Source organism: Xenopus laevis, chromosome 8S, assembly GCF_017654675.1.
Source record: "Xenopus laevis strain J_2021 chromosome 8S, Xenopus_laevis_v10.1, whole genome shotgun sequence".
NCBI lineage: Eukaryota > Metazoa > Chordata > Amphibia > Anura > Pipidae > Xenopus > Xenopus laevis.
In genome coordinates, this window is record NC_054386.1 from 29,881,730 (window position 1) to 30,170,087 (window position 288,358).

At 41.0% G+C, this 288,358-nt stretch overlaps 2 protein-coding genes across 4 annotated transcripts; both read right to left on the reverse strand.

Annotated features, from left to right (window-relative positions):
- Positions 1-7,913: 7,913 nt before the first annotated feature.
- On the reverse strand, positions 7,914-121,540 carry col5a1.S (collagen, type V, alpha 1 S homeolog). 2 transcript variants are annotated; one of them, XM_018232589.2, is made up of 66 exons: positions 121,063-121,540; positions 84,934-85,101; positions 81,638-81,851; positions 78,727-78,889; positions 60,951-61,082; positions 60,646-60,786; positions 59,203-59,490; positions 58,416-58,583; positions 58,111-58,170; positions 56,330-56,371; positions 56,125-56,187; positions 53,098-53,172; positions 52,199-52,291; positions 51,868-51,924; positions 51,740-51,793; positions 51,232-51,285; positions 50,048-50,101; positions 49,896-49,949; positions 49,740-49,793; positions 49,455-49,499; positions 48,919-48,972; positions 48,157-48,201; positions 48,014-48,067; positions 47,460-47,504; positions 45,923-45,976; positions 45,253-45,297; positions 44,012-44,065; positions 41,769-41,813; positions 40,861-40,914; positions 38,614-38,721; positions 37,395-37,448; positions 37,017-37,070; positions 36,311-36,355; positions 36,153-36,206; positions 35,846-35,890; positions 34,086-34,139; positions 33,556-33,609; positions 30,436-30,489; positions 29,359-29,466; positions 29,075-29,164; positions 28,940-28,993; positions 28,270-28,377; positions 26,002-26,109; positions 25,810-25,863; positions 25,670-25,723; positions 25,480-25,587; positions 24,780-24,833; positions 23,439-23,546; positions 23,296-23,349; positions 22,785-22,892; positions 22,617-22,670; positions 22,256-22,309; positions 22,108-22,161; positions 20,843-20,896; positions 20,647-20,754; positions 20,275-20,328; positions 19,241-19,294; positions 18,874-18,981; positions 18,635-18,688; positions 18,479-18,514; positions 18,334-18,387; positions 17,947-18,205; positions 16,968-17,080; positions 14,772-14,840; positions 12,924-13,157; positions 7,914-12,244 (listed from the first exon to the last, which is right to left on the reverse strand). In XM_018232589.2, the coding sequence occupies exons 1-66, from the start codon at positions 121,163-121,165 to the stop codon at positions 12,098-12,100; spliced, it is 5,568 nt and encodes a 1,855-aa protein (XP_018088078.1). In that variant the 5' UTR covers positions 121,166-121,540; the 3' UTR covers positions 7,914-12,097. The 2 variants fall into 2 exon arrangements, with proteins under 2 accessions (XP_018088078.1, XP_018088077.1); XM_018232588.2 differs by lacking the exon at positions 14,772-14,840 and adding an exon at positions 14,894-14,962.
- Positions 121,541-260,633: 139,093 nt separating this feature from the next.
- Positions 260,634-265,808, reverse strand: LOC121393070 (lamina-associated polypeptide 2, isoforms alpha/zeta-like). Of its 2 annotated transcripts, none has more exons than XM_041574995.1 (2): positions 265,278-265,808; positions 260,634-265,196 (listed from the first exon to the last, which is right to left on the reverse strand). In XM_041574995.1, exon 2 carries the CDS (start codon positions 262,988-262,990, stop codon positions 261,002-261,004), a length of 1,989 nt encoding a protein of 662 aa, XP_041430929.1. In that variant the 5' UTR covers positions 262,991-265,196; positions 265,278-265,808; the 3' UTR covers positions 260,634-261,001. The 2 variants fall into 2 exon arrangements, with proteins under 2 accessions (XP_041430929.1, XP_041430930.1); XM_041574996.1 differs by having other exon boundaries at positions 262,761-265,196.
- Positions 265,809-288,358: the final 22,550 nt, after the last annotated feature.

The following is a 288,358-nucleotide window of genomic DNA, read 5'->3' on the forward strand; positions in this document are numbered from 1 at the left end:
CAGTACAGTTAATGTACATCTCTTGTTCCAATCTCATTATGTAAAATGAGAATGTGTGTGAATGAAACAGAAATAATTACTTGCTTGATGATTCAGCTTGGAAAGAAGACAATTAGTGCATCATGGGTCTCTGTGTTTGAGAGGAGGTTTTCGGTACCAGGATGACAGGCTTCAGTGTACAGTACAATCTCTCAATAATAAGCTGTTCGGAGATTCTCTCTTGGATTACAGCGCCAGTACACAGTGGCCTTTTAAAAGGTGCTTTGTTAGAAATGTCACAATTAGCATATTAATTTTTTTCTTTAAATCTACCAAAGGTGTTTCTACCTATCTGAATAAATCACATCTTTGTTGTTTTTCTCCGTCCTTTCTTGCCTCCGATTTAATGGGACAGTAGATGTCACTGTGAAGGTGAAATATATCCTAGCTCCTCGTTCTGAGACTCGGTAACATTGGTATTATAGAGTTATTTTTAATTGCTACAAGCGGTGTCCTGAGGAATCATATGCAGCTAAAAAAAAACAAGATCTCAGAGAAGCCATATGAGGTTGCCTTTATATTCTTGTTGTGGAGTAGAGTTGTGTAAAACACAAGCATCGTTATTAATCACAATAACCTTATTTATGTCCAAATCAGAAAGAAATATAACGCCAGGATGACCCACCTGCTGAACTGCATTGCTATTCTGGTTTACTCAATATGTTCAGGACATATCAGTATCTGGACACTTGCCTGTCTAACAACTCATTCCCAAATATGAAGTTGCCCCTCTTTGCTGCAATAACTGCCTGTACTATTCTGGGAAGGTTTGAACATGGTTCTTTCTTTTCTCAACCCTTCTGGGAAGGTTCCGCTAGATATTGGAACATGGTCCACTCTTTTTGATACTCTTCTTGGAAGGTTCCGCTAGATGTTGAAACATGGTCCTCTCTTTATGCTACTCTTCTGGGAAGGTTCCACTAGATGTTGGAACATGGTCCTCTATCTCCTCTACCCTTCTGGAAAGATTCCACTAGATGTTGAAACACGGTCCTACCTTTCTGCTAATTTTCTGGGAAGATTCCACTAGATGTCTGAGCATGGTCCTCTCTTTTCTCTGCCCTTCTTGGAAGGTTCCACTAGATGTTGGAACATTGTCCTCTATTTCTGATACTCTTCTAGGAAAGTTCCAACTTGATGGTGTAACATTGTGACTGGAAGTTGCTTCCATTCAGCCACAAGAGCATTAGAGAGTTTGTGCACTGATTTTGGGGATCAGGCTCACAGTCAGGGTTCCAGCTCATCCCACAGGGGTTCAGTTGGGTTGAGGGCTCTGTGCAGTCAGGTTCTTTTCATCTTAAGTACTGTACATTCTGTACAGACCTGGCTTACTGCATGGGGGCAATAGTGTGCTTAGTCAGGAAAAAGTCTTCTCCAAACTCTTCCACAAAGTAATTGTCATGAATGTCATTGTACTCTAAGGTTTCACTGAAACCAAAAGTCATAGCTTGAATTATGAAATCAGTAATCATGAGAAGTTCCATAATGTGAGGAACATAGGAACAAAGAAAAGTGAGTCTTATTCCTGTCCAATATACATTTATACAAGCCTTACCTTTGCCCTTTGAATCATTGCCTTGATTCTGGTTCAAACACACCCTACCTATAGAAAGGCAATCATATCAAAATGGCAGCACACAACAGGCAGTTTGGGTAGTTACAGCTCAGTTGCAGAGATTCCTTGGCTTTGATCAGTACATTATATAAAGGAAACCCAAGCAGAACCAGAGAAGTGCTGATCTTATTAGTCAGCAGGGTGCGTAAAGGTCTCCTTTCACCATAAGGGGACTCGTGGCATGTAAATGAGTCACAGCGACAGAATTATCACTCCCAAGTCAGCTGTGAATATGATTTTCACTTTTCTCTCTCTCACCATCCTGCTTGATTGTTAATTTGCTAATTAAACGAGTCCTGACAGGAGACGCTGGCCTCGCTATCTTGTGCCCGGCATGAAAATCCCTGTCGTTTGTTCACAGTTCATCAGCAACCCAGCAGGACAAGGCCATTCCATTAACCCCCTTTGGTACAGGCTTGTGTTAAAGTGCCGGGCTCCTAGAGCTGCAAGCATTGCTTGTATTTGGGATGTATAGTTACATGCATTAATTATAGATTTATTCATGCGGTCTCTCCACTGATTTACTGATATAGGCGCATAAATTATAAAGATTGTTTTGTTCAGCTGCCACCATTTGGAAAGCTGTTGCTATTTAGACCATGGACTAATCATGGATCAAGGGACCACCAGAGAGCTTGACATTCATGGATAGGCCAACCGCAGAGCAATTTCAAGCACTAAATATTATAGGTGTTATATAGGCCTTTACAGATGACTGATTCCAATAGTTATTGGTTAAAGCCCACCAGGAGATCTTCTCGCACTTTGAGAGAACTCATATCCCACATCAAGGTTGTCCAACTACCCTTTAAAGCTAGTTCACCCTGGTCATTGAACAGACAGTATAATAGTCAAGGAACCTGCTACAAAAAAGGACCCATGCTGTTAGCTGTGCCGCCTCGGCCGGGAAGAACCCTCTCAAACTTCTCCTTTTGCAGTTGCATATTTTTCGGTGGTTGGAAAACAAAGTAATTAAGACACAGTTCGCAGTTGCTTTTCCTAAATTTGTCCCTTGAAATCTGAAATCATCTGTGAACTTTTTAATGAATCCCTTACATGGCATAAACTGTTTGGAAATTACTTTAAATTTCACATATTCTCTAATAAATAACACACACTCTGTGCATTTATTTCAGCTCTCGCTAATGAATAATTACTTATGCACATGATTCTGCTGCAGCATCGGAAGCAATTGGGTAAATGGGATGTATATGTAATGAAGACAGCGCTTCAGAATAACTTAATTCCGTCCTTTGTTTCTGTCTTGGTTGTAGAAACCTCTGCTTAAGGCCTTTGGCGGTTTCATTGTCTGTGACATTGGAGACTAATGATCAGATAGGCATCAACTTGGTCAGCTACTCTAGCAAGTGTCCGCTGATGCCCAAACTCATTGATCCAATGGATGCCAGCTTCTGTGCCACCCATGGTCAGTCTTATTGGTTTTAGTGATTAAGGTTTACCCATTGGGTGTAGCAATGATGGCAACTAAACAAGCGAAAAATAAGAAAAAGCAGTAGGCTTGACATAACCCACCAGATGGAAGTAGAGTCTTCATCTCAAACAGTGGACATAGGGAAAATGCAATGCTTGTGCTTTCTTTATAGCATGATGCAACAATAATGTGGGTTTAGAGGTATTTTCTGTTGTTCTCCATCAAAGAAGGTAGGCTTGTTGCCCTCATTTGGGCAGGTGTAGAGGTGTTAAGGGGTGTCCTGAATGATCAGTAATGATATTGACCCTCTTCCAAGATGCACCTATGTGCAGGGCAAACTACATTTTGCACACCCCTTTTACAGATTTTTTACTGAGGTTCCAGAGAATAGAAAAAAGAAGAGACAAGAGCAACTGGCAGCTTCTCGCTTCTGTAAATTTTAATGCAGCTTTGCGAAGGGGACATTATATCCCATACAAACAAAATGAAATGAGTCTGTTGGGCTGGCACTGAACCACCTTGTTCACTTATCAAGCCGGAAAAGTCAATTGTTAATCAATCTGCATTGCATCACACTCGTCTCTAGGGGGCAGCAGGACCGCAATTAACAACCAAAAGGGCCTTGTCTGGTGCCAGACTCTACTGTAGATCATCTTGACTTTTTCTCTTTTTCAGCTGTTCAGGGCTGATAATAAGGAGATGTTTCGTTTCTCATACGCCGATATTATTTGGCTGAAAGGGTGGGTGCAGCCTGTTTCTTCTGAACTTCTGCCACGATAGTGAATTTCCTACACGCTGAGCATAGTTATAGGGCCTTTAGGGATCTTAGTGTTGGTACATTCTGACTGCTCTCATGAACACATGAATAATGGTGATTATACATATGATACCAGGGAAACTACAACCTCCATGCTTATATCTTAAAGACTTATCAGAGCTTCATCCAAGGCTCACCACAAACCTATAATTAAAGGAAAAGTAAACTTTACAGATCCCCCATTTCAAACCACCGTAAAATAGTTTGGTTTCCTTGTACAAGTCTTCCTAAAAGAGAATTGCTCAACGTGGTTGGCGAGAGCTTTACTTTTGCTATGAACATCAAAAAGAAGCATGGTCCATCAGGTTCAGGTGTGCACAGTCCTGGGGTTCCTACGTTTCTTGCGGAATTCTAGCAGTTGGGGGGGTGTCAAGGTGACTATGTAAAAGGGGTGGAACAATTGTCATTGGGACCAATCAAAGCTGAGTTGGGCATGGTGATGGAGGAACAGGAGAGGAAAGGCCTGGTTAGTAGCAGAGACTGGGGGTGGGCTGGGGGACAGAATGACAGGTAATTACAAATTTGCGGGGAGCAGGGCCATTTTGGTTCTGGGGTTTTGGGAGGCTTGTGCTGGGCAAGTAGGTTTGTTTGCCTTTTATAGTGATTTATTTGTAAAAGAGCCTGTTTAACAAATGCTGGTGTTTGAATATGTGAATTCTTAATTTTTTGGAGCGTTCTCCAGAATGTTCTTGGTTCTGCTAAAAACATTTTGATTCCACCTGTTACATGGAAGATATTCCCAACTATTTCGGTTTTGACTGCGACAGGAGCAGCAGATACTATATATTTCTGTATATTATACTGTACTTATATTGTATATTATATTGCCAGCAGCAGCGCCTGCATGTGAATCTGAGCCGAGACCCAGCTGTGCCAATACAGATCCCTTCTACAACTGTGTTTCATTGGCTGCTTTCCATAAAAGTCAGAGCAAGAGAAAGCGCCACTCCGTCAGTACATCACCAGCTCCGAGTTCTGAAGAGTTGGGCAGCGGGACACTGGGAAAAAACATGGTGGGCCCCAACCCTCGTGGGCCCCACCGGCCCTTGCACAGAGGCCAGAAGCAGTTTCCAACCTCCCTCCCTGGCCTCTGGCTCAGCAGAAAGAAAAAGAAGGTAGGTGCTGGGAACAGAAGGGTGCCGGCTTGGGGAGGGGGGCCAGGGGGTGGTGGTTGGTCCCAAAGGCAGCAGCCCCAGTGAGTCCCAACCCCCCAGTCCAATGCTGGTTGGAAATATTTTCTAAGTGATGAAAAAGTCTCACAGTATATTACTACCCCATGTCTTTCCATCTATCTCTATAGCTGTCTCACCTGCACGGGGGTCCGGCTACATGAAAAATGATACCAATTACAGGTAGTAATGAAATTACTTTTCAGCGGGACTTTATGATGTAAATTTTCTCATGGGGACCCACTTAATCACAGTCCTCTTTTAACATTGATACTATGTCATCTGCAAGGAATGAGATGAAAAATGAAAGGGATTGATATGCAAAAGAGCCTATTAGTGAATCCTTTTTGATGTCTCAGATTATAATTAACTGTAATTTACTCATTTTCCCCTCCCTCTGTAAGTGGTGAGTTCTAATATCCTTATCATATCATTACAGTAGGGGGTACATTATCTCTGAGTGATACTCAGAGTCCCCTGTATAACTCAGCCTGCAGCCTTGTGCCTTTATGTGGTCACAGAACCCCTCAGTGACTTCTATTACCCTTATCATTTACAGTAGGGGGTACATTATCCCTTTTAATACTTGAGTGATGTAGATGTGCCCTGTACACAAGGAATGTTGGACTTTACCATATGCCAGGCCGCTGCTATGGTTGAGTTAGAGTTGACAAGTGGGTCAGTGAGTAGGCAGTGCCAGGCATAAGAAATAAGTGGTTTTCTCTCTATTTAATTTCAGTCAAACTCTTTTTAGATATGAAAGCCACTTGGGAGAACACTTTCCCCATTGTGCCTGATAATTCTGTGACCAGTGCCAGGATGCCCAGCCAACATTTCAGCCTGAAATCAGAGCCCAGTGCCAACTTGCACATTTAATCCATTTGTTTTAAATCAGACAGGACTAGAGGTGCCACCCAGCCCAGCCAGTAAAATGATGCTTAATGCCAGTGTTATAAAAAGGGAAAGCTGATAACTAAGATTGGAAGGGCAAGGTAGTTTTTCCTCCAAAAAACAACCCAAGCCAGAGAGCTGATGTGTCTGTCTCCCCCCAAGGAACTCTCAGGATTCCAAGTGTTGGACGGCTTAGATAAACATATAGCAGCATGTGTCCCTTTCAGTAGGTTATTCCCTTGGTACCTGTGCTGTTGGCATTATTTTTGTTCATTTCCAGAATCACAAATGAAATTTCTCCCGATGATTTACAATGAGTTGAAAACTTTCCCAGTTGGGCCAAAGTATATTCAAATGGTCCATTCATTTCGGCCACCAGGATTGTCCAGAACATGAGCCATCTTTAAGTAATCAGGTCTTTTTGTAGGACAATGGGTGCCAGGGAGTCATGAACTGTTTTTCTTTATTTGATAAACTATCATGAGTGATACAGATACTGACCTATTGTCCCTCCAATGCATTAACCATCCCCTTTCCTATTTTACTAGTTCCTCCAAACTACTTGCCTATGGGATTTCATTTACTCCAGTACTTCTTCATTCTAAATGTTTTTAGTTACATTAAAAACGAAAATACAGATATGTGAGCCATTACCCAGAATGCTCAAAATCTTTCCAGTTGAATGATTTTTCCTTAATTTATCTCCATACCTTCCCATAATGCTGATCTTTCTGCACAACAGATCCCATAACTCTACAGGAAATTGCTTTACATGCATTCCCTGGGAGGGAACTGAAAAGATAAAACAGAATGAAAATAAATATAAAAAATTTGAAATAATATGACAGTTTATAGATTCCAAAATGAATAGCTGCATGAAATTAACATTCTGAAAAGTCTTGGGAGGGAATAGCAGAGAAAAAAAAAATAAACAAAACATTAACATGAAATACTAAACAGTTTAAAAATTTAAAAATATATATTTAACACTCTCTAAAATTCTTGGGAGAGTACAGCATAGATTTAATAAAAAAACATACATATTTTGCCTGGAGCGTAACCTCTACATAAATGTATGAAAATTCAATAAAGAATACAGTTTAAAAATTAAAAAATCAATTTTTTAGTGTAAATTTTCGAAGTTAAAAAAGTTAGAATTTTAAAGTATTTTTTTGGGTACTTCGACCATCGAATAGGTTACTACAACCTTCGACTTTGACTTTGATTCAAACTAAAAATCTACTGAATTCCATTATAAGCCTATGGGGACCTTCTACAAGCATTTTCGAAGTTTTTGGCATTGAATAAAAATCGTTCGATCGATCGCTGAAAATCGTTCGATCGATCGCTGAAAATCATTCGATCGATCGCTGAAAATCGTTCGATCGATCGAATGCTTATTTTACCGCTAAATCCTTTGAATTCGATATTCGAATTTGAAGGATTTCAATTCGATGGTCGAATTTCGAAGTATTTTCAACTTCGAAATTCGACCCTTGATAAATCTGCCCCTAACAAAAAGATTTTTTTTTTTCATATTTTAAGGATGCACCAAATCCAGGATTGGGCCAAGATTTCGGACTTTATTTGAACCGTGAGCTGTACACGTGGCTCTTTTCCACCTTTGTTTCCCTCATTTGCATATGCAAATTATGGGCTGATTCTTTTTAAAACGTTTCGGGTGAATGCTAAAATAGTGGATTCAGTGCATCCCCATCATATTTTGACTTATCCATCTAGAGAAACACATAAAAATTAAATGATAAAAAAATCTTACTGACTAATCCAATCCTTCCTTTCCCCCTCAGCGCCCTAACAAAGCACTTTGATCCAAGTTATTCTTGTAACCTTGCCTGCTCTGAAAGAACACTGTTCACTCCCATGGAACAGAGCACAAAAATACATTTAATAAATCTTTATTATATTTAAAAAAACATTCACATCAAGTAACCAGGTACGAACAGTAAACTTGCTTTATTGAAAACAAAAAAAAATATTTTATTACACAGGTTTAAAATATAATTTTTAAAAAATAAAAAAAAAACCCTTTGAGGGAACCTCAATTAAAAATTTAGTACACGGTGAATCGATTTTATTTGTTCTTTCTGAAAGAAGTGTACAATGTGCGGCGTGCCAACTCGACAATAGATTTCTCCTTAAATGAATTTATAAATTTTGATTCCCAACATATTTCAAGTTAAAAAAAAAACTAGGGAAAATAAAGAAAACTAAAAGAAAAATAAAATTACACCAGAAGAAGTACTGCAAATACAAAAAGAAAGTTTATTTCAGTATAGATCCTGTATGTGGTCTCGTGAGAGGGGTGGGAAAGACATTGAACAATGTATGAATGAATTAAGAATCACATGACCTAGACAGTATCACATTATTCCGGCAGAATATACACCTTTTTAAATCGGATATTTTTTAATCGAATGTGCAAACCCCTTTTAGTGCCTGGATAAACAATAACTTAAACAGAAAACTGTCGATGGGAAAATGTATAGAGTTTATCGAAGAAGTAAGTAACTTATTCGTCTCTCTAACTCTAGGCTAACGTTTATGACAATGCCTTAACTGGTAAAGACTCCCTGCTACCCTTGTAAGCTCCCACTTTAAGGCTCCAGTCCCCTGTAAACTGCTATTAGCAGTTTCCATCCAGGCCAACTGTTTAATAGGAACCTTCCTGACCCTTGTTGATCATCATCTATTCCATCCCACTGCTTCAGGACCTTCAGGACCTTTCCTAACCCAAAATAAGAATTCTAGTCCAGCCCAAGCCAGAGATGGTTGATTCCAATGTGTATTTGGAGAAACAAGGAGACTCAAATGGGTCGTAATTAGATTAACACTTCAAAATCAGTCAAATTCTGAATTTTGATGGAATTTTTATATCAGTCGAAGATTAGCCTTTCTTATGTTGTGCCATCATTATCTGTGTGATCTTCTCAATTGCTCCCATCAGCTTCTTGTGTTTCTTTTCCATTATAGCTAAGATCCAATGGTGAGATTTGGGGTGCAGCCAGGATAAACAGATGTTCTGAGCGTAGTTTACAGTTCTTCTGATCACACATTGCTTGAATAAATCTACTGCACTAATAAAATATTCTAGATGCCTTGGTTTTAATGTCCGGGAATGTCCGGTATTTAGCATATACAATCAAGCTTTCCAAAAGTCCAGCTCATCATTCTCACAACGACCCAAAGGGTCAACGAAGGCGCATATGCTTCCAGCTGGAAAAGGAAACATTTTGGCGTAGCTATTTATTGGGCTGGTTCTTGGAGGGAGATTTGTGTCACTCCGTTTCAGAGACAGCAGCTCTAAGCTGAAAACAACGACTAATGTCAAATTGTATCTGCTCTTGAAAGTGCAAGGAGACAGCCAGTTGTAAGTTGGAAACAATCAGATAATTTTGGGAGAAGCATTGTGTCTTCTGCCTGAAACTGGATGTGATGGCACTGCTCGTATATAAACACTTACTCTGTGATGGACTGGCTTTCTCTAGGGAGAAATCACTTTATCAGCTGGCCAATACGCTTCATTAAACAGAAATACTGCATTGGGCACATAAAAAATGGCTCCTTCTCCATTTCAGAGTGAAGATAAGAGATAATCTGGAACTGCACACAATGTGGTATCTGCTCAGAGGCTTGTTAGTTATGCATGGCAGACCCTTTCACAAGCTAAAGCTTTAAACTCATTTAGTGGAATATAAGATACACGCCAATTTAAAAATGAATGCCTTTAAAAATGAATGAAGTCCTTGGGGCGTCTCATGTGGTCTGCAGCCGGCACGCGATATGCCTTTGGATGGAAATTAGAGTACAGTGACTCTCTGTATAATAGGGATAATACTATTGTAAGACCGTCGGAAGGAGCCCTCATCCACTCCATTTATCTAGAGGAAACGGCAGCTGTCACATTGCGCCATGATGATTACTGAGATAAGGAAGATTGTCATCCAGATGCATTACATGCCATTGCTTCTAAGTTGTAGCTACAGCCTTAGAGATGGGACCTACGCGTAGCTTGGCTTTAAGATGTTTTTTAGTTACCTTTGTGGAAAAGAAGACCTATTGTACCTTGGTCATTATGAATCTACTATAAAATATTTTATCATGGCCCAAATAATGGTGCCTTAATATTGAGTACCAATCATAAATTCATAATCTGTCATCATCACAAATGATCCTACTTCTACAGTAGAGTCCCCAATACTCATAACTATAACTACATGAAGCAGCTGGTCTTTCACATCCCAACTAAAAAGATTCGCTGCATTTTCCTTGCCATAAATGAAACAATTTCAACACTTTTTCTCCCTTTTTTTTTTTTTTTTATTTGGTCAGTGAATTTCACTTTTTTAACCGCTTTGTACAGTACGTGTGTCTGGTAAAAGTTCATGCGGCAAGAACCTAATTTGGGCTGCTCTCATCCCCACAGTCGTCAGTTAGGCACAATCTGCACTACTGGGGCAGCACAAGAGAAACAAGGCCTTCTCTTCTGCGATGTGTTTCAAACAAAAATACATAAGTTAGCACCAAAAATCAGAAATCAGAATTGGACTGAGTACAATCCAGCATAATTACAAAAATACAGAGATAGAGAGATAACACAAAGCTGGATATTTCTGCACGGGACACTGCCACAATACAGTTTTCAGATATTTTCCTTAATTTCTCTTATAATTATTATTATTATCATCTCATATCTACACAGTTTATGAATACAAGAGCAGCATGCACTATACCTCTCTTCTAATTAGAGATGGGTGTGTGAATATGGGTAAAGCAGTGGGAGGCTGGTCCACAGATGGAGCACCATTAGTGATTTCATATAAAACATAGCACCACAGGGAGAAATGAACAAGAGAGAAAAAACATAGCACCTTATTTTCCTTCCTATATATATATCTATATATATATCTATCTATATATCTATATATCTATATATCTATATATATATATATATATATATATAAATATATATATATATATATATATAATACCCTCTACTGTAGGCAATCTCCCACTAAGTGACAAGATACAGAGCTTTTCAAGAAAGGAAGGGTGGGTTGCCTGCTGGAAGACAGTACTGTGCTAACCAATCACAAGCCGTGCTTTCCACCACTTGTCTCAGGTCAGACCTAGCGCGGTGGCCTTCCATTTGGAAACCAAGTTTTAATGGATTGAAAGAGCCTCTGCCTCCCTTTCATTGCGGTTTTGGACGCCATTGACCTTGCTATGTTAACAAGTGGCAGTGATGTTTGTGCTTTGTCTCATCCTTCGTTTGGTCACAGTTCAGTTGGCCGCTAAAATATATGAATCTCCATAGTTACAAATATTCTCCCTGATATCAGTTTCAGTCGAAACCCAGGCAAGTGCTTTGTGCCAAACAGGCAATTTATTGCAATTCCCTCCCATACCCAAAGGACTACATGAAATGAACTTGGCAGCCTTGTGTGGGTCTAGCATTTCAGGTTGAAACTGAGTGTAAGAATATGTGGCACATCACCATGCCAGCGGATGAATTCAGCATTGACATTTAAACCTTTTGAGTCATATGCAGGATTTAAAGGCAGGAAAAGTGAAACATTTTCTTTACCCCCCCCAAACCACCCACCCCCAAAAATAATAACAATATACAATACAAATAATTACAAACATACAAAAATATAAGCACCTTTAATACAATGGGATGAGACAGACACAGGGACACACTGTGCCGTTTCCTTGATTTAGGCTTGAAAAGGGCCATCTCCATAGAGTTCCAAATTGACGTCAGGTTGGGACAATGCTTGAAGGCCTACTCTAACAATGTAGTGATAATGGACCAAAGATCTCAGAGACCATTGTTCTTTATATGTGGATTATAATGGTGTGATGCTGTATAGGTCATGTGATTAAGTTATGTGATTCCACGGCTGTGTTGGCAGGTGGTGGTCCAGGCTCAGAGCCATTGGGAACTCTTGGTTTTTACCTTTCACCGTTTTAGTTTCAGAACGTGCATGTGAAAAAAAAAATATATATATAACTTTGATGAGGTTTCAAGGTTGCTCATTTGGAGACTTAGCGTTCTGATTTGTGATTGGCCTCTTTTCCCTTAGATGATTTTTAATATCGTGACTCTGTTTTTAGCCCATGAAACACACTGGTCCCACCTCAAAGCCGAATTTTTGTGCTGGATCTCCGAAGTCGTTGAACATAATATCCACAATAGGGGCCTGTTCCACTTTAGAAGTGTCAAGTTCTAGAACAGTCTTTTGATAACCTTTCTTTGACTAGAAAAAACAAACAAACATACAAGTTTTAGCCCATAAACAGGGAGAGTATATGCACAGCTAATTGATATTTCACTCCAACAATATATATATATATATATCTATATCTATATATATATCAGTAGATGGGTCTTTAAGACTGAGGAACACAGATTAAAAATTAATACATCCTACGGTGTTATCTTCCACTCTAGTTCTATCAGAATTCTGCCCCCCACCACAGTATCTCCAGACCTAAACTGTCCTGCCAGAATACCAGATCTACTCCCTGAATACTCTCCAAATATCTTCTTTCTCTTGTTCCATGAGTCCTCTTCCTCTCTATGCCATCTGGCAACCTTGGGTTTGTCATATGTTCAGGGTAACCAGGTAATTTATTCCATAGACTCTGCCCATTGATAAAAATGTTAAGTATTGCCAGCACACCACGGAGACTGGTTTATGGTTTCCTATTCTGTGAGTCTTATAAAGTCTCTTTCATTCCTATGGCATGATGCTGGCCAGACAGGTGCCTAAAGCTGAGCAATATGTTATTGTATAACTGCCAGTAAAATTGACAGAGAATACAAAAGTGTCAACATTTGCTACAACATTGAATCATTGACTGCTCATTATGGTGCCGTGGTGTTAAACTTCAAGCCAGACTTCGTGTTTGAATAGGTTATTTAGGGTCACTTACCGCACATCCATCCACAATGGCTCGAATGGAAGGATTGTTATCATATGACATTTCTTCATCATTTGACCCCAGGAATCGAATGGCCTTGTCATAGCTGTTGGTGGTGGCGTCATGCCATGCAGCAGACTGGTAGCAGTTGTAGGTGATGTTCTGTTTCACGGAAGCGCTCAGAAGCCTCAGGAAGGTCATCTGTACCACTCCGATGGGATTGCCATCGGCATCCACATAGGATAACTGAAGGCAGAGAAAGAACAGAGAGAGACTGGGGAGTGAGCAAAGGAGACCAGGCAAGTGTAATGATGATGTGCAGAGTCTGTGTGTTATTGTGTGCCTCCTTGATTGTGTATGAGTGGATAATATGATTGGTGACACGTTTATGATCTCTGAACTTCTAGAGCGATGAGGCAAAACCTACAGAAGAATGTATTGCGTAGCAAAGGTGTTTAACATGTTGTGTAACCAAGTGAAGGATTTTGCCATGAATGATCCAAGAATAAAAAGATACAAACCGCAATTCAGGCCACTTCGCTCTTCTGTTTCCTGGGAGTTAAATGTGACTGAACAGTAGGAAGCAGGCTGCATGCAAGCAGATACAGCTAACAACACCTACATTTAGCATGTACTTCCCTGGTACCCTGCTCTGTTAGATACTGGGACTTTATAATCTATTTGTTGTTTTATAATTATACTTTTGGTGCAAATTTCTATTAATATAAGTAGTGATTCGAGCCCAGAGACAACAGAGATTATAGTAGGGCACCGGTTACAATACGAGTTGCTAGCTGTTTCTTTAAGCACACGCACACATAACACCTGCATTCACTTCAGTATCTCAAGCACAAAGCACTTGGGGGATTCAGGATAAAGTTGGCTTATGAAGGAAGTCGCTCGATAGCAAAGAAACCAAGATGAAAATAACGGGCTTGAAAGATGCTGTGAAGTTAAGGCATAGAGAGGTTTTGCTGCCAGCAAGAGGTGGGAGGCAGCTCAGAAGTTTTTCTTACTTCAAAGCAGTCACCCGGCGCTGAAATGAGTATCTCTGATATTTCAGCCAAGGGAAGAGCACCAGTGGATTGCTCAAAGCTTCTTCATGACCACTAAGACTTTGGAAACAGAAACGATAACTTTGCTCTTTTTCCTCAACTGCGTTGTCAAGGAAATAGAATACATTTTCAGTACATGAGCGGGTCTTGTGTAGGGTTTCTGCTTTCCCATTATGGGCGTTGGAAGGATAGTCAACATGATGCATTCTATTGTAGCCCTTGGTCAAGGCACAGGTTGGTCTTCTAGGGAATGACCTTACATAAAGCAGGAGCAAAGGATGTTTCCTTATATGTTTACAATGCATTGGGCATTATTCATTATATAATGTCATGAAGAGCACATAGGTACCCAAACGGCAGCTGAATATCTGATTTATGGAATGAGAGTAGCCAATATCTACTGAAATCCCTAGAAAGAACAGCCACCAAACACCACCACCAAGACACAGAGGGCACCCAGAGGAAACCATGTTTTTTATGTAATTTTATAGGTAGGGCACTGCTTTGTGCCCTTATGATTCAGCAGAAGCTGGTTCTGCCATTGAGATATTGGACAGGTATCCTTGGGGGGCCCATTCATTGCCTTGTTAGAAGTAAACCTGAATATTGGCTGGTTTTCTTCTTCTTTAAAGCACGCCTTGCTGAAGATCCACCAGTCACCACTAACAGTTCCACTGTATAGTGAAATACAGATAACTATCTATGTAATCAATGTTAGTCAGACATGCAGAGTGGTTTGGCCATAACCAAAGCAGATCCCAATGACGTGCTCTGCTTGAGACTGTTGGCCGGGTTAGCCACTTACCATGGAACCCCGCTTGTAATGACTATACCATGTACCAGGCAGCTCTTTGGGCCAGCGAGCCAGTTTATTCTGTAAAATATGACATGGAGTTACAGAAAGAGATTTCAAAGTTTGGACCTTACCAGTTTACCACGCTTGAATTCACTGAACCAGGAGCCTGGATTTTCCTTGGGCCAAGATGTAATTCTAGCCTAAATTGTGGAAGGGAGAGGATAGCAGGAAAGAGAAAGTTACATTCCTCCGAAATCTACAAGAATTCCCAATGTGTACCCCAAGGAAAAGAACTGAAATAAAGAAATGAAATAAACGTCAAACTGTGCTGATCCACCCTTCCCAGCATGCCTACGTCAACCCAGAATGTATGGCTTGTATAATGGAATTAATTCTCGGAGCAGTTCACAATTAAAAATAAAGTGTTGTAAAGTGCTGGGTGAGCAGTTAACAGTTTAAATCTAGAAACACTGACTGGTGGCAGATTTATGCATCGCTCCCGGCGGTTGCAAGTGCAATAAGTATTATTGTCCTGACTGTAATTTATAAAACAGAAACCAATGTCCCTTATAAATGATCAGCTCGGCAAAGCCTACAGGTCAGACATTAAAACAATTTGCTTTTCCTAAAGTATCATCGGTTGGTAAGAACTAAAAATCAATGATCCCCAAGTCATGTGAGGTACACAGAAAAAGATGGGTTTTGCAACAATAAACACAACATGTCTGAGATTCCCTGGACATCTTGCTGGGTTACAGAGATGCATATAATAAAGTATTTACTTTTCATGATCAAGTGGTACCCTTGTAAAAGCACATGGAGTTTAAAATGTCATGCCATGGGGATGTGTAGCCAACCATATCTTAGAGAGAACTGTCAACTGAAGATTTGCTTTCTCTAGAACCACTAGTCAGGAACCCAAGGCTGGACAATTAATCATTGTGTACCTACTAAGGTATCTTTCCTGCCTGGTGCCATTCTAAGTCTCTCATGATTACCCACCTCCACAAGGTGCCAAGTTGCTACAGATGCGAAGCCCACAAGTTGAGCAAAAAATAATCAATTGAAGACTTTAAAGAGCTATATCTACAAGCAATAACAATAAATGAACACTATGGGAAAAAAAGCTAGCCAACGAAAAGGAGGATACATTTAGAATATGTAACATAGGTAGAGCACATGGAGTCAGGTGGAATGTTGGTCAGTGGATCATACAAAGATAACAGTGGTGCATAGAAATTCCAGCTTTGAACTACAGAAGCCACATAGATATACTAAAGGATTAATAACAAGCCTTGACATATTTTTCAAATTATTTGAGGTAAAGTTTGGTCTAATTTACCTATTTAAAAGGCATAGAAATCAACGCCATTAAATAGGTAAATAAGACTCCATGTTTTATACAACCAGACAAAATGAGTTGCACAGATCACCACTCAGCTCATTGTCAAATGTCTTTGTGTAAGAATATACTTTATTATATATTTCCCTCAAACACTGCAGTTCAAGATATACATTGAAGCTATTTTTTGAGGTACCACTAAGAATAGGTACAATCAGCCACTTGAGGCACCTTCATGAGGAGGGTGTTCGTCTGAAGTACTTCTTCTCCTCTTCCAGTCCTTACTTCCTTACCCTTCTAAGTCCTATTGTCCTGCCTTCCCTTGCAGCTGCCAACCACTGCTCTTGCATCAACTACTGCATAATAAAAGAAATGGCACCCACTTGATTCATTAATGGTAAACTGCCAGCTGTAAGACAGTGTTTTGGCAGCAAAAGTCTTGAGCACTGGAATGATCTACTCTTCTTTCTGAACATTCACAGCCTTACATTAAGGGTGGTGATGGGCGAATTTACGCCGTTTCGCTTCGCCAAAACATTCGCGAATTTCATGCGAAATGGCGAAAAATTCGTGAAATGGAGCCCGGCGTCTCGTTTTTGATGCTGGCGCCCATTTTTGGCGCAGGCGTCCATTTTTTCCGACGACGCAAAAAAAAATTTTGTCGGCAAATTTTCGAGGGCGTTTCGTGAATTTCTTTGCTGGCGTCGAATCTCGCAAATTCGCCGTGAATTTGCGCCTGGCGAATTAATTCGCCCATCACTAATTAAGGGATTTTGTTATTTTATAATATTTACTTTATAATAACAGAGATACCAAAATAATGATTCTGGTACATTTAGAGGGGGTGAAACACCATCACTTACTCCTTCAGACTTCTTGTCGGGGATGATACAAGATTCTCCACCGGCTGTGAAATTACAGAAAACCTTGAAAGCGTCTCTAGAGCATCCCTGATTTGGGTCAATCCAATATTCCCCTGGAGATAAAGGAAAAAAAGGTAGACACGTGGTTTCAGCTTTTGAAACTGGGAGTAACTATTGTGTGCGGATTTGTTCCTATAAATAGTTTTGGCCTCAAAAAAAGGAGTAAGATGGGCAAGAAGGGCGTTTAGAAAAGTAAACAGCCTTCTCTATTGCATGGACCTAAGTGTTTCCATTTTATTTTCAATAAAACCCTGCTTTGAATAATATCTCACATCTTGTGGAGTTTCCATACCTCATGCAAATGATCATGGTCCCCTATTTCTGTCTCCTACAATGACCTCCAAACTCTCTCTCTCTTTCACTGGACTTGATTTCAATGCAATGATTTCATCCAAAATTTTGCCCTGCATAACACTAATTATTTTTCCTTTGACCCCGTTCTCTTCCATATTCGCTGGCTTCAAGCTATTTGTTGTCCCTAGTGACACAATCATTCTACTGTGGTGATCCTGATGAACCCGCCTGTCACCACCTTACTATTAAGCAATAATACACCCACGCTAAGAAAAACCTCATTGCCTCCAAGGTGTATTTGACTTTGCCACCACCCCAAGCTGTAATGGAATAGAAAACTTCAACTTCTCACCTCTGTTTTCCTTGATCTAAATTCTACAATGTTCTTTAGGTGTCACAGATTTGTCCCTATAAGAATTGCATGCGTGTCAACTCAGCATTTTGTTCTTCAGTATGTGTGTATAATTGCGTGAGTAACCTATTGTAAAACATTTATTTAGACGATGGGAGATTGAGTTGTTCCACATGGCTATACTGAATGTAGCTTGCTCTAGTAAGGTACAATGACTTCAACTTTGCTAGACAAGAAGCTTCATCTGAGATTTTCAAGTGCATTTTAACTTACCATCTGGCAAGTTAGGATGACACAGTAGCAGGTCCTTGCAAGTCCTTGCTGGGTTTTGCTCGTCACCCACTGGGTGTTTCATTTGCTCAATGTCCTCTTTTAGGGAGTTAAGAGAACCAAATATTTCTTCTGTTCCATCAGGATAGTCCATGTAATTGTCTGCGTTACCATCATCCATTACTTGACTTGCATCAATGCTTCGTTTTGTCCTCTTGGAGGACTGAAAAGGCAAAGGCTGGATCACTTCTCCTGGAGGACCCTAGAATAGGAATCATTTCAAATTATTATGGCTGTGTCACTTGTCGATATTTTATTCTACTAATCAAAAACACATACTTATGGGCCTACTAAATAATATTTATATCAATCTATTACTGTTTTACTTACTGGAAGACCTGGTGGACCAGGAATTCCACTTTCACCCTTTGGACCAGTTGGGCCCTGAAAACAGAGAATACTGCAATTAAAAAAAAGTTCAGAAAGTCATAAAATGAAATATCATTTTAAATTTGGTCAACCCATTTCCACTTACCGATGAACCTTTAGCACCTTTTGGTCCAGGACCACCCTACAATGTAATAAGAAAGGTTTTCAATATTTAAAGTAACCTCCTATGCATGATCCAAAATCTCTGTAACCTAACTGCAAAAACCAGGCATCGAATGGAGTGGTGCAAGTAAAAACCTACCGGTAAGCCTGGAGGACCAGGTGGACCAACAGGACCAGATGCACCACCAATACCCTGAAAAACAAATCAAAGACATAGTAAATGGATATGAAGTTGACTTGAAGAGGAGTTCTCAACTGGTGGGATTTTTCACCCCATCATAAATGTGTACCTTTGATCCAGACCTAGTTTCTTCTTTGTCTCTTTATATGGTAGTGTCAAGGAAGTGTCTTTATGGTTGCAAAATATACAATACAAACCTGTTCTCCTTTAGCACCTTGTGGTCCCTGAGGGCCAGGCAAGCCACGGTCTCCCTTTTCTCCCTGTTCACCAGGAGGTCCAATGAGACCTATCAAGCCTGGATGACCCTAAAATGACAAAAGAAACATCTTTATGAGATGTTTGTTTGACTGCCTACCCAAAGCAGACGTCAAAGTCAAACCAAACTACTAGGTTCTACCATCGACACATCCTATTCGGTTTACAGAGGGGTTATTAGCACAAAGATCTCATCAATGAACCTCATGAACCTATTGCCTAGAGTGGCCCACTCAGGAAGAAAACCAATATCAGTGTTATATATAGTAGTCCTATGATACAAGGCTCTATGTAATGTGACACACACACCTTTTCACCTTTTGGACCTGAATCTCCTTTCAGTCCTGGTATACCTGGGGGACCCTGCAATAAATACATTACATCAGATCAAAATAAGAAGATTATTTGCTGCCTTAATGACAAATCCAAAGAAAAGCAAATTGTAAGCATTTCATTGTCAGAGAATAAGGAACAGTCACAGTACGGCTGGTGGATTTCTCTCAGGGAGGAGGGTGTATACAGTATGTGTCCAAAGCCTTTATGAGGGACTAAAGTGATTGAAAAAGTGTGAGCCCTGAGGCAGGATGCCACTGTGTCTTTCAATATTGAGGTAGGGAGTAAATATAACAATTTAGGAGATAGAGGTGGCTGCTAATGGTAGTATACTTGGTATGTGTTTAACACCAATGTATGTAATGGGTTAGTATACTTTGTTTGTATTTAACACATTTAACACCAATGTATGGACTCAAGTCTACAGGGTAGAGGAGTTTCTCTTTGTATCTCCACCCAACCTTCTCTAAGTGAGCACCACACTTAGCACTAATATAAAGGCACAAAGCTGCAGGTTGAGCTATACAGGGAACTCTGAATATTACTCATGTATTATAAGGTATAATGTACCTCCTACTTTAAATGATAAGGATATTAAAAGTTACTATGGGGTTCTGTGACCACATAAAGGCACAAGGCTGCAGGCTGAGTTATACAGGGAACTCTGAGTATCACTCATGTATTAAAAGTGATATTTTACAAGAGGGGGTGCATTCATTGTTATAAAACACACGTTTCAGTGAGTCATTACTAAGCACTGTTTATAAGGCTATAACTTATAAGATATTAATGGCTCTTGCGATTAAATAATTAAGTAAATTAAATCAAGTTGGTTAAAAGCAACCTGTGGTGATTTTGTACCAAAATTAGCATATGTTTCTTCAGTTTAAGCAAAGTTTCCTGCTCAAAAGAGTCAAGAGCATAACCCATGTTCTGTCAAGTCTAAACCAGGTCGGGCTTCTTCTGCCATCAAAAAAAAGTGTTACATATTTGAAACCCAGTAGACATACCATAGGTCCAGGAGGGCCGTCAGGTCCTGGCGAACCAGGGAGACCTTGTTCACCCTGCAAAAGAACACATTCAATTTAGTATAAAAATGCAGCTACCCCCTTTACACACTGTGGAACTGAGCAGAGACAGTCTTGAGAGTCTCAAGCAGTGGCTTAACTAGATGGTACTGGGTCCCACATAAAATTCAATTTAAGGCTCCAAAACATTGTTAAGGTAACCTATCCTACTTAGATATACTGATATTATTTGTTTATTAGGGTCTGACTGGACCCCCTACACTGCTGGGTCCCCCCTGCAACTGCAGGGTCTGCTTCCTCTGTAGTTACACCCATAGTCTCAAGCTCAAATACTGACTTCACAAAGTTACTCACAACAGGGCCTGGAATTCCTCGAAGGCCTTCAGGTCCAGGTTTTCCGGGAGGTCCCTGGGGACCGATTGGGCCAGTCTTACCAGGAGGTCCTTCCAAACCTGATTCACCCTACAATGAAAAGTTGTAAAAATAAGTCCCTCTTATACTACAGGTATTTTGTGTAGTTTAGGATAAACAGTTTATACTTTTTTTTTACCTTTGCTCCTTTTTCTCCTTGACGTCCTTCAGGACCTGCTGGACCAGGAGGACCCTAAAGAAAAACATATTTAGGGAGACTGTATATTTTGTATGGACTGTTGGGATTCCTCTTAAGATTATTTGAAAGATTCCAAAGAGAATCGTGTCTTTCCTCTGCATATTACCCATTATTCTTGGAATTCGTGACAAGATTGTTGCTAATTATAAAGGACTGCATTAAAGGCTTGAAGATTAATATGTAGATGCTTAAAATGTGTCATCAGGAGGCATGCCTGATGTGCGCTCTAATTGTCCCATTTGAGCCTCTACCATCTTCTGGATGACATCAGGTACAGTACCTGCTCAGTTAATCTTCTTCACTGAATGTTAATATACTAAACAAAATGTATACCTTGATTTTCTTGTTCCTCCACTTGAATAGCTACTGTTCCCTTTTCTCATATCCTACCATTGGTACATGTTTTTTCCTTTCCTCACAGATGCAGCTATGTATATATCCCCCCTCTTTTCTTCACAAGGCCCTCGGTGCATTTGGCACCTTCTTACACTCACTAACCAAAAGCATCTATTTTACCTGATCTGGGTGCATTTGTCTTTTCGTGTAGTAGCATAAACCGCGAGCACTCACCCGCACCTATCCCACGGCTCCAGACAACACCTGTGCTGCAACGTGAATTACGTTCCCGGATCCAGTCGAACTTGATATCAGTATAAGCAGTAGTATGGAGCACACGGTGGTTGGAGAAGTTAAAACAGTATTTACGCATTTCGTGGCATCTCGTCTTGCTTCTGAGGAAGTGGCGAGACGCCACGAAAGTGTGGGGGAGATGTTACATCCATGCAATGAATTATGTTTTTAATGGATATTCAATAAATACTGTTTTAACTTCTCCAACCACCGTGTGTTCCGTACTACTGCTTATACTGCATTTGTCTTTTCTACTCCCTTGCATTCCAGTGCATATCTGTTTAGATCAGTGCAAATTATCCTCTTTCCCATCATTGTTTTTGATGTGCCAGTTCCACTTTCCCACAAAGACTTGAATGTATCTGTTCCCTATCTCCCAGTGCTCTCTAGTATTATTTAGTAGTTACTGTTGGCCTCCATACGTGTGCTTTTCTCTAGATACCGTTTTGTACTTTACCCCTCTGCTCATGCCCTCACACTAACTTCTTCCTGAAGCATGCCCTATTTATCTTAAGAAAAACATAGTCAACAACTTGTAGTATACCCCAGTGACACCATATATCCGTGTTACATACCCTCTTTCCTGGTGGCCCTGATGGGCCAGGCTCTCCAGTAGGACCTGGGGACCCCTGGAAATTACAAAAAGAAGTGCAAGTCATAATTGCCCATGAGTTAAACAGAACAAAGTATCTGATAACTAATACAGATTAAATTAACACTTACTGGCTGTCCAGATTCACCGTCTTCTCCCTTATCACCAGATGGGCCATCTTGACCCTGAAGTTAAAATGAAAGAGTATATTTAACCACATCTTCTTTCTTCCCTTTCAAACATTACCAAGTTTATAGTAGTTTTGTATTAAATAGACAAGTCATCTGCTAAAACCACCTAGAATAATATATACAAAATGCTTCTTAAAGAGTCTGCCCATTACAGTATCAAATAAGGGTTTCTTTTGCAAAGAAAGTAGATAAGATTATTGATTGGGCTGAAGAACGAGATAGGGAGGTATTGCATAGGCTGAAGAACTAGATGTATACACTAAATACCTGGGTGATCATATAAGTAGATCTTTGTACTTACTGCAGGACCAGGTTCTCCAGGAGGACCAGGATCACCAGGAAATCCAACTGGGCCCTAAAAGATAAATATTCCAAGTACATTGACAAAGGAATAATGTGAGTGTTGGCAGTTCTATACACAGTACATCTCTATTAAGTAACAGGAAAACACATGAAGAGAGGTACTTACAGGACTACCTTTTGGACCATCATCACCTGGAGGACCTTTAGGGCCAGGAGGGCCAGAAGTACCTTGAAGACCCGCTTCTCCCTTTTCACCTCTTTCACCTTTAGGCCCCTGTGGACGTATAAAATCAAACAATTCAAAAATTAATAATAGTGATAGTGGCACATAAATGGCAGTTTTTAAAGTGTACCTGGAAGCATACACTAGATCCTGATATTTATGCTCATAGGTACCATAGGAAATGGAGCTTCGGTATGCATTTTTAGTCTTTGTAAAAATTCCCCCCATGAGTCGCTCTTCTCCAGTGTAAATAATCCCATCTTTCATAATGAAGATCTTTGATACCTTTTAGAGCTTCAGAGACGGGACTTACACCAGTGCAGAGGTGGGTGGAGAAGTGTTTTTATAGTTCAAGCTCACATAGCTACCGCAGACGTTGGGGTGTTCTATTTAAGTTTCAGGGGGAGCGTTGAGTATTTTATGAAGGTACATCAGTACCATAGAGTTTGCTTACCAGTGGTCCAAGTTCACCAGGAAGACCAGGTTCACCAGACTCTCCAGGGTCACCCTAGAAGAGAATGAGAGGTTTACATGTATTGGCCCACGAAATACAGCACAAAGGGCTGAAGCTCATTAAAACTAGCTAAAATACACTACCTTCTCTCCTACAGGACCAGGGTTGCCGATTCCTCCTGGAGGACCTTGTGGGCCATCAGCTCCAGAGGAGCCAGAAGGACCTCTAGGGCCTGGAGGACCAGGAGGACCCTAAAAATAAACAGAACAAATTAAATGTTTAATGTATAAACCCTTCCATAGTACAGTAATAATCATTTCATGTCATATCAATGTTTGATGTATAAACCCTTCTGGTGTACAGTGCTGCAGAAATTAATAGGGAGGGAGGTTTATATTCTAAACACCCCCTGACCCCCATCTCCACTGACTATTACCTGAATGTCCAGCCTGCCCTACACCCCTACTGCACTGTACCTTAATATTTCTCAGAGCACGAGGCACATTGGGAGGGGATGGGTGTAGCCAGGAAAATGATAACGGGAAAACAAAATCTAAATCCATTTCACTGCTGTTGTAAAGCAATTGGATGGACAGTATCTTTTAATTGCTTGTCTATTACTTTATTCCCTAGATCAGCACAATGGTTCTTTAATGGAGCAATTCTGCTGTGTGTATCTAATCCCCCCCCCAAATTAGCAGAGAAATAAATAACCATTTCTTGTTAATATGTAGGCACTCTGAGCATGGTGCATTTATTTGGATTTAATAGGCCCGTGTGACATATTTATACAGTGACAGCAATGCCTCAGTGAGTATTTAAATGACATTAAAATATTGGTGTGAGTGTTGCTGGCCAGAGGCACTATCTTAAAGGTGGTGTTTATTTTGACTGCTTGAATATGTCACAGTTACATAACTGGATCACATGGACCTGCATAGACTTCAGCTCTCCTCCCTGATGTCCTAAACTGATGTCGCCATCCAGAAACAATATGTTGAAGGGGGGCACATGGTATGGAAATGACCAAATACTGGCACTGGATAGAATCATATTGCTTTGCCAGTATATTAACCAATAAGAAAAGGGGAATTTCTACACTAGTGGCTTTTAGACTTTTTCATTCCAAAGCTTCCTTGGACGCCCATCAGTCAGGTCTCCCTTAACAAGGTTACAGATACATGAAAATGCAGCTACAGAATATCTACGACAACAAAAACTGCTCAGCCTCTATTAGCTAATCTCTATCTGAGACACCAGTAGTATCTAGGGGTGCAAACATGCATCTCTCCCTACCTGGATTCAAGCTGAGCCACTGCTTTGGTGGTGTCTTTAGCCCCACAGTTTGGCTACTAATGTTCCATACTTTATACAGCTTGAACACATACATATTATGTAGAACAATATAGTAGAGATCAATTATTACCCCTTAAACACTCACTGCTTCAAAACACCAAGAAATGAAGAACATCTAAAGTACCCACCATTTGACCAACATCTCCTGTTTCTCCCTTCTCACCAGGTGGTCCAGGTAAACCCTGCAGAAAATATAATTAAGCCAATGTCATATGGAACATTTTGTAGCAGAAACAAATCACTGTTTTTTCACAAGATATAAACAGAATAAACACAGCTGTATCCAGAAGTATTTTTGCACAAAGCATCTGCCGTGTATTTTTCTCTGAGAAGACACAATGGTCATTCCTTTGCTTCTCCACTCTCCAACATTTTAATGTAGTGAGACAATAATCTGACATAGCATAGGTTTAAGTATATTAAAATAATAATAATAATAATGTCTAGGCAGCCCTCAAAAGGCTGGGCCCATGTGTTCCTTTAAGGGTATCAACAGTTTGACAGCCCCATTTAATTTATGCAGCGGAAATGAGCAGACTTCATGACACTAAGCACCCATCTATTTTGACTATGATACTGTCTGTGACAGGGGTAATAATAGGTGTCTGTAATATAATGATCAAAGGCTAAATGATGAGTAATAATAGGTTTTGGCAAGTGAGACCTGAATATATTACTGTAATAGTTTAGAAATCACATTAGCAAATACTTATGATTAAGACAGTTCATATGCACGTCCTCCATTACAACATACAATTATGACGGCAGCAGCATGGATATATAAATTTGTGCATGTTTATAAGCATTGGCTATGCATGTAGGCATCACCTGCAGTCCAACAGGTCCTGGTGGACCAGCAAAACCTCTAGGTCCTTCATCACCCTTTTGTCCAAAAAGACCTTGTTGACCTCTGGGGCCTGGTTCTCCATCAGCTCCCTGCAATGAAATATTACACAGGTTAAACCATAATACCATAGGAACACACTTCTTACCATTATGTCATCCCAATATTACTTACTGATGGACCAGGCTGACCAATGGGACCTTGTGGACCAGGTGGTCCTGGGGGGCCCTGGAGATAAAGAGAGACAATAAAAATATTGAAAGAACAGAATACAAAATAAATTAAGATTAATACCTATTGGATGCAACAGATACCTGTTCTCCTTTATCTGCTTTGTTTCCTTTTTGCCCAGGCTCTCCGATTTCACCCTGTGCAATAATAGAAAAAAGAAAATCTTTAGGATGGTTCCTAATATTTGTGTAACTGTGTCATTTGCACATCATCAGCACAATGACTTATGTATCGGCAACACAGAAATCTTTGAATAGTGAGGGTAAGCTAGTCACCTTGTCACCATCTTCACCAGGTGGCCCAACAGGTCCAGCTGGGCCTGGAAGTCCAACAGGACCTTGGATACCATCACGTCCAGCAGGTCCCTGGGGTCCTTTCTCCCCCTGTAAAGAAAACAGAAACATATAGCTGAAATTCTCAAGAAACACCAAAAATTGTGCATAGGCCGGTCCATCAAAGACTTAAAACTTAACCGATGGTCAACAAGCTACAATATACAGTATGGGTTGGTTATGTACTCGTGAGTTTATTAGTTCCATACTGCATTTACTGTATACTGCATTTAGATCATACAAGCATGTAACAAATCCAACAGAATTATCCTGGTACAAATTTCCAACCAGGGTTGAACTCAATGGGCCACTGGTTGGCAAGAAGCACAGTTCTGGGTCAGATGATGACCCTGCACATGCAGCCAACTGGGCACAAATCATACAGATTCTTGAGAAAAATTTCTTAATAGTCTGTCCATTTTTGGGTGTCGTCCATGGTTCTCTTTAGTAAATTAAACACGGACCTTCTGCAATAAAACATTACTGTGTATTAGTGCATTTTTACGTGACCTCACGTCTAACCATTCCCATTTAGCCAACTGAATTTCTGACTCAACAAGGTGAGCATTGTCATGTCCAATGTATAGATTTCCTACGACAGACCAGTCTAACATTTGTCTCTTTCCTCATGAGTGATTTATTCTCCTGCTAAGTCTACCCAGACGTGCAAACGATAGGTTAAAAAAAAAAAGGAGAAGAATCACATTATTTCAGTGTGTACATTGGCTACCAGCAAATAAGATACGCATGCCCTAAATTATGCTGCAGCCCTTGGATTACACAAAGGCATTTATGGCACAGTTGTAGTATTTGTTCCTCAAACAAGCACTTGTTGTACGTCCTGTCATTGTTTAAGCTATGAATGGTGATACAGTGAATGTTCAAGGTACATAGTAAATCCTGGGCACCGGTGTCAAAGGTCCATAAATAATGCAAATAGCACTTTTCATTTGACATAAAATGTACTCTCCGTGCACCCTACAGCCACAGCTTTATGAAGTTGTTTTCCTGGCCTTTGGTCTTTTAATACACCAACGTAAGCGAAAAATTCAGTGATGGGAAAAAGCACCTTAAATAACTAGAATCAATCAACATTAATGTCCTGATTCAATTGAAATTCACTTCTGCCTTTAGCGCGTCCCTACGGAATTCATACAGTGTTTGAAATATCGGTGTCAGAGTTGTTTAGATTTACACAGGATCAGAAGGAGCTTTTTGTAGATACAGTATGTGGGGATTGCTGGTGCTTTTTTTCCCAAATAGACTGATATACAAACACAACTGCCAGACACTGTACACAAGGTAGGAATATATTTGCTAGTTAAGTAATTAAACCTTTTATCATGATTAACTTCCCGAGCTCCCAACCTTTCTGGTGTTCAGCCATAAACATGATGTAGAGAATTCAAATACATACGTTAAGGTAAGGGAGTGGCATTTATTCTACAAAGACTCGCCATGATCATCAACTCCAGAGCATCCACCAGTTCCGTTACTCCATTCCAGTACAGCACTACCAAACCAACATTCTATATATTCTGGCCAAATGTTATATTGTTCTCAATTCTCAATGGAAAATGCTGGTTTCCTCTTTCTTGTGCTTAAAATATACGGTCCCCAAATCCCAATGGTAGAGCCCGACACTCAATGATCATGACCTGTGCTGCAAAACCTTGTCATATGCAACTAATTGATTGACTGCAACACTCTGTCACATAAAATTAAGGCATATTGCAGTGAGCTGAGCCATTTGTTATGGAAGTATGAGCAGATATAATAAGAAATGTGGTTAATGTCTCGATGGATTCCATTGCCGAATATAAGGTTTTGTAAAACCGGGTTAAAGGGGTCTTGATTTTACAAAGATCCATATAAAAAGGGTCACAAGTGAGCAGAACGAAACAGCAACAGGAGTACAGAGCATTTATTCCAACAAGTCTTATGATGAGTAGCATTGAAAAGGCGCACCTCTACTTGTTTCATATGCACTCAGTATCCATTCAGTATGGCTGCCATTGTTTGAAAAGAATCAGGTTGTTGTGATGCCTGGGTCTAGGGCCAGACATTTAATATAGCAACCTGGAATACTGAGACATTTAAGGCTCACATATTTAGTCACAAATAGCCACACTGTCCATGGCAAATGTAAGACTTTCAGAACCCCCTCTTATCTACTCATTGATCAGGATGCAATCTAAATGTGATACTTACTGGTGCACCCTTCTCACCAGAAGGTCCTGGTGGTCCCTGAGGACCAGGTCGTCCGGGCAGTCCAATGGGTCCAGCTGGACCTGCAGCTCCTCTTTCACCAGGGGAACCCTAAAATGAAAAACAAGTTTTCTGTAAACCGAGGAAAAACTTCAGGATAGTTTAAATGTACGCTAGATGTGAAGGACTAGGCTTTTCGCTCAACAAGGGAACTAAAGTATGTTAGGGTTACATTTCCTCCTAGTATAGATATGGCTATATATATTATATGTGAGTGTATGAAGGGGTCAGTGGAGGGGTGAATTTGTAACTATAAGCCGTATGGTGGGCAGCTAAGAAAAAGTCTTCACACTGTACACATGTTGATTAAAACTGAGCACTGCATCATCACTTAGAAAGTTTTCCTCTCCTGACTTAATATTGATCCTGGGATGCTCTTGGAATATTTGTATAAATGGCTAAAAAAGAATTTGTTCTTAAATATGCTAGAAGAAAATCAGGGTGGGGGGCTCTTCTTCAATTCAGTGATACTTGTTCAACCTGATTAGACGAAGCAGACCCGCTTACTAAGCACTTCAAGTCCTATAATGGATCTTACTTTGGTCATGTTCAAGTCATCATTGGTTTAATAAACCACAAAGAAAAATTAAAGAACTATATTAAGGTCACTTACAGCTGGGCCAGGTGGACCAGGAGGACCCTCATTGCCTTTCAGTCCAGGAGCACCCTATAAGCACAAAGGCAAACAATAATTAGTCATGTTCTGTTCATTAACTACTTTCAGAACTAATGTAATCTCAGTACTTACAATTGGACCCGGGTGACCTCTTTCTCCAGTAAAACCTCTTAGTCCTGGAGGCCCATCTTTTCCAGGCAAACCAGCAGGACCTGGGTCACCCTAAAATAGAAAAGACAAGTTAGGGCCAAACAAAGTAATTCTCAAGCAGAATAACTATGTCTATAACTTAGGTACAGGGTAAGTGCAGGGAAGCAGACACAAAACTGTTATTAAGGTCTTCTCTTGAAGTGATCCATTATCTAGAACTGGCAAAAATCAGAAGCCTTCCTTTGAATGTTCAAATGCCTACTTACCTTGGATCCTTCTTTACCAGCCACGCCAGGTAAACCTTGCTCACCAGGAGGGCCGGGAGGGCCAGGATGTCCTCTCTCACCCATTGGGCCAGTCTCTCCAGTTGGACCCTGCAAGCATTCACAGAAGCAATGTTAGGGCTTACAACTGCCAGAGGAAAATTTCAATAACTTATTATTTAGTGAAGCCACAGGGACAGCGATTAAAGATTTTTCCTTGAGGAGATCCCGAAATATCTGTCATGGAAATCATTTTCAAAAACACATTTAAACTTTAATAAAAGAGAATTAATTCTATGACAATGATTGTAATTATGCGATCAGGCGTGAACTAACTTTTATACATGACTATGCATATGACAGAAGAGCAGATGTTTCAGCAACTCATGGCGAGAATTTTCCACTTGATTACCGGCAGAATGGGGATTGTTTTTGAGTTATAAGGAATTTTACATTAATGAGAGTAGCTGTTGCATAAGAAACATACACAACATTCCTTTAATGTCTAATGACAATTTTGGCTGGGCATAGACCTACTGTCAGAATGATTCGCATAAGGCTGGGTGGAAGGAGGTTACATTGTCCTGCCTAGGTGCTGACAGGGTTAAGTTGGGTATGTTGGGTTGGGTCCAATTTCCCATTGTAAATTGGTTTGGAGGGGGTAAGTGTGAAGCCTAACATTTGATTTAGACAATTTAACTGCTAAAAAGCTGAATGTATGGTTTGGTTTGAGAGGGGGCTACTGTTTTAAAATGGATTAGCATGGAGTGTGATGTTAAATCTAAATGTTAATAAAGAACTTTTTTGGGTTAAAGAGGAGGCAAATACTAGGGATAACTGCTAAAAGGTTCAGTTTTGATTTTATGTGAGGAGTCACATTGTCAGGCCTTACTACTGGAAGGGTGAAGTTCAAGAGTGGAGAGTGTCAGACAAAGTAATACATATGGTGTAGTCCACACGCACTTTTTGATATCCAGTAGGAATTAAATTGTGTCATTTGCAAATGCAAATTGCAATATTAGATGTGTCAAGTCTAACAACCTACAGTTATTAAAGGAATTAAAAATCTTTGCCACTTACCTGAGGACCAACAACGCCAGGGGGACCAGGAGGGCCAGTCTTTCCTTGGAATCCCTAGTGATGAAAACATAAAGCATGAGGGGCTGAGACAGAGATAGGGGAACCCACAGTCACTCGAAGAGTCACTTGTCTCTATTAAAACAATAGTACTATAACGATTAATACTCAGGAAAGGTGAGTCAGGGATGAGAAAACTTAAGCCAAAAATGAAATATTATTGGAAATAAAGGAAGGTTAGGGGTTTGTTAGAGCAGCACAAGAGACTGGCATTTCATTTCCATTATATTCAGTACAAAGGGACAGTTATTAAGATACGAAGATAGGTGCAAATGTGCATTTAGCCAGAGGAATAATTCCTGCCATTAGGTCTAACTGGTTAAGAGAACATTAGATTAAAGAAGACAAGAATGTGAGTGATATTGCTTCCAGTGCCACTGTGCTGGGTTATACCCACAAAGCTGATTTTGGGAACATCTTAAGTACAAGGTACACCCCCTCCTTCCATACTAATCTTGTTTTAGAAGAATTGTATAAGTAGAAGGAGCAGAATAAATTTACTTTCTGCTGCCCGAGTACAGATTATTGTATCAAAGCCATAGTGGCTCTATGTTCTCTTAAAACATTAATGTATGTAACATCTGTTCAGTATTTTGTACTGTTCTTCTGTGGCCATTAGAGCCATGAATAATTGAACTTCTTGCAGCACGCTGGCTCTCCGTTCTTTATCACTGCTCTCAGTCCCAACATGGAATGGACATTGAAAGGCCAGTATTATCAGCTTCAGCTTTTATTTTTGAGGGGTGCTTGTTTTTTTTACGCTATATATTTAGTGTCTTACATGTCTTTAAAGGGATGTGTCTTCCTTGGTTTGCATGCCATTGTTTTGCAAGTGGGGTCAGTGGCTGCCATGCTTGGCTGCATCTCTTCCAGTCCCAGGCACTGTGTTGGGAACCAAGAGCATCTGTACTGGGTCAGCCTATGGTCCTGCCAGCACACAGCCAAACATGGTGCCCTCCACCACCACGGAACAGCATTTTAAATTTTAAGATAACATAAGTTATTTTGTATAGAAGTTGAGAGAAGATATTGATTGGAGAGGTTATAATAATGCAGTGCAACACTCACCATTGTCTCTAGTTCCCAGTAAGCAATGGACAGAACAGATGTGTTAATAGGAAGCATGCATGCCTATGGGTAATCCCATTCCAAATACTGCCCAGTTTTGTGTACAAAAATACTTAAGAAAGTCCATATTTTTGTACTTAAAGGGAAACTAACATGTGAAAAGAAAACGTGGGTTGGTGCTTCATTTTCATATCTTTAGTTTCATAGTATATGAAAGAGACTGCCACTATGGCACTTACACAGCGAGTAAGCTACTAGTAGCCCTGCTATCGCACAGAGCTAATGTTTGAGCAGCTTCAGAGACCATTTTAGACTGGGTTGGACCCATTTTCTTTTAAATATTAGTTTCCCTTTAAAGAAATCGATGTAAGAGATACGGAGCGGCAGTGCAATGGACATGTCTCCATTTCCATACCTTTTGCATGCCTCATTATACTTCTTGGTGAAAAACACAGGATAGTGTCTCAGCGTTGCAACCTGTTACAACTAACCAAGCCATATGCATCCAAAGAGTGTGCGACCAACTTAGGGCCAGCCAGGAGCAGCCTTGTCAAAAAAAGCCATCCGGGCAAAATGATGCCACATTGATTTTTGCAGGACACCAGCAATTGGAAGCCCAAAGCAGAATGTTATGTACCTACAACAGTTCCTAGTGTATTTGACTCCATGCTGCAATGGCAAGCTGGCCGTGATGATAGAATGACGTGCCTTGTAATAAAGCCAAGGGGAACTGCCATTGTTTCTATTGTCTAGTCATCATTTGCTTAGAAATGTACCAGATTTGTCTTCCAGTTTCCCTATTAGTAGACTGTGATTGGTGGATTACTGTATGTAGAGAAGATCCCATTCTTATATATACACTGTACATATTTTACTAGAGGGTGCATTTATTTACATATACAGATATGGGAACCGTTATTCATAAACCCATTACCTAGAAAGCTCAGAATTATGGAAAAACTGTCTCCCATAGACTCCATATTATCCAAATTTTAAAAATGTATTACCTTTTTTTTATGTAATAATAAAACCGTAGCTTGTACTTGATCCCAACTAAGATATAATTAATCCTAAGTGGGAGCAAAACCAGCCTATTGGGTTTACATGATTTTCTAGTGGACCTAAGGTATAAAGATCCAAATTACAGAAAGATTCATTATCCAGAAAACCCCCAGGTCTCAAGCATTCTGGATAAAAAGTCCCATAGCTGTATAGGTTGAACCATATTTGTAAAGAGGCTCTAACTTCCCACTAAGATCAGGCTCTACACAGTATTGTTATCCTTCCAAACCTCTGTGTGATTGAGAAGTTAACCTTTATTGATTTCCTACTAACCAAGTGTAGTATTCCCTAAGAAGCCAGCCATGAAGCACACCTCAGATACAATTATTCTTCCTGAATCTACCCCATGCCAGAAATTTAAATGGGTCCAGCTCTCAGTAGCAAGGAGAATGAGAGTTGTATCATGTATATTAGGATCAGACATCTGCCTTCCCAATGGCAAAACCAAACTTAGGTTCAATCCAAACCCATGTAATTTGAATTAATGTGCAAAGAAAGTTTTTCATTCTGTAAGAAAGATAAAGTAATACTGCTACCTGCTCCTTATATTAAATGGCCCATGCTGAATCGGCATACCAGTAATGGAAAAAATGGACCAAGCAGGATTCCCAATAAACAAATTTAGCCGAGAGACTGAAAATTGTTCATGGCATTCTGCTGGAACCAAGATTTTATCACTGGTATGGATCTCCCTAGCTTGTCTGTGTCTGTGTGGATCTGGCATACGCCTTGTTAATTAAACCATCGTTACTCTGACCTCACTGGCCTAATAGGGGATGATTCCTGTAAATCTCTCCATGTAGTTGAAGAGACATGCACCTTGCATAGAAACGGTTGGTGACATCTCCTCAGCTACAGGGAAGGGTTTAGAGGAACCACGCAACCAGTGGAAGTCAGATGTAAGGATGCTTTCAAAACTACTCATGTACTCACAGTTTCTCCCCGTTGTCCAGGGTGGCCGGGAAGTCCATCTTTCCCTGGTGGACCCTAAAACAAAAGAAAAATTTGGTAACTAACAAATCTCACGCAATCCCTATTTCACTTCCCAAAGGTTTTATTTATGAGTTTGTCTGGTTTATTTATGGGGGTTACTGGGCAGAGCTCAGCTGTTGTCATCAAGGAGTGGGTTTCCATCTAGATAAGTATTGGTTGGCGGATAAGATTTGGGTTTATGGAATTGGAAAGATGACAAGACCTTAGTAAACAAACACACAAATGTAATTTATATGTTCTAGCTTACTGCTCATATATCCAGTGTTTAGCAGCTCAAGTAGATAGTATAATTAAAGGTTATATGGTGGCTGAGCTTGTATTATATAGTGGTTACTTCTTAGTGGTCCCTTTATATTGTTGTGTGATCGATAACCTAATTCTGTCATACAAATTAACCATAGTAGGAATTAGGACTATTCTTAAGTAACTAAAAATGTTTTTGAAGGATGAAAACATCAAGTTTTACTTACAGGGGGGCCCTTCGGTCCTGCAAATCCAGTGGGTCCTTGAGGTCCAGGTGGTCCCTGTTACACAAGAAAATGTGTGAGCAATCTGAGCAATATGAAACAGACATCTTTGAATTACTGTAACGGGCTGCATTGCATGACTCGGCAAGATTTTTTCTAAGGCTGGTCCATGCAAATGTAATGCAACTCTACCAAGCTTGAACATAAGCCGTGGACATGTCCTTGTTCAACCAATCCACCTGAGTGCTACCGCATTGTGAGGGCCAAGGCATTGTCGTATGGCATGCACTGCATATCTAAGACTGCTCCGTGTTGTCAGAATGAACTGCAGTTATAAGCTCTCGTTCTAGACTGGTCTTTAGAAATGGTCTCCTGGACGCAGAACTTATGATTCTGGGATTGGTGACATCTTGAAGGCCACCAGGCGGATAATGTTTGTATTTTTAGTTGGCCATGATTAAACCATTTATTGAGCACAGTAAGCCCCCCAAATCTTCAGTGCAGATCTAGATTAGTGCTCAAACTGCTCGTTCTAACATAATTAGAACTAGTTCTGACAACACGTAAAAAACCTACTGCAGACACTATAGAAGATTACATTCCTCCATGGCACCATGCTACCACGGCCAATGCCATAGGACTTGAGCTAAGACACTTGTATAATTTCTTTGCCAACAAGCACAGCAGGTCTGCTGGATGGAGCCATGCAGTCAGTCAGTGGTCAGAGTGTTCTACCTTATAAAAGTGCTATCGGGTGGCTCCCGGACCCATTTCACTTCACACTGGTTGTTCCCTTTATTGTCCACATCAAACATTAGTTCCAAACACATTGAATGTTTTGGGATGAATCATTTTCATTGAATCCGAGAACATTTACAGAACTGTTTGCATTGTCAACAATACTGAATACAAATCAACATGTGATCATACCACATTCTAGTGGGGGCATTTCATGGATAGATTCTGATGTTGGTATGATGGCATTTTCCTTAGACATGCTGGTTGACATCCATTAAGGGAGCCCCACAAAAGCTTGTGCATCCATAGTGAAGCAGTGAACCACCTAAAGTACCATTTCTATCCCTAGATCATTGAAACTGGAGCTCAAATGGGCATTGTCAGACTGTGCTAAAAGTTATGTAGAATAAGGCATCATTGGTCTACCTGCCACTAATCCAAAATATATCCCTCAGATGTTACATTTGAGGGATAATCCTATTAGAATTCTACCATAATCTGATCTATATTGTGTAGGTTATTGATATCTTAATGCACGTGAGCAACTTGCGTGAAGTGAGAAGTGAGGGGGGGGGGTGCATGTACACAAAACCCCAGCACATTTGTCCTTTGGGAACCTCTTATCATAACGGAACAGGCATGCAACTGCCAACAATATGCCAGCTTCCAGCAGGGTCACTGGGATGTGCTGACATTGCTAATGATCTCATTATAAATCATCTCTTAATAGGTGACTTCTACGCGTCATTGCCAATATCCAGTAACTCTTAATTACCAAATACATCTGATGAACTGGTTTTCCCTCCCATAACCCTTTGAACACCAGAAAAGTGTGCAATTCACAGCAAAAACAAAAATGTCGGACACTTTTAACATGTCGATAGAGATCTGCATTCTACATGAGTATCGAGTGCAAGTGTACAATGTACATTACTGCGTTCCTTTGAGGAAAGGAAAGGCCTGTTCAATGTGCCTTTTACTAAAACTATAACTTGAAATGATTTATATATATATTTATCTCTTACCCTTTCACCAGGTGGACCTGCTGGGCCATCCCCTCCGGAGTTACCCTACAAAGCAGAAGAAGAAAGCAAATTAAAGGAGGAGCCATCTTTGCACCTAGCCCAAACTGGAAGAAACAAGCAATCTGCTGATCTAAACCGATTTATTGATACCCTATGTTATATTCATTTTGTTAAAGTTAGGGTTCTATATTATCCAGAGAAATATAACCAGCATAAAACAATCCAAAATAGATTAAAGCTCCCTCTAATAGATCCTTGTAGGGGGTACCATTTAGTCATAATTCTTGAACCATGGTTATTAACTCACCTTGGGGCCTGGCTTGCCTGTAGCTCCCCTTGGACCTCTTTCGCCACGTGGACCCTAAAGAGAACACAGTATATGTGGTTAGTTCACGTTGGCAAACATAAATTTTTTTAAAGCAGTATCAGTAGTCTGCCATGTGATATAAAGGTTGGATTTCTTACCGTTGGACCTCGTTGCCCCCTTGGACCCGGTTTGCCAGGGGTACCCTAAAAAGTAAACAAAATGTATTTTTTTTTTATTGAAGTAAACAAGTAAACTGAACAAATAACAAATGGAACATGTAGACTAAGCCTGGACTAGTCTATCCATCCCATCATCCTGGTCCCTTTGGGAACGTCCAGAAATCATTTGGGTCAAACTCTGGTTAAAAATATCCCAAGAAAAAACTTGGTTTCATATGATACAGTGTGTGGAATGTGTACGCCAAGACAAGGCAAGTTGGAAGATCTTTTTTAGAAACCCCCTTCATTCACGTGGTCGATACAACCCATAGAAGGCTCTATGGTGGAAAAGGTATTTCTTGTTCAAAACCAAATTACACGTGGCTGAAGCACTTTTCCCTACACCATTGTTTAACACATGCTTCTGTCACATTTCCTATAGGAATCATACGTTTTAGGAACGTTATTAGAAGCTGCAATAAAAACAAATGTGAAATGAATAATTAAGTCCCTTTTAGTGCCATAGCCTCAATTTCCGCTCATTGCCTTTAACTCTATGTTGGGTATCAAGAGGGAAACATTCTAAATGCTTTCAGTGTTAGATCGTATACATGAAACAAAAATGGCAACACTTATTTTCTTTTACTATCAACTAATAGTATTATGAAATTTTATCACTCGCTCCACAAAGAAATATGTCACTCACCCTTGTGCCTTTCTCTCCGTTTGCTCCTGAGAATCCTGGAAAGCCAATGGAACCCTTTGGGTAACAGCAGGTGAAAACATTAGTTCATCTGTTTCACTTTTGATCCTGGAGAGGCACGCATCTCACTGCGACCTCAGATCAATAGAATATGGATTTATCTTGTTAGGAGGAGACTTCTGCTGAAAAACCCTGAGCCCTGTAAATAACTAGGCAAGTTATCGTATTAATCCTTGGCTGCCTGTCTCATAGTCTGGCCCCGTATCTTGCCACGTAGAACTAAGCAACTTGCTTATTTTATAAAAAAATTAACCATTATAAACCAGTACATATTTGCACAGAATGCTCTAGAGTTTTGGGGAGAGAGTAGAACAACATTACCTTTGGACCTTGTCTTCCTGGATAACCTGGTAGACCAGGAACACCAAGCTTGCCCTGCAAAATTGCAAAATATATGTTAGTTTCTTCAGATGTAATATACATAAACCAACATCAGGCAGAAATAGGACATTCCTAGGTTATTTTTCACTTGGGGATTTGATGATAATTTATATTTTAGATGGGGACCCAGGGCTTTTCCTTCATACTACAAGGTCATATCAGTATCCCTACAGAGCTGAATGATCAGACAAACTGAAGTCTAGTATTTGTTCTATAGGCTAGGATAAGTGGATTATGGTCACCCAATAGGAACGTCCTATATGTAAGTAAATATTTGGTGCAAATTTTATAATATGGATCTAAGTTGCCTTGATCACATCCTAGGCTGTATTGCATCTAAAGCTTTTTGATATTCTGCACTGTACTTGTGTTCAACAGTTACAAACTCCATCATAGAGCAAGAAGTCCTCTTAGGGAGGTGGAAGGTCCGTTATTTTGTATTTCAGAATGTAATTTTTCCCCTACAAAAAAGTATTGATTTGTCAGTGTGAAGTACCCATTTCTCGGTCAGACCAGGGACAATAGGTTACAGATATGAAAGGGAGGGCTGGATTTTTTCCTAAGAACTTCATCCTATTATAATAAAAACCTTCAGGAATATGATTGTGTGTGAGCATTTGAGAATTCTGCCAAGACTACAAGAAATTGGTGTGCCAGCCAATTACTGTGTCAGCAGTAAGTACATTTCTATCAGCCTATGCTCTATCCGGGACATGATATGGGAGTGCTAACAAATTTTAATGATGTGGCAAACACACCAGCCCTGCTCTTTTTACCATTCTCCATGTAGCCGCAATTATAAAGAAACAGCCATTCTCGCTGCACGCTTACTGACACTTGTCAACCTCTCATGCTCATTTGTCGAAATACTTAAAAAGAGATGAAGCGCCTCTCGCTTGGAGAACAAAATAACAGAGTGCTCGTCGGGCTCTTCAAATTGCCTAATGATGTTTCCTAACCTCGAGATAGGAACTGTGCTGTTACAAGGGCTAATAGAACAAATGGAAATTTGTAGTTCAATAATGTGCATCTTAATGCCCCAGACCTATTTATATATACACGTTTCTTTCCAAATAAAGTTATTTCACTCTATATAATTCAGGCATCTTGGCAGATCAGCGTTTCATTTGTACAGGCACTTGGTGCCCAGGTTGCCTACCTTCTCACCAGCAGGACCAAGTTGACCTAATTCTCCAGATGGACCACCTCGGCCCTTTGGACCCTCCGGACCATCTTCACCTCTGGGACCAGGAGGACCAATTTCACCCTGGAGAAAAAAGACAGAGGTAATTAGTGAGGGTAAATAAGAATGAAGGAATATAATTAAGACAATAGCTTGGAAAGTAGTATGGAAATAATAAATTCAACAGATTGGGAGACAATTGTCAGCTTAGAAGTGGTAGTCAGAATTTCCTTAAATAATATCTAAATCAATGGTCAGACCTATAGATTTTGCGGCCTCTATAAGGAACCGCAGTGTAGATATGAAGATTGCAGCACTTCATATTTACTAATGGGGTAAAAAAGAGAACTACGAAGAGAATTGTTTTTTAAGAAGTTGTGGTGGAATTTAAAGAATATATCTGTGTTTGAGTGTAATAGAAAACTATTAACATCCATTTCCTATAACAGCTTGGGAATTCCTTGCCTGACACTGTTGGACAATGAAGGACCATCTTCTGCACATAAGAGGCCAGGGATTATTAGGAGCAGTGGAAGATTTACAGTTGTAGAATGAAAGCTTGACATTCTCAACAGCAGCAAATGACCCAGTTTACAGGTTTGAGGTTTGACTTATCCATAACATTGATAGTCTTATTGAGAGAAGAAACTGAAATGATAGGTGCCAAACTGACCCTTTCTGATTAAATGTTCTACAAACGTCTTCGTTCTAAAAACTAGCTGCCAAGAGGAGATTTATGAATGCAGGACTTGTACTTTACTTTGTCAGCTCGTCTTGTGTCAAAGTCAATCAAGATGAACTGGCTGGATTAAAAAAACAAGACCCTTTGGAGACAGTGCTGCGATATTGCCTTAATTAAAAACCTGTGCGTTCATCTTATAATTGTTGAAACACTGCCACAAATAAGGGCAGGCTGTTGGAATATTAGCTATAAGCCTGCCAAGTTAATGAGCATCTGTCTCCAGTGCACAGGTGAAGATGGGTTATCGCTTAACGAATGTATTGATTCTACCTTTAGAAGGTGGAAGGGCTGCAATGTGGTGTAGCTAAATCCTACTGAAAGTGGGAACTACATTTTTATAAAGACTTGTATGTGGAAGAGTACTGTGTCCTACAGAAACTGTAAAGATTTCTGACAGAGCTCTAGATAAACAAATATGCAAAGTGTTAAAAACCAAGGCACAGATTACAGTGGAATTTACTGCCTCCTGTCCCATCAAACAGGAACTGTATCCTAGTTTGGTGCTTCACAAGAGAATCTCCATAAATGGTCATTAAGTGTGGCATTCCCATATTTCATTTGAAAGATACATTCAAAAAGGAACAGCCTCCACAAAAGAACGTGACCAGAGAACCATGCAGACTCTTCAGTGAAGAGCACTGACAGCTACAGGGACAAACAAATGAATTCCCCAAAGACCCGGCTGTATACACACAAGTCATGTCATGTCTTGCTCAGTTATTTACCTGCAAAACAAAGCCTTGAAACAAACAGAGTCTAAGACATGGAAACAATGAGTAACACACTTCACTGTCTTATTAAAATGCCCAAGAGGCCACCCAGCACGTGCACCAGCTGTAAGTGTGTGAGAAAGGAGCACTTGGATAAAGTGTCCAAACACAAAGCTGATGAAAGCTTCCCGTCAAAGAAAGCCAGTCATTATGTCATGGTAAACAAGACTCCCAATGACTTACGGCAGTGCCACCACCTGGCTGGTACATTCCATCCACCAATAGTGGAAAAAAAAATCTGTGATGTTACAGGTTTCTCCTCTATAGAGTCTTTGTACTAAAGAAGAGAATAGGGACCACATTTCCAAAGAATGGAATCCTTTATAGATATCATACAGACCTTGGTTTGTCAATGATCTGCAATGAATATTGTATAAAGCCTACCAACTTGGGAGCCTTCACTCCCCTTATAGACTGAGAGAGTAGAGAATAACCAGCAAGCATTTTGTAACCTTATATCTATCCCAATCCAACCTGAAGAAAGTCCACCAGACTCTCAAATACCTAATTAATTACTAAGCAATACTAAACTATACCAAAGGCATAGTTTATAGGTGGGCAATAACCAATATAGACTACAATATTATAACAGTATCCTTGTGGGGGGTAAAATCTGGCTGCACAGAAAGCTAATGGAGTAATAGGTACCATACAAAAATGATACTGGATTTTATGTGCTGTTTATATGTTATATCTGATTTAGTTGCTTACTCTGTCTCCTTTGGTGCCCATATCACCCTTAAATCCAGGGAAGCCATCTTCACCCTATAACATTGGTGGGAACAAAAACAAGAAGAAGAAACAGGTTATACACAGTTCAGTTATGCAGACCCTGTGGCTGCTGGAAGAACACACAGCATGGCAGCTGGAGCATAGGAGAGACTGGGCATCAGAATAAAACATGGACTAACTGCCCGTTGCTATGGAAGCCACGGTCTCTTCCACACTCAATTGCTTTTATTAATAGAGATGTGCCATAGCCAGTCAGGCTAACACCACAGGTGGAGGCAGAACAATATAAGCTGGTGCTGCCTTGCCGCTCAACATGCCCTATCTATTTCTCCATGTGCCCTTATCTGCCTTCTGCTGAGGAGTACATGGCTCCTGCATGTTTGTTCCAATTCTCACTCGACAGCACTGTGCTTTGTATTTCATTTTTATTTTCTACTTTCCAACTCTTTTCTGAGCCTACATTATATTCAGTGGCTGTTAGCGATTCTGTTCCGACAGTGAATGCTGAATGCAGAAGGGCCTGTGTCGCTATGATCCTCCCAACATTTCTACTCACACTTTTGGGTTCCGTATGTCATCCTTATTTGCACAGCATGATTACATGTCATGATCTAGCCTTCCTTTATGGATCTTAATTCTCCCTGGTATATCTTGCCAAATAAAGCATAAAGAGTTTCTTGGGACCCTCAGCCAATGTCCTTTTGTCTCTTCCATTGCCACCATGTTCCCAGTGTCAACCCCAAAACATACCAACCAACAACCTATACCACATATATCCTACCTCTTTCTTCAGATACAAATCTGTGTTATGTTTTATTTGTGTGAAATCCATACTAGTATGTAGTAGACAGTCCCATAGAAAAGCTCTGGGTGTCATGGCAACCTACCTTTTCTCCTTTTGTTCCCTTTAAACCACGAATTCCATCAGCTCCCTACAGAAAAAAGGAGACAGCAAAACATTATTATAAATGGAAGAGAATCTTTGTAACAAATAACAAAAACTTTACGGCTTATATCCTTATTGATAAAAAGGACACCTTTATGGGCTTCAACAAGCATTTGGAAGATCAGTACATGCACACCCATATATAGCATGCCAGGCTTGAGTTTAAAGGAGAACTAAACTTCAACTAAGATTAGTCTAGACATAGTCCAGCATACATTTTGGGCTTCCCTACCAGACCGAGGACACTACAGCCCTTTTAAAGGGTAGATCTGTGTCTCTGAAGATGCCCACAGTGGTTCTTCTTCTGATTCACAAATCATGCTCTATGCTGTTCCCAACTTAGGTACCTACCAGCCCTATCAGTTTTTATATCTTGTTGATGACAAATTGGGTAGAATTTGCAAATACCCTAAAAGAAATGGCTCCAAGATCATTGTCTCTGACTCCAATAAATTAAAAAAAAAAAAAAGGAAAAATATTCCATTCGGACCGACGCACCTTTCCAGTTTATTAGAAAACATCAATTTAATTGTACCTGTGGAGGAGCTTATGGTGAATAATTGCATCAAATGGCTTTCTTTACACTCCATAAATAAATATATAATGTAGTAAATTGTGTCCATTAGGCTCTGAGATACATTCATCCGTCTCCACTTTAGCAAATCTAATTATGACACTTTGGGAGAGTATTTCTGTCGTCCTGCACTTGCCTTCTCCACAGCGATGCAGAATAAATTCAATTAGTTTAATGACGGTTCTAACGCCAAATTTGGTGCACTTCACAGACTAATGTATCTCTAATGGAGAAAAGCTCTGTTAAGTACAAAAGCACACAAGTTCCCCCTGGTGCTGCCCCCCCTGCAACATCCATGTGTCTCCAACTCTTTATTTGTAGGTTTTTATGTTCAAGTGATCATGTGCTGCCCCCTCTACAATTGAAAAGGTTAATTTCCCTCTCCATCATGCTCTACTGGGCTTATTTGTCCACATGGTTGAATTACAACTCCCACTGTTGGATATATGTAAAGCTTTCCTTATCTAAAAAGCTGAGCAATTGCCACCAATAAAGAAATGGCTTATATGATGCACCAGTCCTTGGCTCTCCATACAGTATGTTACAGTCCCCTCTCCATTACAATGGAAGGGCTCTTCACAAAAGTAAAGTAGACGGCAGTAAACTATGTATTGTCAATAAAAAAATCAGTGGTATGTCACCGTGGGATTATTGGCTTAACTAAGGCCATATTCCTAGGGCTAACTTAACTCAGAAGTAGTGATGGGCGAATTTGGGGCGTTTCGCTGAAAAATTTGCAAATTTTGCGCGAAACAGAAAAAAATTGCGTCTCATTTTGGGAGAGGTTTCGCAAATTTATTCGCCGGCGGCGAATCGCGCGAATAAATTCGCCATTACTACTCAGAAGCTCTACAAAATGCCCAAGCTTCAGAGCTACAGCCAGTTGATATTCCTGACCCAACTCAAGTCAGGTTCCTTCCACTTACATAGGAGCAAGCCATCTTCCTTAGTAAGCAGGGTCTTGAATTTTAGGGTATTTTGGAGGGAAAACACTGCCATCCCCCCAAAATAGGGTTTGTTGGATGAAAATGATACTCAGCATCTCTTTAATAATAGGAATGCACCAAATCCAGAATTCAGTCCAGGATTTGAGGTAAGGATTTGGTATTTGGCCTTTTTTAGATTCCGCTGAATCCTTGTGCCTAGCTGAACCGAATCCAAATCCTTAAAATGACTTTTTGTCACACAAGAAATTGAAAACAAAATGATTTTTTTTCTATGTTCCCCTTCCTGCCCCTGCTTTGCATATGCAAATTCAGATTTGGTTTAGTATTTGGCTAAATCTTTCACAAAGCATTCAGGGTTCAGCCAAATTCCCGAAACAGTGGATTTAGTGGATTTGGTGGAACCGTAGCACTGAAAATTCTGATTTACCTGATTTGAATGTCAGACACATTTTTGTGCCTAGATAATTACATTTTGTCAGTTTTATTCACACTTGCATATGCAAATTAAGGTTGAGACGAGAAATTTTTCCTATGAAAAGTTAGTATTTTGATAGCTTTCAAAATGTTGGATTCGGAACTCCTAGGTAATGAGAAAGATCTCGGGAATTCCAAATACCCAAATGATATCAGCAACCCAAAACAAGAAAATCCAACTGAGCGTACCTTAACACCACGTGGTCCTGGGTATCCGATTGGTCCCTGTGGCCCTGCAGGTCCCTGAAGAGGAAAAAAAAAGAGGACAACTTGTCATGTCCGAGGAACTAAGAGACTGGAGTAGGTCAGAGTAAAGGAGGTTTAATAGCTGGGGCTGAGTGTACATCTATAACATGTGCCAGTGAATGTCCCAACCTCAGATTGTGTGTATAAAGACACAACAAGGTTTGTGCGGCACACACAGTTGTGTGTAGTATGTTCATATAAATAGGAGTGTTTGTGTCTGTTTTTTTCACCTGTGAGATGCGACTCTGAGAAACCTTTGATGGGAACAGGTGAGAAAGGAATCTCATTAAACAGTGTTACTGATGCTGCATTTAGAGCTCTAGGTGGTGTGTGTGTGTTGATGGAAATGTTCCTGTGAATACTGCAACAATGCCACGTTTCTCATCATATGCATATTTTAAATGGAAATGGTGATATTGCGCACATAATAATGATCAGTACAGGAGGAGTGGGCTCATCCCATGCAAGCCTTCACTGAATACTAATGATCAAATTAGACAAGCCAGGAGAGGATTGTGTGCGTGACTAATGGAGAAGGAATTTGTGCCATGTACAAACATTTGTTTGTCTAAAGGTGCAGTAATTGTTCTGTATCCACCCCAGGAATCCTTAGTGGGAAGCAGTGTGTGAGGGATAAATAGGCAACAGTTCAGTGCAACTCCTTGACCCACTGCAGGAGGGATTGTAGCATTGATATTGGAACAACACTGCCACCCAGTGGCTGGAGTGCAAGAAAAGCTGAATGTCCTGTACTTCATGACATGCCCAGTGTCAGTTTCATGATATAAAGAACATTTTTATTCTCTTGCCGTGATACTACTGGGTCATGCTGTCAGTATTATGGGTAAAGGGTAATGCCCTTAGCAATCCCCTTGATATTGATTAATTTACACTAGAAATATCGGGTCTGTGGGAGATGAACAATGGCCGGGAGGCAATATGTAACCATAAGCTACAGAGGAAACCATTATGTGCATGGCTGTACTACCAGTTGTAGTTTGAAGAACCATATGTTGCGCAACCATACATTCTGTAAATAATGGAAAATTCTTAAGCATGTACTGTCCCTGGTCCATCCACCACTAAAGATAGGCCTCTGCTTGGAGGTGTAGGACTTCCTTGCTATGAGCTGCACGTTGAACAAGCCCAAAGACCATGTAAACCATAGAAAGCAAATTCCATACCAGGCCTCCTTTCTCCCCTGGTGGTCCTTCTTTACCCGGGTGACCCTGTAGGACAGAAGACACAATAATTATTACTCTCATATATTCCATATGAATAGTTGAGGAAAACCCATATGTAGTCTGCACACTTGAGCTGAAATAATTCTTGTATAGATGCAAGGACAATATCTGCTCAGCAGTAGCGTTCCAAGCAGAACAGACTGAACTACGCTTAAGTAACAAGTAGTGTAGGGCCTGTTATCTACCCACAACCACCCAGGGATATTATTGAACTGGATGCAGACAGCATGGCAGATCCCTCATTCTTCCCATACAGCTACAGGTTAGGACCGAGGGAGTTAAACTGAGGGGGAAAAGGAAATAAAAGTTTATAAGGAGCATTCAATCTCCACTGTAGAGAGTCTTTCAGATATAATTCTTTCCTATGGGCATAAATAGTTTTGTTATTTTATTAGGGCAATGCTTGGGCTTCAAATCATCCTTTGTGATCAATCATTTAGTCAGCATCACCTGATCTGATTGGCCCTCTCCTTCTAAGGCTGAGAGTCCCGCAGGGAACTGCCCAACAGTTTTGGAACATCTAATGGATTAATGAAGCCCTTGCTCCTCCGATAATTACGTCATACAGTAGTCAGGGACAGTAGTGTCCTGTGGGAGAGCTCATACTCACTGGAGGTCCATCAGCTCCAGGCATTCCGGGAAGACCTGATTTTCCCAAAGGGCCCTATAATAAAACATTGGAAAGGAAAGTTTGAAATATTAATTTATCACATATTTTCACTTATCTCCAAATCGGTTATCATCAATCTACTGAAACCTATGGTTCTCGAGTACAGGGTAACTCTAGTTTATCTTGAAAAATTAAGTTTAAGCTTAATTAGCATGGAAAATTATAGAACAGGTCTAAAATGAAGCAGAATCCCATAATGGTCAAGGAACCAACTAGAATTCATATTGAAAAACTTCTGGAATGAAAAACCTTTTTATACAAGGATACAGGGGTATAGGAATGACTGTAACCCATGTATGGACAAGGAGGGGGGGTGAGTCAAAGATGAATTTTTCTTGGGGGTTCCTATATGTAACATTACACATTATTTTTTTTAACATATAGATGATATGCATTGTGTTCTTTACATTACAATTGCTTTGTACTGTTACCAGCAGAAAAAGCACCGATGCTTCACCCTTTTTGTAAAGTGCAAGAGTACACCTAAAAATAACACTTACATCATATACTTTTAACAAACCTTTGTAAGATGTATAATGAAGCAATAGAATTCTTAATGAATCAGTTGAAAATTGAGCATAGGACTGGCCAGATATGGGATGACTTTGACGTAGTTGGTCAGCTTAAATATATTGCAATATATGGACAAACAATCCCTGTGTTGTTTAAAGGGTAAGGGATTTTTTAGTAGCAGTATGCACAAAATGTCTCTGTCTTAAATATATTGATAATGGGTTGAGTGCAGAGGACCTCTTGTATTTGACTATATGTATTTTGTGGTCACACCCTCATTGCACCCCCGCCTAATGGTTTTAAAATTAGTGGTGAGCACAACTTTTCCTTGTTTGTTTAACAATCCTATACTCTGAAGACTGGATCCATATAAATTGTTTGTGATATGAGATGCCACAGATTGCTTTTGTAGTAATCTCATGCATAGCGAAGAATGAGGGGAAGGGCTGAGATGAGGAGCAAAATAAATAGAGATGGTACTTTGTCCTTATTGGTGGGACGACAGATAATGGTGACCAAAAACAGGGGAAGAACTGCATATTGAAGATATTATTTGGTGAATGGCGATAGGATACGGAGCCTAAAGAAAAGAGGAATGGAAAAACCAACAAACAAGCAAGAATAGAAAGAAGGTTATAAAAAGGGAATTAAATGTTGGAAGTGCAAAAGGGAATTATGGGAGTCTACACTTTCACAACTGATTTACCAAATCTAATTGGAACAAGAACATCGCTACTGAAGTCAAGCTGCTCAAGTCTAAGCAGCGTGGCTCTTAGCTGGCCCAGGGTTTCACTGGACATGAAAGTAATTAAGATGATTAGAGTCTGCTTGCTTTGTACATAGTTCTATGAACTTGTCTGGTTTGGTATCTGTTTTGGTAGCAGATGTATCATGTTTTGTGTCGGATAGAGGGTAATTCTTTTGGTTTTGCAGGAACACAACAGCAGGGAAATGTTTACCCTACCTTTTCTCCTGGTGGGCCGATAGCACCCTGAGGACCTGGAAGACCCTGTGGAACAGAAAGAAGATGTGTCACTGTCACTGGTGTTAGACATTCCCACACTGATTGTTTTATCCTGGTGTATTTGATGAAGCAGCACTACATGATGCATTGTCTATAATTATCTCTTACAGCTCCATATGCTTTCTGCTCTAAACTTCTAAGGCACAATTCACACATATATTTTGCTTCTGCTTGAATTATTGTGAATGTACTGGAGCCTGTTTGGTTCTAACCATCCCCACTTCAAAGCTGCTTAAATGTTAAGAAAGACTTTTACTGTAGGGGGTTCATAACCCAATGGCGCCTGCTGAAAATTCATCAAGACGGCCACTACACCTACGCCATGTCTTGAGCTCTTCATTCTCTTAGAAGCAGAGTTCAGCAGAACAAGGTGGTAAATGACCACAGGGATTCTTAGGACAGAAATACACCGGGAGAAGGAGTGGCTAAAATGATGCTGTGTTTGGTACAAGGTTTTAATATTTGAGTTGTTGATTATAATGAGACAAACTCACCTGTGCTCCTGGGTTTCCTTGCTGCCCGGGAGGTCCTGGCTCACCTTGAGGTCCCTAAAGGACAGGAGATAAAGATCAATATCAAGACAACATTCTGGTTCATTCAGTCGCTGTGCCTAGAAGAGCATAAAGAAAACACTTACCACACTACCTTTGGGGCCAACTTGACCATCCATTCCAGGAACACCCTGATGGAGGGGACAAATGAAATACATTGTAATCTCAAGCATGAATATTCCCACACAAGGCAGAGTCGACCATAGCTCAATTACACAAACCCCTTGGTAGCATTTTTGATAACACATTTGATGTTTTCATTCAAACACTTCTCTCTAAGGGCAGCATTACCCACAGTGCCAGGCTGCTTACATTGCTTTGTTCACAGCTGTAGGAAAACATTGCAATGCAAAGCAGCAAGCAGGGGGCTGAGACTTAAGTCTCTAATTTATCTGGAATACATTAAGTTGTCGATCATATTATTTTATCTCTAGCCATAGCAGAAATGTTGGCTTTCTAGTATTGTTTAGAAGATATGACATGGTTTGCATACTTAAAGTGTTATATTAAGAGGACTGAATTCCTATCAAGTAAATCAGTAATGATTGATAGGTATTAGACAGCCAGGTTTCTTGCTAGAATGGTTTCATGCTGCAGATTATTTGAGATATTATAATAAGGCCAAGATCTTTACAGTGATTCTGCAGAGCAGCCTCATTAAGTGTTGCGGGTTTGTTCTTCTGGGTGCAATGATATGCGTGATGGATGACTGCAGAGGTGATCAGAGTTTCCTTGTGCACCAGCGAGAAGCTGGTTTTCTCCTCAAAGGCACCAGTACATTACAAAGTCATGCTTTTATTGGAAACTATGTGCAAAACAAAAACCCCAATAAGTTCAGCAGTACTTACAGTAGCTCCTGGTGGGCCTGGAGGTCCTTTAGGTCCAAGCAACCCTCGTGGTCCCTAAAAAACAAAGAGAGCACATATGCAAATGGAAGCAATACAGCAGGGGTCCCCAACCTTTTTTTTTTATCTATGAGCAACATTCAGATGGAAAAAGAGTTGGGGAGCAACACAAGCATGAAAAAAGTTCCTGGGGTGCCAAATAAGCATTGTGATTGATTATGTGTAGGCTCTGTGTAGACTACCCAGCTACAGGAGACACTGTTTGGCAGTCCATCTGGTTGTTATGCAACCAAAATTTTCATTCAAGCCAGGAATTAAAAAATAAGCACCTGCTTTGAGGCCACTGGGAGCAACATCCAAGGGGTTGGAGAACAATACACTGGGGATCATTACAATAAAGGGACCTACACTGTACTAGCCCACAAAACCAGAGCCCATGAAAGTCAATCCCCAACATTCTATCTGTAGATAAAAACCCATTGTCACCTGCTTAATATTAACTCAAATAAGGGGTGAAAGAATGCTAGGTAAGTACTTACAGGTTCACCTGGCAACCCTCTAGGTCCAACATCTCCATCATCACCCTGAAAAGAAAATGACAAGATTTTGTTTTGTCAGTCCAGAAGACGGCACGTCTCAGCAGGGTCCTTAATTCTTGTAAGGCCCTGTGATGTGCTGAAGTGTTTCGGATCTAAGACAGATGCTTGGGGTGCCACTTACTGTTTGGCTTGTGGCTTGTGGGAGGTATTTTAGCAATTTTAGGGACATGTTTAGCTGCCATTATGCAACCACTTTTATTAAAAGTGTGGAGCACTACTACATACCCTTTCTCCGTCCTCTCCAGGTGGTCCTGGAGGGCCATGTGGACCAGACTCACCCTGTAAAACAAAAGTAACCATTAAATACACAAGTGACCATCTATTAAATTGGGATTTAAGGCCATGTAAGGTCAGAGGAAGGCGAAAGTCAACTCAACCTACACGATGTCCCTTTTCTCCCGGTAAACCAGCCAACCCATCAAATCCTCGGTCACCCTGAAAAAGAGGAGAACCAAAGTAAGTATGTAAATTATTTTTTCTCTGCTAGTCATAGCTTACAGAAATATATCAGGAGCAAATTCTAGCAATATTACCTTTGGTCCTGTTTGTCCAGGCATTCCCCGAGCACCATCACTGCCAGCCCTTCCCTGTAATGAGGAAAACATGACAGTCCATAGTAAGACAATAAAAAACATTTTCAACATAGGCTTAAAGTATTTATGTTAATGGGGACATAGAGAGTTTTTGTAAATCACCCTTATCATACATAAAAAATTAAAAATATATAGTACCCGATTTCAAACTAAACTTTACAAATTACATTTTTATTGGAGCTTCCAACAGATCCATTCTGGTCCTCCCTCAGTTGCACCCATATATAATGTCCTGTTCTTGACACCAAGGGGCAGATTTATAAGCTCAAGTGAAGAATTCGAATAAAAAAAAATTCGAATTTCGAAGTATTTTTTTGGGTACTTAGACCATCGAATAGGTCAAATTCACTTTTCTACGTTCTTTTTTGATCGAATAAAAATCCTTTGATTCGATCTATTAAAATCGTTCGAATCATTAGATCGAACGATTTTTATTCGATTGAACGATCGAAGCATTTGCGCTAAATCCTTCAAATTCGATATTTGAATTTAAAGGAAAACTATACCCCCCAAACAATGTAGGTCTCTATAAAAAGATATTGCATAAAACAGCTCATATGTAAAATCCTGCTTCATGTAAATAAACCATTTTCATAATAATATACTTTTCTAGTAGTATGTGCCATTGGGTAATCATAAATAGAAAATTGCCATTTTAAAAAATAAGGGCCGCCCCCTGGGATCGTAGGATTCACTGTACTCACATACCAACAAACCATACATGTTAGGTCACATGAGCCAATTAACAGACAGAGTTCTGTCTTTTGCTTCCACACTTCTTCCTGTTACAGATAGAGTTGAAGTATTTCTGGTCAGGTGATCTCTGAGGCAGCACACAGACCATCACAAAATGGTGGCTCAAGGCAAGAGATGTAAAAGGGCAATATTTACTTAAATATATATTCCAGTTTGGTAAGATTCTTAAATATGCCACTTAATATGATATGAACTATCTGTTGCTTAAGTGTTCATTTTGGGGGTATAGTTTTCCTTTAAGGAATTTTTACTTTGAGGGTCGAATTCGAGGGTTTTTTAACCCTTGAAATTCGACCCTTGATAAATCTGCCCCCAAGTGTGATTTCCTGTGTTGTTGGTAGCTACACAGTCAAAAAATAGAGTCTTACCCTTCGTCCTGGTTTTCCTACTGGCCCAGAAGAACCTTGTGGCCCACGTGGTCCCTGAACAGAAATAAAATAAAAATAAATATATGTTCTTAACATAAGGCCCAGCACATTAAAAAAAATAAAGCACTTGGTAGTTTATGGTGGGTCACCATGATGCCCTTCAGTGGGAGTGAGGATTACTCAGACATTAGTAACTGAAATGTGATGGCAAATGTTTCGGTAAAGATGGTGACTTCTAGACTTAATATGAGTCTCAATGCAAAAAGGTTAAGAAACAAGGCTATAGATAAACATTACTATCTTAAGTTATTTTATGTGCATAGATGTATGTTTCCACCATACTTTGTGAGGCTCGCAACAGTCTGAATATAAATATTTATCCCACATGTATGAGAACACTTAACATACCTCCTGCATTGTCAGTTACCTTATATAAAGGAGAAGGGTTGGCGAAGAATAAGCCTCAATACAACTGAGTGAGAATTGTCTAAGGGTGTTATGTACCTACCTGAGGTCCTAAGTCTCCTGCTTCTCCCTTTAATCCTGAAGGACCTGGAGAACCCTGAAAGGACAGAGACGGCTGTTAGCATCTAAGTCACACAGAAAGAGAGAAGAGCAAAACTAGTCTGTTCTTACCACTGGGCCTGGTCTTCCAGTAAGACCCATAGGACCAGATGGCCCTCTCAACGCCAGCTGCAAAAAAGACAGGAGTCACAATTAAAACCTTGCGAGACAAGACAGAGATGCCATATTATAACATACAGTAGATAATTGGTAATAATTTTTATTTTGGTATGTTCCTTTTTAACAAGGTCTTTCTTCATAATATACCTTCCACCATTAACATGGTAGAACACCAGATCCCCCTGGCTGGTATATTTCATACCCAGGCTATTCAAACTTCACTTGGTAGTCAATGGTAGACAATGATATTAAAATGCTGGATAATGAGCTGTTGATGGCTTACTCTTGCTTGTTGGAGAATAGCTTGGGCTTGTGATTCCTGGGCAGACACTTGGGGTCCTTTAGATCCACCATCTCCACCACCAGAGAAGCGGAACTGTGAATACAGAAATATGAATGTTACCTGACATCCTTCAGTATATCTACTAAAGCAATGTTGCAATGGACTACTGCATAGATTATGGTCTGGTTTACAGATTATGCCATAATTGCATATAGTTAGGCTTCCAATGAGTTTGGTCACTCCTGGGCCCTGATAGTTGTACAGCTCTGATTTCTGCAAAGAAGTGACCTGTGTTTGGGCAATTTGCATGTCTTTATTATCTTGGAAAAATACATGATATCATACTAAAAGGGAGTGATGATATAATTGGGTATTATGAGATATATATGAGATAATTGCATAAAAAAGTCATTAGCCTGCTTGCATGGATACAAGTTTCAATGGAATAGCAGGGATTCTAGACAGACTCCCAGAATCAAAACTTGGATCCCACTGGACAAGGTAGGACTGAATTCCCTTTATCTGAATGGCTCATGCAACGCTACAGTTGTGCTGCTTACAATGCTGGTGACTGATTAACAATGAGACTAAGAGAGAAAAGGAAGCTTAGCTGAAGCAAAAGAATGCATTGAAATTAGAAAATATAGAAATATGAAATCTTGACTTCTAATACTTCTGTGGCTTTTATTGGCTTGAATGGGAAATGTCTGAAAGTTCCAGTAGTAGGCAGGGCACAATAGGCCAACTCTCTTTGGTGACAATATAATAGTATTTTACAGGAAGAAAATCTGGTTTCAATTAATTTAAAATATACTGCACAATACTGATGACAATATAAAAAATAACAGCCTTGTACAGCCCTTTTAACCCTGGTTGAAGGTGTCGGACAAAGCACTTACTGGCAACATCAGCATGGTTCCTGGGGGTCCAGGCAAGCCATCAGCTCCTGTGAGTCCTGCACGACCAGGGGGCCCCTAGGTGGAAAGAAAAAAAAGCATACATTTTAATTACTATTGAACACAAATTATAGGGATCAGCCTGGCACCAAACACCAAATCTACCCTCTCTAGAATGGACTTTACTCACCTACCAGGGAAAGGGTCCAGTTTGGCAAAGGATCACTATGTCATTGTACATGGTAAAAATAACAGAAATAGAGGAGCCCTTTAACATATCTGATGCATTGCTGACCAGCAATAAGGTCAGATTTAATAGACCTAATAGACTAAGCATGACAAACTCCACTTTTGGACAGTGAGTATAGATTAACCAGGCTAATTTCAAAAACAACAGATGCAGACTGGTCCTAGGATGTGCTAAAAAGTTCTACCCCTTAAAATGAAGTAGAGCTCCCTCTGGTGGGAGGCAGGGTGGGACAACACAGCAGCCTCTGTGAACAAAGAATACAAGTCTCTGGAAACTCTCTGGGATTTCTTAAGAAGTGTAGAGAATTTATCATGGGGTCTTAGGCATTCTGCAGCTATGATTCTCCATCTTAAGGTGGATATTGGCTGAACTTTGATTTTAAATGGAATTAAAATTCAGCCTCAGATACTATTCTATTTGCAACATTGTCCCAAAGTGCAACTACAGCTACAGATGAAGCCCAATTAAAACTAGCAGCAGAAAACTTTATGAAGCTAAGCATATTATTCCAACTCAATTATTATCTGTGCACAAATAGGAAGTGGGGTGAGTGACAGATCAAAGCTGCTGCAAATCATGGTATAATATTTTTAAAAGAAACTATATATCCCTTCATTCCTCCTTCTCATTGGTTTTAAAGGTATTTGTAAAAAATAAATGTGCTTTTATAGCAGTGTCTGTCGGTTTCTAGTCTAGTTTTGCAATGATGTAGCAGGAGCCGGCTGATGCATAGACCTGTGAAGACACCTGTAGGCCTGACTTCTGACACAGTTTCCATTAGTTGAATTTATATTTTGTGTGACTCGATACATTGTTTTTAGAGACAGAACCAACATGGCAGAAAGGGACGGATGCCGCATTCGATAGCAGTTTACAAATACCTGTAAAATCTGTATCCATTTTAAAAAAAATATATCAGGAAGTTGCTTTGAATCACATTTTCTTTCATTAGGCCACATGTTGGCCATGTTTAATGCGGATTTAAAAGTAGCACTGATGTTACCGGTTTTACATGTTATTATAGATAATTACTTTTAAAGGAGTAAATAGCACTTCAAGTGAGCTTTACATTGGCAGACTCAACTGTTACTCATGTCTTTCCATTGCACATGAATATTCTCTACAGGGGAAGGGACCTGCTTCCTACTGTGGCTCTGCACAGACATCCATACAAAGAGAATTTAATTGGTATGATCCAGTTAAAGCCACGCTCCTGGTAATATACATCAATGAGAGTTTGTATCATGCCTAATGGAACTGTGCAGTCTCCATCCTAATTACTGGAGAAGCTCTAGATATATTCCCAAATGGAATTGGCATCATGATGGATAAGTGGGCCCTAGGTCGGTCCTTCTCTGCAATCAACAGAAAGAGCTGCATCATAACAATCACCAACCGCAACAGAAGAAAGGGAGGCTTCAGTGCAGTACCAGCCTTTATGTAAAATAGAGATTGGAATCTGTTTGAGTGGAAACCCCATGTGCTACATAATTGCAAATCTGCACTTGAAACCACTTCCAGCCACAAGGTGTCGCTGTATAGTGTGGAAATTCCCACCAGTCCACTATAGCCAAATAGCTAACATCTGGACGGATGCTCTTTCAAAGACAACGTTCCCAAGACTTGGCTGATCCTGAACTTATACATGCAATGTTCAGACTCTCAGAAACATAGGCAATGCATTTCTGCATTTACCCATAATTGTTGTCCTTATGAAGTGTAGGGTTGCCTCCTAGCCGGTATTTTACCAGCCTAGCCAGTAAAAATTGTGCATGATCTCAATGAAGACCAGTATGTTTTGCTGAAAAAGTGGCAGCCCTACTGAAGTGTAAGAACCAGGGGGCAGCAGTGAGCTGAGGAAACAGTTTGTGCAAGGCAACAGTTCTAGTGTGCTCTGGAGTTAAAATGGGTAATAATCAATAGTCGAATGGTCTATGATTATAGCACAGGGAGGAGGGAACGCTCTGCATCTCCGGAACTCTACTTCTTTCTCCCCCTGGGTTTCGTGCCTGACTTGCACAGTCTCAGACGCCCTGGACACACCCTGAAAAATAAGCCTAGTTTCTAATGAAAGCCATATGTGCGCGCCCCATTGTGTGTGTGATGTCATTTCTCTGTGCTAAACAATGCAGACAGGGGAATCAGATCTCTAACAGGCTGGGATACTTGGACTGTGATTTTGGAAAAGTTGTACAAAAGAGTTATAATTACCTGATACCGAAATGTTCTTAGTGGTAAAAATATTTAAAGGTTTTTATATTGTCCAAATTACTTCAAAAGCAATTCATGTTGGGAAAAATTGTCATCATTAGCCACCTTTGTATCTTGTATCAATTGAGTTGGGGTCCTTTGGTTATTAGCTACTGTGGTCCTATAACAACCAGCATGCCTTGGGTTAAATAGGAAGGAGTAAAAGAGAATGGTGACATTACAAAAAGTTCTGCTTGGGCTCCCCTCATGTGACTCATAGTTGTGTCTCTCACATCAGGTCATGGAAATATTCTGTCAAACTCTACCTACAGCTTTGTTGAGGATATATACAGTACGTTATTTATCTATGAAAGTTCTTTGAAGCTGAGCAAAGTTCTGTGGATACATGTTGATTTTTCCTTTGCTCTACAGGAGCGATAATCAAGAGTTTATTTTACTCCAGAAGCCAACATATGAGATGTATGGGGAACAGCTATTCTCTATGTATGACTTTGGGCCCTGATGCTTTAACTACATGGCTGTGTGTATAGATGGACATGGGGTGGTTACAACACAGAGATGGCACTTACCCTCTCTCCAGGATCTCCAGGTGGGCCAGGTGGACCTGTGGTACCAGGAGGACCGGTATATCCCTGCAAAAAAGAAATAAATGGGTTGCATACTCTTTTCTCCTGCCCATCATCTCCTGCAAGATGCTGGGGGTTCTTAAATTCTGAAAAACCTTAAACACTACCGATTTTCTGGTTGCTAACACATTTAAAACACATTACTTACAGCTGGGCCTTCTGGGCCGGGTGGTCCTTCAATCAGCATTCCCTAAAGAAAAGAGATTGCTGGTTATTAGACAATGAATACCAAAATGCCTAGGCCCTCAGCCCTGAGCAGAATAATTGACATGTAAGGGATATAATAACATATAACATTTTGCCTAGTCATAACGTACGGTGGGATATTATTTGGGTTTCTACTAAATCTGAGAAAGTTGCATAATCTGTTGCAAAATGCTGAACTAAAATCCAATAAGAGAAGATATTGTCCTGTGCTAGAGACCTCCCAGAAGTCACAGTGACGTTCTCTCTATTTGAGGAATATAATAAACCCTATGGGAGTCCATTCCCAGGCTGATTGTCCTTAAAGGCTTTATTTGGGGGGGGGGGGGTTATTTTGTCTTCATTTGCTGTTCTTCACCTGATTAAGAGGCAGAGATTCATTGACTATTGTTTTATGCAAAGCAACAAGACTGTAACTCTGTATTCTGGTTGTCCTATAAACGAGCTTACAACACCATTCCCAGCTCTCCAGAAGTTTGTATGCGACTGTGTGTGTGGGATCTGCTCTGATTATGTATAACATAAACAGTTCTTCCCATGTTGTCCATAGCAGTCTGTATATCCCAAAATGATGTAATCCAAGCAGATTCCTGCCATAACATTTCTGTGAATGATTTACTGGCATCTCTTGAGACTAGTGTTGGTCCCATGTCCTCTGTGGGTGGCATAATGAACACATGCTCCAGGTGTTATTCTCCAACCCTTGCTGGATATGTTCAGCTGTCCAAGGGGCTATTCCCACACAATCCAGCCAACTGGAGGCTCTTGCTGTCTGCATTTTAGTAGGATGTTAATGGAAGGAAAAAGGAAAACCTCCCCTAGTAACTTCCATAGCTTCAGCTTCACACTTCTACAGCTGTACAACAATGATGTTTGGTATGAAAGGAGAGGAATGTAAGCATATTGACTGCTCTAAATTTTGGTTGGCCAAAGAAAATATCCACAAATGACCCTGAGTTTAAGATGATAACAGATGAAATGTATAAAACCTGATTCCCCTTCCCCTGCCAAGTCAGTCCAACCACACACAATCCAGTCAGAGCTATACCAAAAGAACACGATATGTGGTTCCTAACGTTGACTTTAACCCACAAGCTTCAGTAGAAGGGTGGAGGTTACCCCAGACTGCAGTGATGGAGTGTTTGCCGGTGCAAGTGAAGGTGGGTGTTCGCCCTGAGCCCAATAAGGAACAAAACGTATTATATTCATAGTGCAAAGATCTGGGGATCCTGCCAATATTTATTCTACTGTTAGTGCTTTGTTTGCAAATTCAGACATCTGGGGATACTCGACATAGGTGCGCATCCAAGTGTTTACATTACTTGTAGCGACTGGAGCCGCCTCCACTTCATGATCAGATGTAGATTTTTAATTCAGTCAGCCTGGAGTCTTCTTATGTACAGCTTTAGTTGTGAAATATGGACCTCTGCCTGAATATATTCATTTTCAGTAGTCATGTTGGGTGCCCTTCTTTCCTCTGCACACTACTGCAGTTCTCAGGGACTCCAAAGGAGGGCAGCCAAGTTGCTATGACTCATCAATAATTCCAGGCTGGCCACTCTGGTATATCATTTCCTTCTCATCTCTTAATAATGAGCTGCCAGTTAGTTAGAATTTGGCTTTCTGCCTACGCCATTGCTGTCACCCTGTTCATTATAAGAAAGGCCCCTTATACGGTTGTTAAAACATAATCCCCGGAAGTTTTGAATTCAAAAAGGAACTTACGGGTTCAATGATGGCTGGCTCTCCCTTCTGTCCTTTCTCACCTCTGGCCCCCCCTGAAATCTGAAGAACATAAAGAAAAAATTTAGTGTCTGATACTGTAACAAAAGCTGCAACATCACAGGTATAACATGGAAATGTTGCATTGGGCCTCTAGAATGTCCAGTAAATAGATGGATAAGGGATCTGGGAGGTAAAGCTGACATTTCTGGTCTTTTGTGCAAGCATCTTCATACAATCAACAGGCAAGTAAAGGTGGTTCTTGAGAGCCAACAGTATGATACAAATGAATAACTAGGAATGCATACACTAAATTCTTCTTGTTCAGCCGGCTGTCCACCAATTCCATCTTCAGTGTCAGTGAGGAGCTTTTCATCGTCATAGTCATAGTCGTACCCCTGTATGGTCACTTCAGTGAAATCTCCATCGGTACTGCTATCTTTATTGGAACTGCCACTGTTGATGACTGATGAACCCTAAAAATCAAGTGACGTACAATTAATATCTCCCTCTAATACAAAATTGTATGGTTAGGGGAATATCGTCCACCATTAAATGCTTAATAATGGCAATATTGATCATTTCCACTAAAAAGCAAGAATATTCTTGTTTTTTTGCAGGTGAATTGGCCAAAGTCACAAGATTTACATCAGATACAGAAGAACATTTTTTAATGCACCCAACAGGATACAAAGATATCTCAAAACTCGCAACTCAGAATGGACCTTAACCCCAGCAGTATATTTATTTTAAACCTTGAAAGTCCATAAAATAGAAAGACTCTTGAAGGCCTTTCTGTTTAAACACATTAGGCCTTCCATAGACTTATTGTTTTGTGGCCTTGCTAGGCAACAAACTAAGCCCACAGTACACATGTGAAAGAGAAGTTTACAGAAATGAAAAAACAAGATGGTGATGTGAGCCAAACATAGAATACAGTGAAAAATGGTAGATACTTCAAGACCAGCAATTGCTAAAGGAGGTAAATAAAGAAGATACTGGAAGAGGCTGATGAAGAAGAACTGAGATATAGTTGCAAGTAATCCATTGTGGTATGTCATGTTCTATAGTAAATATAAATGAATATGCAATTACATTGGATGAGCTGCTTGTGATGACCGTTTTGGTCAAAATTTCTCCATCTCCATCGACGAGGCCTTCCTCAGTAGTTCCAGTCTCGATTCCTGTCTCCTCACCTTCAGAGTAGTTGATATCTTCATAAGGAGCAGCAGTGTAATATTCCTCATGTACAGTCTCATAGTTGTAGTCATCTGTAGTGGGGTTATCCACTCTGCTTTCTACTCTACTCTCTACTCTGGTCTCAATTCGTGGAGCATCAGTTACAGGAATTGCAGGGGTTTCAGTTGGTGGGGGTGTTTCCTCCTGTTGTATAAAAACATTGAAAGTTAAAGTAATATTCAGCCTTTGCAGAGTAAACAAAAAAAAATATATATTTTCATTTAGAACGTTATTAATAAAGTTAAGAGGAAAACACCATTGGCCGACGACTGTATCATGTCGAGAATGGTAACCCATGCAATTTAAAGGGGAACTATGGCAAAAAATGAAAATTTAATATTAGCTTCCTCGTACTGAAGAACCTTTCTAAATAAAATCAATTAAATATTCTGCATATTCTGAAATAATCAGGTTTATATTCACTATCCCTCTCTTAGCATATGTTTCTCTTCATTCTCACTTCATGCAGCAGTTGAGTGTCAGATGAATGATCCAATATATCTTATAAGGGACTTCCTTTCCTAGCAGATGTATCAGAACTCAAAATAACTGATTCCAGTACAAACAAAATCTAACAAAACTTCCTTTTGCACAAATCTTGCATGTAGAGAGACATGATGTCTGGTGATTTTAATAGAGTGAGCTCTAATACATCTGTAAGGCAAAAGGAGCCCCCCTATAAGATATAATGGATCATTCATCTGACACCCAACTGCTGCATGAAGACAGAATGAGGAGAAACAGATGCTGAGAGAGGAATGATGAACATAAACTTTATTATTTCAGAAACGGTACAGAATTTTTGATTGTATCTAGAAAGTTTCTTAGATCAGTATGCTGAAGCTTATATTACATTTTCATGATAGTTCCCCTCTTTAATTATTGGCCTAATTATCAGATCTGCTCAGTTTAACCCACCACTGAGGGACCACTGAGGGGTTTGTTTGGTGCTCTGGCCTAAAAAAAGTGAACCAGGCATTTGGCCAACGATCAGTGGATGAATGAATTGAACCAATATGTCCAGCTACACTCTGCTGGTTTCCTATCTGACTGCAAGTGGGCATGGTCAGAGGGTATTGGGTTCTTCAAAATCTGTTCCTCTTTGGAGGTATGTTGTATACTTGCTTCAAGGCTGCTAAAAGGAGGCTTCATGCCAATAATATTAATGGGAAACATAGGAGCACAGATATGGTAAACCCTAGATGCTGGTGGAGCAAACTGGATATAACATAATGGCATCAAGAGCAGCAGAATGAAGAAACAAATGATTGTGTTACTTAGACCATTTGAATACACTACCTCTTCGATTTGTGTTTCGGGCCTTAATACCTCGGCTTTTTCAGCTGTGGGCTTGGTTGTTATAGTTTCTGTCTTCTCATCTTCATAATAAGGATATTCATAATAATAACCCTCTCCTTCCGCTTCAGCAGCATCGGGGTACTGTAAAACAATGACACACATTGCATGAGATTCCTGTGGGGGTTCCAAAAGAACCCCAATACATATTGGTATATGTGGAGATCAAATCAGTATAAGAGGACATAAAGGCACCCTAGTGGCTACACCATGGCAATGGCCGTGGCTTATTGCCTTGCAATACCTACATATTCGTCTTGGTTGGGATCCTGGGACTGCACTGCATCGGGCATGGCGGTGTCACAGTCAGGGTTGTAGTGTACACAATAATCATAGGCTGCACGGGGGTCAGGCACAATCATCAACTGTTGAATTTCACCCTGAAACACAGAAGAAAGTAACATTCAGCCGATAATGATACTTATTCCAGCCTGTAACGAGTACATTTTATATATATATATATATATATATATATATATATATATATATATATATATATATATATATATATTTATATAATACACGAAAGCCATGAATATCGTGTAAATTATATCCTTATAAACGGTGAGTTGTGATGTCATTTCTGTCACATGACTCACTGAAACTTGTGTATTATAATAAATAAAGTACCCCCTGTTGCAAAATATTTGGATATTATAAGTTACCTCGGAGTTCCATGACCTGTAAAAAAACACTCAGCCTTTGTGTTTTGCCTTCACTGATTTACTTATACCATGTGATACAAAGTGACATTTGTATAATTTGGATTAGACCTCACAATAACGAAAGGATGCGTAGAAACAGTAGCAGTGTTGCTTTTTGGCCTAATGTCAGAAATTACAGCTCAGCTAGCCTCATCCTATTCCTAAAATAAATATTCTGCGACTACAAAGAGAATCTGCACTGTAAACTCCAGACGGCTTATTATCGAAACAAAGCTTGGAAATTAGTAGGTGTAATTGCAAAGTAAATGATAACGTACTCTTTGCTCGGCATTGTCACAGGTAAACGAAGCAGGAGGAGAAGAACAAATGAGTTCAAGTCGGAAATGGAATAATAAAGCGTAGAGCCACAGCTGGGGCTGCTGCAAACTCTTGAGACTTTGTTGATTAAACAAAGCAAGGCAAGAATGAATGTTCAATTAGGCAAGGTGCCCGCGGATGAATCAGAGTCCGAGTTCAAGAGGCTCAATGACTACAGATGACAGGAGGCCAAGCAGTGATATGGTTGGTAGGAAAATCAGTTCTCATTTCCCCTTTAACCACAGAGCTGACAGAGTAGAATGTTGGGTTTGCATGGAAATTATGCCCTTTGAACAGAAAGAAGTTGTTGGAAAAGAGTTAAAAGAGTTAGAAGTGCAGTAAGACTAATCAGTAGGGATGCACCGAATCCACTATTTTGGATTTGGCCGAACCCCTGAATCCTTCACAAAAGATTTCGGCGAATAACAAACCGAATTTGAATATGCAAATTAGGGGTGGGAAGGGGAAAACTTTTTTTACTTCCTTGTTTTGTGACAAAAAGTCACGCAATTTACCTCCCCACCCCTAATTTGCATATGCAAATTTGGTTCGGCCGGGCAGAAGGATTCCCTACTAATGGAACTATGGGAGTTGGTCAGATTTAGACTGTTTACTTTGTTTAGACAGAGAATTCCATGAGCAACATTCCCTGGGCAACTATGCGAACGGTGATGGAGAAATGATGACATTTATAATGTAGTATATCAGAGGTCTCTGAATAGTTACCGTCATGGGTATGAGGCTGCCGGCTACAGGTCATGGACCGCTTCGAGTATTATAACTTTATATTTAAGTATTATTTCACATAGATATACCCATTTCAAAGAGTTGTGTTACACAAGCAACATCACTGATGATGCCATTGTTCATAAAGACATATTTTACAGGTAATCAGTGGCTCTTTAAATCCTTAAAAGCCCCAACAAAATACTTTGTGTCTCTGTAGCACCTTAAACTAATCAGGATATTTCAGGATTTTTGATATTTCCTAGACAGATCAAATGCCCTGGTGCCTGTTCTACTTCATCAGATTATAAAGAAAAGGGTTTTACATAACAAGGAACAAATATAGCAAAGGAATGGACTTTATTCCCCTGGGTCCTGGTCCTTCTCCTTATAAGGAGACCTGCAGGATGTAGAGCTCCCAGAGGAAGAATTTGAGCTAAGGACACAGTAATTCAGTTTAAGGACATACATACAGCCACCTCAGAGAATGTGAAGTATGCGCCAAGTGGAAAAGAGACGCTCTTGGCTGGTGTGTGTGGGAGACGCGACAAACTGTGTCAGCAGACAATGGGCCACTTTATAAGCAGACCAAACACAGAGCCCCACTTCACAATGTCCACACAATAAACTGGGGGGCCTCGGGCTTGTGTCATGGAACAAGCATGTTCATTTACAGCCATAAGTCAAGAACGTCAGGATCAGACAATAAGGGGCATCTTTGAGGAGGCAGAAGGGGAATCCAAACTACTGTAGATCAATATGTCCAGGACAATGGTTGGACAATTCTACAGGACATGTAAAGCATATAACCATTATATAAACGTGTTTTTAATAGGTAAACAAAAAGTTAATTTTAGATTCTGCAGATTCAGGTTTTTTTTAAGGGGAGATTAGAGAAAGAGGAACCCAGGAACATGTTGGTTACTCAGAGCTAAATGCGAAACAGATGTAGAGGGAACATAAAGCAGGGAACCGCAGGATGTTTCTGATGGAGACGAATGAGAGTTTAGGGTTTCAGTCCCGGCACCACCGATCCACTCACTTTGTGCTGAGCTCGGGGGAACTGATACTTTATTTTCTTTTTATTAAATGTTATGTTTTCTAAGCTGAGAGCAGACAGAAATCTGCACAAATAATCAAGTTTCGGCTGCAGTATGTGTCGCTCATTAGCGCTAGTTACTCTGATTAATTCCAGCGCCCTTAAATAGCACAATTAAAGGCATTCTTGGGCTTGGTAAGTAAATAGTGTGCAGCGTTTCTTTGTAGGTGAAATTATTCCTATTGCCGATAAATGTATGAATTGTTTTATTATAGGAGCTGCCATATTGATTCTTTTAGAAGTTAAAGGGGAACTAACGTCTAAAATAAAATAATGCTAGAAATGCTTTATTTTGTATACTAAACATAAACTTACTTCACCACAAGCCTAATAAAACAAACGATTTATGCTTTCAAAGTTGGCCATAGGGGTCACCATCTTGTAATTTGTTTAACATCTTTGCAAGACCAAGACCATGCACATGCTCAATGTGGTCTGGGCTGCTTGAGATCGTCATAAATTATCAAAACAGCACAAGTCAAATAATATCTGCCAGAAGCTGATACAGCAAGACTGATTAATAATCAAAATATGCAGACTGCACTGGGTCCTGTTTTGTCATGTAATCTAATGTGGATTTTATAGTTTTTGTATTGTTTAATACAGGGCCGGATTTAATGAATCAGCGCCCCAAGGCCGCACGATCCATACCCTTGCTGCTTCCGGTCGCGCCGCCCTTTGTCCGCAGGGTCCTAGCGCCGGCTGTGGCACTCGCTGAGGCAGAAGCGCTGGGGAGCGTTAAGTCCCTAGTGCTGCAAAGATGCGGCTGGGCGGCGTGCCGCCCCAAAAATGTTGCCGCCCTAGGCCCGGGCCTATGTGGCCTCGCCACAAATCCAGGCCTGGTTTAATACATACTTTCTCCAAATCTCCAGAAATAGTGGCTGCAGAAAAATAATCCTTCAATGAGAATCCCAGTTTATCTGTTTAAATCTGGCTCCATGATCTTTGTCCCTGCCACTGGAGTTGGAAACATTAAAGGGGATGTAAAGGCAAAAATAAAAGCTAATATGAATCTTTACACAGTCGTCAACTGCTCTACAGGGAAACAACCAAAGCTGCTTGAGTTCTGCATGGCTGGGAAGTAAGGTGGAATTTCATTGCATACATTCAGGTTTCTTATAAAAACGTTACACATTTTTTAATTAAAGTACATTGGAGATATGTTTCTTTTTCATTAAAAAAGGTAAAAATGGAATTTTATTTTTTTTCCTTATTATCGCCTTTAAAGTATGACAGTCTAGATATTTGCATTGAATTTGTGTGAGTGGGAGCTCATATATTGATTGGCTCAATGGAGGTTATTCTGTCGTACTGCACTGTATTTGGCTAAACAATATGGCAGCTCCTACCAGAATTTATAAATAAAAATATACAGAGAAGGAATGTTCTGGGCACACAATGAGATATACCCTTATACTGTAATGTCTAAGTGAAACAATATAGGAGGTTTTGGAGTGATACTGTTGGTAAATCACTATTCCAATAAGATTCAATATCTTCCTAATATCTTCTGCCAGGACTGTCAGTTTCTTCTTGAAGTGTTTTTTTTTAATTGAAAATCTGACTTCTTCTGCAAAAGAACTTTATGATGGAGGTTTAATTGAATTTCTATTTTGACTTGTCATTTTTATCAGTCTTGCGATGCAGGTGAGCGCAGGAAAAAAAATGCAAGTCTTCTAAAAACTGAGATAGATCAATATTGACATAAGACTTCACAGGCTTGCGGGCACATTTTTATTCCAGAGCAGAAGGAACGCAGGGAAGGAATGACACTTAGCCATTGCCCTGAATAAATAATGACATCATAGTGTGCATGTTGCAGACTTCAGTTTTTCTACAAAATAGAATGATTGGGGTTAGAAGTAAGAAAGGTCAGGGGGATACAAATGCTAAAAATCCTATACTGCACTTGCACCTGGAACCAAGTGTATGCTGCTATAGGATCTCAGAGCTGTATCATGTCCAGGCAGCAGATGGAGCACTAGAGCTCTGCAGTGGGCTATACACAATAAACCAGTTTTGAATGCCATCCTGGAATAGGTCAAAATAAGGGGCATTTATATACAGGCAGGAGGTCTAGTTGGTTCTGCTAAGTGACCCATGTATTGATTTTCAGATAATCTAATACTGTATATGGTCCATGGCCGGATGATCTGTGCACCCCAAGAGGAGGTGCTGCTCTGTATGCTAAGGATAAGGCAAGAGGAGGGCATTGCTTTTTGGTCAGCAGAAAAGCATCCAGAGAGGAGACACCCTAAGGAATGTGACCTATCCTTGTGGGCATATGGCACCACCTAGTAAAAATGACAAACACACTGATGATTTTTTTCTCTTCCACTTGAGCAAAGAAAATCAAGAAATTAAACCAGCTGTGGTCTATAAATACAGGGAAGCTGGCCTCTTGGTTGTGCAGATGTGATGGAACGAGAGGACACTAACCCTTTGTGATAAGGAATAATCCCATATCGGCTAGGAGAAATGCCAAGATATATAAGGGTTGATTCCCAAGCTGCCACTTATAATCTATAGCTATATCTATCTATTTATCTATCTATACTAGTGATGGGCGAATCTCTCCCGTTTCGCGAAACGGCGAAAATCGAATGTTTTCACTAAAATATAGTGAAAATCGAACATTTTCACAAAAAAATCTTGAGAATCGGACATTTTCACGAAAACTCTTGAATAATCAGAAAATTGACGCCCGTGTCCAAGCTGACGCTGGCGTTAAAGTCAATGGGCATCCGAATAGTGTTGCCACGCGCTGATGTTGACACAAGCAACTTTTCGTACAAGTCTATAAATTTGGCAAAACGCAGAAATTCGCCGCAAATTCACGCCAGACGAATTTATTCGCCCATCACTAATATATACACATGCACACACATCCCCTAATGTTTCTGATCCAGGCACTATACAGCTTATTTACATATTAATTCAAGTTCAAAATTTAAAATATACTAACCACAGACCTAGCCACAGCTTATCTCTCTCTCCTATGAAGAGGTCCAACCAAAGCTCTATCTCACCTAGGTCTTAGGAGAAGGTCTCTCTCTCTCTCTCTTAGGAAGAGGTCCAACCATATCGCTTTCTCCTATAAAGAGGCCCTACCAAAGCTCTCTCTCCTATGAAAAGGTCTTAGCCACAGCTATCTCTTTCTCCCATGAAGAGATCAACCACAGCTATTTCTCTCTCTCCTATGAAGAGGTCCTACCAAAGCGCTCTCTCTCCTATGAAAAGGTCTTAGCCACAGCTATCTCTCTTTCCTATCATGAGGCCCAACCACAGATATCTCTATCTCCTATGAAGAGGTCCAACCACAGATCTCTCTCTCCTATGAAGAGGTCCAATCACGGATCTCTCTCTCCTAGGAAGAGGACCAACCACAGCTACTGCTCAGCTATCACTCATCTATGAAAAGGTCCTAGCCATATACATCTGACCTTGTGTTTCTTAAAAAAACAAACAATCTGTTTCTGTAACAAGTCACTTGACCAATGTTTTAATGTTAATGTTTTGTTTTCCAGGTGATTATGACTCAATGGTCTCCAATTATTTAGAATAAAAATGCCTTTGATCAAGATGCCGGTTTCTGTATGCAGCACTTCAAAACCTTTTTAGTAAAAGCTGTGATTTAAAAGAATGTTTATTGTCATTATAGCCAAGGAAGGCTATTGCCAATCAAGTATTGTGCTAAGTGCCACAAGTCAGAGAGACAGAAAACAAAATTATATGTAATTATTGGGGAAAAGGGCAAAGCATGCAATTTACTACTGTGGAAAAAGAGTGTTCTAAGTCGTAAAATCTCCTAAACTATTTGATGAACACTAATGCACTTCCCTCCAAGTCTAAAACCAGAGCTCTGTGGGAAAGACTCTCTATTCTCCCTGTCCCTGAGAGGCCAGATCATTCACCTCTGAGACCCACTCATACTAAGGCAGACTTTCCATACTTAGCCATCATTAAATACTACAATAGGAGGTGAACTATGTACTAGTAAATGTTCTATTCAATGAGAGCTTCCAAAGCCATAATTCTCAATCTCTTGCAGCAGTCCTTTTTCAATACTCAACCAGAGAAGTTCTGCAAAGCTGGTATGGTTTCCTGAACCCATAATTAGTTACTATAATATAACAGAGAACCTTGTGAGACTTCTGAGGGCCTGCTCATACAGATCTTTTATTTGCTACATGATGGCTGACCCTCTGGGAAAGAAAAACATACAAGGAAAAAAACATCAATGACATTTTTAGTAGCCTATGAAAGGTACCAGCTAGTTCTAATGACAGACCTGACATGCAATAAACTAGATGAGACAAGGACAGACTAAAAATAGCCCCCCCCCAGTAAAATAATTAGCAATGTCTTTCAAATTTTTACCATCTGAGCCATAAACGACTGTGACCATGACGAGCCTCAACAGTCAAAAACAGATGTCCAACATGCCCTGGGTCATGAAAGATGCAAACAGTAAGATATCTCATTGCCCAATGTGCCTATTGTCTATGTATGAGGGACCTGCTGCTACCTATGTGCTATTCTTTATGTATTTGTTGTTTAAAGCAGAAGTTCAGCTCTGAAGACCTGGGGTTTTCTGGATATCTCTTTTTAACTGTAAAATATAATATGTCAGATAGAATAAGACACTGCTAAAGCTGCATTCTTGATGGATCCCAAATCAATAAAAGTTCTTAACGTGTTAACAACCATTATATTTTAACAATGACATGGGCAATAGCAACATTGATGGAACAGGGAGCTACATTCTCTGTGTGACCCTTACCATCTCTCTTGCATTGAGGGCCTTTCAGTGGTTTTCTAAATACCATGAATAGAGCAAATTGTCTGCCTTGACCTGGTAGTTTCTGGCCCAGCTGCCAAAGTTCAAAGAGCAAAGGAACCTTTGAGAGCACCAAACTGGATTTCCATGTCTGTCACCCTGTTACAGTATGTCACACAGAAAAGTCATATAGGATGAGCAAAGGGAGATGAAGAACTCCCTCAGTTTGATGAATGTTTGGGAGGGACAAGGTTTTGGCATGTACACAATTAGGAATCTGGCCAGTGATGGGTTTGAGGATGGGTTTGAGTATTCCAACACAAATTATTATGCAAAAGGCTACAAATGAACCAATAGGTGATAAAGATTTTACATAAAACGAGATGAAGTCCCTGGAAAGCAACATCAGATGTTGCACTGCTTTTGCTAGGAGTTAAAATTAACATATTGCTACAATATCGGTTTATACTGCCTCGGTTTATCAAATGGAATTGGCAGATTTCCAGAGAAAACAGTGCCTAGGAGAAAGTGGTTCACATGGTTGGAATGATGAGTGAGCAAGAAAAGAATCAACAAAACAAGAAAAACACTGTCTTTTTCTAGTGGATAAGATACATTTCATAGCATTGTCCATAAATAGGGATGTAGCGAACTGCCGTTTATGTGTTCGCGAACGCCGTTCGCGAACACCGGCAAAAAATGCGAACAGTTCGGGAACAGTTCGCGAACTTCGAACATCCGAAAATCGTTCGATTCGAACGATCGAAGGATTTTAATCGTTCGATCGAAGGATTTTCGTTCGAATCGAACGATCGAAGCCATTCGATCGAATGATTTCATTCAATCCAATGGCTTTGATCGTTCGATTCGAACGAAAATCCTTCGATTTTAGCGCTCGAAGGAATGGTCGAACGATTTTTGTCGCGAACGCCTATTGGCGAACGTCGCGCGACGTTCGCGAACATGCGGCGGACTCGAACAGTCGAAGTTCGCGCGAACTAGTTCGCCGGCGAACAGTTCGCTACATCCCTATCCATAAAGGAACTTCCTTAGAAAATCATAAGGGGATAAACTGTCCCTTTCAAGAACAGATGTTTTATGCCACCAGTCCAACCTTGACATGATGGATGATAGGACGTGAGTGTTCTGGGGTTAATTCAGTAAAAAATGTATGTTCACTTACTCAAGCGAGCACTGAGCCAGAATGTTGTGACTTTCATTCTAACCAGTGAAACCACAAAGCAAATATTGACTACCCAAGTAACTTACCCAAGTAACTGGCAGCACAGTAGATATGGAGACTACGAAGGCAACATCAGTTTTGGAAAAAAAACCTCCCTGAAACCAAGGCCTATTTCAAACATATGACAAGCTATTCATATAGGTAGCATCACGTGTTAGAGGAAACCAATTAGGATAGTAAAACATAGACTAGCTGGCAATATACAAGACCTGGTAGAAACCTTGATGTTGTTTCAACCTAGATGCAAAACAGATCATCTTTCCACAGGCTCTCTTGCCGTGTGGCCCAGTAGTCTCTAGCTGGGCCCCAGGAAACCTCTGTTTATTCTTTTTTTATGCCGTAATAAAGAAATAAGGCACTAGATACAATTGCAGCTACTAGGGAACAATGAACAACAATCCTACATATAGTATTAATATGGAATCAGCTGTGGGATAAACAAGAAGAGATTTCAATTCCAGCTGCACACAGGCAGAACAATGTTATAAATTTGCACTACTAAAATTCTAAAAAGATCCAGCAACTTTATGATAAAATACTCTCAATTACAGAAATTCTACTTAATTATCACCAAAGGTTTGATATACTGTGGTTTGTTCTATAAAATGATCCCTTTGTGCCACTTTCCAAGAGGGGCACTCTGATGGCTTTGGTATATGCCCAGTGACATTTGAGACCTTGCCTCACAATGGCATTTGGCTTCATGTGCGGGCACGTGGTATAGGGTTGTTCTAGAAGACCCAAAAGAAAAGCTTTGCAAGCAGTTTTCTGATCGGAGGGAAGAAACAATGGTGACATACAAGGTTGCGATTAGCATGAGATGGAATGGATTAAGAATATAAGGTCATTATCATTGGGTTTAGGAAGGAAGAGGATAATTCCCTCTGTGATCCAAAACTAATCAACCCAATACCTGCACTCAACAAAAGTCTCCAGTGGTTACCCAACAAGGAGCAACTACATCATAAACACTGACCATCTGGTAGACCAGGCAGGTTGCCCTCGTTTTCCTCAACATGGTGATAATATGTCAGGTATTTCCACCACAACAAAGCATTAAAAAGCAAAGAGTTAAAGTGCCCATGGCTACTCTCTATGAATTTGTTTGGGCAAAAGGCCAAGCTTCTGTAAACAGAAATAGGATGTGTGCATCAGAAAATACCACAGAGATCTTTCCATCCCCAGAGCTAAACCTCTCACACTGCGAAAATATGAGTCGCTAATATGAGTGACTCTCGGCTTCATTTAGAAAACGCCTGTTTAATGTCTGAATTCCACTGCCAGAACAGTGTAAGGAATTACCCACCCTCCTTTCCCAGTTCCCATCAGCCAAAACAAATCAAATTAAAATATTTGCACTTCTGACATTTTTGTGCACTGAGTCATTTTTGCAGGGGAAAATAAAAGTTCTATAAAACCAAATCAGACGTTAGGCCCTGATAACTTTTTGCAGCTTCAAAATAGTCAGATAGAAATGGATTTTTTTAATATCAAATGCTATCTTACACTTTTTAGGGATGACCTTGCTTCTCTCCACCTAGTGTTTTATATAAGTTTTCCTGGGACAAGTCTGTTCGCTGTTGTGTCCTCCACATTTGACAGCTGGTTCCCACACAAATACCCAGTTTCAGAAGCGACTCATGGAATTCCAAACCAACTCATAGCAAGGATCAATAAACAATGTCTACTTTTATAGAGCATCATAGGTCCCTCTGAATGCTTTTAGGTCTATGAGAACTCATGGCAAAGCACTTAATCTAAGTAATGGACACACAATCAAAAGAGGCCAATGCCATGAAAAATGTTACAGTTCTTATGTAGCTGGAACCATCATGCTGTTGCAAAACCATAATTCCCATCATTCTCAGCTAGCAAATGTCTGAGGCATCAGAGAAGTTAGGCTCCAACACTGAAGTTGAATGTTTGTTTTGTTAGGAACGCTCCTCCATTCACAGTTTGACAAAATAAATTGTCACTACATAAGGGAAGATGGCCAGACAGATGTAAACCATTTGCAATGATGTGACAAAGTGCTCCAGGTGCACAAGGCTTTCTTATTCTGTTCAAACCAAACAACAGTCCACAAACACGTCGCAGTAGTTTGCTAGGCAGCTGCCAGAAGACCAGTAAATAAGGCAATGGATCTTGGTATTAAATAATTCAATCCCTCTCAGAATTAGCAGAAAATATCCGCTAGTTCTGTGCCATATAACTTGCAATAAAAACCACACTCATGATTTCTAATTGTAAATCCGCCTCTAACAAATGCCAAGAGCAATTCTTGGGGTCCAGGGTTGCTTAGCAGAGAAACAATAAAGTCTTTATTTCGGTTTCCTATAAAGAGCCATCAAGAAAAGTCAGTTCTGTCTGACTTGTTCGGAGCCTGTACGAATGGCTCATTTAACATGTTCTGCTGGTATTTCACAAGCAAAGAAATTAGGATGCAAAAACATCATATTTGTCTCTTTAAGTTTACCTTTGCTACATCCATATATTATCAATAATTGTTGAAACCCAGCACTGGCTCTAGGACATTGTACTGGAATTTATTTTCAAGGAATCAGCTTAAAATCTCATATCTATGAAGTGACTGCTTTTGTGTTGGGAAAGTATCTGAGCATCTATTAGCCATCTATGAAGAGCTCAACACCCTGCACATCTGTTCTGCCTGGTGATTATACAAATGTTGAATAGGGTCCTGTTCCATCCAAGTAGTATCCATATATTGTAGGAAGATACTATAAATAATACTAGTCTGATACTAGTCTGAGCTGAGCTGAGTCTGAGCTGAGTTTATAATTTAGAGGTAATGGGGACCCCAAGAATCTTTGGTGGTGTTGTACAGATGAAGGTTCATAGTCAAGGATTATTGAAAACCATTCCCTATGATCACTTGAGACCAAAAAGTGTGGATCATGTTGGTCTTCAGGAACATTTAATGGAATTCTGGAGATATTTTGCTAGGGTAATGCATTCTGTTGTGGTATGAGCTTACGAGAAGACAGTATTAAGGTTTTGAGTAGTGCTAATAAGGTTGTGGTTGGAGAACAGCCAGTTAGGGATGTATTTAGAAATAGGGGTTCCAATGCAGACGGGATTTTGCTTTTTATTTGTAGGCATGCAATAAGACTTTTACTTTTATCCCAGTAGTTGTGGAGACTACAGTAAGGCCTTGTACATAGGTGCACCAAGTGGAAGGACATACAGTAAGAGCTGTTGAAGAACTAGAAGAAGACCAACTAGCATAAGATTACAATAGTCCTAGCAGGGGATTCTGAATGTAAAGGAACAGCAACCTCAAAAAATGAAAGAGTTTTAAAGTAATAAAAATATAATGTAGTGTAGCCCGGCACTGGTAAAACTGCTGTTTTTTTTCAGAAACACTACTATTTTTGATATAAATAAACTGCTGTGTAGTAGTGGGGGCAGCCATTCAAAAGAGAAAAGGCTCAGGTTACACAGCAGATAGCAGATAAGCTCTGTAGAACATAATGGTGTTATTTGTTAACCATTATTTAACCTGTGCTATATAGCCTTTTTTTCGATTTCCGCCATTGCTACACAGCAGCTTATTTATATGAACTATAGTAGTGTTTCTGAAGCAAACACATCTGTTTTGCCAGTGTTACTGTTCCTTTAAGGAGTCTTGAGCACAGTCTTGAAGCAATAAGATTTAATATATGAAATAAACCATTGGACAGAATCAAAGATAGTCCAAAGATATCAATTTTGGAAGATGAGTATGTTTACAAGCCAAATGTCCTACTCAGAAGTTTTTTATTGTCTGTATTAATACACACACACTCTATCCCCCACAAAACACTAATGCTTTCAAATGGAAGAGATGACAATAGCGTAAACAAGTCTGATGAAATGTTTCCATGTAGCTTTGGGATGTGGGTGGAGGGAGAATGATCCAAATGTGGGCATCCTGTGTTCTGCACAACTCATCAGAAATTGACTCCGGCATTCCGGGCAGCCTCTCAAGGGTCCAATATCTATTATTTGTAAGAAGTGCATGTACACCGATGATCATGTCTAAATCTGAGTCAGAACTCCACCTGCACGCCAGGGATGGCTAAGGCAGTGTGAGGATTTTCCTTTGGGGGGCTGGCACGCTGCCCGGGCTGTCAGAGAAAATACTGAGGCAGACTGAAAGCATTTCATGTGTTCTTGCCATTTCCAGTGAGAGAACGCAAGCTTGTGCAAAGCGAGACTTGTTTGTTTCAATCACAAGGTGTGCATTCAGCTGCTCCCTGTCTTATTGTTCACTACATTAAAACTATTTTGGAAAGCTACACTGCACTGCGGGGCCCAACAGCACAAACATGGGGGAGGGAATGCCTTTCCAAATGATGATGTTCTGTGCTTTCGCAATAGGTTATCGTTTTGGAGGCATTTCTACTGCACTAAATCATGGTTTTACCTTAAAATACACAGTAATGTTACTTTGTAAACCCATTTTATCTGCCAAGTTAAAACCGAGAAGAAAAAAAAGAGAATGCCAAGCAAGATATATTTACACCCATGGGCAGCTTCAAGGGCATTTATGGAGTTCACCCTATCCCTGCACTGAAGACTTGTAGCTAAATCTGGTGGCAGAGTTGGGACAAGGGCAGAGGAATTTTTGTTATGTTAGAAACTTTAAAAGCCAAATTTCCATTCTTTGGAGCAATTGCACTCTTTGCACAAGCAATATGTGATGAGAGTGGCGAATATTAATAGTCACCCTAAATAACCGTTGGCTAATATTAATTCAGCTTTTATGATGTTGTAACTATCCTAGATATGTACAGTCGGGAGATGTTTCCTTGTAATTAATCTAAAATTAGGTATATTAAGGTTGCCTTTATCTTTCGTCTGGTAGGGAGCCAGGCAAAGCTATCTTGAGGCTAAAGAATAATGATGATATACCACACAGGCTTGTGATATAGACAAATTGGTTCAGCTACACCCTGTGATCTTCCTTTCCTCCTCAAGTGATATTTATGTGTGACTGAGACTTCTGTTGACTCTTAAACACAGATGCACATCTGCATAAGGGTTTAAAGCATCTGGGGAGCCTTAACCTTGTATAAGACTGTGTATATTTTCTATAATTCACTATACACCAAGGCCAAGATTATAATATAATGATTGAGGTCAGTGAATCTCTAAAACAGCTTGAGGGGCCATAAAACCTCTGGAAGGCCTCATCCAGCCCATTGCCTCAAGTTGGGCAGACCAGCCTGAGGGCCATAAAAATCATCCAGTCCATGGCCTCTGGTTGCACAGACCAGCCTGAGTGCCATAAAAATCTCTTAGAAGGCCTCATCCAGCCCATGGCCCCCATTGGACAGACCAGCCTGAGGACCATAAGAATCTCTTGGAAGGCCTTATCCAGCCCATGGTCTCCAGTTACAAAATGTTAGTAGGCACACACGCTTGTCCATTTGAGGTGCTGATCCATACAGGAGGCTGCCCAACCAAGTCTCCAAAAAACATATGCAGAATATAGGAAGTGAATCGCATTCAGGTAACTTCCCTTGTGTTTAAAGCTGGTCTATCCAACTGGAGACCATGCAAAATATTGGAAGTGGATCACACACTCTGTGTTCAAAATAAATTTTTATTTGCCAAAAAGAAAATGGTTACAAAATTATAATTTTTAGCCCTACATGTTTCGACTGTAAAACCGGTCTTCCTCAGGGGCACAAAGTCAAAAATAAAGTAAGTAAAGGCACTTACTTTACTGCCTTTAATTACTTTATTTTTGCTTTTTTGCCCCTGAGGAAGACACGTAGGCCTGAAATTAATTTTCGTTTTGGCAAATAAAAATTTATTTTGAACACAGAGTGTGTGATCCTATATCTCCAGTTGGACAGACCAGCTTTAAACACAAGGGAAGTTACCTGATGTATCCGATGCACTAGAGAAATTCTAAGATCTGAATGACTTGTTTCAACAGCCAATGAAAAGGAGGATAACGTTTTAATCCCAGAAGAAAAACATGGCTTTTACAAAGATCACAGCAGAACAAACTGTGTTAGAGTGCAATTAAAGTCTCATTAGGTGTTGGGCAGCAATCAACAACACTTTGCATTACAGGCCAATATCGTCCTCACAGCCCTATATACACTTGGCTGCAAACAGAGCAGCATACCAATGAGCAGTAAGGGGAAACTCAGTAACTAATATTTCCTCCCACAAACCTGTTCTGTAGTAAAGAAACAGCTTCTAACATAAACAGTAAAATCTGGCTGTGTCAGAACTTTTGATGAAAGCCAGCATGACGGAAAACCTACAAGGTTCTGAAAGATATTGGCAAGAATGCTCTACTTTCCATCGCTCCCTGCCATGTTCTACACTCAGAGCGTTACCTAGCCTTCATACTCACTTAAAATATTATAAGCAAGAAAAAGAAATAAGATCAATGCCAGGAGAGGTAAGAAGGTGGGCAGCCAGTTTCATAAAATAACTCTAAAAGTCAATGTAAACGTCCCTAGAAGCCAGCGAACCTTTCTACCTGATCCACTGGGACTGAATTTATATATACAAATTTCACTCAAAGAAACAAGTACATGAGTAAGACTGATAGTTCTGGGGGGGGTGAATGTTATGTTTCAGTGGTCTTAGCATGAGGGTTTTCTCAACTCCATGGGGGAAAGGGTGTTTTCTCTGGTAAATCAAAGGCACTATTGACTATTAGCAGCAGGCTGGTGAGGCAGCTGTACAAACAGTTTTAAAAAGAGAATAAAAGCTAATGAGGGAACTCTGTCCACTGACGATGAAGTGACCACTAGGAGAGGGAACAATAGAGTCCAGTATATACAGACACATCAGCCTTGGGGGCAAAACAATTTCATGTTTATCTCACATGTGTAGGGATGTGAAAATTTAGACACCCTTACATATTATTTACAGGCACATCCCTATTAATATGGACGCCTAAGTGGGTCCTGATGGGGACCTTGTGCTTATGTAACCCCTGTAGTTCTCACAGTGGAGGCTAGATGGCACTGTGGCATAGTATAAAATGTTTGAAAACCATGTGGTCAGGGCCATTGCTGTTGAACCTTTCCTCTGTTAAGCAGCCGAGGTTAGGGGTAGTGGAACCCAGTCTGAGTATAGTAAAGTGATAGTTATACCCTTTAATAGATCACTCTAGGAGTGATAGATAGGGTATGTAGTTGAGCAGCTCAAAGCTCCGACGAGGTTATTAGAGGGATTAAGATCCCGGGTATTACTGACCCCATAGTAGGGACTAAGTGTTAGACTCTGTTCTATTGGTTGATCTATGTTTTGTCCTATGTTCCATACTCCCATTTGAATAATGGTTTTGGTCAATAAACTCAGTTTATGGTTAAGCAAAATAAAACCACTGGCACCCAATCTCTTGTGCATTGCACACGGTAACAGTTACACTACGCTCTGCCTCCAACTCGCTGAGAGGGCTTACCCCTGAATAAAGAGGGTCTCATTTGTGGCTCCACACCACATTAGAAAGTAGCTCATATACACCATTCTGGTGTCAATTTATTATAGTGCTACACAAGCAAGGAGAGAACATAAGGGACCTGTAAATCCAGGCAGCTTTAATGCCAAATGAGGACAGGAAAAAAATGTCAAAGAACTTCCTATGTTAGAACATTTTCCTTACACATGTATGTGTTTTACTAGTGAATTCACTTTGTGTCATTCCACTAAATGCCTATTTCCTGTTTCACTTGCCTATTAGCTCGGGAGGACTGACCTGCACACTAATGACATAGCGGCATTCATAGGCATGGAATGCTCACTTTAAATGTGTGCCAAAAATTGGTTTAGAATTCAATATGCAGCTTAAAATGATTGTCTCCTGCCAAGGAGACCAGCCAACATTAACAAAGCTTACTTACTTATAAACATAAGCACGTGACCCCAGATTTGTGTCCTGACCTATAAGTAGGGATGCACTGAATCCAGGATTCGGTTGGGGATTTGGCCAGGATTCCAAATCCTAATTTGCATATGCAAATTAGGGTCAGGAAGGGAAATCACATGACTTTTCGTCACAAAACAGTGCAGTAAAAAAAAGTTTCCCATTTTTTCTTTTCCCACCCCTAATTTGCATTTGCAAATTAGGATTTGGTTCAGTATTCTGCGAATCTTTCACGAAGGATTCGGGGGGATATGGCTGAATCACAAATAGTGGATTCGGTGCATCCCTACCTACAAGTAAGGACCCTTGGTTTAAAATAAATCAAGTGTAAAATGTCTCCCTTACAGGAAGTGAGGTCTGTCCTGAACAGGAAATGAGTTGTTCAAAATAAGACAGTCTATATGCATAAAGATCAAATGAATAGCAGAATTCTCTCTCCTTAAAGGGGTTGTAAACCCAAATCTAAAATTTAGCCTAATGCCCTTCTATACAACTGTTGCAAATGTTTACTGAAAGCTGGGTCTGCCTTCCCCTGCTTATTGTCCTCAATGTTGGCCCTCACTCCATTTAGCACTGAAACAATGTGGCAGCTGTCTATTTCCCACAATGCCTTGCACACTTCTGTCTTCTTTACGAGTCTGTTAACCGCAGGACATGCAAGGCATTGTGGGAAGTGGAGCCTTGGCAGGAGAAGAGCTGACGGCTGCTACATGGTTTGGGAATCGGAGAGGACAGCCAGATACAGCTTTCAGAAGCAATTACATTTACGAGCCGTGAAAATGTGCAATTAATTTGTATTTGAGAATTGCTTAGAAGGTGGTTTTCGGTAATTAGAGAAATGTCATTTTTTGGGGGGATTACAACCTGTTTATTTAATATACTTCATTAGATCATCACTAGTGGGGAGAGATTCTGACAACTTTTGGTGAGCGGAAATGTTTGATTTATAAATTTCCCTTTTTGTTAATATGAGTTACGGAGCTATAAGCGTGCCATAGCACTTCTGCAGAGTCGCATTTCTTAACCCCAGAGACTGCCTTTGAGACATGTCCAGCCTCCCATCCACGCTACCTGGAAAGAACGTTTCTTTGGCAGTGTCAGAATGGAAATCCCATTCTTTTTCTCTCCAGTAGGATATGTTCGAACCAATAGACCAGCCAAAGTCAGCTTGTTTTAGAAGTGAGCAAACAAACTGGAAAACCCATCAGGCTTTCCCTGTTCTGCAAACACAGACGTTTCACAGCACGCGCCTACCTCAAAGACTTCCTCGTCTAAGATCCTGGTGCCGAACACCACAATGCCGTTAGTGTCTATAATGGGGCTGTCATCTCTATCTAGGGAACTGGTGACCTTCTTTGTACAGTCCAGTATCATGGTGACCTCCTTCTTATGCACGCTGATGGCTATTCGGTGCCACCTGGAAAGAACAGATGAAATAATTTCAGAATAAAATTAAAATTGAGAGTCAACAGATGCATCCTATTCTATAATGTTAACAGAATGAATGTTGCTTTGGTGCTTGGCACATTTGATCATCTGAAACTCTTGCCAATGAGCGGATCACAATGTGGGTCTGTGCAGAGCTGTTGGGAGAGGTCTTCATCAACAGGCTGAGGCAGGTGTCCCCTGAAGGAATTTTTTGAGTCTGTCCCTCAGGCATTTGAAGAATTATTGTCCAAATATCTGTTGGGTAGGCCAGTAAACTGAGGGGAGGACAAGCCAGCAACTTGTATTGATTAGGTATTGTTGTGGCCAGCTGACCCATAGCCTGTTTGACCCTGCTTGTATGCTGCCTGCCTGATGCAATGCTTTTTCCAGACTCTCAAGCTGTTAAGCCTTGCCATATGCCTGCCTGTTTATCCTTTATGTGCCAATGCAGGGCCAGATTTACATAGTTGGCTCCCCTAGGCCTGCTGTCGTTAGACGCCCCTGTCCCCTCCCTTTTATTTGCTCAAATTTTCATCATTGGGACCAGAGCAATGGGGATTGGTGCATGGGGAATTTAAAAAATGATCTCCTGTTCATGCTCAGTGTTTCTGAACCAATATGGGTGTGGTTGGGCAGCATGCCGCCCCTAAAATCCTGCCGCCCTAGGCCCAGGCCTTGGTGGCCTCTCCACAAATCTGGGCCTGTGCCAATGCCTTCTGCCCTTCCTTGTTACCTCTTCCTGTGGTTTAATAAGGTGTTCCAGTTTGTCAAGCATCCTGGCAGGTCCCCAGCCCCTCCTTTGTCCTAAATAAACCCTAAAAAGGGGCCCCTGGTGGTCCATAGAGACCCCTAGAGAGCACTTCTTTACCCTCTCCAACATTCATGCCAGAAGCAGTTGTAGCATCAATAACCATAACCATCAGATCAGATGCCCCTATTGTGACCGAGCACACTTGGCAAATTAAGCCTCATGCTCAGGAAATAATCAGCAGCTTTTATTTTCTTTATTTCTCATGAGCTCTATAAGTTATTATGCAGTGAGTGATTCATTTACTTTTATTATTAGGGAAAATGTCCAACTGCACAAAGAACTACCCAAATTCCTTTCTCAGCCCAATTGTGAAGTTATTAGGAAATATCTGGCATCGTAGGGGCGTAATTATACCCAGGGGAGGCTGGGAGGATTTCAGCTGCTAGAATTGTGCCTGTTAATGTGGATTAGAAGCTGCTAGATCAGTGTCGGTGCTAATTGCTCTAACAGACTGCGGCATTGCAAGCATCTGGGAATGGGGCTCTCTCTCGTCACGAATACTGTGATCCCAACAAAAAAAACTGATTAGCCGACTAAAAAAATGCAATCAAATATTTGAATGGGTCAAAGAAACGAGCATCAGCGCTAAATTTCCTGAGATACTGTTTTTCAGCGTGATGCTAATATATATTTTCCAGTCCTTAATGTCATCATTTATGTGCAGTTGTCTCAGCTTGGCACAGAGCAGGCAGCATTCAAGGGAAACGTAGGCTGCAGAAAGAAAGAAGCTTAGTCGAAGAGGAACCAGGAAGAATACATCCTTCTTTGAACTTGTTCACCCGGCATGTGTGTGGTTTCATGATTTTGGCTGGACTTGATGATATCATCGGACACATGCAGACTGCTTAAATCAGCAAGCACATAAGCAAGAAGAAGGCACAGGTTAGGGATTAATTAAGTTGCCCTCATACTACAGTTCAACTGCTTTCTGCACCCTCTAGGGCAGTGCTCACCAACCCCTTGGCTGTTGCTCCCAGTGGCCTCAAATCAGGTGCTTTGTGAATTCCATGCTTGGAGGCAAGTTTTGGTTATATAAAAACCAGTTGTATTATCAAACAGAACCTCCTGTAGGCTGCCTGTCCACATAGGGGCTACCAATAGCCAATCACAGCCCTTATTTGGTGCCCCAGGAACGTTTTGCACGCTTGTGTTGCTCTCCAACTTAATTCACATTAGAATGTGACTCACAGTTTAAAAAAAGGTTGGGGACCCCTGCTCTAGGGGGAACTCAAAACCTTGGCTGAGTCTCAAGGTCAGTTAGGGACACATTTGAAAAGATCAGACTTGTGGCTTATGTTAATACCCATTTACAGTTTGAATGGATAATACAATGGAGGTTAAAGGAGTAAATTCATAGGCTGTTGCATAAGTGAAACCTGTAACTATGGTTTAGAGATGTGGACAAACAAAAGAGAGAAAACAGCACCGGTATGTGTGTGTGTGTGGTGGACTCCCGCGTCCTTATTCTGTGTCTGCCATTTATCAAGAGAAGTTTTTCATTCTTCCGCACAAAAGTTCAATTGATTTATCTGACCCTTTTATGTGTCTGTTACCAACGGTTGCAATTTGTCAATCAAGCCAATTATCAGCTCTTCTCCCTTTCTTGTCACTGCTCAGTAATAAAGATAGGAAGCAGAGGCTGTTGTTGCCTACACCAAGTCCTGTTACCTTCCATGATATGAGACAAAAGGGGCAGGGCAGTAAAAACTATCATTCCCCCTCACACACCACGTTCAAAATGTCAGAGGCTCCCCATGAAAGTCTAGGATTTGAAAGCTACAGATACAAAGGAGAAAACAGAAATCTATTTAAAAATCAAATCACATACGCACAGTATATACCATCCTCACTTGGAGGTAGAGCCATGAGCTTTAGGAGGCAGAGATTTAAAAGGCAGCATACAGGTATAACAGGGTAGACACTTACTTCCCATCTGACAGATTAATGTTTCTAAAGATGGGATAACGGTTAGGGCCTGGTTTCCCTTTGTGGTCTTCGTAGATGAACACTGGAGACCTGCCCAGCTCCACTCCAATCTGCTGGTTTCCCTGCTCACTGTAGATGGAGAGCAGGAATGACTGGCTTCCTTTTCTGGGTTTCACAGTTGCCAAAATGGAGAAATCTTCTGGAAATGGGGTATCTAAAAAATGGAGCAAATGCAGAGACTTTAATAACAAGCCAATGAAATCCAGTCCTCTTCTGCTTTGTCCAGTCGGTTACACATGTGCCCAGATATTCTATTGCTTGCTTAAACTTCTTGAGATAAACCCAACAAGAGTGGTGGACATAAATTACTAGGGATGCACCGAATCCAGGATTCGGCCAGGAATCAGCCTTTTTCAGCAGGATTCAGATTCGGCTGAATCCTTCTGCCTGGGCGAACCTGAATCTAAATCCTAATTTGCATATGCAAATTATGGGCAGGGAGGGAATTGGAATGACTTTTTGTCACAAAACAAGGAAGTAAAAAATATTTTCCCCTTCCAAACTTCTAATTTGCAAATTAGGGTTTGTATTTGGTTCGGTATTCGGCCAATTCTTTCGCGAAGGATTCGGGGTTCGGCCGAATCAATAATAGAGGATTTGGTGCATCCCTATAAATTGCATCCCTAGCCCACCCGCATTAAATGGCCAAATGGTTGCTTCTACCTCAGTTAACACAATTATATAAGAAATTAGCTAATGGTAATTCAAGAGCTATAGAGAATAAGCCCAAGCCTGGGTACTGCAGTCCTGCAATGATGACCCACAGGAAGTGAACGCAAAGCATTATGGGAAATTGTAAACACAATACAGGGCTGCAGTAATGGGCCTGATGCCTCAGTTCCATTGTTCTAACCTGGGGGGGGGGCACTTGCACTGATGACCAATGTAAACCTGGGCCTGTGCCACAGCAACACAACTGTGTTTTAAATGTTAACAAGCCACTATTTGTAAGCATCGAGCTGGTGGTACGTGAAAACAGGCAGATAAATTAAAGTTCCTTTCAGTCAAATTTATTTTGGGGAACTATTCAAATTCAGTCTATCTTTTGTAGGTAGAGTTAATGACAGCTTGAAAAATCCAATTAGCAGAAATGCTGCAGACTCAGCACTTTGCCATTGTGTTGCTCTGGTTTGAAAGGAACAAAAAATGAAAGAAGGAAATCGGTCATATGTTTCCCATTGTGATGGTAACTGGAGGGAAGGGGAACGGTCTGATTACAGGCAAAAAAAACCTAAAAAACCACAGGAGCTGCAGAGAGGAAAAGTGGAACAGAAACCAAAAAAAAGACAGCTGAATGTTGAGCACTTTAAAGGGAAAATTCAGTTTGTGTACATGCTGCTTCTAGGGAAGAGGATTCTGTAACATTCATATATATATGGGATCTTTTAGGTGAGTGCATTTATCTGTGTGGTCATGGGGTATTTGACCTGATCTGAGCCCGTTTACTCACTATAAGCAACAATTCTGTCCTGCTTTATGGCTGAGATTCTAGCTATCTGTATAACAGAGCATTATGTTCCAGTTGCTGCACAGATCCTATCTGATCCCCATTGGAAGCAGCAGTCCTGCCCTGCTTTATGGCAGCTGAGATTCTAGCTATCTGTATAACACCACTTTCTCTTGTTGCATAGTGCCCCCCAGGGGCCTTGCGTTCCCCTTTCCCTACAATGGACGGGGCGCTGTAGCATTACAATCACTTTCACTGCATGATTCGTTAAACTAACTAAAACAAGCCATGAAAACTTAACTGCCTCACAATGGCTTGCTGTGTTCTATAGATGGATTGAATGGTGGCTCCAGTGCAGATCAAGCAGATCCATTCACCACTCCCATGTATCTAGATAAGAAAGCGGCTATTCATCCTTTTATAAAGAGGTTCTGACATATCTTTACTCTCTTGGGATACAATCAGTGTGACTACATTCCAGGTTTCAGCCTTTGCTTTTACAACATTCCTGGGAAACACCTGATTGTGACTGGGTTTTTGTGTGTATTTGTGCATGTTGGAAAGCCCACCATTGTGACATTGACATGACAGAATGTATAATTAATTCAATAGACAGCTCCGATATCATAAAGCAATTACCATTTGCTCTTGTTTAACCTTGCCCACACAAGAACCACAACAAGTCAAATAGAGATCCAAGATGGCAGCTATGTAACCGGTGCCGTGAGTTTGGATAGCCTATAATCCAGAATAAAAACTGGAGGTAAACAGGCATATTTGTTGACCCCTGTGCCTTAAAGGGCCAAAGACCCCATATGTTCTGCTGGACAGACAATTTAGAGGGAGAATCATCTCAATGAAGTAATAAAGAGAAGACTCCCAGGTGCACAAGAACACACAATTAGAGTCCTGCTGTGAACTGGTAAGGACTAAAGGGAAACTGTGGTACAGGGAAATGGATTGTGCTTGTAACAGAAGTGGTTTTGGGATCGGCTCCAGTAATCCAGCTCTTGTTTTGGGAATATTTCAGTTTAGGCCAACTGCCAGTGATGGACCACTCTGGGCTGCGTTTACCTTGATAAAATTGGACTCAAGCAACTGCTTCAGTGTTTTTTTTTGGATTTACAGGGATTATTTTTCATGTTCTGGAGAACATCTTTGTTGTTGTTGGTGTCCATACATTGTTAATGCTAAAAGTGATTCCATAAAAATATTGCTTTCAAGTATGAAGTCTATACCAGTAACTATTGGCATGTTAAATGGGAGGCACTGGGATCTGTGCACATGGTCCAAAGCTTTAAAGGGACTGTTCATCTACTGTTGGGTATGTGTGCTGCCAGCTATACAAAAGGTTTAAACATTTACAGAAGGCCTGGACAAACTGCCAACTCTCTCGGGAACCCAAAGGCCGTCGAATGACTAGTAATTGGTACCTACTTTATCTACTGTATATCCTGATGTCACAGGGTTAAACCACAGCTCAGTGGAGAGGTTGAATTGCTGAGCATGTCTTGATGGAAAGTTAGTGGAAAGTTAATAGAGCGTGATCGGTTTCTTGAAAAGTCTACAAGCACCTGATAAGCACCAAGATCAATAGGTTCCTTTCTGACATTCTTTAGGATTTTTCATTTTAGCCAGCGCAGAGTGAGGGAAGGTGTTTGGGGAGATTGGTTGCCGCAAAGATGAGGCGATTAGTTGCCAGGCGACTAAATCTCCCCGAAATGCCCAGTGTGACCTTATCCTTAGAGGGACACATGCACCAAATCTGAAAATGACAAGGGGTTCTTACCCATGAACAATTGCTTGGTCGGAGCACTAAGCTGGGCATCTTTTGACACTCTATAGGCCACGTCTGGTCCTTTCGAAGATTTTCTGAAGGCACAGAAGCCCGTTGTTTTTGAAATACCATCTGGAAAATTGTGAAAATCTAATGCCTTCAAAAGATCTGCTGGTTCAGCTGCAAAAAGAGACAAAAACAAAAGATAACGCCCATTATTAATTATAACGAATACAATATCAGAATGCAGATATGATCATGGGTACAGAAAACAATATGGGTTCAGGGTCTCTTAAGACAACCAATGGCTCCCTTTGAAGGAACCAGACCAGGAGCCGGTCCCTGGAGCAATGGCATGAGTAGTACGGCACTGGCTTAGGTTTCACGCTGCTACTACCGGGTACTTGTTGGCTTTATTGTGGCTTCAGAGACCATGTTGCCAAAGACAAGGGGTGAGCAGAGTAAAGGAATGAGTGGCACGTAACTATTTCAGTATTACCGACTCATGTTTCATTATATTTATTCTGTTTAAAAAAGGAAGCACCTATCCCCTTACTCTTGTAACCCGAGGGAAAGGGGAATACAGTATTTAAAGCTTGCGGTTATTGGCAGAGGCAGCTGCAATGCTCTGTAAACAGTGCCGAAAGAAGGGGGTCATTGTGACACCATTATCCTCTGAGATGAAAACTACATTTCTTTAATTGTGTGCCATCGAAAATCACCACAACCTGCTAGCGGATATGGAAGATTTTAAAGGGATACTATCACACACATAAAGAGAATTGTTTCTTTGATCCAGTTGGAAACAGAATGCAAGCTTTGGGGTCTTGGTTCCTAGGGGAGGAGGGTGGGAATTGGGTTGACGGAGGTTACCGGTAGATGGCTTTTCTCAGCAGACCTAATATAAGGAAGTTGGTCTCTTCTTGGGGAGGCTGGGCCTTCTTAAACCTAAATTATGCTGCTCAGTGCCGGCTCTACAACATTCACTGGTTATCACTGTAGCCAGTGAATGGAGCAAGCGTTGAGTATGGCTGTGCTACATAACACATTGATATCACACAATTGCAGCTGACTGAGGGTAACAGAGAGTGCTGCAAATATATTCCCACTGTACTGCTGCCTCTTACCATGCAGAATCACCCCTTTGAAGTCACAAATAGCTCTTGTCTCTCTTTCCCCCCCCCTCCACCCCAACATATATAAAGACTGGCGGAGAGAGAATAAAAGCATTTGTGATGCCTCCAAGCTTCAGTCTGTTCTAATCCATAACATGGAGCATCCATCTAAACACAATCACACATTAAAACAAACATCATGTTTCTTTATTATCTCTGAGTCGCATGAAAGTGATCACTGCCTATTGCAGTCATTAACTCTCTTTAGATGCTGGTACTTTATGGACACACCGTTCTTTATTTAATTTATATTATCCAGGCTTAAGAGATTTATTTCGGAAAAGGGATGGATTTTCATCTCAGGGGACAGATTGAGACACATTTGCTTGGGGCAGAAATGAGAGGCCATTTTTATCTCTCCATTGTGACGTCATCACCAAAGGCGCAGAAGAGAATATTGGTCGTACTCGTATCCCTACAACGTTTACTATTTGGGGCAGCAACCAGCTTTTAATATTGGGACCAGTGAGATTTAGTTGCCTTCAGTCAGCTAGTCACTGGCAATAATGCTCTGAAATCTCACGGGGGAAAGTGCCGCTCTCTCAATCAGGCAGATTGAAATACGCTGGGTATCCCAAGTGGCAGAAAGCCAAATGTCACACTACTGGCAGTCATTTCTAATGCTATAAAAACTTCCTGCAAAACATTCAGTGGGAGCAATACCCCAAGAGAACCAGCTGTCCACAGATCTGACAACATTTAGCATCACTTCACCACCAGCCGCAAAACAGGAGGGCACTGGGATCAGAATACAAACAACACATCAAATATAAATAGCAAAGGCCATAAGAGAGATTACACTGTCACTCAATGCCAGCACTGAAGTGAAAATAAATGAACAGAACAACACAGTCCTGTCATGTTACTTTATTTTTATGTGGATTGGGGCATCAGTATGGCAGCATTCTCCCATCTGTATAAATACAAATATACAGAGATGGAATGTTCTGGGCACACAATATGCTATACCCTCATACTGTACTGTCTAAGGCAATCAATATGACACCTCCTCCCATATGTATAAATATCAAAGGCGGGCCACGCCAGCTGGGCGCCCTAGGCAACCCAGCCAGCCAGCCCGCTCCCACTTCCCCCATCGCGTGCTCTCGCATGCGCAGTGACGCAGCGCACTTCCGTGCTTGAAGAGGGCGTTCACGCATGCAGAGGGCATTCACACATGATGTAGTTCGCGCATATGCAGTGACGCGAGCGGCGTTCGTTTGCGATCAATGCTAGGTAAGTCTGGTCTAGGGGTAGGCAGAAGAGGTAGCTGCCCAGCGCCCCCCAATCGTTGCACCCTAGGCAGCTGCCTCTTCTGCCTACCCCTAGTTCCGGCCCAGATAAATATACAGAGAAGGAATGTTCTGGGCACACAATAAGCTATACCCTCATACTGTACTGTCTAAGGGAATCAATATGGCCCCTCCTCCCATATGTATAAATACAAATATACAGAGAAGGAATGTTCTGGGCACACAATAAGCTATACCCTCATACTGTACTGTCTAAGGGAATCAATGTGGCACCTCTTCCCATATGTATCAATACAAATATACAGAGAAGGAATGTTCTGGGCACACAATGCTATACCCTCATACTGCAGTGTCTAAAGGAATCAATATGACACCTCCTCCCATATGTATAATTACAAATATACAGAGAAGGAATGTTCTGGGCACACAATAAGCTATACCCTCTAGGGATGCACCGAATCCAGGATTTTTTTCTGGATTTGGCCAGGATTCTTCCTTTTTCAGCAGGATTCGTATTCGGCCGAATCCTTCTGCCCGGCCGACTGAATCCACACCTAATTTGCATATGTATTTGCATATACAAATTAGGGGTGGGAAGAAAAATCGTGTGACTTTTGTCACAAAACAAGGAAGTAAAAAAAATGTCCCCTTCTCACCAGTAATTTGCATATGTAAATGAGGATTCAGATTCGGTTTGGTATTCGGCTGAATCTTTTGTAAAGGATTCAGGGGTTTGGCCGAATCCAAAATAGTGGATTTGGTGCATCCCCAATATACTGTACTGTCTAAGGGAATCAATATGGCACCACCTCCCATATGTACAAATGGAAATATACAGAGAAGGAATGTTCTGGGCACACAATAAGCTATAACCTCATACTGTACTGTCTAAGGGAAACAATATGGCATCTCCCTTCCATATGTATAAATAGAAATATACAGAGAAGGAATGTTCTGGGCACACAGAAGGGACAAAAGTATAAAAAAGCAACTTATTTAAACAGTTAGTGTGTCTATAGCAGAGTTTTCCTAGCTGAGCTGATCTGTGCAGTAAGTGGGTCTTGGGCATTTTTATTAAAGTGTCACAATGGAGCAGGCCTCAGTGCAGTTATATTAAGGTCAAAGCAGTTGCACTTTTCCAATCTACAGCAACATCATCCAACAGCTCAAACTAACAGCTCTTCTGCCATGATCCACACACTGTTCATGTGCCTGGCAGCTGTGTCTTTTTTATTAGACCCTAAAAATACATCTTTTTATATTGTGGGAAGGGAGGGCAGGTGCCACAAATAGAATAAATGAAGGAGAGTTTCAGTAGAGAAAAGAATGAAGTTGCAGATGGAAACATCTAATAAAGTCTTGCACGATTGCTCACATAGCTACACAGACTGACCAACATAGCCATGATTTATTCCTGTACAGCATTCTGGGAATAGATAGATCTGTCCTCTCTCTGTTAATGTCAGTCTGTGCTTCTGGGGCAAAAACACACACACATTGTGCTAAATCTCACAAATTTGAAGTTGTAATTCAGAAACAGAAGCACAGAACCTGAACGCATTTATTGTACTTTTGTATGGAAAGCTATAGTCAAAGACAAGGACTCATGTACAAAATAGTATATTTTTATAAAGGCCTTGTGCTCTTAGGTGGTCACAGAACCCCTCAGTGACTTCTAACATCCTTCTCATTTACAGTAGAGGGTACATTATCCCTTATAATACATGAGTGATACTCAGAGTTCCCTGTGTAATGCATGAGTGATACTTAGAGTTCCTTGTATAACTCAGTCTGCAGCCTTCTGACTTTATATGGTCACAGAACCCCTCAGTGACTTCTAATATCCTTATCATTTACAGAAGGGGGTACATTATCCCTTATAATACATAAGTGATACTCAGAGTTCCCTCTATAACCCAGGCAGCCTGTATCCTTGCACCTTTATATGGTTACCAGCACTCACGGTCTTAGTTTGCAGGAAAACCTTGCTTTATTTCAGTGCGGTGATGCCACGCCACGCCCCTTTATCAAGCATGGCCCTGAAACGTTGCATCACCGCACTGAAATAAAGCAAGGTTTTCCTGCAAACTAAGACCGTGAGTGCTGGTAACTTTCTTCTTGTATATTGAATAGGAAGCCGCCGAAACTTCCATTACCAAGCATCAGGCGACTCTACAGGAGGGTGTCGTGGGTGTGCGTCCGCTCACACTAATTTGTTTGGACCTTTATATGGTCACAGAACCCCTCAGTGACTCCTAATATCCTTATCATTTACAGTAGGAGGTACATTATCCCTTATAATACATAAGTGATACTCAGAGTTCCCTGTATAATTCAGCCTGCAGCCTTGTGCCTTTATATGGTCACAGAACCCCTTGCATTACAAATGTAGTAATAACTCACAATCCGTCCATATACTAACGGTTGCCACATTGCTTATTGAGATCAGTTGGCTGATTTTTATTGCTCTGTTCTTAGATGTAGATTCAATAGGAGCTGTTTCAGTAGAGGCCACATCTGCTACAGTGATCACCCCGCTGCTCTCCCGCTCGCTCGATTATGGAGCATCTAGTGGCAGGGCAACCTTCCAAAGCAATTGCTGCAGGAGACACATGAAACTGAAAGTGTTCCAAGGAAGACTGCCAAGGCCAATCAGTCAGATTGTGGATCTTGGTAACATCAGATCTCCTGGAATGTCATTTTGGAGCCCCTCCAGAGGTCTTAAAGAAGCCTACTGAGATGATGTTTCCTGCACGACTACTCTGTAGAGCAGACAGAAGCGCCAGCTACATATTAATCACATTGATTATCTCCTTAACATGTTCCATCGCAGCCAATGAGCTGACAGCAAACGGGTTCTGCGGGCAGAACTGCCATTCCCCTGGTTATCAAGAGCTGCAGGGAATATGTGGAACCACTTGCACCTGCTGCTGCCTAATGTGCTCATGTGTCTCCTGAGTTTATTTACAGAAAGAGAAAGGAATACAAACAGTTGCCACATTCATGAGGAACTCGCCCCACAGAGAAGTGAATGGCCAAAGGACAAGTTGCCGTGCCAGTCCTACTCTGCATAATATCGAGCACAGCCACTGGTCATAGTTACCTTTTCCCATGAATGTCATTGACAATACTGAGGGGTTTAAATGGGAGCTGTACATATATGTGTTCATCTATCCAAGCATTTTGCAGTCAGTCTTTCTTCAATGTAATTACACACCTTCCTAGTCAGCTTCTCTTTTAACCTTTAATATGCAATCTGGTTGCCTGGGTAAGTGCTCCTAGCAATCATACAACAGATTGATTGCGATACTGGATTTTATTTTTCTGTTCACACCTTCTCTTACTTATAATTGCAAGCAGCCCCGTGTTCTGTGGCCAAGTGATCTGAGCAAAAGCACCCAAATTTAATAAGAGTTCCCTATATAACTCAGCCTTGGGCCTTTATTTGGTCACAGAACAGTGATTTCTAATATCCTTATCATTTACAGTAGGGGGTACATTATCCCTTATAATACATGAGTGATACTCGGAGTTCCCTGTATAACTCAGCCTGCAGCCTTGTGCCTTTATATGGTCACAGACCCCCTCAGTGACTTCTAATATCCTTATCATTTACAGTAAGGGGTACATTATCCATTATAATATATGAGTGATACTCTGAGTTCCCTGTATAACTCAGCCTGCAGCCTTGTGCCTTTATATGTTCACAAAACCCCTCAGTGACTTCTAATATCTTTATCATTTACAGTAGGGGGTAAATTATCCCTTATAATACATGAGTGATACTCAGAGTTCCCTGTATAACTCAGCCTGCAGCCTTGTGCCTTTATATGGTCACAGAACCCCTTAGTGACTTCTAATATCCTTATCATTTACAGTAGGGTGTATATTATCAGCTGGTACAGTTTCAATATATTTTGTAGCTGTGAAAAGTAGCTGCTACTAGTAGCTGTGTGTGTCTTTGCCCTAAGCCATGGCTAATCTGAATTTTCTTCTGACACCAGATCATTCCAATAAACCTCACCCCCTCCTCTCCCCTTCAGGCACTCGGATCCCACTTTTACTTGAAAGCTGCTAAAATTTCATTAGTGAATGCAAATTTAGGCTAGAATGGGTGCTGCTTGCACAGCTGCTGGGCGGATGCTTTTTCTTGTGGTTTTTCAATGTTAATGAGTTTTCCCTCCTGCTTTCTCACTGCCCCCAGAGGAGAAGATTAGGAGAAGCCCCCACTAGACTGTACTGTGTGTATTGTCTGTTTGCTTTGCTAATGGGGAATGATTGGTTGCACTACACTGACAAATGACTTGTGTGCAGACTAACCTGGCATCTTTATGCGCACGTCAATAACCCAGTGCTAATGGCCTAATGCTGTCCTGTGAAAGTCCTGTAGCTGGTTTATTAAACATGGAAGAAAGAGGGTTTTGTTTCTAAATTGTTAAGATGTTTTGCTATCTACATTGTATTGGAATCTTCCGCTTGAAAACAGAATTTTTAGAGGGTGCCGAGAATCTCCATAAAGAGTCTTATGGGGAATTGTGGTTACTGTTGCCCAGAAGTGTCTACTTCTTCCCCAGCTACAAAATGTGTGTGTTGTGTTGTACAATGACACACACTGATACAGATACTGATTCTTTAGTTGGTGACGCATATACAGTGCAATTAGTGGTATAATTATGTACCTGGGGATTGGCTTCATTTATTTGGTTACTTATAGGTCCACTGTTGATTTTCCACTGTTTAGTTTCCATTAACATCCCAATATCACTGCCAGACTGAAGGTCTTTGGCTCTAAGACCACCCAAGACTAAAATATTGGGAATGAGCCCAGATCCAAACCATACATTTGGGTTTGGCTGCATCTTGGCCTTGGAATGGGAGGCGGAGGTTCTTCAGATTTACCCTGGCTCCCTCTTACCTGTGTACTGAAAGACAACTCCACTATAGCTTATTCCAAAATAGCCAATTCCATCTGTGTTAGTGCTGATTTTTTTAATACATTAACCATCTAAGGCTCTATCCTCTACAGTAGGGCTGTATAACTGAAGGCTATTGGGCCAGATATTGCCCTACAGGGTATTTTTACAACCCACAGAGACCTGTGTATGCCTTTATTACTGGTCCCAGAGATACCTTGAAATGCACCCTTTATACTAGGACACCCTACTTTCCAAAGATAGCTCAGTGGGCAACAAGTGTGCAGAGGACACCCAGTGAAAGCAAACTCCACTTACATTTATCCTCCACTGAACTTTCACTTATGGCCAATGGAACTGGGAGTGTGGGTAATAATGCACTAGTACAGGGGGTCCCCAACCTTTTTAACTCATGAGAAATTCAGATAAAAGAGTTGGGGGGCAACACAAGCATGAAAAATATTTTTGGGATGCCAAATAAGGGCTGTGATTGGCTATTTGATAGTCCCTATGTGGACTGGCTCTGTTTGGCAGTACACCTGTTTTTTATGCAACCAAAACTTGCCTCCAAGCATGGAATTCAAAAATAAGCACCTGTTTTGAGGCCACTGGGAGTAACATTCAAGGGGGGAGCAATATGTTGTACAAAAGCCACTAGTTGGGGATCACTGCACTATTAAGTACCCCATAAAGAGGCACCTGCCTAGGACACAACAATAGGGAGGAGCTGGGCATGTACCTGTTAAAGTGTCTTCTGCCTACCCCTAGTCCATGTTTGCTGAAACCTGTCACTCTCCCTTCCCTTTTGTTGATCTCCACTCCCTACCCTCTGCTAAGGTGCATGCACAGTTGCAGTAAGATGCACACACAAGCACGGTGGCAGTGTGGTGGGCAGCCAGGTTACCTAGGGCAAGGCCGATCGGCTTGGCCTGGGCCTGATAAAGGCCACAGAGATCCTCAGTTGTCAAAAACACCAGTTCACACAGAATCCCATTTGTGGTTTCTCCTGCCAGTAATTAGTGAGCATCATTACAGTTATCCTCTACCTATCTCTTATCCTTAGGGTGAACATACAAAGAGAGGTCAGTGTAAAGAGGGAGAAGTGAATTCCTTGGATTCCACGTCTATATCAAATACATGCCTCTGCACTGTACTTCTTGCTCTTTTTTTTTTTTTTAAATGTATTGTTAATTAAATGGAGGTCTTCATATTTCAGCATAAGGCAATTACTGTAATCATTTCTGCCAAATGGCATACGATACAAAGCTTGGAATATTCCATAAAATATGATCCCACTTCCATCCAATTTGCCTCTGTCCACACCGGTGTTTCAGCAGGAGCCAAACCCCTGTACTATCAGCAGAATATTTTAGTAATGAATCATTTCTATCCCTCAGGGACCACAAAAAGTAATATTCCCATCATTAACAAAAGAATGCATTATATTAAAACAACACAGGATGAGAATACTCCAGGGGGGGCGGAGACAGAGATCATAGTAAGAAGGGATGGAAACGGAGGGGGCGAATGTTTCAAAGTCTAGTCCAACGATTGTTCTTATTGCCCGCGGATATTAATCTGCTTATGAAGAGCGCTTTGTGACGTGAAAGCCGTACATGGAAACAAGGCGAAGAAGTAACCACAAATGCATTGTTTTTAGTTACACAGTGAGTTTGACAAACAGGACACGATCCAGTTATTACGTTTGCATGGTGTAAGAAAGTGAGATAAAATAATAAAGTTGCTTGATTTAGTCCCAGGGTTGTCACTTTAAAAAGAAACTGCCAGTCAGAACATGGCAGTTTGTTCATAAAGACCCTGATATCCTTGCCGCAGCATCAAGACCTTGAGTTGCACCTTAGGTTTATACTTCCAAAGTTCTAAGATACATGGGGGACTGAAAAGGATTGAATGCCGCTTTAGAATCAGGCTTTACTGTCCTATCGGGCTGCATAGAATTCTCCAAACATACCATTAATGTATTAACATGCAGAGTGGCTGAACAAGCCTGTCTGATTACTCTTCTGTGTCTTGCCTTGGGGCCACAGATTTAATCACACGTTTTTTAATAATAAAAACCACCATCACTATTTGGATGCGACCCCACATGATCAAGTTTGTACTTGGGGAAGTTGTTAAACGTAAATGAGTTTAACCCTGTGATGACGCTGAATACTTTGAGTTGTCAGAAGGATAGAGCTTGACTGTCAAGGAAAGTGCAAGGAACCCTGGACAATCTACTGGAGTGTTCTCCAAACTGAAGGGCTGCAAAGAGCTACACATTAACTGGCCATACATGGAAAGTTACACCCACTAAGCATGGATGCCAGACAAGCTGATCTTTCCACATTTTGGCCATGAACTTAATAGCCTGAAGGACTTTACACATAACTTCCAGCGTTCAGTCAAGGGTGGCCATCTGTGTATCGTCATCTTAACTCTTTGACCTTCTGTCGGTGACATCAGATCTCCCCAAAATCAGAGACCAGGCACCAACATTTAGGCTTTAGCTCTCCTTGAATCAATTCTTGAGCTCTGGATTACAAAACATTTCTTATTAGAGGGTATGTGCCATTGCTCATGTGCAATTACAAAAGCCACCCACTCCAATATATACTGTATTTTATAATAAAGCTAAATAATTGCCATAAATTAATTACCAGACTCTCTGGTACAGCCAGCAACAATCCCGACAACATTAATTACTGTAGAACGTTAACGGCTAAATTACTTGTGTGGCCAAACTCAAGTAAATGTGTCATCAGTCATAACAATCCAATATATAATGAGGGAAACATGATAAGCAGAGTAGCCAAGGTAAGATGTGGTTTTAGGACATTTGTAAAATTAGAGAATTCTTAGGGAATAATTAGGATTTGTCTAGACCGTACGGGAACCAAGTAACAATCTCATTGGCCCATGCTGGGTTCCCCTATACAAGAGTCTTTATTTACATAGGGGTATAAGGGACAAGCTGTGTTCAGAAGACTTGCTACTGGAATACCAACACACTACTGTTACCATACTAGGACACAGCTTGAGGTTCTGTATAGAACACCACACAAAGCTTTTCTACTTGGCAGCCAGGAAGCAATTTTGCTTCACGTTCCTGTTCTCGTATGGTGTCTTGGCACAGGACAATACATTGTTATCACCGAGAGCACAAAGTGAAGTGAAATTTCTTGGCCTAATGGATGATTTCCTGTATCAAAATAGGAAGGGACTCTGACATAAGTACAATGCAGACATTTCAACAGGCTCCTCTACTTAAAAACATACATTTAGGCAGCGGGGAGCTCATATATATTACTTGCTCTGTAGGGTTCCATTAATAGGGTGACAGTGTAGTGAAATATTCTGCACTTCCCATTTTACCAGACAGGGAGATAGATTCTGGCCTGGATATTTTGATTGCCAAGGTTCTGCTTGAGAGGAACAAACTGATAAAACAGCTTTTTTGTGCCTAAAAATTGTTCTTCTCTGCATATTTACATATCTGGTTACCTTGATTGAGTGTTAATTACACAGCCAGTGAACAGACCCCTAAATAGTCATAAACAGATGTCTTTCTAGCCAATTCCTTCCATGGAACCACAGACTTGTGTGTCCAGACGTGTTTGCTTTGGCTGCTCTTAATGAAGTCACCCTTATAATGTGCAGTCAATTGGCCAGTGGTATGAACATTATCCCCTGATGTATATAGCAGTTGCGAAACATTGCCTTTTCAATAACCGTCAATTTTGTACGTTGCTCTGTACTAATGAGAGTATGGAACAGCCTAAGATTCTCTAGGGCAGTGGTTGTGGACTAATACAGTTCAAATCCCATTTGAAAGGTCAGCCTTTGACTGGGACCCCTTAGATTACAGATATTGGACTGGTGTATCAGGATATGCACCGGTGTATCAGCCATTCCGTCATTAATGCAAATCTATAAGTAAAATATGTTTTAACCCCAAATGTTACCCTTAACTTATTTCCTAACTGGGCTTTCAATTTAATCTAGGACAGCCAAATAGGCTTTCTCCCCAAATCTCACCCTAAATGACCTCCGGGCTGAGAACCTTGCCATTGCTCCAGAACCCCCAGTTTTGGAGCAACCATTGTAAGGCAGCGCTCTGCAACTTTTTTAATGAAAGTCTGTGGATCCCTTCAATAGATTGTGGGGCATAAAACTCCAGATATAAATCTGTCAGCATTGAAATATTGTATAATATCCAACAAAGTCTTATTTAGCTTGTGTGTGTGTTTAGAATAAGTATCTTGTCAGGCCTTTAAATCTGTATAATCCTACAGCTCTAACAATTGGGGATGTGGAATGTAACCAAACGGTTACATAAGAAAAAGACAATTATGTTGAGTGGTATGTTGCACCAATAACAAATAAAGCCACAACAATACCTGTTAAATTGTTGACAGTATTGTATTCTCCAGTATTTTAAAGGAGACACAATTTGGGCACTTTTTGGTCTGTAAAAACCTCTTTAAAAAAGAATATTCTATGGGCTTCGGCACACAATACTGGCACCGGAGATACAATATGACTTTGGTTCCACAGTCTATTTGTAGCAAGAGGGATTGAGTTACTAGAAGGAGTCATCTCCTCTGTGCTATGGAACAGGAATGGGTACAAATGGATAACTTTTGCACAGTTGTCAAGTTTAAGAATTAAAGACAAGCAATCTATGATACAGAGCCAAAGAACAGCTACTTCAGCAGGGAGAACCCTATAAAAGTGGCACCCCTTGTGCCAGACACCCACTACTGCATAAGATATTTACAAGGACCCTGTGGAAGTGGATCACTTAGTGCCATATAGAAAAGTAGCCCCTGTTCCCATTTGAAATCTGTCCTGATCATTCAGCTTGTTCCCCAAACAGTGGGTCAGAAAGAAGTGGTGTCACAGTCATACAAAATTGGATAGTTAGCTGAAATTGCAGTTTTTTTGGCAAAAGACAGCAGAGGTAATGGAATATTTGGTCATTATTTCCACCTAGGGAATATAATCAGGCAGCTGGCATGTCTGTATTCCCACGGACTGAATGTTATGGCTAGGAGCTTGCTCTGAAAGTGATAGCCGCTGTGTTGGTTTAAACCCTCTCCTCGTCTCTCCCCTGCCCCATACGTTCCTGTGACATGCAAAGGAAATGATTCCGCACGTCTCATTTCGATTCTGGTATATTGCAGACATGACCTACCACCTGGCTGCAGCAGTGCTGTATCTCAGCGTTTGCTTGGAAACTGGAAAATGTGAGTAATGCTCTCCGGTGTGCCTGAAAGCACTATTTCCAGCAGCTATGGGTTATCCTGCGGTAACAGCAAGGCCCTGTCCCAGACAGTTAGATTTTCAGTCTGTGGTTTGGGGAAAAATAACAGCTTCTGAGGTTTAATGAAGTTGCTGCTTTGTTTCTTACAATGATATTCAGATTTCATCTTTTTTTTATAGGATATGTACAGCTATTATAAGATGGCTACAGACAGCACGACTTGGTGCTCAAAATATCCCAATCGGTTGGCTGAGCTAGAAAATGGGTGCTGGTATCAGAAGGGGAATGCCTCTTCCCTGATCTAATTTTAGGGAGGATGTTTTGTCCAACTGAGACCCTTCTGTAAAGGCTGCGCCTGTTCCCAAGGTCAATGGCCACCAGTGATCTACTAAACTTGCTGCTTAAAGGAATCTGCATTCTTTTCTTTATCACTAGCATCAAACATATCCTGGAACACTACAAATGCCATCGGTGTCAGACTGAGATGCCAGGGGCTCACCAAAAAACCTTAGTCCATGGGTCCACTCTCCAAACTGTCTCCTCTTCCTCACCTCACTCAACCTCTATTCTTCACCTCACTCAAACTCTATTCTTCAAGTCTTTTTTCTTTCTATCAATTTAGAGTTGGACTTGGGGGTTGCTTTGGGGTCCCCAACCTCCCCCAGGCCCCCCACCCCAGCGGCAAAGTCACCTCAGACCCCCCATGCCGCAACCCCCCTCCGCCCTCCCCCACACCTATATTTTTTACTGTTGGCAACATTAATAGCAGGTCTGTTTCCGGGTTGTTTCCCAGTTTCCTGCCGGGACACTATCTATTTAGCCTCTCTTTTCCCATACAGAAATAGTGAATGACCATGAAACAGGCCAAATGGTTAGAAGCAGAAGGGTCCTCACTGGGAGTTTTTCTGGTATCCCAGTGGGCCAGTCCGACACTGAATGCCATGCATTATTAATTCTGAATATCATTACCACTTCATTTGATTCTGATTGGAAGAAATACAAGGAAAGGATGATTTGTGGCCTCAATGTTTATAAACAGGATATGTATTCCTGCAAATATTACAGGTAATTCATATCTAGCAGAGCTATAATACACTCCTAGCTGCTGCACCTTCCCCCTCCACCAACCCTTTACATTCTCCTTTGAGATATGAAAGGAATTAATAGAATATTTGATCACATTCTTGTTCTTATCTGATTACCTGTAGGCTAAAAATGCTCTGAAATAATCTCAAGGGCTGGAATATTTCCATGTAGAAGATTAATTCGGAGAGAAGTGTGTGCCGGCTTGGAAGGTGAAGTCATCTGCAAGATGACATACCTTTCTAACATCTAAACACATCCTTGATGGGCAGAGAAATAAATTCAGATTTACCAGGATTCGGTGTGTATTGAGGCCATACACCCAGAGAGTAAATCATTTGTGATTACTCCCTTTATTTACCCTGTGGCTTCTCTTTAGCACAGACTGGAGTAAATGTTGCACACTGGGATCGCTGCCAGCTGAGATAAGGATACAGCAACCAGTCTCCCTTTCCATTAAAAACTCAAGATTCACATTTATGTTGTTCTGGTGCCATTTCTTTCTTTGTTTGGAGCTGTGCTAACTTTGCCTTCAGTCTCCCCATCAGAAAAATGTGGTGTTATACATATGGCCTACAGGTGTCACTGTCTACATGTGTTACTATGCATACTTCCTGTCAGCTTAAAAGTGAAACTTACTGTTGTGTAATGCCTGCATGACTCTGCTAATAAAGCACTGTTATACTCTCCTCATTCTCGGCTACACAAAACATAACAAATGGCGACAAGGATGGCTCTTCTACCTCTGCAGCAGCCTGCACCTTTTCTTCCAAACCCTGGTGAGCCTACCATACCTTTTACTGCTGGGATCCGTATGTTTAAAAATTACATTATTGCTGCTGACCAAGGGGAGATTTCTGCTGCTAGAAAGCGTGCTTTACTTATTCACTGCCTGGGAGCAGAGGGACAGCGTATATTCTATACATTACCATTACCTGATGACACTTATGAAACTGCTCTTACTGCTATAAAGAACTTTTTCGTGCCAAGAGTAAATGTGGTTGCTGAAAGATATAAATTCCGCCAACGTGGACAACGTAATGGCGAATCCACAGAAAGATTTGTAGCAGCTTTGAGAGAGCTGGTTGTTACCTGTGAGTTTGGGAATCTAACAGATAAAATGCTAAGAGACCAAATAGTGGAAAAAACAAACTCACCTCGCATTAGAGAGAGACTGCTCCTAGATCAGGATTTAACCCTTGCAAAGGCTATTACAGTTTCTAGCCAAATTGAAACAGCAGTGACAGAGGGTAAAACTCTCAGTCAGTGAACTGCTGGGAATGTACAGATTGTGAATTCAGCAAACAAGAAACGGATCCGCACACACGCTATGATCAGCAGTTGGGGGGACACCCCTCTTTATTATATCACCTCGTGATCAACGTTTCGGGGGGATAAACCTCCCTTCATCAGGTTTATCCCCCCGAAACGTTGATCACGAGGTGATATAATAAAGAGGGGTGTCCCCCCAACTGCTGATCATAGCGTGTGTGCGGATCCGTTTCTTGTTTGCTGTTGCTAAGGGACCTGGCCGGGGTCAACGGAGAAACCAGCACCACCAACGCAGTGAGAGGAAAGGCGAGTGTGCGGTAGGAACATATATTACAGATTGTGAATTCATCACTGTGGCCTAATAATGCACAATCACAGGCAAAATACAGTGCTAAGGAAAGGGATTCACCTACACTGCAAAACCGTGCAACAAATACAAATAGAAAATACTGCTTTCGCTGTGGTTCAACACAACACACTGCAAATCATGTTACATGTCCTGCAAAAGCTAAACGGTGCCGCAAATGCACAAAAGTAGGACATTTTGCTAAGATCTGCCGTAGTTCTGCTAAAGATGTTCATGAAGTCACTACTACAAATGTTACAGTATTAAGTGTGAATAAAGCTGGTACATTTATTCCAGACAAGTTTATATGCAGTGTCAGTACTGCTTCAGCTGACAAGGACACTCCATTAACCTGATGCTTGATACAGGTTCATCTGTTTCTATATTACCAAAGGATATTTTCTTGAAATACTTTGCAAAAGATCCGCTTATTGCACCTGCCCTGAAACGAAACTGGTCAGTTACTTAAAGGATCCAATCCCCATGCTTGGTTGGTAGCCAGTGACAATTTGAATCAAATACTGCAAAATGTGACTTGTACATTGTGAATAAGGGCACTGCTATACTTGGAAGGGATCTCTTTGCTGCATTAAACCTACAATTAGTTGATAGTCTCATTACTACAGCACCAGTGCCTGCCACACAGCCAGTGTCTAAAGTTTCACCACAAAGCAACACTTCACTGGGCTGTGCAAAGAACCTTGTACACAAGAGACCAGATGTAAAACCAGTACCATTTCTGGATTCAGCATGGGAAAAACTTGCCATTGATATTGTCGCTCCTTTTACAGATGTTCCTATAGATTGTAGATTTGCTATAACCTTGATGGACTATTACAGTAAATGGACAGAAATTGCATTTGTTTCTCATATAACATCAGCTACAGTAATAACAATTCTGTCTACAGTCTTCAGCAGAGAAGGTAATCCAAAAGAGGACCACAGTTTGTCTCATATGAGTTTGAATCCTTTCTGAGAGAGAGGAATATTGTGCAAATCTTCAGTGTATTACCCACTAGAGATGTCGCGAACTGTTCGCCGGCGAACTTGTTCGCGCGAACATCGGGTGTTCGCGCTCGCCGGAAGTTCGCGAACGTCGCGCGACGTTCGCCATTTTGGGTTCGCCATTGTTGGCGCTTTTTTTTGCCCTCTCACCCCAGACCAGCAGGTACATGGCAGCCAATCAGGAAGCTCTCCCCTGGACCACTCCCCTTCCCTATAAAAACCGAAGCCCTGCAGCGTTTTTTCACTCTGCCTGTGTGTGCTGAAGAGATAGTGTAGGGAGAGAGCTGCTGCCTGTTAGTGATTTCAGGGACAGTTGAAAGTTTGCTGGCTAGTAATCGTTTTGATACTGCTCTGTTATTGGAGGGACAGAAGTCTGCAGGGGTTTGAGGGACATTTAAGCTTAGGTAGCTTTGCTGGCTAGTAATCTACCTTCTACTGCAGTGCTCTGTATGTAGCTGCTGTGGGCAGCTGTCCTGCTTCTGATCTCATCTGCTGACTGCTGCAATAACAGTAGTCCTTGTAAGGACTGCTTTTATTTATTTTTTTGTTGTTTTACTACTACTACTACTACTACTATAAGAGCCCAGTGCTATTAGTCTAGCAGTGTTGGGGAGTGGGACTGGTGTGCTAATCTGCTGCTCCTAGTAGTTCAGCAGCACCAACTTTAATTTTTTTTTTTTAATATTCATTTTTTTTTATTTTACTTTTTTTTATTTTACTACCGCTGTAGTAGTGTATAAGTTGACCTTTTAGGCATTATTTGCCCTGTAGGCATTATTTGCACACTGTTTTCTTCAACCCGCCATCTAGCTGTGTGACCTTGTTCACATTCTGTCTAAATATCCATAATATTACCGTCTCCAGAAAAAACACCGGAGTGACTTTTTTCAAGCAGCCATAATATATTTTACGTAATCCGTATCCACCGCTGTAGTAGTGTATACGTTGACCTTGTAGGCATTATTTGCACACTGTTTTCTTCAACCCGCCATCTAGCTGTGTGACCTTGTTCACATTTTGTCTAAATATTGATAATATTATCGTCTCTAGAAAAACCACTTGAGTTACTTTTTTTCAAGCAGCATTCATATATTTTACGTAATCCGTATCCACCGCTGTAGTAGTGTATACGTTGACCTTGTAGGCATTATTTGCACACTGTTTTCTTCAACCCGCCATCTAGCTGTGTGACCTTGTTCACATTCTGTCTAAATATCCATAATATTATCGTCTCTAGAAAAACCACTTGAGTTACTTTTTTTCAAGCAGCATTCATATATTTTACGTAATCCGTATCCACCGCTGTAGTAGTGTATACGTTGACCTTGTAGGCATTATTTGCACACTGTTTTCTTCAACCCGCCATCTAGCTGTGTGACCTTGTTCACATTCTGTCTAAATATCCATAATATTACCGTCTCCAGAAAAAACACTGGAGTGACTTTTTTCAAGCAGCCATAATATATTTTACGTAATCCGTATCCACCGCTGTAGTAGTGTATACGTTGACCTTGTAGGCATTATTTGCACAGTGTTTTCTTCAACCCGCCATCTAGCTGTGTGAGCTTGTTCACATTTTGTCTAAATATTGATAATATTATCGTCTCTAGAAAAACCACTTGAGTTACTTTTTTTCAAGCAGCATTCATATATTTTACGTAATCCGTATCCACCGCTGTAGTAGTGTATACGTTGACCTTGTAGGCATTATTTGCACACTGTTTTCTTCAACCCGCCATCTAGCTGTGTGACCTTGTTCACATTCTGTCTAAATATCCATAATATTACCGTCTCCAGAAAAAACACCGGAGTGACTTTTTTCAAGCAGCCATAATATATTTTACGTAATCCGTATCCACCGCTGTAGTAGTGTATACGTTGACCTTGTAGGCATTATTTGCACAGTGTTTTCTTCAACCCGCCATCTAGCTGTGTGACCTTGTTCACATTCTGTCTAAATATCCATAATATTATCGTCTCTAGAAAAACCACTTGAGTTACTTTTTTTCAAGCAGCATTCATATATTTTACGTAATCCGTATCCACCGCTGTAGTAGTGTATACGTTGACCTTGTAGGCATTATTTGCACACTGTTTTCTTCAACCCGCCATCTAGCTGTGTGACCTTGTTCACATTCTGTCTAAATATCCATAATATTACCGTCTCCAGAAAAAACACCGGAGTGACTTTTTTCAAGCAGCCATAATATATTTTATGTAATCCGTATCCACCGCTGTAGTAGTGTATACGTTGACCTTGTAGGCATTATTTGCACAGTGTTTTCTTCAACCCGCCATCTAGCTGTGTGAGCTTGTTCACATTTTGTCTAAATATTGATAATATTATCGTCTCTAGAAAAACCACTTGAGTTACTTTTTTTCAAGCAGCATTCATATATTTTACGTAATCCGTATCCACCGCTGTAGTAGTGTATACGTTGACCTTGTAGGCATTATTTGCACACTGTTTTCTTCAACCCGCCATCTAGCTGTGTGAGCTTGTTCACATTTTGTCTAAATATTGATAATATTATCGTCTCTAGAAAAACCACTTGAGTTACTTTTTTTCAAGCAGCATTCATATATTTTACGTAATCCGTATCCACCGCTGTAGTAGTGTATACGTTGACCTTGTAGGCATTATTTGCACACTGTTTTCTTCAACCCGCCATCTAGCTGTGTGAGCTTGTTCACATTTTGTCTAAATATTGATAATATTATCGTCTCTAGAAAAACCACTTGAGTTACTTTTTTTCAAGCAGCATTCATATATTTTACGTAATCCGTATCCACCACTGTAGTAGTGTATACGTTGACCTTGTAGGCATTATTTGCACACTGTTTTCTTCAAACTGCCATCTAGCTGTGTGTATTATTGTTTCCAGAAAAACCAACTGAGTTTTTGTTGTTGTTGTTTTTTTAAAAATAATGCCAGGCAAAGGCAGGCCGCCACGCAGAGGCCGTGCTAGGGGCCGTGCTGCTATGCAATCCTGTGGCCCTAGCAAATTGCCCAGTTTTAAAAAGCCAATGACCCTGAACTCCCAAAATGCTGAAGAGGTAGTTGACTGGCTTACACAGCACACCCCATCCTCTACCGTTTCTAACTTTACCACAACATCCTCCTCATCCTCCACTGCTATGGCCACCCCACGTAACACTTCCTCCACCACCGGTGCCCCTTCTTCACTGGAGTCAGAGGAGTTATTTTCCCATGAGTTTCTTGAACTGAGTAATGCGCAACCATTATTGCCAGAAGAAGATGAAGGAGATGAGGACCTTACACCAGATTTAATTCTGGCAGAGAACACGATAGAGATGGACATAATGAGTGATGAGGAGGAGGTCCCCGCTGCTGCTTCCTTCTGTGATGTGTCAGAAGAAATTGATGCATCTGAGGAGAATGATGATGAGGAGATTGATGTTTTGTGGGTGCCTAGTAGAAGAGAGCAAGAGGAGGGTAGTTCAGATGGAGAGACGGAGAGTCAGAGAGGCAGTAGGAGAATAAGACTTAGAAGAAGCAGGGAGGACAGCCCGCAGGGATCAGTAGGGCAACAACATGTATCGGCACCTGTGTTCAGCCGGCCAACGCACCCGCCATTGCCGCCAATGCCGCCAACTTCTACTGTTACCGCCAGATCGCACACTTCCAAAAAGTCAGCAGTGTGGGATTTTTTTAATGTGTGTGCCTCTGACAAAAGCATTGTAATTTGCAATGAGTGCAGTCAGAAACTGAGCCTTGGTAAGCCCAACAGCCACATAGGTACAACTTCTATGCGAAGGCACATGAGCGGCAAGCACAAAGCACTTTGGGAGCAACACCTCAAAGGCAACAGGCAAACTAAAAGCCACACTCCTTCTGGTCCAGCATCTTACTGCTCTACCTCTGCTCTCCTTGACCCGTCTGAACCACCCTCCACTCCGCCTTCCACCTTGACCACCTGTTCCCATTCCCAGTCATCTGCCACCAGCCAAGTTTCTGTGAAGGCCATGTTTGAGCGTAAGAAGCCAATGTCTGACTGTCACCCCCTTGCCCGGCGTCTGACAGCTGGCTTGTCTGCACTCTTAGCCCGCCAGCTTTTACCATACCAGCTGGTGGACTCTGAGGCCTTCCGCAAATTTGTAGCAATTGGGACACCGCAGTGGAAGGTACCCAGCCGCAATTTTTTTTCTAAAAAGGGAATACCACACCTGTACCAACATGTGCAGAGCCAAGTTACCGCATCTCTGTCACTTAGTGTTGGGCCAAAGGTCCATATGACTACTGACGCATGGTCCTCCAAGCATGGTCAGGGCAGGTATGTCACCTACACTGCCCACTGGGTGAACTTGGTAATGGCTGGGAAGCAGGGAATGGGTAGCTCAACAACAACAGTGGAGTTGGTGTCACCGCCACGGATTGCACGCGGTTCTGCCACCACCTCTACTCCTCCATCGCTCTCTACCTCGTCTTCTTCCTCTTCTTCTTCTTACTCTGCTGCTGGGTCCTCCTTCTCCTCCTCCACACCTGTGCACCCCCAGCTCCCCCTAGGCTATTCGACGTGCCAGGTACGCCGTTGTCACGCTGTCTTGGGGATGACGTGCCTGGAAAGCAAAAACCATACCGGATCTGTACTCCTGTCATCTCTGCAGTCACAGGCCGATCGGTGGCTGACCCCACACCAACTGCAGATCGGAAAAGTGGTGTGTGACAATGGAAGCAATCTGTTGGCAGCGTTGAGACTGGGCAATTTAACACATGTGCCCTGCATGGCACATGTGTTAAATTTAATAGTCCAACGTTTTGTCTCCAAGTACCCAGGATTCCAGGACGTTCTCACCCAGTCCAGAAAGGTGTCGGCCCATTTCAGACGTTCCTACACAGCCATGGCACGCCTTGCTGACATTCAGCAGCGCTATGCCAGTCAGGCGTTTGATTTCTGACAGCCAGACTCGCTGGAATTCAACGCTCCTTATGTTGGAACGTCTGCTGCAACAACAAAGGGCCGTCAACGAGTACCTTTTTGAACTGGGTGGTAGGACTGGATCTGCAGAGCTGGGGATTTTTTCCCCCCGTTACTGGGTGCTTATGCGCGATGCCTGCAGGCTCATGCGACCTTTTGAAGAGGTGACAAATATGGTCAGTCGCACCGAAGGCACCATCAGCGACCTAATACCCTTCGCTTTCTTCCTGGAGCGTGCCGTGCGACGAGTGACAGATGAGGCTGTAGACCAGCGTGACGAGGAGCTGGAAGCGCGCGATTTCTGGTCGGAATCACCAGAACGAACCCAGGCACCTGCTGCAACGCAGGGAGAGGTGCCAGAAGTGGAGTCAGAGGAGGAAGGTGGCTTTGTGGAGGAGGAGGAGGAGGACCAACAGGAGCAGGCTTCCCAGGGGGCTAGTGGTGACCTTTTGGGGACCCCTGGTCTTGTACGTGGCTGGGGGGAGGAGACCGTGGATGATGCAGTCCTTGATAATGAGGAAGCGGAGATGGATAGCTCTGCATCCAACCTTGTGAGAATGGGGTCTTTCATGCTGTCATGCCTGTTGAAGGACCCCCGTATCAAGAGGCTTAAGGAGAAGGACCTGTACTGGGTCGCAACGCTACTAGACCCTCGGTACAAGCATAAAGTGGCAGAAATGTTACCAACATACCACAAGTCCGAAAAGATGCGGCATTTACAAACCAGCCTGCAAAACATGTTGTACAATGCTTTTAAGGGTGATGTCACTTCAGGAACTCATCAACATTCCAGGGGCAGAGGTGCCAGTAATCCTGCCACGAGCGCACCTGCAAGGACAAAGCCCTTTGGCCAGTCTGTAACGTCAGACATGCAAATGTTTTTCTGTCCAAGGCAGCGCCACAACACTTCTGGATCCACCCTCAAAGAACGCCTCGACCGGCAGGTAGCGGACTACCTGGCATTAACTGCAGATATCGACACTCTGAGGAGCGATGAACCCCTGGACTACTGGGTGTGCAGGCTTGATCTGTGGCCAGAGCTGTCACAATTTGCCATGAACCTCTTGTCTTGCCCAGCCTCAAGTGTGCTCTCAGAAAGGACCTTCAGTGCAGCAGGAGGGATTGTAACTGAGAAGAGAACTCGCCTAGGTCACAAAAGTGTCGATTACCTGACCTTTATTAAAATGAATGAGGGGTGGATCTCGGAGGGTTACTGCACGCCGGAAGACTTGTTCTGACTTCTATGCAGCTGTCCTTCTCTTCAAGCCTCATGACTCCACACACAGCTGTCCTTTAGCGTCCTCCTCCCTCCGCCACTGTTACAAACTAGGGTGCAAACCCTACTGGTTTAATTTTTTCTGGCCTCTGTGCTTCAGTGGCTGCAACCAAAAAAACTGGGCAAACAATGTCTACAAGGTCAACGTATGGCAAAAAATGACTATTTTCAGCATTTATATGGCATATTTTTTCTGGCAACTGTGCTTCAGTGGCTGCGACCAAAAAAATGCATATTTTCAGCATTTATATGGCATAATTTTTCTGGCCTCTGTGCTTCAGTGGCTGCAACCAAAAAAATTTATATTTTCAGCATTTATATGGCATAATTTTTCTGGCCTCTGTGCTTCAGTGGCTGCAACCAAAAAAATTGATATTTTCAGCATTTATATGGCATAATTTTTCTGGCAACTGTGCTTCAGTGGCTGCGACCAAAAAAATGACTATTTTCAGCATTTATATGGCATATTTTTTCTGGCCTCTGTGCTTCAGTGGCTGCGGCCAAAAAAACTGGGCAAACAATGCCTACAAGGTCAACGACGTTGACCTTGTAAGCATTGTTTGCCCAGTTTTTTTGGCCGCAGCCACTGAAGCACAGAGGCCAGAAAAAATATGCCATATAAATGCTGAAAATAGTCATTTTTTGCCATACGTTGACTCAACGTATATGGCAAAAAATGACTATTTCAGCATTTATATGGCATATTTTTTCTGGCAACTGTGCTTCAGTGGCTGCGACCAAAAAAACTGGGCAAACAATGCCTACAAGGTCAACGTATGGCAAAAAATGACTATTTTCAGCATTTATATGGCATATTTTTTCTGGCAACTGTGCTTCAGTGGCTGCAACCAAAAAAACTGGGCAAACAATGTCTACAAGGTCAACGTATGGCGAAAAATTACTATTTTCAGCATTTATATGGCATATTTTTTCTGGCAACTGTGCTTCAGTGGCTGCGTCCAAAAAAACTGGGCAAACAATGCCTACAAGGTCAACGTATGGCAGTTGTTTAAAGAGAACAGTAGATTACTAGCCAGCAAAGCTACCTAAGCTAAAATGTCCCTCAAATCCCTGCAGACTTCTGTCCCTCCAATACAGAGCAGTATCAAGCAGATTACTAGCCAGCAAACTTACTATCATCTGTCCCTGAAATCACTAACAGCTCTCCCCCTACACTATCTCTTCCAAGCACACACAGGCAGATTTTTCAGATACATTTTTGCCCTTGATCCCCCTCTGGCATGCCACTGTCCAGGTCGTTGCACCCTTTAAACAACTTTAAAATCATTTTTCTGGCCAGAAATTTTTTTTTTAGATGTTAAAGTTCGCCTTCCCATTGAAGTCTATGGGGTTCGCGAACCGTTCGCGAACCGCTCGCATTTTTGCGCAAGTTCGCGAATATGTTCGCGAACTTTTTTTCCGACGTTCGCTACATCCCTATTACCCACAAGCAAATGGAGAAATCGAGCGATTAAACAGAAGTCTGAAAGAAGCACTACAGACAGTAAATCTTACTGGGAAATCTTGGAAAGTATTTACAACAGAGTTCCTACATAACTACAGAGCAACGAGCCATGCAACAACCCAATCATCTCCTACTGAATTATTACACGGCAGACAGATGTGCACTAAGTTACATGTTGCAGACATCAAACTTCCACAAAATACTGTGCCTACAAAATCATCTACTGCTGACATTATGAAACGTCAACAAGCCAAATGCAAGGCTTATACTGACAGAAAATGTGGTGCAAGAGAAGTACACTTTCAGCCTGGATCTTTAGTCAGAATTAAGAAACCAGGAATACTGAAACAAGGACAATCTTAATTTACTACTCCACTTGAAGTGAGACGCCAGAGAGGACCATACACAAATGAACTGTCTGATGGACGCATATGGAATGCAAGTCGTCTTGCTCCTGTTAGATATGACTTTGGAGAAGCTCCATTTGATGAAGGACATTTTCCTACTCCTGATGTCAACTGCAATAGGCCTGAAGAACGTGAACCTATAAGGCGTACTGAGAGAATCAGAAAACTACCTTCATGGACCAAGGACTATGTGATGTGAAGAATGTATATTATTGCTTTAAGATGCATTGTTGTTCTTTATTATAGTTATCCAAATGCTTACACCAAAGAGGGGGAATATGTGGTGTTTATACAAATGGCCTGCAGGTGTCACTGTCTACATGAGTTACTGTGCATACTTCCTGTCAGCTTAAAAGGGAAAGTGAAAGTTACTTTTGTGTAATGCCTCCATGACTCTGCTAATAAAGCACTGTTATAGTCTCCTTATCCTCGGCTACCCAAAACATAACAAAAATGTCTTCTGGTTATGAGCTACTGATGACCTCTCCACTGCTAAATACTGTTTAGCAATTAAATGGATTTCAATAGTCTGTAGCATCTAAAGGCTGATGGAGAGCCCTGCCATAAGCCTGGGTCACACGGGAATTCATTCAGAGCATTAGTTGGATTTAGTGGTTATTATGCCAACTAAAAGGAGATTGTGTATAAATGAATCCTTTGCAAGTTAGAGAGACATTACTGATGTGGGTTCAGTTACTGTACCCCACTGCTTAAATATGATGTACAGGTACATCTTCTCAGACTGGACAATGCCTGCATTGCTTTGAGCTAAGCTTCAGTGTTCAAAGGGTTTAACCCAAAGATGTAAAACACTGTTTCCACTGTTCTTTTTAAACAGCTATAACATAAGTAAATGTTGAGAAAAAAACCCTATAATAACGTCAGCTACGGAACAGGATGAATCTGCGATGAATTTTCTCCAAGCCTATGGGCTCACCCTTACACTAAATGCCCCATTGAATAAATGAAAATGCATTATATATATATGTGTAAAGCACAGGATCACGCAGGAATATTGTCATCGACAGAGTCTCTATAGGGCAGATGCCAAGAGAACACTACCTGCATACGTGGGGATTGGGAAGGAAATGTAATCTGCCGATGCACCATGTCGGTCATTGCATGGTTCATTGACAAATGCTGTTCCAATGTTTGAAAAATTGGAATGATAAAAAGGTGACTATACTGTGTTTCCAAGAAAGATTGTTGGTTTAATACACATGTGTAGAACTGAATCGTCAGATATACAGGTAGAAACAATAGAATTCTACCTGTATCTGACAATTGAGCATTAACAATGGGCGATGTTCAGTTGCCTTCAAAGGCACTCGATCAAAATTTTCTGCCTGGGCCGATCGATGAGCCCTCCAATATCCAAGCCTTCTGCCGATATCGGTCAGCTCATCTCCTGCCATACACACACCAAATATCATATGAAAATGTGTTTTGTACGATATCATCATGTGTCTATGGTCACCTTTAGGTCCTTTGTACAATCTCCATTCATTTGGCCAATGGGCTGATTGGTCAGTGGTATCCAATCGGTCGGATGTATTGCCACTTTAAGGTGGCTATACATGCACCGATATTATCGTAAGAAACACATTTTCATACAATATTTGGTGCATGTATGGTGGATATTGGTCGGCTTGTCGATCGGCCCAGGAGGAAAATTTTAATTTGAAGGCAACCAAACATCGGCGACTAGAAAGTGCTGAATCATCAGATTCTATCTGTATATATGACTAGTCAACTCTACACTTGTATATTGAAACCAACAATACAAAAAATATTTTCCAGGAAAGATTGTAATTGTTACAGCTATGGCCATCTTTAAAGCTAGAGTGTGGCATTCATGACAATTCCATGCTTCCTACATTGATGCCCTCTAACATCATTAACATTGTGTTCACACAGTATAATCCCAACATACAGTACTGTGAACGAACAATTACACATCACAAAGAATGGTCTTGCTTTCCCATATCAGCGTCTCCAAAGGCACAAAAGTAAAGCTGGTCATATACACAAAGATAAAGTTGTACGAAACTAATGGTCGTATGATATTCGAAAAGTGTGTGGATCATCCCAACATTTTTCATGCCATGGCGATTGGTCGTTTAGTCGGACAGGTTAGAATGTTTCTGTCCGATACCGATAATTTCAATGGGCTACTGTCACTATTATTTGTCAGATATAACTTTTGTACGATTGCTGTCACGGCCAGAATATTGTCTGATTTGTTATTTTTACTACTTTATTTAATCTGAATGGTTAGTTGCAGGTCAGAAGATTGCTATGGACGACTGAACGTCTATGGGCAGCTTTATGCGTCGAATACATTAGTAGGACGGAAATAGTTACTACATGGAATCCCTAAACATGCGGACATTGCAAATAAAATAAATCTTTCCAGCTAGTGAGAACCAATGGTGGAGCTCCATTTCTATGCTAACTATGTGGATTGGATGTACAAGTCTATTTAGATAACCCGAGTGTCAGTAAAAAAACTGCCTGTGTGTGCACAATCTGCAGAAATAAATATTGGAAGTATACAAAAGAAACAGCATCTTCTAGGACGTGAATATACTTTTCAATAGAAGGAGAAAGAAAAAGCGTTACAGCTGCCGAGAACCAATCAGCCTGAATAAGGACAGAGAACAGAATGAGCTCCTCTCCAGTCTGCACAGCCAGCTGCCATTTTTATAGTGCCAAGTAAGATATAATCCATTGTGAGAGACTTACTAGCAATCTGTTATAAGTGGTAACAAAGCGGCGATACTAGGGATGCGCTAAATACATTCAGAACGGCGGATGAGACTGACGAATGACTGTAAGATAAATGAAAAATGCATATGCTGGAGAGGGGAAGACAAAGCACGTACACAATGGCCGATATGGCTGGACCTAGAAGGCTTTAGGCATAAAACAAAACCAGTGTCTGAAATGGCTTCATTCTAAAGCACAAAATGTAGATATCATAACATTTAAATTGTGCTTAAACATTTTTACAAGTAAACCAATGGACCTTCTAGACTATCACCATGTCTGATCTTTTTAATGATGCGACCAAGGGTCACGGATTGATGGCATTAGTCAACCTCAGTAAAATAAGTTCAAATGGCACACAGGTCAAAATTCAAGCAGGGACAAACCCTTGCTGAGTTTATTTGCAAGGTGCACCTTGCAAATAAACTCAGCAAGGGGTTGTCCCTACTTGAATTTTGACCTGTGTGCCCTTTGAACTTATTATACTTACTATTGTTGGAGGATAACGAAGCCTATTTCACCGGGCATCGGGGTTTCACGACATGGAGAGCCAGGGTGCGCAAGCTGGTATCATTATACTATTAGTCAACTTCAGCCTTATAGTCTTTATTTTTGAGAAACCGCTCCACTTTCACCACCTCCATGATCTCTCTATCACAATTCAGTGGTGGTTGGCCTTTAATGTTTTCATTGTAGATTAAGAGTAATGGTCTCATTAGGATAAGAGCGTGGGAGAGTTTTGTGTCAGAATATGCTCACCTAATGTACTGCTCTAGGCAGATAAGGAAAGAGTTATGCCAAAGCTCCAATGAAGCATCAGCCTTTGTTTAGATTATAGAACACCCCTATAATAAACACAAGCCCCCACTATGAGAAGCCAAGCTTCTGGTAGGACTCCAAAATTAAGTTGTACCAGCTATTACTGGTTTCCCTTGGCTTCTGTCCCCATTGCCACATTTGTGGGCAAACAAGGTGCTTCACTGACTGCTGGGAGGTCCAGATGAGCAAGCAACATATACCAAATGAAAGTGCAAGAGTATCAGCCCAGGCGGTTAGTCTCTCATATGCCTAGTTGTATGGTAGGTTAATGATTTAGTTCAGGGGTCTTGGGTAATTTTACAACTGCCGTTATTTGACATTTTTCCTCCTTATTATGTACTGTAGATACCTGTAACTAACAGAATGGCACAGAATGAACATTGATCAGATCATCTTTCTCTTCCAGTCCATATCACCAGTCCAGAGTGGCAAACCCAGATCTCCAAACATGGGCTGCATTGCTCTAGTTTTGGGAAATCTGAAAGCAATGCATTTCTGCATCAATCAACTGAGAATGGCTTGGATTACGTTACATAATATGAATATATAAAAGCTACACGAGCTGAATAGGAAGGCCAGGTCTACTGAATCAGATGTACAGGCTAAAGTTTGGTGTACTCCATATGAAACAGACTTTGTGCTTGCATCTTGACACAGGCTTATATTATAAGAACAGGAAAATGTCTTAAAAATCCTGCCTGAACAAGTCCTTTCATGTGGGATTTTTCCTATATAAACCATTCTCCCTAGAGGAAGGCTTCTCCAAACACTTTGCTTAAAGTAAGCACACAAGGCTTCTCCGGCTACAAGCACAGCACTTTTATCTGGCACCGCTAAGCCAGATGTCTTAGATCCACATCACGTACAATAATATATTTAACACCCTGTACAGACATTGTGATTATCGCATACAACCGCAGCAATGGTGATAAGGAAACATAGGCCCTACAATTCATGCCATGCTCACAGTCTGCACATGAACAGAAATCCCAGTATTATTAAAGCGGTATGTCTACCATTTGTCACCTTCCTACCAATAGCCTATGATCCGTCTCTCTCATTTCAAAGAGTTTTGCAGAAATCCAGTTACGGCACATCAGGGCATGCTGTGGATTATCAACTGTCGGGACTAAACAGACGCACAAATTTACCCTTTAACCCAAGCAGCTTCTTAAAAAACTCTAAGTAGGCAGCGTTTGAAGAATGACGCATGTTTCTGAGCATTAAGGATGAAGGGATCTTATGAAGATCTAAAAAGGAGACCAGAAAGGGATATGATTACAGTACACAATAGCCTCTTGGGCACAAGAGAAATAAATTGCTGTCTGTGCTGTGCCAAATGCACGAATTACCAAGTTAGCATCACCCATTCCATCTGCACATTCACATGTTCTCAATAAACAGGCCTCAACGACATACCATACCCAGTTACGCATCATCTTATGTGTATGTCACGTGAAGGCAAAAAAAACCGCTACATATGAAGAACAACTCCTTTTCAGCAATCATCTCGCCACTTATGGCCCATGCACCTGATCCACCAATACACTGTAGGCAAGTCCATTGTGCCCAGAAGTTGCTATAGCAGGGGTCCCCAGCCTTTTTTACCCATGAGCAACATTAAAATGTCAAAAGAGTTGGGGAGCAATGCAAGCATGAAAACAGTCCCTGGGGTGCCAAATAAGGGCTGTGATTTGGTAGACCCTATTTGAACTACTAGCCTACAGGAGGCTCTGTTTGGACGAACACCAGGCTTTTAAGCAACTAAAACTTGGTCCAAATGTGGAATTCAAAAAAAAACATTCCAAAAGGTCAATGGTTGCTGTCAAATGACAATAGATTACAGATCTTTAGTTGCACTATAAAACGAAAACCCTTCTTGACCCTCTGCTTCCGTCTGCTTCCATTTCCCCTACTCTGAAAGACTGATAGGTACTTAAGGAAGCTAGAATAAAGTAGAAAACACTTGGCAGCAGGCTAAGAATAAAAGGCAAGCTCTTCCCTTGCTCTGATCAGGCAAGGATTAAAGGTAATTTGCACTCTCGCCACTGGGAGAAACAAAAGTGTCCATGCACTTAGTCTACAGGAGAATCCAGCTACCACCTAGGAAAAGTAATGTGTGTATCTACTGAGCATAACCAACACATAGGCATCCTACAGTGAACGTCATTGGTGTGATATATGATTTACTACCTTCCAGATGTCATTTAGGTACAAACTTTGCAAAAAAGACAAGCAGCAGTTTTTTTCTGTGACAGCAGAATTAGCATCATGGGCATCATGGTAACCTATGTATCTATAAAACCCTAATGATTTAACATTCCTAAACTTGTACACAGGTCAAAATTTCAGTCTCAGGCGTCCCTAGGCCGCATGGTCCTTGCGCCAGATGCCCTAGGCCCTAGACCCAGGCCTTTCAATGACATATGCTTTTTATGGAGGGTATAGAGCATAAGGCTGTTGTGGGACGGGGTCAGGCAGAAGAGGCACCTGCCTAGGGCGCTGGGCAAGTGCCTGTTCAAGATTATTCTGCCTACCCCTATTCCGGATTTTCTCCCTTCTGCAGCTCTTGCCTACCCTCTCTGTTGCTTGCTCCACTGTCCGTCCCTCCCTCCTCCTCCATACCTCCCTCCCTCACCCCCTATCCTAAACTGCCCCTCCATTATGGTGCATATATGTATGCATATACCCAGACATGAGGGGGCGGTGTTAACTGACCGGGTTGCCTAGGGCTGTGTTCCAGAGCATGCGCACGCCCACAAGGGCTTCAGGAGCTAGGACCTTGCATCCAAGGGGAGCCCAAGGCCAAAATCTGGGCCTAGTTTGGGTTTAAGTCATAAGTCAGTGGGTTGGGTGTGATTCCACTTGATTAGACCCAATCATATAGCTCATGATACATATACAATATAATTGTATTATCAACAAATAGAATTGTTTAACATTGCAGAACGCTGAAAAGCACAGCAAAAATCCTCCTACCTCTAAACCCCAGGTGGGGTTTATACCCTATATATCATACAAACTTAGGTTAAGGGAGCAGTTCCTTTCCTTATTTCTAAGTGGCTTTTAAGGAGTTCTTAGCAGGAGTTCTTTAGAGATAATCTGCACCATTTCAGCCTTCAGAACTGTTCTTGAGATAACTAGTGCCTATGAGATCCTGCACTTTTAGTTGCATTAGTCAAGAACATTATGGCTCTGCCATAACGTGAGAGATACAGTTTACTTGGAAACTTTCATGTCATCCAGGAATGATGTCATTACTTTCCATTACTTACATGTGGCTACCATCTTTACACTTCAAGGCAAAACTCTCGTAACTTAAGCAATTAAGTATTCCTCGAATTAATGGATCACGTCTGTTTTGGCTTCCAATAGCCGGATTTCAACTTGGTGAGGGTGAGTTTCAACAAGTCTTCCAGTGGTGTAACTTTGGGTGCCAAGGCCTCTCTGCAAATTGTTTTCTGGACCCCACAACTTGTTAAAATCACAGGAGTCACCCTACAAAGGAAGCAGACCCAGGCCCCCCGCAGGGTGTCCTTCCTATGTATATTGACCCCCGCAGGTGACTATTAGCTGTGTGTTAAGAGGTGTAGGGATAAACACCTTCACTGGGCAGTCAAGCAACCACCTCATGTTCCTCTTGTAGACTTGATGTTATACAACTCTTTCAAGGGTCAGTCATTATCTTTAGCAGACAGGTGTGCACAATGATATGCCCACAGCAATGGTGCCTCAAGGTATGGACATTGGGTCTAGACCAGGGGCCATTTAGTTGCCCTGCAATAAATCTCCTCTACTTCAGGGCGACTAATCTCCCTGAACTGCTTTCCCGCCGACTAGAATGCAAATTGCAGACAGGATGGCACATGAAACACTTGGTTTTCCGAAGTCGCCTGAAGTTACCTCACGAGGAAACTTTGGGTGACTTGGAAAAATAGCCCCCCCCACGTGCCATCCCGCCGGTGATTTGCATTCTAGCTGGCGGGAAGGCAGGGGGAGGCAGTTCGGGGAGATTAGTCGCCCCAAAGATGAGGAGATCTCCCCGAATCTGACCATGTATTTCTGCCCTTATTGGCAGTACACATAGTTTTTATGCAACTAAACCTTGCCAAGAATTCAAAAATAAGTACCTGCTTGGAGGCCACTGGGAGCAACATCCAAGAGGTTGAAGAGTTGCTCATGAGCCACTGGTTGGGGTTCACTGGTCTAAACAATGAGGCACAATGATAAAAGGTGTGGATAAGTTGTATCCAAGTCAGCCCACTCAAACCCATTGCTCAACTAACCATTTCCACCTAGACTGCCCATCAAACACAACACATCCAATTAACTTCAACAAAGATGACATCAGCTTCAACAGTCACCAAAGGGAAACTTACGGAGAATTGGTAACGTGATAAAAGCATCATAAATGGACTTAAAACAAACTGCCAGTGATCCTGCCCTTTAAACATTCTTAATGGCTTTATTTAACAGGCGCACACTTCTCATGTGGGTGATCTGACACACATGCTCCATGGGCTGCACATGTGTTCCCTCAGCATGAGCAACTTAATTTCCATTGTTCCAAAGTCATTTCCTTTAGTTTAAGAGTTGGCAGTTGCTCTGGTGGAACAGTATATATAGAGCTTTTAACGTCCTATTGGGTGCCAGAAGTTGGTTGGAAATTACCTTGGCACCCAAGGATAAAGGTGGGTTTCTGATGCCCATTGCCATCTTTATCCACTGCTGACCATGAGCTAATGTCTCATTCTCTACGGCACATAAACCCTGGGTGGTGATAATCTGTTTGGCAGTTCATCTGATTTTAGGGCTTAATAGCCCTGAATCAAGGATTTAAGCATTCCATAATACACACAGCATTAGGAAAAAATCCCAGTAGGGAATGAACTCATACGTACAGGCCACAGTTGGGGGCACTTTAAAAGTGGTGGGACAAACGAGGGGTCTGGCCTTGGGGTGCAGAAACTCAAAATCCATTCCTGCGTACAGTAGGTTGCGAATTTATGGCCCACCCTCAAACATTTGTGAAGTTGACATTTCAGCAAAAATGCCAGAACAATACCCCTGTTATAAATGATAAGGATATTAGCAGCATTGAGGGGTTCTGTGCCAAGGTAAAAGCACAAGGCTGAAGTCTGAGTTATACAGGGAACTCTGAGTATCACTTTTGTATTATAAAGGATAATGTACTCCCTACGGTCAATGATAAGGAGATTAGAAGTCACTGAGAGGGTCTGTGACCATATAAAGACACAAGGCTGCAGGCTGAGTTATACAGGGAACTCTGAGTATCACTTGTGTATTAGAAGGGATAATGTACCCCCTACTGTAAATGATAAGGATATTAGAAGTCACTGAGGGGTTCTGTGACCATATTAAGAATAAAATCTATTGTCCTGATGTTGTACAGCTGGGGGTATGAGTCATGACACAACTGACATCACTAAGCACCCTTTACAAGGATACTTGGTTATAGTTTATATGCAGCCCATAATAAATATATCATTATAACAGTAACAAGACACAGTGGCCCCACCACCCCCTTCTAGAAGTGGTCTTCTTGGCGGCAACGCGGGCAAGCGAATTGTCATCCCAGGGAACACGGGCCCTGGTACAATCGCACCCCCTGTAGTTCCACCACTAGCAAGACATGTGCAGAGCTCATTTCAATCCATGAAAGACAGCCAACACTTTAGCAAATTATGTTCTACAATAACAGGCCTGGTGCAAGCTATATATTTCCTAGCAATCACTTACAAACTATCGCTTACAAATAAAACATACGCAGTGTTATTTCTAAAGCTTTAACACGCTTTTCTTCTGCAGGTTTAAAGAGCTGGACAACAGGCTTTTGCAATCAGGACCGAATCCTTATTAAGCGGAGAAGGACTTGGGAAAGGCTCTCATCTGTAACATCTGATGCCTGGATTCTCTGAATATATATTTAGCCTTATACAAATTAGTTGCATCTTGTATTATGCCGATTCACTCATTCGTTCCAGTCATTCGCAGGAAAACACCCAGGAATTTCAAGTTACACCGTTAACCCTTCTATGAACTGAGTTACAGTGGCAAATGCAAGGTCACCATCAGAAATCCTGGGGGCTTTCAATGGCCAGAGCAGAGATATTGTGATCATAATGAAAAGGTGAAAGAAAAGGAAACTTTTGCAGTTCACGGCCCTTGGAAGTAAAGTACTGTATTTAAGGCCCCCCTGGGAAATTCTGGTTGTCACCACCACCAGCTGGAGATGTTCTTCAAGAAGCCATAAACATCAGCTGCATTTTTAGGAAGCATTCACACTTAAAATCGGAAATAGGTCACGCAGTGATAATCTGGGCACAGCAAATGACAGCTGGGATAACAAGAGCTGCAAGATCGTGATAACCTGCTGCTAATACACCTGTCTCAGCCACCCAAACCCTGTTCCCTATGGTCCATTGGTTAGCTCAGTGCAAGAGGGCCACGTCGGGTTACAATGACCTCCCTGATTAAAATCTGACTTGGACTTGGACAGAAAGGCTGGAAAACCCTGCCATGAAAGTTCCACATAGGAACAGGCCCTAGTTGCAATCCAATGAATGGATCGGTCCAACTTGGCACACAACAAGCAGATCTATACACATATAGCCAACTTTATAAACAAGCACAGAGCTTGATGCTGCTATTATTGTCATTATTGTTGCTGTAGGGATTTATTCTAGTAATATGGCAGCTCCCAATTATATGTAATAATTTCTAATTAAATTGTGTTCCCTGCACAAAGCACTAAAAAGAGAAGCAACGCTGTCGCTCCGACCCAACAAATGCACAAAAAAATGAAGCAATATCAAACATCGCAATAGTTATAACAATTAGCTAGTGGAGGTCTATATGGTCTAACTCAGCACTCTCCAGCATTTCCAGATGACATCAAAATGATGATGTCATAGAAGTCTAAGTCAGCCTGAGGCATAAAAAAATCCCTTTGTAGGGTGGCATAGGTGTTGTGTGTTCCGCCCTCTGAATGTGACCAGCAGGAAGCCCCCAGCGCAACACAAACTGCACTTTTACAGAGACCCTTGACTACACATCTGTCACATTAGGAAACAGCCTTATCCAATATGTGACCCGTGCCTACTGAACTCCAACTTCAGAAGTTTCCTAGACAAGTCAGATTTGTCCCATCCATCTCCAGCAATGAATGTCCGTACCTTATATAAAACACAAAAGGAAATGTGAAACTATTACAATTGCCCCCTTGCGTTAAATAATTATGGGGGGAATTAGAACAGCCGACAGTTGCAATCCAAGCTGGGAGATGAAGGATAAAGGGTAAACGAAAGCTGATCATATATCCTTGATTGTGCACGAAAACCATGGTATTCTACAGAGCTTATTTTAAAACATGTGCCGGTTCCATTTCATGGACTGGTGTCTGTTGCGCTTTAAAGCCTGAAACAGAGATTTGGGGCTTCCATGCCTCCCAGCGGCTGCATCTAACCACTCTATGCAACACACAGGGAACACACCCATGCATCTCCCTGGCAGAGAGGTTTTCAGCCATTTATATTTGCCCATAGTCCCAAATGTAGCTGCACAACCAACACAATATACTGATTCAATCTCACCCTGTTTCATTTGTAGAAAAATCACATATGCCCTTCAGCTGCATTGCTCTACAACGAGATCTCTGTAGCAAAATCAAAGATTTCTCCACATTTTAAATGTTTATCTCTAAACACCAAGCAGAAATTGAAAATCCCTTCTAATAAGATAGCCTTAAATTCCTGCCCTGGTTACTAGGATTCCTCTAGTACTGATGGGAAGGGCAGTAATACTCCAAATGCACCACTTGGGGGCAAGTTTTTTCGTAGTCTGAAGGATAAATACAAAAAGGGAAAAAGTTGCTTAAAAAGATTCCATGTCAGAGAGCTTGTAAGCGCTGGGCTGAGCAGGGGAAACACAAGAGGGGAAAGTGAAGTTGCCCCCAGAACTGGGCGACAATTAAGGGCAAAGTGATACAATGTTGCACATTTTATCCAAAATCTTTTGTTTGTATCAAGGGTGAATGAGTTCTATCCCTGAATATCCCAACCATGGTGCAGCCTGGAAGCTTTGCACAGAACTTTAGGAAAGTCCAAAATAAAAGGAGTAGTTGGTGCCTTACCTGCGCTGAACCGACAACATATAGACAAGGATAATGCTACAAGGAGGGGCCACTCTGTTGTCCAATTTCTTCTTTTCCATCTCGTGTGGGAATCCATACTCATTAGCTCCTCCGCTTTTGGGGGGCAATCTCTTCAGTTTGACGTGTCCCCACTTTAGATCTTAGAATGCAACAAAATCAAGGGATGGGGGGCAAAGAGAATAGGGCAAAGACCCTGCTGAACCAGCAACTTTTATAAAGCCATTGGGATGTGTGTGAGGATGTAGGGGGAGTTGGACAGGACTTGTGTGTTTGCAAACCCCACGGTTCCTTCTGTTCCTCCTGTCCCCTCTCTCTCTCTCCCTCTGGTCTGGTCCTACTGGGGTTGCCTTCAGAAATGATGCCCCCTTGTCGACCGATTGGAGAGTGAAAACCCTTTTTTAGGCTTGTGTGGAGACTGTCAGTCGCAGAGAGGAACAGCAAATCAGGACTTTTACAAGTGGAAGCTCTGCCCCCTTTACACTGGGATCAGGAAGGGGGTGTAGGGAGAAGAGGGGGAGGGATAAAAGTTTGTAGAAAAAAAAAATGTTTGCAGAAGTCTGTGAGAGGAGTGTGTGGCAGCAGGGCAAGATCAGAAAGGGAACGGGAACATTCCATAAGTTAAGATAATCACTAAAATAAAAAAGTGAAAGCCCCCCCCCCCCAAATCTGACATCAGTGAAAGGGCTGTTCAGTGCGGCAGCTTTCAGAAAAGAAAAAATTTGTAAAATTAGCAGCACATTTACCAAGTGGTAAAAGAAAATAATTCACTGCAGCTGCTCCTGCACCTCTTTGGGAGGAAGTTCATAAATCAGAGCAAGAGGGGAACATAAAAGGGAGAGGTTAGGTAAAGGGCAAGACTTTGCATTTTACTTCAGAGTTGTAAGGGCAATGTTTATAGTCATGGGAAGAACAATCAGAGAGATAGAACTGTATCAGTGACATAACATGTATAGTAGGGGCAAGTGTATTTTAATAACAACAATTACCAGGGCAGGGAGATAAGTGGGCAGCAAAGGGGTGCAGTGGAGAAACTAACCTCACAACTGTTTGTACCCCATCTCCAACAAGCCCCTGCTATGGGAACGGAGTGTGACTGTGGGATAGCAGGTATAGTAGAGAGAGATGGTGCCTATAGTAACAGTGGGATAATAGTCTCTGGGAAGGGAGTGTGACTGTGGGATAGCAGGTATAGTAGGGAGAGATGGTGCCTATAGTAATAGTGGGATAATAGTCTCTGGGAACGGAGTGTGACAGTGGGATAGCAGGTATAGTAGGGAGAGATTGTGCCTAGAGTAGCAGTGGGATAATAGTCTCTGGGAAGGGAGTGTGGCTGTGGGATAGCAGGTATAGTAGGGAGAGATGGTGCCTATAGTAACAGTGGGATAATAGTCTCTGGGAAGGGAGTGTGACTGTAGGATAGCAGGTATAGTAGGGAGAGATGGTGTCTATAGTAACAGTAGGATAATAGTCTCTGTGAAGGGAGTGTGGCTTTGGGATAGCAGATTAGTAGGGAGAGATGGTGCCTAGAGAAGCAATGGGATAATAGTCTCTGGGAAGGGAGTGTGGCTTTGGGATAGCAGGTTAGTAGGGAGAGATGGTGCCTAGAGTAGCAGTGGGATAATAGTCTATGGGAAGTGATTGTGGCTGTGGGATAGCAGGTATAGAAAGGAGAGATGGTGTCTATAGTAGTGGTGGGATAATAGTCTCTGGGAAGGGAGTGTGGCTGTGGGATAGCAGGTATAGTAGGGAGAGATTGTGCCTATAGTAACAGTGGGGATAATAGTCTCTGGGAAGGGAGTGTGACTGTGGGATAGCAGGTATAGTAGGGAGAGATGGTGCCTAGAGTAGCAGTGGGATAATAGTCTCTGGGAAGGGATTGTGACTGTGGAATAGCAGGTATAGTACGGAGAGATGGTGCCTATATTAACAGTGGGATAATAGTCTCTGGGAAGGGAGTGTGGCTGTGGGATAGCAGGTATAGTAGCAGGGGTATTATAGTTTCTGGGAAGGGACTGTGGGATAGCAGGTATAGTAGAGAGAGATGATGTCTATAGTAACAGTGGGATAATAGTCTCTAGGAAGGGAGTGTGGCTGTAGGATAGCAGGTATAGTAGGGAGAGATTGTGCCTATAGTAACAGTGGGGATAATAGTCTCTGGGAAGGGAGTGTGACTGTGGAATAGCAGGTATAGTAGGGAGAGATGATGTCTATAGTAACAGTGGGATAATAGTCTCTGGGAAGGGAGTGTGACTGTGGGATAGCAGGTATAGTAGGGAGAGATGGTGCCTATAGTAGCAGTGGGATAATAGTCTCTGGGAAGGGAGTGTGACTGTGGGATAGCAGGTATAGTAGGGAGAGATGGTGCCTACAGTAGCAGCGGGATAATAGTTTCTGGGAAGGAACTGTGGCAGTGATGAGTTAATTGTATTCGCAAGGCATGGATTTGCAGCAAAATTACACATTTTGGCACAACAGTAAAAGCAGAGTGAAATACAAAACAAAGGGGAAAGCGCAGAAAGGAGATGATGTTAAGGAAGGGGATTAAGAAAACAGTGAGCACATGGACCTTTACCATAGTTGAGTTGGTATGATATATGCTGGGCTTGGGACTCACAAGGATAAGATAAAGAACATGATAGAATGGGATCTGGGATCAGCAGCAAGTGCAAGTGCCCAAATGAACGAATGAACCTTATTTTATACCACTGTATCATTTTGTTTTTCAGGTAAGTGGGGGGGGGTGTACTGTTATTGTTAAAAATTCATGGAATGGATGCCTTGACATTATGGGGTTAGATTCTTCTAAAAGTGAGTTAGAGAGGCAGAAGTGTCAGTCACTATGGGTTTAGGACCAAGTATGAGGAGGCACCTTGTCACCCTTTGGTTATGCATGTTTTGTTATGCAAGGCCTCAATAACTTTCAGCTTCTGAAGGATAGATATATGTCTCTGAGCCATTGAACAATGGAGGAAGAGATCACTGGCTTTGCAAGTACCTGTGGCCATGATAGGACAAAATGCTAAAACAAAACTCTTCAAGCTAGATTCAATTCAAGTGGAAATGTTTGCAGCAGTGTTATTTGAATGAACAGATGCTCAGTTAACCGACACCAAGGATTTATTTACTAGGTGGCTCTGGCAAGTGATAGCAAAACCATAAAAAGCATATGATCAGGAAACACAAAGAATTGATCTCTGGAGCATGGAAAGGTATCTGCGTTCCAAGCAGTAATATACTGGCCATGCCAAATGCATCCACTCTCTCTTGCAGGATCCAAGTAAATAAATGTGTGCAAAATAAAGAAAATTCATGCCTATTGTGGCTAAATTACAGTGTCGGGATGACAATAATGATCAATGTTGCTTTATCTGACACTGATGACTTTCAGCTGCAACCAACAACTGAGGCATGTAGAACAAGTAGTAGGCTATGCCATATACCTTGCAAACAAGGTGGCTGGACAGCTAAGAATCCTGAACAATATGCCCATCTCCCAAACTACATCCCTATGGGATGCCCCCTACAAGGGCATTTTAAGCTGGTTCCAACCAACAGCTCAGTGGAATTCCAGCAGTGCCGTGCCAAACACAATGGCAAATTACCTCAACAGAAAATTCCATGAGATCCCTGTATTGTCACCCAGAATGGCATCTGCCTCCAACCGGAAGGACTATGGCTATTGCTGTGATGTCACCAGTGATGTCAATTATACTGGTATAAGAACTGGCTATAATGCATTCTACATTCGAGAGGAGAATTCTATAGGAACATTGTGTATTGCAGCCAGGCTTGGATTTAGGGAAAGGCAACAACGGCCCAGGCCTAGGGCGACAGGTTTTTATGGGGCGGCATGCTACCCAACTAGAGCCTCATTGGTATGGAAGCACTGGGGTGCACAGGACATACAATAGATTTCCCTTGTGCCAATCCCCAATGCTCCAGACCCAATGATGAAAATTTGCACAGTGCACAAATGAAGGGGACAGGACAAGGGCGACGAATAGCAGCGGGGCCTTGGGGCACCCATGATGTGGCATTTATTGTGGCATTTTTATTTTAGGAGTTACCTTTAGGCCCTGCTGAGGAGTGAAACTGAAGATCCTCAAAACACAGTTAGTGAGAGTGTAAAATGCCTATTAAAAGAAATCCATACATAGTTTGAACCCGTTTTTTTCTAAATCAAACTCATATCAAGTAAATTAAGCTTTAGGACTATGTTTCGGTGTAGCTTGAGGGTTGAGGTTTTCTTAAAGAGTCCCATCAAGTAAAGATAAAGACCTCAATATTCTCTATGGTAGCCAGATAGCATTGAATTTAGCATTGACACTAGCTATCCCTGCACAATGTTCCACTGCATCTCAATCCTGTGGAATCTAACAGTTAAGGCCCGAGGGGGAATTAAGGAAAGTCAAACTGCATAGGGTTCAGTGGGTGTCATATTAGACACCTCAGGTCTCTGTCAGATTTTCCAGACTCTTGTTAGCTGTGGCTACGTCTTTAATCTCCAGAGGGACTTTCCATCAATGCCTTCTGGTATTTTCAGCCTTTTGTATATGGTGTAATATTCCTCAGTACATAAAATATAAAAAAGGAACTTCAGTGTGTGAATATGCGAAGTTCTGACGGTGTTTATGATCTGCATATAGGAAAATGTGCCTTAACTTCTATGTACCCAAGGAAGGATGTTTATTTCGTAGCTTTTCCTTGAATGACAATATTTTGATATAACAGCCTTGGTGAGCTCATCAGTGTGGATATAACATTTGGCAGAGACCTTTCATTTCCAGGATTTTATTTCTAATATACACAAAGAGAAGGGGTACATGGCGGATTTATGACAATGTGTTATAGTCTGTGCTGGGCAGTGTTCCAATAGCCCTTTCATGTCTAAAAGTGCTATTGGTTGATTGGTTTGTATTCATGCAATATCCTCTTTGTTGCACTCAACTCTACTCTTTGAATCAATTATTAATTATACCTCTGCCTTGTACTACTCACTATACTTTATAACCCTTCCTTACAATGGCTTCCCATGTCAATCCTTAATGTTTGTAGCTTTCCGGAGTTACAAAATCTATTCAACCCTAATAGGTTTTTATTCTTCTACAATAAGGAATATTTTGAAGAATGGGCCAGTCCCAAAACAGACCTGTGGACAAAATTTAGCTTTTTAAGGCACCCATTGTCTTGACAACTAAAAGTCCACCTGGCCAAAATGAGTAAAATGCTCCTGAAACCTGAGGCTAGGGGGACCCCCGGCCAAGAGAGTGTAGAGAGTTTAGCCACAAGGATATGGACATCTCTTTGTCCTTCCCCTTCCAGCCTAAGGGCATATAAGGGGATGGGACAAACAAATGGTATTCCAAAGGGAACCAAATGATTTCTGCAGGCCATGGTGGGGCCAGCTTTCAAGAAAGGAAAGAGCCTAAAGGTAACATATCCCCCCATCCAGATCCATGCTTTCACCAAGAGGTCTATTGTACATGATCCAAAAAGTGCAAAAAATGAGAATATTAATATATAAAATCATAAAAATATGGCTGTGTAGAGACCCAGCCTGTCAGATGGGTTTAAAGAAATGTCTCTACCTCCATTGCCAAAAGACTGGGGGCTTAAGAGCATAAAGTGCCATAGTGCCAGTGTCTAACATGTCCTCTTCGCCAAGGTAATTTGGCGCCCAAGGGTGCAAAAAAAAAAAAAGGTTAGAACACATACCTTATGCAATCAAGCACCATATTGCAGGACACCAGATTCATGTCCCAGGTAGACAGACCTCCCAAGCTTACTGTCAACATCAGCACTTACCTGAGGCACCTGGAACAGCATTTGGGGAACTAGCACCCACCACCACAGGAGGCAACTGACATACAAGCCAACATGGGATGCCAAATAAAGCACACTAGTGTCCCTACCTGATCCAGGAGCTGACACACAGAAGACTCCCAATTATGTGCTGGGGAACAAAAGGTCCCATGGACAAAAAAACCCTGTCCCTAAGATGCCTTATGGGTAGGCCTAGTGCTTTTCCAATATTAAAAAGAAAATGTTGCTTCTAGTAGAAGCAGAAGGACAAAATGATGGCAGTAGGTAATTAGGGTTTATCATTTAAAGATTTTGGGAGGCTCCTTCCGATGGGAGCATGAGGGGATGTAAGTAAAAGGTGAGAAAAGGGATCTGATTAGTGCAGCTCTACAAATTCTCTAATCACTCTGGTCACAACCTCATTCTCTTACCATAATGCAAATCCATCATGTACTGCACATAGCTGCCCATTACCCTTATGAAATATTGTTATACGATTAAAGCTTCACAGCAATGGCAAGCACAAAGGCTTAGCAGATTATGATACAATAGCGTAGCAACCAGGAAAATATTTGTGGGGGAAAAAGGCAGGGCAAAAGCGAGGGTCTATCGCCAGCTGCCAGGGTCTATATAGACCACCCATAAATGCAGAGCAACCTCACAAACTGCCAGATATACTTATAATAAAACTCCTAATTTATTCTTGTTAAAGCATTGTTAGGAATAAAGTGACTTATAGCTTGGTTCATGGAACAATTCCAGGCAGGACCGGGCCAAGGTATTTTGGCACCCTAGGCCAGGGCTTTAATCAGTGTCCCCACCCAGTCCTGCATTACCATTTCCCACCTTACATTGATATTGCCCCCTGTACCTGTGCCAGTCCAAGGCCTTTGAGCACAAGAAAAATCACAACTGTGTCCTGTACAATGTGAGGTAGAGAATTAGTTGAATCGATAGACAAAGAGGTTGCAGCTGTGATCCATATTTATAGAGTGACTCACAACCTGCTTGAGTCATGTACCTTACTGAACCCACAGGACATTTGTTTTAAATTAGGTAGAAAATGACTGGTCAGAAGCTGCTATGAAATCTCCCAGACTGCAGCATTCAACATGCATGGTATAATGTTGGAATAGCAAGGCCATTGGCTGTCAACAATTCTGCTGATAGGTAGGACACATTCACCAGTTAGAGTTCAGTAAAATCTAGAATTTACCTACATTTCCTGAAATGTTTATGAAGCAGTTGTGGACATGGTGGCATCCTCACTTTTACCACAAGCAAAGACACAACACAAAAAGGATTCAATTTGAGTTATAGACATTTAAAGAGATTTTAAACATGTCTTCCTGATGTTTACAGCATAAAGGAAAAGAAAGGCAGTTTATTGCCAATAGATTAGCCACAACAGTGCAAGCTAGAACATCATTTTTATTCTTTACAATGCTTTTCCTTACCTGAGTAAACAGCTCTAGACACTGCCTGAGTCTCTCCCTGCTCACTCATAGCTCTGAGCTCAGATTACTGCAGGGAGGGGAGGAGAGAGGGGGAGAGGAGCAAACCGAGCATGCTCAAGCCCAAGCCCTGGAGGTTTATGCTGTAAACAGTAAGTTTGATGCAAAAGCCCAAGTGTACACAACAGAAGGAAAAAATGCAGTGTTTTGTTTTGACAGAGAATTTAGAGCAGCATTACTTTGAGGGGTTACTAGTGTTTTCATATAGACCTTTCTGATAAAGCTTACTTAGTTTTAACCTTTCCTTCTCCTTTAATTCATTAATTCATACTTGTGATTCTACCTGAAGAGGGCCCAGCTGAAGAAGTTACTGGTACCTACAGCAAAATCACTGTCCCACTAAACAGAATTGTGTGTACAGAGTAGTCTTCTATACACATAAGTGGCTCCAGAGCTGGCGGTATGGGGGGGGGGCTAGAAGGGAACTGACTAATATATATTGAAATGTCTTCTCAGTCAATCCCTCTGTAGGCCCCTATACAAGCCCACTCTCATGTGTACAGGAGACAACTCTGTGGCCCGGGTTAAAAACCAAATGATTTATTACCATATGGCTGCATAGGGTAAAAAATCCACATCATAACTGAAAACATTCAACACATGACATGTATTTCCCAATCCATGAAATGTGATATCCTTTGAGGTGTTACTCGCTGTTGCAGAAGATTTTTTTTTAACTATACTTTACTGTACTGAATGCTTATTGGCTGATTTTCTTACATCGACCAGGACGTATATGGGTCCCTACATGTCCTGGGCCCCCCAGCATCGAAAGATCTTCTTCCTCTATGTTACAACCCTAGAACAGGGCATATGCGAGAGCCACCCGTGTGCAGAAAACTACTCTGAAGTCCAGCTCAAAACCAAACAATTTACTGCCATATGGCTGCAAAGGGAAAACAATTCCACATCATAATTGAAGACATTCATAAAGAACCCAATCCATGAAATGTGATATCCTTCGAGGTGTTACTCGTTGTTGCAAAAGCTTTTTTACCCCTTTTTATGGAGCAATTTTATTAATACAAAGATGATTCAGCAGGTTCCCAGAAGCAACTAGAAGAAATATAACTGGCTACCACTAAATAGAGAATGGGCCGTAGGAAAAGATTGCACTACTAGAAAATACGACTTCTGAAATATATTTGCATGTGTCTTTTTTTCAAATTATCTTATTGGTAAGGGAGTGGAAATGATGGTTGCGAGCTGCTGTATATGCAACATACAGGTATGGGATCTGTAATCTGAAGTACGGAAAGACCGTCTCCAATAGCCTCCATTTATCCAAATAATCCACATTTTTAAAAACAATTTCCTTTTACTGTGTAGTAATAAAAAAGTAGCTTGTACTTGATCCCAACTAAGATATAATTAATCCTTATTGGAAGCAAAACCAGCCTATTGGGTTTATTTAATGCTTTCTGACAGGCTATTGTTTCTCCTACTCAAAGTAACTGGAGTGCTGTTGAGTGCTGCTCTTATATCTACCAGGGAGCAGTTATCCGACTACTTTCCCATTATAATGCTGGGGAAGAAGGGAGAGGGTGAAATTTCTCCAACTTGCTGTGCAGCAGTAAAGAGTGACTGAAGTTTATCAGAGCACAAGACACATGTCTGGGGGCAACTGGGAAACTGACACTATGTCTAGCCCCAAGTCAAATTTCAAAATAAAATATAAAAAAATCTGTCTACGCTTTTGAAAAATGGATTTCAGTGCAGAATTCAGCTGGAGCAGCACTATTAACTGATGCATTTTGAAAAACACATGTTTAAGTATCCCTTTTAACATCACTGAGCTTTGTTAGACGGCCGACCCATCATGTGCCCATTACCCACCCAGTTTTTATATAACCTGTCGCCCTGTGCAGTGAATGCAGTGAGTTCTAAGAACACAATATGCAGTGCAAGATCCCTTTATGGCTCACTTGGAAGTATGTTAATGCTTGCCAGACCATGAAAAAGACAACAAGCATACAGCAGTTATATGTATCCCCGCAGAGCGTACAGATGTTAGTCATCTGGCACATCCATTTGTGCTCTTACACCTCTAAAAACACAGATGTTCCCAGAATTGTTTCCCCTATACCTTACTTAATTTTGGAGGGATGAAGTGCAAGGAATGTTTCAGGAATGCTGGGAACAAGAAGAGCACTCAGGCTAGGAAATAGGAGCAGCGAGTCCTCGTTCCTTTACAGGAGCAATAAGAGTTAGTAATAACAACGACTAATTCAAACCCACTTTATACAACATGTTTGGCTTAATAGGAAGAATACGGGAGGGGGAAGAGATGACGTAAACCTGCTTGTATCAAGGAAACCCATCAAGTTCAAAAGGGGATCCGTTTTCAAAGGAGGAAAATTGCCTGAAGCAAGAAATAAAAGGAAAGATTGTGGCCGCAGACAAACATTCTTGCTTGAAGGGGATGGAGGATATAGTAAACTTACCCTTTTTCTTCAAATAATTCCTTTTCCTTGATTATTTTGTATTTTCTCTGAATTAAGACATTGTTCTCAGTGTAAAAAGGGGACTGAGATCTCATGGGCCTGTACAATTAAAGGGGTGGTTCACCTTTAAGTTACTTTTTACAATGTTATTGAGTGGCTAATTCTAAGCAACTTTTCAACTGGCTTTCATTTTTTCTTTTTTACAGTTTTTTAATTACTTGCCTTCTTCTTCTAACTCTTTCCAGCCAGCGTCGGACTGGAGGGCTAGGGCCTACCGGGCCTGCAGCTTTGGCCCAATAGAATATGGAGAAGCCGCACACCACACACTCCCAAAGGTTCTTATCCTGGTGCCCAGTGATAGAGGAATCGGCAGCCTCACAACAAGGGTAAGAAGAATTTCACCGGCACACAGGAATTGTAGTAGCAGGGCAAGCCCTTGCAATTTTATTATGCAGTAGTGCAACGTTTCGGGGTCACGCCCCTTTGTCAAGCATGCTTGACAAAGGGGCGTGACCCCGAAACGTTGCACTACTGCATAATAAAATTGCAAGGGCTTGCCCTGCTACTACAATTGCTGCAGCTTTGGCCCCCCCACCATCCCCTGGGCCACTCCCCACCATCCTCTCGGCAAAACCCCCACCATCCTCTCAGCAACCCCCCCCCCCCCCGGAGTGTGCATGCTCGTCAGGGCTCAGAGAGGGAGTGCAGGGCTTTTCACTGTGTCACAATGACAGGCCTGTCCGACCCTGTTTCCAGTTATCAAGGTGCTCAATAAGGCTACACATTTATTGTAATTTCTATTTTTTATCAGTCTTCTTTCTAGTCAGGCACTCTCCTATTCATATTTCACTCTCTTATTCAAATCAGTGCTTGAGTTCTAGGGTAATTTGGGCCCTAGCAACTGGATTGCTGAAAATGCAAACTGGAGAGCTGCTGAATAAAAAGCTAAATAACTCAAAAACTACAAATAATAGAAACATGAAAACCAACTACAAATTGTCGCAGAATATCCCTCTCAATATCATACTAAAGGTTAATTTAAAGATGAACAACCCCTTTAATATACAGCATAAATGCACAGTTCTGCGCTATACAAATAGCGCTATATGATACAGTATCACTCAGTATAAAGACTGATTGGTACAACTAAACAAGCAAAGATGTTAATGTTAATGGTAAACCAATCACATGCAGTAAAAGTAAGGCGTTTCACTTTAGGGAAACCCCAGGATCCCATATTAGTACATAGAAGGTCTATAAATTACATATGTTGCTTGTTCTGGCTTCGAGCAGGCAAAAGGTCACTTCAAGTCAGTTTGCAAAAACTTTGCAAGTAATGCAGAAAAATGGTCTCCAACAGCCCGATGAAAAGTCGGAATATACAGATTGTTTGCATCCGACATCCATATTCTGAAGACTAGTTTCATCTGTTCTACTGAAGACCTACCCACACAGTCTCACAGCTAGTTTTCAATATAATTTTAGATAATAAATATGATAAATGACAGCCTTTAATCTGTGCCCAGAACATTCCTTCTCTGTATATTTGTATTTATACACATGGGAGGAGGTGACATATTGATTCCCTTAGACAGTACAGTATGTGGGTATAGCTTATTGTGTGCCCAGAACATTCCTTCTCTGTATATTTGTATTTATACATATGGGAAGTGGGTGATGCTATATTGATTCCCATAGACAGTACAGTATGAGTGTATAGCTTATTGTGTGCCCAGAACATTCCTTCTCTGTATATTTGTATTTATACATATGGGAGGAGGGAGGTGCCATATTGTTTCCCTTAGACAGTACAGTATGAGGGCATGAGGGTATAGCTTAGCCCACAACATTCCTTTCTGTATATTTGCATTTTTGTTGTTCATACTCTATGCATCACCTTTGGATTTTAGTGTGTATATAGACAAGCCATCAGCCCCATGTTGCAGCAGGTGCATTGGACACTGGGCAGTTACCAGCATGTGCAGTTCAGAGCAGCCAAAGGGTCTGACATCACTGTCATCAGTTAATTACATGATTAAAGTAACTCTGGTCAATTATGGGCACACGGCGACAAATGAATGGGCCGTTACCAGATTAACAGACCCGCTCAGATATGATTTGGGGAGTGACGGAAAAGCACACATTTTAACAAGGCCTTGAGGGAAATTTAACAGAAATGGTTAGTTTTTCTCTCTGCTCAAATTTAACTACAAATTCTGTTTTCCCCAATCATGAAGTTAAAAGATATATTTCTTGCTCCATAGTCATTTTTCTAAGTAATTTTTTCCAATTATTGATGAATCTGCTCCCAAGATCTAATTGCCACATTCTCTACAACTGGACAAATATTTAGCAACAACAGAAGGGGAAAAAAAACATTCTAATACTGAAAACGCAGAAGAAAGAAGGGCGACCGACAGATTCTTTTCTAAACATATGCAAAGCATTTATTTCTGCTTGCGGAAAGGACAGGCCCTGCTTGTGCCCAACTCCAAACAGTTGCTGAGTGACCAGTGGGTAATTATTTCATGGACATTGATATGTTTATCACAAAAGGTACTTTATTGCCTCCAATTTTCAAAAGTGCCCATTGCGTAAAATAGTAGTCGTGCGCTAGAAATGAGTGTGGGAAAGTGCTGGGGAGTAAAATATCACATTAGTACAGGTATGGGATTCGGAATCCCGTTATCCAGAAAACTCTGAATTAAGGAAAGGCTGGCTCCCATAGACTACAGTCTTGCACAGGTCTAATTGGGCAGATCCGTGCCCGACCCGAACCAGCAGACCAGCAAGCCAATCCGCAACCGCCAACCAGACCCACTACCAGACACAACCAGCAAACAGCTTGCTTACCCCCCGACCCGGCACCTGCTAAAACTACAAGTGACGTCACTTTTAACCGAAAGTGGCATCACATAGGATCCTATTCCTCTAGGTAAGGAAAGAAATCTTACCACAAACTCAAGAGAGTTTAGGAAGGACCAGTTCTGCAAAATAGCCGGGTACCGAGACGGATTACCAGCAGACTACCTGCACAATCATGCAGTCATACAGTTTCACTTTTTTACAGTTTCATGTACAGGTATAGGACCTGCTATCCAGAATGCTTTGGACCAGCGGTTTTCAAGGTAATCGGTCTTTCTGTAATTTGGATCCTCATACCTTAGAAAATCATTTAAACATTAAATAAACTGGCTGGTTCTGCTTCCAATAAGGGTTAACTATATCTTAGTTATAAGATAGTAGTACTTATCTGTTATCTATTGTGTATCCTGTGCTTGAATAGCTGCCCCATGGCTACACAGCAGCTTGTTTATATAAATTATAGTAGTACTTATCTGTTATCTACTGTGTATCCTGTGCTTGAAAGCCTGCCCCCATGGCTACACAGCAGCTTGATTATATAAAGGGGCAAAACTGCATTATATTGTCTTTTTTTTTCTTTTTTTTTTCATTTGTTGGAGTTACTCTTCCTTTGAAAAGGCCCAGTCAACAGTGATGGTTTTAATATGCTCTAAAAATATGTTTAGTTGAGCCACTGGCCCCTGTATTTCTAATTGAAAGCTGACCACACATGGACCACCATAAAGGCCAGTGAACCACAGTAGTGCCATAATTGGTACATTAGCAACCAGTACCTCCAACTTGTTCCCAAATACGAGACTGCCATTACATTATAAAACTTCTTGAGTAGACAAACTGACATAAAACACTTTAGAGGACCACATTTGGCCTGCAGGCATCCATCTGGATGATCTGATTCTGGAACATTAACTTCCAATCTTATTTCTATCAAACAGCCCTCTAAAGTAGATTTCCATAAGAAAATAAATGTGTTTTGAAACCCCTTCCCAATTAAACTTGAAAGGGTACAGTAATAAGCCCCAGTGTGTTATCCTTTGAAATAAATGGAGGTTTGATTCTTTAGGCAAGAAATGACTAATAATTTTATTTGTAAACCCAACAACATTCAGGCACAATGGTTTCAATTACGCAAGAGCTAATATACTAAGTTTTAGTATGTACAGTATGTATGTATAACTTTATGTGTAAAGCACTGTTAAGGAGCAGGAGCGCTGTATAGTGCATAAAAGTACAATATATATAAAAGTATACATGGGGGAGACAAATCACATAATTAATATATACAGAATCATAGGACAAAGAGCTTAAAGGGATCCTGTCATCGGAAAACATGTTTTTTTCAAAATGCATCAGTTAATAGTGCTACTCCAGCAGAATTCTACACTGAAATCCATTTGTCAAAAGAGCAAACAGATTTTTTTATATTCAATTTTGAAATCTGACATGGGGCTAGACATTTTGTCAATTTCCCAGCTGCTCCTGGTCATGTGACTTGTGCCTGCACTTTAGGAGAGAAATGCTTTCTGGCAGGCTGCTGTTTTTCCTTCTAAATGTAACTGAATGTGTCTCAGTGGGACATGGGTTTTTACTATTGAGTGTTGTTCTTAGATCTACCAGGCAGCTGTTATCTTGTGTTAGCGAGCTGTTATCTGGTTACCTTCCCATTGTTCTTTTATTTGGCTGCTGGGGGGGGAAAGGGAGGGGTTGATATCACTCCAACTTGCAGTACAGCAATAAAGAGTGATTGAAGTTTATCAGAGCACATCACATGACTTGGGGCAGCTGGGAAATTGACAAAATGTCTAGCCCCATGTCAGATTTCAAAATTGAATATAAAAAAAATCTGCTTGCTCTTTTGAGAAATGGTTTTCAGTGCAGAGTTCTGCTGGAGCAGCACTATTAACTGATTCATTTTGAAAAAAAATTTTTTTCCCATGACAGTATCCCTTTAAGTGCTATGTGGTAAGAGATATAGTGGGAAGGAGGTCCCTGCCCCGTAGAGCTTACAGTCTAAGTGGATGGGAGGCTAATATACAGGTACAAATTGGAGATAAAAAAGTGCACAAGGTAAGGCATAGTCAGTAGGGACAGGACGAGACTGATGTTCTAGTCATCCAAAAGGTAAATTTTTTTAAATCTCTTTTCTCTTGAAGAGAATAAGAGAGGTTTCCTTAGAGAGGAATTCAGGGATGGAATTCCAGAGGAAAGGAGCAGCAAGATAGAAGGGTTTGGGAAGAGAGGTGGCAGTGGATGTGGATGGTGTGAAGAGAAGGTGGCTCTGAGAAGAGCGGAGAAGACGACCAGGACGTATATTGAGACAAGAGAATAGTGATGGCGCGAATTCGTGGCAAATTTGCGTGATTCGCCGCCAGCGAATAAATTCGCAAAATGGCTGCGAAAATTTTTGACGCCGGCGTCAAAAAAACAGACGCCGGTGTCAAAAACGCCCGCCGCCATCAAAAATGAGACGCCGGTGCCATTTCGCTAATTTTTAGCCGTTTCCCGAGTTTCACAGGAAATTTGCGAATTTTTCGCCAGAGCGAAACGCCGCAAATTCGCCCATCACTAGAGAAGAAATGTTGCGAGGAGCAGAGGAGTGAAGGGCTTTGCAGCCTCATGCTCCCCTTAAGAAAAAGGTATAGCTTGAACCAGAGTGGAGAGTATCTATGCCACACATTATCAACCATATCATTATTATAAGCTAAAATCAAAGAGGGGTATTTTAAGAACGGAGTAAATGGCCCAGAGCACTTAAAGCTTTAAAGAATGTTGGAATTGTCATTAGTTAAATTAATAGAACCTTGATTAGACCAGAGATGAATAACAAGCACCTTGTAATCTTAACCATCCCTGTCCAACTTTCTTCACGTGATGGGCAAATTTTCTACAATATGTGGGTGGGCGGGATGATATAAATATATTAAAACACAAAAGTCTACCTGAAAGTCTACGACTTTCCCATACCAGGTTCCATTCTGATGACATCAATGATAGTTTGCCACATTTCAGTTCTGCTATGTTGGCTAATGGATGAACCTTCTTCTCACATGTTTGCTCAGCTGCAGCTCAATGACAGTTGGACAGGAGATCCATGCTTTACAGTGAAGGCTGCTCAAGGTCAAGGTGTTTAATGATTGATGCCTGCTCCTACACAGTTAGTCAATCAGGTCCCCCCCCCCCATGTCCTACAGAATCAAAAAAAGAAGATCAATGACCTCTTGTTGTTTTATGGTTTTATGTCAGGATAAGAAATGTTCTGTTGATGTCTCAGTCACTACTATACCATGGATTATCATAGAAAAATCATACATACACCGGGTGGGTCTATTTTAGCAGCAAGGAATTCAGGGCTCTGGAGAAGACAATGAAAAGTGCATTTTAATAGTGTTAAATTTTTACAGAACGAGGTTGCTGTTGGGAGTTTGGACAGAGTTCCAAAGAGAGAATTATTTCAGTGTTATTGTAAGTCACATACAAAAGGAAATTGGACGTTATTTTATTTCGCTATAAATGATATTTCACATCTGCAGCAAAATTAGCTCACGGGTCCCAGTGTTTTATAGGTTCGAACACCTGCTCATTCCCGTGATACTACTGAGGAAATTGTCGCCATTGTTGAAACAGTTTACATTCCATGTTGGATGTTAATGAAAAAGAACCTAATTGATTCACTTTGCTGACAAATAGCAACAGAAACAACACCCTTTGTCTATGGATGCCTCTATTTTTTTAAGATATACATATTCCTAGAAATATACCCACAATTTATTGTATACCAGATGTTAGCCGCTAATGCACATGACAAAACAAGGAAAGCAAAGACATCACAGCCACCAAACTGTGGCCATGCCCCTCCGTTTGGGGACCTAGAGGGGGAGGCAGCCTGGAGGCCAATTAGGTTTGGGGAGAATTTACTTTTGCTCTATTATATATTCCTGAAAGTCCAGATTGGAGATAATTTTGGGCAGTTCGTCTCAACCTTTTTCACTGGGCACCCTAATTAGGTTGAAAAATGGGTCTGTGACCCAAAAAGTGGCACAAAAAAAAAGACATTTCACATTATGGAAAGTGATCATTGAATTTCTAAAAAGTTTTAAGGAAAGTATCAAGGACGGTTAAAGTTATCCAGGAATATAACAAATTATTATTATTATTTAGAGTGATCAAACTAGAGGCTGGAAACATATGTTAATGCTTCTGCCGGTCACTAAGTGACAGATTTCAAGCCCCATTTAGTTTTTCCTTCAACTCAAACTAACATTGCCACATCATTCAACTAGGTTTACACAAAGGAATGCGTTGGGTTTTTAGAGGAGGGGAAGAGTTCATTCCTGTTGAATCCTGGCATAGTTTCCTTAAGGAGTCTCCACTAGCAAAGTTTATCTGTCCAAACATGCTCTAGTCCACAGCAGCAGAACAGTTTAGTTCCATCTGCATACATAGAATTAAATGTGCATTTTGGATTTTTGTGATACTAGCTACCAGAGACAACACAAAATGACTCTTAAAAAGTGAATTGACTTTCTTAGAAATACATGACTGTTGACTTGTATGTGTCATTTGGGAAAAAAAGGTCAACAATTAAAAGAAAAGCTAGACTGCTATACCATTTAGCCCCCATAGAAGCTTGTGTTTAAAATGTAGGGCCACATAGAAGATGCATTATCCACTGTCCAATCACACCAAAAGGTTGTAGTTGGTTTTACTGACTTTGTTTTTCATGATGAACTATTAGCCTACAGCTTGGACTCAGGGGCAATAAATTATAGAAACAGCTAAGTGATGCCTATTTAGAAAGTAGGGATGTATATAAGCCAGTTACAGTATATCCAACATATCACTTTTTATAGTCACATGGTTTTATGATGTGCTTTTTCAGATATCAATGGACTGAACTCTCCATTACATAGTCACATGACATTTTTTGGTTGGTTCAAAGAGTAGAATTAATTGGTTAATCTGTTTATAAAATAACGATCAAAAAGGTGACTTCAACAACAAGGAGTTACTTGTGATGTAGATTACAGAAATAATGCCAATATTTGCATTTTATGGGGCACTAATTTAAGAAGGCTTCAAGTGACCACATCTACCTTTTGTCTAAACACTTGAGTCATGTTTTGCTTAAAGGGGAATCACCAAGAGACTGGATATGGATCATTTCCATCCTTATAAAAGGGGACTTTGTGATCTTGACAGCACATGGAACATCATACTTACTCTCTGTGGTGTTTATACAAATGGCCTGCAGGTGTCACTGTGCACATGACTTTCTGTACAGCTTGAGAGTGTTAGAGTTTAAGCTTACTGTTGTGTTATGGCTGTCTGACTCTGCTAATAAACTGTTATACTCTCCTCATCCTCAGCTCTACCAAAACATAACAAATGGCGACGAGGATGGGATCTCTTTGCTGCATTAAAACTACAATTAGTTGATGGTCTCATTACTACAGCACCAGTGCCTGCCACACAGCCAGTGTCTAAAATTTCACCACAAAGCAACACTTCACTGGGTTGTGCGAAGAACTTTGTACACAAAGTTAAGTTGAGACCAGATGTAAAACCAGTACCATTTCCTGATTCAGCATGGGAAAAACTTGCTATTGATATTGTCAGTCCTTTTACAGATGCTCCTATAGACTGTAGGTTTGCTATAACCTTGATAGACTATAACAGTAAATGGTCTGAAATTGCATTTGCTTCTCATATAACATCAGTTACTGTTATAACATTTCTGTCTACAGTCTTCAGCAGAGAAGGTAATCCAAAGGAGTTAATATCAGACAATGGACCACAGTTTGTCTCATCTGAGTTTGAATTCTTGCTAAGAGAGAGGAATATTGTGCATAGGAAATCTTCAGTGTATCACCCACAAGCAAATGGAGAAATCGAGCGATTCAACAGAAGTCTGAAAGAAGCACTACAGACAGCATATCTTACTGGGAAATCTTGGAAAGTATTTACAACAGAGTTCCTACATAACTACAGAGTAACGCACCATGCAATAACCCAATCATCTCCAGCTGAATTATTACATGGCAGACAGCAGCGCAAAACTGGGCATCAAACTTCCACTAAATATTGTGCCTACAAAATCATCTACTGCTGACATTGTGAAACATCACCAAGCCAAATGCAAGGCTTATACTGACAGAAAACGTGGTGCCAGAAAAGTACAGTTTCAGCTTGGATCTTTAGTCAGAATTAAGAAACCAGGAATACTGAAACAAGGACAATCTAAATTTACTACACCACTTGAAGTGAGACGCCAGCGAGGGCCATACACATGATGGACGCATATGGAATGCAAGTCATCTTGCTCCTGTTAGATATGACTTTGGAGAAGCTCCATTTGATGAAGGACATTTCCCTACTCCTGATGTCAACTGCAATAGGCCTGAAGAAAGTGAACCTATAAGGCGTACTGAGAGAATCAGAAAACTACCTGCATGGACCAAGGACTATGTGATGTGAAGAATGTATAATATTGCTTTAATATGTATTCTGTTTTATTATTGCTGTTTATTACATTTGTCCAAATGCTTTCCTGCTATAGGAGCAGTGCCGGATTCGCTGGGCAGGCGCCCCTAGGCCATGCGCTGCGCCCGGCCCCTTTACTAGCTGAGCAGGATTCTCATGGAACACATAGGGCTAAATATACCACTACTACAGTCACTACAAGAATCTGTTCTTATAGACCACATAATAGAAAAGGCATGTTGTAGATATTAGGGATTCATATGTGCATATGCTGTAATTATACGTTATTAAAGTAGAATTATTCAAGACCATCAAAAGACAAAACCCATTGCAGAGACAGCTACCAAGAGATCTACTTGGTCTTATTGACTGATGAAATGGACCTTATTGGTAAACAATTACATTACAGAGCAAAAGAAATTAAAAAAACATTTCTGAAACAGTAATTTATGGGTGCTGCTTTCTCCTTTGCACAGACACAGCAATTTTAAATGCCAGAATTTACAAGTGTAAACTGAGGTCTCTGTTAATAGATCTAATTGTGGTTATGTATTTTCTTCTACTAACCCCCCCCCAAATCCATGATGGACTCAAAGTGGCCCATTAGAAGACAGAATAAAGTGATAAATAAAATTGGCGATTAATAGGAGAACTAAAGCAGTATAATAAGATTCACTAGAAAGACAGGGTATCCAGGGAGCAACATGAAACATGTATCTAAAGAACTCTGTGGGTATTTGGAGGAAATCCAAAGCAGAACTCTTAGTCAGTGGCAGATAATTATAATGAATCGCTGTCTGTACTTTATCATAAAAAGCAAGGACAAAGTCCTTTGGATCTCATTAACAACCATTTGAAAGATGCACAAAGTCCTAAAAGTATTTCTTTTACCATTTGATGCAGAAAGTTTGTTTGTGAACATTCCTTTCCTCCAAAGCTTCAGAATGATACTGTGTTTAATGAACGAACAAAGAAATGTTTTTTCCATCAGCTGCACCTGGACCACGGTGTTCCAGTCAAGTCCAAAATCGTATCAAACATTCATGGGGTACAAGTATCTGCCCATGATAATGCTCCTCTGTAAGCAATTGTAATTGTGTTATATTATATGGAAACCATCATTCAAATGCATTGTCCAGGAGGATTGCTATGGTGTCACGGTCATCATATTTTCTTATGCTTCGTATGGTCCTTAACTTTGCGCAGAGCAGGATACAAAGAACAAAAAATGGGTGCAATCCGACCATTTTTGGGCACTTTTGTTGACAATGTGCCAAGGAATAAAGACCTACCTGTATTCAGCAGTGCTGAAGGGCAGATGGGAAAAGCACTTGGGGTCCCCAGATGGGAAAAGCACATGGGGTCTCCAGATGGGAAAAGCACATGGGGTCCCCAGATGGGTAAAGCATATGGGGTCCCCAGATGGGAAAAGCACATGGGGTCCCCAGATGGGAAAAGCACATGGTGTCCCCCCCACCCATCCCCTTCCATGTCATTCAGACTTTAGAAATCGCTGGTAAATTTCCAATCAGGTGAAGAGCACAGTCAGACCTTGGGTGCAAGTGCTTTTTAAAAGGGATGCGCAGGCCTTGCACATGCATCCAAGGTCAAAGGAAATGACCCCTAATAACACTAGTCAGAGATTAGGTATGCTTAACTGCTAAACGGCACAACTGAGTTGTCTTAGACCAGGATCAATGACTGAAGAGTTTATTAATGAACCATCGAATATCCCTGCACATATTTATAGCTATTAAACTGTTTCCAAAGGCCCCATACCTTCAGCTTTAACTGGAATATTAGGAACTAAATCTATGTTGGCAGAGCCAACTTTCAAGCTTTGTATTTTGGCCACAATTAAGCAACATCATAAGACAGAGCAGTCAAACATAATTGGTGAAAAACCAGAACCAGAAAACCTTAAAATTAACCAACTAGAAACTGGAAACAAAAACACCCAATAAATTCCACAGGGAATCCAAAAAGGTCTGGACATTATTTAACTCCAACCAATGATTTCCGGTGGGTAAATGATTGCAGTGCCGCAACCTGCAAAATCATTTTGGCGGTTTTATACAGAAATCAGTAATGTGCAGAGCCTCTTGTATAAAGCAGTCAACTTCCCCTTTGCTAATCTGCTTTGCAATATGGGAGGAGTGGTTGAAGACATAAGATCACTTTAACTATCTGAACCTTATTTAACCTGAAACAGGGCAGGGGGAATGTTTAAAAAAAAGAAAAAAACATACCTAAAGGGTTTTAGAGTTCAAATCTACTAGTTCATCTTCTATTTCACGTCCTTTTCATTGCAGTTAAATATTTAGGTGAACATTTTAGAGCCTATACTTTATTTTATAATGTATCATCTTTCCTGGCAATGATTTGCTTTCTGCAACTGTATCTTTGTTAATTGTGGAAAGTAGTTTCCAGGCATTTCCTAGGGGGACTCTGGAATGTTATCATACAATAAGGCAAGTGAACTCAAAAGCAACTGATGTCTACTAGCTGATCAAACTTAGAGAGAGAAACTCAATCAAAAGTCAGTTATAGTCCTAGTTCTATGGTTGCCAACAATTAAAAGGTCTTTTTTGGGGACAACAACAGTCAGGAGTTCCATTCAGTCAACAACCTAAATGATATTCTAAGACGGAAATGCAAACAAGTCACTTAAACCTTTCAGAATGTCCAACTGTTTTGCTTTATTAGTGAGTTTGTTAAACTGCAAAGGTTCCGAATAAAACCACATGGAGACCGCTAGCAGTCGGCTTCTCTTCAGTGAGCAGGAGAAGCCCTGGCTCACCAGTCTTCACAGATGCCCCCTTTTAGGGCTCCAGATTCCAGATCTTTCTGCAGCTTAATCGACAAGAAGACAACTCACTTCCGGGGTAAACCAAAGAAAGGAAGGTACAGACTACAGTGATGTAAAATCTAGAGATTGAGGTTGGTGGTAAGAATTGAGGTCCACAAACAGGCAGGAATTAAGTGAGTGGTATCTAAACAGACCAGAAACCAGCTTGGACAAGGTAAAGATGGACAAAAACTGACATGAAGGGGCAGGGAATACAAAGGAACCAATAAAAATCCTACTAGGTATCAAAACATAAACAAAGTGCACATTTAATGACACCAGCACACATGCCAGGTGTTATACTGGTATGTCTGCAATGCCCCTAATAGTCTGGGAGTGAACATGCAAGGGGAAGTGTACCCTTCAAAACAGATGATACGCACCAGACCTGTAATCTCCCTAACAAGATGGTCCTCCCAGCATTCTTTTCACTTCCAGTAAACTCCCCAGTGAAACAGCACACATAGAACTCCAATTTCTTTAGAAATACTAAATTAGACTTTGATATCGATGAGAACAGGCCTGTGTTCAGAGTAGTAGTCAAAAGCTCTGTCCCTACTGAAAAATCTGTCTTCCTGAGTCGAGCCAGCTCCAAAGGCAGCCTTGCCAGAGAAGCGGCTAACTGTAATTATACACAGGAGGAATTTGGAAACACTACACCACCCCTGATCTGCTGCACTTTTCAGTACAATAATTACTTTTTTGTTTCGGCTACATAATGAATGAGCTTCGACATGCCATCCGTAATGGGTACTTTAGAGAATTGGTGCTTGGATGGGATATGAAAGGTTCCTCTAGGAACCTTGCTGTAGATGATATAAAGTCTGCTTTGATTACAGTACAGTGAAAAGAAATCAAAGTGCTACCACAATTTACAGAAGAGTCATTTCACTGCTTATTCCTTAGATCCACGTTTACGGATCAAAAACCTTAATAAAGTCCCATTTTCTTTCGCTTACTCTTGGCCACTGACTAGGCCTTGGGCCTAACAAAAGGGGAACACGAGCTCTTAAAAAAAAAGTATTGTTTTCACTAGCTTGCCTTTACCTTTAGCTCAACCATGTGAGACATAAAATTACTTTGTGTGTGGTGGGCCACATATGTTATATATTCAGAGAGAAATAAGTGGGGCTTCTAAGAAGTAATGCATGAGACATTCCATATACATATGCAATTTTCTTCCACTAATTCGGTTATACCATGCAGGGCCAGAACTAAAGGTAGGCAGTAGAGGGAGAGAGGCACCAGGCACGTACCTCTTCTGACGCCTTCCCCTAGTTCCTTCCTTCTTCTGTTGCCTTCCCCTAGATGCAGTGCTTATTCGGTGCATGCACTCTTCTGTGCATGTGCACATGAGGAGGGGCTACGTAGTTGGCTGGGTTGCTTAGGGCGCCCAGCCTACTTGGGCATCACTGATACCATGTGAAGTAAGCAGACCGATGGGTTGATAGAGTCTAATACTTGATTCGTCCAGCAGAATAAAGGGTAAGGGAGCAGGGTCTTTAGCAGCTTTTTTTATATAAATAAGCATGAATTGTTACGATTTCCTGGTATTTATATAGTGCCAACACATTTCACACTACAGAGATCATACATCATTTACACCAGTCCCTGGCCCAGTGGAACCAGGGACTGTGTTTTGTTTCAACAAAAAGGTTCGTACAATTGCCAATGTTAGCCACACCATTTGCGTCCTTTTTTGACTGATTACAGACCTCATATATCAATTGGGGGGTCGGGAGTCCATATGACGGTTTACGTACTTAACTAGGCCAAAGGGACCCGCCCCAGTTCCAAAGGCAATCAAACTGCAAAAAGGTTTATATCAAAAAAGATATATGTCCCAAGGCCTCTTAAAGTAAAAACAAATAATTTATTAGTAATGACATTTAAAAAAGTATTCGGTACATACTAACCCCACATATCCCACCTTACGCATTTCGCACCCTCCGGTTCTTAGTCATAGGTGTGTCACAACACACCTATGACACACCTATGACTAAGCACATGAGGGTGCGAAACGCGTAAGGTGGGATATGTGGGGTTAGTATGTACCGAATACTTTTTTAAATGTCATTACTAATAAATTATTTGTTTTTACTCTAAGAGGTACATTTATCTTTTTTGTGATCACAGACCTCAACCACTTCCTTGCAAAATTTGTGACCAAATAGCTTTCGCAATGTATGTAATAAAATTTCGCAATCACAAAGAATATTTTGTGCTGAAATATTTAATGAAAGTCCAGAGCAGGTGTTAACCCAAACCTTTGATTAGTAATGTACATTGCAGTGCTAATCATTAGTAAAAACAACATTCTAAACATCACTTAATGGAGAAACAAACCCCTCATTAAAAAAACCCTACCCCACATAGACCCCCTCCCTCCTCCCCCCAGCTGAGTTGCTACCCCGGGCAAATGCCCCTCACTTTTTACTTAACCCTCAGTGCAAATTTAGGGATCAGAGTTCAAGGTAGACATCTTCCAGGTCTTCGGTAATCTGACAACGAGACTGGCGTGGTGGCGCAGACAACTGCGCATGCGCTGAAATTGAAGTTAATTGCTGAAGTGCCGGAAGAAGACACAAAGACCCGGAAGATGGTTGCCGTCACTGTGAACTGCGATCCGTGAATCTGCACCGAGGGGTAAGTAAAAAGTTAGGGGCATTTGCCGGGGTAGCAGCTAGGCTGGGGGTGAAGCATTTCTAAGGAGCACTGGGGATGTGTATTCTGGCAAGCATCCCCATGGGGGAGGGACTGGGCACTAGGACCCTGTGGCCTTGGGACGTGCAATGCCGAAATCCAGCCCTGATCCTGCCTGTATGTTTCCGAGTGTGGGAGTCAAGTGCAGTACCCGGAGGAGGAAAACCACTCAATGAGGGGCATATTTCAGTAAAATTATTAATAATAATAATAAACAATAATGAAAAGAAGGTCTGACTGTCCTGTAGACAGAAATATCAGAAGTGTTCATTGGTGCAAAACACCTTCTTTGGTATATAACCAAGGAAAGAGGGAATTAGGTTTGTGGTATATGAACACTGTCTACAGCCAGCCACTGGCAACACAAATGCCAATAATTAAAACTGTGGTGGGCCATAAATAGACAATGCTGAAAACAGTAGAAATGAGGCGAACTGTAAAATGTTAATAGACATAAGAGTAATGTCTAGATTAATCAAGTAATAAAAAGGGAAATTCAACATAATTTTACTTCCCATTGATCCAATTTATTTTAATGTGGAACAAACAATGAAAACATTTCCATTTCCATAATTATGTACAATGTGTAACTCCATGTTCAGTTTCTTAAGAAAACTTTAGAAAACAGACTTCTTGTTAAAACTGGTCTTCTTGTTAGTGAAATTTAATATTGTTATTCTAGTAAATAAGAGTGTGCAAAAGATGTAAATGAGCCAATGAGGGATACTTCAATAACTGTCTTTGACATGTTCTGTTAAACAAGTTGGTTCTGACTTACCTGCCAAGTAACAACCACCTACCATGCCCTAAATGAGAACAAACATGACGCATTGTGAAGCTCATCTATGATAGACCAACACACTCTTGAACCCCTATTCCCCAATTTTTGCCTCTTTGTTATCATTTAGATAATCTACAATAGTTATCTCTATGGATTCTTCTTTACCGTTATTGTCCATCTTCCTTCAGGACATGTTTATTTTGCTTAAGTTTCACTGTTCTACTCTATGCACAGCTTTACTCCTTTAAAGGGGACCCGTCACCCAAAAAAATTATTCAAAATCCTATTTTATCACATTAGTCAAGCAAAATAAATTACACTATATAAATTATTTGAATCTTATTTCCTTCAGTCTGGGAATTCAAAATGATAGCAGGCAGGCAGGAGCCATGTTGTGGACACTGTTTTTAAGGAAAGCCTTGTATCATCTCAGAATCTTGTTTGTGCACCAGAATGGGGGACCCGCTGTCCATTTCCATGCCCTGGCTAAACAATTAAATGTTAAAGAGAACGGGGATATGTGGGGAGAGCAGTGACATCTAGGAAGTGCTGAATGGAAAGTGAAAGTAATTGCCTGCCCCACCTCTATGCCCATGGCATAGAGGAGGGGCAGACAATATTTGATTGACAGCGGAGATGTTTAAATAAGCTTACAACAGCTATGAATGCTTTAAAAAAAATAGAAATTGGATTTCATGTTTAATTTGAAAAGGACTTTTATTATACAGATTTAAGACCATTTAATTTTTTCAGATTTCAATCCATTTACCTGTTTTAAACTCTTTGCATGACTTTAATGGTTTTAACCATATTTTCCTGCACTCCATTAATATTTAAACTCTCCGTAGTCCACCTAGGGTAGGAAAATGCTACGATACAGATTGCAGAGGAGGGGGAACAGGATGGGTAGGCGTACAGGAGGACAGAAATATTGCAGGTGTTACACTTTCTAAATGTTTTCTGGAATAGTTGTAGAAATAGAAATCTGCTTCTATTATTTGTTTTGTTCGCTACAAGGGAGTTGCCTTGGTTTGTGCACAGTCTCTTAATTCTGCACTGTGACTTCAGGTTGGACAATATCCAGGAATAAGTCCTCCCAGGGTGACCCTTCTCTCTGCCCAAACATACCTGTCTATATATTTTCCTAAGGCATAGAGGCAGGGCAGGCAATATATGATTGACAGCTGAGAATTTTAAACAAGTTTATAACAGGTATGGATGTTTTAATAAAAAAAAAGAATTTGGATTTCATGTTTAATTTAAAAAGGACTTTTATTATACAGATTTTTATGTCTGGGTGACAGGTCCCCTTTAATGGCACATGGCTGCGTAGTTTGGAAAGTAACTGAGCTGGGCTGCTGTTTGCCAGGAAGCTTGAAACATGTTATAAGACAAAAACTTCTTCCAAGGATTCTGATTAGGCAGTAATTTGGATGAAACTTTATATTTTCTAATTTATGGCAGGAAAACTCCTTTGTGAAAATGTTATGCCTAATTTAATGATACATTACTAAATTAAAAGAATTCCACTGTGAAATCTCAGAATCTTTTGCTTTCCCCATACACCACAATGCAATTATAGGTGTTTTAATCTCCACTTCAAAATGCCATGGGGGGGGGCAGTAATGAACACAATTATATAAACAGGATCCCAAAGATGTCTTCCTCTCAAAAGCAAAAGTAGATTTTGTGGTGACCTTTAACTTCAGGTTGCCCGAAGGGGAAAGAAAATAAGTAATTAGCTGTAAATAATTTTTTTAACTTGCGGTCAGTGCACTTTCTCAGCTTTTTTTTGTGTCTAATTTCCTTGTAATTAAAAGCATCCATAGATAGGATATGAAATGGGATATAAAACCATCCATAGATGTGACAGGGACATGGGATATAAAAGAACCTGGCCCATGTGCATATTACCCATCTCCCATGATGCAGTCCATTCGAGGAATATGCGTATTTCAATTGGGAAGTAAAATTGCTAATAACCAAAAGACTGGGAAACTGCACTTCTGTATGAAGCCTAGACATGCTTAGACATTTAATGGGCGTCCGCGCCATTTCATCAGCGGTTAATTTTTGGCGAAACAAAACGGGTCAAATTCGCCCATCCCTACACATCACACTATGCTCATTTATATTTTGATTATTATTATTATTCATGCAACAGTATCATTCCCCACAGCCCTTTACAGAGTAAAGCTCACCATAGACATTAAGATTTTTCTCTCCTTAACGACCAATTTTAGTGCGATCTGACAAATTATCGTATCCAACGATTGTGTATCCAACGATTTTTCGTATGACATTGGTCAGAAAATCGATTGGGCAGGTTAGAAGATTTTCATTGTTCACAATGAAATGTATTCATTGTTCAATTGTTTGCAGCACCAAGCAGGCGGCTACCCACAGTTTTCCTAGCTTCAACTAGACAATGGGGCAAATTCACTAACATGCGGAAATTCACCAGCAACGGCTTCGCTCACATCTCCACACTTCAACAGGCTAAAATTCGCCAGGACAACGCTAATTCACTAAAATGCGAAGTTGCATCCAGGGCGGCGAACGATGGCAAAGTTTCTCTAGCATTAATTCGGCAAGCAAAGCGAAGTTGCGCTAGCGTTGGCTTGCATACAGTGGGAAGTTAAAGTACAATGGACGTATATGTTGCAGCAAATACAATACACTACACAAGCCCATGGAACCTTAATAAAATAAAATAAAGTTGTTATAATGCCCTACACATGTGCCCAGTGTATAGTTTATAGCCATATGTTAGGAAATGTAGGGGGAAGCCGGATACCCTATAAAAATTACGATCTTTTGCAGCATATCACCCTGAAAAATGAAAAGTCGCCAGCGTCTTTTGGGACTTGGAAAAATTTTCAACTAGGAGTAGATAGGAACTCCTATCTATTCTATTGCACTACGCCTGGTCTGAGATGGCGAAGGCAAGTCTGGTGCAAGAGGCATTAGAATCCGCACCTTAGTGAATTTGCGTAGTTACGTCCATTCACCAGAGTGAAAACTCGCCTGGCGTTAGAGTGCGAAGTAGCGCTGCAGTCTATCACCTTCGCTAGCGAATTTATGCCTGCACCTATTAATAATCTGCGGAGTCCCGAAATGATGTCACGCTGGCGAATTTTCGCTAACGTTAGTCGCTTCACCCTTTAGTGGATTTGCCCCAATATGTCTTGAAATAGTTTTTTTAGTTGATGGACAAATCAACAGATCATTCAAACGATTGTTTCAAGATAAGCTTGGTCTTACGATAATGAAAAGATTATTTAAGAATCTTAAGATCTATGGCCACCTTAAGAAAGATACGAATAAAAGGCCAAACATATACATATATATCATTGCACCAGAATTGTTTCTTGGTAACCATTGGATATTGTTAGGAGAGACTACGATCTAAGAGGGAGAGGAAGTGAGCCATATGGAGAGAGAAACCAATGTAGAGTTGGTTAGGAAAGTAATGGTAAATGCATAGAGAGCAATGGGTTCATTATCTGGAAACCCTTTATCCAGAAAGCTTCAAATCATTCAAAGTCATAATAGACTCCATTTTAAGCAAATCAATAAATATTTATTTTTTTAGATATTCCCTTTCTCTACAAATTACGGACTACATAGATTCCAATGTAAACAAATTCCCCTTTTCCCTGTAATAATAAATACAGTACCTTGTACTTGATCCCAACTAATTAAGATATAATTAATCCTATTGGGTTTATTAAATGTTGGTGATCTTTACAGAAAAATCTTTTATCTGGAATACCCCAGGTCCCAAGCATTCTGGGTAACAGGTACAGTACATACCTGTTTTACAAGGGCTTGGATGAAGATTGTGGTTGTGCCTTGTGCGTGGGTCAAATGCGAGAAATTAAGGCAAAAATGTCAAGATTTCTTCATTCTCCACATTAAACAATGAATAAAAGCAGTCAACTGACTCCTAAACACCAAACTTGAGGGGACTGGGATTATATGGTTTTCATTTGCTATTCGCCCATGTTCTTTTTGGACTTTCTATTAGGTGACATTAATACAAAAGCAAGAGACATGGTTTTTCCACCAATACACCATTCTACATAGTGTTTTACAGTATTTTATTTATAAAACAAACATCCCATATGTTTTTGTAATGGATTGTGTTGGCTTTTTCTCAAGAGGATGAATTCCACTATGTCAGCATGAAAAAAATGTTCCACACGCTTTAAATTCCTGTACAGACTGGGGTTATTATACTGATGTGTCTAATTGATTCTACTTATGGTCCACAGACGAGACATGTGCCTTCAAGTGGAGAAGTGGGGAGTAGAGTTAAAGTAGATTGTCCAGTCATAATTAATCTCTGTAGTTAGAATAATTTTTCCATTCAATGACCATAAATGATAAGGATAAACATTTAACAAAAGATACAAAACTGTCGTCCTTTGGTCTTTGGCACTTTATCCTGGAAAGTCTAGCTGTTGTGCAACATGAAGTCATTCCTGATGTAGGTGACACTGCAAGTTGGGTAACAAAATATTTTTTATTTAATTTAAACATCTGGCTCCAGAACCAAAGTGTTGGCAGCTTTCAGAAGAATTTTATATATTTATATTCTCAAGACAAGCAAGCGACGATTGTTTGTTTAATTAACTTCCAGACTTTAAAAAAGGTTTGGTGTGAAGGTGGTGTGTAGTACAGGGGGGGGGGGCTCAGCTGAAAAGCACAGAATTAAGGGCAGTTTTGTTAAAAATTGCAAAGCTGGTTAGTGGCAATTTCTCTATTTTTAAAGTGGTTGTTGCTGTAAACTTTGTGCTAAAAATGAAGAGGCGGCCTAACTCCACAGCCTCAACCAATATCATTAGTTTTCCAATTCTTGCCAATAGGGAGACTTTTCCAGACTAAAAACACACAAGTTATGGATATATATAGAATAAAGAAATCTTCAAAGCTTTGCATGGAGATGCTGGGCACAGGAGAGAGGGAAAAACCTCCACCTTTATATACTAAATGACTCATATTTATGTCTGTAATTAAATCTACCAGCACACACGGATGGTCTATTGGAAAAAACTGCACCCTCACTGTGATGCCTGTAGACCCCACCTGGCAAATTTGATCTAAGTGACACATATCCTTCAAATAGGCAGGGGCAACTTTGCTTTAACTACACTGGCCCTATTTTTGTGAGCCTTTATCACATATTTACAATGACAGAAATATGTCTCATGACCACAGGATACTATAGACTGGTGTTAAAGCAACACACTAATACTATAGCCACACCCAGAGTGTCACTTCCCATTGATCTGAGACCCATCTAATGGGGTACTGCTCAGATAGGCTACAGTGCACAATGGGACCCTAGCTAAATATACACATGGTGAAACTTAAAGTTGCCATACAATCTAAGATACACTTATTTGGCAAGGTCACAATCCGATGCGAAGCTCAAACATCTCCGATCAATAGCTAGTCGATGTTTGACCAGATATCAGTTGGGTAGCCCCATTGAAGGGCCCTACACAGGGGCAGATACGCTGCCCGCTCAGTCTAAAGGACTCAAAGCTTGAATCTGCCTGTGTATGACTGTCAGGGGGCCTCCCAGCGGGAGTAGCCAGGACCAAGGAGGAAGCTTAGGGTCAGTTAGGGAAGTTCGCGGTATCCAGAAAGGGGTCAGGCATAAGCGTAGTCAAGTTCAGGCAAATGTTCAGCAAGGCAGGCAACATGTATCAGAATCAGGGTCAAGCCAAGAGTCAGAAAGCCAGAAAGCAGGAATTCAGGAACCCAGGAACACGATATAGCAATTCCTATATTCGGCATTGAACCCCTGACCTGGAAGTTTGCACGGACGCGTGATGTCATCACACTGGCGTCGGCTCAGGTGGAACATGGGTGCCGCCATCTCAAGCTTGACGCCATCAGAGACGGGAGAGCCAACGGGCACTCCTAACAATGGCCACCTATATCTACTTAGGATACTAATGAATACTATCAATAGTAATAGAGGGATAATATATACAAGAATTTAAGAGAGAGGCAAAATGCAGAAGATCAGGTCTGGCAATCTGTAGATCGTGGCAAGTGGCAGAGGGGCTGCTGTAAGATGCCATAGACAGTGACTGTTGGCCTGTGTTGGGCTGTTTGGGCCTCTGTGTACTGGAAATTCCAGGGCCTATTTTAAATCCCAGACAGTCACAAAAATTGGAGCGCTCACCTCTCAGACAAACACAGTTGAAGTGCCAGGTGCTGAACTAAAAGGCCCAATCCTGTCCTCGGGTCACATCAATCCATAGACAAAAATAGCAGCACACTGTTAAGTTGCAAAAGTGCTCAAGTGCATAATTTATTTAGCCCACAGCATACAAAGGCTATTTGGCCTTTGTATGCTGTGGGCTAAATAAATTATGCACTTGAGCACTTTTGCAACTTAACAGTGTGCTGCTATTTTTGTCTATATTTTAAATCCCAGTCTGGACCCTAATAGGATAGAAGAGGAAAAGGAGTAAGAATGACAAAAGCAGAGAGGAGATGCTAGACAAGGTAAAAAAATATATATAACAAGTGAAATGGTGGATGAAGAGAAGGAAGATGGGATAAGACAAGAAAATGAATGCAAGAGAAATAGAAGCTGCTCAAGTTATATTAATGGTGTGCTTAAAGGCCGTAAAATACTATGGTATGCAAGTGCATTATTTTCTGCCACATTTTACCATTCAAAACAAACCTCAACAATCAACACGTAACTTGCCTTGACAGTTCAGAAGCTAACCCTAAACAAGCAAACATATCCCAAAACAATAATGAGAGAAGTTAACAGGTTAAATCCGTCAGTGCTGTCAAATCATATTAATATTCCACCGCAGCACTAGGACAACATCTGTGTGTGACAAACAAGATTAGGGTTGGAATAATATGGGACTGGAATGGAGTTTCACATTGTAATATGACTCTTACATTAAAATCTCCAACAGAGACCGTGCCAGGAATAAAAGTTTCAAAATCATATTCGGTCTTTGCTCGCAGTTCAGCCTTGAAATCTTTGCACTGAGCTTCCAAGAGTAAATTGTTTCTTGATTCCGAGCTCTTACTTCCACTCCGATTTCAAAAGGCTCATAATAATTACAGATGTGTCAAACAAGCAGTAATGCAGCATCTCATTTCTTGTTTTGCTTAATGCACAAAGGTGGCGTATAAAGAAAAGTGTTATCATAATTTGTAACTTTTATTTTTTTTTCCTTAATTTTGCATATTACTTGAAATGAAAATTTGACTTCTTTAGAAATCAGATTTTTGCCTGCACGTCAGTTCATAATGTGTCAGGAGGGGTACAGAGGGTTTGCAAATAGCACTCAATTTCTTTACAAGGCACTTTAAGGGGGTTACGTTGTAAAATTAGCACACAATCAGATGTCTGCATTAATTATTTAAATTACAATACATTCTAAAAATGTCTTAGACCTAACATAAGTGGAAGGCTGGGATTTTCGGCCAGTACTACAAGACCAAGCAACTGGCACAAATGTCTGCAAGACAGATATTAGAGGTTCCTTGGAAAATATGACTTGTTCTTCCAAGCTGATAGGTCACCAGTTCTGGAACTCAAAGATACAGAGCCACAAAGCCAAATCCATGTATGAAAAATAGTCTGAGACTGTGGGACTCTACACAATAGACCAGTGTCGGACTGGGATACCAGGGGCCCACTAGAAGACTTAGACGTTGGGGCCACCAGAAAACCTTAGACCGTGGGTCCACTTTCCAAAGTATTATTACTCCTCTCCACTCAACCTCTCTATTCTACTAGTCTTTTATATCTACTTACTATATTCTTCCATTTTTGCACATTTTTCCCCCATAAATAGATTGGGAATGACCATGAAATAGGCTAAAAGGGCAGAAGCAAGAGGGTCCATTGACAACTGAGCCCACCAGGAGTTTTCCTGGTATCCCCCAGCAGACATACAAACTAAGGTTACCATACACAAAGTGACCTGCATCATGAGCTTTTGAAGGAGGACCTTTTGGACAGCTCCAAGAGGTGGGTCTCTTGGCGTTTATATACAATGGACTTCTTCTTTTGGTACCTAATGATACATTTGCTGCCAAAATGTGCTCTAGGGCATGATGTTACATGATTCAAGGACTACTCTGAAGCATTGTATAATGGAAAAGCCCCAATGTACATGGACTTTAGGCTACAGTGTACAGTATGGTGGTGTTTGTGATACAAGATCAAGCTCTCCCGTGGCTTCACAAGAAATCAACAAACATATTCAGAATAAACATCATCTTCCAAGTCCTAATAACTAGATACTCAAAAACAAAAACTTAGGGTAAGGCAAAAAGAGATTGGATTATGATCAGGGAAAAACGAAGTAGCACACTGAAACATAGGGCTTTCTTGATTACATGGAAAACCTTGCTTGACATATGAATTTAACCTGGGCACTTAAAGGGGACCCGTCACCAAAAAAATTATTCAAGAATCTATTTTATCACATTAATCAAGCAAATTAACTTTAATTACACTATATAAATTATTTGAATCTTGTTTTCTTCAGTCTGCGAATTCAAAATGATAGCAAGCAGGCAGAAGCCATTTTGTGGACACTGTTTTTAAGGAAAGCCTTGCATCATCTCAAAATCTTGTTTGTGCACCAGAATGGGGGACCCGATAGCCATTTCCATGCCCTGGATACACAATTAAATGGTAAAGAGAACGGGGGAATGTGGGGAGAGCAGTGACATCTAGGAAGTGATAGTGAAAGTGAAAGTAATTGTCTGCCCCACCTCTATGCCCAGGGCATTGGATTTCATGTTTAATTTGAAAAGGACTTTTATTATAAAGATTTGTGTGTCTGGGTGACAGGTCCACTTTAAATATATGTACTTTAACTGAGCATCAGTGGTGAATGAGGCTTCTCTCAATCCTATATTTTATTCATTTCTACAATGAGCTATGCCCAAGTTACTACATAACCCAAACAGTAGGATAGCAGAAGCTAAGCTAAGTGTAGCTAAGAGGACAGCAGTAGCAACACAGAGAGCCAAATCCCCTATATATATATATATATATTTATATATATATATATATTATATATATATATATATATATATATATATATATATATATATATATATATATATATATATATATATATATATATATATATAGAAAAGTCCTTCGTGATCCACACTCCACTGGAATCCAAAATACACCCAGGTGCTACTCATATGAGCATAAGTATGTAAGTCCACGAAGCATGAGTGCACACTGGGATTTAATAAAAATATAATTTTATTCGGTTACATTAAAACAGATCAACGTTTCGGTCCGTACCTAGGACCTTTATCAAGATACAAATTGTTTTAAAATGAACCCTTAAATAAGAAAAGGGAAAAGCACTCACCCAACCACGTACAGCCTATGGGATCATGTGATCGAAGAAAACAGAACCAATCACCAAGAAGGTATATTAACCCTTCAGTGTAATTAAAATCACTGTTGTAAAAAATAAATAGAGAAAAATAATAGTACAAAATCACTTTATAGCGCAAGTACTAGATTCTATCAACTAAATTACTCGAATTAACATGGTCACTAAACTATTTTCGGTTCGAAAATGATTTTTTCCTGCAAACCGCAGGTACCGCAATGGGTGCGGCCATGGCACCGGCCTATGCAAATTTATTTATGCACCAATACGAGCAACAGTTCATTATACCGAAATTTGGTGACAATTTGCTATTTTTCCGTCGCTACATCGACGATTTGTTGATAATATGGGGTGGCACGGAGACACAGTTTGTTGAAATGGTTGCGGAGCTTAATACTCTTGTGAGTCCCGTGCGCTTTACATTCGATATCAACCCCCTGACTATCAATTTTCTGGATGTTGCCCTTACTCTAAATGGTCCAAATATAGATTTTGCATTATACCGCAAACCGACCGACAGAAATGTTCTTTTACATTTCAAAAGCAGCCATCCAATCTCGATGAAAAGATCCCTTCCTATTTCACAATTTTGCAGGGTGTTGAGAAACAACTCGAACCCGGTGGTTCGTGATGGGCAGTTAAAAGAAATGTGGGACAGATTTAAGGAGAGGGGGTACCCAGATAAGATGCTACATGACGCATTAGGGGTGGCTACTAAACGCTGCCAACAGCCTGCCATTGGGGGTGCTAAACAGCCCAGTGTTGTGTTCAGTACCAAATACAGTCAACACACAAAAAATATGAGTAAATTCATCAGAAAGCAATGGAATATTATTCATTCTGATAATGATTTGGCCAGAATTCTCCCTAATCCCCCACAGGTGTGTTATAAAAGGGGCACCAATTTGCGGGATATATTGGTAAAAAATGATCCCGTGCTGTGTTACAATAGTCCTAAACGTACTTGGTTAACCCACGATAAGCCAGGTTGTTATAGATGCCCGACCTGTACTTCATGCTGCTTTATGTCCCCGGGACAATCTTTTTTACATCCCCACACAGGTAAAAGGTTTGCTATTAGACATCATATTACCTGCAATACCACACATGTGATTTATTTGATCACATGTCCCTGTGGCTTATCCTATGTTGGGAAAACCGATTTGACACTAAGATTGAGGATGGATGCGCATCGATCCGCAATAAGTACAGCCTTTCGTGATGGGAAAACAATTAAGCCGGTGGCGAAACATTATCTTGAACAGGGTCATAGACTCCCTACATTCAAATATATTGGGATCGATCACATTCCACCCCTGAGGCGGGGTGGAGACCGATCCAATGCCCTCTTACAAAAGGAGGTATTTTGGATAAAAACACTAAATACCCTCAGTCCATCAGGTTTAAACAAAAATTGTCCATTAACCTGCTTTCTAAAACAAAGATGAGTCTATTTAAGTCTCTGGAAATTCTCCTATCCTTTGTTACTTATGGATATTTTGGTGCGAGATTTGTTTATAATATGTAACTTTTTCTAAAACACCTGAACATTGCAAATATGTTGCTACAATGAATTTTCCTCTCTGCTACTTAACACAGGTTGTTTAGTTGATAGAATCTAGTACTTGCGCTGTAAAGTGATTTTGTACTATTATTTTTCTCTATTTATTTTTTACAACAGTGATTTTAATTACACTGAAGGGTTAATATACCTTCTTGGTGATTGGTTCTGTTTTCTTCGATCACATGATCCTATAGGCTGTACGTGGTTGGGTGAGTGCTTTTCCCTTTTCTTATTTAAGGGTTCATTTTAAAACAATTTGTATCTTGATAAAGGTCCTAGGTACGGACCGAAACGTTGATCTGTTTTAATGTAACCGAATAAAATTATATTTTTATTAAATCCCAGTGTGCACTCATGCTTCGTGGACTTATATATATATATATATATATATATATATATATATCCTACAGCATATAGTCTGAAGACTGATCACTATAAGGTATAAACGTATATGTTAACAAATGGGTTCATTGGCAGTTTACTAACTGTGACTCCCTGGGGTAATTTATAAAGTTCATACAGCGCATACTTATTCGCAAATGGCTGTATTGCCCATGATTTTTCCTGAACACTAAAATATTGTACCGCTGCGCTCGTCTCAGGTTTTTGCAAATTTGCATAGTGAATAAATTTTGGCAAATAGCTCGCAAATGAGACAGGTGTTTGCGTGAGTGCACCCAGTGTGCAAAGTTTTTGTGCACAAAAATAGCATTGACAGTCACTTTAATTCGAATTTGCAAAACTGTTTTGCAAATATTTTCTCAGACGCAGAGTGTTCGCAATATGCATTTTCCGCCATATTTAAAAAACTCTTATGGACATTCGCGGTATGAAAAAAAAATCGCAATACTGTTTGCACATTAAGTACACCACTCATCCAGCTTTGTAAATATAACCATGCGAATGGGCAAATATTTTCAATTTGCGAATATTTCTGACCTGGGCAAAGTTTATAAATGAGCCACCCTGTGTTGAAACAAGGAGATGATTAAGATGTAGTTGGGTCAGCAAGCCATTATGAACTGCTGGACAGAGGAGCTTTGAAGAAGGCCCTGTGGATTTGTAGATGCCTGCTAGGAAGGAACATAGGCAATGCTGATACACTAGAGAGGTGACCTAGGACTGACATGCAACAGCATTGCTGAAATAACCCATGCTGAGAAAATAAACACCTTGAAAATGAGAGCTTGTTGGGTGAAAGCCATAGGCAATTCAGTGAAATACAAGTATAAGGGGCTGGGAGGAAGCTCCCAGTATGAGTGGCCATGTTGGGGCACATGCATGCGCTAAATGAGCGAATGCCATGACTTGTGCATAATGTCAGAAGCACATTATGTGTATGCGCTATGAACGGCATGGCCGCTCACACCAGGAACTCCCTCCCAGTGCAAGTTACTTAGTACTGGTGGGGGACAATTAAAAAAAAAACGGCGGTCAACTCCCAACCAGGGTGCAGGCTCTATTAGCCCGCACCTTTGGTTGGGGAAAATGTTTTCTGCCAACAGGTGCCCATTACGACTTTCCTTAATGAGTTATTATGTGTTTTAAGCATGTCCAAGACACAAATATCATCTGGGACTAATATGCAGTGGTGCCATTGCAGGAGTATAAAAACAGTCAATGCCTTCTCACTTGAATATTAAAGGTGAATCCAAGGATTGGAGCTGAAATTATAAACGGCTTTTATATGTAACGTAGCCTCCAGTGATATCTTTGCTTAGCCTTCAGAAGTCCCCTCTGTTGGCAATTATACGTATCTATCAAAAAAGTGCCTTTGGCTGCAGTACGTCTTGATGGTTTCGGACAACTTCCCTAAGTGAGGAAAGCTGTGCTGTCATATGAGTGATAATACAAAGCTTAGATTATGCAAAACTTTTTTTCCCCCTCATTTTCCTCTAATTCTGTGGATGGTGCTGTAAGCTAGTGTTCATTGGCATTCTTTTCAGCAGGCGGTAGGCTGATGAGAACATTGTTTCTGTAAACCAACTGATAGGTCTAAAAGATTATCTTCAAAGCAGAATGGCTGGGGTGACGTGGCTTCCTCTTGCTATCAAAAACAGTGTATGTAGATAATTGAAAACTAAACGTCAAATTAGGTGCTTTCAAGAGGCTTAATTTATGCAAAATGAGCATAGCCCCTCTAGTTAAAAGAATCAAATAAGAAGACCATTAAAAAAAATGAGAAACGCACAGTACATTCTTAAGTCTTTTTTGTCTACTTTCAGTGACTTCGCATTAATGGTCTGCAGGCTTGCTTTGTTGAATAAACATCTGGCATAGCATTCAAAAACCAGATGTTATTAAACATCTAACAGTGTGAGATAGTTCTAGTATTGATGAGTATGATAAGAAACTGGATGAGACAGCCTGCACCATCTAAAGCTATTTAATTACACAGTTTAACATGGTAATGTAAAAGGAAAGGAATAGAATTGGCCATTTATTACCTTGCATTTGAACTAAAATGTGGTTAAAATTGGTATCAGCCTCTTTGATACATAGCTGAAGAGTGCCACTGGGGCCTCCTAGGAACATGACATCCAGGGTCCATTCCCACAATAGTTAGATGTAGATAGTGTTAAATGTTGTAGGTGTTAAAAGGCCTAATTGGTATTATGGTTGGCCGCTAGTACTCTGACCCTGCAGCTAAAAGAGTTGTAGTAGAATTTTTGTTGGTTAAGTGGAACTCACTCAGAGTTGCCCTTTATGTATCCAAATGGATTGTGAGGAATGAGCATAGAATAGGTCTACTGTGGTGGGCAGGGGAGACAAACTCCTGATGTTCTTAAGTTGGCCATAGATGCAAATATAAAATTGTATGAAACAAAGGTTCATATGATTTTCGGACTGTTTGCTGATCGTCTTAGCATTTTTCTTATCCTGGCGATCGGTCGTTTAGTTGATCGGACAAGTTAGAAGATTTCTGTCGGCTGCCGATAATATCTCTGCATGTATTGCATGTCTGACAATATCAGTGGGTCACTATTTGTTGGACATTACCTTCGTATGATTGCGGTGTATGTAAATTAATGGCCACAACATAGTCTGATTTGGTTTTTTTTTTACTACTTTATTTATTCTGAATGGTTAGTGGTAGGTTGGGAGATTGTGATGCAATAAATCTGCACGCCTATGGCCAGCTTTAGAGCATGGAGGTGTTCCCCCCAGAAACGTTGATGTTTGGTGGCTTAATAAAAGGGGATATTCCCCGACGGCATTAATCGGTGTGTGTGCGGATCCGTTTCTTTTACACATTGGTTGCTAAGGGACCCGGCCGGGTCAATGGAAGGAACGCACCACCAGCTTGCAGGATTGGTGAACTACAGGTGTGCGGTAGGAGAATTACATTGTAATCAGCTTTAGAGCATGGACAGACATTAAAACACAAGGTTTCCTAAGCAACTAATGTAATGTTTTCTGAGAAATGGAAACCCAAGGATTCTCATTAACTACACAGAAGCTGCAGCCATAGGGAGATCCTAAAGGACACTTCTAGAGACTTTCTACATGACATGTACCCCAACCATACACTGAAGTAAGTCCTGATTTAGAAGCTTTGCTCACACCCTAATCCAGTGCATACCTTCGTGAGGGCCTCCTCCTATTCTTTATTGACTTAGACTCTTAGTCAATACCCAGACTTCCTGTTCCTAAGACCTATCATTCTAAGGACAACCACCTGAAAACAAAGCCTAGTTTTTATTCTGCCTTAGAGACATTCTTTCCTCCAACCACCACCTTTCAACAGCACATACACATATGCCTGGTTCTATGCATAAACATGAGGCTGAAAGTTTGCTCTTCTCTTGTGGTTGTTGAGCCAATTCATTATAGAATTATTTAAACATACATTGCCTTCTTTCCTGGTGGCATTACTCAGATATTTCCATTAAATTCCATGCACAGCAGCACTCACAAATCTGTTCAGAATAACCTGCACATTTACATAACCTGTAAATGAACTAACATGAGACATCCTGGAGAAGATTTTTTGAGGAAGCTCATAGACAGTCCAAACAAAACATTACCGGATATTTTTAAAGTTACAGTGGCCTACCTCCTCAAATTTTGCATCTGCAATGAGAGCACCATGACTACTACTCAGGCAGCATAGATAATGTGATAACCAGTTTTGGTGAATGTCCTTGTCTTAAAATTACTACTATTACTATCAAAATAGAGCTGGTACAGATCTAAAAAGAGATCATTGGAAGAACTGATTGCAGGGCTCCTGGTGCCATTTGAGTATCTAGTAAAGACTATATCTGGGCTTTATTGGCCAGTGTGTCTCAAAACGTTTGATGGCAAATTAGACAATGACTCACTCATTCAGTTATCAAGTGGAACAGGTTGCTCTGTATACCTCTGGAGGCCTACTTTTTGACTTTCTGCAACATCCCAGCCACCTACCTACTTGCTGTTAGTCAAAGGACTTTCATAATTCCATCTCATAACAGAATTTAGGCATTTAAACAGCAATGATCATCTGTACAGATTTCTTCAATTCTTTCATTAAAGGAAGGGGGGATTAAAGGGAATGCCTAATAAAGCCCAAGCTGATTCAGTCAGATACAGTATCTTAAATTACAAAAAAAATACTCTCACCCCAAAACCACATTCACGTATTGTTTTGTATCTGGAACTGAAGACCAAAGTATTTACAATTTTACACTGCGAGGGAGTTATATTTCTGTAACACAGGCCTGCTTTCCCATCAGTTATCTAAGTAAGAAGTAAGATCAGTAAGATAATGCCTACAAAGATCACAAATTATTTTTATATTTTGTTACCAATATACAGGATTTCTAAAAGTCCCACAGAAACAGATTAATGTCTGTATTATTATAATTACAGTATGTTGCTTTTAAATTTGGTGCTTAGAGGCATAAACTCTACATCAGTGATCCCCAACCAGTACCCCATTAGCAACATGTTGCTCTCTAACCCCTTGGATGTTGCTCCCAGTGGCCTCAAAGCAGTTGCTTATTTTTGAATTCCAGGCTTGGAGGCAAGTTTTGGTTGTATAAAAACCAGGTGCACTGCCAAACAGAGCCTCAACGTAGGTTGCCAATCCACATAGGGGCTTCCAAATGGCCAATCACAACACTTATTTGGCACCCCAAGAATATGTTTCATGCTTGTGTTGCTCCTCAACTCCTTTGTTTTATCAGAGATACAGATCAAGTGAGGGCACTCCAATATTTAGAGTCACATAGATACAAGGTGCAAATAACCCAAAAATACTCCCCACAGAGTAACCAAAATACACAATATTATGAATATTGGGTTTGCACACTCACAAAAAACTGCAAATACAAAGTGGTATGAAATATAAGAAAATCTTTATATATATTTTCAATCAATACATTGCAAAAATTAGTCAATAATTTTCTCTCGGAAAAAATATATATACAGCAATGTCATCAAATAAAGCTACATACCACAGAATTTGTGAAATCAGGGCAGAAAGAAACTACAAGCAGCAGATACACTTGCCAACAATGAGAATTAACCCTAATGTTTCGGCGTAATAGCCTTTGTCAAAGGGAATTGTGCAAACCCAATATTCGTAATATTTTGGTTTATCAGAGCACAAGTCACATGACTAGGGACACCTGGGAAACTGACAATATATCTAGCCCCATGTCAGATTAAAAGTTAAACATAAAAAAATCTCTTTTTTGCTCTTTTGAAAAATGGATTTCAGTGCAGAATTCTGATGGAGCAGCATAAAAAAAAAAGTTTTCCCATGACAGTATGCCTTTAATATTCTGCTCCAAAAGTCACAGCTTGCAAATGTTGCTTACACTAAAACAAAAATAATGGAAATTAATTGATTATCTATTTATTTCAGACAAGTGTCCACTGGCCCTAATGTCAAGTCTGGGACACAAACTAGTGGACATAAATTTCTACATTGGGTTTTGGAGGTGGCAGAAGTAAGGAGAGTTGCACTGCTGCTATAACTCCCTTTTGTTATCGTTATTATAATTTATTTCATTGATTTATAAAAAAAAAAAATGGATTCTTATGGAGTAAAGCAAATAAAATTATAGGGCCCCACTCACAAAAGCTTACAATTGAAAAGGATTAGGGTAGATTTGAAACGTAAAGTCGATGTCTGATGAATCAAAATTCAAAATGTATTGAATATGCTTTAGTGATGTAAAGGTTGACCCCAAAACCAGTAGGTTCAGGTTGAAATTTGGGAGACCATTGCAGGTTCAGGTTGGGGTCACACCAGACTGGGGAACTACACTCCTCTTATTTTCCTGAAGAGTCACTAGAACCATAGGAAAGGGTAGAAGTAGCATACAAAAGGGAAAGTTGTGCACATGGGTTAAGTGCAGATCCTACAATGGCAGCATTTTGCCACTAATCACTAATATGCTTTTCAAAACATCTTAGGGAACATATGAAGGTTTAAATGGAAGAGGAGGCAGTAAGTTCCAAAAGTCTTTACAATTAAAAAATGCTTTCTGTAGGAATATGTAGTGATTTTCTTTTCAATGGGACACCCCCACCAAGAAGACATTATTTAAATCGTGTTGAGACAAGGATTGAGGAATTATTGACAAAGTCAGGAGCATTACTCCTTCTCAGCCAGAAACCCATTTTTTTTTTTTGTCGTGTATTTTCCGTGCTGTGTGCAATGTCTCTCGCAGTCGGTAGAGATTGTTAAACAGTTGGATGCCCAGAGGTCCCTCTGAACAGAACACAGTGGGTTGTTCATGCTAAAGAATGGAACATGTCTGGCAACATACTGACTCACTTCTCTTCTATGACTAAGCTCAGGAGTCTGTCTCAAAAGTACCACTCATTTTATCCATTAGCCAGACAGACACCTAATGTTCTCCTGTTACATTGCAAACTGCAGAACAGTGTAACAAAGCAGCTCAGGAAACATTAGAACTATCTTCAATGTACAATGAGGAGAAGTATAGAAGAAATTGTAGTTTTAGCCCCTCCCCCAACCCATATTAAAATCAAATCTGTTCTGTAGGTGAGCCCGTTGTTCTGCTTCTTTGGCACCATTTCAATCAGTGTAAAAGAAATATATTTAAAGGGATATTGTCATGAGAAAACATGTTTTTTTAATAGTGCTGCTCCAACAGACGTCTGCACTGAAATCCGTTTTTCAAAAGAGCAGATTTTTTTTATTTCCTTTTGAAATCTGACATGAAGCTAGACATATTGTCAGTTTCCCATGTGCCCCCAGTCATGTGACTTGTGCTCTGATAAACTTCAGTTACTCTTTACTGCTCAACTGCAAGTTGGAGTGATATCACCCCCCCACACACACACACAGCAGCCCAGCAGCAAGACAATGGGAAGGTAACCAGATAACAGCTCCCTGGTAGATATAAGAACAGCACTCAATACTAAAAATCCATGTCCCACTGCGACTCCTTCAGTTACATTGAGTTGGAGAAACAATAGCCTGTCAGAAAGCAGTTCCATAGTGCAGCACTGGCTCTTTCTGAAAGCACATGACCAGGCAAAATGGCCTGAGATGGTGCCAACACACCAATTAAAAAATATACATGTACTTCTTGGTTCAGGAATAAAACTTTATATGATAGAGTGAATACGTTGCAGTGTAAACTGTGTGGTTTAGAAAAAAACACCACACCATAAAAATCATGACAGTATCCCTTTAAAAAGCTTCCATAGTGAGCTCAGGAACAGTGCCTAGCATCAAGTTCATATAGATACGCCAAAACCAATTATGTCCCTAGTTAAAGTGTTTCCTCTACAAATATTAAAACAGGACCTTTAAATGTAACCAATAAAATCCCAGCAAAAGGTGCAATTAAGGGGAAAAAAAAGAATTCCACACTGCTGTGTTTAAAAGTGTATATAAATGTCACCATACAGTAAATTCCAATGTTCCTGTCAATCTCCCCTCGGAGCTCTTCAAACGCACACATAGCCCAGCTGACAGTCTCCAAATCCACACTTCACGACTACGCAGCAAAGTAATTTATAGGGATGTAAATTAAAGAATTGGATTGCGTAATGCTGCTTTATTAAAGTTTATAACGGCACAGCTTCATCATATCTACCCACAACAGTCACTGTTGTGACAGAGCAGTGTTGTTGGAAGGACAGACGCCAAAATTGATGCTGTGGCTGGAACCTAATGATTGAGATAAATAGGGAGGCTGCACGGAGCATCAGTTGGGCAGTCTGCTACTAGTGATGGGCGAATTTATTCGCCAGGCGCGAATTTGCGGCGAATTTGCGCGATTCGCCGCCAGTGAATAAATTCGCGAAACGCTCGCGAAAATTCGCAGCAAAAATTCGTTGGCAGCAAAAAAAAATTTTACGGAAAAACGGATGCCGCCGCAAATTTTTCGGCGAATCGAAACGGCGCAAATTCGCCCATCACTATCTGCTACTATTGGGAGAAGCTATAGTCACTCTGCATTGGTTTGTCTTTGTTATAGTACCGTATGATCAGATTTTCTTTTCTTTGTTGTATATTCCTATAGACCACTCTGATCTACACTCTCAGTTCCTGATAACCTAGCTCTACATCTTTCCCCAAATTCTATTCTTAGATTTTAGTATCTATGACCAAATAACCTCAATCTTTCCATTTATTCCACCATTTGGGTCATGGTCTGCCCTCTCTCTTGTGCCATGTTTCAAATAAGGATCCTTCTCTTCATCTCACCAAAAAATCTGCAAAGGTTTTCATATCATTTATCCAACAACGCCAAATATTTTCATTCCCCTGTTGAATCAGAGGACCTATCAAAAGTTGGGGATGAGAGAGCAGCTTTCTCAACCCTAGATTCTGATCAGGATCAATATATCAACCTAATTCAGCAGAATATATAGAGTTTTATGATCAAACAACCTCAATCTCAGGCACTGGTTACCGTCTCAATGTGAGAAGACGTGTCTTTGAGAGGCTCCGCTGGCCAGAAATAACTTTTCCTGAAAAAAGGTCTATTCCCTACTGATACTGACTGCACCTGGTCCCCCTGAGCTCCTTTACCCCAGCACTGCAGAATGAGCCCAGGTAAGTCACATAAAAAAGCTACAGAAGCTGTGGTGTGGCTGCAAAGAGAGGCCTACCAAAGATGGCGCCGCCTCCCATGCTTCTTCCTCACCAGACTCCTCTCCTCCACAAAATTAAAGCATCCAGGGACTCCTGCTGATAACTGCTAAAACTGAGGAACTCAAGGTGGAATTATCCATCCTCAAGCAGGATATTCAAAAGCTCTGTGAGTGATCAGTGGAAGCGGAAAATGTATTAGCACCATGGAAAACGACAGCGCCCGGTGCCTTAGCAGGTCAGGGATCTCCAACATTCACCTTGTGCCAAGCAAAAAAGGATGATTTGGAAAATCAGCTGCGCTGCAAAATTATAAGATATGTGGGCTTTCCTAAAAAGGCTGAAGGAGTTTTTGCAACACTGGCTGAGGAATAAGTTTGACACTACTCTGCTTTCCCCCATTTTCACTGTGGAGTGGGCACACCAGATTCCGTTGTGCCAACCAATATCAGGTGCACCTCCAAGGGCACTCATAACGAGGCTGCTAAACGCATAGGATAGAGAGTTAGAGACGCTTTACTCAGTATGGCAAAGAACAAGGCACAATTAACCTACGAAAACATTAAAATTTTACTTTATCCGGATTTCTCCTTGGAAGTGCAAGGCCAAATATCGCGTTTTCAAGATATTAAAAAAAGACAAGAGGGACAAGAAGATCGAATATGCTATGATTTACCCTGCCAAGCTCCGGATACAGCTGAATGGAAATACACAGTTCTTTTCCTCTCCCCAAGAAGTCTTGGCGTGGCTGTACAATGCAACAATCTAGGATGCTACCTGTTTCAATTTTTTTTCTCGATATACCACTCCTGGATATACTGGTTGGACAAGCTTGATTCCAAACACTGACCATTGAATTCTCTCGGGAAGAATATATGAGCATGTCTTTGCATTTTGAAACAATTTATGTTTTTGTTGGTACTGTACTTTGTTAGAGGCATCGGATAGGCTAAAAGTGAACACCCTGTTAATTGGTACGTTATTAATACCATGCAGGCCCAGGCCAATGCTTCAGTCCTATATGCCACAACATACACTACTGCTATATGGACACATGGCCGGCGGACCAAAGGTTCTAAAAAGGTAGAGTATAGTCCTTCTCTTTTCGGCTGTCGAGTACAGCTTCTGAGTGGCTTTAAGGAAAAGTAACACCAAAAAATGAAATTGTTTTAAATTAATGAAAATATCATGTACTGGTGCCCTGCACTGCTAAAACTGATCTGTTTGCTTCAGAAACATAGATCATATAAACAAGCTGCTGTTCAGAAATGGCAGAAATTGAAAAAGGCTATATGGCACAGGTTAAAAAATGGATAATAGGTAACACCATTATGTTCTACAGAGCTTATCTGCTATCTGCTGTGTAACCTGAGCCTTTTCTTCTTTGACTGGCTGCTCCCATTGCTACACAGCAGCTTATTTAAATAAACTATAATAGTGTTCATGAAGCAAACAGCAGTTTTACCAGTGCTTTAAGTAACTGTGTTATTTGCACTGCAATCTGATCCAAAAGGGAGATACCCATTTCTAAACTGTTTGCTTAACTCAGTAGAAACAATTTTAGCAAATATCTATATCTCACCCCCCATATGCAGATGCACGTATATTCCATCTTATAACCTATATAGCGGATTTTCTGCATGCCCAAATCATTTCTGCTGGCTACTTCAATACAATTCTAAATAAACAATTGGACAGGCTTAAGGGTTCGTTGCAAGAACTGATACAAGCTATTGTGGCCTATCCTTCAGGCAAGGCATCAGGTCCTGATGATATTACCATTGTCCCCCAAGTCTATAAACACTTTCATAAAGAAATCGCCCCTAAGCTATGTGAAACCATTAAATATGCATTGGCCATCATCTCTTGCCACCCTCTATGTACAGTATGAAGCCATTGTTTTTTTGCTTGATAAGCCAGGTAAAGATCACAGATATTGTGATGCATATCGCCCGATATCCCTTTTACCAACCGATGTAAACATTTTGCCGAAAGTCTTGGCTACAAGATACAGTTCTGTAATTCACTAGCTGATCAATGAAGATCAAACTGGTTTCATACATGGTAAATCTATGGCCTTGAGTATTCGTAGATTGTAGCCAATCTTATTTTCCCTCATGACAACCAGGGACACAGGACAATAGTTGCCCTGGACATAGCCAAGGCATTTGATAAGCTCTGGCAAACGCTGTAGACAATTGGCTTTGGCCTTAAATACATTAAAATGGTTAAACTTCTTTATGCTGCCCCAGTAGCCTCTGTGAAAATAAATAATATGCTAAGAACACTCTTTCCTCTTCACAGGAGCACTAGGCAGGGGTGCCCACTCTCACCCCTGCTATTTGTTTTGACTATTGAGCCCCTAGTCCACCTTATTAGAACCCACAACAATATAACAAGCTTTTTAAACTTGGAAACAGAGAGGATAGTATTCAGTTATATGCAGATGATACCCTGCTTTATTTGGGGAATAGAGGACACTCGCTAGTGAGTGTACTAAATATTTTAACAGAGGTTGGCAAAATATCAGATTTGGAAATAAATAAAACCAAATCCACAGCCCTTATGGTTGATCCACTTACTGAACAAAAACAGACCTCTACTTTTTCCTTTAAAGTGGTAACAGAGTTTACCTACCTTGGGGTGAAGGTGATGTCCAGCCCTCAGAAGTACTTACATTTGAACCTGAACCCACTCCTTAACTGGATGTCCATCAAACTGAAATCATGGACCAATCTTTCTGTAGGCCCCCACAGGATGGGTGCAGCTTATAAAGATTCTTTTCTTGCACAAACTTTTATATGCTCTCCAACATGCTCCTATATTGGTACCCAAGACCTACTTTTACAAAGTAAATGCTTTTTTCGACAGCTAATATGGGCTCAATCCAGACCCAGACTAAAGTTGAAAAACCTAATGTACCCTAAATTCAAAGCTGGTTTGGCCCTATCTGATATATACCTGTACTACCTGGCAGCTTAGCTGAGGCATCTAGCCACCTGGGTAGAAAATGCTCACCATAGCATCCTTCACTCCCTCTTGGCACAACCAACTAGCTTTGACGTAAATCCGATAAGCTGGATATCAGGGAAATACCCAAGAGTACACTCTCAGACCTTGCTTCTACCTATGTTTCATTCACTTCACAGAGCCTGGCTAATGGCAAATAAATCTTTAGTATTATTTAGTACAGTCACAGACCCATTAACACCGCTATGGAATAACCAGTTCTGGACAGGGCCAACCCTTAGTTCCAGCCCCTGTCCAGAACTGCTAGTTTAATAGCACAAATGCATCCTATATATATATATATATAGAACCCTACTGTATATCCAAAGTTGCAGACAGCATGTTTCAATCTACTTAGACCTCATCAATGCAAGATATTGGGACATGGTGTCTGAAGAAGAGGAGAAAGGTTCTTGATGCACATAGAGAAAAGCTAGTGATCCATAGCTAATTTTGAAATACTTCAATCCCAGAAATATCCTTGAGTGCAATTGTTTTTTATGAGCATATAAAATGGTCTATTGCACTCATTTTCAATTCTCATTGGTTGCTGTTGGTTACGGCCCTCAGTGAAACACCAGTTTTGTTAATAAGAATGATTATTTTGCATGCCCAACTACCTCTCTTCTACTCATCTACTCAGGTTAGATTATGGTCTTATTTAGGCCCGGATTTGTGGCGAGGTAACAAAGACTCGGCTTAGGGTGGCAAGATTTTAGGGCCGCGGCATGCCACCCAGCCGCATTCTAAGGAACAGTGGGGACCCACAGCTCCCCAGCACTTCTGTGTGTGGGGTTTGCGCAAAGGAGGGTGGGTGATAGGACAATGCAGCCTAGGGGCACCAAATATTGAAATCCAACCCTGGCCTTATTTTTTATTTTTAGAGCTGTGGGTGTGAAGGTTTCTTCCTGTATAATTTGCTTTTTCACTTCTACAATCATTTCCCACTGATTTTTGTTAGAACTAGGAAGCAAATGATTTTATCTGTAAGAGATTTCTCTCAGGTCACTGAATACCTATTTGAAAAGAGCTACTTCTGATGCCAATAGCAACAGAGACATTATTTAGCTGGATACCATCTATGCTTATGGCTTGGTTGCAGCAAGGCCTCGTTTCTTTCATAACAGAGGTTAGAGAGCTTACTCAGGCACTTGTATGCCATACACTACAGGCATGTTTTCTGGACTTCACTTACATTGGAAACCTGATTTAATGCCTGAGTTTTGTTATTGTTAAAAGGGGATGGGAAGAAATTGGCGTTTCAGATGTCAGCTTCTCCAACAAACTGGACTGTAGGAGATGTCTAAAACTTTCCATGCCGTATGCCAAGCTCAGCATTCTGCCTGTGCTAAAGTTTGGGAGGGGGGGGGGAATATAGAACATTTGGTTAACATCTCAGAGAGGTTTACAGTGAATTTCTAGCAGAGTATTAGGGATGTGTAAAACATATGCTGTGAAAACAAAATACAAGGCCTTTACATACAGTGAGGAAAGAGTGTCCTCACTTTTTCCTTAAGAAAGTTAATAAACAGTATCATGTGCTATTTTCATTGCCAGCACTCTTTAAATTTTTATTTTACAAAGAGTTTTAAGTTGTGAATTTTGTTTAATCCAATTCACTAACTGTTATTTATGTTTAAATTTAATGCAAAATGGTTTCATGGGGAAGCTTAAGATGGCCATACACAGGCAGATTAAAGCTGCCGATATACAGTAGATCCTTTAGACCATTTCGGCAGTTTATCTGCCCTTGTGTTGGGGCTTCCGATGGCCCGATGGGTCTTCCCAATCAATATCGATCGGACAGGTTTGATACCTCCTGTAACCGAGGAGTGTATCCGCTAGTTGATGTCCTACAGCCTGTAGGACTGATCGTTTGGCCCATACTGGCCATTGATCACCTAAGGAGAATAATCCATTTTGTTCTTTTCAGATCATGCTTCTCGTCATTGCGAACCATAATTTATTTTCCCCAACCACCGGAAGAAAACCAACCAAACCGGCAGGAAAAATCCGTCCATGAACGATTTACAAATGGCATGCTGAATAACCCAAATAATAATTACATTTGTAGGGATTAAAAACTGGTAGAGATAATATAGATTTATTGGATACCATTTCAAAATGAGTTTTGCTCCATTTGATATGATATAAACCTTAGGAATCAACCTTAGGAATCAACCTTAGGAACATCACTTGGGCTCATATGCAGATTTTCATTAAGGCTTGGAAAGGCTTAACCTTCCCAATTCTGTTTGCCTAAAGAATTAAAAGAAAAAAGAAAAGAAAAAAATTTAAATCTTCTGTTTTACCAATGTATCTATTTGAGATTGTTTAGTGGGAGGGGCAGAGGGTGCTGCTGACTAGTGTCTTTAGAAAAAATCCCTATCTAGTAACTCTAGTTAATCAGTTGTTTCTCTGCCAGTGGAAAATCGCTGGTAAATTAAACTGTAGCCTACCCAAACAAAAAAATCACCCTCTGCCTAGACGAAGACCTCTGCACGCACCCATTATCAATATATTACAGGCATTAAGACATTTTGAGCTTAAAGCTACTAAAAATGCCCCCAGGGATTGTTTGTCCCAATATTGCAATATATTCAACCTGGCCACCTACGTCAAGTAATCCCTGGTTTAGCAAATTCTACACCCACTTTTTTCTGCTTAACTAAGAATTCTACTATGTTATTATACACGTTAAATAGTGAGTTGCTGTTGTACCTCTAACTTGCTTTGCAAGCATGAAACTCCCAAATGGTTGCCCATTGCACCTCCGCCTCATGGTGTAAAATTGATGATGGTTGCAACTTTACCTTTTTTGTCATCATTTGGGAAAACCGGAGATCCATCTGTATTTCATACCGGAATCATGGACTAGTAGATGGATCTACTTCATCATGAAACTTTAGAATTTTCACGTTGACTAAAAAACAACAACAGAGGCCAGTTAGTGTCAACATCTTGTTTAGTTTGCCCAAGCCCAGGTCTGAACAAGAGAGACAGTAAGCAAAGAATCCTTTATATTGATCAGAAATATTGCATATAGTAGAGGAGCAATCTAGCACATCAATATATGAAAGTTTGTTTGCATTGCAGATGACCTTGACTAGCAAAAAACTTTCCCGGTGATTCGGCTGGCAATCGATCACTTCAGTATGGGCAAAATGCTTATTTCACAGCTTTAGAAAGAACACAATGGATATGGGAGTTCCTTTTTTTCTCTCCCATTCAGACAATTAATAAGAATCTGTGTGCAAGTTAGAATTATTTGTGAACACATGGTTGTCATTTGTAAAAGACAACAAAAAAAAAAAAAAAATCCCCAACATCACGATAAGGGAAGACAGAGTATGTCTGAAACGATTTGATGTACGAGAGCAAAAAGACTTCATGCCTTGATAACGGGGACATTAAATTGTCTTCTGTATTTTCCCATGATGTCTTCTCACTTGGACTTAGTCTACGATGTAGAACTATGGACTGATGTGGGTATTGGACCCATTTTAAACTTTTTATTGTATGGGAAAGCCAACTAGGCCCATCTGGCAATGAAACAAGAAACAAGTATGCGCTAGAAAGTCATATGCAACTTTTTCTATTCTAAAAAGTAGTTTTATTGTCTACCTGACTTTTGCCCCACAATGCCCTGCAAAGCACTGGCAAGCTGAACAGCTATCTGGTATTGAAAATGGGCAACGTCTACAAAAACAAAGGTCCCCATCAGGGGCGTAATTACAGAGGAAGCAGACCATGTGGCTGCAGAGGGCCCAGGAGATATATGGGCCCCATGAATATTGGTAAAACAGGTCAACCTCTAGACATTTTGGGGGCCTATCTAGATCTATAGATCTATATCTAGTTACGCCACTGGTCCCCAGAGCCGGGCCAACTCGTCCCGGCGCCCTAGGCAACCTGGCCAGCCATGGCGCCTGCTGAGTGCACACTTGATTGCACATGCACGAAACTGCACTCCAGCGTGTGTGCACAAAACTGCGATAGAGTGCGCATGCACAGAAGCGCAGTTATGCAAAAACTACCAGCACCAGTCGGGGAGAGATGGGACCAGACATGGGGTAGGCGATAGAGCAGGTACGTGACTGGCACCCCCCCAGCTTTGCACCCTAGGCACGTGCCTACTCTGCCTACCCCTAGTTCCGGCCCTGCTGGTCCCCATTTTATAAGGGAATAATGAACTAAGCACCGTCCCAAATGGGCAATTGAGAAATAAAAAAAAAAAGCAACTGGCAAACAGTACGGCCATATTTTTTTTAACATCTGCTGTGCTTAAAAACACATGTCTGAAACATAATAATTCTTGAAACAGTTTTACATTTTCCGTTGTCATTGGCAATGGGTAACCTGCCAAATCCATTTGCCGTTGTGCTGTTAATATTAAGGCTTGCAGAACATTGCTGAGCAAACAACATGTAGATATCCACAAGAGTACAATGCAGTGGTTTCAGACCATAACATTATTGTAGGATTATTGACTGAATGAATAATCCCTATAAAAGGTTCAAAACCTTGAATTTAGAAGGGGAAGAAAATGTTTCTTAAAGAACCCATTGAAGATCATTTCAGAAAGTGCATAGACTGGAATTTGGCACAATACAGCAAATTCAAAACAATTTTGGTTTTTATTTACCTGCACACAAACTCTGATGGTGATCATATTTGTAAAATGCAGATTTTATTCAAGAAAAGAAAATTAACTCTTAAAATAGATAGATATTCAGACTCTTCAGCCACACAAGGAGTGTTATTCGATTAAAAATAAAAAATAAAGAAAAGAACCATGTTTGTGACTGTATCAGATTTACCAGACCTCTTATATTTAATACACACTTCCCTTAATATCTGTCACAGTGATAATGGTTACTTAGTTTCTATTTATTGTGTAAACTTAAACGAGCAACCTTATCTGCTTTAATTAGCCAACTTGATACTTTGTTGTGAGTCTCAAAGATAATCTGATAACACCAGGTTGTATGAATTGTGGAAAATACACAATGTTGCTTATTTTCAAGATAAAGTGAGTTAAGCTTGAACCAGCTGTATAATAAATGAATATAACGTGCCACGTGCAGCATTCACCATAAGAAACTCCAATAAAACGTTTTTTAACTGAGATAAAAACACAGCGCCGTAAACAATTGATAGCAAACCAGGAGTTAATCACAATTATTTCAATCACCTTAATCAAATATAAGTATCGATACTATTTAAAACGCCAATTAATTAAAGTGTTACTTATGTTTGCTCTTAATGTTTTAATAAACCAACTTGACTTATACATGAAATAAAAATTGATTTAACGGAAAAAATTAATTCTACAAATTGATTAATGTGCGCTATATAAAGTGACCTGTGCAATCGATTATGCGATTATTTTTTAATTAATTTAATACATTTTCTAATGATAAAGTGACTTGTGTGAATGAATTAATTCAGCAATTCATTAGATCTGAAGTGCACAGTTTAAAGTGGCTTGTGCATAAATTAAACTGATATTTAAATAAGTTGATTAAATGTGATCACAATCATGAACCCTTAATTGTCAGCCTTCTAAAAAGATAAGGAAAGGTGAAAATGGTATAGTGGGTGGACCCAACAGTCCTTGGAATAGAAAAAAGATAAGTAAAGGAGTCTGAAAAAGAATTCTTTTAAAATAAAGCTTTTCCTGTAGTCTCAATCCCACCCCACCATCCGGTAATTATTAAGATAAAATCAAGGAGTCCGCCAGTTGCCCTGACGTACGTTTCGCAATTCACTTTTTCAAAAGGCAATTACCGCTCGCTTCCTATGGCGTTTTTTTATAGCCGCATATTATCCACTTCCGCCTGTTCTTTGCGTCACCGTCATCTTCTCGCGAGACTACGCGTTTTCCAGTGATGGACGCATATCATATTCCAAGTCCCACCCCTCCAGACTTCATTCTGCCTTCTCTGTATGTTAACACGCTGATTTCTGGAGCATATGCGATTGTATTAAGTTATTATGGGGAACTGGATATGGCAGTTTTACACTAAAACTCTAATAGTACCTTTACCATTATATATGTATATTTAACAATTATTTTTCAAATAAATGCTGTAAACAAATTGTTTTCATTAATGCCATAAGGTGCAACTGTATTGAGGTTGAAGATCCAATAGCTTTCTTTTTTGAGAAGTTCTTGTTCCAAATTTCCACCTCTAATTCTCAATATCACTTTTTCTATGGCCCAAAAGGATAATTTCCTTGGGTCTGACTGATGTTTAGCCCTAAATTGTTGTGCCACAGTTGATAAGATTTTTTCTTTTTTTGTTTTTGTCTTTCTGCATTTTTGATAGTACCCAGGGCACAAATAAGCACTCACCCCACATCTCCTCATAACTGGCCTTCAGGCTGGACCCCCTTAGCTCATAACAGGGTTACAGATATATAGAAAGATTGGGGTAACAGTCATCCAGCTATAATTCCAGGGGTAACCAGGGCACAAATAAGCACTTGCCCCAAATCTCCCCCTAACTGGCCTTCAGGCTGGGCCCCCTTAGCTCATAACAAGGCTACAGATACATAGAAACACTGGGATAAGTCACCCTGCTATTGTTTCAGGGGTACCCAGGGCACAAATTTCCCTCAACTGGCCTTTATGCTGGGGCACCAAATAGGACCCGTGCTACCATGACAAAATGCTCATAAAGATTTAGAATTTCATCTACCATATGGTGTCCCATGTCCCCTTAAGCTCCGCCATGACTATTCTATATATTGAAGGGCCATGGTAACTTGACTATAACCATAAAGCCTTACAGACTATTTTAATTGGCTGAGGCTTGGACAGAGATAAGTATTGCTCCATAGTAAAAAGTGGAGTGTGGGGAAGAGGTCTCTACAGGGCAAGCTCTATTTTAAAGATGTGCAATAAAACATTTTATGAGATCCCTCCCCTTTAATCTTTCCTTTCCCCCCCCCCACTTTATAGGGTGAGTGAGCCTATATTGTGTGCCTCCGTGTATATAAACCTAGCAGCCCAACAAGGGAATGTGTCTGTTTGCCAGATTCACTTTTGCAAATGACAGTTATCCCCACTCTCAATAGCTAACTCTTTGATCTTCCTCGACTAGCTCCATATGCATTTGGTTCCTTGGGGCTAAACATGCCTCATGTCAACCAAGGCACCAACCCAGCACAGGGAGTTCAATGATAAAACTATATTTATGCATGAGAACTGATCAGCAGAGCATCTGGTGTCTCAAGACAGTCCAAAATCTTCTGAGGTTAGCTTAGCGGTCAAGAGCATACTGTTTTAATAGAGATCAAATTAAATCTTAACATTTTGCCACATAATGCAGAAGAATCCTTTTGTTCCTCGCCAGGACATTTCTTTATCTGCTGAAGGGCAGATAAAGGTTGGGCATGAAGTCAAGGGCTCCTCAAGAAAGGAAAAGCTCCGTCAAAAAAAAGGCAAATGATAGACCTAATTTAATTTGAGCGGGTTTATCAGTGGAATGAGTAGAATAATAATGTGTTTTAGTTTTAGTTCTAGTTACTTTCTATAGAAAAATAAGCAATTCTAGGAACTTTTCTATAATTATTCGTATTAAGATATGATCATGGAGGCTTTTCTTTAAGTCTGTCCCTTCCTGGGCAAGAGAGCTAACCATGACAAATGATTGAACCCTATGAGTTATCCTCTGAGAACAAGACCCTTAAAGGAACAGTAACGTCAAAAAATAAAAGTGTTTTAAAATAATGAAAATATAATGTAGTGTTGCCCTACACTGGTAAAACTGCTGTGTTTGCTTCAGAAACACTACTATTATTTATATAAATAAGCTGCTGTGTAGCAATGGGGGCAGCCATTCAAAGGAGAAAAGGCTCAGGTTACACAGCAGATAGCAGATAAACTCTGTCTGTCTAATGTTGCTATCTGTTTTCCATTAGTTAACCTGTGCCATATAGCCATTTTTCAATTTCCGCCATTGCTCCACAGCAGCTTGTTAATATGAACTATAGTAGTGTTTCTGAAGCAAACACATCAGTGCAGGACAACAGTACATGATATTTTCATTACTTTAAAACAATTTCATTTTGTGGTGTTACTGTTCCTTTAAATTAGAATCAGAATTTTACAATCACTCTCTACACAGCATGGTAGAGAGAACCTTTTTCTCGCTTTTCATACTTATTTAAGTTTGCAGTGGCACATCACATTTGTCCCAGAATTGCCTTCAATTGGGCCTAGGGAAAATCCCACCAACACAACAACGGCTTCAGGTTAGATCCCCTTTTAAAGTATTAAAGAGTAGCACCAAGCAGGCCTAGTTTCACAGAATCGAGGGGTATTGGAACTACCTTCTTCGTTTTCCCATGCAGGTATGCGATCCATTATCCGAAGATCTCCAATTCACGGAAAATCCATCTCCCATAGATTCCATAAGCCTAAAGGGTATTATTTAATGTTTATATGATTTTCTAGTAAACTTAATGCATGAAGATCCAAATTATGGAAAGATCTGTTATCCAGAAAACCCCAGGTCCCGTGTATTCTGGATAATGGGCGCCATACCTGTATCTTAAACTGATTTGTGGTTTTGAAGCTTGTTGATGTCTTGGTGTCTTATGCATACTTAGTAATCATGGTACATGTATGGGATCCGTTATCCGGAAAAGCGGTCTCCATTCAAATTTTTCTAAATTATTTACCTTTTCTCTTTAATAATACAGTCACTTGTACTTGAAAAAAATCACCAAATGCATGGAAGTCTATGCACGAAAAAAAAATTCACGTTGAAACCTGACAACTTCAGAAATAGAGTTGCTCCATGTGCCATCCCGCAGGCGATTTACATTTTAGTTGGCGGGAAAGCAGGGGAGGCAATTTGGGGAGATAAGTCGCCGGGCGACTAATCTCTCCCAATCTGCCTGTGTGCCCTGACCCTTATAGTGCAGACTGCAGAACAAATCCTGTGATGATAGATAGATAGATAGATAGATAGATAGATAGATAGATAGATAGATAGATAGATAGATAGATGATAGATAGATAGATAGATAGATAGATAGATAGATAGATAGATAGATAGATAGAAATTGCTGTGAACTTGGAACTAGTAGAGTTTTGAGCACATGAAGTAATATTGTAATAAATGTATGGGATTTAAGATAAAATAAATCTCTGGCTTTGGAAAAAGAGAAACAATAAACATTCCTGCCAGACTGGCAAATGCTCCTTTTGGAGGGCTGTTTATTCCATCTACCAGAAAGGCTTGTGCAATTGTGCAATGTTTGAAACATTTGCTCCAAGATTCAGAAACCACAAGTCCATTTCTTCTGTTTATGAATGTTGACCGAGGCTGGGGATCTCAACGCTGAGCCAGAAAAGGAGATATCAATTAGCGGAAACCAAATGGAAACGTAAACAAACCCCCACCCAACTTCAACACTGAAGGATGATGATTTAGCACAAATTCTAAAACAGACTAATAAGTAGTGAACACAGGGATGTCTGGCTCCAATACACTATATAACTCTAACAGCTCCTGAAAGCACTTGACAATCAAACATTATCAAACATTGATCAAACATTATGCAAGTCTGTCTTAAATACATATGATTAAAAACTGGTCAAGGTTAGAGAACCACAATTTTGTTAGGCACCAAACTGTGAATGAAAAACCATCATCAATGTCCTCTACAAACTCAATCAACCAGAAACAGTATTTACTCCAAAAAGTCATGTTAAAAAATCATTCTGATCTTTATTGCATATTAGTACATGCTCTAAACCAGGGCTGTCCAACTAGCGGCCCGCGGCCCCCTCCCTTTTGCGGCCCTCCACGTGAAAGCCTGCCTGCTGTGTTGCTTACCATGTGTAAAATTTAAAAGTTATCACTAAAGAGATTAACTGGCCCCTGCATTGTTTAAACCTAAAATTCACACTGTAATCCCTTGTATTGTTCACATATGTAATCCCCCCTGCATTGTTCCCACTTGTGACACCTCTATTGTTCACACCCCTAAAGCCCTGTATTGTTCAAACCTGAGACCCAGACTGAAACTGCACAAATTGTTCACACCTTATTCAAAATGCTTATGGTGAATTGGCAGTGTATCACTGTATGTAGTACGTCTTAGAGTGGTCCTGATAGGTTTCCCTGTCTCCTGCTCTGTTCTGCCTTCCCTATGCTCCCTGTGTGTGTCATACTTCGCCTGCTCTTTGCACCCTGTGTGTGCCACGCTCTGCCTGTCCTATGATCCCTATGGAACATAAGCCTAGTATTTGTTCTGGGGGTTTGTTAGCATTTGACCTTATTCAAAATGCTTATGGTGAATTGGCAGTGCATCACTGTATGTAGTACGTCTTAGAGTGGTCCTGATAGGTTTCCCTGTCTCCTGCTCTGTTCTGCCTTCCCTATGCTCCCTGTGTGTGTCATACTTCGCCTGCTCTTTGCACCCTGTGTGTGCCACGCTCTGCCTGTCCTATGATCCCTATGGAACATAAGCCTAGTATTTGTTCTGGGGGTTTGTTAGCATTTGAAAATTGTTGTTAGAGGCCCTAAGGTGTTTAATCATGTGCTGGGGTACTGTATTATACACAGGGGAGGCGGAGGCGGCATTTGGATTAAAGGGTATTTCTTAATATGACAATTTTTTTCACATATGAGGGACATCCCTGCCAGGGCCAGGCCAAGGTAGTTTGGCACCCTAGACAAGAGCTTCAATCAGTGCCCCCTTTTCATCATCATATTGCCCCCCAATCTTTACCTGTGCCAGCAGCAGCCAAAAATTAATCTGATCACATCATATTGCCCCCAAGTATTTATGTTCCTGTGCCAGTGCCCAGCCCAGCAGCAGCAAACATATGGCCCCCCAGATCTGTACCTGGCTGTGCCAGCAGGAAGATTCACACTTTACAGTAATAGAAAGAATGTCTTCAGTTCAGTAAAACTGTGCAAGGCTGAGAGCAGTGAATGCAAGACACATCAAGCAGGCCGCCAGCTCTCTGCCTCTCTCTGCCACCCAACCGCATCAGTGACGTCATTGACGCGTGTGCGCATGTCACGCTGCTCCGTACAGGAGGAGCTATTACTTGCCAGCAAGAGGGAGAAGGTGAGGGAGGTGGATTCCACCCAACTGAGTGACAATGATTACTGAAACAAATTATTAAATAAACGCTTGAAAAAAAACGAAAAGATAAAAAAATGAAAAAAAGAAAAATCCCCTTAAAAGTGCGTCCCTCAATGATGGTGCCCTAGGCAACCGCCTTCTCTGCCTATCCCTAGTTTCAGCCCTGATCCCTGCAGTGAGCACCAACCGTTTGGTTTTTTGCTGTTCTATTAATGTGGACATAGTCTTGTGGTAACATGGGTATGGTTTAAAGGGGGTGTGGTCTAAAAACAGGGAGTGGCCAACACTGGCTTCCGTTATCGGCCCTCCACCATGTAGACCAGAAAAATTCCGACCCTCTGTACTATAGAAGTTAGACAGCACAGCACTGCTCTAAGCAGTAGCTCAGCCTGGCGGAAAACTTATTGTAGCAATACTACAGGTATGGGACCTGTTATCCAGAATACTCTGGACCTGGGGTTTTCTGGATAACAGATCTTTCCATAATTTGGATCTTCATACCTTAAGTCTAGTAGAAAATCATGAAAACATTAAATAAACCCAATAAGCTGGTTTTGCCTCCAATAAGGACTAATTATATCTTAGTTGGGATCAAGTACAATCTATTGTTTTATTATTACATAGAAAAAGGAAATAATTTTTTTTTAATTTTGATTATTTTGGATAAAATGGAGTCTATGAGAGATGGCTTTTCTCACTGGCAGGGGGGATGTGACTGGAGCGGGTGCTTTGTGAGGGGTGCTGGAAGGGGGTGCCTGAAGGGAGGGTGGGGGGCCCTGATGCAGCTGCTTTGGTGCCCTGGACTCCCCTAGTCCGACTCTGCCATGGTTGCTTGGCACTTTAATGGCACAAAATATAAGTACTGGCAACTCAAATGGGTGGTACTAAAAGTGGTTCAATCACTTAGGGGAGGTCATTTTAAGTAAAATATGGTACAATAAGAAGCTAAATGTGTTTCTTTTAACCCCAGTAGGTCTAGATCAGGGGATCCCCAATCTTTCTCCCTTGTGAGCCACAGTCAAATATAAAAAGACCTGGAGTGCAACACAAGCATCATTAAAGTTTACAGGGGTGCCAAATATGAGCTATGATTGGCTAATTGGTAGCCTCTATGCAGACTACCCACTATCAAAATAGAATCTGACTTGACCTATGTGATATTACTCCAAAATTCCTGGGAAGAGCAAGAAAAAAAAAACCATGGAGTCCCACCCAAACCCCACACACAGGATCAAAGAAATACTTGAACATTCATGATGATAAACTCCATTTACTCATTACAGTTATAACTGAAGGACGCTTCTCCAAACACATCGCCTAGGATATCTCTAAAAATGACAATTAAAACCAAAGATTTGTGTTTCCGCTCTTGGAGCACAGTCATGTTTCAAGTTAGGGTTACTGAACATACCTCCTCCCTGTGTGTATCCATTTATGGGCAGGCAAGTCATAAAAAAACAATAAAACCTACAATTATTCATGAACAATGTGTGCCTTGCCACGTATGATATATTTGGGGAACAGGATCATTTTAACGCAGGCTTTCAGTCAGTGGCTCCCCCTGTTACACAGATAGTAAAGGGCGCAAGGTCAGGCACATTTCTATGCTCCCATGTGCCATGTCGACTATTTTTTTTATTATTTTGCATTTTTTATCCTCTATAAATACTGTGTTAAACAATTTTAGAACAATAACACACTGTACACACAATAGAGTACTAAGTTGCATTGGATAACACTGGTTACCTAAAATTTTTAATATTTTGAAGGTTAAGTGCTTTGTTCAAGCAGTAGTCAGGACAGTCCAAGGTCAATAACAGGTGAACAAGAACAAAGCAAGACCTCATGGATGATAGTCTATCACCAGCAAGCTGACCATCAGAAAAGTTGACCAAATGAATAGACAGTCTCCACTGGAGACAATGGTGCTTCAAAGGGGAATTTTTGCACCATTTGTGTACACAGATACCACTTCCTGGGGAATTCCTGATGTCTACTGGGCTTTTAGTACAATAACAAACTATACCTAAAAATAAAAATTTTTGCAGGTTAAGGGTAGAATTTGTGGGTTTTCATAGAAGCTTAACAGCCGATTTGACAGTCACTGCGCTCCAACAGAATGTACAGGTGATGTTAAGGATGGGATGGGTAGATAATCTAAAGTTTAGCATATTGGGGGTTTACAGGGTACAAGTGCTTTGCCCAAGAAGTAGTCAGGACAGTCCAAGGTAATAAGGTAAACAAGAACAAAGCAAGAACTCATGGATGATAGTCTACCACCAGCAAGTTGACCACCAGGAAAGTTGACCAAATGGTGGAGACAATGGTGCTTCAAAGGGGAATTTTTGCACCATTTGGGTGCACAGATACCACCTCCTGGGGAATTCCTGATGTCTACTGGACATGAGGAACCACTACAGGTCCTTGCTAATTAGACCAGCAAAGGTACAACAAGGATTTCACAAGGCACACGATCAGATCAACAGCCAATCCTAAGCTTAGTTCAAACTCGAATACAAGAGGAATTGCACCCCAGTCTACCAAGCAGATCTAGCTTCTAATGAATAAATCCAGTAACATTATATTTTACTTAGGAAGGAGTCCCAAAAAAGAAAAAAAAATCATCATCTGTCTTGTGTTGCTGTGGGTAACCAGGAGACATTTATGGTAGTCATTTATTCTACCTCAAATTCCATTCCTCAGAGTCATGTGACAGGTTCTGAACGCAACAGATGACTTAATGTGCCGATCATCTCCAGACACATGTTCTTTATTAGCCTGCTAGGGATCAGGTTTTATTAAAAATGGCCTTTGCAAGTATAGATTTGCTGCAGTTGTTTCTGTTAAGATATAGGGAATGTTCTAAACTTCCAAAGTTTTATTTTTATTCCATAAAAAGTAAACTGCTGTAAATCTAAATTTTTTTGTCATGGCATAAACTGTATATATGAATATGATCACATAACTTAACTCTTGTTTGAGCCATGGCAGAAACCTATCCTAGATAGATTGGACTTGTAGACATACAGTTTGCATATCTAAATTCATGTAAGAAGAGATTTCCTCTACCAAGATATGGTGTCAAGTTTTAGGGCAGAACATGCCTTGCTGGTATCTGCTTGCTTATTGCCTTTCACAATAATATTACAATGCGTGAGAATATTTTTAGGGCTGTTGAACAAAGTATCCACACTGGAGGTCTCCAGAGAAGAAACAACCACATGTGCATCTTCATGGGCCCAAACACACATTTCTTCAATTGCTTGTTTTGGAATGAATAAAGCATAATCTGGAGGACAGAGATTTTATCTACAAAAAAAAAAGGTTCATTTAATTTCCGGAGTCTTGGACAACCAGATGCGTAGATCTGAAAGGGGCCGAGACAGAATAACGTGGCTCAAATATCAAATTGCATTTCTTTTATTGAGAGGAAAAGGACATTAGTTGTGCTAGTGAGCACAGCGGGTAGACCCAGTATATAAAGCCTGGTCCTCAAAGATGGTGGTTTTATATATCTGCCGTGGCTATCTAGAAGCCAACAATTTTCAATATATAAATAGATCACTCAGTACACCATATATTTCTAAGGCCACACAGTAAAAAAGTATGTACTTGTCAAGGATTAGGTAGGGGGCAGGAGGACTGGATAGCGGAAGGAGACTATAGCAGAAGGAGACTAGAGCAGAATAGCGAGAGGACTGTAGCGGATAGCAGGAGAGGGAGGAAAAGGAAGGGCAAGATGTATAGTGAGACGAGGGAGGCTATAGACAGGGTACAGGTCAGAACAGGAAGCAGGAACCAGAAAGACAAGGTCAAGGCAGAATAAGGTTAAGGCAAGATCAGTTTTGAAGTGAGGAGCAGAGCAAGATTCAGAATAGCAAGAAAAACTGAGCAGGGCAAGGTCATAGCAAGGTTTAAGCAAGGAAAAATCAAGGTTTAAAGCAGTACCGGAGCAGAACTAGAAGGGGAAGGTAAGGCAGATCAAGACAGGACAAGGTTCAGAGCCAGGCAGGACAAGACAGGAAATGGTTCAGACAAGATAAGATAAGGCAAGGCTAGAACAGGAACCCGTAACTAGGTACAATGCCGCACTGCTAGGATGGGAACCAATGCTCAGGCAAGGAGTGTTTGGAGGACTGGCCTTAAATAGGGCAGAGTCAGCCCTGATTGGCTAACTGCAACCAATCAGACTGCTGCTGGGCTGGGGCTGCAGAGGCCAGGTAACATATAGTTAGCAACCTTGCGGGCTGCTCACCTGGCCAAATGGTTAAGGCATTGAGCCAGAAACCCAAAGGTCCCTGGCTCGAATCCCAGCAGATCCTGACAGTACTGCTTTACATGTGTGAGTTTTTCTATGCTCTTAGGGATATATGGTGGCAACTGCTGCCATCTTCCAGAAGAATTACACAAAAGCAAGGTTTTGGGTCACATGCATTCAGGACTAGTCCCACCATAGGTGAGAATTATCTCAAGCTCAACCTGATAATCAAAGCAGATCTTCAGTAACCAAAAAATGTAATCTGAGCGGGTAAATGTAATACCCTAAAGAAGTATTCTGGTATACAGATCAACAGCACACAGGGCTGTTGGATCTTCCAGCAGGGAAATTTCCTGCCATTGCTATTTTGTGGGTACTAATCACTTGAAAATAGGAAATTGAAATCAGAAACTATTATATACATATGGCAGTGTATGGATTGCCATATACAATTATTTAAGATCTTTCTTTAAAAAATAAACCTCTTCCTTAGGAAAGTGTGGCCAAACTTTGAATTTCCGTTCTTTTAGAAGTACAGTGGAACTCTGCATCTTGTTCAAATTACCTGCATTCAAATGTTGCTCTGAAAACCAATATAACATGATTATATCACAGCTTTGGGCCATGAGCTTAAAGCCTGAAGCTGTGAACACTAAAATTAGACCAGTCTAATCCATTCTGGGAATTTAAGTTCAAACTTACAGTTGAATTTTTCAACTCTCTCGAAATATATTTAAACTGCCTTCAGTTCTTCCTGTATATGTGCTGTTCATGACCTGAATCAGAAAAAAAGGTTAAGTTAACATATGTACAACGTCTGGGAAAACATAATATTTAGAAGGTATAGGAAATGCTTTACATTGAGAAGAGCAACATGGTGGTTTGTTTATTTCTTGACAGTACAGCAAGCTGAAGGTAATATTTAACTCTACAATAAAATATAGTGGTTCCCTTGGTGAGGTAGACTAGACTTCTACTAAATGCCACTTGGTAGGACTGAGCCAGTGACATTATTTACACTGTAGTGAAGTTTAAGGTACTGTGACAGTACTCTTTGGCTGCAGTAGATGAAAGGAAAAAATAAGTTTATGAAGCTGATCTATACAAAAGAATTATTGCTGAAAAAAAAAACAAAAAAAAAACAAAATATATCTGTATCTCTCATAGTCTCTGCCAAGTTGATCTATCTAGTTTATACACTTTGCAAAACAGCCTTTCCAAACTGCTGGGCTACCGCACCTAAGGGTGTTCAGCATTGATGGCCCATTAGGATGAGATTTGGGAAGAATGCCTATTAAGATACTCTAGGAAGTCAACACGGTGGGCCTTATGTACAGGCCCGGACTTGTGGAAAGGCCCCCTAGGCCCAGGCCTAGGGTGGCAGGATTTTAGGGGGGCGGTATGCTGGCCAACCACACCCACATTGGTTCAAAAACACTGGGAATGCGCTGGAGATACAATCATTTTTTAAATTTCCCATGCGCCAATCCTCATTGATGATGAAAATTTTCAAGAATAAAGGGGGGAACAGGGGCGACGAACGGCAGTGGGCCTAGGGACACCCACTATGTAAATCCGGCCCTGCTTATGTATCAAAATCTGAATGTTTCTATTTAAATAAAAAAGTCAGACCAAACTAGAATTCACTATTAGACCTTATTTATTATTAAAAAAAAAGCATGATTTAATCGGATGGGGGACAAACATGAAGAAAAAAAAAACAAGCAAAAATCCGAATTGTACTATTTTTTCAGAGTTTTTTTCCCCTGAATTTGCTAGATTTTTTCTGGCTTTTTTTGATTTTTGATTTTAGCGCTATTAGCGCAGCATTCATTCCTTTTATTCTCTTTTATCTCTAAGGCACTGAGGATTTGTTGGTTTTATAGCAAAGTTAGCTCTCCTTACAAGACAGTTAAACGTAGTAACGAGACCAGAGTCCTCAGTGTTCTGCCTTTCTCCCACGTGTGGTGTCCCAGGGCTTAGAACAACGCAGCTAGTTTCTTCGGGACAACTCCACCTCTATACTATTTTCTAATTTCTAACTTTTATTCATGAATTGCTGATGCTTTATTTTTAATTGTTTGATGCCATGAACTCACTTTAAAATTATAACTACAGCACTAGCACCTTATTTAATTCATATAAGAACCATGAACTTTTAGATTATTCATCAATTGTGTGTAGATACATTTTGTTGAAGGTCGCAGCACCTACTGTAATTTGTGGCACTTAAGCACTTTAATCATAATTATTTGTATTAACACAATCGATTGAAATACCATTAATTGTATGTTGGTGCTAAATTGATTGAGAACTAAGCATATGTTTATAATAGCACTAAGCACTTATATAATTAGATCTCAATTAATTTTAGTAAGGTAGTGTGGGGTTTTACTGCTTTCTCTTGTTTTTAGTATCCCTATTCTGGTTTATATACCTCTACACAGCCTGAAATTGGGTAATACAAGTGAGTGAATATTAATTACAAGTGAACTATATTTTTGTTTGTGATTAGAATTCACTATTAGACGTTATTTATTATTAAAAAAAAGCATGATTTAATCGGATGGGGGACAAACATGAATATAAAAAAAAAACAAGCAAAAATCAGAATTGTACTATTTTTTCAGAGTTTTTTTCCCCTGAATTACTCGATTTTTTCTGGCTTTTTTTTTTGATTTTTGCCCAAAATGTCCAAAATAGTCGGATTTTTGGCCTAATTCCAGCACAGAACACAGAAACTTCCAAATAGGATAGGGACCTCTGCCATTGACTTTCTGTCTATACAACCTCGGTACGTCAGAGAAGCCGGATTTTTGGATTCTGACTTTTTCCATACTCAGGGTTTAATAAATCTAGAAAAATTCTAGTTTTTTCCCCACTAAAAATTCGGAATTTATATTAAGAAAACCTAAAATTTTTTGTGTTTAGAATGATCTCTTATTTACTTCCCTGGAAATTCCTTAAATTATTGCTGAATAGCGGATACAGCAATCTTTAAATACATCTATAAAGAGGGACCTAGAGACTAAATATTGGAACTTCAAGGGAGGCTTGCCCCCCAAAAAACTTTACCATTGATATAACTCTCTGCCAATGTTAAAAATCGGGATTTGGTAGACAGAGAAGAAAGCACTGGTAGCAGAAAGGATTTATTGGATTTTAGAGACTGCATGGTGCCGCCCACAACAAGAGATGCTAGAAGGAAGGTTTGTTTTAGTTCAGATCTTGAGGTCACCCTGCTTATGAAAATGTCAAAGGATTTTTGTGGATGAAAAGGTTACTACGGAGAGAGAGATTTATGGCACAAGTTAGTATTGCTAGACCCATGCCAAGACTGACTCTACATTCAAGCTATAGGTGTCAGACCATGAATAATCTTGGCAAACAGGCTTTCTCATTGAGCCAGTTCTGGCCTAGCTGGTCTGTTAGCAGTTGCACAGGGAAACAAAATGACATAGTTGTTGCACTGTTGCTAATGCTATTCTCCTGTATTAAGAGCTTTAACTAGTTGCTTTAGCCAAGGCAAAGCAAGGTGGTTGTAAAACTTCGACAAATCAACAAGCAAAACAAGCTTAATGACACACCTTTACCTGAAAATATTTCTCAAGAGAAAACTCTTGTTTTTGGGATTTCAAATTACAACTCAAGGGCTACCATCCAGGAAGAGGCTTACAAAAGGAGCCAGACACTCTGCTGTCCAAACACATTTAGGTTATTTTGAATATTGTCCTATCAAAGATTCATGCTTTCTATAAACTTTCTCTTGGACGCCTATGCAAACTGGAGCATCTCTCTTTAATCCCAGAGGCAAGTAGTAACCTGAAACATCTTTCCGCCTAGTAATTATGCCTTTTTACATCCTTGAATCCCCTTAAGTACCTTTGATCATAACAGTTAACATAATTGTGAGTTCATTGTTGCCTGAACGTGATCAGATTCATCTCCTGCCATTCACTGGGCACCAAATTATGGACTGCTTTTTCTCAACCTGTAGATCTGAACTTGTCACATATGACTTGGGGAAGGCAATCCACCCACATATGCAACTTCCACTCCCAATTTCTTTTTTAAAGTTCTCCTACATAACACAATGATTTTGGTAGGTATTGGGTCAGTGCTTATTTGTTATAATCGATTATGAAAAGGAATTTACTACTTTCTCAGAAAGAAAATCCCTTTCAAAAAGATTAAGTTCCCTTTTGGTCTTCAAAAAAAATGTGTTGGAGAAGACCTGTACATAAAGTGCTAAATAAAATCTGCACAGAAGAACAATAAAAACAGAGCTTTACAATGAAATGTGAATCCTGGAAATTATTCTAAATTCCCAGATTATTTCGACCTGCTACAGTGCCTTGCAAAAGTCTTAACCCCCCCCCGCCTTTTGTTCTAATTAACAGGACTTAATGTAGCGAATCCCCACTATGATGCTTCTCATATGATCTTATCAGTTCTGAACACGATCAAGCCTTAAGCATCTGGGATATACTACACAATTCAGCAAATAATGTGCTCCTCCTGATTGTAATTTTAATTATTTTAGTTCCTACCCTTGGTGTCATTTTAATACATACTAATAAAGGTTAAGTTTTACCTTTTTGTTCATGGGTCAACAAATGGGGTGGTGCAATCTTTGGGTCATTCTTTACTCTCTATAGAACATTTATTATATATTACTTGACCCTGCACACCATTTACTTTTACACCATTACACCATTTACTTAAGTTTCTTGATTGATGGAAGGTGCTTCTGACTCCGTTCTTTTTGCATTACGATGCTCAAATGAAAGAAATATATACGTATAGAGTTTCACTGCATAGTCCACACACATACTGATGGGATCATTGGTTTCTAATGAAATTGACCCCGATGCTTGTGTGTCTCTGGTTAAGACATCTAGATTATAAACCTGGCCGGTGCTGGGAACAATGAGAATAATAAGTATTCCCTGTAATATGCTGCTTGATATGACCAAACATGATTAAATAAATAAACAAAACAAACTACTGTACATGAACACATATGATTGTGCAGCTTGGTACCTTGTGGGAATGTCTAAGAAACCGAGTAAAATAGAAGTTGATGAAAAGAATCATTTTGTTTGTATTCTCTGCACAGTCAAATCATTTCCTGAAATGATCCAAAGAAGACAAGGAAGGCAATACCAGCATCTTATTGTCCTTCTTGAGTTTCCTTAAAAGAACAGTAACACCAAAAAATGCAAGTGTTTTAAAAGAATGCCAAAATAATTTACTGTTGCCTTGCACTGGTAAAACTGCTGTATATGCTTCAGAAAAACTATTATAGTTTATATAAACAAGCTACAATGCAGCTATGGGGGCAGCCATTCAAGCACAGGATACACAATGGATCACAGATAAGTTCTGAAGAATCCCATTGCCTACTACAAAGTTTATTTGTTAGCTGTTGAGTATCGTGTGCCTTTTCTCCTTTTTCATCTTTGAATGGCTGCCCCTGTGGCTACAAGGCAGCTTGTTTATATAAACTATAGTAGTACTTATTTGTTATATACTGTGTATCCTGTGCTTGAATGGTTGTCCCCATGACTACACAGCAGCTTGTTTATATAAACTATACTAGAACTTATCTATCTACTGTGTATCCTGTGCTTGAATGGCTGCCCCCGTGGCTACACAGCAGCTTGTTTATATAAACTATAGTAGTACTTATTTGTTATATACTGTGTATCCCGTGTTTGAATGGTTGCCCCCATGGCTACACAGCAGCTTGTTTATATAAACTATAGTAGCGTTTTTGCAGCAAACACACCAAGGGGCAGATTTACTAAGCTCAAGTGAATAATTCGAATGAAAAAATATTCGAATTTCTCAAATAATGTAAAATTTCATCCTAACTTTCCATGCAATTGCACAATTCTATCACTGAAAACATTCCAACAGTTTGGGCAGCGGCGATTCTGACTAAGGAGCCGCCTGAGGCGGCTCCTGCAATGACGCCCCCCCTCACCAACTTACGCGTCGGGAGGGGAGGCAGAAACACTATTGCGGAGAGCGCAATTGCGCTCTCTCGCAATAGTACAGCCGAATTCGGAAACCATAAATTCGGCTCTTAAAGGTGCAGGAGCGGCTTTTTGCTGCCCCTGGAATCCTTTCAGGCGCTGCCGCCTGAGGCAGGCTCAGCTCGTCTCATTGGCGGCGCGCCCCTGAGTTTGGGCAGTGGGGGTTCAGTTGTACCAACAAAAAGGGGAAAAAGAAGTAGGTGGGTCCCACAGCAAAATTAATAAAGAGTCCATCCCATTTGTGTAACGTAAAGAACCATTGCTGGGTCTACTCTCTCTATGGCAATGCAACTGAAACATATGCTACTTTGATATGGTTTTTTAACCCTCGAAATTCGACCCTTGATAAATCTGCCCCCAAGTGTAGCACAATCAGTACATTATACTTTCATTACTTTCATATTTTGGTGTTAGGAGGAAGTTCATGTTTAAGTTTTACTATGTTATAGAATATCCTATTTTAACTATTTGAGACTTTCCAGCTTTGAAATGGACAGACTCTGGCAGCCGAAAAAACTACTGCTCCATAAGTTAATTTTCTTTTGTATTACTTATCTTTCTCTTCAAGTGTTCTCCTCTTCATCTTCCAGTTTCTTATCTAAACACTGTCAGGTTGCTTGGGTCCGGTTTACCTAGACATGAAGAAATGGTCTGAATGATAGATGGACAGATAGCTGCTGAAATTCCATACTAAAGCATCATATGATTGTTGTGCGTATTGACACCATGCATAATAGGAGAAGGAAAGTAAAAAATTGAATCCTACTTTATTGCATGTCCCACCAGGCCCCCTCCTGAAACGATGTGGTAAAAACTTGCATTTCACTGCTGCAACTGAGCACTAACACTCCGAAGTTATGAGACTTGTAACAGTTTGGCGCGGCCATATTCAAATAGGTGCGTCACTTCCGCCCTGCGCTCTGTCGTTAATGCACATGTTTGATCTCAGCTCCTCAGCGATGACGAGCGGACGTGTCATGTGACCGCATCGTCATCGCTGCACATAGAAGAAAAATTATTCTAGTGCGCATGCGCAGGGCACGGATGCAAACGATTGCGCATGCGTGTGCCCTATTCAGAAGGATTTGTGGACAGAAACAAAGGTATGCTATTTCATACATGCTTACACTTTTTTAAAAAACGATTGCAGCTAAAAGATTGAGTGAAAATCTAATGAGAGATTGCTTGCTGGTACTTATAGCTACTATTTATAGGCAACACTTACAGCTTAAGTCATTTTTTGGCTTTCCTTCTCCTTTAAGAGTATTGGGGTCCATACATGCGCCTTGCATTTCTGTATAATGGTGCTAAGAACATACACACTGAACCAAGAAGTGCTGCTACTGATGTTGAGAAATCCTTGAATTACCTAAAACCTGAACAATGCAGTAATTTTAGGGTTCCCACAGCAAGCAGAACCAACATGCTAATGTTATTTTAACTCCACATGATGGAAGTGACAACTTATTATTGCTGCCTTTTCCTTTTGTACCATAATCTGGGGTGACATTCATTAGACAACAATGGAGCACAAACTCAGTCCTTAAAATCTACCCACATAAAGATTTAGCCAGAGTCCATATCGAAGTAGCATATGTTTCAGTTGCATTGCCATAGAGAGAGAGTAGACCCAACAATGGTTCTTTACGTTACACAAATGGGATGGACTCTATATTAATTTTGCTGTGGGACCCACCTACTTCTTTTTCCCCTTTTTGTTGGTACAACTGAACCGCCTCTGCCCAAACTGTTGGAGGAAAGTTTTCAGTGATAGAATTGTGCAATTGCATGGAAAGTTAGGATGACAGTTTACATTATTTGAGAAATGTGATAGGAGAGAATTGGGGGTATGGCAAATTCTGCAACTAAGCCCAGATTTATCCATAAACATATGGGTACTTGAACATTACAGGCATGAGGCCAAAAAATGCTTTTGCTAATAAAGATATTTTGCTCTGCGTTGTTCCAGGCAAGTGATCAAATCTATGAGTATCTGTTTTTCCGCACCTTCTAACAAACCATCACTGCAAGATAACAAGAGAAGCATCAACTGATCATGGATGTGCAGACAACTCCATTTATAAATGTAACCAAAAAGAGAACTGACAGAAGAGTTATAATGCGTCGCACCATCCATATATCGTAATAATAGAGTGATTAAAAAAAGTTAAATTGATGTGTTTTATACATACAAAATCATTTTGTGATCATCAAAAAATCATTGTATTTCAATTGCAAAAATTCATTTCAATTCATCATGTGTGTGTCTCATTATTGTAATTATAAATACTTATAAATTCATTGGTTAGTTAAATATAAAGTGCTTAAAGTGAATTAAGTGCCTTATATAATTCATCTCAATAGCTACCTAGAGAATTCTACACATTATAACTCTTCTGTTAGTTATCTTTTTGGTTACACCAGTGCAGTGATCCTCAACTAGTGGCTCTTGAGCAACATATTGCTCACCAACCCCTTGGATGTTGCTCCCAGTTGCCTTAAAGCAGGTGCTTATTTTGGAATTTCTGGCCTGAAGGCAACTTTTGACTGCATAAAACCAGGTGTACTGCCAAACAGAGCCTTCTGTAGGCTGCCAGTCCACATAAGGGCTACCATGTGCCAATCACAGCACAGCAGGTCAGAAGATTGGGATGCCCGATAGTTCATTGGATCCAAGGGTAAAATGTGCATGTCTATGGCCAGCTTTAATCTTGTGTTCTTTGCTTCCAACAGGATTATATTTAGGGTTGTTCAAGTGAATTTCATTTTTTTGGGGGTAGGGTGGAGTCACTGCATCAAATATTTTGCACAAACCTGCCTAGGCCTCTGGACATTTCTGTCACCAGAACACATTTGTTTCCCCAAAACCCTACAAACATCATGATGAAACGATCAGAGAGGGCAGTGAAGCGTGTCCAAAGAGAGTATGTTTTCAGCAAGGAATGTGATTATAAATGAGAGGAAGTCAAGTTAGTGGGTGAGAATGTTGGTGCAGTCAGAGTAAGGCATGTTGGAAAAGCAGATTATGAATTTCCCAGGAATGTAAAGTAAGCACCTACTGTGGAGGAAAAGAAACCTTTCTAACCCCCTCTTTTCCCATGTTCATAAATAAGAAAGGAACACATTTGATCTCCCAGTGGAAAATATCTAAACTCAAACGAATTTTGTTTGTACTGTAAGCTGGTTTTCCGCTTGCCAAATTTTCAGTGAAAACATCTGATATTAATGTAATTGAAAAAAAAAAACTGCAAAGACGATGGTGTACAGTCTAGTTTATTCCATCTGCTGCGTAAATTTGCTATGGTTGGTCAGTCCCTGCTTGAACCGAGAGACTTCGATGTCCAAGCACCCACAATACATACTGTAACTTATCAGTTGGGTATGGTTAGCATTCAGATACTATGCATAATATAACTGCAAATTAGGGAAGATTATGGAGTGGTGGGAACAGCGAAAATTTTTGTGCCCTGAGAAAGAAGGCCAATACTAGAGAAGAAAGAGAATTACATGGCAATCAGGAAAGCAAAAAGGGGATAAAAAAATAATGTAAAGGCAGAACTATTTGTTTTCATAGTCACAGCAGAGAAGAACTGCTAACCTATCAGAATGCCGGACAGAAAACCCTACACTTAAAACAAACATGGGGTTGAGGGAAAGGTTCCTCCATTGTGGTCCCATGTGCAAAGTCATAAATTGACATAATTTCAGGCATTTTTTTCTTTGTTTCTGCTACGTTGACTTGGAAACCTGACCTCTTTACATTTCCTGTGAGTCCAGTGTTGTTGTTGTTTTACTTTCTCCCTTGAAAATATGCCTTCTGGCCTTTCACCTGCTCCATTCAGTTTGGTGAAAGAACAGGCATACACTGGGGCAATAGAGTGCTTCACATGCTAGTACCAAGAAAACTTTGAAGAAACCCAAAAGGAAGAGTTTGCATCACTGCCATCCATATTAGCATGTAGGGTATACCTTACAAGGCCTAGTTATAGGGTTGTGGATATTCTAGGACTTCATCTCTTAAAGGATAGCCTTATAGAAAGTAAATGAAACCAAATAAAATATGTTTCATGATGTGTTATTTTGGGATATACACAAATAAATAATAATAAAGCCACTTTTATCTGGACACCTGCCTGTCCATTATCCCAAACCAAGGGCATTATAATAAAATTGCCCCTATCTTAGCTGCTATAACAGATTTCGATCATCCAGCAAGACTGGCAACTTGATGTTGGAACATTAGTTCTAGGATTTGTTGCCATTCACACACATACAAGAGCCACTGACGTTGGCCAATCAGTTTGTTTGACCTACCACTTTGTGACAGAATTGTAACTGCCATTAAAGGGCAGTTCCAGTTACTTTATGAAAATATATATATAAAAAACAATATATTTATGAAAATATAGGGGATATATGTTTAATAGTTTAGCACCTGCTAGGCACACATGGAAGAAATTTCAGTAATTTCCCAGCAAACTTGATAACCATCATTCAATGTAATTTTAGCACATTAAATGAGCAAAATTAACATCAGATTTGGCTGGTTAGTGTCAGACCATTATTACTAGACCAAACCAGTCAGCATTAGTATGGGACATATCTGCCAAGTAGTTCATCCATATAATTTGGTTATGGGTGTATTTGAAACTGCACAATTAATGATCAGTGAGCTCTACTGATGCCCCAACAACTAACCCATGAGCTTGAGTCCTTCAGCATGTCAGGTAACGACAAAACACGCCAGCACTTGGTGTTGCTTAGCATCACAGGTTGGGATAATTTTGCTCTACAACCTATTTCTTGCCACAACCATGTTCAGGTCAGGTAACAGATAAAGATGTTCAGGTACAGAGGCAAGACTTGAGGATCCACCTTTAAAAATATCTGAAGAGCATATTATAAAGTTGCACGGCTGTGCCAATGCACCTACTAGATACCTTCATCATGATTTACCTTCGGGGCATCTCCAGTGTTGCCCTCACACTCCTGAGTGTAGTTATAGTGCCAAACCTTGGGGTACAGTGTAACCCACACCTTAGACCCAATGCTGTACACTGTACTTACACTTTATCCATTACAACAGAAAAACAGAAGGGGTTGGCTCCCTCTGGAAGAGTCCATAAGGATAAGTTTATATTTATTTGGAGCTTTGCTTGCCCTTTAAGTAACATAGGCCTTATTTCATGCTGACTACAAATTCCTGATTTTTTTTTTTTTACGTTTTTTCTTTTCAAATTAGTGATTCATAGTTAAAATGGGGAGGGGGGGCACTCTCTATTTTGAACCCCCACATTGCAGAATCATTACAGCTGCTGTTTTATTTATGTAAGCACTGAAAGGAAAAGAAAAAAAATAAGACAAGAAGCAGATGTTGGGACAGAGGCAAAGCGAATGGTTGAGTTTGACACGTGATGAGGATGGAAAGAACATTCATCCGAATTTTTTTTTGGATGTGTTGTACATGGGTGTGTTGCTAAGTTACGCTTTACACTCCCTTACTGTATACTGTAGTACGAGGTCTTGTTACAGAAAGAGAGAATAGCCGAAGTGTTAGCAAAGTCCCTCAATCCGAAATGTGCCCCCCTACCCGAATGGAATAGCTTATCCTGTTTTTAATAATAATTCCCAGATCTTGAAGACCTGGAAGCAAAATCACTGTTCTTGCCTGTTTTGTTACATCATGGCTTTTTTTTGGATTCGACACAGAGCGAGTTGCTGACTCCCATAGCAGTTTCCCATTAAGAAGCAAGGGGTGAAGCAGAAAGGCAAGGCTCACGTTCAGGAAATGTCATGATGTTTCCATTGTGAATATGGCCCCTTGCATCCAAACTATGTTAAACACTTAATAAAGTAATGTGAGGCTCCTTTTGATTAGGGACAATGTACTTATGTTAGAGGGACACCTTTTTGGGCTCTCTGGAGATCCATTGAATGAACCAAAAAAAATGATTAACTTTTCCATGCGCTTATGTGTTATTGCTGGACATGAACACATTGCTTTAAAAAAAGCCACAAAAAAAAAATATTTCTATGCACAAAAGGATCTGTGCTATTTCTCCATATATCTACCAAAAAAAAAAACCTAAAGATCTAGATTGTCTTTCCTTCTGCTTTACATAAATGTCCTGAAGATTTGGGGTATCTTTCCATATTTCTATGCAAAAAAAACCCTAATGATCAGAGGGATCTCTTCATAGGTCTACAAAAAAAAGATATTGCTTCATATTTTTATGCAAAATCAAAACCATAAGATCTGTGGTCTCTCTCCTTATGTCTGCACACAAAAAAAACAGATAAGATGTAGATTATCTGTCCCTGTGCTTCACATAAATTATCTAAAGATTTGGGGTATCCCCCCATATTTCTACACAAAACCCCCAAAAGATGCAAGATTTCTCTCCATATGTCTAAAAAAAAACCTTAACACGTGAATTATCTTCCCTATGCTTCACATAAACCTGCTAAAGATTTGGGGTATCTCTCCATATTTCTACACAAAAACCCAAAAGATCTAAGATATCCATATTTTTTTTTTAAAAAAGAAACCTTAAAGGGATCCTGTCTTCGGAAAACATGTTTTTTTCAAAACGCATCAGTTAATAGTGCTACTCCAGCAGAATTCTGCACTGAAATCCATTTCTCAAAAGAGCAAACAGATTTTTTTATATTCAATTTTGAAATCTGACCTGGGGCTAGACATTTTGTCAATTTGCCAGCTGCCCCTGGTCATGTGACTTGTGCCTGCACTTTAGGAGAGAAATGCTTACTGGCAGGCTACTGTTTTCCCTTCTCAATGTAACTGAATGTGTCTCAGTGAGACATGGGTTTTTACTATTGAGTGTTGTTCTTAGATCTACCAGGCAGCTGTTATCTTGTGTAAGGGAGCTGTTATCTAGTTACCTTCCCATTGTTCTTTTGTTTGGCTGCTGGGGGGGGGGAGGGAGGGGGTGATATCACTCCAACTTGCAGTACAGCAGTAAAGAGTGATTGACGTTTATCAGAACACAAGTCACATGACTTGGGGCAGCTGGGAAATTGACAATATGTCTAGCCCCATGTCAGATTTCAAAATTGAATTTAAAAATATCTGTTTGCTCTTTTGAGAAATGGATTTCAGTGCAGAATTCTGCTGGTGCAGAACTATTAACTGATTCATTTTGAAAAAATGTTTTTTCCCATGACAGTATCCCTTTAAGATGTAGATTATCTGTCCCTATGCTTCACATAAAATATCTAAAGATTTTGGGGTATCGCTCAATAGTTCTACACAAAATCCCAAAAGATCTAAGGCATCCATATTTTTTTTCTAAAAAATCCCCCTTTAGATGTAGGCTAGTGATGTGGGGGCCGACCTCGCTCCCCCATTTGCTGGTCGCGAGTTGAGCTCTTCTGCTTGCGACCTTACACTGCCGGCTTCCGACTTCCAGTTTTATAGATGCGTGCCTGCTCACTCCACCCCTTTTGGGATGTCACTGGCAGGGCGGGTCGGTGCAGGTCTATAAAAGGAAGGGGGAAGTTGGGAGTGGACGGGCGCAGATTGAAGGAGGTCGGGTCTGGCTCTGGTGCGTATCATGGAAAGCTCAACCCGCACATCACTAATGTAGATTATCTTTCCCTTTTTCCACATAAAAATACCTAAAGATTTGGGGTGTCTCTACATATTTCAACACAAAAGATCTAAGATATCTTCTTTTTTTTTTCAAAAATGTCGATTATCTTTCCCTATGCTTCACATAAAATGGTTATTGATTTGGGGCATCTCTCCATATCCATATTCCTATACAAAGACCCCAAAAGATGCAAGCTATCACTCCATATGTCTAGAAAAACCTTAACATGAATTATCTTCCCTACACTTCACATAAACCTGCTAAAGATTTGGGGCGATGCTCCATTTTTCCAGTGGCATAAGTAGGGGGCTGTGGGCCCAAGTGCAAAACCTGCAACCAACCCCCCCTCCCAGTCTGCAGCAGGAGCTTACCTTTGGGCCTCCGTTCCAGTCGACTGCAGTGACTCTGTCGGGTCCGACTGGGTGAAGTGGGCCTGGTTGCAGTGGCACCAGCTACTCCCTCAAGAGTTAGTTTTAACTAATGAATATTTCTTTGCCAAAAAAACACTAAAATTATGTAGTCTTTCTCCATGTATCTGCACAAAAACCCATAAGATTTAGATTATAAAACCCCTACAGATCTGGCATATATCTCCATATTTATATGCAGAAACAAAAACCTAATGACCTGTGGCGTTTCTCCATACATCCCAAAAGATTTTGGGCATCGCTTGATATGTTTACACACACAAATCAATATCTTGGGGGTGGGCTTGCTGGCATTTTTCCACCAAAACAGGGCATTAGTTTGGAGTGCAACTGAAAAAAAACACAAGAATGCCCCCTTTTTTATGAGACCTACTTAATACAATGAACTAGTTAACCATAAACTGAACCTCTTTCTACAGCTGAACATACCAGAAATAACAATGACTGAAACCAGATGTATTTGGTGGAAACCTAAGCCCCAATTACTTGCTATAGATCTTACTAGTTCATTCAGACTGTTTATATTGAATTATATGTACTGCGCACTACCAAAATCATTCAGTTTTGTTGCTGTCAGGAAAATTTTTTCTCTAATTAACATGAAAAAAACACAGCTGAAGAAAAATAAAAAAAAGTTGGCAGTTGGCAGAAAGAAAGTAAAAAAATGGCAGTTGGCAGAAAGAAAGCAAATAAAACACCAACCAATTTTTTGTTTGCAATTATTTTGTCTTATTCTTGCTTCCCAGCGGGGCTTAACTTATTCATACCACAGTAACGAAAGGTTTTATATTCCCTTTTATATGCTAAACCTTAAAGGGTCAGTAATATTCGTTACAAAGCAAATTTTATGGGGGAAAAAAGAGCATTAAAACAACTAACAAAAAAAGCAACAAAACTCAAAGAAAAATACCCTGAACATGATTTTTTTTGGGCATTTCTTTTCTCTACATTGTATCGCTCCGCTCATGCCCTTTTCCCAAAAAAGATCTATTGACATGGAGCAATAAAAAAGGTCAGAACATAAAATATGAGGAAACTGAAGGGTTTTGTTTAGAAAGACTTAGACGCAAATTACGTTGTTGGGAAATAAATGCAAAATAAAAACCCCCAACAAAGAACAGTAGGAAGGAGAAAAAGGAAAATCTTTTACAAGATTGCATCCTTTTCCCATGATTTAGGAGTTTAACAAGTAAAATGCCTTTTTCATGATTCAACAATTGGTGATTACGTGTATATATCAGACAAAGTGGTGATTGACTGGAGCCTTGACCTTCTGAGTGGTTTCTAGGTCAATGTAACTGGGAGACCACCGGAAAATGTCAAGTCACATATTTCGGGCACATAATGTACTGCTAGTGGGCCAAGTCCAGAATGACTGTGTTTCTTTGCCAATTTCTGGTGAGATTTGGATTACTAAAAGCAGACATCTTAACCTTAATCCATGGCTTCCCCCATCAAAAAGAAAGATTCATGAACCAGGCAACATTCCAAACTTAAAGGGATACTGTCTCCGTTAACAAAGAGCTATTGTTAAGAAGAGACCAGAGCGCTGGGGCCCCAAGTTCAGTTCTCGTCAGGGCACTTTCTGCAAGGAGTTGGCATGTTCTCCCCATATATGTGTGTTAATGTGATATTAGACTATAAGTGCCATCAGTAGGGTTGCCACCTGGCCGGTATTTTACCAGCCTGGCCAGTAAAGATGATGGTTGATCCCAATGTTATTAACAGGGAAAAAAGATAAATATATAGGAAGGCCGGTATTTTTTTCCAGAAAGGTGGCAACCCTAGCCATTGGTAAGGTTGTCACCTGTCTGGCTTTTACCCAGACAGCGAACTTTTTTGAAGGGCTGTCCGGGTCAAAACTGCCTGCCTGGTCATCCTAATTTTCCCTATGATTGATGCGTCGGTCGGACAATAGCCAAGTCGATGGTGGTAACCCTAGCCACCAGTAATGTAACTAACCTCTTCCGGGCCCAGATGCAGGATGTGCACGGGCCCCCCTCCTCCAGATGCGCAGTTTCCTTACCGCGTTTGCAGATCGCACCCCCTGCTCCCCTGGTAGATACACCACGGCTAGCCACCAAGTTACTGTTCAGAAGGATGTACATTTATTGGACCTGTTATCCAGAATGCCTGGGACCTGGGTCTTCCTGGATAATGAATCTTTCCATAATTTAGATCTTCATACCTTAAGTCTACTAGAAACCCAATTGGCTAGTTCTGCTTCCAATAAGGATGAATTATATCTTAGTTGGGATCAAGTACAAGTTACTGTTTTATTATTACAGAGAAAAAGGATGTTGGGGGGGGTTTGTGTCATGGCCGAAGGAGTCGCAGTGGGACTTGGATTTTTACTATTGAGTGCTGTTCTTATATCTACCAGGGAGCTGTTATCTGGTTGCCTTCCCATTGTTCTGTTGTTAGGCTGCTGGGGGGGGGAGAGTGGTGCTATCACTCCATCTTGCAGTGCTGCAGTAAAGAGTGACTGAAATTTATCAGAGCACAAGTCACATGTCTAGGGGCACCTAGTAAACTGACAATATGTCTAGCCCAATGTCAGGCCTCTTTATTCTGGGCCTGCTATCTCTGTGTAATAATTATTTCATGGAAAATAAAAAGGGGCAAGGTCAACATAGTGCAGAAAAAAGAGTTGCCTTTTCAGTGCAAGCCACAATCACCTCTGATGGATAAAATATTTACGGCCCGGTCAGCAGTGAAGGAGATTTGCAAAACAGGGGCTGGGGCTGAGGCTTTGAGGGGGGTGAATGATGAATTTGATTCTTTCACTATGCCTAATTCTTTCAGAATTCCTTCGTTCCAGCAGTACAGCTGGCATGGGTTTTGTGAGAATCCCAGCAGCCCAAGAGCACTCCCCGAAACTAAGTCAGATGTTGTGAACAGCAGTGAAATGCAGTTGGAACGGCTGAGACAGGGGGCTGGAACATTTCTCTGTACACAGGGATGTGGCCCTAACACACATTACAAGAAACATATGCCTCACTGAGGCAATATTTATATGTTAGAACATGGTCCGGTCGGAGGGAGGTGAGTGACTGGTGTTCTTTTCCCCAAACCTTTAAACAATGCTCTTAAAAAAAAAAAGAAGAAGAAGAAGAAAAGAAAAAAATGGCCTCATTTTTAACCCCAATGGAACCAAAATATCTGACTTGGCTAATCCTTTCTGCGAGTTTTGTTGCTCCCATCTGGATTACAGCTGACCAAACTCAAGCCTTGGAAATCTCTAATGGAAGTATTCCAGCAGATACACACAAAAAAAAACAAGTACAGGGTAGTAATTCCAGCAAAATGTGCGTCTGGTTCTACTAGAATTTCATAAACCAAAAATATGGTTATTGTAGTCGTTATGAACATTATTAACCCCCCTTCCCCCAAACTAGGATATTTGGGGTGGAGAAGGGAATGGAATAGGCACAGTTCTCTCTCCTGGAGACTAATGCTGTTTAATGGGATTCTGTCATGGGAAAACATGTTTTTGTTTTTCAAAATGCATCAGTAAATAGTGCTGCTCCAGCAGACTTCTGCACTGAAATCTATTATTCAAAAGAGCAAACAGACTTTTTCGTATTTCATATTGATATCCGACATGGGGCTAGACATACAGTATTGTCAGCTTCCTAGGTGCGCCTACTCATGTGACTTGTGCTCTTATAAACGTCAGTCACTCTTTACTGCTGCACTGCAAGTTGTAGTGATATCAACCCTTCCTTTGCCCCCCCCAGCTGCCTAACAACAGAACAATGGGAAGGAAACCAGATAACCGCTCCCTGGTAGATATAAGAACAACACTCAATAGTAAAAATCCAAGTCCCACTGCGACTCCTTTGGCCAGGAAACCCCCCCCCCCCAACATACGTGCCAAACCTCTCAAAAACAACATCTAGTGGAAACCTTGCCAGAAGAGAAAGTGTTTATTAAAGCAGCAAAGGGAGCGCAACTTTATATTGATCCTCTTGGCCGGATGGAAATTACATTTGAAGCCATAGTTAAGATTCTGATCGATATCAGATTATATTGTAACACATGGCGGAACATGCCATAAATGCATATATTGAATTTCTGCCTTTTTAATTTAAATTGTGTGTTTTCGTTTTTTTAGTTCAACATGCATTTCATCATGTACCGGTATGGGACCGGTTATCCAGAACAGTGCCGGGCCGGCCCAGTCAGGCGCCCCAGGCAGCCTGGCCGGTACGATGGCCCAACAACGGCGCGCATGTGCGTAAAAACGTGCACATGAGCGCGCGGAAGAACGTGTGTACTAGGGACCGCATGCGCAAAACACCTTATTGAGAAAAAAAAGTTGCGGCGCAAAAATAAGGACGGGACAAGCGGGGCAGAGGGGCAATCAGGGACCAGACTAGGGGGTAGGAGACGCAGAGAAGGTGCCTGCCTGGCGCCCTCTCAGCTTTGCACCCTAGGCAGGTGCCTACTCTGCCTACCCCTAGTGCCGGCCCTGATCGAAAATGGAGGACCTGGAGTTTTCCGGATAACTGATGTTTCCGTAATTTGGATGTTCATACCTTGTCTCCTATAAAATCATGTAACCATTAAACAAACCCAATAGACTGGTTCTACTTCCAGGAAGGATTAATTATATCTTATTTGGGATTAAGTACAAGCTACTGTTTTATTATTACAGAGAAAAAGGAAATCATTTTTTTTACATTTTGATTATTTGGATAAATGCGGTCTATGGGAGATGGCCTTTCCGTAATTCAGAACTTTCTGGATAACAGGTTTCCAGATAACGGATGAACTGTATTTTAAGTGTGCAGAAACTCGGGCATTATGGTATATAGGCATCCAACTCATGTTTAACTACAACTCATAGAATCCTGTGTAAATTAACAGTTGTGTGTTTAAATCCCATGCTAAACATGAAAACGGCATTTAAACAGGTTTTACAGTTAGAAATGGGACTTATACTGCCTGCACCTAGTTTAAACTGAAAAAAGAAAGTTTGGCTCAAGTACAAACAACTGTTTTATTATTACACAGAAAAAGGAAATCACTTTTTTAAATTTCTGATTTTTTAGATACAATGGAGATTATGGGAGATTTTCTGGATAACAGATAACGGATCCCATACCTGTACACACTATCCCCTGGTAACCGGCAGATACACCAATCTAGTAGTAAGAGTAGGGTTACCACCTTTTCTGGAAAAAAATACCAGCCTTCCTATAAATTTATCTTTTTTCCCCTACTAATAACATTGGGATCATCCATAATTTTTACCAGCCAGGCCGGAAAAATACCAGCCAAGAGGCATCCGGAACAGAGAACAATAACAATTGTCTTTTTGAGTTTAGATAGATCAATAGGAGCAAATGATCAGGGGCGGAACTACCGGGGGAGCAGGGGGTGCGAGCAGGCCAGGGCCAGCACCCCCTCAGGGCCCCCCGGCAGTCCGCGGGCCGCGCATATCCCGGCCAGTTCCGGGTTTACGGAGGGGGCGCCAGGGCCCGCCCCCTCTAGTTCCGTTTCTGCAAATGATATAGGTACTGTATATAGATATAGGTATATAGGTAATGGTATACAGGTATAGGTGGGAGGAGACAAACTCTCATACCCCGCCTTCCACGCATCAAAGCATGATTGGTTACTTCTACATGATCTGCTCCAGCTAAGGACATATGGGCCCCAGGGAGGCCAAACATTAAAAACAGATGGGCAGCTGCTTAATATTATGGGAGTGCAAACTAATGCACATTCAATTGAAAACATAGTATGGATTGTAATCGAAATACAATATTGTTGCAGGGAAATAAATCCCTCCCCTCCTTTCATATTTCTGTTTGATGGCTGTTACAATGTACTGTTTATTGGCTAATATACAGGCACTCTGTTTTAGAAGTAGAATAGTTAAGTGCTACTGCCTTACTGTTATTGGAAATGTATGTGATTCTCCTGCTGTTGCTGAACTACACCATCCCTTGGCCACTAGGGTCTCCTGGGACTTGTAGTACTAATAGCAGTAGAACAAAAAGAGCTGCATGAAAAGGGAAGCACATGTGCAGCAGTCATCGGGCCTTCTGCCAGGTGCACCTGTGCTAATTACCTGAGCTCTGACAGCTGACCATTTTTTTTTTTTACTTAAAGGGAACACGCACCATTCTTATTAGTAGCGAACATATATTTTTTTTTCATGGATAAGGCCTACACGCAGGCGTTTGCTTATGCGTTTTTTAAGCGCACGCTGAGATCGAAAAAATATTGAGTTTAAACACTTTTTTAATTAAGCAGCAAAGCATTTTTTCTCCCCTATTCGATTGATACTTGAACATGCGTCAAGCGCAAGAAAATGCATCATCCTTAGTCTAAACAAGCGCACTCAAACACAAAACGGTCATGCATGCAGCCTGGCAGAATATAATGGAATCAATTAGAGAATACATTTTTTTTCGCGCTCAAGCATGCATTTTAACGCATATAAACCGCCCCTGTGTAATTGTGTGTGTATTGTATATAGTGGGTCTGTGTGTGTCTTTAGTAAATGAATACATTTAAAGGGAAATGCCATAGTGCTTGCAGTTATTAGTGGCTGCGGAGCTGTTCTTTACAATGGGGTGGTCACAAAATCCAACAACCCCGTTTAGTTTGTATGGAGGGCGATGCTGTGCTGCTACACGTAGGGGCAAATTTACTTAAGGTCGAATATTGAGGGTTAATTAACCCTCGATATTCGACTGTCGAAGTTAAATCCTTCGACTTTGAATTTCAAAGTCGAAGGATTTAGCGCTATTGGTTTGATCGATCAAACGATTTTTGTTCGACCAAAAAAAGCTACCAAAGCCTATTGACTTCGGTAGCTTTTAGGTGGCGAACTAGGGGGTCAAAGTTTTTTCTTAAAGAGACAGTACTTCGACTATCGAATGGTCGAATATTTGAACGACTTTTAGTTCGATTCGAAGGTCGAAGTAGCCCATTCGATGGTCGAAGTAGCCAAAAAAACATTCGAAATTCGAAGTTTTTTTCCTCTATTCCTTCACTCGAGCTAAGTAAATGGGCCCCCTAAAGTCTATAGAAGGTCTATTTGAGGTAGATTTTAAAAGACTTTTGAGGCACAGAGCCAAAAGAGCGGCTTCTGCTAGTATTTTGCTGTGGTGGTTATGGAAGCAATTTGAGATCCTGTAAGGTGGCAGGTTCCTTTCTAAGTATTTATTTATGTGAGTCGGAAGGGGCGGGTAATCAGGGCTCAGTAAATTGGAATTATTTAATAATAGAGCCCCCTGTACAGTTCTCAGGGGGGCAAAGATTGATGGGGCCTATTGATCATATTTAAGCACAATAAAATGACTCTACTTTGGAGCAAAATAACACTTTCAGCAGCAATACCCAAAGAAGGCTCAGATAAAGGTGGCGCATTTGGTCGATGTGTACATGTTTTGAAAGTACAGTTATCCGGAAACCCGTCATCCAGAAACCTCTGAATTACGGGAAGGCCGTCTCCCGTAGACTCCATCTGATCCAAATTTTTAAAAAAGATTTCCTTTTTCTGTGTAACAATAAAACAGTAGCTTTAACTTGATCCCAACTAAGATATAATTAATCCTTATTGGAAGCAAAACCAGCCTATTGGGTTTATTTCATGTTTACATGATTTTATAGGAGACGTAAGGGGATGAAGATCCAAATTACAGAAAGATCCGTTATACAGAAAACCCATGGTCCCTTGCATTCTGGATAACAGGTCCCATACCTATAAAGGGAGGTTTTCATACTTATGCATAAGCAGCTTAACATGTCTAAAGAGTACTAGTGGGTTACAAACAAACTAGTTCCTGAAGTGTTTCATCATTCCTAGCAACTTTCAGTTGGTCTTAATTTTTTTTATGTTTTTCAAATTATTAGCCTTCCATTTCTACATCTTCCAAACTTTTCAATGGGGGGGGGGTCACTGACCCTGACAGCTGAAGACGTTTGCTCTGTGAGCTTGTAATGTTATTACCATTGCTACTTTTATTAATTATCTTTCTATTCAATCCCTTCCCTATTCATATTCCGGTCTCTTATTTAAACCACTGCCTGGTTGCTAAGGTAAACAAGACCCTAGCAATGAGATTGCTGCTAAAATTCCAAACTGGAGAACTGCTGAACAAAAAGCTAAATAACCAAAAAACCAAAGATGAACAACCCCTTTTAAGGGCAGCCACCCACTAGACCAACTCAGATGCAAAATATATAAGCACAGAGCGGGTAAAGTTGGAGGGGAAAGGTTGTAGAATCCCCTGACCTGCTCCTGAGCCCCTTAGCTCAGCACAGAGTACCATTATGATTACAGGCTTATTATCTGTTATTTACATAGCACTGACACAGCTCCCATTGGTGCTTATACTCTAAGGTCCATATCACATGCACAAATGTCAATTGTAATTTTAGCAAATTTTCACCAAAAAAACACAATTCGCCCTTTAGTAAATTGGGTTCCTTGTATCACTAGGGATTGTCCTGTTAAAGAGCTGGAATCTAGTCGTGGATTGAGCTGCATATTTTAGTGTTCATACTGGTTGCATCTCTCTTTTGATTGGCTCAGTCAGTGTTTGCAGGGTCTGACTAGGCTAAAGGGACACTGGGAAAAAACCCGGTGAGCCCAGGCAGCCAAGCCTCAGTGTTCTAGCACCCGCCGCACTAGCGTGAGTTTGCGCGATAAAGCTGGGGAACTCCATTCCCAAATGCATTTTAATATGCGGCGGGGCGGCATTCCACCCGTAAAATTTTGCCGCCACCTCGGCACAAATCCGGGCCTGTCCCTGGCGCGCCCGCAATAAGAAAATAGTAGGCGCAGGAGGGCAGAAGGGGGTTATGGCTTGGCCAGATGGCCCGGAGGGGGCTTTATGTCTGGGGCCCAAATCCAGGTGCCCTAGGGCAACCTAACTGTCCTTTTTTTAGAAGGACAGTCCCTCTTTTGACAGCGCAACCTGCAGTCCCTCATTTATACTGGAAAGTCCAGTTTTTCTCTGCACTAAACAGCCAGAAAAAGATACAAAGGTTCTAACTTAATTGGCTTTTGGCAGAGAGCCCAGAATAGCCTGATGAGATACTTTTGTAACAATTTCGAGATAAGCAAATAAGTAATTGTAACAATATAAGATAACAGGTCCCTTGGGAAAAGTTAGACTTACAGCTTAAAGGGCAATTTACCTTCATTAGCAAAACTGTAATAACTGGGGGGAAAAAAACAGAAATACGTTCAAACTTTGATAACCTGCCAAATTTTTTTGATCCAATCTACAAAAAATGCTCTGTATGGCTACAAATGCATGGTTATTGCTACTTTGTATTACTCCACTTTGTATCCAGGCCTTTCATATTCCAGTCTCTTATTTAAATCAGTGCATGGTTGCTAGAGTCGTTTGGACCCTAGCAACCAGACGGCTGAAATTGCAAACTGGAGAGCTGCTGAATAAAAAGAAATAACTCAAAAAACAAAAATAATAAAAAATGCAAACCAATCATACTAAAAGTTAATTTAAAGGTGAACAACGCCTTTAATAAATATTACCATTAGCTCTAGATGATTGAGCAAAGGACCAAAGGTCTAACACAGAGCTTTAAATTCTAATATATATATGTGTATTACTTTACCAGCTCTCCCTGAACACTTTCTCTCTCTCTATATATATTATATATAGAGAGAGTGAGAGTGTTCATGGAGAGCTGGAAAGTAATATGATAATGTGAAAATAATTATGATCATGTAGAATTATAATTTAATGGGGGGCTTAAGGCATGTAACCATACACCCCTCTGATCCTGCAGATTCTCTAGCTGGGCCCATAGTGACATCCTTATCCTGTTTCCAGAGAGACAGTCTGTCCGACACTTGTCTTTTGTTATCACTGACAGACGGCACACAGTTATATCTACTTCAAGCTCTTTCCGATGGTGACAAGCTCTTTATTTTACACTTGACATTTTCCATGCTGACATTTTTTTCTTAAAGAGCTTTGATGAGATTTCTCAATTGCTCAGCCATTAAAGGCCACATTGTCTTCTAATGACCTGCCCTGGCATTTATTCGCCTCAGAGGTGTCAACATTAACCAAAAACTTTTAGAGAAAAAGAAATCTAACATTTGATTATGTAGCTCATGTATAGGCCCCAGCATAGGCATCTGCTGACCATCTGTACATGATTTTACTGTCTTCCTATTTTAAATACTAAAAGGAAAGTTACCTTTAAACAAGCAGAATGGAGCAAACCTATATTTGCTCTGTAGCTCTCCAGGTCACTGATCAATGTATATGGTACACTCCATAGCAGGGGCATTTCCCTTCCTTTAAACCTGCACAGAGAGAAATCATAAACTATCAGTATAAACATCATTTAGCAGGTATATTGCCCGTTTGCTCATAGCCTGTACAGAGAGCTACCATAAAACTATGGCAGCATAGGTATTCCTCGGTACTAAGCACAATTCAGCAGGGACAGCCCACTAATTTTGCTCATAGTCTGTACAGAAAGATCCCTTAAAACTATGGCAGCATAGGTATTCCCCTGTACTAAGCACAATTTAGCAGGAACCCCCCCCCCCCTAAGTTTACTCATAGCCTGTACAGAGAGATCCCATATACTACCAAAGGATATTTTCTTGAAATACTTTGCAAAAGATCCGCTTGTTGCACCTGCCCTGAAACTGGTCAGTTACTTAAAGGATCCAATCCCTGTGCTTGGTTGCTTGCAAGTGACTGTACAATTTGAATCCAATACTGCAAAATGTGACTTTTACATTGTGAATAAGGGTACTGCTATACTTGGAAGGGATCTCTTTGCTGCATTAAATTACAATTAGTTGATGGTCTCATTACTACAGCACCAGTGCCTACCACACAGCCAGTGTCTAAAACTTCACCACAAAGCAACACTTCACTGGGCTGTGCAAAGAACTTTGTACACAAGAGACCAGATGTAAAACCAGTACCATTTCTGGATTCAGCATGGGAAAAACTTGCTATTGATATTGTCAGTCCTTTTACAGATGCTCGTATAGACTGTAGATTTGCTATAACCTTGATGAACTATTACAGTAAATGGACATTTGTTTCTCATATAACATCAGCTACAGTGATAACATTTCTGTCTACAGTCTTCAGCAGAGAAGGTAATCCAAAGGAGTTAATGTCAGACAACGAACCACAGTTTGTCTCATCTGAGTCTGAATCCTTTCTGAGAGAGAGGAATATTGTGCATAGGAAATCTTCAGTGTATTACCCACATGAAATGGAGAAATCGAGTGATTCAACAGAAGTCTGAAAGAAGCACTACAGACAGCAAATCTTACTGGGAAATCTTGGAAAGTATTTACAACAAAGTTCCTACATAACTACAGTGCAACGTGCCATGCTACAACCCAATCATCTCCTGGTGAATTATTACATGGCAGACAGATGCGCACTTAGTTACATGTTGCAGACATCAAACTTCCACAAAATACTGTGCCTACAAAATCATCTACTGCTGACTTTGTGAAACGTCAACAAGCAAAATGCAAGGCTTATACTGACAGAAAACGTGGTGCAAGATAAGTACAGGTTCAGCCTGGATCTTTAGTCAGAATTAAGAAACCAGGAATACTGAAACAAGGACAATCTAAATTTACTAGACCACTTGAAGCGCGAGTGAGGACCATACACATATGAACTGTCTGATGGATGCATATGGAATGCAATTCATCTTGCTCCTGTTAGATATGACTTTGGAGAAGCTCCATTTGATGAAGGACATTTTCCTACTCCTGATGTCAACTGCAATAGGTCTGAAGAAAGTGAACCTATAAGGTGTACTGAGAGAATCAGAAAACTACCTGCATGGACCAAGGACTTTGTTATGTGAAGAATGTATAATATTGTTTTAAAATGCATACTGTTTAATTGTTGCTGTTATTATAGTTGTCCAAATGCTTTCCTACTATAGGGGGAATATGTGGTGCTTATACAAATGGCCTGTAGATGTCACTGTGCCCAGAATTATACTGTGCATACTTCCTGACAGCTTAAAAGTTAAATTGAATGTTACTGTTGTGTAATGTCTGCATGAGCCTGCTAATAAAGCACTGTTATACTCTACTCATCCTCGGCTACCCAAAACATAACAATTTCCCCAAATCAGTTGCGTCTGTATGTTTGGGGCCAGAGTATCTGAATTCCCTTCCAGATAGTCGGATAAAGGTGGAGCTGGGGATGTTACAAGTCTGTGGCTTTGTAGAATTACAGTAACCCAGACATAACGCAGGCATGAGTCAAGCAAAGATAACAGTGTGTGGGGGGGATATGGCTGAACGTGCTGTACATTTATAAACGTGGGATGAATCATTCTTCCCCCCCCTGTCAAAAAAAATACAATGTCAAATTGCAGTTTAGAATAGTACACTGCCCTTTGCTTGTCCACTTAAGCTTTCCTCGAAAGTCCAGCTGACCAAGCCGTGCTGTTGCTGTTTGCAAAGTCAATACAAAATCAACAGCAATTCAGCCTAGAGGTTCGATGGTTACACAAACCATTAAACAAATCTGTAAATGAGCGACTTTCTCTTATTTACAGAGGAAATTCCTTTTGGTTATAAACTGCTGCACTGTCATTCTAAACAATATGACTCAAAAGCAATAATAGCTTCAATGAAGCTTCTCTATGTCTCACCAAGGGTTGCATCGGTTCCAGCTATAGAATAGCTCATTCTAAACAACTTTTCAGATGGCCTTTATTTTTCTGTTTTTTTAATTATTCACCATCTTCTTCTGACTCTTTGTAGCTTTCAAATGGGGGTCACTGACCCCTTTTTAAAAAAACAAGTGCTCTGTAAGGCTGCACATTTAGAATTATTGCTGCTTTTTTTCCCATCCTTTGATTCAGGCCTCTCTTATTCATATTCCAGTCTCTTATTCAAATCAGTGCATGGTTGCTAGGGTAATTTGGCTCCTAGCAACCAGGTGGCTGAAAGTGCAAACTGAAGAGATGCAGATTAAAAAGCTAAATAACTCAAAATAATAAAAAATGAAAACCATTTGCAAATTGTCTCAGAATATTCCTCTTTGCATCATACTAAAAGTTAATTTAAATCGTTGGTTCACCTTTGGGTTAGCTTTTAATATGTTGTAGACAGTGATCTTATGAGTAAATTTGCAATTGGTTTTTATGTTTTATTACTTTTTGTTTTTGAGTTATTTATATTGAGCAACATCCAGTTGGTTGCTAGGGTCCAAATAACCCTAGCAACCATGCCCTGATTAGCGTAAGAGACTGGAATATGAATAGGAGAGACCTGAATAGAAAGATGAGGAATAAAAACTAACAATAAATGTGTAGCCTTAAAGAGCATTTGCTTTTTAGATGGGGTCCGTTACCACCATCTGAAAGCTGGAAAGAGTCAGAATAAGAAGGCAAATAATTCAAAAACTATAAAAAAGAAAAAATGAAGGCCAGTTGAAAAGTTTCTTAGAATTAACCACTCTATAACATACTAAATGTTAACTTAAAGTTTTACCACTCCTTTTAAAAGAGAAGTCCCATTTTGCATGTCTATGTCATGCCTGCTTTTTGTCCTTATGTTGCTGGTCCAAATTACCCTAGCAACCATGCACTTATTTGAATAAGAGGCTGGAATATGAATAGGAGCGGCCTCAATAGAAAGATGAGGAATAAAAAGTAGGAATGTAGCCTTACAGAGCATTTGTTTTTTAGAAGGGGTCAGTGACCCCTTTTGAAAGCTGGAAAGAGTCAGAGGAAAAGGGCAAGTAAAAAAAAAAACTATAAAAATAAGTAACAAAGACCAATTGAAAAGTTGCTTGGAATTGCCCATTCTATAACTAACTGAAAGGTGAACCACCCCTTTAATGACACGTGGCAGCCATAAGGGTTATTCTGCTTTGCACTAAGATTCATGGGGACACAGCTACACACAGCCCAGGAATGTATCTGCCCATTAGAAATTCATTGAGGGGTATCAGATTTGCAGTAGGCCCGCAGAAAAGCAATTCTCCCATATATAATGTAATAAATGAAATAAACACACAATTTGTGAGCTGAACTGCCCCCTGCCCAAACCCACATTGAGCCCAATTTCTGAGTGTCTGTAAGGCTGCATTTCTCCCAACCGCTAGGCTTGTCCTTATCTGGATGAGAAGTCATTTATCACTATATTCACGTGTATCTAGACTACTGTATATATTATAATATATGTCTCTAAGGGTAGGATCATCGCGATCAGTCACACTTTGACAAAACGCATGCGACAGAAATAAGGTAAGAGATAGAAATGTCGGGTGAAGTCCCAGCGTTGATCCGACGCGACACACCGCATCTGCATCCAACAGTCGTGTCATGTCGGATCAACGCTGCGACTTTATCCGACAATGCATTCACTTACCTTATTTCCGTCGCATGCGATTTGTCGCAGCGCGCCGAAAACGTCTGTGTAGTCCTACCCTAAAACTGCATGATTCTTGGTACAATATATAAGATTTCTGTTTTGCCACAATCCTGCCTGCGTTTCTTTTATGAAACCTGTATTTCCCATGGGTTGGTCCTGTCTTTGCACTGCAATTGACACAGCTCCGGCAGCAATGGGTTAATGTACCGCAATTACAGTTGGTCCATTACATTTCCATAGTTACGGGTCTCATTGGGTGCGAGCGCAGAGGCCCACGGCAATTACAATTGGTAGGTTAAAATATAATGACTTAAGGCTAAAATAAGAATTTCTCCTCAAGATCAAGAATGTGGCCATTGTGTGTACCTATGGCAGCATAGGTATTCCCCTATACTAAGCACAATTCAGCAGGAACAGCCCCCTAAGTTTGCTCATAACCCGTAGCGTGTATAGAATAAAAATACATAACTATGGCAGCATAGGTATTCCCCTATACTAAGCACAATTCAGCAGGAACAGCCCCCTAAGTTAGTCTATAGCAGTGATCCCCAACCAGTAGCTTGTGAGTAACATGTTGCTTTCCAACCCCTTGGATGTTGCTCCCAGTGGCCTCAAAGCAGGTGCTTATTTTTGAATTCCTGGCTTGGAGGCACGTTTTGGTTGTATAAGAACCAGGTGCACTGCTAAACAGAGCCTCAATGTAGGTTGACAAGCCACATAGTGGCTACTAAATGGCCAATAACAGCCCTTATTTGGCACCCCAGGAACATTTTTCATGCTAGTGTTGCTCCCCAACTCCTTTTACTTCTGAATGTTGCTCACAGGTTCTAAAGGATGGGGATCCCTGTTCTATAGCCTGTACAGGGAGATACCATAAAACTATGGCAGCATAGGTATTCCCCTGTTCTAAGCACAATTCAGTTGGAACAGCCCCCTAAGTTAGCCCATAGCCTGTAAAGAGAGATTTCTATGGCAGCAAATTCTCTTGTCTTTTCACTCTGGTGCCACTGACCCAAGTTTTCCAGCTCTGCAAGCAATTTGCAAATTACCTTGAATAGTTCTTGTCATGTCAGTGCGGCTGTGGGTGTTTTTTGAGGGCAGGAAAACCAACAGCCAAAGTGGAAAACAAACTCTTGCTGCCAGAGAAAAGACACAAGAAACGTGCTCCATTCCTTGCGAATGTGAACAAAGCCCAAGCTGATATATTTTTATGTTGGAAGTTATAGGAAGAGCAAATACCCCTTTCCCACAACTCACACATTAGCCTTCCTGTAGGACCTACTGTCATTTCAAATATTGTTTTGGGAGTGGGGATACACTTTGCTTTCCTAAGCACTTTTTTGCCAGACAATTAAGGGGTGGGGAGCTCATGACATCATCTGGCCAACACTTAACGGACAAGTTTACTGAGCATTTATATCACTAGTTCTATCCAGAAGGAACCGTAATGGAGCTTTTAGGGCTATTCCACACGGGGAGATAGCCTTGCGTTTGCGGTCGCGGCGACAAAGCGCCGCGCCAGTCGCCGCGACCGGCGCAGGCGACAGTTTTGTATGGGCGCCTATGTAAAAACGCCTGTGCTAACCACACGAGGCGATGCGCTTTTCAACAGTCGCCTGAAAATGCCTCGCCAGGCTTTTTCAGGCGACTGTTGAAAAGCGCATCGCCTCGTGTGGTTAGCACAGGCGTTTTTACATAGGCGCCCATACAAAACTGTCGCCTGCGCCGGTCGCGGCGACTGGCGCGGCGCTTTGTCGCCGCGACCGCAAACGCAGGGCTATCTCCCCGTGTGGACTAGCCCTTAGACTTTAGTGGCATGTGCCATTCTGAGGCAAGGCCAGTGTCAGACTGGCCCGGCGGGACACCGGGAAAATACCCGGTGGGCCCCAACCCTAGTGGGCCCCAGCTGGGCCAGACCCCCTCTCCCAAACGTCTAGCGCCGTTTGCGCATGGGCGCCTAGTGATCTTTGCGCATGCGCGATGCGCCGCCTGGGCATGTATGCTGAGCGGCGCTTCGCATAACAGTAGGTAGCGGGGGCCCTGAACAGCAGTCCCGGTGGGCCCCGGGCCCCCCAGTCCACCCCTGGGCAAGGCCTATATATTCCCTGTCAGTCACCAACACTGCCCTGTACCAGGGTTGCCAGGTCTAATTTTCAAAACCAGCCAAAGTTGGCTACAAAACCAGCCCAAAACTAGCCAAGAGGCACTTCAAAAGTAACCCATAAATAGGACAATATGTGCAGTGAAAAAAAAGTGTAAAACGATAAATGAATATATGTGAAAACTCACAATTTTTTCCATGAAGCAAAATGGGACAGATTTGCCCGTCACCAGGAGACGTAACTAAAGAGGGGGGCCCAGGAGGTATAGGGACCCCATAATACATATACCATTTCATTAAATATTGGTAAAACAGGTCAATCTCTAGACATTTTGGTGGACAGCTGATTTTTGCCCCAAAATTGTGTGAAGTTGAGGAAAGTCACTGAAAAATGTGAGAATGCTTGGATGGGAGACTGGGGTACAAAGCCTAAAATTTGGTAACTCTCTACATAAGTCAGTCCTTTTGCCTGCTGGGTGCTGTAGTCTTACATTAAACTTGGCAGTCGGGAAATTGTTAAAAAAAATTACCCAACATGCACTGGGAGACGTAGGCTTGGCACATTAGGGCAAGAAAAAACGTTGGCTGGTTTCTAAAGTACAAACCAGCCAAAGGCCCAAAAAGTTTCCCAAATCTTTACCTTGGCTAGTTTGTACTTTCAAAACCAGCCTGGGCTTTAAATTAGTAGCCAAATTTGGCTGGAAAACCACCAACCCTTCCCTGTACTTTCCTTTACGCGTGTCACATGATGGGCCTTTGCGCAGGAACACAGGCTTAACACTGATGCAGTCATACCAAGTGATCTTTCGGCCGTCAAGAATGTTTTGCCGCCGGAACAGTCACCTGACCTTATTGAAGGGTGGGAAAGCTCCTTAGACACTTTGGGGTCCATAGAGGCCAAAGCCATCTCCAAAACACTTACTTATGAAATAAAAGTGTCACCAAGTTAAGTTTTGTGTAAATGCAATTGCCATTGGCGCCAATATCATAATATTATATCCCTGTTTGTTCTCTGGCTCTGATTCTTGAAACAACTGTAGCAGAAGTTCGTTCTCCTTTGGGTCCATTTATCCGCAGGAGTCTTCTACATAGATTCACAAGTTAGAACCGACAGTGAGGGGAAGATAAACAGCCAGACAATGGCAGTTACATTTAGAAATAAACCAGTTGATTTGGTTTTATTCATTTCTCCTATTATTCCAAAATAGTGTGAGTTAAAATGTATTATAATGGTGCAAAAGCTCTTCAATATTTTGCAGTATTTACAGTTTCAGAGCAGGGGCTTAAAGGAACAGTAACACCAACAAATGAAAGTGGCTTAAAGCAATGAAAATATACCTAATACAGGTATTCGTTATCTGGAAACCTGTTATCCAGAAAGATCCAAATTATGGAAATCCCGTCTCCCATAGACACTATATTATCCAAATAATCCAAATTTTTAAAAATGTCTCTGTAATAATAAAAAAGTACCTTGTACTTGATCCTAACTAAGATATAATCAATCCATATTGGAAGTAGAACTAGCCTATTGGGTTTATTTAATGTTTACATGATTCTCTAGTAGACTTAAGGTATGAAGATCGAAATAATGGAAAGATCTGTTATCCTGAAAGCACCAGTTCCCGAGTATTCTGGATAACAGTTCCCATACCTGTACAATTATATCACATACCAGTACTCAAATAGATTGTTCCCCTTTAAATTAACTTTTAGTATGATGTAAAAAGTGATATTCTGAGACAATTTGCAATTGATTTTAATTTTTTATCAGTTGTGTTTTTTTAGTTATTTAGCTCTTTATTCAGCAGCTCTCCAGTTTGGATGCTGGTAGGGATGCACCGAATCCAGGATTCGGTTCGGAATTCAGCCAGGATTCGGCCTTTTTCAGCAGGATTCGGATTCTGCCAAACCGAATCCTAATTTGCATATGCAAATTAGGGGTGGGGAGGGAAACCACGAGACTTTTTGTTCTAAAACAATTAAAACATGTTTACCCCTTCCCACCCCCAATTTGCATATGCAAATTAGGATTCGGATTTGGTATGGTATTTGGCCGAATCTTTCGCGAAGTATTCAGGGGTTTCGCCGAATCCAAAATAGTGGATTCTGTGCATCCTTAGTTGCTAGTGTTCACATTACCCTAGCAACCATGAATTGATTTGAATACAAGACTGGAATATGAATAGGAGAGAGGCCTGAATACAAATATGAGGAATAAATAAGCAGCAATAACAGAGCATTTGCTTTTTAGATGGGGTCAGTGACCACTATCTGAAAACTGGAAAGAGTCAGAAGAAGAAAGCAAATAATTCAAAAACTATAAAAATGAAATAATGAAGACCAGTTAAAAAGTTGCTTAGAATTAGCTATTCTATAACATACTAAAAGTTAACTTAAAGGAGAAGGAAAGTCGTATCACACTTGGGGCACCCCCAAGTGTTATATGACTTTCCATCTCTCTTAAATACTTTTCCTACAATATGCTTCCTGTATTATTAGGGTTCACAAGCAGATATATTAGATTATATATTATATTTTCAGTTGCAGCTATAAACTGAGGTTTCTAAGTGCAAGTTTTTAAAATGTGCCAGTGGACTCTCCATTTTGCACCCACTCTAGCTTTCTGCAGTTGTGCTTTAATGTAACCTTTAATCCATTAAAATGTGTTTCGAGCTATATGCAAAACATCTTTCGTGAACTCAACATTCCCAGAGCTTTGCTGTAAGATCACATATAAAAGGTTTGCGAGTCATGGTACATTAGTGTTGGTTTGTTTGTTACCATGGCAAGTAGACAAGCTGAAACAGACCGGACCCTCGTTGTGAGAAACTTAAGATCACCAGATTGTCTCTGAGTTCTTTCTCCAGGCTGAGCCATTGACCAAAGTGACTGTTGACAAAGGAGACAATTATAAGGCTTTGGGCTTTGTCTGCTTCAAGCACAGAATCTGGGACTTACTCTGTAGCTTTACTTGATAGTATTTAGTGGAAGGCGAATTGAAAAGTTCTAACCATCTGAAAACTCCTGATAGATTCAAACTAGAGCACGGTTCGGGTGTTGGATGATGATCTATCACAATACCTGGACTTTTTTCAGCAACCACAACAGAGAACTGTTCTGCATTTTCTGCATCTAGCCTATCTTTATTTCAACTTCATAATGAACCCTGTTTAGCCTTGTCTGTTGGATCAAACAGCCTCCTTCATGCCTGGTCCAATTTTCCTGAACAGAATAGATATTGCTTCCCCAATGCCGGGTACATCATATGTCAGCAACTCTCCCAGGAATATATCTCTGGGAAGGAACCTGAAGGTTGAACAGAACCAACAGCAAAGACCATTTTTTTAAAAATTGAATCTTGTGTTTTTGGTAGAACATTGCAATGTCAGTGTAGGAGGCAGGATAATATACAGGAAGCATCCTAAAGCTGGAATTTGCATTTAAATTGTTATTGGTGCTGGGATATGTATTTGAATATCATGTCAGGATAGGCGGCAGGTATTGGACCTGTTATCTAGAATGCTCAGGACCTAGGTTTTCCTGAAAACAAATCATTCTTTAATTTGGATCTTCATACCCTAAGTCTACTAGAAAATCATGTAAACATTAAATAAACCCAATAGGCAGGTTTTGCCTCCAATAAGGATTTATTACCGTTATATCTTAGTTGGGGGTCAAGTACAAGATAATGTTTTATTATTACACAGAAAAAATAAATCCTTTTTAAAAACTTGGATTATTTGGATAAAATGAAGTTTATGGGAGAAGGACTTTATATTTTTGGGGATAAAGGGTTTTTTGATTACATGATTTTCTAGTAGACTTAAGATATGGACAGGGTCGGACTGGGCCAGCAGGACATCGCAAAAAAACCTGATGGGCCCCCAGCCACCGCCCCAGATCAGTTGCCAGAGCCACTTCCTTTCTGACCCACCCGACCTCAGCATAATCCAGTGTGCAAAGAAAGTGCACTCGGGGGAGTAAGGAGGGACAGAGAGAGAGATTTGCCCCAGGGTGGGGGGGGCATGGGGGTAGCTAAGGGGGGGACAGGGGGCCCGTGGGGGGGTTGCAAGCCCCTGATGTGGCAGCCCTAGTGGGCCCACAACCTTCCAGTTCAACGCTGGGTATGGAAATCCAAATTACAGAGAGATCTGTCATCCTGAGCATTCTGGATAACAGGTCCCATACCTGTTTATTTAATTTCTAGCTGCTGAAATTGATTCTATATTCCATTGTGATTCTGCAAAACAAATTTCTATCCTCACGTGTCTTTCTGCTTGTCTACCCTCCTGAACAGAACATTCTTGAATGTGTTCCACCGAAACCTACCCAGAGGAAGTTCCTGTCGCTGGCAGCAGAACGCTTGTGTTGGTTGCACGAGCCAGTTCAAACCCCTCTGGTATTCCTTTACTTTGGCCATACCTGCAAGCGCTTTGGCTGGGGCACGTATAAGTGGGAAAATAGAATCAGGGATCTGTTTATTTAATTACATGTATGTGAGACGTCCCTTTCAGAGCAGATGTGAATGGCCCTGCAAGAGCTGTCCTGCCAATATCTTCGTTTGATTTTGCTCTACTGCATTTGCTCCTCAAACGTCTGTGTTTTGGTTAAATAATTTATTTTTTATTTTTTTTTGTGTGGAAATTCTACGACGTATTGCAAATAAAAGGAGCCGCTGCTGTGTTTTTACAAGAATTTTTTATTGTGTATTGATGAAACTTGTGTTTCATTTAAATTCTATTATTGCCTTTGCTTTGAGGTTTAATGAGAATTTACTGTGCAGATTTCATTGTCATCGTCATACCTGACAATATACATGTAGGATTATCTTACGTTAGATTCACTTGAAAGTCACAGACTTATTCACATAGTGGCTGCTGCAGAACTTCTTTTGATTTAAAATTCAGCTTTTTACCTATTCTTAATTATTGATATCATTAACATCTATTAAATTGTAAATAAACCGTAAAATTGGCCAGTGATGCTCCTCTGAGCACTTTTGCCATTTTTCTTTTCAAGATATTAGCAGTTTTTAACACTCCTAATACACTGTATATCGAATTTAAGACAGCAGCACCAAGAATGTTCATTTTGCCCCACCAGCAAGTTAGTTAGCATATCAGAGTCCTCGGATAGCCCATTCTAAGCAGACTTTCCTTTACTCACTAACAGAATTTTCAACTAACCTTGGTCAGTCTGCCGAAATGAATAGCAGGTTTCAAATTATGGATGCACCGAATCCAGGATTCGGTTCGGGATTCGGCCAGGATTCGGTCGTTTTCAGCAGGATTTTGATTTGGCCGAATCCTTCTGCCAGGCCAAACCGAATCCTAATTTGCATATGCAAATTAGGGATGGGGAGGGAAATCGTATGACTTTTTGTCACAAAACAAGGAAGTAAAAAATGTTTTCCCCTTCCCACCTATAATTGCCATATGCAAATTAGGATTCGGTTCGTTATTCGGCTGAATCTTTTGCAAAGGATTCGGGGGTTCGGCCGAATCCAAAATAGTGGATTCGGTGCATCCCTATTTCAAATTAATTATTTGTTTTGAGGGTTTACATTTTCTTTACAGGCCTAGCTCACCTTAAAATGACCTTTTATTATGATGTGCACAGAGGCAGTGGTATTCTAAGATGAATTGCAATTGGTTTAACAGCTATGTGGTTGCAAGAGTTTGATGAATGTAGCAACCAGGCAGATGAAGGGGAAATGTAGATGGTCTGACTCCATATAAAATATATAAATGATGAAAAATACTAACAAGAATATCGAAATCTCAGTAAATCTGTTGTTTTTGGACCCAATAATGTTTTAAGTTGCAAGCCAGGAAGCCAGAGGCTAAAACCAAACAAAAAAAAAAAAAAGAAATCTGCCCAATATGTTGCTTTGAATAGATCCATCTGGAATATTTTAAAACTTGAGTCGTAAAAAATCCTCCTTCAAATACATGGCAGTTTGGTGAGCGCCAGATGCACCAAGCCTGAAGCGCTTAATGGCAGGAGATAAATGTGTGTTTTTGAGTGGGAACAGATTTCATGCGGCATCTTTATGATCTCTAAGAAAATCACTTGCTGTGTTTTATCTCTACATTTGCTTTAGAAAATGCATTTATTTATAAAAAATATCTCTGGGCTTTACTTCATCACTGATCTATAGTTTTTCATAACTGGATGGAGACAGTTGTACTTCCGGACCACCTTAAATATCATAATCTGTCTGTATGGTTTGTCACTTTGCCTTTTCTGCCGGGAAGATTTCCGTTCCGTCTTGAAGAGAGATTACATTCTGTACCTGTGACATCATGTCACCCAGAGACATGGTGAAACTGACAGTGAGAGAAGACAGTTTTTCCAGATTCCTTGTGTGAGAGCTTTCATAGGAGATGACTAGACCACATGCCCTTATGAGCAGTATCATCTGTGCTGATAGAAGGCCTTAGAAGTAAGGCTTATTGCAAACAGATGAACTCACCTTTGCATGACATTTGAATTAAAGGGCCATTGTATTTATTTTAATGCAGGGGTCCCCAACCTTAGTTACCCGTGAGCCACATTCATATACAAAAGAGTTGGGGGAGCAACACAACCATGGAAAAAGTTCCTTGGGTGCCAAGTAAGGGCCATGATTGGCTATTTGAAGGCCCCTATGTGGACAGGCAGCCTACAGGAGGCTCTCTTTGGCAGTACATGTGGTTTTTATGCAACCAAAACTTGCCTCCAAGCCTGAAATTTAAAAGTGAGCACCTGCTTTGAGGCCACTGGCAGCAACATCCAAGGGGTTGGTGAGCAACAGGTTTTTCACAAGCTACTGGTTGGGGATCACTGTTTTGACGTCTGGATTGTTCAATAATATAGTTTTATGATGGATCAAACTTGGAGACTGTTCCTGCAGGATTGTACTTAGTACAGGAAAATACCTATGTTGGCATTGTTCTATGTTATATCTCTGTACAGGCTAGGGGTACAAGAAAATACTTCAGCAGCACTCCGATTATGGTGAAAAAATTGTTGCTTTATTCGTGCCTCAAGCTAAGCGACGTTTCGAGCTTTTCCAGCCCTTTATCAAGCCTTACAGGCTAGGGGGTTACTGTTGAATTCCTACCCACAATACCATAAAATACATTATCTCATAGGCCACAAATCTATGCGTTCTAAACCAGGCAGCCCATAAATCATCCGCAATGTAAAACAGTTTGCCAATATTCCACATGCCCACCCAAAGAGAATCAGATAACCTACAATAATTCCACAATGTACAGGCAACTCAAGGAGCCTACAAAATGATTGAGGTAGCTCACAATACATTTAGAATGTATTAGGTAAGCCATAATATCTTAACCCGCAGTGCCTGTATTGACCCACAGCCAAAATGCACCACATCACCTGCAGAAAAATGTGTCAGCCCAAAAAATAGTAACCAACAAAGAAGGTGCCACATGAAACTAGTGGGAGCAAATCACCAAATTGAAGCAATTGTCCAAGTTCACCACCCCTAGGCCCATCAGCTTAGGGAGAGGAAAACCATCAGCAATACAAACACAAGGGGGCCTCGAGAAACTTCAGGAAATCCTCAGGGCCACAGAAGATAAAAAACTGTTTATTGAGATTAAATTAAAAAGTATGCACAGTGGCCCTATACATTTCATGTTCAGTTGGCACATAATATAATGCGATTAAGTGCCAGCAGAGCATGAAACATGTAGGGCCTTTGGCGATGCATACTTTTTAAAAACACAACACAGCCTTCCTGCTGCCTACGGTTAAAATTTCAAAATATTTATGCCTTCAATCACTGACAATTTTTCTTTAAACTCATGTGCTCCCTGTAGCTCTGACCCTGACTTTAATATTCCAGGCTTATATCCCAAATGTTCTCATTGGCTTTGCCCTCGTTGTTCCACCTCTCTTTCCTTGTCCTGTTGTATTCACATACACTGTATCGCCAGAACATGACTATGCCAGTTCTTAGATGCCACCTAGACAGTTGCTGTCATTCCCTGCTCTTGGGAACGTTTTTTCATCCAGTCTGTACTTATCCCTGTTTCACCCCACCAGCTGTTTTTTCCTTTATGTAGTAGTCATACCCTGTGTGCCCCGAAGCAGCCAAGTTGGGAATCAACATGTCATCCATGCATCTGTGCTTTATCCTTTACATATGTAACTTAAAAATTAATTTCATGAATGTGCCAATTTGATGACCGAATTGTTCTGAAGAGTGTGGCTGAAGCTGTTCAAAAACAGTGCTACATATTAGGGATGCACTGAATCCACTATTTTGGATTCGGCCGAACCCCCGAATCCTTTGCCAAAGATTCAGCCGAATACCGAGCCGAATCCTATGCATATGCAAATTATGGGTTGGAAGGGGAAAACCATTTTACTTCCTTGTTTTGCGACAAAAAGTCATGCGATTTCCCTCCCCGACCCCAATTTGCATATGCAAATTAGGATTCGGCCGAATCCGAATCCTGCTGAAAAAGGCCGAATCCTGGCCGAATCTCGAACCGAATCCTGGATTCGGTGCATCCCTACTACATATACTTGTAGCATTCATGCCAAGTGCCAAGTCATTTGGTACACAGATATAGGTAGAATCCCCTAAAGAGCAAGGGAAGACTTGCCGGCTGATACTAGAAGAAGAAAGCCCAGGATCATAAAGCAACGACCTGGGAATCCAACCAAGTCTTCTTTAAATCAGCCAATTGCCCCTTTTCTACTTTCCAGAACAAGAAGAAATCTAAAGTTCTAGAAAGTTCTATAAATCTATAGTTATCAGAAATGGCACATTGACTCCATGAGGTGATGTAGAAATAGTAGATGAACCACAGAGGGGGTTTCCAGTTTGTGACTGCACAAGGGTCTATGGACCTTAGGGGTTCCCATAGGCTCAAAAAGTCTTTAGTCCTATATACACAAAAGAGCAGGGCCCACTTCCACATGTCTACCTTTTGCATTGTGGACTATAGGCCAGCCAACTGACTATTGCTTACATTGTATTCTATGCAAACACTTTGGTGTCCAGTATAAAATCCTAGAGTCTAGGCAATGCTTCTCAACATCCTCAAGATTGAGACAATGTTGATCATGCTTCGGATTTGCCTTTTCCTTGACCACCTTACAGTCAGAAAAAAAAAGTCAGAAAAAGTTTGGGAACCCCTCTTAATTCTTTGGAGTTTTGTTTATCATTGGCTGAGCTTTTAAAGTAGCATCTTCCTTTTAATATATAACATGCTTCATGGAAACAGTAGTATTTCAGCAGTGACAAAGTTTATTGGATTAACGGAAAATATAAAGTATGCATCATAACAAAATTAGACAAGTGCATAAATTTGGGCACCCCAACAGAGATATTACATCAATACTTAGTCGAGCCTCTTTTTGCAAAGGAGTGGAGTAAATTATTATGCAGGCTGAGAGGGGTTGCCAAACTTTTTCACATGACCATATATAAACAGGCCTGTTGGGATGGTATGGACAGAATCCACTTTTGTTTGTAGCCCTATTGGTCTGTAAAAGTGTTAGCCATGGATACATTTTCTGATCTGTTGTATCTAGATGAACTGGGTGAGCCTTCATTACTGCTAAGATGGAATGTCAACTGCTCTTCCACATTCCCTGCCTAGTCAATAAATTTATCACATTAAGGCCAATCCATTTCCGATTTCAGCTTTGGAATCCCTTTCCAGGCTAAAATGAAAAACATCCTTTTCTTTGTGCTGTTTCAGTAGACCCTGTCTCATCTAAAGCAGCAGCCATTTGAGTTGACATGAGTCCCCCATTAGGGGGGGAAGCTACTTAATAAATTTTAATGAAGTTTCTGCAGTTGTTCAGATTTCCAACATCTGACAGCTATTTCCTGGAACCCAGCGCCAGAGTATTAGCTGTGTGGAGGGCGCACATTTTTTGTTTATTGTGTTTACGTTACTGGCTTTCAAACCAAGAAGCCCAAGAACTGAAATAAGCATCCGAATTTTAAGCTGTGATTTAATAGAAGCACACAAGCCCTATCCAGTATGTGTGCACGGATATTTGTACTTGTGTTCAAGGTGTGGTTCGTTCCTGGATGGGGGCTCAATTTTAATGTAACAAATAGAGGTTGTATATACAAAATGGGTATCGAATCATAGCACACTCATGCACCAATGAGTTGTGTCTAGAATAAATATACAAAATATAGGAACAGCTAAGTCCCATAATTGATCATGGTAAAGGGGAAATGCATTACACTGTAGTCTGTCTTTGCTCGCAAGAGCCATTAGAGTTTCTGTAGAGTCCTGTATGTCAACATAAAAAAAAAAAAAAATATACTGACTTTTGGAAGTTCAGATTATTTTATGCACTTTTTTTTTAGATATCCCCCTGGGTTGAGTGTCATGCCTGGGCACAGTATGGAAAAGGTCTAAGCACCTTTGATTAATATTCATACTAATATCTTGATTTGAAGAAAAAAAAAAGAACTAAGGACACCTACAAACCCCTTTTGGGGGGTATCTGTGTTTATAATAACAGAATTTGTGTAGAACTTTCAATGAAAGTGGTGTGTAATGGGTAACTTTTGGATGTATTACTGGATTGGCTGCCAACGGGGGTGACATCACATGGGAAGACAGAACCTGCGCTTTGTCCAAATCTATCACCAAATAAAAGAATGAAATTATTGCTCATATTGTAGCTGTTCCCAGTATGAAATACATGGAGGCATAGTTCCAATTTCCAAAATAAGTAAATAAATAACATAGCTGGTGTCATAAATTAAAATATTTTTTTTTTTACTTTTATGTTGTGCACCACGTTAATAGGTTTGCCCTGCCCATTATACCTGTATATAAACCAGTTATTATTTGATTGTTATGGGAGGTGCCCAGTTATGTTCAGACCTAATGCTTGTAGAGGGTAGAATAGAACCATTTTCACAACCCTGGCTCAGGAACAAGCTTGGATTTAGAGAAGATAGCAGCCAGGATGGAGAGAAAGTCCATGCAACATGTTAGTACGATCACCTCTTCATAATGTCATGTTCTGTAGTCAGTATTCCCTGAGCCCTGCATCCCACAATACATTACTTTTATCCATGTATGAGTATTAACCAATGAAAACTGAGCTCATGGGTTCTTTATTGCTGGCAACCTAGTTTTTGCCTGGTTGGGAATATATCAAGTGTGGAACCTACCAGTGATTGCTTCTCTGGGGTAAACTAGTAAGAGAGCTAAGATGTGTGTTTCAGGTTTCCAACACTACTTAAAAGAAGGCAGATGAACCATAATGAGTATCTTGGTGGTTTCTAGGACAGTTGACCTAGTTTATGCCTGGTTGGGAATACATTATCAAGTGTGGAATACTAGTGATTGCTTCTCCGGGGTAAACTAGTGTAGGATTAATGTGCCCTATGGCTTTAAATCCCTACATTTCTTGATCTCCCTAGTTGCTGGGCAGATGCCCATGTAGCTAGCTATAATTTGCATAGTTGTATTATTGGCCAGGAGGCGCTGTGGCCACATCATGTCACACTTTGTTGTAGTAAGTAGGGGTGGAGCTTCCTCTTTGGCTCCTGGTTGCTGACCCAGCTGGATGTTTCCAGGGAGCCAGAGTACACCAAAAGCCAAGTTGCCCTAGAGGGACCTGAAAACAGTGTGGAAGTAGGGGAGCAAGGACAACGTAAATGAGGCTAATGAGTGGCAGGAATATAATTGTTATAGTACTCTCTAGGAGAGTAAGCCAGTGAGGGAAGGTAGAAAGAGCAGCTTTGTGCTCCAATAAGGAGGTGTAGCAGGGAGTAGCTTCCCAGACTGTAAGATTTGCCTACAATGAAGGGACCACAGTGGATAGGGTGTCAGGCTTTAGGTTCTTCTCCCTGAGCACTCCGCTGGGTGAGATCCAGACCAAGTATAAGGAATTTCTGCCTTAAGTGAAGTTGTACTGCCTTGACTATATACTCAGTAAATGCACCTGCATCTACCTCTGATATACTGTCTGAGCTGTGTGCCTGTATATTCTGCAAATGCCTCTTTACTGATAAGTAACCTGTGGATCATTAGTCTCTGACAATTATTTTGTTCTGTTTGATTTGCAAGAACCTCCGGACGCCAAATTCTTTTTTGGTTAAAGCACAGTAGCTTGTGAGAGTTGTAGTTGCATTACACAACACCTTCAATATTTCTCTTTTGCGATGGCCCTGTCTTAAGTGATATAGTCTAGTGTAAACCATGCTCTAGTATACTAGCTGGATGTTAATTTTGTTGGCTTGGATAGTCCAAAAAAGTGTTACACTAGTAAGAGAGCTAATGATGATGTTTGTTTCAGGTTTATAACACTATTTAAAAGAAGGTGGATGAACCATAAGTAGCCTCTTGGTGGTGTCCAAAACTAGAGCATAAAGCTTGAATTAAGTCTCCATCAGGCCAGGGGGCTTTGTGAAGAAGGTAACTGACCTGTAGTTGGGGTTTGGATGATATCATTTAACAAGGAGCTTTAAGATTGGAAGTCCAAGAGACTTAAGATGGTCATAGAAGTAAATATCTTTCCATTTCACTGTGAATGGTAAATTTGTCGGGCGAAAAGCAGTGACAAAAGTCCCCCTTTATACTCCATGTGGAGCAACAAGGCCCATTGTCACTGTTGTTTTTTGTAACCAGAATTGGTACCAATCAGTGGCTGAACTACAGGGGGAGCAGGGGGTGCAATTGCAACAGGACCCGCCGGAAGTTTGCACGAGTGTGTAGGCGCTTTAGGAATGAGTCCAGTTTGTTGGTACTCCCTACGGCAGCAGTTTAGATAGAGAAGAACTGGTTTATTTCTTGTACATCTGCCTGGTGCATGTCGGTCTGTGCCAGATTTATTGGCTGCTTGCTGTCATGCTGGTTAATCTATGCTTTTATTGGCGTTAATGTCCGATTAATGCTGTATGATGAGGTGTGCCAGTGAATGTCTGATCTGTGTTCCGGCGATGGGCTAGGACTGTTCTCCATATGTTTCATGCTGTATTCTGCTGGTTACAATAGTTTGCTCTTTAGCTCCTTTACCATTCCTTTAATTTATTGGAGAAATGCTACAATGGTGAAAAGTGGTTTTGTTGCCACATAGCAGCCCTTTGTGCTCTAATTGTGCTGCCAACTCTGCGTACATGCAGAAATTACAGTCACAAACCAAGTACAAAAACACCCTTCGTTCCAGGTGAGCTGCCGCAGGAAGGAGCTCAGCATGAGGACGTGAAATCCAAGAATGCACATAATCGACCCAATGATGCCAGTGAAGTCCAAGGAGATTAAAAACAGCTCTGTGATTCCTGAGCCAGCTTTTGCAGCTACTGAGTCTAAAACAAGGCTATTGTGATACTAAATTCTATAGTTAGTATAGATATGGGTATATAAAATGTATGTGAAACGTATGGAGGGGTGTGTGTATGGATGCTGGGTTTTCATTTGGAGGGGTTGAACTAGATGGACTTAGGGGCAAATTCACTAACACGCGAAGCGCCGAACGCTAGCGTTAATTCGCTAGCGTTTGGCATTTTCGCCACTGCGCAAATTCACTAACGAACGCTGGCGTCGTTTCGCTAGTGTTACTTTGCAACCTTACGCCAGGCAAATCTTCGCTAGCGACGAAACTACGCAAATTCACTAACTTGCGCAGTGTAGCGAACGCTACCTTTTACGCTAGACTTCCTTCGCCACCTCAGACCTGGCGAAGCGCAATAGAGTAGATAGGGATTGTTTCAAAAAAAGTCTACATTTTTTCTAAGTCCCAAAAAACGCTGGCGTGTTTTCTACATGATGGCTGATAGGCTGAAAAAGATCGAAAATTTTTTGGGGCTCCCCTTCCTCCCCCCTACATTTCCTGACTCATAGCAACTTACCTAGACAGTGGGCACATGTGTAGGGCAAAATAAAATTTTTATTGGCTGATTTGAAGGTTTTCTAGGCATTTGTAGTGCAGATACGTGTTCCTCCATTGAAATTTGAATTTCGCGCCGTATGCAAATTAGCCTTCGCTAGCGCAACTTGACTTTATATAGCGAAACAACGCTAGCGCAACTTCGCAACCTTACGCTACCCCTGTGCGCAACTTCGGATTTTAGTGAATTTGCGGAGCCCTGTTGAAAATTCGCCTGGCGAAGTGCGCGAAGTGCGGCGAAGAGCATCTTAGTGAATTTGCCCCTTAGTCTTTTTTCAACCCGATTTAACTATGTAACTGTGAATTACTGCTTGTGGTGGAAATTATTCTATATCATTCACCTAAAGGTTAAAAAAATAAAAACACCAAGATAGGCCATAAAGCATACACTGTATTTCATTGACTTTTTAAAGCATTTCTTCTCATGGCTCATTAGTAAAGTCTATGCCAAAGTTAAGAAAGCACTCATAGAAATTGCACTCATCATCCTAATAAAATGGCATAGATCAGAGAAATGCAAGTGCGGCCTTCTGGGAATTTTTTGGTGAGTATTTTTTTTTTATTTACTTACAGGACAAGGAGCCACAGATGGACCCTGCCCAGACAGAGGGAAGGTGAGGGACACACACAGAATGAGGAATCACAAATGGACCCTCCCCAGACAGAGGGGAAAGTGAGGGGCACATACAGAATGAGGAACCACAAATGGACCCTCCACAGATAGAGGGGAAAGTGAGGGGCACATACAGAATGAGGAACCACAGATGGACCCTGCCCAGACAGCGGGGAAGGTGAGGGGCACATACAGAATGAGGAACCACAGATGGACCCTGTCTAGACAGAGAGGAAAGTGAGGGGCACATACAGAATGAGGAGCCACAGATGGACCCTGCCCAGACAGAGGGAATGTGAGGGGTACGTACAGAATGAGGAACCACAGATGGAACCTGCCCAGACAGAAGGGAAGGTGGGGGGCACATGCAGAAGTACAGGTGTAGTTATCTGTATCTCATATTTATCTCTCTGTGCAGGGAACATTATTAGTGACTAATTTTGGTGATTTTGTAATTTGGTGATCCCCAAACAGGGGCTGGCGCTGGGTTAGACTGGGCCATCGGGAGACCCGGGAAATATCCCCGCCTACACATATCCGTGATCTTCAGTCAGCTTCCTGCCGCGACCGCACGGAAAATGAAGTGCGCACCTGTGCACACGCTCAGTGGCACGGCGCCGGTGGGGGGGGCGCACCAGGGGAGTTCAGAGGGGGGCCCTGGACAGGAGTCCCGGTGGGCAGCCCAGTCTGACAATGGGCTGGCGAGCAACATGTTGCTCATCAACCCCTTGGCTGTTGCTCCCAGTGCAGGGTCAGATATATAAATAGCGGGTTCCCCTGGGGTCCATTGCCATTTGTCGCCCCCATCCCCTCCACTTTATTTGTCCACATGCGCACATTTTCATCATCTGGTCCAGAGCACTGGGGATTGGCGCACAGGACATTTTAAGAAATTATTGTATTTCCCCTGTGCATCCCCTGTGTTTTTGAACCAATGTGTATGTGGTTGGGTGGCATGCTGCCCCCTAAAATCCTGCACCCTAGGCCCAGGCCTTGTGGTCTTTACTGTTGCTCTCCAACTCTATTAACAATTGAATGTGGCTCACGGGTTAAAATTGTTGGCGACCTCAGCTGTAATTCCTGCTATAGACAAAAATGTTTCCCTAATTTTTTTAGGCTTCTAAAGTTGTGTATTTTTACAATTACTACAAGGTTTATCTAAAAAAAGTAAAGATTAGTAGCTCAGTCGTCAAATAAAAAGCTGCATTTGCCGCACTTGTTTATTTTAATGCACCATTAGTAACACTCAAATACACTTTCATGCCACATGCCCATTCAGTTTAAATATTTTGCTGAGACAGATGGAATATCGTGCCAACTATTTCACTTAATTATATTCTGGGAAATGTTACATTTGTATTAGTTTAGTACATTTTCTTGCATATTACAGTTTCTACTGGTGGATAATTCAAAATAATTCACCTTTGATACTGGCTGGATCCCTCATGCAACTCTATTGCCAATTCGGCTCCTTCAGGCCAATTTGTCAGCTGCCTGTGTATGGGGCACTCTGATGGATCTACCCAACTGATATCTGGCTGAAACTTGCCCAAATACATGTATCAGATGGGCAGGTTAAAAAAAAAACCTTTGTTAGCATTGGCTCATTACTGCAGTTCTTACCCCCAATGGCCTGTATGATGGGCTTTGTGATCGGATTGCTTGGCCCTAGGACCAACTATTGGATCAGCCAGATATTGCCCACCCCAAGGTGTTCACCAAATGATCCGATCTTTCAATGTATGTGCAATACGAATATGAAGCTAAATTGGCTAAAATTGGAACTTCTTCTTGAGCAGATCTTCATCTATGCAGAAGATTCATACAGTCCCTTCTGGATCTGCTGATGACATTCCCCACAGGCTGATGGGCCAACATGGAGGGTACGGAGAGGTGGGGATCTTGTCCTTATTCTGCTGAAATAGACTGAACTGTGAAGGTTTTTCATCAGTGCAATATTAGTCCAGGGGCCCAAAAAGCAAAATACTAAAATTCTGCAGTCACTGTAAGCCTAACCTTAACCCTAACCTTAACCCCTTAAAGCCTTAAATTATGTCTTTTGGTGTATCTAGAATCATGCAGAAAGGTTTATGCCAGCTCCATGTATTTCGTAAGAGGCCACAGTCTACAACAAAATCTAACTGAATGTTACAGTGGGGGGGCCTCCTGTGTTTCATCTAAAATACCCATTCCGTGCTCCAGTCCTGAGCTTTGCTTATTTTGAATCAGTTCAGATAGACTCTATCCATCTATCCTCTTCTCTTTTTTTTTTTTGTTACTCTGTCAAAGATAAAGAACATTTGCTTGAGAGGTTTGACATGTTCCAATATTTAGTGTGCAAAGGCAGGGATGAATGTGTGTTTGGTAAGTCACTTTTATTTTAGTCAATCTGCTGATTCAATGACAGCGGGAATTCTCCAGAGATATATTTTTTTATTTTTCATAAATATTCTTTTAGCTTTCAGGCAGCTCAGAACAAAATGTATTAGCAGCCGATAGAGTGTCTGGTGTGAACACCCAGGTATGCGCCGTGCCAACGTGGTTTATCAGGACTCATGTGCCCTCTAGTGTTTGTTAGTTCTGCAATGGAGCAGGCTGTGCCCGGTGTAATCAGGGGAAAGAAATTAATTTGTTCAGATGAAAATCAAGTTGAAGAATTTGCTGATTTCAGTTTGATATGATCAGTAGGACTAGAGATCTGTTCCATGTGTTGGCACATAACTATTTAATGTGAATTGCCTGAGTCATATGGATCTATGGTTGGCCTAGAAACAACAGAAATGAATACACATGATTATTTAAACTAAACCCTAAAAATGAATGTGTCTAAAAATGGCATATTTTATATACTGAACTTATTGCACCAGCCTAAAGTTTCAGCTTGTCAATAGCAGCAATGATCCAGGACTTCACACTTGTCACAGGGGGTCACCATCTTGGAAAGTGTCTGTGACACTCACATGCTCAGTGGGCTCTGAGCAGCTGTTGAGAAGCTAAGCTTAGGGGTCGTCGCAAATTATCAAGCAGAAAATGAGGTTGGTCTGTAATATAAGCTGATGCTACAAGACTGATTATTACATTCTGATGTTAACATACCTCGCAACATTTTGGAAGTGAAAAGAGGGACCAAAAAAATGTTCGCAGGTAGAACAGCAATTTTTTGGTCACTCCCCTTTTGGTGGCCACACCCCCTGATTACCAGGTTCATTTTACAAAATTTGGCAGGTTATGAAAGTTTGAAAATATTTCTCCTTATCTAAACTGTGTCTCAAAATTGTTACAAAGTATCTTATTTGCACCTGTTAGCTGTTCTGTGCTCTCTGCTAAAAGCCAATTAAGTGAGAAACTTTGTTTCTTTTTCTGGCTGTTCAGTGCAGAGAAAATAGGGACTTTCCAGTACAAATGAGGGACTGCAGGTTGAGCTGTCAAAAGAGGGACTGTCCCTCTGAAAAATGGACACTTGGGAGGTATTTGCTAATTGCACTGGTTTCTGTGTTGCCATGTACTAATTATCTGTATAAATTACTAATCAGCCTTATATTGTGACATTTCTATTCTATGTGTACTGTATATTGCGAGTGGATCCCTAAGCTCAGTGAGTGACAGCAGCACAGAACATGTGCAGTGAATCAGCAGAAAAGAAGTTGGGGAGCTATTGGGGCATCTTTGGAGACACAGATCTTCCCTGGGCTGTGGTTGCCTTGGGCTGGTACAGAAGCCCAAAATACAATGAACAACGTTTCTAGCTACTTCTTTAGTTAGGCTTTAGTTTATCTAATAAACATCAGGCTAATCCAGTCCAGCCCACTGCTTATGTTCCTATCTCCACTGCCTGTTCATTGCTAGCAGGGCGTTTTAATTCTGCCAACTGCTTAGATTAGCTCCTCCCTTCCTTTTCCTTTTTTCCTTGAGGGTATTGTAGTCTCACTCACTACTTGTTAACTAATAGTGTAAACTATGCAACTTTTCCATTGGTCTTCGTTATTTATTTTTTATAGTTAAATATATAGTTACATTTTTTGCCTTCTTTTTCTCATTTTTTTCAGCTTTCAAATAGGGGTCACTGACCCCATTGAAAAATCAAATCCTCTGTAAAGCTACAAATGTATTGTTATTGCTACTTTTTACGACTCATTTTCTGTTCAGGTCTCTCCTATTCTTATTCCAGTCTCTTATTCGAATCAGTGCATAGTTGCTAGGGTAACTTGAACCCTAGTAACCAGGTTGCTGCAATTGAAATCTGGAGAGTAGTTGAATAAAAAGCTAAATAACTCAGTGTCTAGGGCTGCACAGGACCTCTCTGTGCGTGACGTCAGAGGAAGTGACATCACAATTCTCATTACGTCACTTTCCCCAAACCCGATAGCCCCTACCCCTCCACCTCTTCCACCATATTTTATGGAAATATATCCAGCAGAAGGGGAAGAGGTATTTTTTCAATTATTTTTGCAATAAATAAAGGCATCCAAGGGCCACCCCTTTAAAGATGCCCTAGGCACTGACCTTCGAGTGCCTATATGGTAAATCAACTAACCCTCAACCACACAGGCCCATATTAACTTGAAATTAACTTGCACAGCTCTCTGAGGACTGTAGGCCCATCTAATGTTTCTTTATACAGACTTATTAGGGTAGGGACACACTGGACGATTTGTCGCCAACGTTTTTAAAAAGCAAATCGCGGCGACATATCGCTCGTTTTGTCTCTGAACAAAAACAAATGAAAGACGCCAGCTCCTGTGCCCACAGCGCGTTTGTGAATCGCCTGTAGCTCCAAAACGCACTGAGACCCTTTTCCGAGCGATTTATCAGAAATAGCATGTACTTAGAAAAGCACTGAAATCTCCTAGACACGCACACACATACAGATAAGTAGCAGCAATTGTATTCATATTACAATGCGAACGCAATGACGCAAGAACGCAAGCACGTAAAGACGCCAGGTTACAGCGGGAAGCACAAACCGTTTCCGGTTTGGGTGGAGCACGTACCGCACAGAGTAATGGGATTCAAATCGCTCTGTGCCAATAGTCGCTGTGAATCGTCTGTTCAAAAAAGACGATCGTCTTGTCGCCGCGATTTACTTTTTTAAAACGTTGGCGACAAATCGTCCAGTGTGTCCTTACCCTTATAGGTTGAACGGCTGCTGTTTGCCTTTGCTGATTGTGATATCTCCCCTCTTTTAAACACTAAGGGGCAGACTTATCAAGGGTTGAATTTCAAAGTGTAAAATACTTTGAAATTCGACCATCAAATTAAAATACTTCGAATTCGAATATCAAAGTCTAAGTATTTTTCACCGAATTTGGCCGTCGAACGATCAAAGTAAAATCGTTCGATCGTACCATTAAATCGTTCGAATTGAATGATTCCAAAGGTTTTAAGCGTACGATCGAATGATTTTACTTTGATGTGGAAAGACTTAGAAAATGGTTGTAGAAGGTCCCCATAGGCTAACATAGCACTTCGGCAGGTTTAATTTGGTGAAGTATTGAAGTCGAAGTTTTTTAAAGAGACAGTACTTTGATTATCGAATGGTCGAATATTCAAACGATTTTTACTTCGAATCGAAGTAAATTTGAAGTTGTAATATCCTATTCGATGATTGAACTATCCAAAAAATTACTTCGAATTTCGAATATTTTTTAGTTCGAAAATTCCCTCGAATTCACTTCGACCCTTGATAAATCTGCCCCCTAGTCAAAGGATGGGTTTTTAAAGTGTAAAATAACCATATGCTGAAACAATTGGTTCAGCCTATGGAACAATTAAAATAAAAGACCCCTTGCAAAGAAAATTACTCCCATTTGTCCTCCTCCAACGTTTTCTTGGGACAAAGCAAAATAAGGGGGTTTTTTTGAGTCTGAGCTGAGTCTGAGCTGAGAGGCAGTATGGAAAGTAATTACTGGTGTAACAGACGGATCGCTGGGATGACTTCACTCTCTGGCACATCTTGAAGAGTTTTCGGAGCTTCCATATTGCAGAGCAGCATTTTTCATGTTACTGGAGGTGGGCAGACCAGAGATTTCTCTCTTCCCGGACTGCCATCCGACTAAATCGAGGGCCAGAAAGTTTTGCTCTGCATTTTCTGATAGAGTACATCGTCAGCACTTCCTTCTCTGATCTTGCCCAGGCTAATTCTCAGCAATGTTTCAATTGCATATGCAAATTAGTATTCAGATTGGCCGGGCAGAAGGATTGAAGGATGGAAGAATCCTGGCCGAAACCCGAACTGAATCCTGGATTCGGTGCATCCTTAATATATTTATTTATATATATATATATATATATATATATATATATATATATATATATATATATATATATATATATTAATTATTTGTCTTCTTCCTCTTCTGACTCTTTCCAGCTTTCAAATAGGGTCACTGACCCCATCTTAAAAAGCAAATGCTCTGTAAAGCTACAAATACTACTCGTCTTTCTCTTCAGTCTCCTTCGTAATCATATCGCAGTCTCTTATTCAAATCAGTGCATGGTTGCTAGGGGAAACTGGACCCTGGCACCTGGACCAGATTGCTGAATAAAAAGCTAAATAACTCAAAAATCACAAATAATAAAAAATGACAGCCAATAACAAATTGTCTCAGAAAATCCCCCTGCATCATACTAAAAGTTTACTGGAGGTTGGACTTTAAACAGCCTCACAGGTGCACTAATGCCCCCATTCTTTCATATTTCTGTATAAGAACAAAGTTGAGCAATGGAGAGAAGGCTACATGGTAATATAGAGAAATATCTAGAGAAGAGACTAGGTGTATAAAGATGCTGAGTGAGAAGAAGAAAAATAATATGGAGAGTTTATCTAAAGTGTTCTGGTGGGCAGTGGCCTAACTAGATATTACTGGGCCCCCCAGCAGATTATTTTTCAGGACCCCAGGTTGACCAGTTTTACCAATTTTTATTTTAATTGTATATGAATTAGGACCTCATGGGGCCCCCTATACCTCCAGGGCCCCCCTGCAGCCACAGGGTCTGCTTCCTCTATAGTTATGCCCCTGCTGGTTGGTCCCTGGCATCACAGTCCGACATTGTTTATGCCTGCACTTGGGCACGTTGTGTTAGAGGAAGAAGGTGGGCAGCCCAGGCTAGAAGCAGAAGGTGGGCAGCCCAGGCTAAAGGCAGAAGGTGGGCAGCCCAGGCTAGAGGCAGAAGGTGGGCAACCCATGGGCACACCCACACTATCCAAATAGGCCTTTTCACCTTTATTTTGCCATGTTTATATTTGTGTAGAAAAGGCCATTAGTCCAGACATTGTAGCTGCTTTTACTCATTTATATTCTGCGCAGCCCTAAATAAGTTTTCTATGCCCTCAACTGTCCCTAGATGCCCCCTTCTTTTGCTGGACTGCAGGTGGACATGGCAGGGAAGGTACAATTTTTAAAACCCCCCATTGGGTTTCATTCAGCCTCCACAGGCTCCGCACTGGCCCCAAATATTACTCCAGATGCAAAAAAGAATTATCCACCCCTGCTGTCCTCTGTATATGAAGTTTGTGGCATTTTAACAAGCCTTGTTACAAAAAAAATTATTACAGCTTTTTAAAAATATAAATAATGTTATTTTTTTTATTTCCAGCTGAGAAATAATTCATAAGGCAAAGCAAATGATTTCTTTCCATGTGCCCTTTAAATCAAGCCTCTTTGTACTGTATTGCCATGAAGAATGATGAAAAGCAACTGAGAATTTTTTTAGATGACAACTACCTATAACTTATGGAAGTTAACCTTTGTAATATCCCCACTCCAGTTTAATCTATTGCAGGCCGTTCTAGCCAACTGTTCATAACAACCATCCATAGCCCCCAAGCCATGAACCCAGAACTATAGCTACTTTAGGTAGACAAAATGATAACAGCAGATGGACATGCGCCCCCCATGCATAGGAAAAACTACTGCCAGACCAAAATGACACTCCAAACTCCCCCCCCCCCCCCAGTCAGATGCACCTCTCTTCTCCTTTCTAGTGTCTAGCTTGTACTGACTGGCATTAGAGCAAGAGAAATTTCCAATTCTTTGATTGCTCCCCTGATGGAACATTTCGTGAATGTGTTTCCCCCACCCAAAGAAGCAGCTTTGGCTTGAAGTTGATTAATGACCAGGTAACAGACACATTGCAGTATGGGCGCATAACATTTCCATTACCGCCCTACAATTCCTTTTACACAGACGTAATCCTTAGTCAAGAACATTCTGATCATGTTGCATAGAAAGGGAGATACCATAAAACTATGGTAGCATAGGTATTCCTTTGTACTAAGCACAGTTCAGCAGGAACAGCCCCTAAGTTTGCTCATAGCCTTTAAACAGAGATATACCATTAAACAATGGCAGCCTAGGTATTCCCCTGTACTAAGCACAATTCAGCAGGAACAGTCCCTAAGTTTGCTTATATTCTATACAGAGAGATCCCATAAAACTATGGCAGTATAGGTTTTCCCCTGTACGAAGCACAATTCAGTAGGAACAGCCCCCTAAGTTTGCTCATATTCTGTAAAGAGAGATCCCATAAAACTATGGCAGAATAGGTATTCCCCTGAACAGGGCCGCCATCAGGTGGTCACAGGGGGGACAGTTGTCCTGGGCTCGCAGGATTTTCTGTCTAAGGGGGGGGGCTGGCTATGCTTCACTTACTTGATTAACCGGGCCCCCCTGTCTTCAGCGTGCTGCACAGCAGCTCTGTGCACGGAAGATTTTCTCCTATGAAGATTTGCTGTAACCTCATTGGTCCTTTAAGAATAGATCCCGGTAAATCTGCATTGGGATAAGATCCCCTTATCCAATCCCTGTACAGCTTTACCGGGACTTATTCTTAAAGGACCACGAGGGTACAGCAAATCTTAAGGAGAAAAATCTTCCTTGCACAGAGCTGCTGTGCAGCACACTGAAGACAGGGGGCTGGCTAATCAAGTGAAGCATGGCTGCCCCCCCTCCTTAGACACTAAACCCTGGCAAGCAATTTTTTTAAAAATTTGGGGGGATCTGGCCAATTTTTTTTATACTTGCAGGGGGACCCCTGATCACCAATGGCTTTTTATAACTTGTGGGGGGGGCAAGGCCATCAATTTTTTTTTACTTGCAGGGGGGGCCCTGATCACCAATTATTTGTTTTTAACTTGTAGGGGGGCCTGACCATCAGTAACTTTTTATAACTTGTGTGTGGGGGGGGCTACCTTTTTTAGCACTGTTGTCTATGTTGTCTTTTAACTGTAGTGTGGGTGCGGCTTGGGGGCCGGGATGGGTGGGTGGGCCCCAGGGGGCCCTGAACATCTTGTTGTGCGGGCCCTGTGATTTCTGATGGGGGCCCTGCCCCTGTACTAAACACAATTCAGCAGGAACAGCCCAAAGTTCGCAGATAGCCTTGTTTTTAGGGTCCAACATTCAAACGACAACATTTGTGGCTTTTTTATTTCACTGTGACAAGTCAAGGGAGCCCCTAGGATATGTTTGTATTTGCCTTGTTTAGGGGCAGTAGGGTGGGAGAGGTTACCCTACAGCATCTAATGCAATCAAATGTTCAAAATAAAACAGCATTGCATAAAAATACATTCCATTTTGTAATGGACGTGCACTGGGAAAACACGTGATACAGACAGAATATGCAAATTTTGATGCATCGATGGGTTCTCTTTCATTTCAGATGTTCTTGTAGAAACCTCATGCAGGGTTGAATTATTATTATTAATATGATTGTTATTTTTATTATTAAGTTTTATTATTGTCTTTTTCCTGGGGCTCTACCCGCCTCTGGATCTTGCCTAAAGTCTGTATGTGTCGAGCACCCGTTTGTGTTACATTTCCATATAAGTGTTTTCTGACAATGCTTCATGGAACTGCTAGCAGTGAAACAAAGTAACAAAGTCAGTTGAAGTGAGTTTTAGAAATAACAGAACCCAGCCCAAAAACAGATGGTTTGGCAGCCACCGTGCTTCCAAATAACTTTGTAACATCCAAAAATCCTGGGATGTCTGCTACATAAGCAGCCACGGCATATTTTGTCCTTGCTATCCGAATAGGAGGTTATGAAAGGGATGATTCACCTTTAAACTTTTAGTTTGTTTTAGGCTCATTTTAAGCAACTTTTCAATTGGCCTTCATTTTTTCTTTTTTGTAGTTTTTTTTTTATCAATTATTCGCCTTGTTCTTAAGTTCTGACTCTTTCCAGCTTTCCAATGGGGGGGTCACTGACCCCATCTAAGAAACAAATGCTCTGTAAGGCTACAATGTATTGTTATTGCTACTTTCTTTTCCTCATCTTTCTATTCTGGCCTCTGCTATTCATGTTCCAGTCTCTTATTCAAATCAGTGCATGGTTGCTAGGGGAATTTGGACCCTAGAAACCAGATGGCTGAAAATGCAAACTGGAGAGCTGCTGAATAAAAAGCTAAATAACTCAAAAAACCCAAATAGAAAAAATGAAAGCCAACTGCAAATTGTCTCAGAATATCCCTCTCTACATCATACAAAAAGTTAATGCAAAGCTTTAACTTCATTGGTCCTATGAGAAGATTATTGTGGCAAATGATTGGACCTGATAATGCTCCTCCTTAACATGCGTTTTGGTTGATTTGTCCTGGAACAACATTATATCAGCAGTGATGGGCGAAAGATTTTGGCATTGCTGACTTCACGAGTTTTATCACCGTGCGTCAAAAGAAAAAGGACGCATGTCAAAAATACCCCACTCGCACAACCAAAATACCCGACGCAAAAAAAAAAGACCAGAATTAGTCGGAGAAGCGAAACGCATCAGATTCGCCCATCACTAAAAATTAGCTGTATCCTCAATTATTCTTCATTTATTAGTGTTGACTATGTTTTATTACCTTCCCTTGTACTGGTGGTGGGCTCATTATCTACTGTAGTGGATCCAGTTTGTAACTCAATGTTGATGTCAATCAAAAAAGTCCATGGGGCTACAGAATGAAGCGAATCGAGTGCCATCCCACCGGCGATTTAGATTCTAGCTGGCGGGAAAGCAGTTTGGGGAGATTTGGGGGAAGAAGAGGCGATTTGTCAACTAATCTTCCCGAATCTCCACGTGTGTCTCTGCCCTTATAGGGTTTTTTAGTTTGCGCCAATGCGCAGTAAATGTAATAAAACTTCTTACTGAAAAAGTTATGTTTGCTCCAAAAGATTGCGACACCTTCAAGCACTTCTAAAGGGTGCGCAATTGAAATTCGCAATACGTAATTAAGATTTGCAATGTAATAACAGTTTAAGGAACAATATTACATTGCGAGATGTGGATTTATATTCTTATCGGTGTGAATTGTTTTTCTCTTTGCAACTTTAATTACATTCCCCCCATAGTGCCCTGTAGAGCTTGCAGTCTTAGTACCCTTTTTGTAGGGTTTTGTGATTCCATGTTTAAGTTTGAAACTTGCATGCTAAGGTCTACCATTAGAACTTTGGGTCTAGTCTTCCATTTAGTATTTTATATGAAGATGACATTGGTCCATAAAGAGGAACAATGAATCAATATAGGGTGCATCTTAACAGACAGTAACAGATATACCCTTCCAACAGAACAATAGGATACCTTTACAGTTAATTTGTTGTAGTTAAAATGTTGTCACTGGAGAAATAAAATAAACAATTTTACATTTGTGGAACTCAATTTCATGGGACCAACACCTACTACAAGTCAACGGATCCAAGCCAACTGAATAGAAGAACGTATTGGGAGGCGTTTGGGTGTTTAATGAATAAAGCCACCATGGGAGGTCGGTAGGCCACCCCAGCAGGCAGTAAAACATGGAAGCTCTTAGGAAGTAGATTTTTCAGTCACATATTCTCTTATAAACCTTAACATTTTTACGATTTCTCAGTTGGCCAGGAACTGAATCACTAACCCCGGTGTAGGACACACTGGGATTCACTTGGCTTGCACAGTTTGATGAGTCAGTAGGGGATCTTCCACCAGCCAGGAAGCATAAATCACAGCCTTCCCATGGAAGCACCTTTATTCTATTGCAAAGCTACAAGCAAATGAAACTAGATCAAGTGATACAAGTTCTCAGAGCTGAACTTGAAGGTATGGGAAGCCAAGAAACTATGATTGTTGCCATTGCCTCTTCCCCCCTCTCCATCACTCTCCTTTTTTTTCTAAAAATGAAAAGTGTCTAGAATGAAGGGGTCAAAAACAATACTGTACAATATCCTGGATTTAATTTTGTTAATTAGTTGGGTTGACAGCTCTGCAGACTTAACCTTCAGCAGTGCAGAGAGCAGTATAGAACTCCAAGAGCCATTGTCTTCTTTACTGTTTGTTAAAATTAAGCTCTCATGGTCTCAAACTTTAAGGGTAAGGGCAGATTCGGGGAGATTAGTCGCCTCTTCCTCTCCCCTTAGGGGCGACAATCTTTCCCTACCTTCCCGCCGGCTAGAATGAAAAATCACCAGCGGGATGGCACTCACGGCTCTTCGTTATCCGAAGTCACCCGAAGTTGTCTCACAAGGAAACTTCAAGCGACTTCTGAAAATGAAGCATCGCGAGTGCCAGCCACAAGTGCCATCCCGCTGGCGATTTTTCATTCTAGCCGGCAGGAAGGCAGTTCGGGGAGATTGTCGCCCGAAGAAGAATAGATTTGTCACCAGGGCAACTAATCTCCCTGAATCTGCGCGTGTGCCCTTACCCTAAAAGTAAAGCTGCCGTGATCCTTCAGAGGTGGCCTATTACCATCTAATATCATTAGCATTACAGCTACTAGTGCACAGTTGCAAATAGTGTTTACTTTTTTTTCAAGGGTTTTTAAGTTGCGCATCCAAAAGTCTAATCCCCCAAAAGCAGAACAAAAAAAGAAAACTGTGAAAAAGAAACATTTGATCTCTTAATGAGAGGTTCCCATTGAAGGTTTCACTCAACCCCTTGGATATTTGCCAAGGATTATGAGCACAGGTGCATGCTGACCAGTTGTATTTCTGGGATGGGATTTAAACCAGATTGAACAGTAAGTAGTTTTCTGGTGATACTGGAATAAGCTGAAAATTGTTACCTTCATTATCAACCTGTGTATTCCATAAGAGAAAATTAAAGCGTTTCTCTCATTTTTGATTACAACTCAATTTTGCGTACATCATGCATCTTCTAAGAGCTCCACTGAGTTTTCTGCACATGTCCCGTTCATGGTTCTCTCTTAGGCACTGTTTTAAAACTAGAGTTGGACGTAATAAATGTTAGGTTTTTGAAGAATAATCCATCTTCACTGAATAGTACCTAACTTTTGAGCCGATTTCATATCATTTTCATTCATTTTTTGCACCTATTCCCTAAATGAGTCACCTTACTCTTAGCGCCCTCATTCCAGTCCTCTCTAATGAAAGCCTCACCGGTTTCTTGGCACTGAAATGCTACGGATAAGTTACAGAGGGAAAATCTAGCCAAGCATTCCCTAAAGAGTAAATTGTCATGCCAAAATACTCTGAGAACTCCATTGTCTTTTATCAGATTCAAAGGTCTCTTTCATTCACAGCTGTGTGTGCCAGAATAGGGCATTGACTTAAATCCTTGTAAAATATAGGGTATTATTGTCTCAACCCTCTAAAGAGTAATCTGGAAGGTTTAACGACCATAATAGCCAGACCATTTACATATGTTACATTTTAGAAGTTGTAGACCTTGGCTTGTCTTGGGGTAGTTTATACTGCCCTTCTCCAATGTGATTACATCTGGTGGCCGTGCCTGCTTGAGAGGATTACTTTCTGATTTCAATAACTCAGGCCCACCATGGAAGTTCATGTTACCACCCAAGAGGACCGTAAAAGGGGATGCCTATTGCACAGTTTCTAGAAGAGGAACACTTAACGTTAGAAAGGGTTACGGCAACCAGCTTGTGTGGGTTTGGTTCTGTTTGTTAATATCCTCTCTATTGCCAGAGTCCTTTATACACAGTAGCTGCTCATTTTATTTCTTTTGACAACTGTATTTGATTTTCTACCAACAATTTTATAGTTATTTTTTAACTTCCTTGTGATACTGCCTTGTTTTTACTTTATAGGCTGAAAATGGGGCATCTTTTGCAATGGCTTGCTGCATCTGTATTTGTATATATGTGTGTACTGTAGTGATGGGCGAATTTGCGCCGTTTCGCTGGAAAATTCTAATTTCACACGAAACTTTGTTTTTGACGCCGGCGGGCGTTTTTACGCCGGCGTCCATTTTTTTCGACACTGCGGAAATATTTTTTGACGACGGCGAATTTTTTCGGGCGAATTTTTGCGGGCGTTTCACGCAAATTCCCCGCGAATTCGCGCCTGCCAAATAAATTCGCCCATCACTAGTGTACTGCTTACCTCGACCTTTTTCATTAAAATATTTGATTAAGCACTAAGGATTATGGTTAGCTACAACAATGCTGATTGACCACTATCTTGTCTCTCATCTCTGGATACTTCTGCTGTCTTCAAATATCCTTTTTCCTTGCAAACTTCACCCTCTAAGGCAGTGATCCCCAACCAGTATCTTGCAAGCAACATGTTGCTCACCAACCCCTTGGGTGTTAAGCTCAGTGGCCTCAAAGCAGAAGCTTATTTTTGAATTCCAGGCTTGGAGGCAAGTTTTAGAACAAACAGACCAAGTGTACTGCCAAATAGAGCCTCCTGTACGCCGCCAGTTCATATAGGAACTACCTCATAACCAATCACAGCCCTTATTTGGCACCACAGGGACTTTTTAACATGCTTGTGTTGCTCCCCAACTCTTTTATCTGAATTTCTCATGGGTTAAAAAGGTTGCTCTCCAACTCTTTTTATTTTTGAATGTGGCTCATGGGTAAAAAAAGGTTGGGGATCTTTGTCTCTCGTCATTTTTCCTCATCTGCATCCCATGTGTTGAATTCCTCTTCTTTTCAAGTCTTTTCTTCCTTGAAGACTCCCAAAAGACCCACCATTGGAACAATCCCATTCCCTTGGCATTTATAGACCATCCATGTGTGTTCCGAAGTTGATTTGTGTTGGTTTCTCCATTGGTGCTGCCCTGCAGAAAAGTCAAGTTGGTTTATCAGACAAAAATATTTTAGTATTGTGTTTCAAGACACAAGGTTAGGATTAGGGTTAGGGTTATAATGGCCCCAATACTATCTGAATATGCTATACAATTAGTGGCACCCCATTTCCCTTCTCATGAGCTTTTTATCTCTTCTAGTGGATTACTGGAGGGAGCTAACAAAGAACTGATATATATTGCAGAGGAATCAAGGCAGCTGCATCTCAAAGTCCATAAGTGAAAATGAAATTCCTAGCCTTATGTATCTTATTATTCTTTAGTTTAAAGGGGAACGCAGCCCAAAAATTGTTCTTGCTTAATTAATATGTCATTCCAACCAACTTTCCTGTCTCCATCAGTTACACATTTTCACTAGTTTTGAAGTTCTTTAAATACATTTCTGGATAACAGTGACTGAGAATCAAGATGTTAGCAGAAATAAAATACAGGGCTTATTTCTAGCAAATGAAACAGAAATTCCAGGCATAATTTGATGCAGGTGACGTTGTACAAGGATAAAAAAAAAAACCTGACATTTGACAAGGAGCCAGTTATGATGAGGAGATTTCCCTACTAGGGTTTGATACAAAGTGGATTAACGCTGTGGTTCATGGAGACATAGTGGAACTATGGAACATATATCCCTTTAGGCATGTGATAACTCACTGGGGTTTAAGATATTGGAGGCTTCATGCTTGGAGATTACTCAAGAATGCTGGAATGAGCCTTGTCACATTGATTAGCAGATGAGCCGGGTACATGTATCTGTGTGATTCAACATGCTGTCGGAATGCTTTTTTACTGCTGCAGATTTCTGTGAAATGATAGAAATAAAAATTACTCTTAAAGTAAAAATATTCTATTTTGTTTAGCAGTTTTTATCTTCAACTTCCCTTATACAGACACTGTAGTGTAAGGGTATAACTTACTGTGCGCCCAGAACATTCCTTCTCAGTTTATTTGTATTTATACATATGGGAGGAGGTGCCATATTGATTCCCTTAGACAGCACATTATGAGGGTACAGCTTATTGTGTGCCCAGAACATTCCTTCTCTGTATATTTGTATTTATACATCTGGGAGGAGGTGTCATATTGTTAACCTTAGACAGTACAGTATGAGGGTATAGCTTACTGTGTGCCCAGAACATTCATTCTCTGTATATTTGTATGTATACATATGGGAGGAGGGAATTTTATTTAAAATATTCAAGATACAATAAATAGTTAACATAAACAAAACAAATAAAATCAAACCAAGAAACAAAGTTCAAAACATTAAAAGGACATTAAAGATTTTTGCACATTTTCTTGTATGATTCTGAAAGCTTACATTCTTTTGTTTTAATAAAGGCAATGTTGCTGCATATGATCTCTGTGATTGTCACAATTGATGAATGAATCCAACTGGTGGTCATTCGGCATCGCTTATACCATAAATGGTATCTTATCACTGCTAGAATTATGTACAAAGTTGCTCTATCCCTGTTACCAGCTCTGTGACTCTGACAATACCATAAGAAAATTCAGAGAAGTCAAAATTTTTAATCAAGTTTAAATTAATACAGTCTGCCACACTTTCCCTCAAAGAGTATAAAATGAAGCAATCCAACAGAAAATGCTCCTGGGACTCCTCAACCCCACACCCCACAGACATTCCCTATCTACAATGATTAAATATTTTAAGTTACCTCTCACAAAAAGTTTACCCTGTAGTTATAGCCATGCTATGTCCCCAAAAAAATGTGGGCATCCTCTTATCTGTCAGGAATTTAACACTTTGTTCCATAACCTCTTCTTGGCAATCCCTTACACTAATTGGTGACACAAAATGAAAGTTCAAAATTTTTCAATATAACACCTTTCTGTGCATCTTAGGTCTTCAACACTGATACCAACTTCTTTAGGATTTTTACTGCCTGCCGCAGATAGGTAGGAACAAGTACTCCTCTTATCCTTACCGCTTTCACTCTGCCTCCGAGCAACCAGTCTTTGATAAAAGGCAATGCCCAGTCTCTAACACTGATTTCCCACAGAGAATCTTTCCCCTGCACCACCCCTCCAAAGTTAAACTTCAGAAAGATGGTGCAGAAGAAAACCACAGGACATGGCATGTCCAACCCTCCCCTTTTCTTCTGCAGGAAAATGATTCCTCTTTTTACCGGGATGAGCAGTGGCATAACTACATATTATTGGGCCCCACAGCAAATTACTTTTCAGGCCCCCCAAAATGTCTAGATGTTGACCTGTTTTACCAATATTTATTGAAATTCTATACAAATTAGGGCCTCATGGGGCTCTTATACCTCCTTGGCCCCCCTGCAGCCGCAGGATCTGCTTCCTCTTAGTTACGCCCCTGGGGTTGAGCCTACCCCCCCCCCCCCCCTAAGCATTTGGAAGAACAGGCCCTGGATCCAGGCAAAAAGACATAGGAAACAAAGAGAAAAAGCAGAACTAGAAAGTCTTAATAATGTCAATCCTTTCTCTATAGGTCAGCTTCCTTTATTTGACCAGCACAAATTTTTCTTGACAATTTGCCTTAGCAAGATCTCTCTTCCCAAATTTAATCCCTAGGATTCTAACTAAGTCTGGGGCTACAGGAAATATCTCAAGCCTAAAGCCTGGTTCCGCATCTAAAGCCCAAAAGGCTTCTGACTTTTGTTTGTTGAGCCAAGACCCCGATGGCTCAGAGTTCTTCTTGCACTTGCACTTCTGATGCACTTCAAAACCTTCCCCTCCTCCACAGGTTTTGATATAACCAGAGTGACTTCATCCGCGTAGGCAACAGACTTAAAGGATCGACCCAATAGAAAAGTGATGCCCTCAAGCCCACAAACCTGCAGTCTCCTCAGGAAGGGATCCAATGAGAAAACATTTGAGTAGACAATTGAGTAGACTCAAATGACCATCCCTGCCTCATACCAGCTCTCACCAAAAAGTCCTCATCTTTCCAGCCATCAATCAGTGGGAAGCCTTTCCCCCATTCATACAAAACCTTAATCCATTTTATAAATTCTTCCAGAATGCCATATTTAAGCAAAACATAGCATAAATATTTGTGACTGCCTTTATCAAAGGCTTTTACCTGATCTACAGACAGAAAGTACTTACCCCACTGCCAGGATTTACACCTCTCCAGTGCTTCCCTTTGTGAAAGAACCACACCAAAGATATTCCTATCTTTTATTGAGTCAGAAAGAAAAGACCCAGCTACCTCACCCAACCTCTATGCAAGCACCTTAGCCAGAATCTTCCTATCCAATTCCCAATGTGCCTCAAATCCTTCCCCTTTGAACCAGAGAGGAGGACTGCATAGATGGTGGGAGATGTTTTTCTTTCAGACAATAATTAAAGACTTGAGTTAACACTGGAACCAGTCATCCAAAGCCTGTTCTTTGTAAAGATCAGCATAGTAAGCCCTTACAGCCTCCAGGATACCCTCCCTTGCCACTTCCCTCCCTGTGAGTTATAAAGGTTCTCAACCCGCTTTCTCTTAATAGTCTCCTTACAGTTCTATCAAGGATCTGGGGAACAAGAAGTTCCATAGTCCCTCTCCAGAACCAGGGACTTAAGCCAGTTGTACTGCTGCTGCCTCAACAAATACTCGAGCCAGTTCAAATGTTACCCCCTCCTCCCCTTTCGAAACACAGATCTCAATTTTTCTTCTCAAAGACTGGCTCTCCTTCTCTTTCTTAAAAGAGGCAGATGATCTCAGAATTCAACTACAACTTCCTTGAAATTTGAAGAAATATCATTTTTTTTCACAAACACAAAATCTATCCTACTGCTTTTCAAAATCCAAAGACACATAATCATTATCTTTTTTTTCTTCTTTTTTTCTGCTAGTGTCCTGGATTTGTTTTTTCGTTCTCCTCTTCCTCCTACATTCTTACTAATTCTTCAGATTCCTCCACCTTCTCTGCCCATGACTTCCCTCCTAACACCTTAAACCTGTTCTTACTCTGGATACTTTACAGACCAAAATGTTCTTTTTAGTGTTCTTCCTACTTCCACTTGTCACTTCTTTCCACTCCTCCTCCTTATCTCCTCCACTAGAAACCACCATTTGATCCTGAGTTTTTTCCTATTGATTGTATGATCACCTGGCTGTGTGTTCCATCCTCCAGGACTGTGTAAGGGGTTACCTAAAAGTCAGTTACTTAGAGTACGACGGATAACTTCTACCGACGCCCTCTATGAGGAGGAATCAAGAGAGATGTTGAATAACTTTGCAGAAAAGGGATATGATAGAGAGAGCCTTGAGACTAGCAGATTAAGTGTACAAGCCATCCCCAGGAAAGACCTACTTACAATAAAATCTACAAATCGTACCAAAATACAGCGAATCCCATACATCTCTACATTTGATAGAAACTCAAAGGCGATTCGGAAAGTTATACTTAAATATTGGCCTTTGATTAGTTCCGACCCTAAGTTTGGCCATTTGTTCCAGGCACCCCCTTTGTTTTCATATAGACGAGGTAGGAGCATAGGGGATCTCATCAAAGCTAGACCAAAGGACCAATTAAAAGCCATATCTCTACCAATAATGGAACTTTCCCTTGTAGAAATTGTGGCCACTGTAACGGCATAATACCTGGGGACATAGTCACACATCTGTTATATGGTACCAAATTCACCACTAAAGGGTTTTTTACATGTGACACTAGTGACGTGATTTATTGTATCAAATGTCCATGTGGGCTACCATACGTGGGACAAACATCCAGACCAATAAAAATTAGGCTGAACGAGCATAAGTCAAATATAAGAACTTACCAGCCCCCATCTACAATAACAAAAGAAGTAAATAAAAAAGAAATGAAAAAGGAGACTTCACTAGCGAAACATTTTCATATACAAGGGCACCGGATCGCACAACTACGTTGGCAGATTTTAGAGAAAGTGACAACAAAACAAGGTCAAGATAAAAAATGCCGTTTACACCAACGTGAATGTTTTTGGATATGGCGACTCCAAACTAGGTGTCCCAAGGGCCTAAATGAGGAGTACAATCTTTCCTGTTTTTTGTAGAATTTTTTATGAAAAATTTTTTATGAAATCTTCATAGAAATTTTATGAAATTTTTTATGGAAATTTTTCATAGAAATTGTTTAAATATGCTCCTAGATAATGTCCTGCGGTACTGTATTCACAGTTACAAATTTAATTTGCAAACAAGTTTTTACAGAACTGGAATGATGGATTTTTAAATACAATTATCTGTATACTTAACAGTGTTTCTTTCTCTTAACAGATAAGAACTTGCTTATGAGTATCATCCAGGGATAGATAGAGTATCTTCTGAATATGTACAGGGTGAGTTATTAAGTAACGGTTGGCTTACCATATTTTGCTACTTTTGTCCTTCATAACACTGTTGCTAAGTAGTATCCTTTTACAGAATAATAACTGTAGCTGCGTTATATTGTTGCACCTTATCTAACAAACTTTCTCAGTATGATTTTTGAACTTTTACTTCTGGATTACACACGCTTTTTAACCCAAATGGATTCGGATCATCACAATAACTTTTTTATGGACTAATTTATGATAATGGATTTTATGGACACGATTTTACACAATGATATTGCACAATTGAGGAGATTTGTGGACTGCTATGTTTTTATATGCTTATATTGGTTCACACTTGCTAAGAAAAAACACTTCTGTCAATAATTTATGTAAATTGATTAATTGTTTCACCTATATATATCCTGTTCACTAATGATTCCGTATGCTTGAGAAAGGGGCGTGACCCCGAAACGTTGCACATTCCGCACTTTTTGAATTAAAGCAAGGTTTACCTGCTGCAAATGCTTTGTGTGCCAGTATCTTCCTTTTCCTGGATCACCTGGCTGTGTGTGCAATTCAGTATCATCACCAGTCATAGCCTTCCTTAATTGTTCCTCCATATTAGGAACAGATGTTTTAATGTTGCGCCAGGCCTCTGACCAATTTCTGTATGTGTGACTAGTTTTGAGACAAAGGTTCTAACTTATCTGCTTGTCACATTCTTTACCTGTATGTCCATTTTCACCACATAACGCACATTTCTTCAGACTACATTTCCCTGCCAAGTGGGTTCTTGCCCCGCATTTAAAGCAAAGCCGGGGCTGGCCAACATAATAGCACACCCCCTATCCCTACCAATAAAAAATGATGAAGGCAAGTGCTTTTGTATGTAACCTTCAGTTTGCCGTTTGACTTGCACTTTATATCCCCCCACCATAGATCTTCTTCATCAAAATTTTTAACCATGAGTGACATCACAGTACATTGACATTTCAACCAAACTAAAATATCTTCTTGATGCACTGTTTCATTTTTCATTATTGTTGTTATATTTTTAAGTTGTGATTTGGAAATAACCTTAAAATTCTGCCATTCATTAACATGTTTCTTTATATTATATCTCCTCCAAAACCCCTCCAGCCCTTCTGATAATGTAAAACTTAAATCAAATTCAGTATCTGTTATTCCATAAATATCCTCTGCTGAAAAGCCCAAGACTTGCTTTAACAGGTTCTGGGCCACAATCTCCTACCTGGGAAGTCCTCCTACATTTCTCCTTTTACCATATTCCTACTTCTCCCCTCTTACCTCTTCAAACTATTTATTTTTCCCCCCGACACTCCCTCCTCCAGCCTGGGCTTCATTTCCATTTTCTTCTGATTGCAAGACTGCCTCATTACCTACATCCTGATCACCACCTGTGTTTGTAGTTTGCACAGGACCCTTTTCCAAAGAAACCCTTGCTCCCCATACAAAGGTAAGGAAACATTTCTTTCTACATCCGAGGAAACAAACAAGCCTCCATTCAGAACATTTTCCTTTTGTTTGGAAACCATCTCACCAGCAGAAACTTTCTCATTCACAGAAACACCATTATCAGTCTGCTTAGAGGAAATGTAAAAAATATTACCAATTTCCCCAGAAAGAGATATAATCATACCTCCCAACTGTCCCATTTTCAGCAGGACAGTCCCGCTTTTGACAGTTCAGCCCTCAGACCCATGTTTGTACTGGAAAGTCCCAGTTTTCTCTGCACTGAACAGCTAAAAAAACAATGTTTCTAAATTAAATGGCTTTTGGCAGAGCCACGAGGTTCAGATAAGATACTTTTGAAACAATTTTGAGATAAGCAAAAAAAAAAAAAAGTAATTGTAACAATGTAGATAACAGGTCCCTTGAGAGGAGTTAGACTCACAGCTTAAAGGGCAATTCACCTTCATTAGCAAAACTGTAATAACTGAAAAAAAACACAGAAATGTGTTCAAACTTTCATAACCTGCCAAATTTTGTAAAATGAACATGGTAATTAGGGGATATGGCCAGAAAAATGGGCATTTCGAAAAAATTTGCTGCAGCAATTTTTTTATCCCTCTTTTTATTTCCAAAATTTTGGGAGGTATGTATAAAGCTCCCCATAGACGCGAAGATTCTTCTTTGGTGAACGACCGATTTCAGTGCAGTCCGACCAATCCATCAAATTATCGTGCGGTTAGTGGGATTCGAACGATCGTACATCTTACAATTTTTTGGCCATCTGTCAGAAAATTGATCGGCCAGGTTTAAAAATCTTTATCAGTCCCATCTATCTATGTTTGCAGGGCCAAGCAGGCAGCTACTCTTCAGTTTTGCTGGCAATATCGCCTGAAATGGTCTTTTTAGTTGATGGGCACATCGTACATTTAAACGATCATTTTGAGATAATCGTGGTCTCACGATAACGTTTGGACCTTTTAAAAATGTTTACATCTATGGCCAGCTTAAGTCAATTTTCATTTGACACCAATTATCCCTCTTTTTATTTCCAAAGTGTTGGAAGGTATGTATAAGTAAATTATCATTTGACACCAATTATCCACCTGCTTGGAAGAAAGGTTAGAATCTTTTCCTTTTGATAAAGAGCTATTTGTTTAGTAGAGGAAAGCAAAACTTTTGCATAGGACACATTGGGATTACTGGTCTGTATGGATACTAAAGCAACACCCCCATCTAACATCATTTTACTTTCATCATGCAATAGCTCACATAAACCCACATTTTCACTTTTGTAACAATTTCAAGATAAGCTGAATAATAACTGAAAATAACACAGAAATATGTTCAAACTTTCATAACCTGCCAAATTTTGTAAAATTAACATGGTAAATAAGTGGTGTGGCCACAAAAATGGGCGTGGTCAAAAAATTCAAATTAACATTTTTTGTCCCTCTTTTTGTTTACAAAATGTTGGGAGGTATGCCATTGTTTCCACAAAACCACTCAGACTGGTGTCGCCTTACCTGTTACTACACACAGTCCTTATTGGGCCTCGCTTGTAGTCACTGCAGAGCTTCTCAGCGCACTTTCTGTCACCTCCTGCAATACAGCTGCTGCTTCCTCCATTGCCATAGACTCCTCCATGTCTCACGGTACCTTCTGTCCTCTCACAGCCGGCACTTTGAGAACTTCCAGATCTGGTCCCTCTGCCATTGCACCACAACTCCCTGCAGTTACACAGATGCCTTGAACCTGATCATAGCCACCATCCATATTTTCTTCGGCTTCCCCCGCTAGAAGAAAAGTCACTTCCCGCTGCCTCACTTTAGGTTTTTGGAGACTTTACTTTAGCTTTCCTCCTGCTGCGCTCTGCAGATATTGCCATACTAGCTTCAGCAGCCCACCTTCCATTCCCTAATCTAGAGCAATGGGGAGGATTTAGCCCTCAGTGAAAAAACAGCGTTCAACGGACATTGATTACAGGTAATGCTAAAATGCACATAAAATATAAAACAAGTTAGGGACCGCCATTCGGGGTTTACCTTGACGTGGTATGGTGGCTTATCAATTTTATGATCATAACTTTGTAACAAAATAACCCTTGTTTTGGGTACATATGCAATAGCATTTATTATACTTATATATATATACTTTAAAGCCTTTAGAGTGCTCCCACAACCCCCCTGTTTTGATATTGTATATTTAGCCAGGAGCTGTGGCATAGCTTCAGTGGTCGTAGCACCCCATACCCCCCCTTTAAACAAGTGGTGATCCTATGCTTTTAAAATTGGGCGTTTGTTTTGGGAATATCTCTCCTTTAAAAGCCTGATTGCTGGCTGGGGAGGATTTAGCCCTCAGTGAAAAAACAGCGTTCAACGGACATTGATTACAGGTAATGCTAAAATGCACATAAAATATAAAACAAGTTAGGGACCGCCATTCGGGGTTTACCTTGACGTGGTATGGTGGCTTATCAATTTTATGATCATAACTTTGTAACAAAATAACCCCTGTTTTGGGTACATATGCAATAGCATTTATTATACTTATATATATATATACTTTAAAGCCTTTAGAGTGCTCCCACAACCCCCCTGTTCTAATCTAGAGCAATGACTTGTACTAGGAGTGGGATTTACCTTGCTCCTCATTTTTGAGGAAAGGAGAGTTGCAAATCTGAAAAAAAAATAAGTAAGAGAAAAAAATCCTCAAACAAAAGCCACAAAAACAGGGAAGGAGATGTGGAGTAATCCCCTGAACTATCCCATCACCACCACAGACCGGCAAGGGCCTGGGATAACCACCACTTTCACAGACCACACTAAAACACAACCACACCGTATGGGGGTATAGCTTATTGTATGCCCAGAACATTCCTTCTCCACTGTCTCTATTTGACTTGTAGTCATTCTGCACCTCATATGCTACAGATGATAACTTAATACTGCGATAATGATGTACAAAGTGTTTTTGTTTCTTCCACCAGTTCTATTTTCTTTGATCACTCCATATGAAAATTCAGCAAAATCAAAATCTTTTATCAGATTTAGCTTCATACTTTTTGCAACTTTCTCTCTTAATGAGCTTGAAACTGGACAATCTATGAGAAAGTGTTCTTGAGATTCATCCACTTTACATCTCCAGGGACACTCTCTGTCTACAACATTGAGGTATTTTAAGTTGCCTCTTACATTATGCATTGTGCCCTATAATGACAGCCATGCAGTGTCCCAAAATTTCCTTGGCATCCTTTTAACTGTAAGGAACTTAATGCTTTCTGCCAAAGTCTGTAATTTGGTTCCCTGTCTAAATGTCAAAAAGCTTCTGATTTTTCATGATTGATCAAAGACCCTGAGGCCTCAGAGTAGCTTCTGAAAACCTTTCCCTCCTCCTCCTCAGGTTTTGATATTACTAAAGTTATATCATCCACATAGACGAGGGACTTAAAGGCCTGGCCCAGCGGAAACAGAACACCCCCCAAGCTCACACCCCTGCAGTCTCCCCAAGAAAGAATCCAATGAGAAAACATACAGGAAAGGGCATACTCAAAGGGCACCCCTGTCTAACACCAGCCCTCACCCCGCCTTTCCAACCATAAATCAATGGGAAACCCTTTGCCTCTTTATACAGAATTTTAATCTAGTTTATGAATTCTTCCGGAATAACATAGTTACATAGTTAGTTACATAGTTAAATTGGGTTGAAAAAAGACAAAGTCCATCAAGTTCAACCCCTCCAAATGAAAACCCAGCATCCATACACACACCCCTCCCTACTTTTAATTAAAATTCTATATACCCATACCTATACTAACTATAGAGTTTAGTATCACAATAGCCTTTGATATTATGTCTGTCCAAAAAATCATCCAAGCCATTCTTAAAGGCATTAACTGAATCAGCCATCACAACATCACCCGGCAGTGCATTCCACAACCTCACTGTCCTGACTGTGAAGAACCCTCTACGTTGCTTCAAATGAAAGTTCTTTTCTTCTAGTCTAAAGGGGTGGCCTCTGGTACGGTGATCCACTTTATGGGTAAAAAGGTCCCCTGCCATTTGTCTATAATGTCCTCTAATGTACTTGTAAAGTGTAATCATGTCCCCTCGCAAGCGCCTTTTTTCCAGAGAAAACAACCCCAACCTTGACAGTCTACCCTCATAATTTAAGTCTTCCGTCCCTCTAACCAGTTTAGTTGCACGTCTCTGCACTCTCTCCAGCTCATTTATATCCCTCTTAAGGACTGGAGTCCAAAACTGAACTGCATACTCCAGATGAGGCCTTACCAGGGACCTATAAAGAGGCATAATTATGTTTTCATCCCTTGAGTTAATGCCCTTTTTTATGCAAGACAGAACTTTATTTGCTTTAGTAGTCACAGAATGACACTGCCCAGAATTAGACAACGTGTTATCTACAAAGACCCCTAGATCCTTTTCATTTAAGGAAACTCCCAACACATTGCCATTTAGTGTATAACTTGCATTTATATTATTTTTGCCAAAGTGCATAACCTTGCATTTATCAACGTTGAACCTCATTTTCCAGTTTGCTGCCCAGTTTTCCAGTTTAGACAGATCACTTTGCAAAGTGGCAGCATCCTGCATGGAACCTATAGTTCTGCACAATTTAGTATCATCTGTCATATCTGTGCAAAACCGCCTATAGATATTCATGATTGACTCTATCAAAGGCTTTAGCTTGGTCCAAAGACCCATTTCCCATCCCATATCCCATTTCCAAGCTTTACTTCTCACCAGTTCACTTCACTCCACTTTACTCTCCTTAGTGAAAGAATAGCCCCAAAGATACTTCTACCTTCTATTGAGCAGAAAATGAGATGCAGATAAGAGAGGACCTGCCACCGCACCCAATCTCTGTGAAAGTATTTTTGCCAGAATCTTCCTATCACAATTGAGAAGGGCAATCGGCCTCCAATTCCCAATGTGCCTCGAATCCTTCCCCTTTGAAATCAGAGAAGAAGACTGCATAGATGGAGCTTGATGTTTTTCTGACAGGCAGGCATTACAAACTTGGGCCAACACTGGAACCAGATCTTCCTTTAAGGTGACATACAATTCTGCTATGAACCCATCTGGTCCAGGGGCTTTCTTTTTCAGTTGTTTATCAATTGCCTGTCTTACTTCTTGCTCTGTGGTCTCTGATACCAAAGGGGAGAGGTCCAAATTAGCAGTATCAATGACTGGGGTCACTTTTAGGAAAGCTTGAATCTTTTTCCCATCCAAAGCACATTCTTTGTAGAGATCAGCATAGTAAGCCTTCACAGCCCCAGGATATCCTCCCTAGAATTTTCTAACTTACCCTGGGGCTATAAAGACCCTCGACCAATTTCCTCTTAACAGTCTCCTTACAATTCTGAAAAGGGTTCGGGGAACAAGATTTCCCATAGTCCCTCTCCAGAACCAGGGACTTAAACCAGTGGTACTGATGCTGTCTCAAAAAATACTTAAGCCGGTTTACTTTTTCTCCCCACTCCCCTTTTGAAATACAGATTTTATGTTTCCTTCTCAAAGACTAACTCTCTTTTTCTCTAGCCCTCTCTTTTTTTAAAAGAGGTAGAAATAGAAAAGGTACGGAAAGAATCCTTAGCCGAGTCCCACCAATCCACAACAGAATCAAAAAAATCTATTCTGGTTTTTTTTCAACTCCAAAAATTCCTTGAAAGCAACTTTGGTCTCCACCTCCTCTAGGATCTCTTGCCAAGTCTCCAAAGACCCTTTCCAAAGGGGCGAATTTGCGCGATTCGCCGCCAGCGAATAAATTCGCGAAACGCCAGCGAATAAATTCGCGAAACGCCCGCGAAAATTCGCGGCAAAAAAAAACGGGCGCCGGCATCAAAAATGAGACGCCGGCGCTGTTTCGCAAATTTTTCGCCGTTCGCCCATCACTAATGGTCAGATAATTCTACTCCTGTCTCTCAAAGTTAGAATGAACTCTACATTTTTTAATAAATATAAAGTCTATTCTACTACTTCTCTGACAGTATGTGTATGTATGGAGGCCTTCCCTCCCATTACAAGTAGCTACATCTTCCATGCCTGCATCAGAAATCAAGTTTCTAAAAAACAAACTTTCATATTTATTAATTTAACTTGGTTAAAGTCTCCTGCAAATATTATTGAAAAGGATGAGAAAAGAGATGGCTTGATTTCTTACAACAATGCTCTCCTTTCATAAATTGTATGTGGCCCGTACACATTAATAAGCCTAATCAATTTACTTTCAAATAGAATATTTAATATTAGACATCTTCCCATTGAAACATCAATCATTTTTTTTTAACTACTACATTTTTGTTGCCTTTAAATAAAATGCCTACTCCACCCCCCTGCTGGTTCTGTGCCCAGTGACCAGAAGGATAGGTCTTCTCTGAATTCTCTCTTTGCATTCTTTATATCATTTAGAGATGAGAGGAGTCTTGTCTCTTGTAAAAAGATGATATCTGCTTCTATCTTTAAGATATTCATATGTCACAAAACGAGTTTTCTTATTTTTTATACTACAATCAATTGATAGATACATTATTGTTCTTTTTAGGGGCTTTACTCTCATCTCCAATTCTCTTCACCTGTACCCCGGGGTCTAGATTTCCCTTCATCATCTCCTCTTTAGCTAGGGACCCTCATTCTACTTCTAGGGACACTTCCGCTTGATCTTTTTTCCTTTTTTTCTCGTGTCCTGTACTTGATTTTTTCTTTTTTTCTCTCTCCTCCTCCTTTTCCATTCTTTCCAACTCTTCAGCCTTTTTAACCTCTTCCTCCCATGATTTTTATCCCAGCACCTCAAACCTGTTTTGGCTGTCATTTTTCCGGTTAATTTTTTTTCCAACTTTCCTTGCTCTGGTTTCCCTCCTCACCTTTCTCCTTTTTCTATTTTCCCTCCTCACCCCTGCTTTCCATTTTTCCCCTTTCTGCTGTTCACTAGGGGTAGGGATAACATTACTCTGTGCTGTGGTTTCTGCTTGTTTACTCACTTGTACTTGTTTTTCCGGGATTGTTTCTACCAAAATATCTTTTAACTGTTCCTCTATGTTGGGACATGATTTTTTAACATTCCTCCAGGCATCCTGTAAGCATGGCCAGTTTTTAAATAAAGATTGCACTTACACTCTTTGCTAAAATGACCTGTTTCCCCGCAAAAAGCTAATTTCTTAACACTGCATTTGTTAACTAAATGTGTTCTAACCCCACACTTATAGCAGAGTTTAGGTTGGCCCACATAATAGCAGACTCCCCTATCTCTCTCAATGAAAAATTATGTAGCTAAATGCCTTTTTACATACTCTTCGGAGTTTAATTTTACTTCACTTTATAGCCGTCTACAGTGTCAGACTGGCCCACCTGGATACCAGGAAAATCCCCAGTGGACCCAGGTGTCAGAGGGCCTCTTGCTTTTAAACATTTGCCCTATTTCATGGTCATTTCCCTATTTATGGGAAATAAGAGGCTTAATAATAGAAGAATAGAGTATAGTAAGTAGAAATAAAAGACTAGGAGAATAAAGAGGTTAGGTAAGGAAAGGATGAATAATAGTGTAGAAAGTGGGTCCACAGTCTAAGGTTTTCTAGTGGGCCCCTGGCTTCCCAGTCCGACACTGGCCGCCTACCCAAAAACTTTCCTTGTCATAGAGCTTAACAAGAGGGGATACCACAGTTCATTGTCTCTTTAACCAGATCAAAACATCCTCTTGGTGCACAGTCTAATTTTTCATCAAAATAGTGACATTTTTATACTCTGGTTTCGAAATTGGGACAACTCTAAATTGTCCCCATTCCTGAGCCTTCATTGTCAAATTGTATTTCTGCCAAAAATCCTCCATTCCTTGCAACAATTGCAACTTAAGTCAAACTCTGTATCCGTAACACTTATCATGCCATAAACATCCTCCTCTGAAAAACCAAACAATTGTTTCACCAACATCTTCACTACAAATCTCCTGCTAGGAAAATCTTCCCTCTCTTCCGTCCACTTGATTTTAACAGCATTTTTACATTTCCCATAATCTTCCTCTTCCTCCTGCTCTCCACCAGTCTGCACATTTGCAAACAGTTTTTCTGTCCCCACAGACATTTCCCCCTTCTTTAGGTTTGTCAGAAACAGATAAATCCCCTGCATTTCTTTCAACATTTTCAGGCTGAACATTAAGCATATTGTTAGATTGTACATTAGCATTCATTTCAGGCATCAAAAATAATCAATGGCAAATCATTATCATCAGAAGATTGTTTGGGGGGGAGAAACATTTTCATTAGTGTTTTCTTTTAGTATCTCTGAGATTTTAAAAAGTCTTAAAGTCTTAAAAAGTTCTTTCCATGGCTGTATGACATACAAAAATGCTTTGATCTGAATCTCCAGATCTATATTTAAAGGGATCCTGTCATCGGAAAACATGTTTTTTTCAAAACGCATCAGTTAATAGTGCTACTCCAGCAGAATTCTGCACTGAAATCCATTTCTCAAAAGAGCAAACAGATTTTTTTTATATTCGATTTTGAAATCTGACATGGGGCTAGACATTTTGTCAATGTCCCAGCTGCCCCTGGTCATGTGACTTGTGCCTGCACTTTTGGAGAGAAATGCTTTCTGGCAGGCTGCTGTTTTTCCTTCTCGATGTAACTTAATGTGTCTCAGTGGGACATGGGTTTTTACTATTGATTGTTGTTCTTAGATCTACCAGGCAGCTGTTATCTTGTGTTAGGGAGCTGCTATCTGGTTACCTTCCCATTGTTCTTTTGTTTGGCTGCTGGTGGGGAAAGGGAGGGGGTTGATATCACTCCAACTTGCAGTACAGCAGTAAAACGGAAAATTTTATCATACTTACCGTAATTTTCGTTTCCTGGTTACTATGGGCAGCATCCACACCTATGGGTTTATCCCCGCCCTCACTTTGTTATAGGACAGAAGTTAATTAGATTAATTAACTACTCTATATGACCCACTTCCCCCCTCAGCTCACTGTCTTTTGATGTCCGAGATTATAGTGGGAGGGTTTGGTGTGGATGCTGCCCATAGTAACCAGGAAACGAAAATTACGGTAAGTATGATAAAATTTTCCGTTTTCCCTGGTCACTATGGCAGCATCCACACCTATGGGTCAGTACCTTAGCAGTCCGAATAGGGTGGGTTCATAATATAAACACTTACACCACTTATATGCATAACTGAAAATTTTTATTAATCGGCCAACTGGACCGTTTCCAGTATCTTCCTACCAAAGGAAGTCTTTTCTGAAGTAAATAAATTTACATGATAATGATTTAGAAATGTGTTTGTTGAAGACCAAGATGCAGACTTGCAAATCTTTTCTAGCCCAACATTCGCCTGAAAAGCCCAAGAAGTACTCAAGGATCTTGTGGAGTGTGCTTTAACCCCTTTAGGAGATTGTAACCCTTTCGCCTTGTAAGCCAAATGAATACATTTCACAATCCATCTGCTCAAAGTAGCCACTGAAGCTGCTTGTCCCTTCCTGGCACCATCGGGGACCACAAAAAGTCTGTCTGACTTTCTCCATTCCATTGTTTTTTCCAAATAAATGGAAATACAGCGAACTAGATCCAACATATGCCACTTCTTTTCCTGTTCTGATACAGGATCTGGGCAGAAAGCTGGTAAAACTGATTCATGATTGACATGAAAAGTTGATACAACCTTGGGTAAATACCCTGGCACTGGCCTTAATATTACTTGATGAGGTTGAATTACAGTAAAAGGCGAAACCGACGACAAAGCCTGCAAGTCACTGACTCTCCTTGAGGAAGTTATTGCTGTAAGGAACACAGTCTTAATTGTGAGAAATATCTGTGATATTTCCTTAAGAGGTTCAAAAGGTTCTTCTGTAAGAGCCTGTAATACCAACGGCAGATTCCAGGTTGCTGACAGTGCTCTTACTGGAGGTCTGAGATGTAAAACTCCAGCCATAAATTTTGAAATGTTTTTATCCTTTGCGCACTGAACTCCTATGAGAGCTGAAATAGCAGACACCTGCAACTTTAGGGTTCTCAGACTTAGACCCTTATCAAAACCTGCTTGTAAAAAGTCGAGAATCTGCATAATATTTACTTGTTCTTGAATTATTTTCCTTTCTTTACACCAGTCTGAAAAGATGCTCCAGATTCTATCATACGTTCTGTTTGTAGAAATCTTTCTAGCAGACAGCATCGTATTGATTACCTGATTAGAAAGGCCCTCCTTACTTAACCTTTCCCTCTCAACCTCCAAGCTGTGAGGCATAAGACATGAGGATTGGGATGCCTGACAGGACCCTGACTCAAGATATCTTCCCTTTGAGGCAGTCTCCAGGGGCTCCTTATTACCAAGGATCTGAGCATTGGGTACCAACTTCTCCTTGGCCAATCTGGAATTACTGCGATTATGTCCGCTTTCTCTGCCCTGATCTTCCTCAGTATGTGAGGGATTAGAGGTGTTGGAGGAAAGATATATAGGAGACCTACACTCCAATCCTGCTGGAGAGCATCCACTGCTGCTGTCTGATTGCAGGGGAATCGGGAAAAGAACGTGTCGACTTTCCGATTGTTCGTCGTGGCCATCAGATCCACATCCGGCAGACCCCATTTCTGTACAATCTGAATAAACACTTTGGGATTCAACTCCCATTCGTGTCTGCTTATCCTTGCACGACTTAGAAAGTCTGCTAGCACATTTTGTTTTCCTGGGAGATGAATGGCTGATATGTCCTGTAAATTCGACTCCGCCCAAGTCATGATCGGATACAACTCCCTTATGAGACTCTGGCTGTGAGTCCCTCCTTGTTTTCTTATATAAGAAACTGCTGCCATGTTGTCTGTCTTGACTAACAATGCTGCTCCTTTCAACTTGCGACCACATTGCTGAATCGCCTTCCAAACTGCCCTGAGCTCCAACACATTGGCTGGCAGTAACTGCTCCTCCGTTTTCCACAGACCTTGTAGACAATAACCTTCCACATGTGCACCCCATCCGTACGGACTGGAGTCCGTTGTTATCACCTTCCATTTGATTGCCTCTAAAGAAAGTCCCTTGGACAGATTGCTTTCCAACATCCACCATCTTAATTTGTCTTTGGTTTCTACTTGCATAACAATTCTTTGATTCCAGTCCTGCGCAATTGAATTCCATTGATTCAAAAACATGCTCTGTAGTGGTCTGATCTGCCACCGTGCCCATTTTAACATAGGGAATGTCGAAGTCTGGAGACCTAATACACTGCTCACTTCCCGAGCTGAGCTCCAAGGCCTCTGCATCAGATCTCTGACTGCTGCCTTTATCTTCTCCTTCTTCTTGTCTGGTAGAGTTACTAAACCCTGTACTGTTAGAAACCTGGCTCCCAAATATATCAGATCTTGGGAAGGAACCAGCTGACTCTTCTCCAGATTTAAAACCCAGCCATGATCTTGAAGGATCCTGATGACTACATCCCTTTGTATTGTTAATACTTGTGGGTCCTGCGACTTCATCAAAATGTCGTCCAAATAATGAAATATTTGAATTCCTTGTCTTCTGATCTCTGCGACAAGTGTCTGTAGGACTTTTGAGAACACTCGTGGTGACGTTGCCAGGCCGAATGGAAGACAAGTAAACTGGTAATGTAGATCCTGACTTAAAGCGAATCTTAGGAACTTTTGGTGCGAGACAGCCACTGGGATATGAAAATAGGCATCTTTTAAATCTAAAGATAGAAGCCAGTCTCCTATCTGGATTTCTTTTATTATTGAATAAATGGATTCCATCCTGAACCTTTTTATTTGCAGAAACACATTGATTGACCTTAGATCCAGTATTGGACGAAAATCCCCTGTTTTCTTCATCAACATAAATAGGACTGAGTAAATCCCTTGTCCCTGAAACTCTCTGGGAACAGGCAAAATGGCTCCATCCTTTAATAACTGTTGAACCTAACTTATCATCACTTTTCTCTGGTCTGTTGCATTGGGAATCTTTGATAGCACAAAGTGATTGTACTTCGGCACTTCCTTGAATTCCAGGAAATAGCCTTGACTTAGCGTTTGCAATACCCAGCGATCGCTTATCGACTTTGTCCACACTTCTACAAAATATGTTAGCCTCCTGGGTATCCCTGAAGCATGGACTGTCAAGTATTCAGAATCTTTTTGTTGATTTAACCTCTGTTCCTCTTCCTCTTTGATTTTTAAATAGTGAAGATTGACCTCCTCTCCACTGAGTTGGTTGTCTTGCAAACCTGAAATTTCTTTGTTCTGAAAAATTACTTTTGTTCCGAAAGGATGATCTGTCTGTTCGGAAATCCGTTGGCTTGAATCCTTTCCTTTCTTGAGGTAGAAAAACACCTTTTCCCCCTGTCACCTTCTTAATTATATCTTCCAATTTGGTTCCAAAGAGCATCTGCCCTTCAAATGGTAGGTTGCACAAATTCATTTTAGAAGCCTTATCAGCATTCCATGCCCTTAACCACAGTGCTCTTCTTGCAGCAATTGATAGGGCCATAGCTCTAGATGATGACCTAACCATGTCTACTGAGGCCTCCGTGACAAAATCTGTACCCAATTTTAATTCGGCTAAGGACTCGATTATGTCTCTTCTATTGACTCCCTCTTTTAAGGCCAGTTCCACATTTTGCAGCCACATCTGCATTGCTCTGGCTACTGAAGTCAGTGCTAAAGCTGGTCTGCACGTAGCTCCTAATGCCAAATAAGTTTTCTTTAAAGATGACTCCATCTTCCTATCCATTGGGTTTAAGAAGGACATTACATCTTCCACCGGTAAAAGTGTTTTACTGGAAAGCCTGGACACTGCTGCATCTACCTTAGGAGTCTTCTCCCAAATAATCTCCTCTTCTGCTGTAAAAGGATATAGTTTTTGTACCCTGGGAGGGATAGGAAATTTAGCATCCGTCTTTTCCCACTCTTTTAAGATAATTTCCTTAATTACCTCATGTAAAGGGAAAGTCGACCTTTCTCTTTTTAGAAATTTAAACGGATTTGACGAGGATGTTTGTTGCTCCGCCTTTTCAGGGAGTTCTAGCTGTGCTCTAACAGCTTTAATTAAAGGCTCTACTAGAGACATATCAAAGGTTGAACTAAGTTGTTCTTCTTCAAGTTCATCTTCAGCAGACTCTGTAGGTGACTGCCATCCTGCAGACATCTGACCTCTCCGCGAAGATGAGGCACCATTATCCTGCATTATATCTTCATTATTACGCTTTGTAGCAAGAGTAACTCCTTCTATAACTGCTTCTCTGATCCATCTCATAACATCAGCAGTGTCTGCAGCTGCATCACCGGCTAATCTTCTTGTGCATCGCTCACACAATTTTGAGTGTTTTAAGGCTGTGTTATCACATGCCACACAAATTCTATTCTTCTCTTTTGATAAGGATTTTCTTGGGGCAGGCACACTGCAATAAAGCCAGTAAGAGAAGAATAAATATATGCACTCTTTTTTTCCATAAATAACACACTTACCTAACATGGCTCACCTCCTAATGTCTGTGGCAGCATTTTCTGGGCTACTAGGCACTTGAGGATTAATCTCCATATCTATAAAAGGTAAAAAACATAAAAACGTCTTACCTCAAAGAAAAGCTAAGCAAAGGAGCTTCCAGGCAAAATAAATACCTGCAACAGCTGAACGCAACTGCTAGGACTCTGAGGAGAAAGAAACTAGCTATCTGCGCGACTTTTTAAAAACACTTCCGTGTTCGCGCTATGTGAAAAACCGGAAGTGACGCGTACCCGGAAGTGACGTCATGCGCGCCAAGCTGGAACGCATCGGTGAATAGCGTACTTCCGGAACTCGCCTAGCTAAGTGCCGCCCGAAACCTGGTCTTAGACGCAGGAATAAAAACTCCCATAGAGTATGGAGCATGATACCCCGGGCTGCCTAGTAACGGGGGTGGCTTGCCGATCTCCTCTGAGAGGAAATACTCCCGCAAAGCCCTACCAGGAAGAGAGGCCAACTTCCCAGGTATGGGATCCCAACCTTGGGTCCATGTGAGCCATAAAAGAAAATCTTGGCCCCCAAAAGGCCCGAAAAAAGCGAGGACAGAAAAAAGACAGTGAGCTGAGGGGGAAGTGGGTCATATAGAGTAGTTAATTAATCTAATTAACTTCTGTCCTATAACAAAGTGAGGGCGGGGATAAACCCATAGGTGTGGATGCTGCCATAGTGACCAGGGAAAGAGTGATTGAAGTTTATCAGAGCACAAGTCACATGACTTGGGGCAGCTGGGAAATTGACAAAATATCTAGCCCCATCAGATTTCAAAATTGAATATAAAAAAATCTGTTTGCTCTTTTGAGAAATGGTTTCAGTGCAGAATTCTGCTGGAGCAGCACTATTAACTGATTCATTTTGAAAAAAAACTTTTTCCCATGACAGTATCCCTTTAAATAGGCCTGCAGTTGGTGTTTCCAAGATCAGACGAAGACTGAGCTCTTCCAGGGCACTCTCTGCCACTCTCCGTGTGACTGTGCTGGCTGCTTCCTCCATTCTGCCGGTTGACCCGAATTCTCGCGGTACTTCCTCCGACACTTTGACAACTTCCGCATTTGTCTCCTCTGCATCAGTGCCACGACTTCCCACAGCTGCTTCTGTATTAGGATCTCGACCTGGTCGGCCACCAGCCCATGTCTCAGTCTCTCCAACTGAAGAACAACCGCTTTCCTCCATGGCACTTCTCAGAGCTGTCCCTCTTGCTAATCTTTTTGTCCGTTACTGGGGGATGGCTCTCGCCTTAAAAGACAACAAAATAGCAAAATTGAGAGGCTATTGGGTGAAATTCAACGATTAGAAAAGCTACACATGGAAACCTTAGACCTAAACATTTTGCCGGCGTCGCTTCCAAAATGGCGGCGCCCATGGCCGCCACGTGGGTAGCGGCGCCGGCGCGATGACGTCAGCGCGCCGACGTCGGCGCAAGGGCGTCAATGACGTCACAATGGCGCCAAATTCAAAATAAAAACGCCAACTAGACGCCAGAATGGCACCCAAGTATAGGACTACTTTCCCTATTGTATCCTGGGTTTCCTGTGAAGCTTTATTGCTATATCTTGTTCCTGATTTATATTCTGACCCTTTGCCTGGACTTTGGACTTTGCTGATATCTGCCTGCCTGTGAACTTTTGCCTGGATCTCGACTACTCTTTTGATTAACCCTTTGGACACCGCGAACTTGCTCCCTCAAGAGGGCTTCCTCCTCGATCCTGACAACCTCCCTGGTGGGAGCATCCCGGCTCCCTGACATTATACTTGGGCCATGGATCCTACTGAGGAAGCTACGCCTGATGTCGGACGAGCGCTCCGCGGACTGGCGTCCCGCATGCAGGAATATGAAGCCCAGCAGTACCACATAGGACAGGCACTCGATACCCTTCTCTCCCGAGTGCCTCAAGCGCCTCCTGCTTCCCAAGCGGCTGCAAATCCTCCCATGGTGGACGTCTCGTCTAGCACAGGTTTCTCGTCTGGTGAGCCTCGTATTCCGCCTCCTCCTCGCTTCAGTGGGGACCCACAGGCCTGCAGAGATTTCGCTACACAGTGCCAGATCCAGTTCGAGTTTCAACCCTCGCACTTCCCCAATGAACGTTCCAAGGTGGGGTATGTGATGTCTCGTTTGGTGGGCAAACCGCTTGAGTGGGCAACATCTCTTTGGGAGAAGAATTCTCCACTGACTTTTGATGCCAAGGCGTTTCTTCAAGCGTTTCGTACGGTGTTTGATGCCCCGGGTCGGGTCACAAATGCTCCTTCTCGCCTTCTGCAACTCCGTCAGGGAAACCGCAGTGTCAGTGACTATGCTATTGACTTTAGAACTTTGATGGCTGAGACTTCCTGGAATGACGATGCCTATAAGGCCGTATTCTATCAAGGTCTGTCTATTCGCATTAAAGATGATCTTGTCTCCAGGGAGTTCCCTGATCTGCTGGAAGACCTGATTGCACTATCCATTAAGGTGGACACTCGTCTTAGAGAGCATCAAGTAGAGAGGGAGCGTTGTAAACGATTTCAACCCGTGTTGGCACCTCGCTTCCAGAGACCTCTCTTGCAAACTCCAGCTGCTCAAGCCTCTCCTTCTCCTCCGGAGGAACCGATGCAAGTTGGAAGGGCTCGTCTCTCCGAACAAGAAAGACTCCGTAGACGAATGGCTGGCTTATGTCTGTATTGTGGCGGACAGTCTCATTTTGCAAACTCTTGTCCGGTGAAGCCCACGAGTTCTGTTCCCCGAGGTATTTCCAGGGTAACTCATGTAGGGGGCACTACTCCGAAGTCTCAAGAGAACTCTCACAGGTTTCTCCTTCCTTTACAGATTCGCCTAGCCACTAAGACCATTGTCGGCTCCGCTTTCATTGACTCTGGATCTGCTGGGAACTTCATGGACGCTCTTTTCGCCAAACACATGGAAGTTCCCTTATTCCCATTGTCCACTCCGCTTCGTGTCACTGCCATTGACGACAGACCCCTGGTGGCTGAATTTATCTCCATGACGACTGGTGAATTGCCTGTGCAGGTTGGGACGCTGCATAAAGAAAGACTTTCGTTCCTAATTATTTCCTGTCCATCAGTTCCAGTCGTTTTGGGTCTCCCTTGGCTACGCCTGCATAATCCCACCATTGATTGGTCCGCAGGACAGATTTCCCGTTGGAGCCCATTTTGCCAGAAGCATTGTCTTCCTGCTGAACCCCTCCAGAGGGTGAATATCTCTATGTCTGATCTGAAGACTCTACCCTCCTTTTACAGGGAGTTCTCTGATGTATTCTGTAAGAAGTCTGCAGAATTCCTTCCTCCACATCGACAATACGATTGTCCTGTCGATCTTCTGCCTGGAACCATGCCCCCTAGAGGTCGTACTTATCCTCTCTCTCCAGCGGAAACCACTGCCATGAAGCAATATATCCAAGAGAATCTCCAGCGGGGGGTTTATTCGCCCTTCTACTTCTCCTGCCGGGGCTGGATTCTTCTTCGTGGAAAAGAAGGATGGAGGTCTACGTCCCTGCATTGACTACCGGGGTCTTAATAAAATCACCGTTAAGAACCGGTATCCCTTGCCCCTGATTGCTGAACTCTTTGACCAACTGAAGGGGGCTAAAATCTTCACTAAGTTGGATCTCCGTGGGGCGTATAACCTTATCCGCATCCGGGAAGGTGACGAATGGAAGACAGCATTCAACACTCGGGATGGGCACTACGAGTACCTCGTAATGCCCTTTGGTCTCTGCAATGCCCCCGCTGTCTTTCAAGAATTCGTGAACGACATTTTCCGGGATCTCTTGGGAAAATTTGTGGTCGTGTACCTAGATGACATCTTGATTTTCTCCAAGGACCTTGCAAGCCATCGCTCTCAGGTGAAGGAAGAACTCTCTCTTTGCCAAACTGGAGAAATGTGTGTTTGAAGTGTCCAAGATCCCTTTTCTGGGCTATATCATCTCCCCAGAGGGTTTCGAGATGGATCCTGTGAAAGTGTCAGCAATCCAAGAGTGGCCTCTACCCCTAAGTACTAAGGCAATCCAGAGATTCATTGGTTTTGCTAACTACTATCGGCAATTCATTAAGGGATTCTCTTCTCGTATTGCTCCAATCCTTGCTCTCATCCGAAAAGGGGGTAAACCCAGCTCTTGGCCCCCACCTGCTGTTGAAGCTTTTCAATCCTTGAAGGATGCCTTCACTTATGCTTCGGTTCTCCGCCATCCTGATCCAGAGTTACCTTTCTTCATCGAGGTGGATGCTTCTGAAGTTGGAGCCGGAGCTATCTTGTCCCAAAGACATCCCTCTGATGGGAAGCTGCATCCATGTGGGTATTTCTCTAAGAAGTTCTCTCCTGCGGAGCAAAATTATGATGTAGGAAATCGAGAACTCCTGGCGGTTAATCTTGCCTTAGAAGAGTGGCGTCACCTCCTTGAAGGTTCCTTGATCCCAGTCACGATCTACACAGATCATAAGAATCTTGAATTCATCCAATCTCTCAAGAGGCTGAATCCCAAACAAGCAAGGTGGTCTCTCTTCTTCTCTCGATTTAACTTCGTCTTGACTTTTCGCCCTGGCTCCAAGAATCGGAAGGCCGATGCTCTGTCTTGAAGTTTCACTCCGGTGGATCGTACTCCTGAAAGACTAGAGCCTATTATTCCTCCTGTCAAGATCATCGCTTCCTTGTACCCTCAATTCGCTGATCAAATCCTGGCTGGTCAATCTTCTGCTCCTCCTGATACCCCCATTGGGATGGCGTTTGTCCCCTCCGAGTTACGTCTGCCCATTCTTCAACAGACTCACTGTTCCAAGCAAGCTGGACATCCCGGTCCAGAAAAGACTCTTGAACTCCTTCGACGTTTAGTCTGGTGGCCGACTATCCGAAAAGATGTCAAAGACTTTGTTTCTGCCTGTACTGTTTGTGCCACTTCCAAGTCCAGCCATTCTCGCCCCAGTGGGTTACTACAGCCGTTGCCTGTTCCCTCTTGTCCTTGGACGCATTTGGCAATGGACTTCATTGTTGAACTTCCTCCCTCCTGTGGGAACACTGTGATTTGGGTTGTCATTGACCGCTTCAGCAAGATGGCCCACTTCATCCCTCTACGGAAGCTTCCATCTGCAGTGGAGTTGTCACAGTTGTTCATCCAGTTCATTTTTCGCTTGCATGGCTTCCCAACTGAGATCGTTTCTGACAGAGGGTCTCAATTCACGGCTAAATTCTGGCATTCCCTGTGCAAAGATCTAGGTATTAATCTTCAGTTCTCCTCAGCTTATCATCCCCAGACTAATGGAGCGGCTGAGCGAGTGAACCAAGCCTTGGAACAGTTCTTGAGGAACCACGTTTCCCTTTGTCAAGATGATTGGTCTGATCTCCTCCCGTGGGCGGAATTTGCTCATAACAATGCCTGCCATGCTTCCACTGGAAGGTCCCCATTTATGTCTGTGTATGGTCTACATCCTCTAGCCTTCCCACAAGACTTTGTGTTGTCTGATGTTCCGGCCGCTGATGACCATGCAGCCCACATGTCTGCTATTTGGGCTGCAACCAAGTCAAACCTGGAGAAGAGTGCTCTGGTTCACAAGTCATTTGCAGATCGTAGACGTAGACCCTCTCCTCCCTACAAGGTCGGTGATAAAGTCTGGTTGTCTTCCAGGAACATTCGGTTGAAGGTACCATCTCCTAAGTTGGGTCCGAGGTTCGTAGGTCCATTTCCCATTTTGCAGGTGATCAATCCTGTCAGACTTCAGCTTCTCCCTGAGATGCGAATTCCCAACGTGTTTCATGTCTCCTTGGTGAAACCCGCCACCTCCAACCGCTTTTCCGTGGTCCAGCCTTCCCCTCCTACTATCTCTGTGGATGGCCAACAAGAATATGAGGTGGAAAAGATCCTTGACTCCAGGATCTCCAGGGGCTCTCTTCAGTACCTCATCAAGTGGAAAGGCTTCGGCCCTGAAGAATGCTCCTGGGAAGGATGCTCTGATGTCCATGCTCCTCGTCTGGTGAGGGAGTTCCACTCCAAATTTCCCCAGAAGCCAAGTCCTGGTGGTCCGGAGGCCCCCCGTGAGGGGAGGGTACTGTCACGATCGCCGCCCGGAGCAGGTCCAAGAGCTCCGGGCGGCGTGTCCCTCCTTGCCGGCGTCGCTTCCAAAATGGCGGCGCCCATGGCCGCCACGTGGGTATCGGCGCCGGCGCGATGACGTCAGCGCGCCGACGTCGGCGCAAGGGCGTCAATGACGTCACAATGGCGCCAAATTCAAAATAAAAACGCCAACTAGACGCCAGAATGGCGCCCAAGTATAGGACTACTTTCCCTATTGTATCCTGGGTTTCCTGTGAAGCTTTATTGCTATATCTTGTTCCTGATTTATATTCTGACCCTTTGCCTGGACTTTGGACTTTGCTGATATCTGCCTGCCTGTGAACTTTTGCCTGGATCTCGACTACTCTTTTGATTAACCCTTTGGACACCGCGAACTTGCTCCCTCAAGAGGGCTTCCTCCTCGATCCTGACAACCTCCCTGGTGGGAGCATCCCGGCTCCCTGACAAACACTAAATCACAATCTCAAACTAAATACTCAATGGTAAAATTAAAACAAAAATATTATGAATACGGAAATAAAACTGGAAAGATGTTAGCCAAATCATTGGAAAATAGACAAACTTTAGCCCACATACACAAGATTAAGAATCACCAGGGAAATGTTCAGATCGTGCCTACGAAAATTGCAGAAACATTCAAACACTATTACCAAGAGTTATACAACATTCAAAATATTGGCCAAGGGAACCTAGAAACAAAAATTAGAATTTATTTATCAAAATACCCATTACCAAATATAGAAGAGAGATCTATCAAGGAATTAAGTTCCCCCTTTACAGAGGAGGAAGTACAAGATGTTATTAAAAACCAGAAAGTAAACAAAGCTCCGGGTCCAGACGGATATACAGGGAAATTTTGTAAAACTTTTTCTTCTCAACTTACTCCCTTTTTCCTAAAATTTACTGATGAAATAGATGAAGCCCACCCTTTAAACAAAGAGGCTCTCTTGGCCTATATTACAGTTATCCCAAAACCAGATAAAGATATCACATTATGTGTAAATTACAGGCTGATATCTCTCCTAAACATAGATCTAAAAATTTATACTAAAATAATAGCCAATTTGGATCCATGACGACCAAGTGGGTTTTGTTAAAGGGAGAGAGGGAAAAGGAAACACAAATTCTCCACACGGTGCACTGGGCCAAACATGATAGCATAAATTCTCTGCTTCTCTCAACGTATGCAGAGAAAGCATTTGATAGGGTTAATTGGACTTTCCTCAAATTAGTATATAGAAAATGCAGGCCTAGAGAAAACATTCAGGGAAAAGATAATGGCTGTTTATACTACCCCATCTGCTAAAGTTAGAGTGAATGGTATCCTGTCTGAAGCATTTGATATAAAAAATGGGACAAGACAGGGGTGCCCGTTATCCCCTCTGTTATATGTCCTATGCATGGAACACCTTTTGATAGCGCTTAGAAATAACAAAGATATTTCAGGGTTGTCTGTAAAAGCTCAAGAATAAAAAGTAGCCGCCTTTGCAGATGATTTGATGTTATGCATAACCAATCCTCATATTTCAATGCCCAATGCTATTAAGGAGCTTTAGGTATACAATGAACTTTCCAAGTATAAAATTAATATGACAAAATCGGAGGCTCTTCCTATACATATGCAACAAGACATGATGAGACAACTACACTCGAACTATGCATTCCATAGGCAAAAAGAAAAAATGTAATACTTGGGAGTATATTTACCTAAAGACTTAAATGATGTATAACTATAAAGCAATGCGAACAACAATAAACAAACTACTTGGGGAGTGGAACAAGACTCACTTTACATGGACAGGAAGAATATCTATAATAAAAATTAAAATTTTGCCTAAGATTCTCTACTTGTTTCAAACCCTTATATTTCAATTCAAAATCAGGAGTCCATATAGTTATTCAGCCAGGCCCAAGGGACTCGCCCCAGTTCAAAAAGGCATTCAACTGCAGAAAAGTTTATATCAAAAATGATATAAGTCCCAAGGCCTCTTCAAGTAAAATATATTAATTTATTGTTATTCACATTAAAACAGTAACTAGTACATACTACCCCACATACCCCACCTTACGCGTTTCGCACCCTCCGGCGCTTAGTCATGACTAAGCGCCGGAGGGTGCGAAACGCGTAAGGTGGGGTATGTGGGGTAGTAGGTACTAGTTACTGTTTTAATGTGAATAACAATAAATTCATATATTTTACTTGAAGAGGCCTTGGGACTTATATCATTTTTGATATAAACTTTTCTGTTGTTTCAAACCCTACCAGTCTGGGTCCCAAGCTGTTTTTTCCAAGTATTAAACACCACAATAAAAAAATTAGTATGGTCAAATAAAAGACCCAAACTAAAGAGGTCTATATTACATCAACCAAAATCCAAGGGAGGACTGAGTTTACCGGATTGTCTTTCTTATTACCAAGCCTGTTTGTTGGCCAAACGAATTGAACATTTGAATCCAAATTCAAAGAAACAATTGTAAGCAATTGGAAGAATAATGGGCAAAATATCCCATAAAAAATATTTTATGGAACAAGACAAAACGCATGGAGATAATACTGAAAGACACTCCCCAGACTGTTGCCCTAGATAGATTCTGGTTCACTACAAATAAAAAATATGACCTTATACCCAATCCCTCTCCTATAGCTACAATGAGACGAAACTTGGACTTTACACCAGGGATGTTAGATGAAGGGATGACGACAGCTTTTGGAATTAAAAACTTGCAACTAAGACACATACTTTCCTCAGATAAGGCTCCAGCAGTAATAGAAGGAACTAGACCTAATTGGGATTAAAAAGACCAATGGAGATTTATTCAAATACAACACTATTTTCAAGGAATCCAGTGCTCCAACAAGCTAAAATATTCTTAAATGAGTTGTAAAGTTTATGTGATAGGAAAATAATGCCAACCCACTTGATCTCAGGGCTTTACAAACTATTGATACAAAAAAAATACCCAAACTTACCTTATTTTACTCGAACTTGGGAAGACAAACTCCAACTAAACTTGCAAGAAGAGGAATGGGAGAAAATCTTCAGAATAACAGCAAAATGCTCCATTAGTAATACTTTTCAAGAAAACTACAAAACGTTATCATACTGGAATAGGACACCTACCAAGCTTTTTCAAATGCATTTAACTACAGATAACAAATGTTGGAGATGCCTTCAAGAACCGGGAAACATTTCCCATATTTGGTACTTTTGTGTAAAAATACAAGAATTTTGGAGAGATGTTCAATGTGCATGCAGGGAGATCCTGGGTTGCCAAGTGACCTTTACCCGTCAACTGATATAACTCTTCCATACTGATACTTCAGACTATGTACTTAAACAAAGTCTGTTACTACAAACAAAATTCTAATACCAAGACATTAGTGAGATACTAAATCTCCTACTTCGGAGAAATGGATATCTAGTATAAATGATATACAGTATACTGTATGTCATGGAAGAACTCACATCCAGCCCCAGACTGGCAATCTGTGGGTTCTGGCAAGTGCCAGAGGGGCTGCTATAAGGTGCCATAGAAAGTCAGTATTCAGTGGGCTGGTAGGGGCTGTTTGGGCCTCTGTGTGGGCTGATTGGTCCTCAGTGTACCTGTAATGCCAGGGCCTTTTTTAATTCTCAGTCCGGACCTGCTCACATCCTCTTTGTCTGGGAAAACAGATACATTTAAAGGCATATGGCAACCTTGGGTCTCTTACCTAAATGCACATAAGAGGCTAATTGAAACAAAAAGGTATAATAATATATTAAACCTCCACTTTATTTGCCTTATATCATCTACCTCCCACATACGTGTCAATATTACCTCACCCTAAAATCTTCTTTTTCTAGAACTATTTCTTTTTTTCTCCCTTTCTCTCCCCCTACTTCCTTTTACCTCTTTTCTTTATTCCTGGCACTCCTTTATTTCTCTTATTATTCAGTTTGTTCTTTTTCACTTCCTCCTTGTGACTGGTATTGGTGTATTACTACATGTCTAAAGGAGGATTACCTATATGTATACTTATTTTCTTTTATCAATAAAACCCCTGAAATACAAAATAAAGGGGTCCACCTGCCCTCCTCTGCAGCCCCTACCCCCATCTCCCAGCCCCCATCTGCCAGCCCCCATCTGCCAGCCCCCATCTGCCAGCCCCCACCCCACATGTACCTTGATTTTTCTTATTCAGGGCCATAGGGGAAGTCAGGGAGAAGCACCTAGGGTCTCCGTGGGGCCAACCAACTTTTTCCCCGGTGATTGACTGGTGGTTAAACAATGAAAGCAAATGTTTGATTGGTTGCCATTAGTGATGGGCGAATTTATTCGCCAGGCGTGAATTCACTGCAAATTTGCGCGATTCGCCGCCAGCGAATAAATTCCCGAAACGCCCGCGAAAATTCGCCCGAAAAAATTCGCAAAAAGATTTGCAAATTTTTCGCCGTTTCGCGAATTTCGCGTGAAGTTCGCAAATTTTCCGGCAAAGCGAAACAGCGCAAATTCGCCCATCACTAGTTGCCATGGGTTGCTGTTAAATTCATTTAGTGTTTATTTAGTGTTTAATAGTAACCACCTTTATTCTCCCTTTTTATGCCGCAAACAATGTTCGACATCAAGAACTGTTCCCCTCCACAATTTGCATCAATGTTCCACTAATTAAGCCCAAATCTAATCTCATCCTTTTTTGCAAACTCAGTTCAATTACATGTAAATAAAGTTCAATGACATTGAAGACATGACATTGATTCCTCTAATGCCGATCTGAGCGACCGCTAATGGCGCTTCCTGCTCCAAATTAATTTGCAAAAGTACTTTATTTAACAACAAGGACAATTCTGTATTAATTAACGGTAATTACTCCACAGAAACCTTAATTCTCTGGGTGTATGTGGCTGAATGGCTTTGTCTTTAGTTGGTAGAAACTTCTGCTATGAAGTGTGTGTATAGTGCATATGCTTTATTGTTGTTCTAGTGACGCCGTGCATGTGAAAAAACAACTTTAATCTTTTCCAGAATCTTTCTTTTTCAGCTATTATCCCACTCAACAGGGTCCTGTAATGAGAATAACATTTTCCACACAGCAGGGAAAGTATTACAGCATAGTTGGAAACTCAGAATGATATACAAGGGAAGATATTCCTGCAGAATTGTGCTTGGTACAGAGGAATACCAGGCTATGACAGGCTATGAGCAAACTTAGGGGGGCTGTTCCTGCTGAAATGTGCTTAGTACAGGGGAATACCTATGCTGCCAAAGTTTTATGGGATCTCTCTGTACAGACTATGAGCAAACTTAGGTGGCTGTTCCTGTTACATTGTGTTAGGACAGGGAAATACTTATGTTCTCCTGCTTATCTACTCTGCTATTCTGTATTTTATATGGTTCATTGTCAATATTCAGTCCAGTGAGTTGAATGCCATAGTTCAGTTCCTTTCAGAGACTTTCTTTTGTTCGCTTTTGAGCAAACGTGTCATAAGCATGGCATATTTTTATTCACTGTTTGTTTACAACAGAGAGTATCAAAACTCATTTCCAGATTTCCTTTTTTTACATTTTTTAAGCGAATTAAATGCTCACGCCCTCCCGGCCCTGAAGTTGTGTCTTCTAAAGCGAAATTGTCCTTGGAAGTAAACTGCACCAATGAAATTTGTGAATCCCGTCTCCCTGAAAACAAAAGCTAACCAGTTGTATTGCCCAGCAAATGTTTGTTATTTTGCCTGTGTGATTGGGAGTGGCACAGAAAAGTGTAGGTTCCAGACTCCTGACTTTTCATTTCTTATAGGGGTTTTATCACCTTTAAACTAAGTATGAAGTAGAGAGGGATATTCTTAGACAATTTGCAATTGGTTTTCAATTTTTATTATTTGTGGTTTTTGAACTTTTTATTCAGCAGCTCTGAAGTTTGGAATTTCAGCTATCTGGTTGCTAGGGCCCTCTTTCCCCTAGCAACCATGCATTTATTTGAACAAGGAACTTGAATATGAATAGGAGAGGAAACAAACAAAAGAGTGCTATGAGATCTGCCCATACGCTTCTGAGTATTCTTGGAGCCTCTCCTGCCTTGTTCTTTTATTTTTAGGCTCCTTCCCAGGGAACGCCAAGAAGCGAGAATGCATCCAGCTTGCTAATGTCAGAAAAAGGCTACCGAATGTCTGGAAGCTACACACCTATCTAGCTCTGTATTATCTGAAGTTATATCTTGCTACTTATACTTAAATAGTATTATTTGGTTGTGCCTTATTCTTAGGAACTTTTAACCCACCTTTCTATACATGGCCGGTGCGGCAGTGGTGTGGTGCAGCAGTAAGGCGGCCCTGAGTTATTTCTGGTAAGGAGGTCCTGAGTTTTTTTTTGGTAAGGAGGCCTGAGTTGTTTCTGATAAGGAGGCCCTAAGTTGTTTCTGGTAAGTAGGTTCTGAGTTGTTTCTAGTAAGGAGGCCCTGACTTGTTTCTAGTAAGGAGGCCCTGACTTGTTTCTAGTATGGAGGCCCTGACTTGTTTCTGGTAAAGAGGTCCTGAGTTGTTTCTGGTAAGGCGCCCCTGTGTTGTTTCTGGTAAGGAGGTCCTGAGTTGTTTCTAGTAAGGAGGCCCTGACTTGTTTCTAGTAAGAAGGCCCTGACTTGTTTCTAATAAGGAGGCCCTGAGTTGTTTCTGGTAAGGGGGCCCTGAGTTGTTTCTAATAAGAAGGCCCTGCCTTGTGTCTGGTAAGGAGGCCCTGAGTTTGAGGTTTTTTTCTGGTGATTGGGCACTGAGATATTTCTAGTAAGGAGGCCCTAGTTGTTTCTGGTAAGGAGGCCCTGACTTGTTTCTTTCTGGTAAGGAGGCCCTGACTTGTTTATGGTAAGGAGGCCCTGACTTGTTTATGGTAAGGAGGCCCTGACTTGTTTCTGGTAAGGAGGCTCTGACTTGTTTCTGGTAAGGAGGCCCTGAGTTTCAGTTTTTTTTCTGGTAATTGGGCCCTGAGTTGTTTCTAGTAAGGAGGTCCAAGTTGTTTCTGGTATGGGGGCCCTGACTTGTTTTTGGTAAGGGGGCCCTGACTTGTTTCTGGTAAGGGGGCCCTGACTTGTTTATGGTAAGGAGGCCCTCACTTGTTTCTGGTAAGGAGGCCCTGATTTCGATTTTTTTCTGGTAAGGAGGCTCTAATTTTTTTTTCTAGTAAGGATGTCCTGAGTTTTTTTCTAGTAAGGAGGCCCTGAGGAGGATCATTATGCCCCGGACTTGATGTATGTGATGCTGGAAGAGTAACACTATATCAATACTTTGGATATAGCTGGAAGTTAATTTATATGAGCTTGGTAAGCCATTGCTGAAGAGAGCAGAATGGTCACTGTAGCATTAGGTTCAAAGTTGAGGGTTCTGTTTATTTGTTCAACATCCAGAGCGAGAGATTTAAAGTAAATATAGAGGAGAGAGAGCTAAAAGCAGATTTATTACAAGATGGTGGGGCTATACAAGGCCTTAAGATCTTAGGTGGGAGGAGGTTCTAGAGAGGGATGTCCCCTCAGCCACATCAAAATGATGGATTTTCAGAAAGAAGCAGAAACTAGGGAAACCCCTAGTTACTAGTCGTTAAACAAGAAACTATTTGGTAATGGAATCAGTTCATCCCATGGGAAACCCACACTGGCCTCTGTGTGTTGCCTCACTCCATGGATCTCTCCCCTGAATTCAAAGATACACACAGGGGGGCCTTATGTGTCCATTTCCGATTCTAAAAACAGTCTGCATCGCTAAGGAAAACCCATCTCACTGGCCTTTGGCCAACGCAACATGTGGCCCTTTATCTGTTTCCTTAAACCAGCTGTGGGCCTTCACCTGTGGCTCTTAAACCTTTTAATCTTTAACTTCCAGTATATACCAACATAGGACATTATCCTTTTCCCCGTGAACAGCTGTAGAACTTGAGAAGCACTGTGCCTCATCCAGGGTTTCCACAGCTGTACTACAACACCCAGAGAGCTTCCAAGCCTGAACATTGTTTGTCTTAGGATCACCTTTAAATATGTTGGGTTCTTCTCCACGTTTGGTACCATACACTCACAACTACCTTCTACCTCAAAATCTCAAAGCTTCAAATGGGCATAAGTTTGCATTCCACGCATTACCCAACTGACAGCTCTCATGATTTCCCACTCACACTACTCAGGGTCAAAATGGTCCGCCAACATACCAAATTATCTCCCAGGGGGCCCTAGTTTGGGACAGTTGCCCTCTGGCTTGTCTTATTTACACCTTATGCCTACATCATCTCTATACCATTTGGTACTGTCTCCATCTAATTGTTGTTTGGGTGGGAGTTTGTGTGGGAGTTGGGGAGCATGAAAAATGTTCCTGGGGGTGCCAAATAAGTTCTGTGATTGGCCATTTGGTAGCCCCTACATGGACTGGCAGCCAACAGGAAGATATGTTTGGCAGTACACCTGTTGGGGGTAACTGCATTAGAGCCTTTGTTTGCAAAATTGTTCTCTACATGGGAATGTGTAATAAAAAGCACTAAGTTTGTCCAGGTGCAGTTACCCATAGCAACCAATCAGCAGGTAGCATTTATTTACCTGTTTTAAAACCAACATCTTATTGGTTGCTTTGGGTTACTGCTCCTGGGCAAACTTAGTGCCCTTTGTTTACATATGGGGGGGTAAGTTTAAAACTGTTACCACTGGTCAGTAGAGTTTAATGGCAATGGGCACTATTTCTCTTTAGTAACCCTTTTCGTGACCGTTATTGGCAATTCTCTTTGTACCCATGGACTGGATAATACTATACAGGTACCTTTTGCAGCCCTACCCTGGTATATAGGGATGCAGAGGGTTATTCTGATGTTTTATCTGCATTGTACAGGGTGATGAATTCATTAAAGGCTTCTTTGTTTGCCTATTGCTATAACATATATGTATAGATATATGTATATATATAATGCAGTTTTCCTATAGCCTCCACTGCCTGACATTTCCCCATGCAATTGATAGTTCCTAGAAACGAGCAGACTGGAAAATAAAGATGTAATTTGGAAGCGATTTGTGGTTTTAGTTAATCTCTTAAGCAGCCCTGGGATATGGCCTGAATTCCCACCAAAGAGCTTACCATCTTGGGGGTTGAGCTTCCCATTCTCTTGTTGCGACTGGGCCACGTATTTCAAAATGCATTTTAAAAAAGATATTGTATATACGCCAGAGATGGATTTTGTTACATGCTCTCCCCCCTTTGCATAGGATCCATCCATCACCCACCGTCTTTTTCATTCACACAAGGCATGTGCCAGCAGAATATTTCTTGTAACTCAGAGCAGGCACAACACAAATATCTATAGGTTAAGTGTCCCGGAATCCTGTGATTTCCTGGTTCTGTTTCCGGCTCTGTTTGAGGCTCTGTTTGCCTCTCTGTATGTTTTCTGTGAGGTCAGCGGCCTGGGGGTGCACGAGCCTCGATTGGGTATCGGCCAACGTGGCCCACTGGGTTTTTTTCCAGTGTCCCACTGGTCCAGTTTGACCCCAGTTTGACCCTGGTTTGCTTTAGCCCCTTAATGTGCATGTCCTGGGGTAGAGCAGGGCCAGAACTATGGGTAGACAGAAGAGGCAAGTGCCTAGGGCACAAAGCTTGGGTAGGTATGTACCTTCCCTGTTGCCTACACCTAGTCCAACTGATTGAGTTCCACACTCCAACTGCAAAGTGCTCAAATGTGCCCCTGTTTGCACTCGTTTGTGCATATGCACTCACTAATCTACACAGGGTGGGGGTTGACGCCTAGAGCAACCAGCCCTAGGGTAGAGTAGTAGAACAGAGGGCCCATTGCGGTGCAGGAAGGCGAGTTGACCCCTGTTATTTACAACCAGAGAATGTCCCTGGTGTAGAAACTGAATGAATGTGCTCTCTACATTCTCCTCGGCCCCCTCATAAGTCTCTGCTTTTGCCAGACACCCAATAGATGGAGCAGATCCCCCCCCCTGTCTGTGGGTGATTGGTTAGGATGGGGCCCCAATAAAGACAGAAAAAGCAGATTTATTGTATTGAGTAGTGATAAAATCCACAGCAACTGGACTGGTGAGTAATATTAGAAAGTAGATTCTTTTTAATGGATCTCAAAATGTTCACGATTACTCACTAAGGTGAGTTGCTTTACACATATCACTACTAGAAGAATTGGCTGCCCAAAGCCCATTGTTCCCTGGCATAACAGAAAAGCCAACAAAACTACCAAACTATGATGAGGCCTCATGGGAATGGGAAGAATTTGTTTCTTACCCAAAAATGTCACTTTTCTGAATTTCTTTGCTGTGAAGAATCCCCTTTTGTGAAATCCCCTCCAATGAATCACACATCCCCCCCCCCACCCCCATTGGTAGAGGGTGCTACACAGCAAGGGAGCCTTTGCCACCCTCATCGTGGAATCTCCTTTCCTTCAGTCGTACTCACTGTGGCTTTTCGTGACTTAAACCTTTCTAGGAATGAAAAATTAGATAAAAGTATCTCAAATTAAGTGCTCAATAAAGTGCTTAAATGTAGAAGTGCTTAATAAAAAAAAATAATGTTTCGGGCTGATTTATTGTAAAATGTTGCATTTCACCCATCTGCATTTCATCCCCTTCCTGATGCCTCCTTTCCCAGACTATGCAGTGGGAAATGGAGTGCTAAGTGCCACCTGATGCCCTGCACAGCCTGGGAAAGGAGGCAGCAGTAAGTTGCTAATTCGATCAGAAACAGAACCAATCGGCAGCTAGGCTGACCTGATAGGGGACTGAAGACTGGGTTCGGTTGTGCGACTGCAGTCCTGTGATTGGCTGTCCCCCCCTCCTACTGTGCTTCTGGCAGGGACCATAAGAGAACACCCACCTGTCATTTTAAACACAGATAGGGACCAATAAAGAGACCATTTTTAAAGAAGACATTTTTTTAGCCCAATCTAAAACTAGCACCTGTTATTATTCGTTATTGCCTACAAAATTAGGGGGGGGGGCGGATTTTTTCCTAAATGGCTCCATTAATTCTAGTTGCTGGTTAATTTACTGTAAGACCTCCCTGTGTTATTAAATTAATGCAAAGGAGTTGGGTAACTTGCTATAGAAATAAATGGTGGTGACGACGATGATGATGATAGTACATCAAACAGGGGAAATACTCTCAGCAAGTGTGGGGAGAAAATGTGAGAAATCTATCCAGTCCCCCGTCCTCTCCCTATATCTGTACATATATTGTATATTCCAGCTGTGCCAAATGACACCCCTCAGCTGTGTGCCGTAGCCCCCCACCCAACAGTTGGAGTGGCAGCATGATCCATTGTATCTGAAGGGTGCAAGAGTCAGCTGCTCCTGACTGCCGCCTTATTCAGTGGGACGGCACCGTAGGGGGGTCATTGGAGAGTCCAGTGGGAGAATGAGAACTGGTTCTGGACAATGCAAACGGACTAGAGGGCAGTGTGAAACAGATGTGCTTGTCTGGGCCGCACAACGCACAATCGGTAACATATGTAAAGAAACGGCGAGATCCAATTACAGTTAATTAAGTGTCTGCTCTCCATCCAGATTCCTGTCACACGTTTCATATGGTGCTCAGTGCTGGCCATATGTACACGCAGAATCCCTTTATTGACATTGATATCTTCCAGTTATGGGTTTTCCAGAGCAATAACAAAATAGCTAATTCTAAGCAACTTTTCCATTGGTCTTCATTTTTTCTTTTTTACAGTTTTTAAATGATTCGCCTTCTTCTTCTTCTTCTGACTCTTTCCAGCTTTCAAATTGGGGGTCACTGTCCCCCATCTGAGATACAAATGCTTTGTAAGGCTAAACATGTATTGTTATTGCTATTTTTTATTGCAATTGCAAATTGTCTCAGAATATCCCTATCTACATCTTACTTAATATTTATGTGTATATACATATATATATATATATATATATATATATATATATATATATATATATATATATACACAAAAACGGAAAATAGTAGCGCACTCCTGGGATTTCTTCGTTAAACAATTAGTTTATTTATTCATCATTACAGTAATCCTTACTGTAATGATGAATAAATAAACTAATTGTTTAACGAAGAAATCCCAGGAGGGCGCTTCTATTTTCCGTTTGTATCTACTATTTCCCAGGAGCAGCACCCTGGTGGATGAGAGGAATTGCCAAGAGGAGTGCGGATCATCGAGACTGTATATATATATATATATATATATATATATATATATATATATATATATATATATATATATATATATATATATATATATATATATATATATGATATTCAGCATAGGCAGTCACACTCTGATCAGCATAGGCAGTCACACTCTGATCCGGATCTTATTAGTTTGATGGTGGGTGCTGGATCAAAATTTGTTATCATAGAATTCCACAAAGAACCGCACTCCAACTTGTTCTGATGAATAAAGTCACATTTTATTGTAAATTGAATACAATAAAATGTGACTTTATTCATCAGAACAAGTTGGAGTGCGGTTCATTGTGGAATTTTATATATAGATATATATATATATATATATATATATATAAAATTCCACAATATATATATATATATTTTTTTTTTATTTTTTTTTATGTACAAGTTTAGTGGAAATGTCAGGACCTTTTAGTGAAAGGATAAAGCCGCTGCTAAACATTTACTTCTCTGGGGATGGATGGGTAAACAGTTTAGAGAGAACTTGCTTTATAAGCCCAATGTTGCACAAATGTTTTGGGAAGTTTTTTTTTTCATTACCAGCTTTTTACCAAGAATCTAGGAATAAAGTTAGGAATGCTTTCATGTCAATCAAATGCTGTCTGATGTAATTAAACTACGGAAATCTAAATTACCTTGAAAACCCCAACTCCTGAGCATTCTGGATAACAGGTCCCATACCTGTACCATCTTTTACGTAGAAAATCTAAGAAATATTGTACCCCCTACTGTAAATGATAAGGATATTAGAAGTCACTGAGGGGTTCTGTGACCATATAAAGGCACAAGGCACAAGGCTGAGTTATACAGGGAACTCTGAGTATCACTCATGTATTATAATTGACAATATACCCCCTACTGTAAATGATAAGGATATTAGAAGTCACTGAGGGGTTCTGTGACTATATAAAGGCACAAGGCTGCAGGCTGAGTTATACAGGGAACTCTGAGTATCAATCATGTATTATAAGGGATCATGTACCCCCTACTGTAAATGATAAGAATATTAGAAGTCACTGAGGGGTTCTGTGACCATATAAAGGCACAAGACTGCAGGCTGAGTTATAAAGGGAACTCTGAGAATTGTTCTGTGACCAAAAAAAAGGCCATGTTTTTCTTATTTTCAGACTGTATTTATGAGCCGTCTCTATTCACCATCCCTTGAAAAATACAGACAAGATTTTACAGATCCTGCTTGGCCTGTGCTGTTTGCGGAGTCTCTATTGTCCCCAGACTCTGCTGAATGGCCAGTGCTTGTGGTATATTGGGACATTACTGGTAAGGTCAGTGCATGAACCCAGACTAGTTACTTGTGCCATGAAATTCAGACAGAATATCACCCTCTGTGTGTCTGAGTGTCTTCTACTTGGATATGGGACGCTCAGAGCCTCCATGTTTCAACCTTGATCTTGGGGGGTGATTTCTCTGGCCGACAGTCAGAGGTGATGAAACATGGACATTTGGATCTGGCGTGGAGTATATTGCATTGCTTAGAAGTCAATGATCAATGAGGCCTTTATAACTAGTGATGGGCGAATAAATTCGCTTGTCACAAATTCGCCTGCGTCAAAAAATGTGGGACTCACGTCAAAATCGCTGTGCGTCAACACTATACGGACGCCCATTAACTTTAACAACAGCGTCAAAATTTTTTTTACATGAATTTTGCGGGAAATTTGCAAATTTTTCGGCAAATCGAAATGGGAGAAATTCACAGATGACTGTTTATAACCAGCGGAAAGCAAAATGCTTTTGGGAACCAACTTCAAGGTCTGTTTACATACCTGGCGGGTGTGTATTGTCTCACAACAGGAGCCTTTTATTTGCTGGCAAACACAGGGTTTATATTTTTAGTATGATGATGAGAGGATATTCTGAGACAATTTGCAATTGGGTTTCATTGTTTATGGGTTTTGAGTTATTTAGCTTTTTATTCAGCATCTCTCCAGTTTGCAATTTCAGCAATCTGGTTGCTAGGGTCCTAATTCCCCTAGCAACCATGCATTGATTTGAATAAGAGTGATATGAATAGTAGAGGGACTGAATAGAAAGATGAGTAGTAAAAAGTAGCAATAACAATACATTTGTAGCCTTACAGAGCATTTGTTTGTTAGATGGGGGATCAGTGACCCCTATTTGAAAGCTGGAAAAACTCAGAAAAAGGAGGCAAATGCTTCAATAAATATAAGAAAGAATAAAATGAAGGCCAGTTGAAAAGTTGCTTAGAATTGGCCATTTTATAACATACTAAAATTTAACTAAATGATTGATAGATGGTTTAAATGGGCGGTTCACCCAGTTGAGCTAACTTTTTTTTTTTTAGCTTTTGACTTATTTGCCTCCAGCTTTCAAATGGGGGTCACTGACCCCATCTAAAGCTACAAATATATTGTTATTGCTACTTTTTATTCCTTGTCTTTCTATTCAGGCCTCTCCTATTTATATTCCAGCCTCTTATTCACATCAGTGCATGGTTGTTAGGGGAATGTGGACCCAAGCAACCAAATTGCTGAAATTGCAAACTGGAGAGCTGCTGATTAAAAAGCTAAATAACTCAAAAAATGTGAATAATAAAAAATGAAGACCAATTGCAAATTCTCTCAGAATATCCCTCTCTACAGCATTTTTGTAGTGTGCGGGCACCGGGCAGCCCCATGGCCCGAGAGACAGTATGTTTTGTTGGCTGGCAGGGGGTATTCTATTGGAGCAGAGAAGAGGAAATACCCTGCCGAGCTATAGTCACAATGGAGACCAGGGGGCTATTATATCATATACTGGGCCATCTTGTGTGTGTCCCCACCAAGTGCTCTGTTCAGGCCGGGGCCTAGGGCAGCAAGATTTTAGGGGTGGCCAGATTTTAGGCCGCCCAGCTGCATTCTCTGTATGAGCCACTGTAAGTGTAAATGACTGGCACATGTGCTCATGCGGGATGTGTGCAAAGGTGGGCAAGCACTAGGACCATGTGCCCTAGCGGGCGCCAGTCTTAAAGAAAACGGTCCTGGTTCTGTTTATTATCTGATGACCTCTGACTGCTGATAGAGTCACAGATATTTTTGGGTGCGGCATTTTGGAGAGGGGATCATGTCACAATGCGGGGTGCAAACAGCAGTGATGACACAATAGTCTTTTCCTCAAACTTTGCAGGCAATGTGCCCTCTACTCCCGTGACAAAGGTGCAAGAGGCAGCACTGCAGTATTAATTTGATACACCCCCACTTTATTACTATGGGAATGTGGCTCCGAGCGCTCTCTCTCTCTCTCTCTCTCTCTCTCTCTCTCTCTCTTTCTGTGGATCTGAAGGGACTCTTTATATAAACCAAAGGGATAAAAGAACAACCCCCACCTTCCTGCACGACCCCAACTCTTGGTTAAGTAAAAAGGCAGACATGTAGGAGGGCCGGGGGGGGGATCCAGTGGGCCATCATACTTTCCCACTTACATCACAAGGAATGGTTTAAATCTGCAGTGAGTGGGGGGGGCTCACATGCTGAAACTGCATTTGTTGTACTTAAATAAAATCAGATGGCCCCGGCCCTACCCCTCCTCCTCCTTCCACGACCCCCAAACCACCCCCCCCCCTGCAATTACTTTTTTTTATCCCTTACTCCTCTCACAGATGCTTCCTTAAATAAAACCAATCCATATACATCATTGTCTCCGACCCAACGGCGTAAGAGAACGCGTGGCAAAAACGGAGGATCCATAGATCAACAGGGAGGGGCCGGGCGACAGATGTTTATTGGTGTTTGGTAGCTGTCGGCAAAATCCGGGGAATGACCTGAGCAGAATCATATAGCTGATTAGAAGGCTCTGTTTTGCGACAAACACCAGCACTAATAAGCAGAGGCCCTTTTGTATGGATGCCTGTTAAATTAGTCCAGTGGGCAGCAGATTTCAATTCATAATAGCTGTACAGGTAGTTACAATAGTCTGCATGGGTCAGGTTGTGGGTTAGCAAGACCCCCTACTGGCCTTTCCTCTGGGGATGGTAACCCTGCTAAAGTTCCAGGGGTATCCAGGGCACAAATAAGCACTCACCCCAAATCTCACTCTAACTGACCTTCGGGCTAGGCCCCCTTAGCTCATAACAAGGCTATAGATTTATAGAAACATTGGGGTAACAGTCACTATGCTATAGTTCCAGTGGTACCCAGGGCACAAATAAGCACTCACCCCAAATCTCACTCTAACTGGCCTTCAGGCTGGACCCCCTTAGCTCATAACAAGGTTACAGATATATAGAAACATTAGGGTAACAGTCACCCTGCTATAGTTCCAGGGGTACCCAGGGCACAAATAAGCAAGTTACAGATATACAGAAACATTGGGGTTCAGCCCCCCCCCCCCTGGTAGAGCTGAGAGAAAGGCTTATCTGTTTTCAGTACGGAGTTTATTGCAGTTAAATAGTAAAACATATCTCTTGTATATAACGTGTTACACTAAGTCTGCTCTTGAGTCAGGCACAGTTCAGAGCTTTAATAGCAGGACTTTTGTTTTTCTTTTATTAAACCTTATGCAAAGCATGAAGGCCTGGCTGCCCTGCATTAAGCTGATCTCTGGGGGCGCAGAAGAGATTTGGTTAAATATGGTTTCCATACTAAGACCCCTTGCCTTTCTGCAGGGCAGGTTATGCACCCCACTTTGCACTACTTTGTTTGGGTGGAGGATGCAAAAACATTTCCCTGGTTTTCCATCGGGATCTACCAGTAGACCTTTAGCTGGTGATCAGAAGATCTCGAGACACTGTCAACATACAGCTTGTCTATATCACCCTCCTATTTCATGCTTTTTATCAGATATTTATTATGTTAAGGTTACATAAGAAATAGTTA

Bases quoted from the DNA above. Each gene is read 5' to 3' on its own strand.
- col5a1.S (XM_018232589.2), bottom strand. From the start codon at position 121,165: ATGAGTATGGATTCCCACACGAGATGGAAAAGAAGAAATTGGACAACA. The intron at 59,491-60,645 runs GTAGTGTATTCA...TTTATACAACAG, and splicing joins CCGAAACACAAATCGAAGAG to GAGGAAACACCCCCACCAAC. The intron at 12,245-12,923 runs GTAAGTGACCCT...TGTTTTTTCTAG, and splicing joins CCATTGTGGATGGATGTGCG to TCAAAGAAAGGTTATCAAAA.
- LOC121393070 (XM_041574995.1), bottom strand. From the start codon at position 262,990: ATGGGCACGGTGGCAGATCAGACCACTACAGAGCATGTTTTTGAATCA.